Source organism: Heterodontus francisci, chromosome 18, assembly GCF_036365525.1.
Source record: "Heterodontus francisci isolate sHetFra1 chromosome 18, sHetFra1.hap1, whole genome shotgun sequence".
NCBI classification, from domain to species: domain Eukaryota; kingdom Metazoa; phylum Chordata; class Chondrichthyes; order Heterodontiformes; family Heterodontidae; genus Heterodontus; species Heterodontus francisci.
The window spans coordinates 7034767-7323124 of NC_090388.1; the positions used below are offsets into that span (position 1 = coordinate 7034767).

General features: G+C 44.5%; 3 protein-coding genes across 4 annotated transcripts; 1 reads left to right on the forward strand and 2 right to left on the reverse strand.

Moving 5' to 3' along the window:
• The first annotated feature begins 282 nt into the window (after nt 1-282).
• On the forward strand, nt 283-151582 carry utp20 (UTP20 small subunit processome component). 2 transcript variants are annotated; one of them, XM_068050196.1, is made up of 62 exons: nt 283-465; nt 2036-2116; nt 8581-8647; nt 10032-10164; nt 11419-11607; nt 13536-13617; nt 14143-14280; nt 15879-16034; nt 18849-18995; nt 19646-19780; nt 21094-21171; nt 22204-22379; nt 24980-25141; nt 26540-26631; nt 28811-28916; nt 29742-29892; nt 32821-32883; nt 36622-36780; nt 37367-37443; nt 38067-38146; nt 39222-39465; nt 40215-40400; nt 50784-50874; nt 50979-51064; nt 56375-56500; nt 59438-59604; nt 62532-62740; nt 66108-66251; nt 66913-66992; nt 71249-71475; nt 76776-76920; nt 78076-78163; nt 82259-82402; nt 91802-91855; nt 91969-92121; nt 93005-93160; nt 97935-98072; nt 98671-98808; nt 99647-99786; nt 100560-100648; nt 106089-106357; nt 107064-107203; nt 109145-109301; nt 110498-110596; nt 111400-111567; nt 116161-116327; nt 117188-117335; nt 118604-118720; nt 121375-121545; nt 124203-124334; nt 126357-126467; nt 127258-127337; nt 128130-128199; nt 131102-131284; nt 132262-132393; nt 135466-135598; nt 136516-136712; nt 139891-139962; nt 140747-141001; nt 143035-143161; nt 144573-144718; nt 151196-151582. In XM_068050196.1, the coding sequence occupies exons 1-62, from the start codon at nt 421-423 to the stop codon at nt 151349-151351; spliced, it is 8352 nt and encodes a 2783-aa protein (XP_067906297.1). In that variant the 5' UTR covers nt 283-420; the 3' UTR covers nt 151352-151582. The 2 variants fall into 2 exon arrangements, with proteins under 2 accessions (XP_067906297.1, XP_067906298.1); XM_068050197.1 differs by lacking the exons at nt 283-465; nt 2036-2116; nt 8581-8647 and having other exon boundaries at nt 10084-10164; nt 11513-11607.
• A 4778-nt stretch (nt 151583-156360) lies between these two features.
• On the reverse strand, nt 156361-184985 carry LOC137379333 (thyrotropin subunit beta-like). The gene is made up of 5 exons (XM_068050043.1): nt 184861-184985; nt 164697-164889; nt 159166-159328; nt 157881-158143; nt 156361-156598 (listed from the first exon to the last, which is right to left on the reverse strand). The coding sequence occupies exons 3-5, from the start codon at nt 159325-159327 to the stop codon at nt 156361-156363; spliced, it is 663 nt and encodes a 220-aa protein (XP_067906144.1). The 5' UTR covers nt 159328; nt 164697-164889; nt 184861-184985.
• Nucleotides 184986-196438: 11453 nt separating this feature from the next.
• Nucleotides 196439-259375, reverse strand: LOC137379416 (plakophilin-2-like). Its single transcript, XM_068050198.1, has 13 exons — nt 258996-259375; nt 254322-254431; nt 249350-250200; nt 241787-241925; nt 240095-240302; nt 237496-237667; nt 215905-216022; nt 214678-214836; nt 211476-211652; nt 209960-210113; nt 209195-209384; nt 200260-200347; nt 196439-198311 (listed from the first exon to the last, which is right to left on the reverse strand). Exons 1-13 carry the CDS (start codon nt 259186-259188, stop codon nt 198228-198230), a joined length of 2643 nt encoding a protein of 880 aa, XP_067906299.1. The 5' UTR covers nt 259189-259375; the 3' UTR covers nt 196439-198227.
• Nucleotides 259376-288358: the final 28983 nt, after the last annotated feature.

Genomic DNA, 288358 nt, shown 5'->3' on the forward strand with positions numbered 1-288358 from the left:
TATGATTCAGGAGCTGAGGGGCCCCGGCGCAATGAGTGAGCTGGTTTTTGCTGAGCAAGTGCCCTTGATAACACTGTCAACAACACCTTCCATTCCCATGGGTAGACTGATAGGGCAGTAGTGGGCCGGCTTGCATTTGTGCAGCTTTCTGGGCACAGGACATACCTGTCCGGCCCTGGATGGTTGCGAGGGAAAAAGTGCACGTGGGACATCTGATACGCATGCGTAGAAAGGGCGGAGCGGCGCGAGTGGTTCGCCCTGTGACGTCATCCGCCCCACGTGGTTCCCTTTCCCACAATGCCGCAGTGATGATGGCGGCGCCCAGCGGGTAGCTGCGTGCGGCCGAGTGAGGTCCTTCCACCGACACCACCCCACCCCTCACCCCGCCGGGAGGAATTGCTTTCCGCTCCCCGGATCGACATGAAGAACAAGCCGGCCCGGCACCGGACCGACAACACATTCCGGGTGAGCGGCGGGAGGGTAGGCCTGGGGCCTGTGAGCAGATCCTGGCGCGGAGGAGCGAGAGAGATCCGGCACCCCTGGGGGTAGGGGAGGCGGCTTCGGGGGTCCCCCGGGCAGAGTGTCACCGCTTCTTGGGGGGGGGGGGTCCAGGCTGTGGGGCCGGAGCCGCTGATCCAGGAACGGATTCCCCCCTACCCCCAGAGTTCGAGATCAGCCACAGAAAAGGCGGATAGAAGTTGTGTTCATCCTGGGCAGAGAGGAACTGAGTTTATCCAGTGTCTGTCCCCAGTATACAGAAAGCCAGGAGGATGGGAGCCTGTGGTTAATGAGGAGAAACAGCAGACATTGGGACTGGTTCCCCCTGCAACAGAAACACTCAGGAGATTTAGTAATTCGTTTAAAAAAAGGGTTTGCTTGGGTGAAGAGGGTTGATAAGTTGCCTCTAATCCTGGAGTCAGTGATGAGAAATCATCAACTTAAAATTGTCAGAGTGGGAAGAGAGGCAATGAGAGATTCCGGGACACCAAGGGTTGATGCCACAGGGAGCATTTGAAGCAGAGCCTGTTGCCTCTTTAAGAGTAATTTGGGTAAATGTTTGTTATGGAGGAAGATACGGGGCTACGGGGAGAGCTTGGGACAGCAGGGATCGTTTTGGATTGCTCCAGTAACGAATTGGCACAGACATGATCTGAATGTGCTATTAACTTCTGTGGCTTTATGTACAAAATTGTTGCTAATGATATGCCAACCTTTTCCAGCTAAACGCTGCGTGTGGTAATCTGTCCAGTTACTGTGCAGTTCCTTGTCTGGCAACATGTTTATGAATGGGACCAACATTGGCTCCTTATTAGGTCTGTGTTTTGGGCAGGACTTTTTGGTAGCAACAACTGATTATCTGGCTCGTCAAATTAAGCCAAAATCTATTAACATCGTTGACGATGCATTTATGCTGTAAATGTGGAGGGGGTTGGTGTAAATCAGTTTTATTTCACACCAGTTCTACAATTATAGTGTAAATACAGTCTGAATCTGGAGTCAGGAGTCTGAACTGACAGAGTAAAGTCATGCTGTGTTAAGCTTTGGCGTTTGTTTAGGTGATTTACTCAAGTTTAGTTTGAAGTCAAAACACTTTATACCAATTTTATATTTGTACGTAAACCAATCCTATGTGTCTCCAAGCCTAAGTGTCGAGCAATTTTCAAGTATGTACCCCATGAACGACACTGAATGTCTACAAATGGTAACACTCTGCAGTCAAGGGAGCTTCACTGCTGGTTGGTGAGCTGCTCAATTTAATCCACGTGGATCTGCGCGGTGACCTAAAAATGAACCAAAGCTTATTTAGGGAGCTTCCTTTCCTGCATATGTTGAGTTTGAAATAAATTTGAATGTTGCTTGAAGGTACAACCAGAGATGTTGCTGACTGAGCTAAAGGAAAATGTAAAGTTGTTTTTATCTCTTTATGACCTGATTGAGTCACAAAAGTGTCTGATTTTGGATCATTCTATGTGCAGTGATTCTGGATGATGTGCTGTGTTTGGCATTAATTAGAGAAAACTTTCTCTGTTTACAGTTTCTCACCTTTTCGGAACGATTGGCGAATGTGAATATCGATATAATCCACCGGATTGATAGAACTGGGAGCTATGCTGAGGTAAAGAGGAGTTTGATAATTAAGGCCTTTGATAATTAATACATTTGAAACATTGTTTTCCTCAAGTGCTGTAGTAACTGGAATATCATTAGACGAATGAAGAGGGCTTTAAAACTGTTTCACCCCAAGGATTATTGGGGAATGTTTTAACTGCAAAGGGTTATAGAGCTAGCCTGAAACATTGGATAAGGGTTTGAAAAAGGAGATGTAAAGAGTAATGGGATATGAGATGTGAGTGTCACTGGCTAGGCCAGCATTTGTTGCCATCCCTACTTGCCCTTGAGAAAGTGATGGTGAGCCACCTTCTTGAACTGCTGCAGTCCTTGGGGTGTAGGTACACCCACAGTGCTGTAGGAAGGGAGTTCCAGGATTTTGACCCAGTGCCAGTGAAGGAACGGCGATATAGTTCCATATCAGGATGGTTTGTGGCTTGGAGGGGACCTTGCAGGTGATGGTGTTCCTATGCATCTGTTGCCCTTGTCCCTCTAGGTGGTAGAGGTTGTGGGTTTGGAAATTGCTGTTGAAGAAGTCTTGGTGAGTTGTTGCAGTTCATCTTGTAGATGGTACATACTGCTGCCACTGTGCACCGGTGGTGAAGGGAGGAATGTTGAAGTTGTTGGATGAGGTGTCGATCAAGCGGGCTGCTTTGTCCTGGATGGTGTCGAGCTTCTTGAGTGTTGTTGGAGTTACGCTCGTCCAGGCAAGTGGAGAGTATTCCATCACACTCCTGATTTGTGCCTTGTAGATGGTGGACAGACTTTGAGAAGTCAGGAGGTGAGTTACTTGCCTCAGAATTCCCAGTCTCTGACCTGCTCTTGTAGCCACGGTATTTATTTGGCTGTTCCTGTTCAGTTTCTGGTCAATGGTTACCCCCCAGGATGTTGATTCGTGGGAGATTCCGTGATGGCAATGCCATTGAATGTCAAGGGGAGATGGATAGATTCTCTTGTTGGAGATGGTCATTGCCTGGCACTTGTGTGGTGCAAATGTTACTTGAAAGTGGAGCAGATTGTTCTTACTGAAACGTTACCACTGGTATGAGCTGAATGGCTGTCTTTTGTGCATAATTGCTATGATCTGAGCAGTTTTTTCTTGCTCTTGAGATGCCATGTTTTAGTTCACTACATTCATAAATTTAAAGAAACTAATGCTGCATTGTAAAAATAGAGTATTCTTAAAGTCCTCTAAATAAACTCTCAAGTATTTAGTGACTTTCAGCTGTATTACCTTGGTGCACAATGAAGGGGACAATGAACAAACTGTAATAAGATAGAGCATTCTGGAGGGTGAGGGTGCACAGCTGGAGGTCGTGGTCCACATTGGTACCAATGATCTAGCAAGAAAGAGGGATAGGGTCCTGCAGGCTGAGTTTAGGGAGTTGGGAAAGAGATTAGCAAGCAGGACAACAAGGGTAATAATCTCCAGATTACTCCCAAGACCACATGCTAGTGAGTTTAGTAATAGGAAAATACATCAGATTAATGCGTAGCTGGAGAGATGGTGCAGGAGGGAGGGCTTTAGATTTCTGGAGCATTGGGACCAATTCTGGGGTAGGTGGGACTTGTATAAGCTGGATGGTCTGCACTTGAATAGGACTGGGACAAATATCCTTGCAGGAAGGTTTGCTAGTGCTGTTGGGGAAGGTTTAAACTAGGACGCAGAAAATTGCCAAGTGACTCCGGAAGATGGAAGAAGCAAAGGTTAAAAAGTGTGCAACATGGGAATTTGGCACTGTTAAAGGGTATTTATTTAAATGCAAGGGGTAGAGTAAATAAAGCAGATGAGTTGAGATCACAGATACATGGCAACACAATATTGTTTCTATAACGGAAACTTGGCTTAAAGAGGGGCAAGAATGGCAGCTCAACATCCCTGGATTTAGAGTATTCAGGTGTGATAGGGAGATAAAAAAGGGGGGGGGGGTGTAGCATTATTAGTCAAGGAATCATTAACAGCTTTGAGGAGGGATGATTTGCTAAATGAATCATCAAACGAGGCCATATGGATGGAGCTCAGAAATTAAAAAGGGGGCAGCCGCATTACTGGGAGTGTACTATGGACCCCCAAATAGTGAGAGGAACAAATATGTCGACAAACTTCTGAGTGCAATAACTTTAGGGCGGTGATGGTTGGGGATTTCAACTACCCCAATATCGACTGGGATACAAACAGTGTGAAGGGCACAGAGGGGGCAAAATTCTTGAACTACATTCAAGAGAACTTTTTTAGCCAGTACGTAACAAGCCCAACGAGAGGAGGCGCAATTCAGGATTTAATTTTCGGTAATGAAGCTGGGTAAGTGAATGAAGTAACAGTGACCATAGTACAGTTAGTTTTAGCATAATCATGGAAAAGTACAAAGATAAGACAGGAGCAAAGGTTCTAAATTGGGGGATGGCAAATTTTAAAAAACTGAGAGGAGACCTGGCGAAGGTGGACTGGAGACAGCTACTTGAAGGAAAAACAGTGGCAAACTGGTGGGAGGCATTCAAGAGCGAGATACTACAGGCACGGTGTAGGCATGTTCCCATAAAGATAAAGGGTGGTACTGCCAAATCTAGAGCCTCCGGTTATCTAGAATCCATACAGGGTAAGTTAATGCTAAAAAAGGAAGCTTATGATGATCACAAATATCTTAATATTTAGAAAGCCTAGAGGAGTATAGAAAGTGCAGGGGTGAAGTAAAAAAGGAAATTGGAAAAGCAAAGAGAGGACATGAAAAATTATTGGCAGGTAAAAGCAAGGAAAGCTGAAGATATTTATCAGTACATTAAGAGGATAACTAAGGAAAGGGTAGGGCCTATCAGAGATGTACAGGGGAACCTGTGCGTGGATGCAGAAGATGTGGGCAGGGTTCTTAATGAGTTTTTTGTCTCTGTCTTCACAAAGGAGAGGGTTGATGCAGATGTAGTAGTTAAAGCGGAGGAGTGTGAAGTATTAGATAAGATGAGCATAACGAAAGAGGAAGTACTTGAGGGTCTAACATCCCTGAAAGCGGATAAATTCCCAGGACCAGATCGTTTTGCATCCCAGGCTATTAAAGGAAGCCAGGGAGGAAATAGCAGATGCGCTGAGGATCATCATCAAATCCTCACTGGATACAGGCAAGGTTGATTGGAGGTATGCGAATGTTGTACCATTGTTTAAAAAGGGTGTGAGGGAGTAGCCAGGTAATTATAGGCCAGTGCTCTTGTACTCTTCCATCTTCTTCTTTGGCCTCCTTGTCTCCAGAGACAATGGATACGCGCCTGGAGGTGGTCAGTGGTTTGTGAAGCAGCGCCTGGAGTGTCTATAAAGGCCAATTCTAGAGTGACAGACTCTTCCACAGGTGCTGCAGAGAAATTTGTTTGTCGGGGCTGTTACACAGTTGGCTCTCCCCTTGCGTCTCTGTCTTTTTTCCTGCCAACTACTAAGTCTCTTCGACTCGCCACACTTCAGCCCCGTCTTTATGGCTGCCCGCCAGCTCTAGCGATCGCTGGCAACTGACTCCCACGACTTGTGATCAATGTCACAGGATTTCATGTCGCGTTTGCAGACGTCTTTAAAGCGGAGACATGGACGGCCGGTGGGTCTGATACCAGTGGCGAGCTCGCTGGACAGTGTGTCCTTGGGGATCCTGCCATCTTCCATGCGGCTCACATGGCCAAGCCATCTCAAGCGCCGCTGACTCAGTAGTGTGTATAAGCTGGGGATGTTGGCCGCCTCGAGGACTTCTGTGTTGGAGATACAGTCCTGCCACCTGATGCCAAGTATTCTCCAGAGGCAGCGAAGATGGAATGAATTGAGACGTCGCTCTTGGCTGACATACATTGTCCAGGCCTCGCTGCCATAGAGCAAGGTACTGAGGACACAGGCCTGATACACTCGGACTTTTGTGTTCCGTGTCAGTGCGCCATTTTCCCACACTCTCTTGGCCAGTCTGGACGTAGCAGTGGAAGCCTTTCCCATGCGCTTGTTGATTTCTGCATCTAGAGACAGGTTACTGGTGATAGTTGAGCCTAGGTAGGTGAACTCTTAAACCACTTCCAGAGCGTGGTCGCCAATATTGATGGATGGAGCATTTCTGACGTCCTGCCCCATGATGTTCGTTTTCTTGAGGCTGATGGTTAGGCCAAATTCATTGCAGGCAGCCGCAAACCTGTCGATGAGACTCTACAGGCACTCTTCAGTGTGAGATGTTAAAGCAGCATCGTCAGCAAAGAGGAGTTCCCTGATGAGGACTTTCCATACTTTGGACTTCGCTCTTAGACGGGCAAGGTTGAACAACCTGCCCCCTGATCTTGTGTGGAGGAAAATTCCTTCTTCAGAGGACTTGAACGCATGTGAAAGCAGCAGGGAGAAGAAAATCCCAAAAAGTGTGGGTGCGAGAACACAGCCCTGTTTCACGCCACTCAGGATAGCAAAGGGCTCTGATGAGGAGCCATCATGTTGAATTGTGCCTTTCATATTGTCATGGAATGAGGTGATGATACTTAGTAGCTTTGGTGGGCATCCAATCTTTTCCAGTAGTCTGAAGAGACCACGTCTGCTGACGAGGTCAAAGGCTTTGGTGAGATCAATGAAAGCAATGTAGAGGGGCATCTGTTGTTCACGGCATTTCTCCTGTATCTGACGAAGGGAGAACAGCATGTCAACGGTCGATCTCTCTGCACGAAAGCCACACTGTGCCTCAGGGTAGACGTGCTCGGCCAGCTTCTGGAGCCTGTTGAGAGCGACTCGAGCAAAGACTTTCCCCACTATGCTGAGCAGGGAGATTCCACGGTAGTTGTTGCAGTCACCGCGGTCACCTTTGTTTTTATAGAGGGTGATGATATTGGCATCGCGCATGTCCTGGGGTACTGCTCCCTCGTCCCAGCACAGGCATAGCAGTTCATGTAGTGCTGAGAGTATAGCAGGCTTGGCACTCTTGATTATTTCAGGGGTAATGCTGTCCTTCCCAGGGGCTTTTCCGCTGGCTAGAGAATCAATGGCATCACTGAGTTCCGATTTGTTTGGCTGTATGTCCAGCTCATCCATGACTGGTAGAGGCTGGGCTGCATTGAGGGCAGTCTCAGTGACAACATTCTCCCTGGAGTACAGTTCTAGGTAGTGCTCAACCCAGCGGTCCATTTGTTTGCGTTGGTCAGTGATTATGTCCCCTGATTTAGATTTCAGGGGGGCAATCTTCTTGATGGTTGGCCCAAGAGCTCTCTTAATGCCATCATACATTCCTCTGATGTTTCCGGTGTCTGAGGCCAGCTGAATATGACTGCATAGGTGTTGCCAGTAGTCGTTTGCGCAACGCCTAGCTGTTCTTTGTGCAGTACTTCTGGCTGCTTTAAGTGCTGCGGATGTTAAATCGCTGGGGGCTTTCTTGTAGTTCAACAGTGCAATGAGCTTAGCGGCTATGACAGGTTCAGCTCTTCATTATGAGATTGAAACCAGTCTGCATTTCTCTTCGCACTTTTGCCGTAGGTGGTCATAGATGGCGTCTCTGATGTGGGCCCACTTCCTGTCACTCAGCCAATTTTGTATCCATGTTGCTTCTGTCCCTTTTATTCCATGAACTATAATTTTGCTCACAGGTCTGTTGTGCGGCACTGTATCAAAAGATTTAACTAAGACGGAAGGAACTTGCATTTATATAGCACCTTTCATGTCCTTAGAATTTCCTAAAGCAGTTGACTGCCACTTAATTATTTTTTTATGCACAGCTGCTGTTGTAATGTAGGAAATGTGGCAGCTAATTTGCACACAGCAAGTTCCCACTAATAGTAATGTGGTAATGACTGGGTGATTTGTTTTCATGATATTTGTTTGAGAGATAAATATTGATCAGCACACTGGGGAGAGCTCTCCTGCCCTTCTTTGAAATAGTCCCATGGGATCTTTGATGTCCACCTGCGAGGTGGAATGGTGTCTTGGCTCAACATTGTAACTGAAAGACAGCACCTTTGATAATATCTTGAAGTAGCCACCAGTGACAGCCTCGTTTGTTAATCCAATGGCTGTGCATTTAAACAAAGAGACAGTTTAATTTGCAACTTGCCAGAAAGTAACAAACCTCATTGGTCTAGAACAGGGCTGTTGAAGCATTTTGTGGTTTGTACTTGAGAGCCATGCAGCAAGCTGCAATCCCTGTTCTGTTAAATCCTGAAAGTCTGGCGATGCTGACACTCTTGCGGTTCTGAGTTGAGATTTTTCCACTATTAAGACAATAACGCTATGAAGAACCCTTTCCAAAACATCAGGCCCATCAGATTCAGACAGAACAAGCCAGTGAGTGAGATATGAGCACAGAGTGCAGAGTTGCCTGGACCTCGGGGACAGATCTCCACGGCTGGGTGGGTCTGCAGTTTGTTTGCTCCTGCTCTAAAGTATGCTGACGATCGTTGGGATTGCAACTCCAGTCTGTTCTTTGTGCTTGTGTTTACAAACGTCACTCCACTGTATGTGAAAGTAAAAGTCTGCACTTCTTTTTCCAGGAGGTTGAAACCTATTTTTATGAAGGACTGGTGAAATGGAGAGATCTGAATTGCACAGAACACTTTGGTATGGCTCACTTGAATCACACATTTACACTACTAACATTCTGTACATCTTCACATTACTAATTTTACTCACACCTTTACACTACTAGCTCAGCACTATTACATTAGTAGCTTTATACTGCTCGCATTACATGTGTTTTTATACTGCTGCGACACCAGCCTGTCAATAGAACGATAAATTTATCTTGTCCCTTAGCCAACATCTTAAAGTGCTCCACAATTGGTAATTTCTTTTGATCCGTAATTATGTAGCAGTAAGGTGGGCACAAACAGCACAAGGTGAATGAGTGTTGATGCTGTTGTCTAAGGAAGGAATGGTTGGGCAGGTTTAATGTCTGATGCAAAAGGTAGGACCTCCACTACTGCACCGCTCCCTCAGGGCTGCCCCTCCGGTGATCCCTCAGGACTGTGCTGGGATGTCAACCTGGATTTTGTGCTTGGGAATGAAGAGCCTATGGCTTCTAATTTGAAACACACTGAAGTATCCGCACAATTGTCATTGTTTCCTTTGCTGTATATTGAGGAACAAAGCAGTAAATAAATCAGCTTTTCAATCTCTTGTTTCCTTAAGATTTGTCTGAACTTTATTGCACTTTTCAGTGAAGAATGGAGGCCCAATATCTCCAGTTTTGACTTTAATTGTTCAAGATAATCTTGTAAGTCAATCTAATGGACTGTACTATCTACTCAAGTCGATAAATGCTTGAAAAGGTCAAATCTGCAGAGCAGTGGGACTAACTTAAGAAATAGGAGCAGGAGTATACCATACGGCCCTTTGAGCCAACTCTGACTAATTGACCAGCTCTTTCAAAGAGGCATGATGGACTGAATGGCCTTCTATAAGGTTCTATGATTAGACTAATATTAAGGCCCAACATCATTACTGCAGAAAAAAATAAATTCTTGCCTGTGGCTACGTTAACTTGGGTATTTAGGAACGGGCTGGGGGTAAATGAAACTTTTGTGAAAAGAAAGGAAGTCTCTTCATTTATATAGTGCCTTATTACATCTATCATTAATGTCCCAAAGTGCTTTACAGTTGCTTTGAAGGGTGAACAGGCAGCTGTTTTGCACACAGTACTATTTAATCTTGAGGTAAGAATGTTGTCTCAGAGGGTGGGCGGACTCCTCTTCGAATACGGCAATGGGGCCTCTTAACGCCCATCTGAAGAGGCAGTTGGGATTGATGGCTCCTCTGACAGTGCAGCGCTTGACTCGGTGGCTGCCGTGTGTCTCAACTGTGGAGTGGGGTTTGAGCCCATGACCTTGTGAGGTAGAAGCGTGAGTGCGATCGACTGAACCAAACTGATGAAAGGCTACGATAATCATAAACTGCGCAGTTGTAACTTGAATGACTGAATTCTAATCTGTGTTTTTCTTTATAGTCAAATTTCACAAAGAGGTGTCTGGAAGAACCCAGTCTTTTAATCAGCTGGTATACCATCAGAATGCAGTGGTGGAAAGCTTGAAAAATCATCTTCAAATCAAGAACAGCTTGGCCTATCAGCCTTTGCTTGAGTAAGGATCTGAACGGATTAACTCTGCTTAGTGCAATCAATCTATTCACCCACAGAAACTGTACATAGACTCTAGCCTTTTGTACATCGTCCTGGTATTGTATCTGTTATATAATACTGTGAAAGGATAAGCAAGTGTCAAAGGATCAATTAAAACTGTCATCAACCCCATTGCTTAAGTTTATTACCTTAACAGCCAGTTATGCATAACAAACTCCCACAAACAGTCCAAGGTAATGGCCAGATCATCTGTTTTAGTGATGTTGGTTGAGGGCTAACTATTGGCCAGGACATGAGGGTGAACTCCCCTGTTCCTATTTTGAATGGTGCTATCGGGTCTTTTACATCCACCTGAACGGGCAAACGGGGCCTCGGTTTAATATCTTGTCCAAAAGATAGCACCTCTCAGTGTGACACTGCCTCACTGCTGCACTAGAAACTCAAGTCTAGATTAATATGCTCAAACCCTGGTCTGCAGCTTTGGTATATAATCTGGCTGGGCCAAGCAGACGCATGTAATTTTGCCTCCTGTATGTCGGTACAATTCAGTCCACAATGTAGAAGAGCTTTGGCCAGTTCAGATGAAGAAATCCCAATATGTAGAGGAGACCTATACAGCTTGAACCCTTGTAAAAGTGTGAAGGGGATTTGCAGTGCATTTTTGGGCATAGAATTGTTTCCAAGCTTGTACATTCCATAAATAAACATGTATGTACTGGTACCAAGTCCCCTTAACCCATTACCTCGTGTGCTCATTGGCCGACATTGGCTGCCGGTCTGGTAACACTTCCATTTTAAAATCTTTGTGTTCAATTTCCGCCATGACCTCGCCCCTTCTTATTGCCCTCCAATTCTGCCCACTTGTGCATCCTCCATTTCCATTGCTCCACCATTGGCAGCTGTGCCTGAATCTATTCAAGACAGGGATCGATAGATTTTTGGGCATTAAGGGATATGGGGATAGTGCTGGAAGGTGTAGTTGAGGTAGAAGATCAGCAGTGATCTTGTTGAATGGTGGAGCAGGCTCGAAGGGCCGAGTGGCCTACTCCTGCTCCTATTTCTTATGTTCTTGAAAGCTACCTCTTTGACAAAACTTTTGATCACCTGTCCTAATATCTCCTTATATGGCTCGGTGTCAAATTTTGTTTGACAATGCTCCTCCGAAGCACCTTGGGCCATTTTTATTACATTAGTGGTGCTATATAAATGGAAGAAGGTATTGCGATGTTTAGTATTCGTTGTTTCTATATTGCAGCCTGGTGGTACAGCTAGCCAGAGATCTGCAAAAGGATTTCTATCCTCACTTCAGAGACTTCTTTGTAATTATAACCTCCCTGCTGAACACACAGGACACAGAGCTGTTGGAGTGGGCCTTCACCTGCCTCTCCTACCTGTACAAGTACCTCTGGAGACTTATGGTGAAGGACATAACGGACATTTACAGGTGTGTACTTGCTTTTTTGAAAATACTTTTCCTCCTCAGGTTATTTAAAAGCGCACTGTTTAACCTCACCTGGGGTAGTTTTCTCCATTTTTATGCAGAACCTGTTATGTTTTACTTGAGAGATTGAAAGCACAGTGAAGTCTTCTCTGACGTATATTCAATATGTGCTTTATGCTAACGTGTTTTGCGATTGCATATTCTGTTTTAATATTGGATGAAAATAGTTGCCTTTTTTTTGCACCAAGAGTCTGCTGATTCTTTAAGCAGTGCAGTGACAATCTCTTCCTCTGTCACAGGTAATATATTGCTTTTGAGCTGGTGGAATATATATTTAAAATGCATCTGTAAATCATAGATAAATGATATCCAATCATAGAATTTTACAGGGCCGAAGGAGGCCATTTGGCCTAACTTGGCTATACTGGCTCTTGGCAAGAGCTATCCAGTTAGTCCACCACCTTGCTTTAGCATAATGTCTTTGCTTTTTATAGAAATAAATGCCTCTATTTATTAAACCAAGAGTTCCATATTCATTTTATACAACAGCATTATCAACTTGGCCTGCCACCTTCCAAGATTTGTGTACACAAACCCCCAGATCTTTGTTCCGGTGTCCCTTTTAAAATGTACCATTTCATTTATATTGCCTATCCTCATATTTCCTCCAAAAATGCATCACTGTTTACATCTTTCTGCATTGTTATTTTGGCCATGTGTCTGCCCATTGCACTTTTAACTTTTTTTTCCTTTTAACATATTTAATAAACTGATTTAAGTTCCATAAAGGTGAGCGCAGTAGGTTTTTTTTAGAGGCCATCAACCTTAATGGAAGAACAAACTTGAGAAATTGTCTTGCCCCATTTGGATGTCACAAGGCTCTTTACAGCCATTGAAGTACTTTGTGAAGCGGAGACTCGGTTGTGATAGAGGGAAACACGGCAGGCAATTTGTGTACAGTGAGGTCCCACAAACAGCAATGAAATAAATACCAGATCATCACCTGTTTTTGGGACATTGGTTGAGGGAAAAATATTTTGTGACAATTCTTAGGGTGGTGTTTATTGTGAAACATGGGCTGAGCGGGGGGCCGTGGTGAGGGGGCCTGGAAAATACCTCCGGGAGAGGCCCGCCACAGGCCTCACTGCTGGGAAAGCCCTGCCCCGTGTTACTGCCGGCAGCGAGGTCTTGTGACGTTTCTCTCTCTCCCCCACCCCCACCCCCAAATCCAGCTGCTTGGCGTGGCAACGTCATTTAAATATGTAAAGTTATTTAAATTAATGAATAAATATTTACCTCATCACGTCGGTTGTCCTGCTGTGATATTCCGGCCGGTTGCCAGAGCTCCCGCGCCTTTGGATCTCCGACCGGAAATCCAAGGCAGAGCACTGGTCCAGAGGGGGTGGAGTTAAGTTTTCAGGGCGGGAGGGGTGGAGCGGGTTATGACCTTCCCAATCGGTCTAGGGGGTGGTGGGAAGGGGTAAAGGTCAGAGTTAATAAACTTTGTGTGGGGTTGCGGGAGGCCGGGATCATCACGTCAGTTTTTTTGGGGAGATGAGAGGGCAACTAATAAACTGCTGATTCGTTGAGGTGGCTGTAGGAGAGGGGATTGAAACTTTTTAATACATTTTTCGTTTTAATCTTTCAGGTCCTTTTACTTTAAAAATTTAAATTGAACTGTACGGCTGGAAGCCCTTTAAAAATGGCGGCGGTGCCTGCGCGGTGGCGCCGGATGCCGATGCTGGGGACGGAGCACCCGCCACCTCCACGTTATCGGGGGCGAGTCGACTGCCCTGACCGTATCCATGAGCCTGCCGTGCTAAATGTTGCGGCGGCTCCATGGAGCACTTCTTACGTGTGCACTGCACCACTTTGGTACAATTGCTTTCAGTCTACCAAGTTTGTTAGTATAATGTTGCTTTTTATTTTAGCTTGTACAGTTCACTTTTGGGCCACAGTAAGGAACACATCAGATGTTTTGCAGCGGAAAGTTTTGCTTTCTTGATGAGAAAGGTGAGTTTATTTTCTGTTCATTCTTGGGATTGGTGGCCAATGACCCAAGTGTTAATTGTGTATCATTTGGGTGTTAATTATATTCAGGTGGTGGATGTTAACTGGGGATTCACCTGTGCTTTTGTATATACATATATGAATAAATGAACAAGCTGAACGAGCGGCTTGCATTGAGGAGCACCGTATGCAATGTGTGTCTCTTGTAAATAAAGCTTGTTAAGTGAACAAAGAATAGGTTCCAATATCCTATCCTCAACCACCTGGCTGACCGAGTTTTGAGCTGCCTAAACTGTGGTCACCGGTTTCTGTGGCTTGATGTCCGTGTTTGTTTGATAACGTTCCTGTGAAGCACCTTGGGATGTTTTGCCATGTTAAAAATGCTATATCAATGCAAGTTGTTGTAAAGAATTGTTCGGAAGAGAGAAAGTGCAGCCAGATTTTTTCTGTTGTTCAGTTGAACTGTATTGACGTGGGGTTTTTTCCCCTTTGACTAACAGTTGACGATTCCTTTTTGTGTATATGCAGGCTCCTGATCACAATGCCCTTTTCAACTTCATGTTTGCTGACCTGGAGAAGCACTCTGAGAAGGCTGAGGGAGTGGGACAGCTGCTTTTCGATGTGTGCAAAGGAGTCCAACATACATTCCACTCGTGTGCAGCCAAGGTAATGTTTTAATTATTCGAGGGTGACATTGGCAGGGCTCTTCCTTTGTGTTTCCTTAAACGCATTCAGAATCAACCACTGAGGGCTTAGCTGGGCCCTTTCAGAGGGTATCGTTGGCAAGGCTGGCATTTATGGCCCATTCCTAGTTAGCTTGCTGGACCACTTCAGGGGTAGTTAAGAGTTAACCATGTTGGTGTGGGACAGGACCAGGCTCAGTAAGGATGCCAGGTTTCCTTCTGTGAAAGGCCATGAGGGGACTAGTTGGACTTTTAAAATGGGAAGTGAAAGCTGTTTACATTGTTACGACCAGGTGAGGCAGGAGTCTAGGGCTCCCCTCTCAGCCTTTGCCTGATTTGGCCGTAACAGGGTTTAATTTTTAAAACACCGTGTTTTTAGCTTCCCCTTAGTGAATCGTTGCTCACTGCCTTCTAATTGTGATGGCAAAGAAATCAACCAGACAGGTTTTCTTAAACTTACACCTTTCTTGTTTAAATCTATTAACTTTGAAACTCTAATTCGGTTAAAACTACTAGAAATACGTGACGCAACTATGCTAGCATGCATTCGCGATAAATGCAGACACAAATAGAGACAGAGGAGGAGAAAGAGGGGGAAAGGTTTAAAGTAATAACTGAAGTTCAGTTACTGGCTTTTGGGTTTGATGTAAAGTCTTTTGATGGCAGTTGTCTTGCAGTTCTCATTGGGGCACAGTGCACACTTTCAAACTTGGTTAACTGCAGGAGTCTTCTCTCTTGGGGTTTGAGTTACTTCTGTGGATCCCTGGAATTCCGTGAGAGAGGGAGACAGGGAGAGATCTTCCTTCTCCGTTATCTTCAAATTGCAGTCTCTTCTCCAACTGTTCTGTGAGCCCAATTCAAACAATTCCAAGTTGGTCAGCAGGTTAGTCATGTGACTAACCCCTTATTTGGAACAGCCTCTCCTGTGGTTCGTGGATTTCAAAGCTCTCGGGGTGTGTGTAGTGCTGTCTCTTGTGCAGACAAGATGTGGATCATCACTGCTGCCCAGACCAGTCTTTGTTAATTGAATCAGTGGGCAATTCCATTGTCTTTCTCTTTCAACTGTCTTGTAGAATGCAAATGAGCAGTCATGTTTCCAGCCACTGCCCTTTCAGAATGCAAATATGTGCAGCCATGTTTCAGTGGTCTTTTAAACCAAGTTATTTTTTCAGTCCAGTAACAGTTTAAAATTAGTATTCCATATGACAAAATTAATGTCTCATTTTGGCAGGTGTGATTTTCATGACAACATGGAGAATTTGGATGTAGACAAGGGTATCTAAATCAATATATACATGTCTAAATTATTAAACTGTATTGCAATTTGTGATTTAGAAATTGCAAATTCAGCAGGTGAGTTGGTGTACTGTGTGCTTTCTGTGTCAATATATTAGAAAAATGAATTCAGTGCTGAAATTGAAAGGTCTGTACAGTGAAGATTCTTATCAGATGATTGTGCAGGGCTACTTCATAAGGAAGATTGATGAGTATTAACTTGCAGGTTTTTTGTTTATAAAAGAGAAAATGATGATTTGTCGTTGAGATTTGTAAAGTTTTTTTTTTTAATTTCCTGTTTTGCAGGTTTTCCCTGTTGTCTTACAAAAGCTGGGGCCTGTCACAGAGATGGACATTGTGTTACCGTGGGATATAGTTGGGGAAGCAGTTGGTCACATGGCCAAGTCTTGTGCAGCTTACGTCTACACGGAACACTTCGATGTAATATGGAGCTGTTTACAAGTATGTTCATCAGTATTGAAAGGTCTTAGTGGATTCCCCCATGGCATTGCTCATGGCAGCTCATAGATGTGCTGTTTAATGAGGACTACAAAGCCAGTGGATTTTAATTAAATTAGGTTAAATTACGAGGACAGGTTGCAAAGACAAGGCTTGTATTCCCTTGAGCATAGAAGATTAAGGGTGATCTAATTGAGATTTGTAAGGTGATTGATGAAGTAGTTGATCTACCCTGTTTCTTCTGATGGAGACTCTAGAACAAGGGGGCATAAACTTAAAATTAGAGGTAGGCTGGTTAGTGATGTTAGGAAGCACTTCTTCACACAAAGGGTAGTGGAAATCTGGAACTCTGTTCTCTTAAAAAGCTGTTGAGGCTGAGGGTCAATTGAAAACTTTAAAACTGAGTTGATAGACTTTTGTTGGGCAAGGGTGTTAAAGGTTATGGAACCAAGGAGGATAGATGGAGTTAAGGTACAGATCATCCATGATCTAATTGAATGGTGGAACAGGCTCAAGGGGCTGAAAGGCCTCCTCCTGACGCTATGTTCTGATGCAATATAATTTGTTGCTACGTTCCTTTTTAGAATGTCAGGTCGTATTGCTTCTAGGTAGAAACTGGGTGAGGTCACTCAGAGTTTAATTGCAGTAGTAGACTCGCCAACTTTAAGGGCATTTAAGTGGTCATTGGATAGACATATGGATGAAAATGGAATAGTGTAGGTCAGATGGTTTCACAGGTCGGCGCAACATTGAGGGCCGAAGGGCCTGTACTGCGCTGTAATGTTCTAAATTCTAAATACTACTCTTCAGACTGAATCAGAACAATGTCTAGCTTCATTTGTTTCCTTTTCTAAGTGTGATTACTAAGGTTAGTCAGGGAGTACAGTTACTCTGACTGCTGTGTCAGGGAGATATTTTTATTGCTGGTGTTAGTATCTCTGCATTACAAATTTACAAATGTGGGTTCAAGACCCACTCCGGAGACTTAGGCTCATAATCCAGGCTGACACTCCCAGTGTAGTACCGAGGGAGTGCTGCACTGTCAGAGATGCCGACTTTCAGGTGAGACATTAAATTGATGCCCGTATACTCTCTCAGGTGGACGTAAAATATCCCACGGCACTATTTTGAAGAAAAACAGGGGAGTTCTCCCCAGTGTGCTGGACCAATATTTATCCCTCAATTAACATCGTTGCAACAGATTATCTAGTCATTATCACATTGCTGTTTGTGGGATGTAGTTACCATGTTTCCTACATTTTTACAGTGACTACATTTAAAAAAAGTACTTCATTGGCTGTAAAGCACTTTGGAACATCCTGAAATTGTGCAAGGCAGTATATAAATGCATTTCTTTACCGGCTTTCTCTTGTATTTAAAAAATAATATAACAAAAATTTGCCCTGTAGCACTTCAGTGTGAACAAAGAACAAAGAAAATTACAGCACAGGAACAGGCCCTTCGGCCCTCCAAGCCTGTGCCGATCCAGATCCTCTATCTAAACATGTCGCCTATTTTCTACGGGTCTGAATCTCTTTGCTTCCTGCCCATTCATGTATCTGTCTAGATACATCTTAAAAGATGCTATCGTGCCCGCGTCTACCACCTCCGCTGGCAACGCGTTCCAGGCACACACCACCCTCTGCGTAAAGAACTTTCCACGCATATCCCCCCTAAACTTTTCCCCTCTCACTTTGAACTCGTGACCCCTAGTAATTGAATCCCCCACTCTGGGGAAAAAGCTTCTTGCTATCCACCCTGTCTATACCTCTCATGATTTTGTACACCTCAATCAGGTCCCCCCTCAACCTCCGTCTTTCTAATGAAAATAATCCTAATCTACTCAACCTCTCTTCATAGCTAGCGCCCTCCATACCAGGCAACATTCTTGTGAACCTCCTCTGCACCCTCTCCAAAGCATCTACATCCTTTTGGTAATGTGGCGACCAGAACTGCACGCAGTATTCCAAATGTGGCCGAACCAAAGTCTTATACAACTGTAACATGACCTGCCAACTCTTGTACTCAGTACCCCGTCCGATGAAGGAAAGCATGCCGTATGCCTTCTTGACCACTCTATTGACCTGCGTTGCCACCTTCAGGGAACAATGGACCTGAACACCCAAATTTCTCTGTACATCAATTTTCCCCAGGACTTTTCCATTTACTGTATAATTCACTCTTGCATTGGATCTTCCAAAATGCATCACCTCGCATTTGCCTTGATTGAACTCCATCTGCCATTTCTCTGCCCAACTCTCCAATCTATCTATATTCTGCTGTATTCTCTGACAGTCCCCTTCACTATCTGCTACTCCACCAATCTTAGTGTCGTCTGCAAACTTGCTAATCAGACCACCTATACTTTCCTCCAAATCATTTATGTATATCACAAACAACAGTGGTCCCAGCACGGATCCCTGTGGAACACCACTGGTCACACGTCTCCATTTTGCGAAACTCCCTTCCACTACTACTCTCTGTCTCCAGTTGCCCAGCCAGTGACTCACTACAGAGGCAGACTAGACCCCCCCCCAATTGTGTTATGTTAAAGTTAATAGATTATGAGAAAATGATGCTGTCATGCAGACCACTGGCTGACCCTGTATTTAAAATAACCGTTGATGTCTGTGTAACATTAAAAAAAGTATCATGATGTAGAATAAGTTTCCATTTCACAAGTGACAGATGAGAGCAGCAGCGGAAGGCAGGGTAATTGGGAGGATATGTTTTGTTGGGTGTGTGAGAGATTGGCCCATTATAAGAACATTTTCTGGAATTAAAACGTGACTAACAAACATTTTGTTTCACTGACAGAGATGTATCCTGGGCCTGCACAACAAATTAAACCGTGACGATAGACAGCAGGTCTGTGAGCAAATCCAGCGGTTACTGCAGATATACCTTGTGTTGCTGGAAAGCAGACAGGGGTCAAAGGTTACCCATCCTGAGGAAGTCTGTGAGGTGAGTCCTCTGATCATAGAATTTCACAGCACAGGAGGTGACCATTCAGCCTGTCGTGCCTGTGTTTGCTCTTTGAAAGAGCTGTCCAGTTTAGTCCCACATTCCAGTGCTTTTCCCACAACTCCACAGTTTAATCCTCTTCAGTTTCACGTGCAATTGTCATTTGGAAATTACTGTGGAATCTGTTTCCATCACCTTTTTCAGACAGTGTGTTCCAGATCACATCAACTTTCCTGTGTGAAAAAAAAATAGTCCTCCTTATTTCCCTCTAGTTCTTCTGCCAGTTATTTTAAATCTGACTTCTGGTTACTGACCCATTTGCCAGAGGGGTCAGTTTCTTCCTACTTGTTCTATCGCAACTCCTTATAATTTTGAATATCTCTATTGAATCTATCAAATGCACCTCCTAACCCGAAAAAAATCACAGATTCAGTCTGCTCCTATATCTCGGAGAACAAGTGAATCCCCAGTTAATGCCCACCACCTGATGACAAATAAATGCTCAATTACTATACAGTTAATACCAGCGTCTCCATGTAACTGAAGTCCCTTGCATGATGGTGGGACTTGAAGGCGATTCCACTCCACGCACAGTAAAACCAGATCTGCTTTTTGGTTACCCTCTCGACCCAACGTGTTTCTTTCTTTAGACCCTGATCCAGATGCTGCAGGATTCGCAGATGGCTGCATCGTGCTGTAAGACTCTGCTTGAGGTGCTGTCTGCCCTGCTCAAGGCTGAGCATGTTACTCTGCCGGAAGCACTGATCCAAGAAGCTTCTAGAAAGGTATGTGATGGCTGTTTCTCATTGACTGTACAAAATACCAACGGCATGCTATAGTTGCGATGCTCTCTGTCAATGGGGTCATTTGTAGGTTTGGAGGCCCTTGTATGTTTTTCATCTATTTAGCCAGATCTCCAATACCTATTGTTATATTAGAATCCCGCAGTGATTGGGCTGCTTTGCATTGACTCTATTTGTGACACAATAAAACAATGCCAGATTGTTTCAATCAGATGTGCATCTCTACAACTGTTCATTAAAAAAAATTCTCAGGATGCTGTACCCATTATTTTATATTGTCTCTCCATGTTCTTCCTACCAAAATAAATCACTTCACACTTCTCCACATTGAGCTTCATCTGCCACCTACCCGCCCATTCCATTAACCTGTCTATGTCCTTTTGAAGTTCTGCACTATCCTTCTCACAGTTCACAATGTTTCTAAGTTTAGAATCATCTGCAAATTTTGAAATTGTGCCCTGCACACCAAGGTCTAGGTAATTAATATATATCAAGAGCAAGGGTCCCAACACTGACCCCTGGGGAACTCAGAATCATAGAATGGTAGAGTGCAGAAGGAGGCCATCGTTCCTGTGCCGGTTCTTTGAAAGAGCTATCCTATTAGTCCACAATTTCCTTTTTGAAGATGACTGTTGAATCTGCTTCCACCGCCCTTTCAGGCAGCGCATTCCAGATCACGGCAACTCTGTAGTTTTTTTAAAAAAGAGTCCTCCTGTCTCCTGTGGTTCTTTTGCCAATTACCTTAAGACTGTTCTCTTGGTTACTGACCGTCCTGCCACTGGAAACATTTATTCTTATTTACAAAACCCATCATAATTTTGAACATTTCTAGCAACCTTCTCTGCTCAAAGGAGAATAATCTCAGCTTCTCCAGTCTCTCCACAGACGTGATGTCGTTCATCCTTGGTACTATTCTTGTAAATCTCCTCTGCACCCTCTCCAAGTCCTTCATATCCTTCCTAACATGTCGTGCTCAAAATTGGATGCTACTCCATCTGAGGCCTAACCAGTGTTGCACAACATCCTAAACCATTCTGCCAAACCACATCTTGCCCCCTTGAACAGCTTCCAAAACATGTCTCTTGATTTTTCCTTCAGTTCCCTCCCGTAACTACTTTACACTTCCCTTACCCCTGCCTCCGCCTTTCCTTGGGTTTTGAATACTAAAAATGTACAAATTGCTGCTTTTATTAAATATTGACGGTGAAAGCCTGTAACTGAAGATGGTGATTTCTGCTCAGCTTTTTGACTTTTAGTTTAAAGTAAAGAGATTGTAAGTTAATTTTCTTTTGCAGGTTTTCAGCAGTGGGTTTGATAGAGCATTGATTCTGGAGTTCTCTGAGGAGATGTTTCACATGCACCAGTTTGAACAGGTAAATTTGAAACACATTTTCAAATAATTTGTGCAATGGAGAGTTTTTACATTTTGCTCCAAGGAAGTACATTACTGATCCCCAATTCAAGGTCAGGAATCAGTCCCATTCATTTGCACTAAACAGGGTTACCGATTCGAATATCTAACACCACGAAGTCTCTATCAGCGGACTCTCCCAAAAAAACAGACACCTGCAAACATTGGACACTTATTGAGAGGTGCAAATATTTTGTGTGGTAAAATAAACAAGAGGCATTCTGAAAATGCTGGCACTTGCAAAGTATGAGTTATGGACACCATTCGATGCACCAAGCTCTTTTACAACTTGAAACTCTGGACCAATTCTGCCAACATTATTTCACTGGAGGGTGCTGTAAGCACTGATCACACCATATGTCTGCTAAAGTAACTGCTGCGGAGCAGGAACAGCCCTCGAGAATTTCCAGGCATAGCTGCCCAACACGACAGAAAGCAGCAATGCTCGTCATTGATTTTTGTGCACAGTGGCGCAGTGGTTAGCACCGCAGCCTCACAGCTCCAGGGACCCGGGTTCGATTCCGGGTACTGCCTGTGTGGAGTTTGCAAGTTCTCCCTGTGTCTGCGTGGGTTTTCTCCGGGTGCTCCGGTTTCCTCCCACAAGCCAAAAGACTTGCAGGTTGATAGGTAAATTGGCCATTATAAATTGTCACTAGTATAGGTAGGTGGTAGGGAAATATAGGGACAGGTGGGGATGTTTGGTAGGAATATGGGATTAATGTAGGATTAGTATAAATGGGTGGTTGATGTTCGGCACAGACTCGGTGGGCCGAAGGGCCTGTTTCAGTGCTGTATCTCTAATCTAAAAAAAAAATCTTAGTGTCTTTTTATTCTTTTTTAAAACTTTATTCTTTTTAAACAAAAGGAAAGCGGAAAGCAATAAAGTTTCAAAGTTTTTTTTAAAATGAAAAATACTCTAATGCATTTGGAAAATAGTAGACCCAAACCCCATCGATAAATTTGTTGATCGGTTGTTTGCTTATTGTTTTTATAGCTGCTTCTGCCAAGTTTGCTGCAGTATGTGGAAGAATGTTTTGCGAATGATCTATCCGCCAGGGAAGAAACTCTGGGACTTTTGGTAAAACTGATTCTGGCCAAAGCTGAGCCTCCGACTATTGGATCCATGGCATTTGAGAAATATCCTCTCCACTTCACAGGACCGGTGCAAGTGTGAGTACAGTGACAGCATGGTTCGTGGTGATGTGCATCCTGAACAGGGCGAGACAGGCATTTTGCTACAACTTAAAGAATCATAGATGGAGGCCTGGAATAAAATTGAAAATGCTGAAGTTATAGAAACAGTTAACATTTCAGGTCAATGCTCTTTGACAGCATCTCCATAGATGCTGCCAGACCTGCTGAACATTTTCTGTTTTTATTTCTGATATCACCTTATGTGGCTCATGTTAATTTTAGTCTGATTATGCTTCTGTGAGGTACCATGGGATGTTTCATAACATTCGTGTTACGACCGAGGCAGGAGGAGTGCACTGTTTGTTCTAGTTCCACTTCTCCATGGGTCACAACATATATTTAAATTTTTTTTCCACTTACCAATACGGTCAATCGTAGACTATTTTAGCCCAGAATAAAACACACCAGCCAGGTTTCTGTAATAAACAACAAAATTATCAGTTTATTATAAAGCAACTCTTAACCAGTAATGAAGCAAACCATAAACACACTGATTTGAAATATAAAAGTTCCCTTTTTACCTTAGCCCCTTACACACACATGCACCGGTTAACTGGAAAAATAGAGATTTACGCTTTTGAGCTCTAGTACAAAAAAAGCACCAAAAAAAGTTGGCCAAAATACTTGCTAATTCTTGAAGAAAAAAAGAGATGATATAAAAAGATGTCAGAAGTCCTTTTTTGCTTTGGCATCCCAAATACGTAAAGACGGCTGTCACTGGGATCTTCCTAGAACAGTTCTTGTCAGACGATGTTGAAGATCAGTTTGGGCAGGCTTTCCAGGAAAAAATGCAGTAACGGGTTTCAGGCAGTTTCTTACATTTGCTTCTCAAGAAATGGAAAACTGGCAGGTGTTTTCGAAGAGCTGGAACAGACTGAGCTGGCTCTCCTCAAAGGTTTTCTCCAACCGTCTTTTCAAACTATTGTCCATATCCCGACTCACTGTCCAAAGTGAAACCATAAACAATGTCATGAGAGACAAGCCTCCTGACCCCTATAAATCTTGACCTGTCACTTCTCTGCAAACCTCTTTCCCCAATTCAAAACAACCCCTGCTGGATAATTATTTGAAAATCGATGCCTTCCAGTAACTGTTTACAGTCCAGACCTCTCAGTCAGCCTTGTTTTAAAAAAAAAAATTATCCATGGACTCCTTTTCAGTTTTAAACCACTAATCTTCAAAATTTACCAAAAAAAGGAAGCACTTGTAACATTAGCACAGTGATGTTGTTAGAATGGATATTGAGTGAATGGGAAACGCAGGTCAGCTGGCAGCCAGCTGGAATCCACAATAGTCGCATTTGAAATTGTGGGGTTAATGTTCTACTGCTATTACCTGCGTGTTCCTGGGAGCTGCAGCCTGGGATACCCATTGATCTTAAAGGTAACGAACAGAAACTCTCAGCAGGAGTGTGTAATTCTGTGATACCATCCTGGCATTTTCTGAGGTGTGACTCAGAGCTTGTACTCCTAAATTGTCATTTTGTTGATAATATTTCCGTCCCTTTTAGTGCAGTCATGTGCATGTGATGCCATGCTTGCTTCACGAACTGGATATTCATCGGGACTTGACACTAGTTTTGAACTGTTAATTAAGAAACTAAATTGGCTCTTTAGAAAACTATGTGCTCTCTGCTCACCGATGATGTTGCAGTTGGGCAGTTAAGTGGCAAGTCAACTTTTAACAGATAAATGTGAGGTGATGCACTTTGGTAGGAAAAACACAAACGTCACCTACACCTTAGAAAATAAAACTGAATGGGATAGAAGAGCAAGGGGATACAGCTAAACAAATCACTAAAAGCAGCTTCACTGGTCAGCAAACTTAAAAATGTTAAAGTACTGGGATTTATTTCTAGGGGTATAGAATTGGGAACTAGTAAAGTTATATTTAACTTCTATCAGACCCTGGTCAAGCTGCACTTACTGTGCACAGTTCTGCTCTCCGAAAATGGTCATCAAAGCACAGGAGAAAGTGCAGAAAAAGTTTTACAAGGATGTTGGCAGAACTGAGAGATTACAGCTTTGGGAAAGATTGAGCAGGTTGGAGCTTTTTTCTTTAGAAAAGAGAAGACTTGGAGGTGACGACTGAAGCCTTTAAAAATTATGAATAGGTTGGAGAGGGTAGGTGTAGAAAGAATGGTTCCACTTATGGGAGAATTTAAAACCTGAGGCCATAAATAAAACGTAGTTATTGTTCAGTTCAGTAGGAAAAAAAGGAGAAATTTCTTTACTCAGAGTGGTTAGAATGTAGAACTTGCTGCACAGTAAGGGGTTGAGGCAAATAGCTTGGATGTTTTCAAAAGGAAACTAGCCGAGTATGTGAGAGAAAAGGGAATAGAAAGATATGCTGAAAGGCTGAGATGAGGCAGATGGAATGGGAGGAGACTTGTGTAGCCAGCACAGACTATTAGGGCTGAATGGCCTGTTTCTGTGCTATGTACTCTATGTAATAAAAATCTATTGACCTAAAAGTGTAATTTTGAAATATATATAGCATCAGGAAGCTGGGCATTGGTGTAGTTTCACTCCAGTCCTGTGTGCTAATTGAATAAATCCTTTTTAAACATCTTTCAGTTCTGCTTTGAGTGATGAAAAGGATTCCAATGGAGTGGAGAATGGAGGCTCAGTTACTTTGATTTTAGATTTCATACTGTCTTTGCTGCACCTGCCCGAAGATGGAAGGTTATTTGATCTTGCTTACAGCTGGGCTGCTCTCGTCATTCTTCCTCATGTCAGGTGAGAAGGAAGTTTTGGGCTGTCTTAGTTTTACAACCAAAGGATGGACTTCAATGAATTGGGTCTTCGCTCAACTTATAATTGGGACAACCCAGTTACTGCCTATCCCAGGTTCCCAATCTGTGTTTAGTTAGATTGTGCCAAGTGGGACGTGGGGCAACGTATCTCTACCACTGCTATCTGTCCAGAGCAAGATATTTGACTCTGATCAGAGTCCCATCTTGACTTGCATCCAACAGATTGTAGTTAGTCACACATTATACTCTTAAATGGTACTGTTTTAAAGGTAAGGGGTTAAGAGCAGGTTGACCCAGGGGTGGGGGGGTGGGGTGCACATTCTCAAATCCTTGAAGGTGGCAGGGTACGTTGAGAAGGCAATTGAGAAAGCATTTAGGATACTTGGCTTTGTAAATAGGAACACTCAGTATAAAAACAAGAAAGTCATGCTGAACCTTTGCAAATCGCTGATTTGGCCTCTGTTGGAGTATTGCGCCCAACTGTGGGCACCGCACCCTAGGAAGGATGTGAAGGACTTGGAGAGGCTACGGAGGCGGTTTACCAGGATGATACCAGGGATGAGAGATTTCAGTTATGTGGAGAGATTGTAGAAGCTGGGATTGTTCTCCGAGCAGAGCGGGTTTGGGGAAAACATAATAGAGGTATTCAAAATGATGAGGCGTTTTGATAGAGCACATAGAGGGAAATTGTTTCCTTTGGCAAGTGGGTCGATAACCAGCGATGGTAGATTTAAAATAGTTAGCAAAAGAGCTAGGGGGGGAAACCGGAATTTCTTTCACACAAAGGGTTGTTACGATCTGGAATGCACTGCCTGAAAGAGTGGTGGAATCAGATTCCATAGAATCTTTCAAAGGACAGTTGGATATGTACTTGAGGACTAATTTGCAGGGTTATGGGGAGAAAACTGGGATGTGGGACTAAATTGGACAGTTCATTGAAAGAGCTGGCAGAGGTATGATGGGCCAAATGGCCCATTATGTGCTGTTAGATCCTATGAGGCCCATCTTCTCTCTAGTTGTTTGCGTAACACAAGGCATTTTTATGTGGGCAGGTCATCAGCCTGACTCTCAGCTCCTGTTGCTCTACCTCTGACCTTTTGATGTATCTGCCAATCAAGAGCTATGCTTCCAGCAGCGTAGCTATCGTGGTCATAGGAGCATGCAGACTCTCCCACCAGTTCATAATGCAGTCCCCAGGAAGGTCATCTGTGCTCTCCGAAACTGAATGACAGGTTAACTAACTAGTCCAGTTGAGCTGTGTGGTATGCAACTTGCACCCTTCTGTTCCAGCATCTGCTGTGCGTTTCCCCAATTTTGCTGTTTTGCTTCATATCTCCAGTCCTCTATTTAACAACGTGTATCATTCCAATTTTTCATGCAGGCCAATAAAAACCGAAAAAGTGTTGGCACCAGTTCAGTCATTTCTTAATTGGCTACTGACTGCTCTTGAAGGAAGTGATGCCATCAACGAAGGTCAGTTTGCTCGACAGGGAAAGGCAAATCTAGAGGGTTTATTTTGCACACATATGCAGAACCATTTCCTTTCCAAAGCACATCATTGGCTTTAAGGCTCTTTGCAAAGTCCTGAGATTGTGAAAGGTGCTGTTTAAATGCCTTTTTCGCCCTCCCTCTCTTCTTTCACCCCCCCCCCCCCCCCCAAACCTTCACTCTCTGGCTTACATTAGAGCTTGAGGTTTAAGTGTTAATTCATCCCCAGAATGGTCAGCACATATTTGAGGCAAAAACTGCAGTCATATAGAATCATAGAAAGTTTAAGGAACAGAAAGAGGCCACTTGGCCCATCGTGTCTGCCGGCTGAAAAGTGATCCACCTATTCTAATCCCACCTTCCAGCATTTGGTCCATAGTCCTGCAGATTACAGCACTTGAGGTGCTTATCCAGACTCCTTTTGAATGAGTTGATGGCTTCTGCCTCAACTGCCCTTTCAGGCAGTGAGCTCCAGACCCCCATCACCCTCATCTCCCCTCTAATTTTTCTACGAATCACTTTAAATCTGTGCCCCCTCGTCGCTGACCTCTCTGTTAAGGTAAATAGGCCCTTCACCTCCTCTCTATCCAGGCCCCTCAAAATTTTGTACATTTCAATCAGATCTCCCCTCAGCCTTCTCTGTTCCAAGGAGAACAACCCCAGCCTATCCAATCTTTCCTCATAGCTGCATTTTTCCAGTCCTGGCAACATCCTCGTAAATCTCCTCTGTACCCTCTCTAGTGCAATTACATCCTTTCTGTAATGAGATGCCCAGAACTGTACATGGTACTCAAGTTGTGGCCTAACCAATGAGTTGTACAGTTCCAGCATAACCTCCCTGCTCTATATTCTATACCTCGGCTAATAAAGGAAAGGATTCCATCTGCCTTCTTAACCACCTTATTGACCTGTCCTGCTACCTTCAGGGATCTGTGGACATTCACTCCAAGGTCCCTCACTTCCTCTACATTTCTCAGTATTTTCCCATTAATCGTGTATTCTTTGCCTTGTTTTACCTCCCCAAATGCATCACCTCACACTTCTCCAAGTTGAATTCCATTTGCCACTTTTCTGCCCATCTGACCAGACCATCAATATCTTCCTGCAGCCTACAGCTATCCTCCTCACTTTGCACTTTTTCGATCTTTGTGTCGTCCGCAAACTTCTTGATCATGCCCCCTACGTTTACATCCAAATCGTTAATATATACCACAAAAAGCAGGGGACCCAGTACTGAGCCCAGTGGAACGCCACTGGAAACAGCCATCCAGTCGCTAAAACAGCCGTTAGCAATTACCCTTTGTTTCCTGCCATTGAGCCAATTTTGTATCCACCTTGCTGCATTTCCTTGGATCCCATGGGATTTTTTTTTAACCAGTCTGCCATGTAGGACCTTGTCAAAAGCCTTGCTAAAATCCATGTAGACCACACCAACTGCACTATCCTCATCTATCTTCCTTGTTACTTCTTCAAAAACTTCTATCAAGTTGGTCAGACAAAATCTTCCCTTAACAAATCCATGCTGACTATCTTTGATTAACCTGTGCCTTTCTAAGTGACAATTTATCCCGTCTCTCAGAATAGATTCCAATAAATTGCCCACTACTGAGGTTAGACTGACTGGCCTGTAATTATTCGGTCTATCCTTCGCTCCTCTTTTAAACAAAGTTATGACGTTAGTTCTCCAATCCTGCGGCACCACACCTGTCTCCAGTGAGGACTGGAAAATGATGGTCAGACCTGCCGTTATGTCCTCCCTTGCTTCTTTTAACAGCTTGGGTTACATTTCTTCCAGCCCTGGTGATTTCTCAACTTTCCAGGATGCTAATCCCATTAATACTTCCTCTCTCCCTATGTTTATCACATCCAATACTTCACACCCCTCTTCCTTAACTACAATATCTGCATCGTCCCCCTCTTTTGTGAAGACAGATGCAGAGTATTCATTAGGAACCATACCAACATCTTCTGCCCCTACACATAGGTTATCTTTATCAGAAACAATTGGATGCTGTGATGGGAAACTTGCAGTGTCTCTCTGGATGGATATGCGAAGATGGGCCCAATGGCTTTCCTTTGTGATTTGGGCAAACCTGACTCTTTTGGTAAGGGTGTCATTTCTGGATTGTGTTGTCCGTGACTGGAGCTTTGCTTATTTTGATAGGATGGATGTATGTTGCCCGTCAAGCAGTCAGCACCCTTCTGAGTCTAACAGAGTCTTCAGAAATTCTCAACTTTCTGCCTGTGGAACGTGTAAGGAATTTGATGAAGTAAGTATTTTTGTAGCTACTGTGACATGGCTAGGAACCCTTACAGCACCATGATTTTTTTTGCGTTTGAGAATTTACAAAGCGCATCAAAATGATGTGAGAACGTGTCGTAAATGGTGTTGCCATACCCAGCCTCTGGTGATGGGAGGTGAATGGAGTATTTGTACAACTTGATTCTTGCCATTACAAGCAAACAAAATACTTGAGCTGTGCATTGCAGGGCATTAATAAAGTGCTGGTACTGCATATTTTTTTTCATTTATTCATTTCTGGGACATGTGCATCGCTGGCAAGGCCAGCATTTACTGTCCATCCCTGATTGCCCTCGAGAAGGTGGTGGTGAGCAGCCTTCTTGAATACCAATGAGTGTCTTGCTGGGCCATTTCAGAGGGCAGTTAAGAGTCAACCACATTGCTGTGGATCTGGAGTCACATACAGGCCAGACAAGGTAAGGACAGCAGATTTCCTTCCCTAAATGGCATGAGTGAGTGAGACGGATTTTGTGACAATCCGGTAGTTACACGGTCACCATTGCTGATAATAGCTTTTTATTCCAGATATATTTATTAACTGAATTTAAAATTCCCCAGCTGCTGTAGCGGGATTTGAACTCATGAACTCGTGTCTCTGGATTATTTGTTCAGACCTCTGGATTACTAGTCCAGTAACACAACACGCTTTGCCACTATACCCACATTGTGGCAGGGCGTCATTTAGATTTTCTTCGGAGTAAAAATGTGATGCCTTTAATGTGATCTCTTCTGTTATCTAATGAATTTGACAAATCTGGGGCTCACAGTTTTAAAATTGATTTTATTTTCGCAGAAACTCACCGTCTAACCCCTCTGCTCTATTGCTGGGTGACCTGTACTACACTCGGTTAACTTTGTGTGGCTGTAAAGACCTACTTTCACAAGACAACCTGCTTGACCTGTTCAAAGAACTTCGGCCAAATCTTTCAACAGCCATTTCAAAGGTATTTTAAAGTTTCGATATTCTAGTATGACTGTCCATGAAATATTAATGCTAGAATCTCTGACTTTGACATTTTGTTTTTGCATTAATATGTTTAACGTAACAGCCACTTTCACATCTTCAGGGCATCCCAAAGTGCTTCATAGCGATTGGATTGTTTTGAAGTGTAATCACTGTTATATGGGAAGTCGTGGCAGGCAATTTTCACACAGCAGTGTCCCACAAGTAGTAATGTGATGAATAGCCAGTTTAATCTCTGAGTGTTGTTGGTTCAGAGATAAATATGGGCTTGGACACCGGGCAGAAATCTGCTGCTGTTTGAATATTACGCCCACCTGACTACAGTGCAGCGCTCCCTCAGTGCTGCCCCTCCGATAGTGCAGCTCTCCCTCAGTGCTGCCCCTCCGACAGTGCAGCGCTCCCTCAGTACTGCAATGGAATATTAGCTTAGATTAATACTGAAGTTTACCTGATTACACCCATATTTCTGTAGTGTTGAAATAGTGTGTTGGCACACATCTTAAACATTGACTCCCTCCATCACTGGTGCACAGTGGCAGCAGTGTGTACCATCTACAAGGTTCACTGCAGCAACTCATTGATGCTTCTTCAACAACCCCTTCCAAACCTGTGACCTCGGCCACCTAGAAGAACAAAGGCAGCAGACGCATGGGAACATCACCACCTTCCAAGTTCCTCTCCAAGTCACACACTATTGTGACCTGAAAATAGATCATCGTACCTTCACTGTCGCTGGGTTAAAATCCAGGAACACTCTCCTTAACAGCACTGTGGGTGTACCTACACCATACGGACTGCAGTGGTTCACTACCTTCTCAAGGGTAATTGGGGATGGACAATAAATGCTGGCCTAGCCAGGTTAACACAGATCCCATGAAAAAATTTAATAACCTTGATTTTGGGGGTGGGAGAGAGACGTGACAAGTTAATTAAATTTTATAGCTTTTATCAATCACCAAGGTTGCCATCTGTTTGTCATTTAGTTTTTTTTTCTGAAAAATGTGCAATTTAAATACGGCTGCATTTTGTCAAACATGTTCCTCCAATTTGATCACAATCTAAATTGGTTTTTTTAAAATTTAATCTGTGATCCCAGTGGCACTGACGAGGCCTCAATTAATGTTCAACATTAGCGGCTCTGGGGATGTGGTGGTTGCTTTCATGAGCTTCTGCAGTCATTGTGTCGGTGTTAGGTAGGGAGTTCCAAGATATTGACCCAATTATGTTGAAGAAACGAATGATTATATGTCTGAAACAAAAACAAAAAGTGCTGGAAATACTCAGCAGGTCTGGCAGCATCTGTGGAGAGAGAACTGTTACGACCAGGTGAGCACTGTGTCTAGGGGTCTCTTGCTGACTTCACCTGGTCTTATTGTAGCAGGATTTAATTTTAAACACACTGTATTTTGAGCTCCCCCTTTGTGAATCCTTGTTCACAACTTTCCAATAATAAGGCAAATAAATGAGCACAAACAGGCATTCTTTGGTTTAAAGCAGAAAGAGGAAATTTATTAAACTTTAAGCTATAAAATGGTTCACGGCTACGGATATATGACGCGCTCACGGTAGCATGCACACGCGATATAAACATGCAGATAGGAATAGAAAAGAGCAGAAGAAAAGACAAGTAGAACACTTTGAGGCAATCTCTTGTTACGGTTTCTTGAGCTTGCTGTAGTCCTTGATTGAAGTTATATTCTTGCATTTCGTTGGGGCCCAGTAATCATCTTAAAACTTTGTTCAAGTGGCAAACCTTTCTCTCTTAGAGTTTCACGTGTCTTCAATGGTTTCAGTTCCCTGAGAGATGAGCAGGCAGACAGACAAATGTTCTTGCTTCAGTTCCAGGAGCACACGGCATTCTCTTTGTTCAAATCCTTTTGTTTGGGAGTTCAAATTCAAGAAGGCTCCCAGGGTGCTCAGCAGGTTAGTCACGTGACTAGCTCTTTATTAGGAACAGTCTCTTCAACATCCTTGGTTGGAGGTTCAAATTCCTCTGTCACAGCCAGTCAGCCATGTGACCAAAACAGGTCTGACCACTTCTGTGTATTTGAGGAACAGGGACTGGCTCCCTTTGTTTCCACATTGTCTGGTACTATGCAAGTGTTCTTCCAGTCAGAGATTGCAATTTTTAAAGTTCATGTGGCGAAATAATGTGTGCCTCAATCTTGGCAGGTGGGGTTTGCATGACAGAAGCAAAGTTAAGTCAAAACTGATGAAAGGTCATAGACCTGAAACGTTAACTTTGCTTCTCTCTCCACAAATGCTGTCACACATGCTGAGTATTTCCAGCACTTTTTGTTTTTGTTTCAGATTTCCAGCATCTGCAGTATTTTGCTTTTTTTTTTATTGATTATATGTCTGAGTCAGGATTGTGTGTAACTTGGAGGTGATCTTCGTATTGGTGTTCCCATGACATTGTTCCTCTTGACCTTTGCAGTGGTGGAGCAGTGGAGAGGGGAGGTACTGTTGAAATAAACATTAATGAGTTGCTTGTATAACAATTTGGGAGGTGATGGTCTTGTGCAGAATGCATTCTCAAGTTGCACCTGTCATTAAAATTGCATATAGAATTCTACTGACATTGTGCAGCAGGAGCCAAGAACACTCTTAATGTAATTAGTGGTGAATATCATGTTTTAAACATTTGTAGTTATTTTATGATTGACTACCCTATTGACTTTGTATCAGTGCAATAAGATTTAAGTGGTTCAGTGTTAATGTATATCACTGTATAAACATGAGCTTGTCATCAAATCAGCAAATTTGGAATAATTTGTTCTTAATCAATAATTCTTGTTCCTCATATAAGAATTTTGGTTTGTGTATGAACAGATTCAATGACATCTGCTCTCTGCTTCAGTTATTGCACAATACCTTTCTATAAACTTTGCCTCTGTCTGTGTATTAGGTGCGGATACTTACACTGAGGATCATGAATCACTTTGAAGTACAGCTACAAAAAGGAGTAGAGGTATGAAATTTCCTGTGCTTACCCGATGTAAAAGAAAATGGACATAACTGCATATAAATAGAATTGCATAAAAAGTTCAGCACAGAAAGAGGTCATTTGGACCAACTGGTGTTTATGCTCCAGACAAGCTGCCTCCTACCCCTTTTTATCTTGCCCTATCACCATGCCCTTCCATTCTCTTATCCCTCAAGTGTTAGTCTAGCTTCCCCTTAAATGCATCGGTTCTATTCAGCTGAACTAGCCCATGCGGTGGCGGGTTCCACGATCTCTCAGCTCTCTAGGTAAAGTAGTTTCTCCTAAAATTCCTTATCGGATTTATTAGTGACTATCTTCAAAGTATATCCAGTTGTCGTACACCAGTACTCTGGAAAACTATTGCATGTCAAATATCTGTTTTAGCATTCATACAGTGACTTTGGCCTGTACAAATGCGCCCATATACTTCACTTGAATAGAGGCTGAACTTTTGTAAGGGAATTACGAACATATGAATTAGGAGCAGGAGTAGGCCACTTGACCCTCGAGCCTGCTCTGCCACTCAATAAGTTCATGGCTGAACTGATTACTCCACATTACCATCTACCCCTGATAGCTTTTCACCCCCTTGCTTATCAAGAATCTACCTACCTCTGCCTTAAGCATACTCAAAGACTCTGCTTCCACTGCATTTTGAGGAAGAGTGTTCCAACGACTCATGACCCTCAGAGAAAAAATTTCTCCTCATCTCTGTCTTAAATGGGCGACCCCTTATTTTTAAACAGTGATCCCTAGTTCTAGGTTCTTACACAAGCAGAAACATCCTTTCTCCATCCAGCCTCTCAAGACCCCCAGGATCTTGTATGTTTCAATCAAGTCGCCCCTTACTCTTCTAAATTCCAGCGGATACAAGCCTAGCCTGTCCAATCTTTCCTCATAAGATAGCCCGCCCATTCCAGGTATCAGTCTAGTAAACCTTCTCTGCACTGCTTCCCGTGCATTTACATTCCTCCTTAAATAAGGAGACCAATACTGTACACTACTCCAGATGTTGTCTCACCTATGCCCTGTTTAGCTGAAGCATATCCTCCCTACTTTTGAATTCAATTCCTCTTGCAATAAACGATAACATTCTATTATAATAAAAACAAGAAATGCTGGAACCACTCAGCAGGTCTGGCAGCATCTGTGAAAAGAGAAGCAGAGTTAATGTTTCGGGTCAGTGACCCTTCTTCGGAACTGACAAATACATTCTATTAGCTTTCCTAGTTATGTGCTGTCCCTGCATACTAACCTTTTGTGATTCATGCACTAGGACACCCAGATCCCTCTGCGTCTCCGAGCTCTGCAATCTCTCACTGTTTTGATAATATGCTTCTTTGTTATTCTTCCTGGCAAAGTGGACAATTTCACATTTTCCCACATTATACTCCATCTGCCAGATTTTTGTCCACTCACTTCTCCTATCTATATCCCTTTGTAGCCTTTGTGTCATCAGCAAATTTAGCAACCATACCTTCGGTCCCTTCATCTAAGTCATTTATATAAATTGTAAAAAGTTGAGGCCCCAGCACTGATCCCTGTGGAACACCGGTTGTTACATCTTGCCAACAGAAAATGACCCATTTATGCCCACTCTCTCTTTCCTGTTAGCTAGCCAATCCTCTATCCATGCCAATATGTTATCCCCTACACCACGAGCTTTTATTTTTTACAATAACCTTTGATGTGGCACCTTATCAAATGCTTTCTGGAAATCTAAGTGCAGTACATCCACTGGTTCCCCTTCATCCACAGCACATGTAACTCCCTGAAAAGAACTCCAATAAATTGGTTAAACATGATTTCCCTTTCACAAAACCATGTTGACTCTGCCTGATTACCTTGAATTTTTCTAAGTGCCCTGCTATAACATCTTTCATAATAGCTTCTAACATTTTCCATAAGACAGGTGTTAAGCTAACTGCCTGTAGTTTCCTGCTCTCTGTCTCCCTTTTTGAATAAAGGAGTTACATTTGCTATTTTCCAGTCTAGCAGAACCTTCCCCGAATCTAAGGAATTTTGGAAAATTAAAACTAACGCATCAACCATCTCACTAGCAGCTACTTTTAACAGCCTAGGATGAAGTCCATCAGGATCCGGGTCTTGTCAGCCCGCAGCTCCAACAATTTGATCAGTATCACTTCCCTGGTGATTGTAATTTTCTTCAGTTCCTCCCTCCCTTCCATTTCCTGACACAGCTAATTCTGGGATGTTACTTGTATCCTCTACAGTGAAGACCGGTGCAAAATATCAGTTCAATTCATCTGCCATCTCCTTATTATCCATTATTAATTCCCCAGCATCACTTTTATAGGACCAAATTCACTTTGCTAACTCTTTTTTAAAATATCTATAGAAACTCTTTCTATTTGTGTTTATATTTCTAGCTAGCTTTCTCTCATACTCTAATTTTACATTCCTTAATCAATCTTTTAGTCGATCTTTGTTGTGTTTTATATTCTGTTCAATCTTCTGACCTGCCTCCCATCTTTGCACATTTATGCGCTTTTTCTTTCAGTTTGATGCTGCCTTTAACTGTTTAACAACGGATGGCGGGACCCTCCCCTCCGCCCCCACCTTGGAATTTTTCTTTCTCGTTGAAATATATCTATTCTATGTATTCTGAAATATCCCCTTAAATGTCTGCCACTGTATCTCTATTAACCTATCCTTTAAGCTAATTTGCCAGTTTACTTTAGCTAGCTCTGCTTTCATAATTGCCCTTATTTCAGTTTAAAATACTGGTCTTGGACCCACTCTTCTCTCCCTCAAACTGAATGTAAAATTGAATCATATTATGATCGCTGCTACCTAGGGTCCCTTAACTATGAGGTAATTAATTAATCCTATCTCGTTGCACAATACCAGGTCTAGTATAGCCTGCTCTCTGGCTGGCTGCAGAACGTATTGTTCCAAGAGATTATCCCAAGAACATTCTATGTACTCCTCATCTAGGCTACCTCTGCCCATCTGATTTTTCCAGTCTATATGTAGGTTAAAATCCCCCATGATTATCGCCGTACCTTTCTGACAAGCTGCCATTATTTCTTCCTTTTATACCCCATCCTACAGTGTGGTTAACATTAAGTGGCCTGTACACCACTCCCACAAGTGACTTCTTGCCTTTATGATTTCTCATCTCTCCCCAAACTGCTTCTACATCCTGGTTTCCTGAACTTGGATCATCCCTCTCTATTGTGCTAATCATTAATTAACAGAGCCACCCCTCCATCATTTCCTAGCTTCCTGTCCTTCCTAAATGCCATTTAATATTTTAATATTCAGATCCCAATCCATGTCATCCTGCAGCCATGTCTCTAATGGCTATCAGATCGTACTTATTTCTGTTTGAGCTCTCAGTTCATCTGTATTCATCTGAACTGAAGGCGGTAATTCTGAGCAGGGGTGAAGAGGTTGCCTTTGAAGGTGGGGAGATTGAGGTGAAGTACAGACTTAATTCAGTCCCCATTTTAAAGTCATAAATTCTGTCCTTATTCTTGTGACTACATTTATAATGTAAACTGCCAATGTAAACAAGTCACACTGCAATTACATCTTTACACCAGAGGCGGCACTGTGAATCATTTACCTACGCAGCTTCTATTATAATTGTGGTCATCGGAATTTATGATGGAAAAAGATTGACAGGAATTGTTTAGACTTTGGAGCAGCTTAATCACGATTGCCATCAAGGTACAAACTTTTTTGTGTTTTTAATAGGATGAGAGTGATGGAGATCTTCAATCTGTGTTTGCCATCTTACTCCAAGCTGAACTCGTCCCTGCAACTGTTCATGACTACAGAGAGAAATTATTACACTTGAGGAAACTGAGACATGATCTGGTGCAGCCATGTGTCCCTGATGGGCCGTGTTATGAGGTAGGCAGTGGGTTAATTCTTCTGTAGTTCGGTGTTCAAGTGTCAGCAAGGGATGAAAACTAGTGGACTAAGACCAGCAATGTACAAAGCATGACATGCTTGTATTGCCTAAAGTAATATTGGTATCTGCTTTAGTTAATGTATGAGGCTCGTTGTGTGATGATCTTTGAACATTTCTGATTGGAAACCGTGGCAGCGCTGCCAACACCTGGAGCAGGAAAAGACAGGCTAAAGTTTTAAAGTCTGGGCTCTTAATCTGAATTGATGAAGGGTTATTCCTGACACATTTACAGACGTTGGCTTGACCTCGTGTACATAACTAGCATTTTCTTCTTTTTGTTTCAGATTTCCAGCATATGTTACTTTCTCTTTTCAGCTTTGGGCAGTTGTACAAGATTTCTATCTTAACGTGTTAACTTTAGTTCTGTGATGTCAGAGATCATAAATCAACTTGAAGTTAAAGCAATTTACTCCTTTAGTGAAATGCCAAGCTGATTGATGCTTACCCCAAGTTTGTACTTAATGAATATTTTTGAGTTGCTTATGACTGTGCTGATTGTTTACAGTATTGTACTACATTTTCCAGGTTCCTCTTCAGTATTTGATAGGAATGCTTTATATAAACTTCAGCACGCTGTGGGACCCAGTGGTAGAGCTTATTGTGTAAGTATGTTGTAAGTTACGATGCACGTGATTAAATATCTTTGAAGTTTAAACCCCCTAATAAATAGAAATAAAACTGAAAAATAATTAATCTCAAAGGCTTTATTTATGTAAAAAAAAAATTCAGAACTCATCTTCAATGCTGATAATTAATAGGCGCTAAGAAATAGGGATTTTAAAATAAACACTTATTTTTGCAGATAACAGATATGGGAGGATAACGAGATGTAATTTGAAAGTTACCACGTTTAGTTCAGTTTCTGTTTGACCCAGATCAATGCTGTGTTCGTTTATAATAAAATCAGAAAATGCTGGAAATATTCAGCAGATCAGATTGCATCCTGCTGATCCCAGACCTGGTGAATATTTCTAGCCTTTTCCGTTTTTGGTTCAGATTTCCAGCATTCACAGTATTTTGCTTTCGTATTTGTATTTGTGTATGTTTTAAAAAATATATTGTATTTGATATGGGTTATTAAGTTTTACGAACTAAATTTGAACCCCTTAATGATTTAAACAGTATCTTGGTATAACTTACTGTGTTATATTTGAACTTTAGACAATACCAAAATAAATTAATTGTAAATTTTTAATATTTTGTACTATTTTCTTTCCTCTTCCAGTTCCCATGCGCATGGAATGGAAAATAAAGCATTCTGGCATGTTTATTATGAGCATTTGGACCAGGCAGCGCACTTTACAGGTAATCAAATCGAGTAGATTTTTTATTTATTGTTTCTAATATGTAAATTGATCTCCTGCCACACTGCTCAGAAGTGGAATGATGGTGTTTTGTAAGGAGAACATCACACTGTAGACTTGCATTTATATAGCGCCTTTCACCTCCTAAAGGACATCCCAAAGTGCAATGCAGCCAATGAAATAGTTTTGAATTGAAGACATTGTTCTGATGTAGGCAACGCGGCAGCCAATTTGCGAACAGAAAGCTCCCACAAACAGCCCTGTGATACTGGCCAGATAATCTGGAAATTATGTCTGTTGAGGATTAAATATTGGTCAGGACACTGGTGAGAACTCCCTTGCTTTCTTCGAAATAATGTCGTGGGATCTTTTGTGCCACCCGAGAGGGTAGATGGAGCCTTTGGTTTAATGTCTCTTCTGAAAGACCATTATCCTGTATGAACATCAGTATTATTTTACTGTTAACGTGAAACTGTCCATTTAAGGCTAACAGTCTAATTGAGAAGACAGTGCTGGGCAGGTTCATTCAGAAGTCAGAGAGCAGAATTTTGGTGGGAAAGAAAGATTCCATATTTATCTAACGGCTTCAGATCCTTGGGACATCCCGAAGTGCTTCACAGCTACTGGTTTATTTTGTTTTGACCACTCTCAATCCGTAAATCTGGGTATTTAATGTTGGTCTAAACTGCCAAGGTCACTCAGAGGGTAGTTGTAGCTACATGTAAATTTTAGGCTCTAAGTCAATGCGTGGCTCTCATTTTCAAAACAAATAGTGGCAACTCTTGCAAAGTGCATTACTTTGAAGTGTGATAGATGGAGTAGAATGGGTGTACTCTGGGTGCAAGCCCACATCTAAGGGCCTATCTATGTAATTATCTGGTTACTTAGCTATTGATAAAGTGAAGTAACTGTAGTAGAACATCTATCCAGTTGAGCTATCTATAAACATTCATAACTTTTGAATCCATAACTTTCCTTAAGTTCTTATGAGTATTAATGATTCAGTATTGGATATCCAACATTTAAATATAAATGCTTTATATTTGTATTTCATATGAACTACTTTTTTTAAACAGAGAAAGAATTAAAATATGAATTGGGAGAGGAACTAAAGGAAAAGGTCACATCGAGTACTGAGAGTTTTCCGACGGGTATTGTCAGAGAATTGTACCAAGATCAACTTCACTTGGCAACTAAATCCAGTGAGAGAACAGATCACACCAACTTCCGTTTCCTGCTTTGGAAAGCAATGGCTGATTTTCCTGAGAGAGTAGAACCTCGGTCAAGGGAGCTCTCTCCTTTGCTTCTAAGGTTTATTAAGTAAGTCAAGATAAAGCTTTACACATCTTGATGCAATTGACATAGTCCCAGTATAATTATCCTTTCAAAGACATTGAGAGTTATGAGTAGCTCAGTCCATTTGTGGGTGTGGAGAATGCGAGCACAGTATGTTAGACTAATGTCCATTACTGAACCAATTACGAAGAGAATGAAAGGTCAAATCCCACCATGACATCATGGTGAAATTTAATTCAATAAATCTAGGAATTTGTAGGCCATTAAAGATGACAGATTGTTTGGAAAATCCCAGCTGGTTCACTAATATCTTGCATGGAAGGGCATATGCCATCCTCCATTCAGTAACCAAGGAAATAAAACACTCAATCAAAAAACACCTACACGTGCACTGCTTTCCATCTCTCCTTTTAACTGACAAGCAACAGAAAGGTTAAAGTTCACATATGTGCCATGTGATTAAGCATTGATCACATGATCAACAATGGGGTCTATTCACTTATTTATTAATCAGAAAAGCAGTTAGTCAGCTCTGGATTCCCAATTAGCCACATTTATGGGACAACATTGATTTAGAAGGAAGACATAATTGGCCTTCTGGCCAATTTTGTTTTGAGTGCACGGGCAATTTCTTTAAGTGCGAGGCTCCTTTATTGTTGCACGGCTGGGCACACGTAATTTTAAAGGGGCTGACTTGTGTGCTGCCTGCACAGGGACTTTTGGCAGCCAAGAGGGAACATTGCCAGCAAGTGACCTGTCTCTGCTTCATTTAGCAATGAGTATTACCCAGCAGATTTGCTGGTAGCCCCTGCTGAGGACATCAGGAAGAAGCAGCGTCCTGACGAGAAGGCGACAGCCACAGAACTGGAGGATGTGTGCGTTACCGCTGACGATGAGGTTGCTGCTTCTGAAGAACCCAAGTTTGCTGTGGCGAAAAAACCCAGGAGGGCAGCTGTAAAGTAAGTACAATGAGGCAGATTTGCACCCTCTCTAAATTTGAACTCATTAAAATCTCTGCCGGCCTTCGTTAGTTATAAATTAATTGGATATTTAATTGTATTCAGGTGGTGGGCAATAAGTGGGACTCACTTGTGCTCTTCGGGAGGGTTTAAACTAGTTTGGCAGGGGGATGGGAACCGGAGCCACGGATCAGTGGATGGGGTAGCTGTTGAACAGGCAGATACCGAGTGCAGAGAGTCTGTGAGGAAGGTTAGACAGTTGACAGGGCAAAGTTGCAGCCAGTATGATGGGTTGAAGTGTGTCTATTTTAATGCAAGAAGTGTCAGGAATAAGGGTGATGAACTTAGATCATGGATCAGTACTTGGAGCTATGATGTTGTGGCCATTACGGAGACGTGGATATCACAGGGGCAGGAATGGATGTTGGACGTTCCGGGGTTTAGATGTTTCAAAAGGAATAGGGAGGGAGGTAAGAGAGGTGGGGGAGTGGCATTGTTAATCAGGGATAGTATCACAGCTGCAGAAAGGGAGGTCGTCGAGGTGGGTTTGTCCACTGAGTCATTATGGGCGGAAGTCAGAAACAGGAAAGGAGCAGTCACTTTGTTGGGAGTTTTCTATAGACCCCCCAATAGCAACAGAGACACGGAGGAACAGATGGGGAGGCAGATTTTGGAAAGGTGCAGAAGTAACAGGGTTGTTGTCATGGGTGACTTCAACTTCCCTAATATTGATTGGAACCTCCTTAGTGCAAATAGTTTGGATGGAGCAGTTTTTGTCAGGTATGTCCAGGAAGGTTTCCTGACTCAATATGTAGATAGGCCGACTAGAGGGGAGACTATGTTGGACTTGGTGCTTGGCAACGAACCAGGCCAGGTGGCAGATCTCTCGGTGGGAGAGCATTTCAGTGATAGTGATCACAACTTCCTGACCTTTACTATAGTCATGGAGAGGGACAGGAGCAGACGGGATAGGAAAATATTTAATTGGGGGAGGGGGAATTACAATGCTATTAGGCAGGAACTGGGGAGCATAATTTGGGAACAGATGTTCTCAGGGAAATGCACGACAGAAATGTGGAGGTTGTTTAGGGAGCACTTGCTGCGACTGCTGGATACGTTTGTCCCGATGAGGCAGGGAAGGGATGGTAGGGTGAAGGAACCTTGGATGACAAGAGATCTGGAACAGCTAGTCAAGAGGAAGAAGGAAGCTTACTTAAGGTTGAGGAAGCAAGGATCAGACAGGGCTCTAGAGGGTTACAAGGTAGCCAAAAAGGAACTGAAGAATGGACTTCGGAGAGCTAGAAGGGGACATGAAAAAGTCTTGGCAGGTAGGATTAAGGAAAATCCCAAGGCGTTCTGCACTTATGTGAGGAACAAGAGGATGGCCAGAGTGAGGGTAGGGCCGATCAGGGATAGTGGAGGGAACTTGTGCCTGGAGTCGGAGGAGGTAGGGGAGGTCCTAAATGAATACTTTGCTTCAATATTCACTAGTGAGAGGGTCCTGGTTGTCTTTGAGGACAGCGTGGAACAGGCTGATATGCTCGAACAGGTTGAGGTTAAGAGGGAGGATGTGCTGGAAATTTTGAATGATATGAGGACAGATAAGTCCCTGGGGCCAGACGGGATATACCCAAGGATATTACGGGAAGCGAGGGAAGAGATTGCTGCGCCTTTGGCGATGATCTTTGCGTCTTCACTGTCCACTGGAGTAGTACCGGGAGGGTGGCAAATGTTGTTCCCTTGTTCAAGAAAGGTAATAGGGATAACCCTGGGAATTATAGACCAGTCAGTCTTACGTCGGTAGTGGGCAAATTATTGGAGAGGATTCTGAGAGACAGGATTTGATTATTTGGAAAAGCATGGTTTGATTAGAGACAGTCAGCATGGCTTTGTGAGGGGCAGGTCATGCCTCACAAGCCTTATTGAATTCTTTGAAGATGTGACAAAACACATTGATGAAGGAAGAGCAGTGGATGTGGTGTATATGGATTTTAGCAAGGCGTTTGATAAGATTCCCCATGGTATGCTCATTCAGAAAGTAAGGAGGCATGGGAGTCAGGGAAAGTTGGCTGTCTGGATACAAAATTGGCTAGCCCATAGAAGTCAGAGGGTGGTAGTAGATGGAAAGTATTCAGCATGGAGCTCGGTGACCAGTGGTGTTCCACAAGGATCTGTTCTGGGACCTCTGCTCTTTGTGATTTTTATAAAGGACTTGGATGAGGAAGTGGAAGGCTGGGTTAGCAAGTTTGCCGATGACACGAAGGTTGCTGGAGTTGTGGATAGTGTGGAAGGCTGTTGTAGGTTGCAACGGGACATTGACAGGATGCAGAGCTGGGCTGAGAAGTGGCAGATGGAGTTCAACCTGGAAAAGTGTGAAGTGATTAATTTTGGAAGTTCAAATTTGAATGCAGAATACAGGCTTAAAGACAGGATTCTTGGTAGTGTGGAGGAACAGAGGAATCTTGGGGTCCACGTTCATAGATCGCTCAAAGTTGCCACCCAAGTTGATAGGGTTGTTAAGAAGGCGTATGGTGTGTTGGCTTTCATTAACAGGGGGATTGAGTTTAAGAGCCGCGAGGTTATGCTGCAGCTCTATAAGGCCCTGGTTCGACCACACTTGAAATATTGTGTTCAGTTCTGGTCGCCTCATTATAGGAAGGATGTGGAAGCTTTAGAGTGGGTGCAGAGGAGATTTACCAGGATGCTGCCTGGACTGGAGGGCATGTCCTACGAAGAAAGATTGAGGGAGCTAGGGCTTTTCGCATTGGAGCGAAGAAGGATGAGAGGTGACTTGATAGAGAGGTACAAGATGATGAGAGGCATAGATAGAGTGGATAGTCAGAGACTTTTTCCCAGGGTGGAAAGGGCTATCACCAGGGGGCATAATTTTAAGGTGATTGGAGGAAAGTTTCGGGGAGATGTCAGAGGTAGGTTCTTTACACAGAGAGTGGTGGGTGCGTGGAATGCACTGCCAGCGGTGGTGGTAGAAGCAGATACATTAGGGGCATTTAAGCGACTCTTGGATAGGTACATGGATGATAGTAGAATGAAGGGTAGGTAGTTAGTTTGATCTTAGAGTAGGTTAAAGGTTCGGCACAACATCGTGGGCCAAAGGGCCTGTACTGTGCTGTACTGTTCTATGTTCTATATATATATGGGCAGACTGAAACTCTGGTTGTCTGGTTTGGAGGTGCATGTTTGTAATGTGTGTCTCTGTAAATAAAAGATTATAAATGTGTAAAGATTAGGCTCCAGTTCTATTCTCTCTGCCTGATTATCTGAAATGTGACACCCCTATCCTAACTCACACCAAGTCCCATTCACTTATCACCCCATGCTGCTCACTGAGCTGCATCAGCTCCTGATCTGGCAATGTCTCTTAAAATTTTTGTCCATGCCTGCCATGGCCTCGCACCTCTTCATCTGTTCACCTGCTCCTTCCCTGTAGCCCTTCGAGATATCTGTGCTCCTCCAATTCTACCCCCTTTTTGCATCCCCGATTTTAATCATCCACCATTGGCAGCCTTGCCTTCAGCTGCCTGGGCCCCAAGTTCTGGAATTCCCTCCCTATACCTCGCCTCCTTTGAGACACTCTTTAAAACCTACCCGTTTGATCATGATGCTATCCTGATATCTCTACATGGCTCAGCGTTGCATTTTTTTTGGTAACGCTGCTGTTTTACTGCATTAAAGGCATCATGTAAATACAAGTTGTGGTTCACTTCTGTAAACCAGTCTTCATACTTAAGAAAGAACCTACATTGTGTAGCACCTTTTCAGGTCCTCAGGACATCCCAAAGTGATTCACAGCAAATGAAGTATTTTTGAAGTGCAGTTAGTGCTGCACAGGAATAGAACAGCCAGTCTCTGTGCAACAAGCTCCCAATAAGATGGTTAATCAAGTAATCTAATTTGTGAGTATATGGATGGTGCCCAACCAGTAGCATGAATGAACAGTTAAGATACTAGACCCAAATAAACATACAGAAATACTGTATCTAATACAGTACTTAATGGTAATATTAAATAGTGAGGCAGATAGGAACAGACTTCAGGAGCGCATAGGCAGACTGGTGAAATGGGCAGACACATGGCAGATGAAATTTAATGCAGAGAGGTGTGAAGTGATGCATTTTGATTGGAAGAATGAAGAGAGGAAATAAAAACTAAATGTTCCCACACCTGCTTTAAAATTGTACCCCAGAGACACCTGCGGGGCGGGTGGGCAGTGGGGTGTGTGTGTACACAAGTCGTTGAAAGTGGCAGGACAAGTCGACATCTCTGTTTAAAAAAGGTCCTTTGCTCTGTAAATTGCGACATACAGCACAGAAGCAAGGAACTTCTGTTAAACCTTTATAAAACACTGGTTCAGCCTCAATTGGAGTAATATATTTAATTTTGAGCACCACGCTTTAGGACGGATGCAGAAGTGATTTACTAGAATGAAGCCAGGGATGAGGGATGCCAGTTTTGTAGAGAGAACAGAGAAGTTAGGGTTGTTCTTGCAGCAGAGAAGATTAAGAGGAGATTGAATAGAGGTGTTTAAAATCATGAATGCTTTTGTGAGAGTAAATAAAGTTATACTGTTTGAAGTGCCAAAATGGTTGGTAACCAGAGGACACAGAGTTAAAGTAATTGGTAAAAGAGAAAACATTTTTTCACAGAGTTGTTGTGATCTGGAATGCCCTGCCTGGAAGAGTGTTGGAAGCCGATTCAATAGTAACATTCAAAAGTGAATTGGATAAAAACCTTAAAGGGTGAAAACTAACAGGGCCATGGCAAAAGAGCAGGGGAGTAGGATTAATTGAATTGCTCTACCAAAGAGCTAGTACAGGCACAATGGACCAAATTGTCTCCTGTCTGTATCACTATAAATATAACTTAGTGTTGGACAAGGAAGTCTGGCTGGGAACTTAGCTGAAAGGCAAAATGGAGGCTGTCAGTGTTTCACTGGAATACTTCCTGGCTTGTCATTTGCACGAATATTCAGTTTTGGCACTTGTTCTAATTTCACTCTTCGCAGTCCTGCCAAATAGCCGTTCCATTCGAGGCACACATCTCCTCGCAAACATCTCTCAGAAATTACGTTGATAAGTACCACTCGATTGCGTCACTGCTTGTAGTGCGGGAGTTTAAAAAGAAACTTGTCTGCTTGTTTTTGTTGGATCATGACGTTTGATCCAAGTCATTGAGGTAGTTAGCATTGAGGTTTCAGTAGTCTGAGTATCACAGTTAAATTATAATTAAACATTAAAATATCATGTTAATAAGCCATAGTACCTAGTCACGGATGATGCCTTCACCACACAGAACCAGTTATGGTCCTGGATGAATTGTTATTCATCCCAGGCTATTCCTTGCAGTCAGGTTGACACAGGAACATTTCAATTGCACTTGTAATTCCAAAGTTGCCAAGTACTTTTGTAAATGTGGGTAAATTCCATATCCCTGCAGTTAGGAACATTGGAATTGCCTGACGAGAAAAGCCCACAGTTCATCTAATTTACCTTTTACCGTCCTCTTGGTCACATGATACAACGATAATGGAGTTATTGACCAATCACAACAATCAATCTCTATCAATCAGTCTACCAAATAGCCCGACATGAGGTGAGGAAAACCCCCAGTGGTGGAGAGCTTTGGGAACCATAGTCACCAGACCTTCCCGAGCATGCTACACTCACCACATGTCATGACCAAAGTACTCATGTATTGGATCACAAAATAGTATTACCTGAAGGAATTCTATCTAATTTGTATTTGAATAAACCAACACTCTGCTTCCACTGTCTGCTTAGGGAGTCTGTTCCACAAAATAACCACTCGCTCACTGAAATGTTGTTTCCACAGATCAGCTTTTAATTTATTCCCTTCAAGCTTTTCCCAGGACCCGGGGACGGTCATCTCCCAGGGCTTAGCATAGTTATTTGTTATAATTTAATCATTTTTCAGGTATGGATCTATTTTTCTACCAGATCAATGCTGGACAAGGAAACGAGATGCACTTATTGGCTAGAGAAATGAGCCAGACACCCACCCAATGTAGGGAATTCTCTCAGGATTGATGGGAATCTTAATGTTATAAAATAGGTTCAATTCTGTGATCATCACGGTGGTGGTGGTGGTGGTGGGGGGGGGGGGGGGGGGTGGGATTGCTTAACAGCAGCACAGAATCTGAGGGCTAAAAACCCAAGCAGAGATGCTAATCACTGTCTGTGTTGAATCTTTGACCTGTCTGAGTTTCTTTCTTTCTCTCTGAAAACAGACACCGACCACTTTTTTTTAGCATGTCTGCCTGGCTGATGGAGATTTTCAAAATTATGAAAGGGTTAAATAAGGCACACATAAAGTAGATGTTTTTACTTGTGAAGGAGACCCATAGACAGAGCTAAGTGATCCCACAACCAATGAATCAGATTTAAGCTCTGCAGTCCTGCCACATCCAGTCATGGATGGTGGTGGACAATTAAACAGCTAACAGGAGGAGGTGGGTCCACAAATATCCCCATCCTTAATGATGGGGGAGCCCAGCAAATCAGTGCAAAAGACAAGGCTGAAGCATTTGCAGCCATCTTCAGCCAGAAGTGCCAAATGGATGATCCATCTCTGCCTCCTCCTGAGGTCCTCAGCATCACAGATGCCAGTCTTCAGCCAACTCAATTCACTCCACATGATATCAATAAATGGCTAAAGGCACCGGATACTGCAAAGGCTATGGGCCCTGTGTTCCAGTACAACTACAACACTGGCATCTACCTGGCAATGGAAAATTGTCCAGTTGTGTCCTATCTACAAAAGGCAGGACAAATGCAAGCTGGCCAATTACCACCCTATCAAACTATCATCAACAAAGTGATGGAAGGTGTCATGGAGACTGCTATCAAGCAGCACTTGCTCAGTAACAACCTGCTCACTGATGCTCAATTTGGGTTCTGCCAGGGCCACTCGGCTCCATACCTCATTACAGCCTTGGACAAAAGAGCTGAATTCCAGTGGTGAGGTTGTTAATTGTATATAAGTGGTTTAATTATATGCAGACGGAGGGTGTTAATTGGGGTCTTACTTGAGCACTTTTTAAGAGACACTGAGACCGGTGGAGGGTTTTGAGTGAGGAGCTACATGTTTATAATCCTTTTACTCTGTACAATAAATGTGAAACTGAGTAAAGATAGGCTCCAGCATCATCCTTCCATAACAAGCTTTTTGGAATTTAACAAGGTGAGCGTGACTGTCCTTGACATCAAGGTATGATTTGCCCAAGTGTGGCGTCAAGGAGCCCTAGCAAAGTTAGTCAATGGGAGTTGGGCAAAACTCGCCATTGGTTGGAGTTACACCTAGCACAAAGGAAAATGATTGTTGGAGACCAACTATCTCAGCCCCAGGACATCACTGAAGGAGTTCCTCAGGGTCCAATACTAGGTCCAATCATCTTCAGCTGCTTCATCAATGACCTTCTCTCTATCATAAGGTCAGAGGAGGGGGTGTTCGCTGATGATTGAACAGCGTTTAGTACCATTCGCAACTCATCAGTTAATGAAACAGTCCGTGTCCACATGCAGCAAGACCTGGACAACATTCAGGCTTGGGCTGATTAGTGGCAATAAAATTTGTGCCACACAAGCGCCAGATGATGAGCATCTCCCCATGACATTCAATGGCATTATGATCGCTGAATCCCCCACTGTCAACATCCTGGGGGTTACCAATGACCAGAAACTGAACTGGAGCAGCCATTTAAGTACTGTGGCTACAAGAGCGGGTCAGAGGCTGGGAATTCTGCAGTGAGCAACTCATCTCCTGACTCCCTAAAGCCTGTCCAGGGATAAGGCACAAGTCAGCAGTCTGATGGAATAATCTCTACTTGCTTGGATGAGTGTGGTTCCAACAACACTCGAAGCTTGATGCTATCCAGGACAAAGCTGCCCACTTGATCGACACCCCATCCACCACCTTAAACGTTGAATCCCTCCACTACTGGCGCGCAGTGTTTACCATCTGCAAGTTGCACTGCAGCAACTAACCAAGGTTCCTTCAACAGCATCTTCCAAACTCACGATCTCTACCACCTAGAAGAGCAAAGGACATCAGACGCATGGGAACACCACCACCTGCAAGTTCCCCTCTAAGCCACACACCATCCTGACTTGGAACTATAATCGCCGTGCCTTTACTGTCGCTGGGTCAAAATCCTGGACCTCGCTTCCTAACAGCACTGTGGGTGTACCTACACCACATGGACTGCAGCAGTTCAAAGAGGCAGCTTACCACCACCACCTCAAGGGCAATTCGGGGTGGGCAATAAATGCTGGCCCAGTCAGCGACACCACATCCCATGAACGAATGGGGCAAAAAACTTGGGGCCATAAATATAAGATAGTCACTAATAAATCCAAACAGGAATTCAGAAGAAACATCCTTACCCAGAGAGTGGTGGGAATGTGGAAGTGTATATGACAACGGGTAGTTGAGGTGAACAGAGCAGATGTATTTAAGGGGAAGCTAGAGAAGCACATGAAGCAGAAAGGATTAGAATGATATGCTAATAGAGTGGAGGAGGCTTGTGTGGGGCATAAACACTGAAATAGGCCAGTTAGACCGAATGGTCTGTTTTTGTGCTTTAACTGTTGTAATTCTATGGGTATAATTTCTTTTTGCAAAAAAGGAATGTAATGCTTTATTACATTCAGCCTTCACGAAAAATATACAGGCTGGCAGCTATGTTAGTTGTCACAAGTTGGATCCCCTCTTAAGTGCATGTACACTGCATGTCTCGCTGGTACTTATTTGGGTTTCGGCAAGGCAGTGTTCTGTGTGAACCTCAAATTCCACTGCTGGGGAAAGAGCTGCTGGCCGTTTGCACACACAACACACAATGTCTGTCCCACAAGCTGAATGTTAAACCTTTAGATGGTGTATTGGCTGCAATGTCTCCACACTGTCAACATTATAGTCAGGTTTAGATATGTGTGAAAAGTGTGCAGGAGTTCCAAGGAACTCGCTTGGAACTTTGTTTTGTCAAACTGAGTGTGCAGTGTCCAACAGAGATTCCTGTGAATTTAACTCTAGAGTCAGGTTGGGCACTGACTAAGGACTTGGGTAACATTTTGATATTGGTGTGAATTAGAAGCTAATTTGCGCCAATGTTAAAACGAAGAAGAGCAGAGGAGTTCCCCAGTGTCTTGAACCAATACATATCCATAAACTTGCAGCTAAGAAAAAACGATCTTATGGTCCTTTTATCTTATTGTTGTGTGTGGGATCGTGCTGTGCGCAAATTGACTGGTGCCTTTCCTACATTAGAGCAACGATTACACTTCAAAAAGTACCTCTTGGTTTTGGGATGTCCTGAGGATGTGATAGTTGTTATATAAATGCAGATTCTTCTCTTGATATAAAGGCAGATTTTATGATGCCCCATTGGCAGTAGATGCTGTATTTAAAATTGGGCTCATTTTCTGATGAAGCTTTTTGGGGAGAGGGCAGATTGAGGCCATGCTATAGCCACAGATGAATCATCTTTAACTGCAGTTTTTATCCAAATTGATATAATTCCAAAACTTCCACTGCTCAAAAGTAGTGCTTGACAATCTTTACTCTCTCTAATCTCCTCCAGCCCCACAACCCTCCAGGATCTCTGTGTTCCTCCAGTCTGGCCTCTTGAGCATCCCCAATTTTAGTTGCCACACCATTGATGGCTTGTGCCATCTGCTAACTCAGCACTAAGCTCTGGAATTCCCTCCATAAACCTCACCGCCTCTGTACATCTCTTTTCCTTGAAGACACTTTTTAAACCTACTTTTTGACTTAAATTTTTGGTCACCTGCCCCAATTTTTCCTCATGTGGCTCGATGTCTAATCTTGTATTATAACATTTCTATGAAGTGCTTTGGATTGTTTTATTCCATTAAGGGCATTCTGTAAATACAAGTTGCACTGAACCTCTTGACTAGGTGACTGGGGGACCTCCGTTTAACATATCATCCAAAGAATGTGTCTCTGGCAATGCAGCACTCCCTCCGTGTTAAACTGGAGTGTCGGCCTAGATTATGCGCTCACCTCTTGGAGTGGGGCTTGACCTGCAACTTAGTGACTGAGGCGAGAGTGTTGCTAACTGAGCGAAGCTGCTCTGTACAAGCGCATTTTGATGTGTGACAGGGTTGGTCTGTGAAGCAAAAGGTGACCCACTGAAACATTTGGATCCTTCACAAGATGCATTCATGGTATCACTCCAGAGACCCAGCACCCGTGCTATTTTGGCAGTGAAATGCAGGTTATACTTTGAGATGATCCAGCCCTCCACTCATTTGCATAGAGTTTTAATACAAATTATCCTGGGCATGTTTCCGGTTCTGCAAATTTTAACAACAATTTATGTTGTTACAGGCAATTGATTGCTCACCTGAAAGTTTTCTCTAAGTTTACCAACCCAAGGTCGCTTTACCTGGAACCCAAGCTGAAAGAATTATACACACAGGTAATCAATCCAGTACATGGCTCTGAGCACCTGTGATACATATATATCTCGCTTTTCCTGTGGTTAAGCGTCTCTTTTAAACTGTTCTTTACCTCCTGTTCTAGCTGTTGTGTCATCATTACCAGGATGTGCAGAAGATGGCTTTGGAATGTCTGCTCACCTACAAACACCCACACCTGCTGCCGTACAGGTAATGTTAACCTGTCCCGTGCCTTTGTAATAAGCCTTTATTAAATGGTTGGATTATTTATTTAACACTGGTGAATTCCCAAAACATTGCTTACTGGCAGGAATTAACAAAACGTTGTCTCTGCAATTGTGTTTTTGCTTGTGTTGTAGTTTCCAGTTCATCTGTTTGTCTGTGTTTTGTGTCTATCTCTTGTTTCTCTTTTTCCCTCTATCTTAAGTATGCCCCCCCACCCCTCCAATCTCTTGTTCATGCTGTGGTCTCTTGCTCTCTCATTGTCTGTGTCTTTCTCCGTCTCTGCAAATCTCTTACAGTGTGTGTTTACACATTTGTGTTAGCCTTCAGGCTTCAAGTTTGTGACTTTGGGAGGGAGCGAGCAGAATACTGGGAGGCAGAAAAGGTAGTCCCTAATCACAAAATTTAGAAAAACATATCAGTGGAGATTGTCCATTGTCCACTGGATGCGCTAAAATTGATGAAGAGCAAGTATTAGATAGGACCGGATCAGAAGCATCCGAGGATACTTGGGGCATAAGGGTGAAAATTGCGGAGGCATTGGTTATAATCTTCCAGTCCTCCTTAGATGCAGGTGTGGTAGCAGAGGGTTGGAGAATTGCAAATGTTCAAAAAAAGGGTGTAAAGATAAACCCAGCAACTGCAGGCCAGTCGGCTTAACCTCGGTAAAGCTTTTAGAAATGATAATCAGGGATAAAATTAACAGTCACTTGGACAAATGTGGATTAATTAGGGAAAGCCAGCATGAATTTAAGGGCAAATTGTGTTTGACTCGTTTGATTGAGAACTTTGAAGAAGTAACATGGAGGGTTAATGAGGGTAATGCATTTCATGTGGTGTACATGGACTTCCAAAAGGCATTTGGTAAACTGCCACATAATAGGCTTGTCATCAAAGTTGAAACCCATGGCATAAAAGGGACAGTGGCAGCATGGATATGAAGGTAGCTGAGGGACAGGAGACAGAGAGTAGTGGTGAGTGGTTGTTTTTTGGACTGGAGGAGGGTATATAGTGGGATTTCCCAAGGATTGGTATTAGGACCACTGCTTTTCTTTTTCTGTATTAAAGACCTAGACTGGAGTGTGCAGGGCACAGTTTCAAAATTTGCAGATGACACAAAACTTGGAAGTATTGTGAGCTGTGAGGAGGACAGCAATAGACTTCGAGTACGTGGACAGGCTGGTGAAATGGGCGGACGCATGGCAGATGAAGTTTAATGCAGGGAAATGTGAAGTGATTCATTTTGGTAGGAAGAACAAGGAGAGGCAATGTAAAATAAAGGATACAATTCTAAAGGGAGTGCTGAAGCAGATGAACCTGGGAGTATATGTGCACAAATTATCGAAGGTGGCAGGGCAGGTTGTGAAACTGGTTAAGGCATATGGCACCCTGGGCTTTATAAATAGAGGCATAGAATACAAAACCAAGTAAGTTTATGGTGGACCTTTCATGAAACACTGGTTCAGTCTTACCTGGAGTATTGTATCCAATTCTGGGTACCACACTTTAGGAAGGATGTGAAGGCACTGGAGAGGGTGCAGAAAAGATTCATGAGAATGGTTCTGGGGATGAGGAACTTCAGTTATGTGGATAAGTTGAAGAAGCTGGGGCTGTTCTGTTTTGAGAGGAGATTTGATAATAGGTGTTCAGAATCATGAGGGGTCTGGACAGAATAGATAGGCAGAAACTGTTCCCATTGTCGGAAGGGTTGAGAACCACAGGGCATGGATTTAAGGTGGTTGACAAAAGAAACAAAGGTGACATGAGGAAAATGCAGTGAGTGGTTAGGATCTGGAATGCGCTGCCTGCAAGTGTGGTGGAGGCAGATTCAGTTGTGGCTTCCAAAAGGGAATTAGATAAGCACCTGAAGGGGAAACATTTGCAGGGCTATGGTGAAAAAGCAGAGACTATCTGAGTAGCTCTGAGAGCCGACATGGACACAATGGGCCGAATGGCCGCCTTCTGAGCTGTAACCATTTTGTGATTCTATGATTATAGCTACAGTTACTTCTCCATATATTATAAGCAGATAAGGAATAGGGGGTGAAGCAGGCCATATGGCCCCTCAAACCTGTTCCACCATTCAGTCTCAACTCCACTTTCCGCGCGGTCTCTATATTCCTCGATTCCCTTACTGCCCAAGAATCTATTGATCTCAGTCTTGAATACACTGAATGATTGAGCATCCTTAGCTCTCAGGAGTGGAGAATCCCAAATATTCACTATCCTCTGAGTGAAGAAATTTCTCCTTACCTCACTTCTAAATGGCCAACCCCTTATCCTGAGACTACTACCCCTAGTTCTAGACTTTCCTGCTAGGGGGGAGAACCTCTGGTACACTGCAATGTAAATACTCAACTAAAAGCATTTTAAATAGAATGTGGAACTCGCTACACAGGAAGTCGTTGAGATGAGTAGTATAGTTGCATTTAAGAGGAAGCTGGATAAACACCTGAGGGAGAAAGGAATAGAAGAATATGTTACAAGGATATGTTGGGAAGAGATGAAGAGGGGTTGGAGGAGGCTCGTGTGCAGCACAGACACTAGCATGGACCTGTTGGGCTGAATGGTCTTTTTCTCTGCTGTAAAGAGAGTATAAAGGAGTCTATAGTCACGTCCGGTATGCCCCACCTGTACTTGTTTGTGTATGAACAGAACATACTGGACTAGGAAATCCGGTGGAAAGGGGTCTCGCCAAACTCGCCACCTAACCTCGGCCATGCGTCATGCTCCGTTTGGGTCTGGAGAGGCCGTTGGAAGCTCCTGGCCACAGTGGGTGGGAGCGTGGGTATTATGATCGAGAACCCTGCAGCACAGCATGTCTGAAACACCAAGTCCCTAGCGAAGCCAAGAAACCTGTCAGGAAGGTGGTTGGGTTCTTGGGAGGTACATTAAAAGACCCAAAAATGTTAACAATATTTTAAGCCTTCTCTGGATCCTTTCAGCTCTTCCTGCCACACCTCGCCCACCCATTGCATTTCTGATTTGTAAATGAGCAATAGACACCGTCGTAGACTATGTAGTATCGATACCTATTTCATGTGAACGTTGACCTGTTGTGCAGTGATAAAATGTAAGACGACAGAACTGTGTCTTGAGTTTTTTATTGCTGTGAGTACTTTACTTGGTTACTGCATAGTGGGAGATGTTTGTTTAGTAAATATACATGAGTGAGGAACATTTCCCTGGATCGTGTGTGAGGCGCTTTCCACTAAAACTAGTGCAAGTGGATAAAACAGTGCCACTATAACCAGATTAAGCAAGAATAGAAACAAAAACTGCTGGAAACTTTCAGGTCAGGTACCTCCTGATTCCCCAAAGCCTGTCCACCATCTACAAGGCACAAGTCAGGAGTGTGATGGAATACTCTCCACTTTCTTGGATGGGTGCAGCTCCAACAACACTCAAGAAGCTCAACACCATCCAGGACAAAGTAGCCACTTGATTTGACACCCCATCCACTACCTTCAACATTCACTCCCTCCACCACTGGCACACTGTAGCTGCAGTGTGTACGATCGATGAGATACACTGCAGCAACTCACCAAGGCTCCTTTGACAGCAGCTTCCAAACCCATGACTCTACCAACTAGAGGGATAAGGGCAGCAGGTACATGGGAACACCACCACCTGCACATTGCCCTCCAAGTCTCACACCGTGTTGACTTGGAACTATATTGGCCATTCCTTCACTGCCACTGGGTCAAAAGCCTGGAACTCCCTCCCTAACAGCACTGTGGGTGTACCTACCCCACACGGACTGCAGCAGTTCAAGAAGGCAGCTCACCACCACCTTCTCAAAGGCAATTAGGGATGGGTAATAAATGCTGGCCTAGCCAGCGACACCCACATCTCATGAATGAATGGGGAAAGAAGTATCTCTGGAGAGAGAAAACTATGCTTAGTAAAGGTGTAAAAACCTTACAAATGGTACAGAGGAGGTTTGCCAGGATGTTACCAGGGTTGAAGGGACATGGTTATGAGGAGACTGTTCTCCTTGGAACAGGGAAGCTAAAGAAGTGACCTGCTAGAGATTTTCAAGATCATGAGAGGTTTTGTTAGGGTAGGTAGAGAAAAAAAAATCCCTCAAGTAATTGGGTGAATAACTAGAGGCCATAGATTCAAAATCACTAGTAAAAGAGCTAGAGGGGAGATGCACATGTTTTCCACTTGGAGTTGTTGATCTGGAATGCTGCAACTGAAGAGGTGGCAGAAGCTGATTCCATAAATAATTTAAAAGGGAATTGGACACATACTTGAGGATAAGGAGCTTGCAGGGTAATGGGCAAAAAGCGGGATGTGCAAGTAAGCACAGCTGATCTTTCAAAGAGCCAGCACAGGCACGACTGGCCTCCTCTGTGCTGTCAGTTTCCATTAAACAGAGTTGATGTTTCAGCGTGGTGATTTTTCATCATAACCGATCTAGAGTATGATCTAGAGGCGGGAAAGCCTGCCACTTCTTGCTGGGGGTATAATACCATGGTGGTTATGTTATTGGACTAGTGCTCCGGAGCTCTGGACTAATGTTCCAGCGACACAAGTTCAAATCCCACCAGAGCAACTGAGAAATTTAAATTCAGTAAATGAAATAAGTCTGGAATAAACATCTAGTCTCAGTAATGGTGACCATGAAACTATTGTAAAAACCCATCTGCTTTGCTAACGTCCTTTTAGGGAAGGAAATCTGCCATCCTTATCCAGTCTGGCCTATGTGTGACTCCAGACCCACAGCAATGTGGTTGACTTTTAACTGCCCTCTGAACTGGCCTAGCGAGTAACTCAGTTGTATTCATGCAGGCGGTTCACCACCACAACCTTGAGGGTAAATAGGGATGGGCAGTAAATGCTGGTCTTGGCAGCGATGTCCATATCTTGTTAAAATTAAAAACAAATTTCCGAGTTCCAGCTCCTTTGGCCTTTAGTGGGTTGAGGTGTCAGTTGAGACTCTCTCAACACTTTTCAATTTTCTTATTGGAACAGACTCTGTATAATCCATTTAAGCATTATTGTTTTCTCTCATCTCTCCTGTTTGCAGCTGGATAATTATTCAAATGAGCTTAGCACTTTGTATTTCAGGCAGAATTAGCACCTGATCTAAACCAGGTCTTCTAGACCTGAAGACAAAACCAACTCTTAAATATCTAATCCGCTGAAGAAAATGTGAATGATTTAGACTGCGTTTTATGGAAAGTTTATAATCCAATTTCTGAAATCAGTGAAGAAAAATCTGTGTTTCCATTGACATTTCACATGTCTGGGATAATAATCTTAAAACCAGCTCTTGGTTTCTTGGTGCAGGGAAAATCTCCAGCGACTGCTGGAGGACAAGAACTTCAAAGAAGAAATAATTCACTTCAGCATCGCAGAGGAGATGACCATCGTGTCAGCCCCACACAGGAGTGAGCTCATCCCAATTATAATGAGGTAGGCAAAGCGGCTTGTAAATGTTTTTTTTTAAATATACACAAACCATACAGCATAGAATTCTATCCTTTTACAAATAAGGTGGCCAAAACTGTACACGGTACTTCAGATGTAGTTTCACCAAGGTCCTGTATAGCTGCAGTAAAACTTCCCTACTTTTACACTGTGTTCCCCTTGCAATGAATGCCAACATTTCATTTGCCTTCCTAATCACTTGCTGTATCTGCATGCTAACCTTTTGTGATTCATGTACCAGGACACCCGGATCTCTCTATCACTGAGTTCTGCAATCACTCTCCATTTAAATAATATACTGCTTTTCTATTCTTCCTGCCAAAGTGGAAAAGTTCACATTTTCCCATATTATACTCCATTTGCCAAATTTTTGCCCACTCACTTAACCTACCTATCTCCTTGTGTAGACGTTTTACCTCCTCTTAACAACTGACTTTCCTTCCTATCTTGTTGTCATTGGCAAATTTAGCTACTGTCCTTTTGGTCTGTTCATCCAAGTCATTGATCTAGATTGTAAATAGTTGAGACCCCAGCACTGATCCCTGTGGCACTCCACTAGCTACAGCTTGCCAATCTGAAAAAGATCCATTTATCCCTACTCTCTGCTTCCTGTTAGCTAACCAGTCCTTTATCCATACTAATATGTTACCCCTACACCACATACTCTTATCTTGTACAGTAACCTTATCAAATGCCTTTTGAAAATCTAAGTGCACCACATCTGCAGGTTCCCCTTTATCCACCTTGCTTGTTAGTTCCTAGAAGAACTCTAATAAATTAGTTAAACATACTTTCCCTTTCACAAAACCATGTTGACTCTTGAGTCTACATTGCGTCTACAGCACAGGAACAGGCCATTTGGCCTAACTGGTACATGCCAGTGTTCATGTTCCGCCTGATCCTTCTCCCATCCCTCTTCATCTCACCCTACCAGCGTATCCTTCTATTCCTTTCTCCCTCCTGTGTTTATGCAGCTTCCCCATAAATGCATCTACACTGTTCACCTCAGCTACTCCCATGGAAGTGAGCTCCACATTCTTACCGCTCTCTGGGTAAAGACATCTCTCCTGAATTACCTTTTGGATTTATTAGTGACTATCTTATATTTATGACAAGTGGAAACATCTCTACCCTATTTGAACCCATTCATAATTTTAAAGACCTCTATTAGGTCACCTCTCAGCCATGTCTGATTTTACAAAAATGTGTTATTCATTGAACTCTTGCACAAGGGGAAGTTTTTCACCAGTTCAGTACTTCACTGGAGCGTGTAACTCCGTCCTGACCTTCCTTCCTTCTACAGTGCAGTTAACATTTAGTTTTATATACAGCGACAGTTAGTTTTAAGCACTGCAGCCAAGAGGTTTGCAGGGTTATGGGGAAAGAGCAAGGGATTGGGTTTAATTGGATAACTCTACCAAAGAGCTGACATCGGCTCAATGGGCCGAATGGCCACCTCCTGTGCTGTATCATTTTATGATTCTAAGTTAAGATGTGAGACGTTGGTAAACAAATGCTGCATGTCTTTGTATTTGCTTTGTCTATTTTTGGTCATTTCTATCCGTCTCTCTATTTTTCTAATTCGGAGGTCTGAAGTGTGTATTCTTGACACATTAAATATTCTTGCGTTTCGTGCTTTCTACTCACTGCTTTCAGTGGTCACTGTTATCAACCCAGCATTTAATCAACAGTGACCACAAATTTAGTACCATGTTCAGTTCTGGCTGCCAAGACTCAAGGGACCACTCTACTGCCAGAGACAGAACAGGGAAGAGTCTCGAGGCTGGTCCTGAATGTCAGAGGGTCTGGGGGGCAGGGTTAGATGTCAGGATAAAAACAAAAAGGGCTGGAAATACTCAGCAGGTCTGGCAGCATCTGTGGCGAGAGAAGCAGAGTTAATATTTCAGGTCAGTGACCTTTCATTATTGGTCCATTCTGATGAAAGGTCACTGACCTGAAACGTTAACTCTGCACAGATGCTGCCAGACCTGCTGAGTAATTACAGCACTTTTTGTTTTTATTTCAGATTTCCAGCATCCGCAGTATTTTGCTTTTATTATAGATATCAAGCTGTTGTTCACATCCACAGCAATCAGTATGTGGAATACTAACAGCAGCGTTCACTTGGAACATTTTGCCATTTTAAAAGGAACTCTAAGATGCTTCACAAGAACTTAATAGTCAAACTTTGACGCTAAGCCAGAGGAGTGAATGTTCAGACAGGTGACGAAAAGCTTGATCAAATAATTTGCTTTATCAAGTGTCTTAAAAGAGGTGGACAGGTTTAGGGAGGGAATTCCAGAGCTTGGGGCAGGGTCAGCTGAAAGCACGGCCACCAGTGGTGGAACGATGAAAATTGGGAATGCTCAAGAGGTCCGAATTGGGACAACAGAGATCTTGGAGGGTTGTAGGACTGGAGGAGATTACAGAGGTAGGGAGGAGGGTGTGAGGCCACGGAAGGATTTTAAAATTGAGGTGTTGATAGACTGGGAGCCAGTGTAAATCTGTGAGCGCAGTGGGGGTGATGGGTGAACGGGACTTGGTGCAAGTTAGGATGCGGGGCAGCAGAGTTTTAGATGCGCTTAAGCTAACAGAGAGTAGAGCGTGGGAAGTTAGTCAGGAGAGCTTTGGAATAGTCGAGTTTGGAAGGTTTCCTTCCGCAGATGAACTGAGGCAGGGACAGAGATGGATGATATTGAGCTGAAAGTTGGCAGTTTCGATCGAGCAGCAGAGGCAAAAATCTTGATAGCATTTTGAAGAAAATGTGGTTGTTGCCTTGTGGGGTCTGTATGTATTCCTGGGTGGCTGTACTAAAGTGTTAGACTTACACATCTCATTATTTTCTGACGAAAAGCTATTGCTGTCTTCAAAAGTAAATTACAATTCTTCCTTGTTAAAAAAATTCCTCCTCTTTATTTAAAGGATCCTTTACGGACGCATGAGGAGCAAAACTGGGAGCAAAACACAAGGCCGAGCTGCAGCACGGACCCGCATGACCATCGTGCTAAACTTCCTGGCTGGCTCGTTGCCTGAGGAGATACAAGTTTTTCTGGACCTTCTGCTTGAGCCAGCAAAGCATTTGATGCAGGGTATGCGCTAGTGGGACTCTGCAGATTCTATTATTTATACTTTAAACTGCTGTTTCCTTTCCCTGCCTCTATACTTAAAAACTGCTGCCTTGATTAACTTTTTCCACTTCTCAAGGGTCATCGGCCTGAAAGGTTACCTCTATCCCTCTCGCCACAGATGCTGCATGACCTCTGAATGTTTCCACTATTTTCTGTTATCTATTTCCAGCATCTGCAATGTTTTGCTTTGGTACTGCTGTTCCTTCTGTGATGCGTGCAGAGAAGTCATCTGTCTTCATACCTATTGTAAAAAGAGAATGTAGTATGTGTACATTTTAAGTTCATGATTTTTAATGCAGACTTTGCAAACTAGATTTAGGATCCCCAATTTAAAGCCATCGAGGCTGATGTTTGCTGTCTACTTTGTCTCCAATTTGTTCTTTCCCACACATTGAAATCATGTTAACCTTCAGATAATCCCATTGATCGCTATCCAGTTAACCGCTGTGAGGTTTATGATGTGTTAGACATGGACAGTTTAAGCCCCTCACTGTCACATAACCTCCGGTATAAAAACAGAAAGCGCTGGAAATACACAACAGGTCTGGCAGCATCTGTGGAGAGAGAAGCAAAGTTAACGTTTCAGGTCAGTGACCTTTCATCAGAACTGGCAGAGTTTAGAAATCTAATAGGTTTTGAGCAAGTGAAAGGGGGGGGGGGATGTGGGGAAGAAGAATAAAAGGAAAGGTCTGTGATAGGGCAGAGGGCAGGAGAAACTAAATGACAAAGAGGTCATGGAACAGAAGGCATTTGTCTTGAGAGTGTGTTAATGGCAGAATAATGAACAGCTCTGTCCAAAAACAAAAACATGAAAAACAAGTTTAAGACTGGCACATGGTTAAAAAAACAATCAAAATGCAAGTCATGGTCTGAAGTTGTTGAACTCAATGTTGAGTGCAGAGGGCTGTAAAGTGCCTAATCGGGAGATGAGGTACTGTTCCCTGAACTTGTGTTGAGCTTCACTGGAGCCCTGCACTGTTTTGAAAGCCTCTAGTACCTGCTCTCTAGGATCAGGCGCGAATACTGGTCATAGTCACACTGCCCTGCACTTTCCCCATAGCCCATATCAATCCCAAACTAATCCCACTGCCCCACTCACTCCCCATAGCCCTGCATCGATCCCAAACTAATCCCACTGCTCTGCTTTCTCCCCATAGCCCATATCAATCCCAAACTAATCCCACTGCCCCACTCTCTCCCCATAGCCCTGCATCAATCCCAAGCTAATCCCATTGCCCCACTCTCTCCCCATAGCCCTGTATCAAGCCCAAACTAATTCCACTGCCCCGCTTTCTCCCCTTAACCCTGTATCAATCCCAAACTAATCCCACTGCCCCGCTTTCTCCCCTTAGGCCTGTATTAATCCCAAACTAATCCCACTGCCCCGCTTTCTCCCCTTAGCCCTGTATCAATCCCAAACTAATGCTACTGCTCTGCTTTCTCCCCATAGCCCATATCAATGCCAAACTAATCCCACTGCCCCGCACTTTCCCCATAGCCCATATCGATTCCAAACTAATCCCACCGTCCCACTCTCTCCCCATAGTCCTGTATCAATCCCAAACTAATCCCACTGCCCCGCACTTTCCCCATAGCCCTGTATCAATCCCAAACTAATCCCACCGTCCCACTCTCTCCCCATAGCCCTGCATCGATCCCAAACTAATCCCACCGTCCCACTCTCCCCATAGTCCATATCGATCCCAAACTAATCCCACCGTCCCACTCTCTCCCCTTAGGCCTGTATTAATCCCAAACTAATCCCACTGCTCCGCTTTCTCCCCTTAGCCCTGTATCAATCCCAAACTAATCCTACTGCTCTGCTTTCTCCCCATAGCCCATATCAATCCCAAACTAATCCCACTGCCCTGCTCTTTCCCCTTAGCCCTGTATCAATCCCAAACTAATCCCACTGCCCCGCACTTTCCCCATAGCCCATATCGATTCCAAACTAATCCCACCGTCCCACTCTCTCCCCATAGTCCTGTATCAATCCCAAACTAATCCCACTGCCCCGCACTTTCCCCATAGCCCTGTATCAATCCCAAACTAATCCCGCCGTCCCACTCTCTCCCCATAGCCCTGCATCGATCCCAAACTAATCCCACCGTCCCACTCTCCCCATAGTCCATATCGATCCCAAACTAATCCCACCGTCCCACTCTCTCCCCATAGTCCTGCATCAATCCCAAACTAATCCCACTGGCCCGCACTTTCCCCATAGCCCTGTATCAATCCCAAACTAATCCCACTGCCCTGCTGTCCCTCCACTATTTGTTTTACATTTGATCTTGGGATTGGGCACCACAGACACGGCAGTATTTCTTGACCATCCCTGGTTGCCCTGTGAATATTAAGTCAACTTCCCAGTATCGAACTGGAGCCAAGTAGGCCAGACTGGGCAAAGATGGCAGGCTCCCTTCCCTGAGGGACATTAGTGAGCCAGGAAGGTTTTGCAGAGAACCCAGAAGCTTTTGTCATTATTTCTGATTCCAGCCACAAATCACCAGGTTGATTGAATTTAGTTAAACAATTTGCCCTGGTGGGATTTGAACACATGACCTTTGGATTGCAAGTTGATTTTTTTTTTTACATTGACTTCAAGTAAATGAAAGCACTGCAGCAGCATTAACGCTGTAACTCACCTCAGGGTTCAATTGTGGTGTTTAGTGTGATATAATTCAACAGCTTGCTTTGAAAAGTCCAAGTCTGGGGTCAAACAGCTTTGTGCTTGTCAAAGTCCTTATGTGTTACAAAAAAGGCTACTTAAAAACTCTGTTGTGCGACGGCAGGAGAACATGTAATGTTTATAGTAACAAAAACAGAAATATTGAGTTTGGGGTTTGTGTTGCATGTTTCAGACAACCTTTTAATCTTACTTGCTTCAGAATCCTGTCTGTGTGCAGTGTTACAGTCAGTAAAAGCCCTGGATATGTCAAAGGTTTTACCCCTGGGACGTCAGCACAGCCTGCTAAACGGCATTGAAGTGGTGATGAAAAAGCTGGGCCATCTAATCAAAGACTATCTGCCTAAACTGCTCCAGATCGTCCTGTGCATGACTGTATCAGTATCTCAAATTCTTCAGCTAAGAGACCAGGTGAGCACAGTACATACAGTATTTGGCACATACTCAGGTGTCAGCTGTAGCTTAGTGGGTAACGCTGTCGTCTGAGTCAGAAAGTTCTGGGTTTAAGTCCCATTCCACAGACGTGAGCATGTAATCCAGGCCAATGCTCCCAGAGCAGTATAGCAGGAGTGCTGCACTGCCAAAGGTGCTGTCTTTCAGATGAGGCATCAGACCGAGGCCCCATTTTCCCTCCTGGGTAGATGTTACAGATCCCGTGGCACTATCCAAAGAGGAGCAGGGGAGGTTTTTGTGGTGCCCTGGCCAATATTTATCCCTCAATCAAGATCTGTAAACCAGCTATCCTGATCATCGCATTGCCGTTTGTGGGAGTTTGCTGTGCGCAATTTGGCTGCTGTGTTTCTCCCATATTACGGCAGTGACCACACTTCATTTCATTGGCTGTTAAGTGCTTTGGGATGTCCTGAGGCTGTGAAAGGTGGAATTATAAATGCAAGTCCTTTGCAGTATTACTAAACCATGGTGAGAAAACTAATTTCTCAAAGGGGTTCATTTCCCTTTGAGTTACCCCCTTCCTGCTAAATCTTGCACTGGTGTGTTTTACCAACAACATAATGGATTGGTAGCTTAAAAGTTCTTGCACCATGTTTTGTAGTTCTAGATTCACCATAGCGATGTTCCTGCCTGCTGTAAATCAGGCATTGGACCCTCTTGGTGCTTGGCACTAGGCTATAGCTCGGGATTAGCATTGTGATTGCATGGATGAGCCAGCTGACAGGCAAATGCTGAGGACGACTTGGTGCAATGCAGCACTGACAATCTGTGAGGATTATCGAGAAAAGTGAAAGAGGGGGATGAATTGAGCCTCAAAAAATGATTCCTTTCTCTCACTTCTAAAGTTTAAAAGTACAGGATAGCCACCTATAATTAATTAACAGATCAAAATGGGTAAATAACATGAGTATGCAAGAAAGGTGCTGGATTTGATGAATCTATCCCCATAGCTTGTGAGCATATGTATATATGATGGGGTGAATTTCTCGTTCACTCAGAAGCAGTTAGTTAATTTAAATTCATACTTTACTAGCATAGTTACAAGTGCGAACTTACAAAATTTTATGTGTTTTGGATTCCAAGCTTTGCTGAATCTCAGACAATAGGGCTCAATGTGTATTCCTTCTAGCTGAATGTTGTGTTGAAAATTGATCCAGTAAAATTAGATTTTCAATACAAAGCAGAAATTCCATGCAAAAGTGTTTCAACACATAATACTGTGCCAAATTAGCGGCTGCATAACCTCTGGTTGAGTGTTACTGACAGTTACTTTATGCTTAAATGTTTTAACTGTTCTGCAAAGTTCCAAATATCAGCCGATTTCAGGATGAATGATTAGAAATCAATTTGTATAATGTGTTGAATTTCTTCTCTTCCCCCTCCCTGCCCTCCTATTTTGAGTCAAACATCCTTATTCAAGGTGATGAGGACTTTGGCATCCAAAGTCTGTAATAGCCAACTCGCAGCTCCGGCACAGTGTGGGTTTAATGTTTAGTTTAGATTAGTTTAGAGATACAGCACTGAAACAGGCCCTTCGGCCCACCGAGTCTGTGCCGACCATCAACCACCCATTTATACTAATCCTACACTAATCCCATATTCCTACCACATCCCCACCTGTCCCTATATTTCCCTACCACCTACCTATACTAGGGGCAATTTATAATGGCCAATTTACCTACCAACCTGCAAGTCTTTTGGCTTGTGGGAGGAAACCGGAGCACCCGGAGAAAACCCACGCAGACACGGGGAGAACTTGCAAACTCCACGCAGGCAGTACCCAGAATTGAACCCGGGTCGCTGGAGCTGTGATGCTGTGGTGCTAACCACTGCGCCACTGTGCCACCCATATGGAATATGTGGAATGTGGAATAAAAGCCTCTTGGGCAGCCTCTCTTGCACTAGTATGACATTCCAATTCTTCACTGATTTAAGCTCATGTTTTCCTCCTGTTGACTAAGGACAGAGAACATAGAGTAAACATTGGTGTATTGGTAGAAAGCACTGATCTCCACTGTGGCTCAGTAGCAATCTCGCCTCTGAGTCAGAAGGTCGTGGGTTAACACCCCACTTCAGCGACATAAGCACAGAATCCCAGTGCAATACTGAGCGAGTGCTGCACTGGCAGAGACGTTGTAAGGATAGGAACAAGGCCCAGTCTGGATATAAAAGATCCCACTGCTATTTTGAAGACGAGCAAAGGTGTGCTCCCCTGTGTTCTGGGCAAATATTTAACCCTCAACCAACATCACTAAAACAGATTATTTAGTCATTGCTGTTTGTGGAAGCTTGCACAAATTGGTTGCCACATTTCCCTACATTTAATCGTGACTACACTTCAAAAGTACTTCATTAGCTATAAAGCACTTTGGGATATCCAGGGATGTGCAAGGTGCTATTTAAATGCAACTTTTTCCCCCAGAAATTCAGTGTTTTGTGTTGCATTTGCAACATAGTATTCATTTCTTAAAAATTATCATTGGTTTAGATTACGCAATGTCGAGTCATGCAAAACTTTAATACAGTTAGTAGCCCCATCCACTTTAAAATGATCAGGACTTTTGCCCTTGTTTGTATTTCTGCTTTCCAGCATGTTGGGGCTGCATGTTTCCATTCTTCGTTCACCCTCCAGGGATCTGTCTGCTGCTCCTCCTGATCAGATGACCCCTCTTAGTCCTTGTCCCTTTCATAAAGAAACCAGATTTGATTGAGTTCATAAGTTACCATAGTGTGATTTGGACTCGTGTCAGCCATGGCTCAGTTGGTAACACTCTCACTTCTGAGTCAGATGGTTGCGAGTTCAAGTCCCGCTCCAGGACTTGAGCGCAACAATTTAGACTGACGCTCCATTGCAGTACTGAGGGAGTGCTGCACCGTCAGAAGTGTCATCTTTCGGATGAGACATTAACATGACCCCAGGACGTAAAAGATCGCATGGCACTATTTCGAAGAAGAGCAGGAGAGTTTCCCTCTGGTGTCCTGGGCCAATATTTATCCCTTAATCAACATCACAAAAAAACAGATTATCTGGTCATTATCACATTGCTATTTGTGGGATCTTGCTGTGTGAAAACTGCTACCGTGTTTCCTACATTACAACCGTGACTACACTCCCAAGTAATTCATTGGTTGTAAAGCTCTTTGAAACATCTGGTGGCTGCATAAATGCAATTTATTTTTATTTTTCTCATGATTTCTCTACCTTCAGGAGCAGAAGCAGGACACGACTGAACCCTTTAAGTTTGTGATGCAATATGTTGTATAGGACTGCAATTTTTATAATTACGGATCTGCTATGTTTTCATTTTCCTTGTCTTACCTACAGATCCAGCCAAGGTGCATAAACCAGCTGAAATATTTGAGGCGTCTGGGAATAAATCAGATTGCTGCTTTCTTTTCTGACTTTGAGTCCTATGCTTTCACGGTGGACGAGACAGACGCAGTGTTTCATGGCGTAGTGTGGCCACAGGTAACAGTCGCTCCATTGCGGTCAGCTGTCACTCTGCTCCTTCGTATCGATGATGCACCCGCATAACTCGACCGTGAAAGAACATTGGATTTTTGACGGAGGGCCTTTACAAAGGAACAGGAGGAGGCATTCAGCCCCTCAGTCCTGTTTGGTAATTCAGTGCGATTATGGCTGATCTGTATCTTAACGCCATTTACCGCCTTGGGTCTGTAAATCCTTAATCCCCTTTCTCATAAGAAATCTTAATCTCAGTTTTGAAATTTTCGGTTGACCCCCAGCATCCACAACCTATTGAGGGAAAGAGTTCCAGATTTCCACTACCCTTTATGTGAAGAAGTGCTTCCTGACATCATCCCTGAATGACCTGGCTCTAACTTTTAAGATATCCCCTTCCCAGAACACAGTTTCACTCCAAAATAAAAACAGAAAGTGCTGGAAATACTCAGCAGGTCAGGAAGCATCTGTGGAGAGAGAAGCAGAGTTAGTGTTTCGAGTCTGTGACCTTTCATCGGAACACAGAGCCCTGTTGATTTATTTTAGGGCGTGATTTGGGTGCATGTTTTCAAATAAAATGGATGCAGGCTGTCACAGGTAACTTCTAAACTGCCCAATTGTTACAATGGAGTGCTTTATTTATACATCTACCTTGTCCTATTTACAGATCAGCAGGCTTGCCTCGGAAGGACAGTATTCTCCAACTCCTCTCATGAAACTGGTTCATATCTGGAGTAAGAATTCTAGGTGAGAAAAACTTAAAAGTAAAACTTGAGCTCCTCTGCATCCATTTATTTAGTGGATTCAGCAAGTCTTGGAGCTCCAATATATTAAAATTCTTCCTGGCAAATTTTGTGAAAATGCAGCTGAAGCTACATAGAGCTTAATGGGTTATTTTATACTTATATTTATATCCATTATGGGCTATTCATGCTTTTTGCTAAAAGCACCTCCCTGACCTTATCAGAATTGCAGACTCTTGCTTAATATGTAATGGCCAATATAAATTCACCTTATCGGAAGGTTATCTCGAGGCATTAATTGTTGATTAGGACCAATGCCCCAGCTTCAAATGGGGCCTCTCTTAGTTAGTAACTAACCGAAGACTGGAATCATTAGTAATTATCTGCCACTGCAAAGCCTGTGCTGATAACTAACGAACTAACTAGCTCAAGGCTCTATTGATCAGTAACTAATGGAAACCTCTGTTGATTAGTAACTATTTAGGTAGGTGGTGGCATAGTGGTATTATCAGTGGACTAATACCCAGAGACCCAGGGTATTCCTCTGGGGACATGGGTTCGAATCCCACCACAGCAGAAGGTGGAATTTGAACTTAATAAAATCTGGAATTAAAAGCTAGTCTAATGATGGCCATCAAACCATTGTCAATTGTTGTAAAAACCCATCTGGTTCACTAATGTCCTTTAGGGAAGAAAATCTGCTGTCCTTACCTGGTCTGGCCTACATGTGACTCCAGACCCACAGCAATGTGGTTAATTCTTACATGCCCTCTGAAATGGCCTAGCAAGCCACTCAGTTGTACCTAACCGCTACAAAGTCTATAAAAAGGAATGAGACCGGACGGACCACCCGGTATCGACCTTGGCACCGGAAACGACAACGGCAAACCCAGCCCTGTCGACACTGCAAAGTCCTCCTTACTAACATCTGGGAGCTTGTGCCAAAGTTGGGAGAGCTGTCCCACAGACTAGTCAAGCAACAGCCTGACATAGTCATACTCACGGAATCATACCTAACAGACAATGTCCCAGACACTGCCATCACCATCCCCGGGTATGTCCTGTCCACCGGCAGGACAGACCCAGCAGAGGTGGTGGCACAGTGGTGTACAGTAGGGAGGGAGTTGCCCTGGGAATCCTCAACATCGCCTCCGGACCTCATGAAGTCTCATGGCATCAGGTCAAATATGGGCAAGGTAACCTCCTACTGATTACCACCTACCGCCCTCCCTCAGCTGATGACTCAGTACTCCTCCATGTTGAGCACCACTTGGAGGAAGCACTGAAGGTGGCAAGGGCACAAAATGTACTCTGGGTGGGGGACTTCAATGTCCATCACCATGCGTGGCTCGGTAGCACCACTACTGACCGAGCTGGCCGAGTCCTAAAGGACATAGCTGCTAGACTGGGTCTGCGGCAGGTGGTGGGGGAACCAACACGAGGGAAGAACATACTCGACCTCGTCCTCACCAATCTGCCTGCCGCAGATGCATCTGTCCATGACCGTATTGGTAGGAGTGACCACCGCACAGTCATTGTGGAGACGAAGTCCCGCCTTCACATTGAGGATACCGTCCATCGTGTTGTGTGGCACTATCACGGTGCTAAATGGGATAGATTTCGAACGGATCTAGCAATGCAAAACTGGGCATCCATGAGGTGCTGTGGGCCATCAGCAGCAGCAGAATTGTACTCAACCACAATCTGTAACCTCATGGCCCGGCATATCCCCCACTCTACCATTACCATCAAGCCAGGAGACCAACCCTGGTTCAATGAAGACTGCAGAAGGGCATGCCAGGAGCAGCACCAGGCATACCTAAAAATGAGGTGTCAACATGGTGAAGCTACAACCCAGGACGACTTGCATGCCAAACTACGTAAGCAACATGCGATAGACAGAGCTAAGCGATCCCATAATCAACGGATCAGATTTAAGCTCTGCAGTCCTGCCACATCCAGCCGTGAATGGTGGTGGACAATTAAACAACTAACAGGAGGAGGTGGCTCCACAAATATTCCCATCCTCAATGATGGGGGAGCCCAGCACATCAGTGCGAAAGATAAGGCTGAAGCATTTGCAACAATCTTCAGCCAGAAGTGCCGAGTTGATGATCCATCTCGGCCTCCTCCTGAAGTCTCCAGCATCACAGATGCCAATCTTCAGCCAATTCGATTCACTCCACATGATATCAAGAAACGACTGAAGGCACTGGATACTGAAAAAGCTATGGGCCCTGACAATATTCCGGCAATAGTACTGAAGACCTGTACTCCAGAACTTGCCGCACCCCTAGCCAGGCTGTTCCAGTACAGCTACAACACTGGCATCTACCCTGCAATGTGGAAAATTGCCCAGGTATGTCCTGTACACACAAAGCAGGACAAATCCAACCCGGCCAACTACCGCCCCATTAGCCTACTCTCAATCATCAGTAAAGTGATGGAAGGTGTCATCAACAGTGCCATCAAGCTGCACTTGCTTAGCAACAACCTGCTCAGTGATGCTCAGTTTGGGTTCCGCCAGGGCCACTCAGCTCCTGACCTCATTACAGCCTTGGTTCAAACATGGACAAAAGAGCTGAACTCAAGAGGTGAGGTGAGAGTGACTGCCCTTGACATCAAGGCAGCATTTGACCCGAGTATGGCATCAAGGAGCCCTAGCAAAACTGAGGTCAATGGAAATCAGGGGGAAAACCCCCCGCTGGCTGGAGTCACACCTAGCGCAAAGGAAGATGGTTGTGGTTGTTGGAGGTCAATCATCTGAGCTTCAGGACATCACTGCAGGAGTACCTTAGGGTAGTGTCCTAGGCCCAACCATCTTCAGCTGCTTCATCAATGACCTTCCTTCAATCATAAGGTCAGAAGTGGGGATGTTCGCTGATGATTGCACAATGTTCAGCATCATTCGCAACTCCTCATACTGAAGCAGTCCATGTAGAAATGCAGCAAGACCTGGACAATATCCAGGCTTGGGCTGATAAGTGGCAAGTAACATTTGCGCCACACAAGTGCCATGCAATGACCATCTCCAACAAAAGAGAATCTAACCATCTCCCCTTGACATTCAACGGCATTACCATTGCTGAATCCCCCACTATCAACATCATAGGGGCTACCATTGACCGAAAACTGAACTGGAGTAGCCATATAAATACCGTGGCTACAAGAGCAGGTCAGAGGCTAGGAATCCTGTGGTGAGTAACTCACCTCCTGACTCCCCAAAGCCTGTCCACAATCTACAAGGCACAAGTCAGGAGTGTAATGGAATACTCTCCACTTGCCTGGATGGGTGCAGCTCCAACAACACTCAAGAAGCTCGACACCATCCAGGGCAAAGCAGCCCGCTTGATTGGCACCCAATCTACAAATATTCACTCCCTCCACCACCGACGCACAGTGGCAGCAGTGTGTACCATCTACAAAATGCACTGCAGCAATGCACCAAGGCTCCTTCGACAGCACCTTCCAAACCCGCGACCTCTACCAACTAGAAGGACAAGGGCAGCAAATACATGGGAACACCACCACCTGCAAGTTCCCCTCCAAGTCACACACCATCCTGACTTGGAACTATATCGCCGTTCCTTCACTGTCACTGGGTCAAAATCCTGGAACTCCCTTCCTAACAGCACTGTGGGTGTACCTACCCCACATGGACTGCAGCGGTTCAAGAAGGCAGCTCACCACCATCTTCTCAAGGGTAATTAGGGATAGGCAAATGCTGGCCTGGCCAGTGACGCCCACATCCCGTGAATGAATTAAAAAAAACTATCTGAAGCCTGTGTTTGTTTGGAATGGACTGTAAACTGTACTAGTTAGTAACTAACTGAAGGTTCCACTGGTCAGTAACTAATGGAACCCTCTATTGATTAGTAACTGGCTGAAACTACTGGTCAACAATGCCCTGTGTTAAAACATTCCCTATTCTAATAACCTCAGTGTGAAACATTTCTCTGAAGTTGCTGCTTTTCTAGTGAGAATCCTGAGTCTATGCCCACTTGTTACCAATTCACCAGTCAATGGGATAATATGTCATTAGGTAGAGTCTCAAAACCTTTTGTGAATTTAATGTTCTCTATTCTGGTGGAAAAAGCGCCATTCTTTTTGAAGCTTTGTATCTAACCTCTGATTCTGAGTAACTTTCAACATTGTATTAAACTCTTGTGAAGTGTAAAGTTAGGTAGCAGCTCCTCCTGTTGGTGTGCTGACTGCACTGTATTGTGATGATTTATTGAGCTTGCTGTGCATATTTTCCAGGTACTTCCCCCTCCTTGCGAAGCAGCTGCCCGATCACCCAGAGTTTGACGTTCTGACCAATGTCTTTGCCTTGTTGTCGTCCAAGAGTGTCGCAGAACCCACGGCGATGGTTGTCATGGATATTGTCGACAATCTGCTGAGCACACCTGACTTCACGCCAACAGCTCATGTAAATGGCCTGACCGTGAACGATGCAGCCTTTCCCGAACCTTCTGCCATTGCAGAAGGTACTGCAGCTCCCAATGTTGTGCCGCCATGTTTCGGGGTAGTGGTTCATCTTACTGGACTAATCAGAGAAATTGAGTTTTGGATCGCACCAGGGCAGTTTGATAATTTATTCAATTTAAAAAATAAAAAAAATCTGGAAATAAAAGGCTGGTCTCAATAAAGGTGACCATGAAGCTGTCGGATTGTTGTCAAAAACCCAGCTGGTTCACTAAAGGCCTTTAGGGAAGGAAATTTGTGTCCAGTTTCACAACAATGTAGTTGATGGTTAACAGCCATTGGACCACTTGGTTATATCAAACCCACGACTGGTGGTTCAAGAAGGCGGCCCACTGTCACTTTCTCAGGGTATCCAGAGATGGCAATAAATGCCAGTCATGCCAGCGATACCCACATCCTGATAATGAATTAAATTAATTTGCAAACTCTTATGCTCCAAATCTTTGATCACCTTTGAACTGTTTGTAACCATTAAGTTATGCAAAGGTAAATTTATAATCTCGTGGCTTGGATGCACAATGTCCAGCACCTGAGAGCGGGTGCAAACTTCCCACAAACACAAGTGAAAGATTTTGATTTGCTTATCAGACTCTAGGACTCTGAGTTGCAGTCAGGTGTCTGAAAATCGGATGTTCATTCAGTTAAAGGTAATTGGCGAAAGGACCAGAGGGGGACGTGAACAGAATTTCTTTTCATCTAGTGAGTTGTTGTGATCTGGAACGAACTGCCTGAAAGGGCGGTGGAAGCAGTTTCAATGATAACTTTCAAAAGGGAATTGGATAAATACTTGAAGGGGAAAAATTTGCAGGGCTATGGGGAAAGAGTTGGGGAGTGGGACTAATTAGACAGCTCTTTCAAAGAGCTAGCACAGGCACGATGCTTAAGTTTATTTAGAGATACAGCACTGAAATAGGTCCTTCGGCCCACCGAGTCTGTGCCAACCATCAACCACCCATTTATACTAATCCTACACTAATCCCATATTCCTACCACATCCCCACCTTCCCTATATCCCCCTACCACCTACCTATACTAGGGGCAATTTATAATGGTCAATTTACCTATCAACCTGCAAGTCTTTGGCTGTGGGAGGAAACTGGAGCACCCGGCGAAAACCCACGCGGTTCACAGGGAGAACTTGCAAACTCCACACAGGCAGTACCCAGAATTGAACCCGGGTCGCTGGAGCTGTGAGGCTGAGGTGCTAACCACTGCGCCACTGTGCTTTGTGCACTGTGTTTATTCACCAAGTTATTTTATAGTCTATATATTGAAACCATTCATATTGAAACCAGTAACCTGTCTCTAGATGCAGAAATCAACAAGCGCATGGGAAAGGCTTCCACTGCTATGTCCAGACTGGCCAAGAGAGTGTGGGAAAATGGCGCACTGACACGGAACACAAAAGTCCGAGTGTATCAGGCCTGTGTCCTCAGTACCTTGCTCTATGGCAGCGAGGCCTGGACAACGTATGTCAGCCAAGAGCGACGTCTCAATTCATTCCATCTTGGCTGCCTCCGGAGAATACTTGGCATCAGGTGGCAGGACCGTATCTCCAACACAGAAGTCCTCGAGGCGGCCAACATCCCCAGCTTGTACACACTACTGAGTCAGCGGCGCTTGAGATGGCTTGGCCATGTGAGCCGCATGGAAGATGGCAGGATCCCCAAAGACACATTGTACAGCGAGCTCGCCACTGGTATCAGACCCACCGGCCGTCCATGTCTCTGCTTTAAAGACGTCTGCAAACGCGACGTGAAATCCTGTGACATTGATCACAAGTCGTGGGAGTCAGTTGCCAGCGTTCGCCAGAGCTGGCGGGCAGCCATAAAGACGGGGCTAAAATGTGGCGAGTCGAAGAGACTTAGTAGTTGGCAGGAAAAAAGACAGAGACGCAAGGGGAGAGCCAACTGTGTAACAGCCCCGACAAACAAATTTCTCTGCAGCACCTGTGGAAGAGTCTGTCACTCTAGAATTGGCCTTTATAGACACTCCAGGCGCTGCTTCACAAACCACTGACCACCTCCAGGAGCGTATCCATTGTCTCTCGAGATAAGGAGGCCAAAGAAGATTCATAGGAACAGGAGGAGTCCATTCAGCCCCTCGAGCCTGTTCTGCCATTCAATGAGATCATGGCTGATCTGGAATCCAACGCCATATCCAACTCGCCTTTGCCCTGTATCCCTTAATACCTTTGGTTAACAGAATCTGGCAATCTCAGGTTTAAAATTAACAATTGATCTAGCATCAATTATCATTTGTGGAAGAGAGTTCCAAACTTCTCCCACCCTTTGTGTGTAGAAGCTTTCCTAATTTAACTCCTGACAGGTCTGTCTCTAGTTTTTAGACTGTGCCTCCTAGTCCTGGACTCCCCAACTGGTGGAAATAGGGTAGATAGAGAGAAGCTATTAAGTTTTCCATAGCATCTTGAAGACTTTGATCAAATGGCCCCTTAACTTTCTAAATTCCAGGGAATAAAACCCTAGTCTGTATAATCTCTCCTCGTAACTTAACCAGGTGTCATTCTCGTAAATCTACAATACACTGTCTCCAAGGCCTGTATATCCTTTCTAAAGTGTGGTGCCCAGAGCTGCTCACAGTAACTCCAGGTGTGGTCCAACCAGGGCTTTGTATAGCTCAAGATGGCTTCTACCCTCTTGTATTCTAGTCCTCTAGATATAAACACCAGCATTCCATTAGCCTTTTTGATTGTTTTCTGTACCTGTTCATGACATTTTCATGACCGGTGAGCCTGACGTCAGTGGTAGGGAAGCTGCTGGAGAAGATACTGAGGGATAGGATCTATTCCCATTTGGAAGAAAATGGGCTCATCAGTGATAGGCAACATGGTTTTGTGCAGGGAAGGTCATGTCTAACCAACTTAATAGAATTCTTTGAGGAAGTGACAAAGTTGATTGATGACGGAAGGGCTGTCGATGTCATATACATGGACTTCAGTAAGGCGTTTGATAAGGTTCCCCATGGCAGGCTGATGGAGAAAGTGAAGGCGCTTGGGGTCCAAGGTGTACTAGCTAGATGGATAAAGAACTGGCTGGGCAACAGGAGACAGAGAGTAGCAGTAGAAGGGAGTTTCTCAAAATGGAGACGTGTGACCAGTGGTGTTCCACAGGGATCCGTGCTGGGACCACTGTTGTTTGTGATATACATTAATGATTTGGAGGGAAGTATAGGTGGACTGATTAGCAAATTTGCAGACGACACTAAGATTGGTGGAGTAGCAGATAGTGAAGGGGACTGTCAGAGAATACAGCAGAATATAGATAGATTGGAGAGTTGGGCAGAGAAATGGCAGATGGAGTTCAATCAGGGCAAATGCGAGGTGATGCATTTTGGAAGATCCAATTCAAGAGTGAACTATACAGTAAATGGAAAAGTCCTGGGGAAAATTGATGTCCAGAGAGATTTGGGTGTTCAGGTCCACTGTTCCCTGAAGGTGGCAACGCAGGTAAATAGAGTGGTCAAGAAGGCATACGGCATGCTTTCCTTCATCGGACGGGGCATTGAGTGCAAGAGTTGGCAGGTCATGTTACAGTTGTATAGGACTTTGGTTCGGCCACATTTGGAATACTGCGTACAGTTCTGGTCGCCACATTATCAAAAGGATGTGGATGCTTTGGAAAGGGTGCAGAGGAGGTTCACCAGGATGTTGCCTGGTATGGAGGGCGCTAGCTATGAAGAGAGGTTGAGTAGATTAGGATTATTTTCATTAGAAAGACGGAGGTTGAGGGGGGACCTGATTGAGGTGTACAAAATCATGAGAGGTATAGACAGGGTGGATAGCAAGAAGCTTTTTCCCAGAGTGGGGGTTTCAATTACTAGAGGACACGAGTTCAAAGTGAAAGGGGAAAAGTTTAGGGGGGATATGCGTGGAAAGTTCTTTACGCAGAGGGTGGTGGGCACCTGGAACGCATTGCCAGCGGAGGTGGTAGATGCGGGCACGATGGAGTCTTTTAAGATGTATCTAGACAGATACATGAATGGGCAGGAAGAAAAGAGATACAGAAGCTTAGAAAATAGGCGACATGTTTAGAGAGAGGATCTGGATCGGCGCAGGCTTGGAGGGCCGAAGGGCCTGTTCCTGTGCTGTAATTATCTTTGTTCTTTGTTCTTTTGTTCTATCTATGTATCTGGACCTCGGGTCTCTTTGGACCTCTACTGTTTCTAGCTTTTCACCATTTAGAAAGTGTCCTGTTCTTTCCTTTTAGGTCCGAAGTGGATGACCTCGCACTTACCCACATTGAAATCCATTTGCCACAATTTTGTCCATTCACTTAATCTATTCAGGTTTGATCAAAATCAAAAAACAAACTCTGAAATGAAACCAGAAAAGGCTGGAAACACCCAGCAGCTCAGTCAGCATCTGAGGAGAGAAATGGTCAGGTTAACATTCTGATAAAGTGTCACATATAACCGAAACGTTAACTCAACCTCCCTCGCTCCACAGATGCTGAGTGTCTCCTGCATTTTCTGTGTGATTTCCAAACAGTTAAATTCAGGCTTCATGCAATAATTATTGATCTTCCCCCTCCTCATTTTGTAATTTAAGTCTCCTTCAACCGCATCACGCTGGCGCAGGGTATAGAGGGCAAGCAGATAGCCTGTTTACAGGCTTTTGCCCGTGTGTTTACTTGACTCACTGAGTCCCACTCTTCTGCTGTGTTACCATAATCGGAGCAGGAATAGGCCATACGACCCTGCAAGCCTGCTCTGCCATTCAATCAGATCACAGCTGATCTACCTCAAGGCCACTTTAGCACCCAATCTCTGTTCAGGGCAGGGAGGAATCTGCCTCCAGTTTCCTGGCACTGCAGGACTGAGACTGGGACCCAGGGTGCAGGCTCTCCAAAGGCTTATCTCCATTCTAATAGATCCAACTTTACTGTACTGTGTGTCTAATAACGGGAATCTGGGCCTTGACGGGTAAGAGTTCTAACTGTTTGTCCAAAGACCATCGAGGGTCAGGGGAGCTTCAGAGAAAGAATGTGGCACATGAATGAACGAACTTGCATTCCTATAGCATCTTACACAACCTGAGGACATCCCAAAACACAGGAAGCTAATGAAATATTTTTGAAGCATAATCACTGATGTAATGTGGGAAAACATAGCAAAGCAAGATCCCACAAGAGCAATGACTCCTTTCCCCCGCCCCCTCCACTCCGTCTCCCCCTTTCTCTTTGATACTTTGTTCAGATGAAGAGTGCTTTATAATTGAGGATTTCTGTTGTCTGCATTTGTTTTAAGCTCTGTTGCTAAAGTGTTCTCATGTTTACTTGTCTAGATTCTCCCAGCATGGGGATACGCCTTATTCTGCCTCATATTTCCGCTATTCTCCAACACCTCAACAAGGCTGTTGGAAATACGGAACGGATGAAGAAGAAAAAGTTCCGAACACAAGTTAGCAAAGACCTGAGTATCCTTTCAAGGTAGGGTTTCCTAACAGCTTTACTCTTTCTACGTTGCAAATAATTCTATTTCCGTTTTCAGGATGTGAGTGTTGCTGGCTATGCCAACATTTATTGCCCATCCCAGTTGACCCTTGAGAAGGTGATAGTAAATTCTTCTTGAACTGCTGTTGGTACACTCACAGTGCTGTTAGGAAAGGAGTTCCATGTTTGAACCAAGGCATCTTGTAGATGGTACACGCTGCTGCCACTGCGTGCCGGTGGTGGAGGGAGTGAATGTTTAAGGTTGTGGATGGACTGTTCATTGAAGGAGCTGCTGCTGTTCTGTGTTGAGTTTATTTAAAAATAAATGCTCTTATTCCCGTCAATTTTTCTTTTCTCTCCTCCTTCCCTGAGGACAATTGCTTTGATTGTTTAGTTTCACAAGAGCCTTCTGACCTCTTCCCCAAATGCTAATTATTGAAAGGAGTGTTGGATTCGTTCACTATGTGAGGGACACTGGGTCACCGCAGCTGGGCGCCCTGCAATGCCACACACTGAACTCCCAGTGGGTTCCTGCTGGAGAACAGTGAGGGACCAGGGAAGTGGCTGGTTTCCCCTCCCCAAACCCAGGGCACAGGGTGAGTTGTCCTTTTCCTGCTGCTCTGACAGTCTTTAGCTAACTCTGCACAGACCTGGGATCAAATTAAGAACCTCCCTCATTTGCCTGATTCTGACTCTCAAGGTCAACTGACTGACCCAGGGGTGGAGTGTATCTCTGCAGTTCCGGTCTAGGTCCACACTGCTGTTTTTGACCATTGTTGATGTTATTTAGTTGCCTTTCAGGTACTCTGGAGGAGTGCAAGGACAGATTTTGCTAATTAGATCTGCCCTCCCCGACACAGCTCCACACACCATCAGAACTAATCAGAATATCGGGCAAACGCTGCCCTGAAGCAATTCCTGTGTTTTTTTTTAAACGTTCCTAAATTATTTTAGTAAAGAGCACGTCTGGTACATTTTATGGAATTGTATTAAGAATGTTGTGTTGAATTCAGAAGCTTTTGGACATCTTTTTATATATGTAGACAATGAACTTGTATTCAACCTGATTTATTCTATCATATTGTAGATGCAGATTCAACATCTTGATTGATTTTTTTTCTGCATAATCTCTATCTGTTAATTTCTTTCCAGAATAAGTCGGTTTGTACAGGACAAGGAGCAAAGCTCTATTCTGATTAATCTCTTGATGCCCTATCTCTTCAAGCCAAACACATCACAGGTAAAGGACTTTTTTTACAAGGCATTTCTTATCAGCATGCATACGTGTGACATATTGAAACATTTAATGTGGAAGATGAATGGGGAGTAGGGGCACAGCATTGGTGCTGTGGGAGCTATCAAAACCCAGCCCAGCTGCCTTCTCCAGGAAGGGAGGTAAAGGCAGTAAAAGAGTGAGTTGCCTTTCTGTTTGCGATCTTTAATGGATGTGTAAGAACAGCATCGAGGGCTAGGAGGAGGCCGGGGGTCTCGAGATGCTCTGGACAAGCCACTCATCCTTTTAATGCTGTGGTTTGGTAATGCGAGGACCGGTTTAAGTTAATTGGCAAATGAACCAGAGGGGAGATATTTTTATTTCAAATTTTGCCGCAAGTTGTGATTGGGAATGTGCTGCCTGAAAGAGTGATAGAAGCAGATTCAGTAGTAACTTTCAAAAGGGAATTGCTTGAAAGAGGAAAAATTTGCAGCCTATTGGGAAAGAGTAAAATTTGCTGATGACACAAAGATAGGTAAGAAAGTAAGTTGTGAAGAGGACATAAGGAGGTGACAGCACAGCACATAATTAGGAAAGCTAATGGAATGTTATTGTTTATCGCGAGGGGAATTGAATACAAAAGTAGGGAGGTTATGCTTCAGCTATACAGGACATTGGTGAGACCACATCTGGAGTACTGTGTACAGTGCTGGTCTCCTCATTTAAGGAAGGATGTAAATGCATTGGAGGCAGTACAGAGAAGCTTTACTGGACTAATACCTGGAATGGGTGGGTTGTCTTACGAGGAAAGATTAGACAGGCTAGGCTTGTATCTGCTGGTATTTAGAAGAGTAAGAGGCGACTTGATTGAAACATATAAGATCCTGAGGGGTCTTCTCAGGGTGGATGTGGAAAGGATGTTTCCCCTTGTGGGAGAATCTAGAACTAGGGGTCACTATTTAAAAATACGGGGTCGCCCATTTAAGACAGATGAGGGGAAATTTTTTCTCTGACGGTTGTGAGTCTTTGGAGTTCTCTTCCTCAAAAGGTGGTGGAAGCAGAGTCTTTGAATATTTTTAAGGCAGAGGTAGATAGAATCTTGATAAGGGGGTGAAAGGTTATTGGGGGTAGGTGGAAATGTGGAGTAATCAGTTCAGCCATGAACTTATTGAATGGCGGAGCAGGCTCGAGGGGCCTACTCCTGCTCCTAATTCATATGTAGTAGGGGAGTGGGACTAATTAAATAGCTGTTTCAAAGAGCTGGCTTAGGTGTAATGGGCTGAAGGACCACCTCCTGTGGTGTATGATTTTGAGGGGAGATAGTGGCGTAGTGGTACTGTCTCTGGACTAGTACTCCGGAGACCTGGGCTAAGGCCCTGGGGACATATGTTCAAATCCCACCACGGCAGCTGGTGGAATTTTAAATTCAATTAATTAATCTGGAATTGAAAGCTAGTCTCAGTAATGGTGCCATGAAACTATCATCGATTGTCGTAAAAACCCATCTGATTCACTAATATCCTTTAGAGAATGAAATCTGCTGTCCGTATCTGGTCTGGCCTAAATGTGACTCCAGACCCACAACAATGTGGTTGACTCTTAACTGCCCTCTGAAATGGCCTAGCAAGACACTCAGTTATCAAGGGCAGTTCAGGATGGGCAACAAATGCTGGCCTTGCCAATGACGCTCACATCCCATGAAAGAATTTAAAAAAAAATGAATTTATGTTGAGCTTTGTAAGTGATTTGCAATCGATGGGACTTCTGTAACTAACTGATAAGTTACTAAAACATGGGTTTGTTTCCCAGAGGACTGAATAATTTGAGCCATTAATCTTCTGTACTGCTACACTCGCAAATCATTGGGGACTCCTTACTCTAGACCACTTACTGATGGTGAATATTTTAATGAGTGGGTGATGCAATCAAATCTTGACTGATAGTCGCTTCTGTGAAGTGCTTGCGATGATCCGCCAGGGTGACGGCATTTGACAAGGTCCCACATGATAGACTGATCAGAAAAATGAAAGTCCATGGGATACAGGGATATGTGGCAGGTTGGATTCAAAATTGGCTCAGGGCCAGGAAACAAAGGGTGGTAGTCGATGGATGTTTATGTGAATGGGAAGCGGTTTCCAGTTGCGTTCCACAGGGCCCTGCTGATTGTGGTATATATTAATGATTTGGACTTAAATGTGGGAGGCATGATTGGGAAATTTTCTGATCACACAAAAATTGGGCGTGTAGTTGATAGTGAAGAGGATAGCTGTACACTCCAGAATGATATCAATGGTTTGACTGAGTGGGTGGAAAAGTGGCAAATGGAATTCAATCCAGAGAGTGTACTTGGTTAGGACAAGCAAATCAAGGGAATACACAATAAACGGGAGGATATTGAGAGGGGTAGAAGAAGTGAGAGACCTTGGAGTGCATGTCCACAGGTCCCTGAAGGTGGCAGGACAGGTAGATAGAGTGGTGAAGAAAGCATATGGAATGCTTTCCTTTATTGGTCGAGGTATAGAATACAAAAGCGGGGATGTAATGCTGGAACTGTATAAAATGCTGGTTAGGCCACAGCTGGAGTATTGCGTACAATTCTGGTCACCACATTACAGAAAGGACATAATTGCTCTGGAGAGAGTACAGAGGAGGTTTACAAGAATGTTACCAGGGCTTGAAAGTAGCAGCTATGGGGAAAGATTGGATCGGCTAGGGTTGTTTTCCTTAGAACAGAGGAGGCTGAGGGGTGACTGAATTGAGGTGTACAAAATTATGCGGGGCCTAGATAGAGTAGACAGGAAGGACCTGTTTTCCCTAGCGGAAAGGTCAATTACCAGGAGGCACAGATTTAAGGTGTTTGGTAGAAGAATTAGAGGGGAAATGAGGAAAAACTTTTTCACCCAGAGGATGGTGGGTCTCTGGAATTCACTGCCAGGAATGGTGGTGGAGGCTGAAACCCTCAACTCATTTAAAAGGTACCTGGACATGCACCTGAAGTGCTGTAACCTGCAAGGCTATGGACCAGGTGCTGGAAGGTGGGATTAGATTGAGCGGCTAGTTTTTTCGGCTGGCGCAGACACGATGGGCTGAATGGCCGCCTTCTGTGCCGTCATTTTTCTATGGTCCTTGTTACTACCGAGGCAGCAGCAATGCAACGTCAATTCAGTCCCATTGCTCCACAGAGCACAGCATATTATTAAAGTTTTCCCACCCAACTGGAAAACAACCAAATTAAACACTTTAGTAACCCCCAGAATAAAACAGACCAAACCAGATATCTTTAGACAACAACAAATTGACTATTCATTAAAAAACTAAATCTTAAACACTATTAAGTAAACCTATGTTTAAAGACCTTATAACTTATTTTAACCTAACTCCCCCATTCACACACATACTCTCAAAACTAACAGTTAACCGGTTTTAAAAGTGTTTTAAAAAAATTAGCTGTTTCTTAATAAATAAGTAAGTCTTTGTGAGTTACGTTCCTGATGGGTGAGGTATCCTAGTGTGAAAATAATCAAATGCCTCTCGAATTTTTCACCAGGATTTGATGAAACGGTTCTTCAGTATATAGGCATTCAAAACACTTAGGCTGCAGCAGGCCACCGGCGAATTCCAGAAAATACAATCGGTCAAGGAAGATTCGATCTCAAAGCAAATACTTCCTGGCTTGGAAGTAAAGGAAGGGAGTTTGTTACCTTCAGCAATACAAATGGTCTCTTCAAAAAAAACAAGGCTTTTTTTCTCCTTAGGCAATTGACTTGGCCTGCAGGTCCTTGTAGAATTTCTGCTGAGAGAGAATAGACAGCTCTTTTCTTCAGTAGCACGCCTCGCTGGAGTCTGGTTCAGACTGGTTTTTGCCAGTTTTACACACCGTCAAATCGAAACATTATACCATGTAACTTCTCCTGTTGTTGTCCAGGTAACAAGTGCAGCTGGTACACTATGCCTCAGAAATCCAAAAGTTTCTCTCTGTCTTAAAGGCACACTGTTTTAATCTGAGGAGAAAATAAATACGGTTCCGTGACATTCTATATAAGTGCAAGTTTTTGTATTGTTGAAAACCATTTTTAAAATAATATGTATATTGAGTCTCATCATTGTCTGTATTTCCCAAAGGACACTGAGATTGACATCCTGCAAACCATCCAGAACCTCCTGCAGCACTGCTCAAACCCTTCTACCTTCATTAAGCCTTTGGCCACCCTTTTCTCTGTGGTCCAGAACAAGCTCTCCCGTCAGACTCTGTGTTCAGTCTTTAAGGTACAGTATCCCAGCAACTAATTAACAACGTATTTGGATGTTTCTGTTACTTTTTCTAAGCTTTTCCAATTTTTTTAAAGGTCTCTGTATTGTATTTCTTATCTAATTTGCCTATATTTTTAACCATTTATGCATCAGCTGTGGCTTATTGGGTAACACTCTCGCCTCTGAAGGTCATGGCTTCAAGTCCCACTTCAGAGATTTGAGCACAATGTCTGAGTTAGTACTCACAGTGCAATACAGAAGGAGTGCTGCACTATCCGAGGTGCTTTCTTTTTCAGATGAGATATCAAATGGAGGCCCTGTCAGTCCCCTCTGGTGCATGTAAAAGATCCCATGGTTACTATTCAAAGAACAACAGGGGAGTTCTCCCTGGTCTCCTGGCCAATATTAATCTCTCAAACAGCATCATGAATGAGAGTGGTCTCTGGTGTTGTGAGACTGACTACCCTTGATCTCAGGGCAGCATTTGATGTGGCATCAAGGAGCCTTAGCCAAATTGAAGTCAGTAGGACTGGGGGTGGGGGAGAGCTTTCCGTTGGTTGGAGTCATACTTAGCACAAGGAAGATGGTTATGAATGTTGGAGGTCAATCATCTCAGCCCCAGGACATTGCTGCGGGAGTGCCTCAGGCTTGTGTCCTAGCCCCAAACATCTTCAGCTGCTTCATCAATGATCTTCCCTCCGTTATAAGGTGAGAAGTGGGATGTTCGCTGATTGCACAATGTTCAGCAGCATTCGTGACTCCTCAGATACTGAAGCAGCCCATATCCATATGCAGCAAGACCTGGACAAGATCCAGGTTTGGGCTGGTGGCAAGTAACATTTGTGCCTGGCAATGATGATCTCCAACAAGAGAATCTAACCATTTGCCCATGACATTGAATGGCATTACCATCGTTGAATCCCCCACTATTCACCTCATGGGAGTTACCATTGCCCAGAAACTGAACTGAATCCTCCATATAAATACCATGGCTACAAGAGCAGGTCAGAGGCTGGGAATTCTGTGGCGAGTAACTCACTACCTGACTCCCCAAAGCCTGTCCACCATCTACAAGGCACAAATCAGGAGTGTGATGGAATACTCTCCACTTGCCTGGATGAGTGTGGCTTCATCAACACTCAAGAAGCTTGACACCATCCAGGACAAAGCGGTCCATTTGCTTGGCACCCCATCCACCACCTTCAACATTCACTGCCTTCGCCACCAATGCACAGTGAAAGCAGTGTGGAAAGATAGTTAGGAAAGATATTAGCTCTGACGATGTTGAATCTGTATGGGTAGAGCTGAGAAACACTAAGGGGCAAAAAACGTTAGTGGGGGTTGTATATCGACCCCCCAAACTGTAGTGGTGATGGGAATAGCATTAAACAGGAAATTAGACGCATGCGATAAAGGAACATCAGTAATTATGGGTGACTTTAATCTGCATATAGATTGGGCAAATCAAATTAGTCACAATACCGTAGAGGAGGAATTCTTGAGGTGCATACAGGATGGTTTTCTGGACCAATACGTTGAGGAACCAACTAGAGAACAGGCTGTTCTAGACTGGGTACTGTGTAATGAGAGAGGAATAATTGACAATCTAGTGGTGCGAGACCCTTTGGGGAATGAGTGACCATAATATGATAGAATTCTTCATCAAGATGGTGAGTGACATTGTTGATTCTGAGACTAGGGTCCTGAATCTTAGTAAAGGAAACTACGAAGGTATGAGGCACGAATTGGTCATGATGGATTGGGAAACGTTACTTAAAGGGATGACGGTGGATAGGCAATAGCAAACATTTAAAGAGCGCATGGATGAAATGCAACAATTGTTTATCCCTGTCTGGCACAAAAGTAGAACGGGAAAAGTAACCAAACCGTGGCTTACAATGGAAATTAGAGGTAGCATTAGATCTAAGGAAGAGGCATATAAATTTGCCAGAAAAAACAGACCTGAGGATTGGGAGCAGTTTAGAATTCAGCAAAGGAGGACCAAGGGGTTGATTAAGAAGGGGAAAATAGAGTACGAGAGCAAGCTTGTTCTTCTTTTTCTTTTGGGCCTCCTTATCTCGAGAGACAATGGATACGCGCCTGGAGGTGGTCAGTGGTTTGTGAAGCAGCGCCTGGAGTGGCTATAAAGGCCAATTCTGGAGTGACAGGCTCTTCCACAGGTGCTGCAGAGAAATTTGTTTGTTGGGGCTGTTGCACAGTTGGCTCTCCCCTTGCGCCTCTGTCTTTTTTCCTGCCAACTACTAAGTCTCTTCGACTCGCCACAATTTAGCCCTGTCTTTATGGCTGCCCGCCAGCTCTGGCGAATGCTGGCAACTGACTCCCACGACTTGTGATCAATGTCACACGATTTCATGTCGCGTTTGCAGACGTCTTTATAACGGAGACATGGACGGCCGGTGGGTCTGATACCAGTGGCGAGCTCGCTGTACAATGTGTCTTTGGGGATCCTGCCATCTTCCATGCGGCTCACATGGCCAAGCCATCTCAAGCGCCGCTGACTCAGTAGTGTGTATAAGCTGGGGGTGTTGGCCGCTTCAAGGACTTCTGTGTTGGAGATATAGTCCTGCCACCTGATGCCAAGTATTCTCCGAAGGCAGCGAAGATGGAATGAATTGAGACGTCGCTCTTGGCTGGCATACGTTGTCCAGGCCTCGCTGCCGTAGAGCAAGGTACTGAGGACACAGGCCTGATACACTCGGACTTTTGTGTTCCGTGTCAGTGCGCCATTTTCCCACACTCTCTTGGCCAGTCTGGACATAGCAGTGGAAGCCTTACCCATGCGCTTGTTGATTTCTGCATCTAGAGACAGGTTACTGGTGATAGTTGAGCCTAGGTAGGTGAACTCTTGAACCACTTCCAGAGCGTGGTCGCCAATATTGATGGATGGAGCATTTCTGACATCCTGCCCCATGATGTTCGTTTTCTTGAGGCTGATGGTTAGGCCAAATTCATTGCAGGCAGACGCAAACCTGTCGATGAGACTCTGCAGGCATTCTTCAGTGTGAGATGTTAAAGCAGCATCGTCAGCAAAGAGGAGTTCTCTGATGAGGACTTTCCGTACTTTGGACTTCGCTCTTAGACGGGCAAGGTTGAACAACCTGCCCTCTGATCTTGTGTGGAGGAAAATTCCTTCTTCAGAGGATTTGAACGCATGTGAAAGCAGCAGGGAGAAGAAAATCCCAAAAAGTGTGGGTGCGAGAACACAGCCCTGTTTCACACCACTCAGGATAGGAAAGGGCTCTGATGAGGAGCCACCATGTTGAATTGTGCCTTTCATATTGTCATGGAATGAGGTGATGATACTTAGTAGCTTTGGTGGACATCCGATCTTTTCTAGTAGTCTGAAGAGACCACGTCTGCTGACGAGGTCAAAGGCTTTGGTGAGATCAATGAAAGCAATGTAGAGGGGCATCTGTTGTTCACGGCATTTCTCCTGTATCTGACGAAGGGAGAACAGCATGTCAATAGTCGATCTCTCTGCACGAAAGCCACACTGTGCCTCAGGGTAGACGCGCTCGGCCAGCTTCTGGAGCTTGTTCAGAGCGACTCGAGCAAAGACTTTCCCCACTATGCAAGCTTGTAGGGAACATAAAAACTGACTGTAAAAATTTCTATAGGTATGTGAAGAGTAAAAGATTGGTGAAGACAATTGTAGGTCCCCTACCAGTCAGAAACAGGGGAATTTATTATGGGGAACAAAGAAATGGCTGAACAACTAAATGCATACTTTAGTTCTGTCTTCACAAAGGAGGACACAAATATCAGACCAGAAATGTTGGGGAACACAGGGCTTAGTGAGAGAGGAACTGAAGAAAATCAGTATTAGTAGAGAAATGGTGTTGGGGAAATTGATGGGATTGAAGGCCGATAAATCCCCAGGGCCTGATGGTCTGCATCCCAGAGTACTTAAGGAAGTGGCTCTAGAAATAGAGGATGCATTGGTGGTCATGTTCCAAGATTCTATAGACTCTGGAACAGTTCCTACAGATTGGAGGATAGCTAATGTAACCCCACTATTTAAAAAGGTAGGTAGAGAGAAAGCAGGGAAAGCAGGCTGACCAGTCAGCCTGATGTTGGTAGTGGGGAAAATTCTAGAGTCCATTATCAAAGATTTTATAGCAGAGCACTTAGAGAACAGTGGTAGAATTGGGCAGAGTCAGCATGGATTTACGAAAGGGAAATCATGCTTGACAAATCTACTAGAATTCTTCGAGGATGTATGCATGGGCGGCGCAGTGGTTAGCCTCACAGCTCCAGCGACCCGGGTTCAATTCTGGGTACTGCCTGTGTGGAGTTTGCAAGTTCTCCCTGTGTCTGCGTGGGTTTGCTCCGGTTTCCTCCCACATGCTAAAGACTTGCAGGTTGATAGGTAAATTGGCCATTATAAATTGCCCCTAGTATAGGTAGGTGGTAGGGAAATATAGGGACAGATGGGGATGTGGTAGGAATATGGAATTAGTATAGGATTAGTATAAATGGGTGGTTGATGGTCAGTACAGGCTCGGTGGGCCGAAGGGCCTGTTTCAGTGCTGTATCAATAAATAAATAAATAAATAAATAAATGTAACTAGTAGAGTTGATGAGAGGAAGCCAGTGGATTTGGTTTATTTCGACTTTCAGAAGGCTTTTGACAAAGTCCCACATAAGAGATTAGCATGTAAAATTAAAGTGAATGGGATTGGGGGTAGTGTATTACGATGGATAGAAAATTGGTTGGTGGATAGGAAACAAAGAGTAGGGATAAATGGATCTTTTTCCGAATGGCAGGCAGTGACTAGTGGGGTACCGCAGGGATCGTTGCTAGGACCCCAGCTATTCACAATATATATTAATGATTTAGATGAGGGAACTAAATGTAATATCGCCAAATTTGCAGATGACACAAAACTGGGTGGGAGAGTGAGTTGTGAGGAGAATGCAGAGAGGCTTCAGGGTGATTTGGACAAGTTGAGTGAATGGGCTAATGCATGGCAGATGCAGTATAATGTGGATAAATGTGAGGTTATCCACTTTGGTAGCAAAAACATGAAGGCAGATTATTATCTGAGCGGCTATAAACTGAGAGAGGGGAATATGCAGCGAGACCTGGGTGTTCTGGTACACCAGTCACTGAAGGTAAGCATGCAGGTGCAACAGGCAGTAAAGGCAAATGGTATGTTGGCCTTCATAGCGAGAGGATTTGAGTACAGGAGCAGGGATGTCTTGCTGCAATTATACAGGGCCTTGGTGAGGCCACACCTGGAATATTGTGTGCAGTTTTGATCTCCTTATCTGAGGAAGGATGTTCTTGCTATAGAGGGAGTGCAGCGGAGGTTTACCAGACTGATTCCTGGGATGGCAGGACTGACGTATGAGGAGAGACTGAGTCGTTGGGATTATATTCGCTGGAGTTCAGAAGAGTGAGGGGGGATCTCATAGAAACCTATAAAATTCTAACAGGACTTGACAGGGTAGATGCAGGAAGGATGTTCCCGATGGTGGGGGAGTCCAGAACCAGGGGTCATAGTCCAAGGATATGGGGTAAACCTTTCAGGACTGAGATGAGGAGAAATTTCTTCACCCAGAGAGTGGTGAGCCTGTGGAATTCGCTACCACAGAAAGCAGTTGATGCCAAAACATTGTATGTTTTCAAGAAGGAGTTAGATATAGATCCTGGGGCGAAAGGGATCATAGGGTATGGGGAGAAAGCGGGAACGGGCTACTAAGTTGGTCATGATCATAATGAATGGTGGAGCAGGCTCGAAGGGCCGAATGGCCTACTCCTGCTCCTATTTTCTATGTTTCTATGTGTATCATCTACAAGATGCACTACAGCAACTCACCACGCCTCTTTCGACAGCACCTTCCAAACCTGTGTCCTCTTGCACCGAAAGGACAAGCGCAGCAGATGCATAGGAACACCACCATCTGTAAATTCCCCTCCAAGCTGCACACCATCCTGACTTGGAACTATGTCACTGTTCCTTCACTGTCACTGGGCCAAAAGCCTGGAACTCCCTTCCTAACAGCACTGTGCTAGTTCCCGCACCAGCTGGAGTGCAGTGGTTCAAGAAGGCAGTTCACCACCATCTTCTCCAGGGAAATTTGGGATGGACAATAAATGATGGCCTAGCCAGCGACGCCCACATCTCATGAAACGAAGAACAAAAAATCACATTGCAGTTTTTGAGAGCTAGCTGTGTGAAAATTGGGTGCGGTGTTTCCTACGTTACAATCGTACATCAATGGCTGTGAAGCCCTTTGGGATGTCCTGAGGTCATGAAAAGTACTGTAGAAATGCAAATCTTTATTTTTTGTCTCTCAGCCTCTCTGTCTCTGTGCCTTCTCTCTCCCTCTTTGCCTCTCTCCCTCTCTCTCTCTCTGTTTGTCTCTCTCCCTCTGTGTCTCTGTCTGTGTGTGTGTCTCTCTCTGCACCTCCCCCTCTGTGTGTGTGTTTGCATGTGTGTGTGTGTGTGTGTGTGTGTGTGTGTGTGTGTGTGTGTGTGTGTGTCTCGCTCTCTCTGTGTCTTTCTCTGTCCCTGTGTGTCACCCGCTCACTCTTATAATTGCTTGGCTGCTGTGTCAGACTGCACTGTGCTCTCCCCCTCCCCAGTCCAGTTGCAGTAAATACTGCTGATTCCACTTAGTGTAATAGCGTTAACATTAGACGAAAATCCATGGTCAGAGTTTTAAGCTTGTGTTGCGTCTGATTGCACAGGTGCTTTCACATCAGTGGCATTGTTTTATCATGTGATAAAGGTCAGCCTGCTTGTGAAACTGTTGTTATGTCATTCAAATTCATGTGGAAATTGAAATGGATTATCATTGATACTGTTTTGTCTAGTAATAATGATGTGAATAGATTAAACACAACTGAAGGGTCACAGATCATATTTCACTTGGAACAGGAAAATAACGTTTGAAGCAGAAACTGTGATATTAGTGAGTTCCTGCGAGTGTTTTTGCAAGCTTGGACAAGCTTTCCTTTGCAGTAGAATTACATTGCAGCTGTTATTCTCATCTTCCCATTGAGGCTCAGGAGCTATGGTAGTAATCTGCAGTCTGTTCTCTTGATCTGACTCGGGAGTGTGATTCATGAGTCCCGGAATCTGGTCATGCCCCAACTCAGCATCCGTGTGAAGCAAAACTACTTACTTCATGTGAGTTTTGATGCTTGTTGCAAAAAATACAGCCTAAAATGAACAGTTCACTGACGTGCATGGGAAATGGACAGCTGTGAACATGCAAAGTATGTATTCAGGTGTACTGGGTTAGCATTTATTCCAAATGATGCACTTGTGGGGAAGAGGCTGAAAAGTCATGAGTTAGTCTGAAAGCAAATTGGGGAAACTTGCTCATTTGTATTTTCTTAAAATACCTTACACTTGAACTGCTTTGCCTCCGGTGGGTGAGCTCCCTTCTGTTAGGATCCTTATCTTTTCAACAACAGATTTGTGAAAGTTAGACAGTAATATGTCTGACAATTTATTATTGTTCCAAAACATTCATTTTGAGACTGCATACAGAGCAGTACACACAGTCCCACGTCTAGAAACGTGTAAATAGCTCCCTGTGAATTGTAAGTGATTGCCTATCTAGACTTCACATGTTGTCTTACTTTGAAGGGAACTATAATTCTTTCTTCTGTTTTTGCTTTTGTATCGCTCGTTTATACTATTTTAAAACAAACACACATTGTCTAATTCTTACTCAGTTTATGACCCTTGGTTTATCAAAGAGAGTGCTGAAGAGACACTCCCCTAGGGTTGTATCCTGGCCAGTATCCCATTCCATTGTCTAAAGTTTCATCCTTCTTCAATGTTATTTCCTTTACTTCCTTTCTTTGATCTTCTTGAACTATGGCTTTGTCCTGCCTAGAGTGATCAGAAGATCAGATCTGCTAGCACAGTTTCAACCAATTTAGATCCACTTGTATGGTTTAACCAGCTGTTCTGTCTTCATTCCATCTATTTTTTAAAAATGCAACAAACTCAATGTTCTTAGACCTTCATTATCTGTGCTTCTGACAAGTTTATCACTAGAGTAATGTTGGCCTTTGAACCAAAGATAAAACTAGCTGAATCTGTCCATTTCCTGCATTGAGATTCTGAAGTACTCGCCCTGTACTGGCAGTGTTGGGGAAGTCCTCCCCTCGCACCTTTTTTTTTTATTCGTTCATGGGATATTGGCGTCACTGGCAAGGCCAGCATTTATTGCCCATCCCGAATTGCCCTCAAGAAGGAGGTGGTGAGCTGCCTTCTCGAACTGCTGCAGTCCATCTGGTCCAGGTGCACCCACAGTGCTGTTATGGAGGGAATTCCAGGATTTTGACCCAGCGACAGTGAAGGAACAGCGATATAATTCCAAGTCAGGATGTTGTGTGGCTTGGGGAACTTGCAGGTGGTATTCCCATGCATCTGCTGCCCTTGTTCTTTTAGGTGGTAGAAGTCATGGGTTTGGAAGGTGCTATTGATGGAACCTTGGTGAGTTGCTGTAGTGCATCTTGTAGATTGTACACATTGCTGCCACTGTGTGCCGGTGATAGAGGGAGTGAATGTTTAAGGTGGTGGATGGGGTGCCAATCAAGCAGGCCGCTTTGTCCTGGATGGAGTCAAGCTTGTTGGAGTGTTGTTGGAGCTGCACTCATCCAGGCAAATGGAGAGTATTCCATCACATTCCTGACTTGTGCCATGTCGATGGTGGACAGGCATTGGGAAGTCAGGAGGTGAGTTACCACAGAATTCCCATCCTCTGACCTGGTTTTGTAGCCACAGTATTTTTGTGATTGGTCTTGATGGATGTTAATCTATCAAGCTCCTTGCAAGATGCAAGAAAAGTAATTATGGTTTACATAGATTTGACACATTTGTTCATTGAAGACATTGAGGAGTTGTTTGTTTTGTTCCTACAGTTTTTGATAATGACGTTTCTGACCTATCTTGTTTTCAGTGAGTGCTGTATTTAGAGGTAGTGTACTGCAGTACCAGTTTCAGGCAGGAGGATCTTCGTTCAATCTAGCTTGTTTATCCACTGTATTACCATGGTGAATTAGAGCCCAACTGTATAGGGGTGGTATTGGGAAGCACTTCTTCACACAAATGATAGTGGAAATCTGGAACTCCCTTCCCCAAAAAGCTGTTGAGGCTGGGGGCAAAATAGGAAATTTCTAAACTTAGATGGATATATTTTTGTTGGACAAGTGTTACTGAACCAAGGTGTAAGTTGAGATACAGATCAGCGATGATGTCGTTAAATGGTGGAACAGACTTGAAGGCCAAATTGCCTACTCCTGTTCCTGTGCATTTTGAATAGCACTGAATCACATTCATCAGCAAGAATCTGCCTAACTAAATTTAAAATTGTTAAATCTTGCATATTTTGTTGTAATTGTTTGCCTTTCTTTTTTAAACAAAGACCTTGGCGGATCTGGATTGCAGTCTAGCTTACATTACGGAAATCGTCACTAAGGTAAGGTGAAGTTTTCCTCAAACTTTGTCCGCTAGTTTGCTTAGTTAGCACAAAGCTTACATTTATTTAATGACAATCCTCAGTTCTGACTTGATCATTTTTTCTTGTATTAGTTAAATGCCTTTGATCGACAACACCTTGATGATATTGATTTTGATGCGCGCCTGTCTGCGTTCCAACTTGTGACCAGCTCTATCAGAGAGATGAGAAAGTTGGATCTGGTGTATCTGATTCCAATCATGCACAACTGCTTCCATTCCATACAGGTTAGTATGGAACCTCCCAATGCACAATTACACACAGGCTTAATTTCATAAAACTAGAAGGTGGAAATTCATCAACTTGCTGGACGGATTTAGGCAGATCAATGTTTCTATAATCTGGAAAATCCAAGTGCCTTTTAGGTTCTCATTTGTACACGGTAGAGTTACAATCAGATTAGATTAGATTAGAGATACAGCACTGAAACAGGCCCTTCGGCCCACCGAGTCTGTGCTGACCATCAACCACCCATTTATACTAATCCTACACTAATCCCATATTCCTACCAAACATCCCCACCTATCCCTATATTTCCCTACCACCTACCTATACTAGTGACAATTTATAATGGCCAATTTACCTACCAACCTGCAAGTCTTTTTGGCTTGTGGGAGGAAACTGGAGCACCCAGAGGAAACCCACGCAGACACAGGGAGAACTTGCAAACTCCACACAGGCAGTACCCAGAATCGAACCCGGGTCCCTGGAGCTGTGAGGCTGCAGTGCTAGCCACTGTGCCACCTGATAGATCAGGTACAATTTAAAATCCATATGACATTCACAAAAGCACCACATGCTTGATTTTAAATTTTGGAAATGGTATTGATCATAGTTTTAATGTAATGGGATAAACAGATGGGTAGGGAAATCAGAGTGACCCAATGAGCAGGAGGCGGGAAGTGGGGGGAGGGTGAGTATTAGAATGAGAAAAGCTCGTAATGGATATTGAGCTGGTTCCCTTGCGGCCAGTCTCTCCATGTAGACCATCAAATACGCCCAGGCACGAAACCACAAACATCGCTCCTGTTTACCGCCGTCTTTTGTTTCTGGGATTAGTGCCTTCACAACAAGGTGAATGACACTTTTGCACTGTAACTTTTCTTTCAGTTGGGTGAAATGACTCTAAATGACAGTTCGACGCTTTGCTTGACTGCAATTGTCCAACAAGTGGCTTCCATTGACTGCTCGGAGGAGGAATACAAGGAGCTGATCACCCGCACCCTGCTGGAACCCTTAAGGAATTGTCTAAAATCAAAAATCGAGGTAAAATAACGTGAAGGGATAAACCCAGTGGGAAACGTATGACCACAGCTGCTGACGTACTCCATCAGTACACCGGTGATGCCTGACTGAAGTTCCAGTACGTCAGCAGAAACTGCATCTGAAAAGATTGAAATAGAAATAGAAAATGCTGGAAATACTTAGCAGGTCAGGCAGCATCTGTGAAGGGAGAAGCAGAGTTAACATTTCAGCTCTGACCTTTTTCATCAGGACTCTCTAGTTCTGATGAAAGTTCATCAACCTGAAACGTTAACTGGGTTTTTCTCCCGACAGATGCTGCCTGACCTGCTGAATATCTCCGGCATTTTCTATTTCAGATTTCCAGCATCTGTAGTATCTTATTTTTGTACTACTGAATAACTTGATGTGGTTTTCAGTATTTTGCCAGGCAACAAGATATTGTCTCAATGTAATTGTCTCGGGCCGTGTTTTTACAGAGTTGCATAAATAATGTGTTAGCCATCTGCAGGTTAACTTCAACTCTTAAACTTTTGGCAAGTGCAGTTTAATTCCTGTCTCTGGGCTCACCAGGTTTGTTAGTTTTATCTCATGTGTTGTGACCCTAACATCATGGCAACAAATGATGAATGTTTAAATGTCAGGAGTAGCTTTATTACTGTAAATATTGACACCTAATTTTAAAAATGCAACTTATTTTTAATTACAGTTTGAAGTTGGGAGTGACTTTCAGAATACTGAGTTAGCTGAGAAACACATTTTTAAATGGTTCCGAAGAAGGGTCACTGACCCGAAACGTTAACTCTGCTTCTCTTTCCACAGATGCTGCCAGACCTGCTGAGTGATTCCAGCATTTCTTGTTTTTACTTTACATTTTTATATGACTTGTTTCTAGGCAGTTGAAAACCCAGACATAGAAAATTGAATTGGGCTGCCTCAGAGATGGGTCCAGGTCAATTGTTGGCACATTTTTACATGTCAAACACAGGCTTGGCATTGCTCACTGCAGTGCTGCAAGGGTTAAACATAGAGCTGTCAAAATTTGCCTCAGCATTCTAATTGATTAAATAGTTTACAAGTGGAAACTTTGTTGTTGGTGTTCTTCCCAGGCATTCATATTGAGCCTTTTGTACGTGGCTTACTGCATCAAAGCCATATGTCTTGTTTTGAGGTATCGTGCCCAGATTGAAGAACCTGGCACTTGCACTCACACACCTCACAGCGTGGGTGCTGAGTGTTTTATTGCACAGTTTGTAAACTGTGAAGACTCTGTTTGGCCAGGCATGCGACTTAATTGGATTTGTGAACCGTTATTGAGATGAAGTTCCTGCAGGTCCTCTTTTTTTAAAATAATTTGTTCTCAGGATGTGGGTGTTGCTGGAGAAAACAACATTTATTGCCCTTCCCAGTTGCCACTTGTGTAGGTGGTGGTGAACCTGCTTCTGGAACCACTGCAGTCCGTGTGATGAAGGTCCCATGGTGCTGTTAGGGTGGAAGTGCCAGGATTTTGGCAAAGTGATGATAAATGAAAGGCTGATATATTTCCTAGTCGGGATAGTGTGTGACTTGAGGTGGTGGTGTTCCTGCTGCCCTTGACCTTCTAGGTGGTAGAGGTCGCTGGTCTGGGACGTGCTGTTGAAGTGAGTTGCTGCAGTCCATCTTGTATATGGTACACACTGCTGCCACTGTGCGCTGGTGGTGTAGGGAGTGAATGTTTGTTTAAGATGGGGTGCCAATCAATCAGGCTGCTTTGTCCTGGATGATGTCAAGCTTCTTGAATCTTGCAGTGGCACCCATTAGAAAATTCCTGATGTTGGTTAACCATACCTTGCTGTCTGCTTCACCCCAATGGTGGGTGCAATAAATAGTTTAATATGCTTCAAAATTGTGCTGTGATGACTGTTGAATCATCTTTCCTACATAGTGTCACGCTCATGTGAAGTACAGCAATGAAAGTACAGAACCCAAGCTTAAGAGTTTAAAAATTGAATTTTTCCTGCACAAAAGTGGACAGTGTGCTCAAAATGGCCGCTGAAGGTCAAACGACTTGGCCCGGTATATTCAATCTGTCTTGCTGTCTGTAAAGGACAAAAGGATAAATCCCAAGCTAAGAGGTGTCAATTACACCCATTCTGGGCCCATCAAGAGACATTCCTGAATTGAATAGGTTCTTCTGAAACAAAGAAGGTGTGAAGTAGCCACATCCTGGTCCATTGGTCCCCACAGGGAGGGTGCTTTGTGTTTCCTAACAGAGACAACATGTGAGAAATTTTTACCTTAAAAAGTAACTCTGAAGAGAGGGGGAGAGATCACAACAATATCACAAAAGCCTGTGCAGCCAAGAGCTGAGGGATCCAGCAAAACCAAAGAAGGAGCTCTGCTGCGAATTCTACCCTTCAACTCAGTGCAGCAGAGGACTGAAAGTGACCACTGCCTCCAGACTGAAGTCTCAACCACCAGAAAAATCTACAAACACCCAGGCCTGCAACTTTAAGAGAAACTGTAGAACCATAGAAAAATTATGGCACAGAAGGAGGCCATTCCGCCTGTTGTGTCCGTGCTGGCCGAACAAACTGGCCGCACAATCTAATACCTTCCAGCACCTGGTCCGTAGTTTTGCAACTTGCAGCACTTCAGGTGCATGCCCAGGTACCTTTATATAAAAAAAAAAATGAGGGTTTCTGCCTCCACCACCATTCCTGGCAGTGAATTCCAGACACCCACCTCCCTCTGGGTGAAAGGTTTTTCCTCATGTCCCCTCTAATCCTTCTACCAATCACCTTAAATCTGTGCCTCCTGGTAATTGACCTCTCCACTAGGGAAAACAGGTCCTTCCTGTCTATCTAGGTCCATCAATTTTGTACACCTCAATTTTGTCACCTCTCAGCCTCCTCTGTTCAAGGGAAAACAACCCCAGCCTATCCAATCTTTCCTCATAGCTACAACTTTCAAGCCCTGATAACATTCTTGTAACTCTCCTCTGTACTCTCTCCAGAGCAATTATGTCATTTCTGTAATGTGGTGACCAGAACTGTACACAATACTCCACCTGTAGCCTAACTAGCATTTTATGCGGTTCCAGCATTACATCCCTGCTTTTGTATTCTATACCGTGGCCAATAAAGTAAAGCCTTCCATATGCCTCCTTCACCACTCTATCTACCTGTCCTGTCACCTTCAGGAACCTGTGGACATGCACTCCAAGGTCCTTCACTTTTTCCACCCCTCTCAATATTCTCCCATTTATAGTGTATTCCCTCGCTTTATTTGCCCTCCCCAAATGTATTACCTCACACTTCTCTGGATTGAATTCCATTTGCCACTTTTCCACCCACTCATTGATATCTTTCTGGAGTCTGCAGTTATTCTTTTCATTATCAACTACATGGCCAATTTTTGTGTCATCAGCAAATTTCCCAATCATGCCTCCCACATTTAAGTCCAAATCATCAATATATACCACAAACAGCAAGGGACCCAACACTGAGCCCTGTGGAACACCACTGGAAACGACTTTCCATTCACAAAAACATCCGTCAACTACTACCCATTGTTTCCTGTCCCTGAGCCAATTTTGGATTCCAACTTCCACAGATCCCTATATCCCACGGGATTTCATTTTTCTGATCAGTCTGCCATGTGGGACCTTGTCAAATGCCTTACTAAAATCCATGTAGACCACATGCACTGCATTACCCTCATCAATCGTCCTTGTTACTTCCTCATAAAGCTCAATTAAGTTAGTAAGACATGACCTTCCCCTAACATATCCATGCTGACTATCCCTGATTAATCTGTGCCTTTCGAAATGGCAGTTTATCCTCTCCCTCAGAATTAATTACAGTGGCGCAGTGGTTAGCACCGCAGCCTCACAGCTCCAGGGACCCGGGTTCGATTCTGGGTACTGCCTGTGCGGAGTTTGCAAGTTCTCCCTGTGACCGCGTTGGTTTTCGCCGGGTGCTCCGGTTTCCTCCCACAGCCAAAAGACTTGCAGGTGATGGGTAAATTGGCCGTTGTAAATTGCCCCTAGTATAGGTAGGTGGTAGGGGATATGGGATTACTGTAAGGTTAGTATAAATGGGTGGTAGTTGGTCGGCACAGACTCGGTGGGCCGAAGGGCCTGTTTCAGTGCTGTATCTCTAAATAAATAAAAAATAAATAAATAATGATCTGGAGATATGAGCTGAAATCCCGCCACGGCAGCTGTGGAATTTAAATTCAGTTAATTAAATAAATCTGGAATAAAAAGTTAGTATCAGTAATGGTGACCACTGCAACTACAGGATTGTCAGAAAATCCACCTGGTTCACAGATGTCCTTCAGGGAAGGAAATCTGCCATCCTTACCCGGTCTGGCGCCTCCTGACTCCAGATCTGCAGCAATGGGGTTGACCCTTAACTGCCCTCCTGAAATGGCTGAGCAAGCTAGTTGTACTCACAAGCACCACCACCTTCTCGAGGGCAATTGGGGATGGACAGTAAATGCCGGCCTTGCCAGTGATAGCACATCCTGTGAATGAGTTAAGGTGAGCAGTACCCTAATCAGATTGATTGGTTGATCTGAGATTTATAGTAAAGGGTATTCAGATTTCTGGAGCCAAGGTGAATAGATGAAGTTGGATACAAATCAGTTAATGATCTAATTGAATGGTGGAGCAGGTTCGAGGGGCTGAATGGCCTCCCCGTTCCTATGTTCCCATGCGTGGGCCATGACAAAATTACACCACAGGGATGCTGAATTCACTTTGTTTCGTTATCTTGATACTTCACTGTCTCCATTTTTGTTTGATTTATTGCAGAGTGTTCAACAAGAATACACAACTCTACTTTGCTGCTTAATCCGTGCATTCCCCCAAAGGTTGGAGTTCCAGGACCTGGTACAGCTAACAAACCACGATCCAGAGATGGATTTCTTTGAGAATATGAAACACATACAGGTGGGTGATATAAGGCATTCCTTTAAAATGTTTAGAAATTGGTAATAACATCGACCCAAGAGTAGGATCTAATTAAGGCTGAGACTCCGATCAAATAACTTTAAAATTGGCAGTGTTTGCATATTATCTTTGCATCGAGAATCAGTCATTGGAATGAGGCAAATAAAGTATGTGGTGTGTCTGTGCAACAAAATATCAGTTTAAACTTGCTTTTCAGCAGTTGAACTTTGCATTAGCTTGAATATTGTGACTTTTGAAAGTCTATAAGTGACTAGGTGGTATTAGTTGGTGAATGCTTAACATGTCTGTATAATACTCATCTGTCTGCACTTTGGATGAGATGTTAAATTGAGGCACCGTCTGCCCACTCAGGTGGATGTTAAAGATCTCATGGCACTATTTCAAAGAAGAACAGGGGATTTATCACTGGTGTCTTGGCCAATATTTATCCCTCCATCGACATCACTGGAACAGATTGTCTGTTCATTATCATGTTGCTGTTTGTGGGAGCTTGCTGTGCGCAAATTGGCTGGGCTGTATAGCACATTGGTTGTGAACGGAGCTATATAAAAGCAAGTCTTTTTTCTTGGATGTTTAGATTCATAGACGAGCTCGTGCCCTGAAAAAATTAGCAAAGCAGCTTGATGAGGAGAAAATTACTCTGTCGTCTAAATCTTTGGTGAACTACATCCTGCCATATGCCAGTTCAACACTGTTCAATGAAAACATGCTGAAGGTAAGAATTGCATTCCTGTAACGTAGAAACAGGAGGAGGCCATTCAACCCTTCCCTCCTGTTCCGTCATTGTGTTAGAATCTTAACTAATTTACCTGCATTGGTCCCATAGCCTTTAATACCCTTACCTATCTATCAGTCTCAGTTTTGGAATTTTCAGTTGCCCCCCCCCCCCCCCTCCCCCCAGCCTCGACAGCTTTTTACAGGGAGGAAGTTCCAGATTTCCACTTCCCTTTGTGTGAAGAAGTGCTTCCTGATATCACCCCTGAACGGCCTAGCTCTAATTTTAAGGTTATGCCTTCTTGTTCTGAACTCTCCATCAAAAGAAATAGTTTCTCTCTATCCTATCAGATCCTTTAACCATTTTAAACACCTCAGTTAGAACACCCCTTAATCTTCTATACTCGAAGGAATACAAGCCCATTCTATGCAACCGGTCTTTATAATTTAACTCATTCAGCCCCAGTACCATTCTAGTGAAACTGCTCTACACTCCTTTTCAAGGCTAATATGAGGTGCACCAGACAAACACAGTTACTTCAGAAATAAAAACAGAAAATGCTGGAAACGCAGCAGGTCAGGCAGCATTATGTGGGGGAGAAAAACAGTTAACATTTCGATCCAAAGACCTTGCATCAGATTTGGAAAACGTTGGAGATGAACAGCTTTTAAGCATTAGCAAAGCCAAAGGAAAGGGGGCAGTTACTCCAGATGTGATCTGACCAGAGCTTTATATGACTCTAGCATAGCTTCCAACCAAACATAAGGTGGTTAAAATGGGCGTGTTTCCATTGTGTTTCACTCTCTTTTGCTTATCTTTTCATTACAAAATTCTCCAGTATGAGAACATGACCTCGGCTTCTGTGGAACTTGTTGGAGCTGCCTGCAAGCATCTCTCGTGGTCACATTATATTTATTACCTCAAACGCTACATTCATGTTCTGCAGACCGGACAAATCAATCAGAAACTGGCAGTCAGGTGTGTATGTGGAGAAGGGTCAGTGATGAACCATGTGAGCAAACTAATGAATGGTTCTTCAATGTTTTATTTTTACAAACAAGGCAGCTTAACACTCACTCCTAGGCTCATTCTTTTTAACTGCTATACTTGTACATGAACAATGAGGAACAGGAAAAAAACCACCTAGCCTGTCCCACACAACTGCAATAACTATATATGCACTCTCCTCCCCAGTCTAAAACCAGGTGATAATCTAGGAGAAGCAAAAAAAAGATAAAAATCAAGGCCAGTTTGGAGGAAGGGGGAAATTTGGGAAATTCCTTCCGCCCCTACCAAGGGGATCGAAACTAGCCCTGGAGATCACAGTGGCCCTGAGTAACGTTAGTGTGTTACACTCCATTCGCAAAATAGTGGAACACCCTAAACTATTGTTTGGCAGAAGCTCTGCACAATATCTAGTACAAATCAGAAATTAAAACAAGAAAATGCTTGAAACATTCAGCAGGTCCGACAACATCTGTGGGGAAAGAAACAGAGTTACTGTTCTGATGAAAGGTTGCAGACCTGAAATGTTAACTGTTTGCCGACCCACAGATGCTGCCAGAGCGGCTGAGTAATTCCAACATTTTCTGTCTTTATTCCACAATATCTAGTGTTGCCTATAAACTAAGGATGTGAAAACCAGTTAACTTTTATGTATCCTTCTGTTAAAATAGACCCTGTAACTTGTGAATTTTTCCAATACCATTTCTGTGTTCTTTACTTAATGTAGGTTATTTTGTCTCATACAGTTTGTTACTCTCCGTGTTGCAAGCCTTTCACTTTGACCCAGAGAGCCTGAGGAAGGAGTTTGACAAGATTCAGACAACTGAAGATGAAAGTATGTGTCTAAAACTCTGCCTTTAAGAGTACGTAGGCCTGGAGTTTCCACTAAGGGCACAATCGGTGGAATGCGCCGGACACTGTACTGTTTTAATAAGAACAGCCTTTTTCTGTGCTGTAATGTCTGTGTAATTCTATGTGAAGTAACACCCCAGTTTCCACGCTGAGATATTTGCATATGCCTGAAGGTAAAATCTCCCCTGAATGGGCGCGATCATTCAGCATAATCGATTGCAGTTGATTTGTGACTGGAACAGGGCATCCACCAGATTTACACCGAGGGGTGGGATTGTGAAGAAATAAGTCATTCCTCAGCTTCTTAAGCTGATTGGTCTATAGCAGAGTAGGGCAGATCAATTGACTGAATATAAACTAATTTAAAGTACTTGTAGCATTAGCGGGGAAACAGACCCAGGTCAGACTTCAATTGGCTGCCCGGTCAGTGCAGGTCAGGTCATTAATACTGGACTCATGTGATCTTAGGGTCTGTGGTTCTGCGTGCTGTGTGATAAACTCCTCTGAACCAGTGCAACCGGCAGAAACTCAACATTCCCCAACCTGAGTATTTGACCATTTTTGTGGTTGAGGACTGCTTTGGGCTAACTGACTTTGACCGTGTCAAAAAAAATTTGTGGAAACTCCAGTGTTAAATGGTTTTAACTGTAATTGAGCTTAGAATACCATGATTTTTAAGTGTTATTTTAGTTGATTCTGCCCGGATTATGCTAATATTTTAGTGGAAATCAGTCAGAAACTCCAAGCTATGGTGTCTATTGTCATCTGTTGTTGGTTGGAGTTGGAGATACTGCTGTTAACTGCACTATCAGATGTCTGTGATGAAATATCAAACCAATAATTTGCAAAAATATAGTGATACAGTAGCATATTGGCTATTTTATTGGACTAGTAATCCAGGGAACTGGACGAACGATCCACAGACATGAGTTCAAATCCCACCAAAGCAGCTGAGAGTTTTAAATTTAGTTAATTAAATAAGCTAGTATCAATAATGGTGACCATGAAACTACTGGATTGTTGTAAAAACCCACTAATGTCCTTTAGGGAAAGATACCTGCTGGCCTTACTGGTCTGACCTATAATGTGACTGTTAACTGCCCTTTGAAATGGCCATTCAAGAAAGTGGCTCATGGGCAACTATGTAAGGGCAATAAATGCTGATCTTCCCAGCAACACTCACATTCTGTGAATGAATAAAAAAGAATGAGGAGTACAACATGCATAATGTTTAAACTAAATTGGCAGGGGGATACGCACCAGCATATAGAAGTAGCAAAGAGGAATAAGGTACATAATCTGAGAGTGTTGGTACATGAGAAGGGAGTAATTCCATATTAGATAGGAGCAGACTCAGAATGACAGAATTGTTACATTGCAGAAGGGCTATGAAGAATGCAAAGACAGAATTACAATGCATGTATGTAAATGCAAAAAGTGTAGTGAATAATGTTTGTGAGCTACAAGCACAAATAGCAGTATGGGAACATGATATAGTGACAATAACGGAAATGTGGCTTAAAAATGGTGAGGATTGGGTGCTTAATATATAAGGCTACAAAGTGTTCAGAAACGATAGAGAAGGAACAAAGGGAGGTGGGGTGGCAGTACTGATTAGGGAAGACATTGTAATATTGGAAAGAGGAGGATGCAAGGACAGAATCCTTGGTTAGAGTTGAGAAGCAAAACGGTTTTGATCACACTACAACGGGTATTCTGTAGGCCTTTAAATAGTGAGAGAGAGGAGCAAATTTGCAGGGAAATCACAGATGTGTACGAAATATAGAGTGGTGATATTGGGAGACTTTAATTACCCAAATATCGATTGGGATAATATTAGAGTAAAGGGAAAGGAGGGGGAGGAGTTTCTGGATTGTGTTCAGGAGAACTGCCTTGATCAGTATGTTGTCGGCCTAACTAGAAAGGAGGCATTGCTGGATCTGGTACTGGGAAATGAGGTGGACCAAGTGTCTGTGGGAGCTGCTTTGGTAAGAGTGATCATTGTATCATAAGTTTAGACTCATTGCAGGAAAACAAGGAACGATACAAGGCAGAATGTCTAGATTGGAAGAGGGCTAATTTCAATGTGATGATAAGGGATCTAGCCAGGATAAAATGGAACCAAAGACTGACAGGAGAAACTATAATGGAACAATGGGTTATCTTTAAGGAAAGGATGCTTCAGGCACAGTACAGGCAAGGTACATTCCAACAAGGGCTAAACGTAGGGGAACATAAAACAGGGCTCCTTGGAATTTTTTTTATTCGTTCACGGAATGTGGGCATCATTGGCTATACCAGCATTTATTGCCTATCCCTAATTGCCTTGAGAAGGTGGTGATGAGCTGACTTCTTGAACTGCTGCAGTCCATGTGCGGTAGGTACACCCACAGTGCCGTTAGGAACGGAATTCCAGGATTTTGATCCAGTAACAGTGAAGGAACGGTGATATAGTTCCAAGTCAGGATGGTGTGTGACTTGGAGAGGAGCTTGCAGATGGTGGTGGTCCCATGCATCTGCTGCTCTTGTCCTTCTAGGTGGTAGAGGTCGCGGGTTTGGAAGGTGCTGTCTAAGGAGCCTTGGTGTGTTGCTGCAGTGCATCTTATAGATGGTACATACTGCTGCCACTGTGTGTTGGTGGTGAAGGGAGTGAATGTTTGTAGATGGGGTGCCAATCAAGCAGGCTGCTTTGTCCTGGATGGTGTCGAGCTTCTTGAGTGTTGTTGGAGCTGTACCCGTCCAGGCAAGTGGAGAGTATTCCATCACACTCCTGACTTGTGCCTTGTAGATGGTGGACAGGCTTTGGGGAGTCAGGAGGTGAGTTACTCGCCGCAGGATTCCTAGCCTCTGACCTGCTCTTGTAGCCATGGTATTTATATGGCTACTCCAGTTCAGTTTCTGGCCATTGGTAACCTCCAGGATGTTGATAGAGGGGGATTCAGTGATGGTAATGTCATTGACTGTCAAGGGGCAATGGTTAGATTCTGTCTTGTTTGAGATGGTCATTGCTTGGCACTTGTGTGGCACAAATGTTACTTGCCACTTATCAGCCCAAGCCTGGATATTGTCCAGGTCTTGCTGAATTTCTATGCAGACTGCTTCAGTATCTGAGGAGTCGCGAATGGTGCTGAACATTGTGCAATCATCAGCGAACATCCCCACTTTTGACCTCTGAGGGAGATAGATATTATGATGAAACAAAGAAAAAGAGGGTGTATGATGCATGCCAGGTGAACTCTTCAAGTGAGAACCAGGCCATATACAATAAGTTGAGAGGGGCGGTGAAGAGGAAAATGAGACTGGCAAAGAAAGAGTATGAGAATAGAATGACAATCAGCATAAAAGGGGACCCAAAAATTATCATCTGCCATGTAAATAGTAAGCGGGCAGTAAGAGGTGGAGTGGGGCATATTCGGGACAAAGACAATATATGCTTAGAGGCACAGGGCAAGGCCAGAATACCTAATGAGTGCTTGGTAGTCGTGTTTACTAGGGAAGAGGAATCTGACAAACGCTGGTAGAAGCAGAGAGACTAAAGACAATGGATAGGGTAAAAACTGAGAGGGAGGAGGTACTAAAAAGTCTGGTTATGCTTAGAGTTGATAAGTCACCTGATCCAGATGACTTGCATCCCAGGTTACTAAAGGAAGTAGGGGTGGAGATAGCACAAGGGTTTGCCATAATCTTCCAATCTTCCCTAGATAAGGGGGAGGTGCCAAATGATTGGAGAGTGGCAAATGTGACACCCTTATTCAAGAAAAAGTGTAAAGACAGTCCTAGCAACTATAGGCCAGTTAGTTTAACATCAATGGGGGGCAAGGTTTTAGAAACAATCAGGGAAAAAATCAACCGGCACTTGAAGAGGTTTGAGTAAATTAAGGAGAGCAAGCACGGATTTGCTAAATGTGGATCATGCTTGACTAATTGAGTTTTTTGATGAAGTAACAGACCAGGGTGATGAAGGGAATGCAGTGTGATACGACCAGGTGAGGAAGGTGTCTCGGGATCCCTCTCAGCCTTCACCTGGTCTTACTGTAACAGGGTTTAATTTTAAACACAGTTTTTTAGCTCCCCTTGGTGAATCCTTGTTCACCGCTTTCCATTTATAAGGCAAAGAAACCAGCACAAACAGGCTTTTTTAGGTTTAAAGAAGAAAAGTTGAAATTTATTAAACTTAAACTCTAATTCGGCTGATGCCTGTGGATACACGTATGCAAATAGAGACAGAAAAGAGCAGAAGAAAAATAAAGTGGAAAAATTTGAGTCAATGTCTGAAGAGTTTTTGTTACGGTTCTTCGAGCTCACTGTAGGTGATTGTAGGTAGATCTTGCTTTTCGTTGGGGCCCAGTATTCTTCTTGAACCTTGTTCGTTGTAGGACACTTTTCTTTCTTGGGTTGCATGTGTCTTCAGTGGATTCAGAGGCTTGTGAGAAAGAGATGGGAGTAGGTAGACAGGAGAGGCTGTGGCGAGCCAGCCAGGAGAGATCTTCTCAGTCCAGGAGCAAACAGCTTTTTGCCCAAACTGTTTGTACAAATTCAAAAAACTCAGTTTATACAGCGGTTTAGTCATGTGACTAGCTGGTTTGACCATGTCCGTTTGTGTATTCAGCCATTTTAGCATTCAACCTGGAATGCGAGCTCCCCCACCTTCAATATCTGGTGATCAAAAGTCCATTGTGGGTTGAATGTGTCAGGGAATGGCTGCTTTTTCCTTCCAATCATTGTTAATATGCAAATTCCTTTTCCAGCCACGGCTGATCTGTTTAACAAGTCCTTTCTTCACTCCAGTAACAGTTTAAAATCAGTGTTCATGACAAAATTAATGTGCCTCATTCTTGGCAGGTCCTAGCATGACAAGTGGATGCTGTCTATATGGATTTTAAGAAAGCATTTGATAAAGTACTACATAAAAGGCTGGTTAACAGAATTGCAGCACATGGAATAGGAGGCTCTGTCCAATTGGATAAAAAATTAGCTTCAGGACAGAAAACAGCGCGTTGTGGTAAATGGTTGTTTTTCAGACTGGAGGATGGTAGACAGTGGTGTTCTCCAAGGATCAGTGCTGGGACCACTGCTTCTTTTGAGATATAAAAATGACTCGAGTTTTGGAATACAGAGTAAAATTTCAAAATTTGCCAATGATACCAAACTTGGAGGTGCGGCAAACAGTGAGGATGATACAAACCACCTGCAACAGGACATAGATAGGCTAGCAGATGGAATTTAATACAGTCGGCCGAATGATCTGTCTCTCTGATCTGGATTTTATGTTGGTCCTGGTTCTGTTTATCCCCGCAGTCTGGGATGCGGTAGTAGTTTTGTAGCCTGAGAGTTAAGTTGACCTTATAACCAGCATTGGTTGCTTTTCATTGACTGCACCATTTGCCTTGTGTTGTTCCTGACATTCTCCTTCTGTCCTGTAGATGTTGTGAAAGGAGATGAGGAAGATGTGGCTGAAGCCATGGAATTGGAAGATGATATTGAAGAGGAAGTATCTGCAGAGACATTAGATGTAGATAGAGCAGTGCGTGATGCTGGGGCAGCAGAAGAAGGTGTCCCAATGAAGGAGGTGAAGAAACCCTTGGCCTCTCAGCCCAGGAATAAGCAGGACCTGGAAAGTCTGATTCAGCACATCCAAGGGACCGTCACCAACAGCATCCTGCCAAAGCTGCAGAAATGCTTAATTGCAAAGGTCTGTGAGCAAAACTCATTTTCTCTCCCTCTTTACCCATTTATATTTTTCGCTGTCCTAGTTCTCTTTATCAGTTGTATCTCCCCTCTCTCTTTCTCTTCTCTCTTTGTCTCTTCTCTCTCCTCTCTCTCTCCCCACCGTGTATCTCTCTCTCCCCCATCCCGTATATCTCTCTGCTCTCTGTTTCATCTCTCTCTCCGCTCTCTCTCTTCCCCATCCCTTTCTTTTGCTCTCTCCTTTTCTCTCGTTCTCCTCTCCATCTCTTTCTCTCTTTCTCTTCTCTCTGCTTCTCTTTGTCTCTTCTGTCTCTCTCCTCTACCTCTCCCACCGTGTATCTCTCTCTCTCTCCTCTCCATATCTATATATATCTCTCTCTCTCTCTTCCTTCCCCACCCCGTATATATCTCTGCTCTGTGTTTCATCTCTCTCTTTTCTCCATCCCTTTTTCTCACCTTTCTCTCTTTCTCCCCTCCTCTCTCTCTCCTCTCTTTCTCTCTTCTCCCTCTCTCCTCTCTCTCCTCTCTTTCTCTCTTCTCCGTCTCTTTTCCTAACCCACATGCCTCCATCTCCCTCACTTCCACCCCCACCCCCCCTCCCCCTCCTTCCGTCTTGCTCCTCTTTTGACACCTCCCATCACATCTCCTGTTCCTTCTCTCCCTCCTCTGGATGTCTCTGTTACTCGGATTTATTTGTTAATTGTTAACAGGTGAAAAGAGATGAGCAGCACAAGTTGGTGAAATCAAAGATAGTGAATGATGAGGAGTTGGTGCGTATTCCTATTGCGTTCACGATGGTTAAACTGATGCAGACTCTTCCCAAAGAAATCATGGATTCTAATTTACCCAGGTATTGCAGCAGAGCCATATTAAACACCCAATGCTGTAGTGACTGAGAGTGATTGTATTCACTGTGGGGGAGGGGGGATGATTTTTTCAAGTCAGTTCCGGGGTTTGGGAAAGAAGATATTAAATTTAACAGAGACGTAGAACTATTCCTTTCTCCCTCATGTGTTTATCTAGCTTCCTCTTAAATGCATCTGTACTAATCACCTCAACCACTCATTGTGATAGCGAGTTCCAAATTCTAACGATTCCATAATTTTAAAGACCTCTATCAATCTTCTCTTTTCTAGAGAAAAGATCCCTACCCTGTCCAATCTTTCCTGATGGGTATAACATCTCAGTATAACATCTGGCATCATCTTTGTAAATATTTTTTTGCACCTTCCCCAGGGTCTCTATATCCTTTTTATAATTTGGAGGCCAGAACTGTGCATAATGCTCCAATTGTGGTTCAAACAAGAAGAAATAATTTTGCAAAATCAAAACACTGCGGATGCTGGAAATCTGAAATAAAAACAGAAAATGCTGGAAATACTCAGCAAGTCAGGCAGCATCTGTGGAAAGAGAAACCGAGTTAATGTTTCAGGTCTGTGACCTTTCATCAGAACTGGCAACAGTTAGAGGTGCAACAGGTTTTAAGCAAGCACAGAGGCAGGGAAATGGGCAAGGGAGAGGAGAACAAAAGGGAAGATCTGTGATGGGGTGGAACATAGGAGAGGTTAAATGACAAAAGGGATGATGGTGCAAGGCAAAAGGGGATGGTAATGGGACAAGTAAAGATATAAAAGATGGTCTGGAGGAGGTGTAAGTGGGGGAAATGCAGAATCATCACCAATATCTGCCGTCTGGGAAAAACATACGATAAACAAAACCAAGACAGAAGTTTTTAAAAATGAAATCAGAGCTTACAGTCTGAAATTGTTGAATTCAGTGTTGAGTCTGGAAGGCTGTAGTGTTGAGTCAAAAGATGAGTTGCTGTTCCTCGACCTTGCATTCAACTTCATTGGAACACTGCAGGAGGCCGAGGACAGGGAGATCAGGGAATTAAAGTTGACAGGCACCTGGAAGATCGGAGTCCTGCTTGCAGGCTGAATGGAGGTGTTCTGTAAAGCGGTCACCCAGTCTGCGTTTGGGCTCTCCAATGTAGAGGAGACCGCATCATGAGCAGTGAACACACTATACTAAATTGAAAGTACAAGTCAATCACTGTTTCACCTGGAAGGAGTGTTGAGGGCCTTGGATGGTGAGGAGGTAAAAGGGCAGGTGTTGCAACTACTGCGCTTGCATGGGAAGGGGAGGGAGTGTTAGGAGTGACTGAGGAGTGGCCCAGGGTGTCGCAGAGGGGACAGTCCCTTTGGAATGTTTAAAGAGGAGGGGAGAGGAAAATATGTTTGGTGGCATCATGCTGGAAGTGATGGAGGATGATCTGTTGAATACAAAGGCTGGTGGAGTGGAAGGGGAAGACAAGGGGAACCCGATCATGGTTCTAGGAGGGAGGGGAAGAGGCGAGAGCAGACGTGTGTGAAATGGAATAAACACAGTCAAGGCCCCTGTCAACCATAATAGAGAAAAATCCTCATTTGGCATCATCAGGATAGATGTGACGGAAATGGAGAAACTGCGAGAATGGAATAGTGTCCTTACAGGAAGCAGGGTGGAAGGAAATGTAGTCAGGAAACAATTTTATGTTCCGGTGTGCCTACATTTACTCTGGTCGGTCCTAGAATATAAATATTCTGGTCAATATTTATCCCTCAATCAACATCCCAAAAAAACAGATTGACTGGTCGTTATCACATTACTGCTTGTGGGATTTTGCTGTGTGCATTTGGCTGCTGTGTTTCCTACAACAGTGGCTGCACTTCTAAAGTACTTCATTGGCTGTAAAGTGTCTTGAGACATCCAAAAGGCCTATATAAATGCAAGTCTTGCTTTCTTTCCCCAGCATCCTAATTAAAGTCTGTATGCTGTTGAGAAACCGAGCCCAGGAGATCCGAGATGTCGCTCGCAGTACTCTGACCAAAATAATCGAGACTTTGGGCCCAGGATACCTTCTGTATCTTCTGAAAGAGATGCAGTCGGCTTTAACTAAGGGCTATCAGGTAATGTGCTTCAAGTTACTGAAGTATTGCATTAGTGTTAGGCCTGCAGTTATAGAGAATGTACAGCACAGAAACAAGCCATTCAACCCAACTGGTCTGTGCTCCACACGAGCCTCCTCCCACCCCTCTTCATCTCACCCTATCTCTATATCCTTCAGTTCCTTTCTCCCTCATGTGTTTCTCTAGCCTCTCAATATATATGTTATTTGCCTCAGACACTCCTTGTGGCAGGTCTACATGTAAGAAACTATGCAAATAATATTGGAAACTTTTTTTTGGTGGTTTTATAAATATTGGCAACCAAGTTTTAATTCATCCTCTGGATGTGAGCATTGCTGGCAAAGCTAACATTTATTGCCCATCCCTAATTGCCCTTGAGAAGGTGGTGGTGAGCTGCCTTCTTGAACCACTGCAGTCCATGTAGTGTAGGTACACACAGTGCTGTTAGGGAGGGAGTTCCAGGATTTTGACCAGCGACTATGAAGGAATGGTGATATAGTTCCAAGTCAGGATGGTGTATGACTTGTTGAGTTGATGTTCCCATACTACCTGTGTCCTTCTAGGTGGCAGAGCTGTTGATTTGCAAGGTGCTGTTGAAGTTGGATGCGCTTTGCTCACTGGTGGTGCTCTCTGTTTTGTATTCCCATCCCAGTGATTCGCAGTGAGGATATTTTATATTTGAAGAGTAATATTATCGATCGGTTTTACTGGAACAGCATTAGGAGCTGATATCACTCGCCCTCTGTCGCTCACAGGCTGATCTGTGATGCAGAAAGTCGGGGCTGCTTTGCAAAACTCCGCTCCTCGCTGGAGGTGATTATGGGCAAGAGGATCATGGCTGCAGTGCTCTGGTCTTGTGTCCGCTGGTTTGCTTTCTGCTAGGGAGGGCTACAGGAACGATGCATGGTACAATTATGCCAATATTTGAAGAGCAAAATAGAGATAAAATTAAGGGTGTTTTTAATCTTTGGTTACCCTTTTTAGCAGATTTCTCATAGTGTAGGGATGGCATTTCTGTGCTCCATCATAGCTTAAAAGAATTGGAATGAAAACAAAGTAGCTTTTGCTTAATATTATTGAGGATCTCGCATTGAAACTCTTGATGCAACTTTGTTATCTCAACTATAGAGATATAAAACACTTAGTTCCCAGACCACTTGTGGTAATTTCTGTTCACTTGTTTTCCATCTTGCTAGGTTCATGTTTTGACCTACACAGTCTATATGCTGTTAAAGAGTCTCGTACCTAAACTTAACTGCGGAGATTTGGACCCCTGTATGGACGTTCTCATTGCGGTAAGAGTTATTTACTGAAGTTATTAATGCATTCACAGACCAGTGCATACCAAGGAGAGAAAGAACTTGTATTTATATAGCATCTTTCACAACCTCAGGATGTCAGAAAGTGCCTTACAGCCAATGAAGTACATTTTGAAGTGTAGTCACAGTTGTAGTGTAGGAAAGATGGCGGCCAATTTGCACACAGCAAGCTCCCATAAACAGCAATGTGATAAATGATCAGATAATCCGTTCTGGGTGTTGGTTGAGGGATAGGCATTGGCCCAGGATACTGGGGTAAATTCCCCTGCTCCTCTTTGAAGTAGAGCCATGGAACCTATTTACGCCTACTTGAGACAGCAGATGGAGCCTTGGTTTAGTACCTCACCTGAAAGATGACACCTCCGGCAGTGCAGGACTCGCTCAGTAAGGCACTGAAGTGTCAGCCTGGATTACGGGCTCAAGCATCTGGAGTGGGGCTTGAACTCAACGTACCGAGGTGAGAGTGCTACCAACTGAGTCATGGCTGTCACCTTGTCAAAGATCGCTCTTAAATTTAACAGTTTTGTTCTTAAAAGATGACAGCATTCAGTTTATCATGCCTGTCCTATCCCCTTAGCTGCATTACCCGTCCTTACTCTGTGTCCTTTTAATCTCTCTCTTCAGATATTTATCCACTTCTATTTTAAAAGCTCTAATCAATTCTGCATCCAGTACTATTTCTGGTAGCATTAGTGCTGTTTTTAATTTTAAAAAAACCCCCTATTGTGCAGAACTCCAGCGATGTTATCAACGTAAAATAATATATTCTCTCTCTCTAGATTTTTAACCATGAGCTGTTTGGTGAAATTGCTGAAGAGAAAGAGGTGAAGGGAATCATAAGCAAAGTGATGGAAGCGAGGAGAAGCAAAAGCTATGATTCCTATGAGATTCTGGCTCGGTTTGTGGGAAAGGCTCAAGTTACTAAGCTGATCCTTCCACTAAAAGAGGTAATGTCAATGCAGCGGTTAGCAATGCTCGCCAGCGACCTCAGAGAAAGCTGCCCACAAAGTTCTAGCGATCTCTGTGGCGTGGATTTCCCCTTTCCTGACAGTTTGAATCGGCTGCCAAATCAAGGGAATCTCCAGGCATCCAGCTACAATGATGTCATCAAACAGGCTAAGCAGCCAATCTTACTGAAGTATTCTCACAGACAGCAAAACAGGAAGTTAAAACCACCGAATCCCTCTGCTTCTATTTTTAATTTTGCAGATAGCGCAACAAGTGGGGGACACACACAGGGTTAAGTTAGAAGCTAAAATATTGTAAACAAACTTTTAAAAGCAAAACAATTTTAATATAAATATGTGGAACTTTGTTCTATCATCATGGAGGAACTTGACATTCAACAAATAAAAAAATGACATTTTCAGGGCCAGTGAGGCTGTTCGGCAATAATTATGAACTTAGTACACTGTTTTAAAAACCCAGCTACACCTCATTCAACAAGATGTAACTTTTTCAAGGCTTTTATGGCAAGGCTAATAGCTTAACCATGGAACTTCTTGTCAGTTTGATGATTTTTAATTGATTGCAGGCTGGGGGGCTTCAATAGCACACCCTCTGGTGAAGCATAGAATCAGTGACAGCCACTTCTGGATTTCCGCATTGAAAGATGCATGTGTGGACTCTGGAAATTGCTGTCCATTTCAGAAGGGTAATGGCGGATGCTGAAAGCTTTGCTTTTATTAGTACTGCAAAATCTGAGCCAATCTCTCTGCTGGGACAGCTGTGTCTTTCACTGGCTCATTTCCATTGGTTAATCAACATCATTTGTGGATTCTTAATCGCCCCATTTGTACAGATTGACCTTGTGTTGGATACTGCAATGCGACATTGCTACTTTTGACTGAGCGCCAGTCAGTTTTCTGTGGCAATGCTTGTGTGCAGTGGTTAACTACAAGTTATTTTAATATTTGAGATAGCAATGGCGTTCGGGAAAGAAACTTCAGCAACTGACTGCACTATTTGCTGGAGCCAGCAATGACACTGTTTCAGTTGACATAGCAAATTTGAATGGGGGAAATATTGGTGCAGTAATTAACAGTGAAAAATGTTAATGGAAAAGGATTAGATAATTCAAATATTTTCGTGAGGAACGATTCAGTTATAAGGAACAGATTGTATTGTACATTCTTCCCTCTTAGGTGTAGTGTTTCACTTTAATGATGCATTCTTTGTTTCCCTAAGTAAGAGCAGTGGGGGAGGCTGTGGCTTAGTGGTATTGTCACTGGACTAATAACCCAGAGACCCAGGGTATTTCTCTGGGGACATGGGTTCGAATCCCACCACAGCAGAAGGTGGCGTTTGAATTCAATTAATAAAAAATCTGGAATTAAAAGCTAGTCTAATGATGGCCATGAAACCATTGTTGATTGTTGTAAAAACCCATCTGGTTCACTAATGTCTTTTAGGGAAGGAAATCTGTTGTCCTTACCTGGTCTGGCCTACATGTGACTCCAGACCCACAGCAATGTGGTTGACTCTTAAATGCTCTCTGAAATGGCCTAGCAAGTTATTCAGTTGTATCAAACCGCTATGAAGTCAATAAAACAGAATGAAATTGGACGGCATTGACCTAGGCACCGGAAATAACATCGACAAACCCAGCCCTGTCGACCCTGCAAAGTCCTCTTTACCAACATCTGGGGGCTTGTGCCAAAGTTGGGAGAGCTGTCCTACGGACCAGTCAAGCAGCAGCCTGACATAGTCATACTCACGGAATCATACCTTACAGACAATGTCCCAGACACTGCCATCACCATCCCCGAGTATGTCCTGTCCCATTGTCAGGACGTACCCAGCAGAGGTGGTGGCACAGTGGTATACTGTCAGGAGGGAGATGCACTGGGAGTCCTCAACTTCGACTCAGGACCCATGAAGTCTCATGGCATCAGGTCAGACATGGGCAAGGTAACCTCCTGTTGATTACCACCTATTGCCCTCCCTCAGCTGATGAATCAGCACTCCTCCATTTTGATCACCAGTTGGAGGAAGCACTGTGGGTGGCAAGGACGCAGAATGTACACTGGGGTGGAGGACTTCAATGTCCATCACCAAGAGTGACTCGGTAACACCAATACTGACCAAGCTGGCCGAGTTCTAAAGGATATAGCTGCTAGACTGGGTATGAGGTAGGTGGTGAGGGAAAAACATACTTGATTACGTCCTCACCAATCTGCCTGTTGCAGATGCACCTGTCCATGACAGTATTGGTAGGAGTGACCACCGCACAGTCCTTGTGGAGATGATGTCCCGCCTTCACATTGAGGATACCCTCCATCGTTTTGTGTGGTACTACCACCGTGCTAAATGGGAAAGATTTCAAACAGATCTAGCAATGCAAAACTGGGCATCCATGAGGTGCTGTGGGCCATCAGCAGCAGTAGAATTGTACTCAACCACAATCTGTAACCTCATGTCCCAGCATATCCCCCAGTCTACTATTACCATCAAGCCAGGAGACCGACCCTGGTTCAATGAAGAGTGCAGGAGGGTACGCCAGGCGCAGCACCTCAAAATGAGGTGTCAACCTGATGAAGCTACACCACAGGACTACTTGCGAGCCAAACTATGTAAGCAGCATGCGATAGACCTCCAACAACCACAACCGTCTTCCTTTGCGCTAGGTATGACTCCAACCAGCGAAGAGTTTTCCCCCCGATTCTCATTGACTCCAGTTTTGCTAGGGCACCTTGATGCCGTACCCGGTCAAAAGCTGCCTTGATGTCAAGGGCAGTCACTCTCACCTCACCACTTGAGTTCAGCTCTTTTGTCCATGTTTGAACCAGGGCTGTGATGAGGTCAGGAGCTGAGTGGCCCTAGCGGAACCCAAACTGAGCATCCCCGAGCAGGCTAATGCTAAGCAAATGCTGCATGATGGCACTGTTGATGACACCTTTCATCACTTTACTGATGATTGAGAGTAGACTGATGGGGCGGTATTGGCTGGGTTGGACTTGTCCTGCTTTTTGTGTACAGGACATACTTGGGCAATTTTCCTCATTGTCGGGTAGATGCCAGTGTTGTAGCTGTACTGGAACAGTTTGGCTAGGGGCGCGGCAAGTTCTAGAGCACAGGTCTTCAGTACTGTTGCCAGAATATTGTCAGGGCCCATAGCCTTTGCAGTATCCAGTGCCTTCAGTCATTTCTTGATATCACGCGGAGTGAATTTGATTGACTGACGTCTGGCATCTGTGATGCTGGGGACTTCAGGAGGAGGCCGAGATGGATCATCAACTCGGCACTTCTGGCTGAAGATTGTTGCAAATGCTTCAACCTTATCTTTCGCACTGATGTGCTGAGCTCCCCCATCATTGAGGATGGGGATATTTGTGGAGCCACCTCCTCCAGTTAGTTGTTTAATTGTCCACCACCATTCACGGCTGGATGTAGCAGGACTGCAGAGCTTAGATCTGATCTGTTGGTTATGGGATCATTTAGCTCTGTCTATTGCATGCTGCTTACACAGTTTGGCATGTAAGTAGTTCTGTGTTGTAGCTTCACCAGGTTGACACCTCATTTTTAGGTATGCCTGGTGCTGCTCCTGGCATGCCCTCCTGCACTCTTCATTGAACCAGGGTTGGTTTCCTGGCTTGATGGTAATGGTAGAGTGGGGGATATGCCAGGCCATGAGGTTACAGATTGTTGTTGAGTACAATTCTGCTGCCGCTGAGGCCCACAGCACCTCATGGATGCCCAGTTTTGCATTGCTAGATCTGTTCGAAATCTATCCCATTTAGTGCCACACAAAACAATGGAGGGTATTCTCAATCTGTAGGCATTAACCGAATTAGAGTTTAAGTTTAATAAATTTCAACCTTTCTTTAAACCTAAGAAAGCATTTTTGTGCTGGTTTCTTTGCCTTATAATTGGTTAGCAGTGAACAAGGATTCACCAAGGTTATCGGGGATAGGTGGAAATGTGGAGTAATCAGTTCAGACATGAACTTATGGCGGAGCAGGCCAAGTGGCCTATTCCTGCTCCTAATTTGTATGTTCGTAGGGGAGAGCTAAAAACATGATGTGTTTAAAAAAAAAACTCTGTTACGGTAAGACCAGGTGAAAGCTTAGATGGAACCCTAGATTCCTTTCTCACTTGGTCGTAACACTTAGGGACATGAAAAGCATTATATAGATGCAAGTTCGGTCTTCCTGTTCAAATCCCTCCATGGCCTTGACCCTCCTTATCTTTGTAACTGCCTACAACCCTCCAAGGTATCTGCCTTCCTCCAGTTCTGGCATCTGGTTCAACCCCACTTCCTTCACCCCATTGGTGGCCGAGCCTTCAGCTGCTTGGCCCCTAAGCTCTGTAATTCCAGCCTCCCTATCCCTCTTTCCTCTGTCAAGGCTCTGCTTAAAACCTATCTCTTTGACCAAGCTGTAAGCCACCTGCCCTAATATCCCCTATTTTGGCTTGGTGTCAATTTCTTTTCTGATTATAATCCTATGAAGTGTCTTAGAACATTTTACTAGGTTAAAGGCACTGTATAAATTCAATTTGTTGTTGATACAGTGTGTTTGTGTGATATTTTATATTTTCAGATATTGGAGAACACAACCATCCTTAAGCAAGCTCGCAAGGTTCAGGAAACATTTCGACGCATTGTGTCTGGTCTGTTGCTGAATAAGGAAATGACGGCTGACTCCATCCTTTTACTGAGCCATGGTCTGGTGACGGAGAGCCTGCCATTAATGGCACAGAGGGCCAAGTGAGCAACCATTCAGTTAGATGACTATTTTAGAGAGGGGGGGAAACTTAAAATATATATCGGGACTGTACATATTGCTGAGCAGAATCACTGGGTTGCAAACAATCCAAAGCTAATCACATTGCTTCTGTATCTTCCTCTGCTTCGTCTATTAATCCAGTCCACTTTTAAAAGATGTGATGGTCTCTGCCTCAACCACTCCATGCAACAAAGTGCTCCGTGGTCAAACAATCCAAACTATTTCTCTTAAACACTGTCCCTGCAGCTCTGTACCTTTGAAGAAACATTTGCCAAATTCTTTGCAATTGATATTCTAAAATAAGTGAACATTTTGCTCCCGAGCATTTTGTTACCAAATCAATATCACCCCACGTAAAATTTCCTGTCTTGAGGTTGAAGCAGTCTAGGACTTCACATTCTGGAAGCACACAGCTGGGTCTCAAGGCAATGAGGAGTTGTCTGTTTAATAGCTTACAACCTGCACCAATGAGACACCTAGAGTTCTTAACTTGTGATGGCTCGCAAGAGGTAACACAGATGTGATTGGTCAGTCCATGACTCGCTTGTTAAACCGCACTTGCATTTCTGTGTTGTCTAGATTGTTTTGGTTGATGTTGGTTAATGATGTTAGTGGTGAGAATGTAGAACTCACTTCCCCATTTGGGTGGTTGAGGCAAATAGCACAGATGTGTTTAAGGGAAAGTTAGTTAAGTACACAGGGGAGCAAGAAATGTGCTTGATAAGGTTTGATGAAGTAGAGTGGGAGCATAAACACTGGCATAGACCAAATGGCCTGTTTCTGCACAGTTTTCAGTGTTTTTCTGTGTTTCTTTACAACACTGCTAAATGTCACTTTAAAGGGGTAAAAGGAAAAAGTCCGACCAATCACGCGTCGGTCTGAAGCCGCAGAGCTGCCTCTTACTGCCCCCTGAACCGAGCCGACAGGGAGAGAAAGCTGCCACCAGCACAAAGACCAACCTGTACATCCTGGTCGATACTGGGTTGAGGGTAAGTGATCAGTCATTTCAGAAATTTGTTTCAGTTCATTTAATGACATGGTCATTCAGAATGACCATTGGAGAACCTAAAATCCTTTTTTCATCTTTAATTTGCTCTTTCAATGTGGGTGGCAAGGCCACACTTACTGCCCATCCCAGCCTTTTCTGGGAAGGTGGCAGTGGACTTTCTCGAGCTATTGCAGTCTTTGTAACGCTGTTCGCATAGTGGTGTTAGACAGGAAATTCCTAAATATTGACTCAACAACGGCCAAGGAACGAGAACGTATGTTCAAGTCAGACTTGTAGGTGACGATGCTTCCGAAACCTTACTGCTCATGTCCTTCATGAAAGGTTAAGAGCTGGAGGTCTGGAGGGGCAGGGGTGGGGTTTGGAATGATTCCTGGGCCATATGGGTTAAATTGAGGACAGGTTGCGTAGACTGCTTGTATTCTCTTGACTCTAGAAGATTAAGTGGTGATCTAATTGAGATGTTTATGATAATTGCAGATTTGATGGGGCACATTGACAGAAACTATTGCCTCTGGTCAGCGGGAGTCTAGAACAAGGGCACATAACCTTAACATTAGAGCTAGGCTATTCAGGACTGATGTCAGGAAATACTTCTTCACACAACGCGTAGTGAAAATCTGGAACACTCTTCCCCCAAAAAGCTGTTGAGGCTGGATGTACAATTACAAATTGATAGAGTTTTGTAAACAAGGGTATTAAGGGTTATGGAACCAGGGTGGGTAATTGGAGTAAAGATAAAGGTTAGCCATGATCTAATTGATTGGAACAGACTTGAGGGGCTGAATGACTTCCTGTTCCATGTTCTGAAGAGGCTGTTGAATTAATCATGGAGAATTGCTGCAGTACTTACTGTAGATAATACACTCTGTAGCATCAGTGCACTGGGTTACCTATCGAGTGGACAACTCTCTGCTGCTTGGTGTTGAGTTTCTTTGGTTGTTTAGTGGCAAGTTGTAAAATCAATAAATCTGATAGTTTGTGGTCTGGCAGCAGAAAAATTGATTGTTGGGGAAGTAAAAAAATGACTGCTCTAGTGACGTCCTTCAGAGAAACTTGCTGACTTTATCGGCTCTGGACCTACACCTGACTCCAGTCCCACACCCTCCATGATTGTTGACAGACACTCTGCATTCTAAAGCCATCGTGTTGCTTGGAGGGTTTCATGCCATGTTTGTGGACAGGAGGATAGATTTACTATTTTGTTCATGTGAAGCAGCTGCACACAATTGTTGTTTTGTCTTGTTCCAGTTGCTGCATATGAGCTTGAAGAGATCGAAGGTGAATTCTTCAGAGGAGCACATTTTGGAAATGATTGACCCATTTGTGCAGGTGCTGATCGACTGCCTTCAGTCCATGCATGTGAAGGTGAGCAGTGTTCACAATTGTACACTTAATACTTCATCTTGCATTGTATAGCTCAAAATCCAAAATATTAAATGGAATATTAAACATGATCAGCTATATCCTAATTATTTGAATTATCTTTGTTTTGTTTTTAATACTTAGGTTGCAGTACTGAAAATCTAATTCTTTCGGTTTAAAATAAGATCCTGTGTAAAATTACACGGCGCAGTGGTTAGCACCGCAGCCTCACAGCTCCAGCGACCCGGGTTCAATTCTGGGTACTGCCTGTGTGGAGTTTGCAAGTTCTCCCTGTGTCTGCGTGGGTTTTCGCCGGGTGCTCCGGTTTCCTCCCACCACCAAAGACTTGCAGGTTGATAGGTAAATTGGCCATTACAAATTGCCCCTAGTATGGGTAGGTGGTAGAGGAATATAGGGACAGGTGGGGATGTGGTAGGAATATGGGATTAGTGTAGGATTAGTATAAATGGGTGGTTGATGGTCGGCACAGACTCGGTGGGCCGAAGGGCCTGTTTCAGTGCTGTATCTCTAAATAAAAAAAAAAATATTATGTAAAGATGATGTTTCCACTTGTGGGGGAAACCAGAACTACGGGTCATAAATATAAGATGGTGACTAGTAAATCCAATGGGGAATTCAGGAGAAACTACTTTATCCAGAAAGTGGTTAGAATGTGGAACTCACTATCGCAAGGAGTGGTTGAGGCAAATAGCTTTGTTGCATTTAAGGGGAAGCTAGATAAACACATGAGAGAGAAAGGTATAGAAAGATATGTTGATGGGGTTATAAGAAGGGGAATGAGAGGAGGCCCATGTGGAACATAAACACTGGCATGGATAAGTTGGGCTGAAGGGCCTGTTTCTGTGCTGTAAACACTCAGTAATTCTAGCAACCCTTCTGTGTTTTCACTTTTTTTTTTAATGAATTGTCAAGAATGTACATTTGGCAAGTATTGTACATTCAGGTGAGTATTTGTATATAGATTTTATGAAAGTGCATCCTTGAGTAAGTCACTGCATCCAGTGTAATCAGAAGATCCAGTGCAGGTTGTGGGATTGATTAGTTTTAATTTATGGGTTTAGTTAAGCATCAGGCCTTAGAGTGGCTGTTCAGACCCTTCTGAGTTGTGGTCCAGTGTCATGTTTGGGGTGAATTTTACAGACTGCCCCTCCCGACATTGGGGGTCGTGCTGGGGGGGAGGGGGGTGTCTGAAAATGCCTCCGGGAGAGGCCTGGATGCAGGGCAGGCCCAGCCCCATATTGCTGGCGGTAACGAGGCCTCGTGGCGGTTCCCCCTTCCCCCTCCGCCGCCCGGCAACAGGACCAAAATTTAAATATGTAAATTTATTAAAGGTAATGAATTAAATACTTACCCACTCCGGCCGCAGTCCCGGTGCAATGTCCGTGCCGGTGGTGGCACTCTAGTGCCTTCAGATCTCCATATAGTGATCTGAGGCATAACACTGGTGGGGAGGGGGAAGCAGGGTAAGTATTTCAGTGCGGTTGGGGGGGGGGGGCGGAGAGCGGGGTCAAACTAATATGATTGGCATAGGGGATGGTGGGAAGGGTTAAAGGTAAAAGTTTGTGAACTTTGAGAGGGGAGGAAGGTCTGGTGCACAAGCTAAGTATTTTGTGGGGGGGAGAGGGCAAGGAATGAAATGTTTGGCTATTGGGGGGCTGGGAGAGGAGCTAAGCAAATGTATTAAATTTTTTTGAATAAATTCTAACTTGCATAAAAGCTCGAATGCGAAGTAAGGGCTTGAAGCCCTTTAAAAATGGCATCGGCGCCTGCACAATGGTGCCTGACGCTGTTGCCGGGGACGCACCCTCCACCCCCTCCACATCATTGGCTGGGGTGGGGGGGGGGAGCGGTCTCCCCATCTGTTTAAATAAGCCGCCGCGTTTAATATTGCGGCTCCGCGATAAGCAGCCCTTTGTGTCAGCTGTGACTCAGTTGGTAGCGTTCTCACCTCTGGGTTCAAGACCCGCTCCCGGACTTGAGCACAAACCTAGGCTGACACTCCCAGTGCAATACTGAGGGAGGGCTGCACTATCAGAGGTGCTGACTTTCAAATGCAACGTTAAGCAAGAAATTCCATCTGCCTTCTCAGGTGGATGTAAGCGCTATTTCGAAGAAGAGCAGGGAAGTTCTTCGTGGTATCCTGGCCAATATTTATCCCTCAAGCAACATCACTAAAAAAAAAAAGCAGATTATCTGGTCACTTATCACATTGCTGTTTATGGGATCTTGCTGTGTGTATACTGGCTGCCGTGTTTCCTACATCGCAACAGTGGCGACACTTCAAAAGCACTTCATTGGCAGTAAAGTGCTTTACTGAAAGACGTTATATCAGTGCAAGGCTTTGTGTTTAGGCAGCAGAGACACCACCTTATTTGAAAGAAAGAAACCTGCATTCAGATTCTCAAAAGTTTATCTCAGCCAAAAAATTGCTTTTAAAGAAATAGTTTGATATCCTCTCAACTTCAGGCATTGTAACATTGTGGGCAGGATGGTTCAATGAGTAAGATTGCATCAGTGAAATTGACATTTTTGCTGATAGGTCCAATGCGCTGGCTGTGGTGTTGTACAAACTTGGATCTTTTGAGTGTTTCTGCATGAATATTAATTGCTGAGGTGTCATTGCTTTGCATCTGCAGGTGATCACAACTGCCTTGCAGTGCCTCACCTGGGTGTTGAAATTCCCACTGAAGGCCACGGAAACTCTGGCTGATCAGCTGACCCAGCAGCTTTTTGTGTTACTAAAGGATTACGCCAAGGCTGGAGCAGGGAGGGGAGAGAACTTTCACCTGGTTGTTAACTGTTTCAAGGTATGTTTTAAATCATCAATATCCCCCTCTTTTTTTTGCCAATGATTTTAAATTCCTATCCTCCTGCCACTGGAAACACTTCCTTCCAAACTACTCTTATCAAAACTTCTCATCATTCTAAACACTTGTATCAAATCTCCCTTTAATCTTCTCTAAGGGGAACAATCCTGGCTTCTCCAGTCTCTGCATGTCACTGAAGTTCCACCGATATCATTCTAGTAAATCCCTTCTGCACCCCACCAAGGTTTTGATATCCTTCCTAAAGTCATTCGCCCAGATTGGATACAATGCTCTAGCTGACGCCTAAGCGGTTTTTTTTTTTGTAAAGGTTTAGCATATCTTCCTTGCTTGCTTCCATTTATAAAGCCAAAGATCCCATAGGCTTTTTTTAACAGCCATCTCAACTTGTCCTGTCACTTTCAAAAATTTGTGTACGTACACCTCCAGGTCTCTGTGTTCCTGTACCTTTTTTTAAATTTGTTTGTGGGATGTGAGCATCGCTGGCTAGGCCAGCATTTATTGCCCATCCTTAATTGCCCTTGAACTGAATGGCTTGCTGGGCCATTTCAGAGGGCGTTGCTGTGGGGCTGGAGTCACATGTGGGCCAGACCAGGTAAGGATGGCAGATTTCCTTCCCTAAAGGACATTGGGGAACCAGATGGATTTTTACAACAATTGACAATGGTTTCATTAGATTAGACTAAATTTTCCAGATTTTATTAATTGAATTCAACTTTCACCATCTGCCATGGTGGGATTCGAACCCATGTCCCCAGAGCATTAGCCTGGGCTCTGGATTACTAGTCTAGTGATTTTACCACTATGCCACTGCCTCCCCCTGTACCCCTTTAAAATTATACCATTTAGTTTACATTGCCTGTCCTCATTCTTCCTACCAAAATGCATCACTTTGCACTTCTCTGCATTAAATTTCATCTACCATGTGTCTGCCCATTTCACCAGCCTGTGTCTCATGCTGAAGTCAGTGACACCTCATCAAAAAATGCTTTGCTTTCTGAAATGACCTATTACTGCTCCTACTAAATTCCTGTCAGTCAGCTCAGCAGCAATGATGGGCGATGTACAGGCAGCACCTCTGCATGGCAAACTCAGCAGGGTGGTTTGAATGGCCACTGGTTGTGGTGATTTGCCCAGCTCCAGGTACCACACCCTATGGGGGAACCTCACCTCAGTTAACCTGCTTAGCCAAGTGAGAGTCACCAAGGATTGATGGGTGAACACTTGGCCAATTCCACACCTCTGAAACCCAACCTAGTGACTCACCTGACTCCCCGAAGTGTGGCCATCATTTACAAGGCACAGATCAGGAGCATGATGGAAAACTCCCCACTGCCTGGATAAGTGCAGCTCCAACAACACTCCAGAAACTCAACACCAACTAAGACAAAGCAGCCTGCTTGTTTGGCACTCCCTCCACCACTAGCACATGGTGCCTACAGTATGTACCATCTACAAGATGCACTGCAGCAGCTTAATAAGACTCCTTCAACAGCACCTCCCAAACCTGCGACTTCTATCTAGAAGGACAAGGGCAGCAGAAATGTGGGAACACCACCACCTGCAAGCTCCCCTCCAAGTCACACATCATCCTGATTTATAAATATATCACCGTTCACTAGTCAGGAAGTTGGTAACAAGGGCCACAGACTGAGGGTTCAGAGAGAGGAGGAGGAAGTTAGAGGAGATGTTTTCACACACAGGTTATTAGAACGGGGAATGTTTTACCACAAAGGGCTATTGAAGCATAGACTGGAATGCCACTTAAAAGGCATTAGTTAAATATTTTAAAAGGATATGGGAAAAGGCAGGGAAATAGGGTTAAAGTCCACAGTTCCAGTTGAGCTAGCATTGAGATGGACAGAGTGGCTGAATGGCCTCCTTCAGTGCTAATTTCTCTATGGTCCCCACCACATGTAGTGGGCATGTTGGTGTTATCACAGAGGTTGATTGAAGCTGCCCAAGGTTTCCTATCAGTGGTCACAGCTTCAGTCAGCTGATACATTTAATGTGAGCTCAGGTCAACCTTTGCTACAGTGACCTGGTTCTGTTGGTTTCGGTGTGGTCCTGTTTCTGGTTCTATTGCTGTTGCAAAATGGGTTGTTAATAGTTTTAACACTCTCTTTGCCTTTGTCTCAGGACAGCTTTGTTATTTAATCTCTCCTGCCCTCTGCCCTATCACAAGCCTTCCCTTTGTTCTCTTTTCTCTCTTCCCCCCCCCACACCCTCTTCACTTGCTTAAAACCTATTACATTTCTAACCTTTGCCAGTTCTGATGAAAGGTCACTGACCTGAAGCATTAACTCTGCTTCTCTCTCCACAGATGCTGCCAGACCTGCTGAGTATTTCCAGCACTTTCTGTTTTTATTTCAGATTTCCAGCATCTGCAGTAGTTTGCTTTTGTTATATCGTTGATAGTTTTAATGGCTGCATCCAGTCGTTCTGTTAAAAAGTTGCTAAGTACTGAATTGCACGAAATAGGCAGCGCAATTAATAAGTTATAAAGTAGCACCTTTGTAATCGATGCTAGTGGTGATTTTATACATTTAGCTCCCTTTGCCTAATTTCGATGCCTATGATGAGGGAGTATGGTGTAAGCGATGGGGGACTGCATTAATATATTTTTAATCATTCCACAGTCGATAACCATACTAGTGAGGATCATGACAGGACACACAATAACTGATAAACAGTTGCAGGTCCTGTTGGGATATGCTGAGGAAGATATTTATGACTCATCGCGTCAGGCAACAGCATTTGGACTTTTGAAGGTGAGTGAAGGTTGCAACAAAAACTTGCATTTTAATAGCACCTTTAATGTAGTTTATCATCACGAGGTTATTCACAGGAGCATTAGCAAACAAAATATGACACCGAGCCACATAAGGAGATATTAGGACAGGTGACCAATAGCTTGGTCAAAGAGGTAGGTCTTAAGGAACATCTGAAAGGAGGATAGAGAGGCGGAGAGGTTTAGGGATAGAATTCCAGAGACTAGGGCCCAGGCAACTGAAGGTATGGCTGCCAGTGGTGGAGCTATTAAAATCAGGGATGCTCGAGGCCAGAGTTAGAGAAGTGCAGATATCTCAGAGGGTTGTGGGGCTGGAGCAGATTACAGAGATAGGGAGGGTCGAGGCCATGGAGGGATTTGAAAACCGGGTGAGAATTTTAAAGTCAAGGCATTGCTTAACCAGGTGCCAATGTAGATCAGTGAGCACAGGGGGTTGTGGATGAACGGGACTTGGCGTGAGTTAGGATAGCCCTCATAATCAGCCATTTAAAAGCTACTGTGTTAGGGTATCAATTTGAAAATGACATTTAAAAAACATTATATAACTGAAAGGATACAAGATAGAACACCCATATTCACCCCTTGATAGGAAATAAATTTTGATAGTCCAGATTCATTTGGGACAAGGATTATTGTGTAAGTTTTGGGTGCAAAACTGCAGTAAAGATATAGAATGCAATGGGAATAGGTGCAGCGTGAATTCACTCAGCTATACTAGGAAGGAAGGGTTACAGGTGGGATGAGAGGCTTCAGCTGTTGGGGCTTTTCCCCCAATGATAGGGGTTTAAGCCTTCAGGATTGGGAAGGGTTATGGAAGGTGTGTATTGACCAGCTGATCACTATAGCACAAGACAGTAAAAGTGAAAAATAAAAACAATTCACACAGAGGATGGATAGAATGTGGAATCCACGCCCACTAACTGTTAATGAAGCAAAGCAAGAAATTTTCTTAAATTTGATTGTTGCTTGAAAAGGGAATGTTAAAGAGACAGAATTTGAATTATATAGCACCTTTAATGACCTATGGATAGCCCATGGAGCCTCATAAATAATGCAGCAAAGAAGTAGGCCATTCGATCCATTGTGCCTATACCAGCTCTTCGAAAGAGCTGTTCAATTAGTTCCACTCTCTTGCACTTTCCCCTGTAATTTAACCCTATAGTGTATACATCCAATTGACCTTTGACTGTTACTATTGAATCAGCTTCCACTGCCCTTTCCCTTTAACAGTGGAGGGAAGTTGGGAGGGAGACCTCACCACTCAAAAGGTGAGTTGGCATTTTAAATATAATAAGGTTGCATGCCTCACTGCTATTCAATTTTTCAGTGGCGCAGGGGTTAGCACCGCAGCCTCACAGCTCCAGGCACCCTGGTTCAATTCTGGGTACTGCCTGTGTGGAGTTTGCAAGTTCTCCCTGTGACCGCGTGGGTTTCCGCTGGGTGCTCCGGTTTCCTCCCACAGCCAAAGACTTGCAGGTGATCGGTAAATTGGCCATTGTAAATTGCCCCTAGTGTAGGGAGGTGATAGGGAATATGGGATTACTGTCAGGTTAGTATAAATGGGTGGTTTGTCAGCACAGACTCGGTGGGCCGAAGGGCCTGTTTCAGTGCTGTATCTCTAAATAAATAAATAAACTATAGACGGTTGGGTTTTCCAAACCTTTGGAAAAGCGGCAGCTACAACCATAAAGGACTGCCGGATTTGGGAGTTAATTGCGTTTTACCTGCTGGATTCAGGGTGCCTGCTTGGGCAATCCTCCCACCAGTCCAGCCCTCCCACTTCCTCCCTCCGGGATCAGCAGACTCCTGGGATTCACCCCCGCCCCAGATCCAGCAGCCCTAGCCTGGGTGCAGCTGCTGGTTGCCCTGAAACTCAGGGAAACCCTGCCTGCCCCTACCAAAGCCAGAAATGTGTCGCTTAGTGTTGGGGTTTCTGTTTCCCCTTACCCGCCCCAAAGCCATCCATTTTTTGTGATTAAAACTCCCCATTTTATCTTCACAGGCAATTCTGTCGAGAAAGCTGCTTGTTCCAGAGATGGATGATGTGATGCAGAAAGTGGCCAAGCTTGCTGTTACTGGACAGAGTGAGCCAGTTCGAGTTCAGTGTCGTCAGGTCAGTGTCAAACCTAACCTCACAAGGTTCAAAGTTCCCTGTCGTATAGTTAAAACGCACAGCATGTGTTCTAGATCCCAATTAATATTTTAGGCACTTAAGGGACAGACATGTTGTGCTTATAATTTCGAAGATACCAGTTACTTCTGTAATATGTTGGGATTCAGTATCCATGCACTCGGGAATTCCTAGATGGAAAAAGACCAAGGTCCATCTACTTTGCCTTCTACCATCTTGGTAGTCACATGATGCAACGATAATGGAGTTGTTGACTAATCACAGCGATCAATCTCTATCAATGAGTCTATAACAGACTCAGACATGAGGTGAGGAAAACCCCCAGGGGTGGAGAGCTTTGGGAACCAGAGGTCCAAAGTCATCTGATCCGCGCAAGCACATTACACTTGCCAAACATCATATCTCAAGTTATTCGTATACTGTGTTCCAAAATGTTACTTTCTGGCAGGAATCTATCTCAATTTTTCACTTGAATGTATCAATACCAACTCCTTCCACAGTCTCCCAGAGATCGGTAACTAATTATTAGGAAATTCTTTCACGGGAATGGGTTGAACTTCCATTTACACCTCGACCTTGTGTATTGGGAATCTGGAGCAGGTGTCCGGATTCTCCGTATACCCTTGAGTGAACAGAGTTCTGAGGGCAATAGCTTGTCACCACAGTCTCGAAGTTGTAATGAAAAAAATGTGTTTTATGCGGCTGTGTGGGCGTACACTCAACAACTAACCTCTTGTTGTGACTATTTCATCTGTTTCCTTCCTTGTGCTAGGTTTATCTGAAATTCATTCTGGATTATCCCCTGGGGAGTAAGTTGAAGGCTCACCTTGAGTTCATTGTGGCACAGCTTTCGTAAGTTTTGGATCAATCTGTGACTGTTCTTTGCTGATAAATTTTGTTTTTTAAAATAATGGAGTCCGTTGGAGATGTGCAGTGAGTGTGAAATCCTAGTCCTGGCAGCATCAGAGCTGTCAGCAGTGGCTCAATGGCTGGCAGTCTTGCCTCTGAGTGAAGAGGTTGTGGATTCAAGTCCCACTCCAGAGACATGAGCAAAAAATCCAATGCCGCGCCGAGGCAGCGCTGCGGGGCCGGAGGGACCATCTTTTGGTTGAGATGCTCAAATGAGGCCCCGTTTGCACCTGAGGTGGATGGAAAAGATCCCATTGCACTATTTCAAAAAATAGCAGCGAGTTTGCTTGCATAATATTTAACCTTCAACAACATCAAAACAAATTAATGTTTTAATCTTGGTGCTGTTTGTGGGATCCTGCTGTACGTGAATAGGCTGCCTCATTTCCCTACATTACAATAGTGACTCTACTTGGGAAATACATCATTGGCTGTGAAGTGCTTTGGGGCAGCTTGAGTTGTGAAACGTGCTATAGAAATGTAAGTTTCCATTGTGAAGAGGCATCAGTCAGCGATTACACACCTCACGCGGAGCAATGCTGCTGTGCGTTTCCTGGTGACTGAGAGCTGCAAAGTCTGTCTGGGCTAAGAGCAGGATGTGTGGCCACTCATGGTGAATGGCTCAGAGAAATTGAGAATAAAAATTTAAGAGAAAACACTTTGGGGGTAAAAAAAAATTAGCAAATAAAAACTGTATTAACTTCAAAACAAAACTTGATTTTCTCCTGTGTTTAGCTATGAACATGAAATAGGAAGAGCATCTGCATTGGAAATGCTGGCTTATATCTTCCAGTCCTTTCCTCAGGTATGTTCAAGAGACATTAAACAAATGCTTTGTATCTGTCTTGATGGTAGCGGACACAAAAAACATTCGGAAATAATGGGAAAGCAAGGGTCGAGTAAGAATGACCAGCTTGCAAAAATCAGTGTTAAGTAAAGAAATGGTACTGGAGAAATTAATGGCAGTAAGTGGTGATAAATCCCCTGGACCTGATGAACTGCATCGTAGGGCTTTAAAAGTGGTAGTTGCAGAGATAGTAGACACGTTGGTTTTGATCTTCCAGAATTCCTTAGATTCTAGAACAGTTCCCAAGGTTTGGAAGATAGAAAACATCACCGCACTATTCAAGAAAAGAGGAGGAGCAAAATGGGACGTTTTTGAGTTGGCGGGCTGTAATTAGGTGGGGTGACGGGGGTACCGCAAGGATCAGTACTTGCGCCTCAGCTATTTACAATCTATATTAACGACTTAGGTGAAGGGACCGAGTATAATGTATTCAAGTTTGCTGATGATGCAAAGTTAGGGAGGAAAGTAAGCGGTGAGGAGGATGCAAAGAGGTTGCAGAGGGGTGTAGACAGCTTGGGCGAGTGGGCAAGAACACGGTAGATGGAATACAATGTGGCGAATTGTGAAGTTTTTGAATGGTGAGAGATTGGAAAATGTGTGCATTCAGAGGGACCTTGAGTGTCCTTGTACATGAATCACAGAAAGTTAATATGCAGGTACAGCAAGCATGTTAGCTTTTAGTTAGAAAGGGATTGGAGTATAAGAGTAAAAAAGGCTTACTCAATTATACAGACATTGTTGAGGGCACACCTGGAGCACTGTGTGCAGTGTTGGTCTCCTTACCTAGGGAAGGACATATTTTCCCTCGAGGGAGTGCAATGAAGGTTTGTTTGACTGGTTCCTGGGGTGAGGGAATTTGCTTATGAGGAGACTAGGCCAATATTCCCTGGAGTTTAGAGGAATGAGAGATGATTTAATTGAAATATATAAAATTCTTGAGCTTGACAGGGTAGATGCTGAGAAAATGTTCCCCTGGCTGAGGACTCTAGGATCACAGTCTCAGTAAGAAAACAGCAAGATGGCTCCTGGACAGGCAAGGGAGCTCCTTGCTGTATAACTCTGTCCTTGGTCATCCGTTCCCATCCATTGCCCTTTCCTTCCCAATCTCCTCTCTTCCACTGTTTAAGTTCCCCTGCCTCTAATAGTGGGTACATTTCAACCCGAAGTATTAATTAATTGCTAGTTTATAGTGCTGTAGACCCAAAGTAACTCAATGTGACCTGATCACCTACTCTCCAAAGGACTAGGGTAATGTTCATCCTTTGCGCTTACCGCCTTATCACTGCTTGCAAGTTACTGCTTGGATATCATCTGTTGAGGAATGCGCTGTCTGCCTGGGTTGTGGAGATCTACTCGTCCTGGTGCGGCCACTATGTGAACGACACGCCCACCTGGAAGGCGCTGGCTAGGGACATGAAAGGCGGCCCGAGTGCCCATGAGGAGGTCGTCGAGGCTCAGGGCCTCAATCCAGTCTCGGTCGTCCTTCCGCCGTCACTGCCGGGAGCTGGTAAAGAAGCTCCACCATCAGCTGGATGGCGACCACGAGCACAGCGTCAGCCTGGAGGACGCTGATATTGAGGCTGTGCAGGCTGTGGGCTGGCCCGCTTGCCAGGGTCGTGACCCTGCTGGACTCCTCCCCCCCCCCCCCCGCTCCTCCACACAGCACCATCCCCTCCCCAGCTCACCCCCTCGCACCCCTGCATCCTCTCACCCACTTCCCAGCTCCCCCCTTGCACTCCCTTCCCCTGCACCCCCTCCCCCTCCATGAAATCGCGCAGCTTACTTGTTAGGGGCCCTGCTCAGGGATAGGAGCTAACAACTCCACTGCCTTGTGGGCGTCTTGGGAGAGACCAAGGCTAAGGGAGTAAACCCTAACAGAAAATCTGGAGTGGAACCCTGAAGGCAGTCCAGTGTCACCTTTGGCATGTTTCCGGCCGTTCCTGCAGCCATACTGGTGCCAAACGACATGCTCTGCACTCCTTTGGACCCCACGAGGAAGGCTGCAACAGGGGTTTTGACACTTGGGCAACTCACAACCTCCATACATCCGCCCAGGCATGCGTCATGGAGCCTGAAATTTACATGTGATTGTATTGAATTCTAGTTGTACCCGGGGTCAGCTGGATCCCACAGGGAGTAAGTACATGCCAAGTGTGCTTAAACAGACATGCCTCTATTCAATCTCCACTCCACTGGATCTGCTCTAATGTGAACACCCCCAGCTTCTCTAGTCAAAACCAAAACTATTACTGAGTTTATTGTGGAGAAATCGCTGTCACGCACCGTGTTAATGAGATACCGCCTCTGTGTCTTTACCTCCCAGCCTGTCTCTGCTGCAGCTGCTGACTGGCATTGGTGGCTTTCTCTGAACAAAAGGAGGAGGTCTGTAATAGGGAGGAGGGCAGGAGTAGGCAGAGGAAAACTTGAGGTCATAAATATGAGATAGTCACATATAAATCCAATAAAGAATTAAGCAGAAACTTCTTTACCCAGAGAGTGGTGAGAATGTGGAACTCACTACCACAGGGAGTAGTTGAGGCGAATAGCATAGATGTATTTCAGGGAAAGCTGGAGAAACATGCAGGAGAAAGGAATAGAAGGATCTACTAATAGGATGAGATGAAGAGGGATGGGAGGAGGCTCATGTGGAGCATAAACACCAGCATGGAGCAGTTGGGCCGAATGGCCTGTTTCTGTGTTATTCATACTCTGTAAGCCTCTTAAATCTCCCCTTGACGTTCTCTGCTCTGGGGGGAACGATCACAGCTTCTCCATTCAAAACTGAAATTGTTGCTGTCTCAGCCTAACACTGCAGTTATTAAGTGTGTAACATATTTCTGAATTTCTTTGACATTGGCAGGATCTGCTTCACCAGTACTGTGCTCTTTTCTTTGTTCCTGTGGCTCTGATGATTGTGAATGATGATTCTCCAACGTGTAAGAAGATGGCAGCTCTCACAGCCCGGTCGCTGTTGAGCAAAGTTGATGAGAGCCACAAGGATTTGATGTTTTCATTGGTCTTGACGTGGTTTGAAAGTGAAAAGGTGAGACCCTGCACCTGAACCTGTTTGAAAAGCTTTAGTTATGTTTTGAGCATGCCTCTCCAGACGGGCATTGACATTTTAATGGGGGACCAGAAAGAACAAACCTGCATTTCTGTGGCTACTGTCACAGCATCAGGATATCACAAAGCACATTACAGCCAATGATATACTTCTTGAAGTGTCGGCTCTGTTATGTAAAAAATGTGGCAGCCAATTTACACACAGCAAGATCCCACAAACAGTAATATAATAATGACCAGATAAGGATTTGAAAAGGAAGGAAATTGAATTAAACGCCTCAAATTGGGAAGAGAGCTTTTCTCCTGCAATTTCTATAGTTCTGTGTACTTGATAAAATAACTAGCATTTATATCACTCCTTTAATGTCGAAAGACATCCCAAAGTTGCTTCACAGAAACTTGATCAGACAAAAATGGATGCCGAGCCAAAGGTGATGATATTAGGACAGGTGACCAAAAGCTTGATCAAAGAGGGAGGTTTTAATGACTGTCTTAAAGGAGGAGACAAAGACGGAGAGGTTTAAGGAGGGAATTCCAGAGCTCAGGCAGCTGAAGGCACAGCCACCAGTGTAGGGACCGAAAGGAATGAGAGATGCGCATGGGGCTAGAATTGGAGGTTCTCAGGGATCTGAGGGTTGTAGGGCTGGAGGAGGTTACAGAGAGGGGCAGGGGTGAGGCCATAGAGGGATTTGAACATGAAGAGAATTTAAAGCAACAATGTTTAATCTTGGAACCACTCAGCAGGTCTGACAGCATCTGTGAAAAGAGAAGCAGAGTTAACGTTTCGGGTCACTGACCCGAAACGTTAACTCTGCTTCTCTTTTCACAGATGCTGCCAGACCTGCTGAGTGGTTCCAGCATTTCTTGTTTTTATTTCAGATTTCCAGCATCCGCAGTATTTTGCTTTTATTTTAATGTTTAATCTTAAATGCATTCACAATTGCGCACCTGTTGCAGATCTCTCACCGTCGATTGGCTGCCCACGCTTGTGGCCTTTTTGTTGAAACTGAAGGAATCGCCTTTGAGAAACGTTTTGCGACTGTTCTTCCAATCCTTGAAGCAGAAATTAATCCCGAAAGATTCCAACATGTGAGTCCTACACGTGCACTTTTTGACTCATTGTTGCACCTTGGGATTTCTTTAGGGTTATGTTTCACGAATTAGTGCTGCTGGTACTGAGCAATAGGAGGCCACATTCGTAATTTGGTTATAAAGGCCAGTGTGTGCATCTATTAAAAGTAATAGATGTTAACGTGGTATCCACATTGCCCTTATGCCCTTTTATCACTCACAGCTCTGTGGTGGGGATGCTTAGCTGCCCCTCTCATGTCTTTCTCTTTGCCTGACCTGACTACATCTTAACCATTGTTAAGACCAAGGCGGAAGTAATGCACTGTTAATTCAGTCCCACTACTCCACAGGTCATAGCACATTAGTAAAGTTTCCCACCTACTGGAAAAATAGCCAAATTAAACACTTTATTTGTCCCCAGAATAAAACACGCCAAACCAGGTTTAATTAAACAACAAAATTGCTATTTATTAATAAACCAAGTTTTAAACAATAATGAGGTGAATCTATATGCATGAAAAGATTTCATAATTCCCTGATCTTCCTAACCCTTATCACACACATACATTCAGTTAACAAGAGTTAACCAGGGAAAATGGTTATTGATTTTATGACAGTTTCTGAGGGTTCATAAAATAACTGGGTTGTAACTTCTGATAGTATTTTCCTGGCTCAGTGAGGTGTCCCAGAGTCAAATAGTCAGATGCCATTCGATGTCTCTCCAGGTGAAATTAATGAACAGTCTCTGATGGTTAGGTGTTCAAGGTAGTTCATCTGCAGCAGACGTCACATAGATCTTTCAGCAATAGGTTGTAACAACAGGTCTATTTAAATTTTAAAATAGCAGTCTAACAGTAGAAACTTTCTTGAGAGTTCAGGAACTTCCAAAAACACAGAAGTCAACAGGACTTACTCTTAGCAAAGGAGCCTTCTCCACAGAGCACGGCAATTATAGCACTCACTCTTTAGACACTAAATTCTTGAAATGGCGGCAACGGCAACTTGCCACACCTGAAACATAGGCTTACTTTCTCCAAAGCAGCATTTCTCCACAGAGTGTAGCAATTCTTCTTTTCTGTGGGTCTCCTCCTCTTTGGTGCAGGAATTATTTTTCAAGAGAGTGAGTTTTCTGGGCTGGATTCCTAGCCAGTTTCCAGCAGTAACTCTTCCAGCTGCTCACAGCCCCCTGGTTTCTTCTTTCACTGTATGTTTCACTGCAGAACTGAAAGCTTCCAGCAGTCCAAATCACAAGACTGCCATAAATCTTTTTGTTGCTTGGATACTAGTTTACAGCCTGCACTCTTCAAGCACTAAATATCAACACCAAAGGCTCACCGAAAACACCCTTCTCCCAGTTTTTAAAGGCACACAGACCTCATAGTTTTTAAAAAAACAAAACTCTTATGACACCATGAAGCAGGAAAGTTATGCTAAACCTTTATAAAATACTGGTTAGGCCTCAGCTGGAGTATTGTGTCCAATTCTGGGCACCATGCTTTGGGAAGGATGTCCCAGGCTTGGAGACGGTGCAGAGGAGATTTACTGGAATGGTATCAGGGATTTCAGTTAGGTGGAGAGACTGGAGAAACTGGAGTTGTTCTCCTTAGAGCAGAGAAGGTTAAGATGAGATTTGGTAAAAACGTTTGATATTTTGCGGTGTTTTGCTTGAGGAAATGGGGTGAAACTCTTTCTACTGATAGGAGGGTGGGTAAGCAGAGGACGCCGATTTAAGATAATTGGCAAAAGAACTGCAGGGGGGGAGGTGGGGGTGAGGAGGGGGCCGGAAGAGAATTTTTTAAATAGTGCTTTGTGATCTGGAATGCACTACCTGAAAGGGTGGTGGAAACAGATTCAGCAGTAACTTTCAAAGGGAAGTGGATTAAAAACTTGAAGGGGAAAAGTTCGCAAGCCTTTGCGGAAAGAGGAGGTGAATGGGACTAATTGGATAGCTCTTTCGAAGAGCCGGCACAGGCACGATGGGCTGAATAACCGCCTCATGTGCTATACGATTCTACAATTAGAAAGTTTGCATCTCTCACCTTGGTCACACAAAAGGCAACAGTGTTCTGAATCCATTATTGATGTAAGGTAGCGTGTTCTATTCCAGAAAGCGAGTTGGTGAAAGATGATATTGGAACCAATCTTTACCGAGTCTTGTAAGATTTAGAACCTTACTTATAATTTGTTCTTGAACCAGTCAAGAATTCGGACAAGGAGACACCTGATGTTGTGATATCAGGATGATTTAGTAAGGCTGAAAGCAATACTTAACAAATCCAAGGCAGTCGATATCCTAGTCCAGATGGCCTTTACTCTCCACTGGCTTTAGTGGCACAGATGGCTCATGACTCCTCTTCTCTTGACTGCTCCTTTGTCGTCTTCAGATCTGTGCACTGAACCTCTCCAGGTCTGTCCTTTTATTCTTTGCAGCTGGTGGCTCCTCCTGTGCACTGATTGGTTGGTTCATACTCATTGCTGTTTTTGTAATTGCTCTTTCCGTTTCGTTTGTCAGTACTTCCGTTTGTACATTGATCATGATCACGTGTAAAACAATGTGTACGAACAGTCCATTATAACCTTGAGGTCCATTATGTCATATGTTTCCGGTGAGACTCCTTTTGCATTTCTGTTACATTTTGCTGATAACTTGTTACATTTTTCTGTTCTTTTCTTTCCCTTTATTTGTTCGTTATTAGTTCACATCACAAAGTAATTCCAATTGACTGCAACTGTACAGGCAGCATTTTTCCAGTAAGATACACAGCTACAATTAACTCTTCATTTACCAAATATTATACAAAACGTACATATATACTATATATATAGAGATATAAAGTACATAAAATTCATAACACAAAAAAGCCAGTAAAAATGACAGAATTTCTTACAATCTTGCATTTATTAACAAAGTGAAACATTACAAGCATACACCTCCGAGCTCAGCCACAGCACAGTTTGAATACGTGTCTCTTTATTATGTGCTCAAGTGAAACTCCAGTTAATGTCCTCCACCTGCATATGATTAAACACAATTGATATACAATTAACAGAATACCAAGACCACCTTGTCTGTTTCTACTCATTGTTCAGATTCATGAGGAAATGGAAGAGAAGGCCACGGACCGTTTGCTGTTCAGCCTCTTGACTCTGACTGTGAAGCTGGGAAAGGATTGCACCTTCATCCAGCTGCTCAAACCAGACACCGTTCTCACTGCCATCTGGGGTAGGTTCAGTTGTGCATTGGACATCGGTCACAGGCAGACACAGGGAGGGGGTGTGAAGCTTGGCACAGGACAGCGATGTTTAGCTGCTCAGAGGTGAATTGTGTCTCACTGGCTCTGTCCCTTTAGGACCACGGCTGGGATGCAATGCAGAACCATGTTTGACAGAGTCTGTGTGTTTGTTTTAATAAATTAATTATTTATAATGTCTGGAGGTGATCGTTTGTTTCTTATACTTTCGAAAGTACATAAGATATAGTAGCAGGCTAAATGGCCTCTCAACCATTCAGTATAGTGCTGATCCTCCACTTCACTTTCTTGCCCTAACCCCATATCCTTTGATTCCCTTTAGTGCCTGAGAGTCTTACCTGTTTTGATCTTGAATATACTCAACGAGTGAGCATCTACAGCTCTCCCGAGTAGAGAGTTTCAAAAATTCACAGCCTTCTGAGTGAAGAAATTTCTCCTCATCTCGACCCTAAATGGCCGGCCTTTGTCCTGAGACTGATGACCCCCTAGTCCTAGACACTCCAGCCGGGAAAACAGCCTCTCAGTATCTACCCTGTCGAGCCCTCTAAGAATTTCATATGTTTCAGTGAGATCAGCTATCATTCATCGAACTCCAGAGTAGAGGCCCATTCTACTCAAGCTCCCCTCATAGGACAGCCCTCTCGTTGCAGACGGGCACAGTCCAGCTTCTGCTCTCAGCAGGAATGCTCACTCACCCTGCATATTAGAAATTGGACCAGGTCTTCCAGGAGTTGTTCACTCGCTCAAACTTCAGTTTGTGCGTATAAAATTTCCTTTGGCCGCAGAGAAAATGTGCTCCTTGGGGAAAGTGTCTGAAGGGTCGTACATTGGAATGGTAAAGCTGTTTTACTGGGCCCTGCTGAAACCGAATCTGTTAATTCGTCCACAGGTCACATCCAGGCTCACCTGTGGCACCCTCACTCTTGGGTTTGGCTCACCTCAGCCCAGCTCTTCGGGATGCTGTTCGCCTCTCACAACCCCGAACAACTGGTGGCCAAGTGGAACACCGGCAAGTTGCCGATCGCGGCAAAGAGCTCACCGGAGACGCCAGCGACGCGGTTTATGTTGGAAGAGCTAGACGTAAAGGTAGCCTCCTCTCTGAAGGAGATCTCTTGATTCGTGACAGCTCGACTGCTCTTCAGAAATGGAGGGCAGTGCAGTCGGACGCTATCCTCTCGTCGCTTGTTATCTGTAAAGCTGTCTGGAAAGACTGAACAGGCTGGGGTTCTGCTCCAGAAAAGAGAAGGCTGAGATGTTTTGAAAAAGATGCAAGGGCTTGCTAGGATAGGCAAGGAGAATTTGTTTCCAATTGTGGGAGGGGTCAGAACTAGGAACCATAAATATTAAGATAAATCCAATAGGGAATTCAGAAGAAACTTCTTTACCCAGAGAGTGGTGAGAATGTGGAAGTCACTACCACAGGGAGTGATTGTGGTGAATGGTATAGATGCATTTGAGAGGAAGTTGGATAAACACATGAGGGAGAAAGGAATAGAAGGATATGTTGATGGGCTTAGACAAAGTAGGATGGGAGGAGGTTCGTGTGGAGCATTATCGGGCCGAGTGGCCTGTATTGGTGCTGTAGAGTCGCTGTGAAGCCACACTTTCTAGCAGTGGTTCAAAGACCCGCAATTAGGAGCAGGAAAGCTGGCTAATGTTACCCTCACCTATAGCTCAGGAACCTGAACACCCAGCCCAGATAACTCTATACAAAAGCAGGGTTGACTGGGCACCTTCTGTCCTTATAGTTTCAATACCACACCAGTCAGTGTGTTAAGTTGCTAAACTGTTTAGGGATCCACAGGTCAAAGATTCAGAGCTTCGCAGACATTTATAAAAGCATCTTATCGTATCCTCAATGAGTTAAGCACTTTACAGCCAAAAAAAGTACTTTCTGAAGGGTAGTTACTGTTGTCGTGTAGGAAATGCAGGAACCAAATTGTGCACAGCAAGCTCCCACAAGCAGCAATGAGATAAATGACCAGATCATCTGTATTTGGTGCTGTTGATTGAGGGAGGAATGTTAGCCAGGACGTTAGGAGAACACTCTGTGCTTCAGGTAATGGGATCATTTACATCTGTCTGAAGTAGGCATACAAATCTTTTTTAAAAAACACATTCTCAAGAAGTGGGCATCACTGGTTCGGGCAACAGTTACCACCCATCTCTGACAACTGAGTGGCTTGCTTGGCCAGTTAAGGATCAACCGTATTTTAAAACCTCAACCTACAGACTGCCGCTCCCCCGGTCCCGCCGGTGCGCTGCTCCCCCGGTCCCGCCCCTCCGCCGGTGCGCCGCTCCCTCCGTCCTGCACTGGGAGCATCTGCCTGTTTATGGACTCAGGTCTCTGGAGTGAACGTACAATCTTCTGACTGGGGCGCGTGTGCTACCCACTAAACCAATACTTGAAATACACAGCTACAACTATTACTGTTTGAGTGAAATTAAGTTTAGTTGATGCGCTGTTCTGATTATGATGTATGCGAGAGTGGCATCGTGGGTGGTTACTGTGTTTACTGGATCTCCCTTTTGCTGCTGTTGCTAAGTAACTTGCTTAACAACGGGTTGCATTGCCAAGGGAGCAACCAGCCATCACCGAGGCTGGAAGTGGTTGTGATTGTTTGTCAAGGAAGGTTGTCCTTGGTAACGGCTGCAGTTTCTATAACTGGGCTTTTAAGGTTCCGTTAACCCATGACCAGTGTGTCTCTGCCCGATGGAGGTGAATGTTAGCGAGGCTTGAGTCTTGGAGTCGGACAGCATAGAAACAGGCCCTTCGGTCCACCGCGTCCCTGCTGACCATAATGCCTATCTATACTAATCCCACCTGCCTGCATTAATTCCATATCCCTCTATGCCTTGCTCATTCAAGTACCTGTCCAGATGCCTCTTAAATGTCGCTACTGTTCCTGCCTCCACCACCACCTCGGGCAGCTCATTCCGGATACCCACTATTCTTTGTGTGAAAAATTTACCCCTTTGATCCCTATTAAACCTCCTCCCTCTCACCTTAAATCCATGCCCTCTAGTTTTAGTCATCCCTACCATGGGAAACAGACTCTGGCTATCTACCCTATCAATGCCTCTCATAATTTTATATACCTCTATCATGTCCCCTCTCAGCCTCCATCGTTCCGGGGAAAACAGACCCAGCCTATCCAATCTCTCTTGATAACTCAAGCCCTCCAAACCAGGCAACATCCTTGTGAATCTTTTCTGCACCCTCTCTAGCTTAATCACATCTTTCCTGTAGTGCGGCGACCAGAACTGCACACAGTACTCCAAATGCAGCCTAACCAGCGTTATGTACAACTGTAACATGACGCCCCAACTCTTGTACTCAATGCCTCGGCCGATGAAGACAAGCATGCCATATGCCGCCTTCACCACCCTGTCTACCTGTGTTGCCACTTTCAGGGAACTATGTACTTGCACCCCAAGGTGTCTCTGCTCAACAACACTCCCCAGGGCCCTGCCATTCACTGTATATGTCCTGCCCAGGTTTAACTTCCCAAAATGCATCACTTCACACTTGTCTACATTAAATTCCATTTGCCAATCCCTTGCCCACTTTTCCAGTTTATCTATATCCTGTTGTAACCTTAGACAACCTTCTTCACTGTCCACTATACCACCAATTTTGGTGTCATCTGCAAACTTACTAATCATGCCCCTTACATTCACATCCAAGTCATTAATATATATGACAAACAACGGCCCAGCACCGATCCCTGCAGCACACCACCGATCACCGGCCTCCAATCTGAAAAACAACCCTCCATTACCACCCTCTGCCTCCTATCAGCAAGCCAATTTTGTATCCAACTTTCAGACTGGTGCAGGAATACTCTGAACGAGTGCTGACAGGCAGTGGAGTCACTGATAATTGCCCATTCAGCAACACATTAAAGGAAACTTTCTTCAGATCTAGGCCAGTTGCAATCTAACAGATTGCATTTATATAAAGCATATATTGCTTCCTCAAGATGTTTTACAGCCAATGAAGTACTTTCTGAAGTGTAGTCACTGTTGTAATGCAGGCAATTTGTGCACAGCAAGCTCCCACAAACAGCAATGACCAGATAGCTGTAGCAAAGAACCGGTGCAGGTGCGATGAGCTGAATAGCCTTGTTCTTTGCTATATCATTCTATGATTGTAGACTGACTGGATTACTCTTGTGCATTTTGATTTCTGTGAGGCTCAGACTTGAGCTTAAATTCTAAATTTCTCATGTGCTGTTAAAAATGTTAATGATTTGTGTTTCAGATGAAAGACTTGGCTTTGGCCTTTTGTCATCAGCTGCAGTCTAAGTTCCTGGATCAGGCGTTGGGTGAACAGGTATGAAGAGGCACACCATTACTTTTCTATCACCAGGGATTGGAAGGGCAGGGACTGGGTGTGATTACAATTAAAATCAGTCATTGTGGTAAGAGTCGCCAAAGGAGAGCGACAGATTGCTCTGTTTATTTTTTTCTCAAAATCATCTTTAAATATTTAATCCTCTAGCACCAAATTTCCTTTTGCTTTGTTGCTCACCTTTTAACATTTCCCGTTATTCAGAAATATTCTTCATCAGTTTGAGAACTCAATGAGGACGTAGTATTTAAGTAAGGAAAAAAACCTGCATTTAGCTAGTATGTTATCCTCAGAACATCCTAAAGCACTTTACAGCCAATTAAGTACTTTATTGAAGTGTAATCGCTGTTGTAATATAGGAAAGGCAGCAACTCATTTGTGCACAGCAAGCTCCCACAAACAGCAATATGGTAATGACCAAATAATCTGGTTTAATGGTGTTGGTTGAGGGACAAATGTTGACCAGGGCACTGGGGAGAACCGGAGAACTCTTCAGCTCTTCGAATAGCAACAGGGGATCTTTTATGCTCACCCAGCAGGGGAGACGAGGCCTTGGTTAACTTCCTATTTGAAAGATGACCGTTCCAGCATTGCAACGTACGCTCAGTACAAAGTGTTCCAATTGCATAACATCTAGAAACTCTAAGTAGGTTAAAATGTTGTCGATGTGTGCAGTGGTTTAGTCTAGCATGATTATCTAGCTCACAAATCATGTTAAAGATTCCAACACAATCTTGTGAAATTCAATGTTCTCTTTGGCAAACAGGTGGTAAAGAATTTGCTGTTCGTGGCCAAAGTCATCCACCTCTTGGAGCCTGTTGACCATGGAGATGTAAACAAGGAAGAGGAGACGGTGGAAAGTGATGAAGAAATTGGAGCCGAGGAGACTGGGGAAGAGATGCCCAGAAAAGGAGCTTCCGATTGCACCAAAGAGAAGAAAGCAACTCTGATGTGGTTGATCAGTAAACTCTGCACACTTGCCAAGAGAGAAGCGGCCTACACCCCAAAAATTCCTTTGAAGGTTGTGTTTGTTTCATGAACTCCAACTTGCATTTCTGTAGCACCCCAAGTAATAGAATGTCTCATGGACTGAACGGTGGAAGAAGAACTGGGAGAGTTGACTGAAAACGGTCAAAAATTTAAAATGATGAGACTTAAGAACTCGGAGGGAAAATGGGATTAGAATAGATAGGTGCTTGATGGCCGGCACAGACACGATGGGCTGAAGGGCCTGTTTCTGTGCTGTATAACTCTATGACTCTGTAATGGGGTGTGGGGGAGAAGAGAGATAGGTACATAGGAACAGGAGGAGACCATTCAAATCCTCGAGCCTGTTCCGTCATTCAACAAGATCATGGCTGACCTTGTATCCCATTTACTCACCTTGGTTCCATATCCCTTAATACCCTCAAATAAAAGCAAAATACTGCGGATGCTGGAAATCTGGAATAAAGACAAGAAATGCTGGAACCACTCAGCAGGTCTGGCGGCATCTGTGGAGAGAGAAGCAGAGTTAACGTTTCGGGTCAGTGACCCTTCTTCGGAACTGACAAATATTAGAAATGTCACAGGTTATAAGCAAGTGAGCCGGGGGTGGGGCAAGAGATAACAAAGGAGAAGGTATGGAGCAAAGGCAAACAGTATGTTAATGGTGTGTTGAAAGACAAAGCATTAGTGCAGATAAGGTGTTAACGGACTGAATATTGAACAGCAGCAAGTGCAAATGAAAGAGCATGACAGCCCCCCATTTTACTTTCATTTTCAGTTATTTTTTCTTTTTTACATTTTTTGCAATCTTTTTTTTTTTGCATTTATTTCATTTCGTCTGAGTTTGTTCAGTTTGCTTACCCACTGTTTTTTTTTCATGTTTGCACTTGCTGCTGTTCAATCTACAGTCTGTTAACACCTTATCTGTATGAATGCTTTGTCTTTCAACACACCATTAACATATTGTTTGCCTTTGCTCCATGACCTTTTGGTCAGCTATGTGGCCTTGTCCAATCTACACCTTCTCCTTTGTTATCTCTTGCCCCACCCCCACCTCACTTGCTTATAACCTGTGACATTTCTAATATTTGTCAGTTCCGAAGAAGGGTCACTGACCCGAAACGTTAACTCTGCTTCTCTTTCCACAGATGCTGCCAGACCTGCTGAGTGGTTCCGGCATTTCTTGTTTTTATCCCTTTATACCCTCGTCTAGCAAAAAATCTGTCAATCTCAGATTTAAAATTATTGATTGAGCCCCAGTATCTACTGCTTTTTGCAGGAGAGAGTTCCACATTTCCATTGCCCTTCGCATGAAGAAGTGTTTCCTAACTTCTCTTCTGAATAGCCTAGACTCCCTTACCAACGGAAAAAGTTTCTATCTACCCTATCAATTCCTTTCAAAATCTGAAAAGAATCTCAATCTTAGGGCGGCACAATGGCGCAGTAGTTAGCACCGCAGTCTCACAGCTCCAGCGACCCTAGTTCGGTTCTGGGTATTGGCTGTGAGGAGTTTGCAAGTTCTCCCTGTGACCGCGTGGGTTTCCGCCAGGTGCTCCGGTTTCCTCCCACAGCCAAAGACTTACAGGTTGATAGGTAAATTGGCCATTGTAAATTGCCCCCAGTGTTCGTAGGTGGTAGGAGAAGGTGGGGATGTGGTAGAGAATATGGGATTAATGTAGGATTAGTATAAATGGGTGGTTGTTGGTCGGCACAGACTCGGTGGGCCGAAGGGCCTGTTTCAGTGCTGTATCTCTCTATGACGTTAATCAAGTCACCCCTTATCCCTCAGAGGCTGAATCGCCTTGCCTTCCTCCTGTTTTGTACCTGAGCAAAGTCAAACTCGGACCAGTCGGATTGACATATTCCCAAAGAAGTTCGCACAATCTGTTGATACGAGGGGTGAATCTGCGATTCCCAAAGGGAATGCCACTTGCAAGGACCCTGGACTCTCAGGCACGCGGTCCTTGAACTTCCAAGATGGATTCCTTTTTAAACTCAATTCCCCGTAGGGAGCCTGGGTATTTTAAAGAGATTAATTATGTTTCTTTTCATTGTTTTTCTCTCCAGAGGACCTGTGTCTTTAAGTTTCTTGGAGCGATTGCAGTAAACCTTGGAACAGAAGGAGTGAAATCTTATCTCCCAACAGTTATTGCACCTCTTTACAGAGAATTAAACAGTACTTATGCAGAACAAGGTAACTTAGCTGCTCCCTGGTTTTTGTTTATCAAGACATTGAATCTGACAATTGTTTCAGTAAAGGCTCCTCAACTGGCTCTGTTGGTAAAGAGAGTATGTAACTGTGCCTCATTGAATCATACAGCACAAGAGGAGGCCATTCAGCCCATCGTGCCTGTGCCAACTCTCTGAAAGAGCTATCAATTTAGTCCCACTCCCCCTGCTCTTTACTCAAAGCCCTGAAAATGTTTTCCTTTTCAAGTACTTAAACAGCTAAACATCCTGGATTTCTGCTGGGTTAAATGTTCACGCTTGGGATGTTCATGTTCTTCCAAGTGCCTTGGGCAAGTAGAGAAAACGTTGATTAAATTTCCTGCTTTTCCCAAGCTTAATGAAGAACTCAAAACATCTAATGACTTTTGAAGGGGTGCATAGGGAATGATCTGGAAGTATCTTTACCAGACAGACAGCAGCAGTTCAACAAGAAGGCTCACCGCCAACTCTTCAAGGCAGCTAGAGATGTGCAATAAATGCTGGCCTTACCAGCAACACCCACATCCTGTAAATGAATAAAAATAAATAAATCTCCGTATCTCTGGGGGAAAAAAAAAATAGGGTGAACTGGTGACAGACTGTGTATTAATGTTACTGTGTGAGCTTGCTGCATGTCTCTATATTTTATAGACTTGGCATTAGAGGCAAAGTCTGCAGTTCTAAATCACAAGTCAGGATGAGGGTGAACATTCAACACCAAAACAGAAAATTACCAGCATCAGTACAAGGAGAGTTTTCCTCTTTTTTGTAACTTTTTCTGTGCTTATCAAGCTGAAGACATTTTACTGAAACTTTAAGAAACTGAAAAAGAAGCCTGCAACATATCAGATCCACGTGGCCAGTGCACATCAGGGAATACAGGAAACACGAATTTCAATTAGTTTATAGAATTTAGAGCACAGAAACAGGCCATTCAGCCCAGAAGGTCCACGCCAGTGTTTATAATGCACACTAACCTGCTCCCACCCCTCTTCCTCTCCGAGCAACATATCCTTCTATTTCTTTCTTCCTCATGTGCTTAACTAGCTGCCCCTTAAATGCATCTGCTGTTCGCCTCAACCACACTCTGTGGTAACGAGTTCCACATTCTGATTTCTAAATATTAAAGAATTTCTGTCATTGATTGTCTGATTCTCTGAGCCAACCCAAAGCTAAGCAATGACTTCTGGAGGCTATTTGCTTCGTAAAGGTGGGGATAACCTGCGTTGTTTTTGTTGACATTCTTCTGCACTGGTAGGTTTCGAATACAATGCCTTTTACGTGACTCAGTCTTAATATTTGTTGAGGTTCGTCACTGCTTCATGCAACATCCAGTGTTTACAGTTTGGTCTTTGAAACAGCCTAGTCTGACCGTGGGTTATACTTTTCCTTTTCAGACCCGACACTGAGGAATCTATCCCAGGAGATCATTGAGTTGCTGAAGAAACTGGTCGGGCTGGAAATGTTCTCCATGGGTTTTGCAGCTGTGCAAAAGGAGGCCAGCCAGAAAAGAGCTTCAAGGAAAAGACAAAAAGCCTTGCAGGTGGGGACTTGTTTGGGGCGGTGGGGGAGGGAGTGAAATGGCTGCTTCAGCAGGGGTAACACTTCTTCACTTCTCTCCTTTCAGTCACTCCTTAAAACCTACCGAGCTATTGGTTAAAGCTTCCTGTCAAATCCCTCCCTATCTTGGGAACTTCCTCCAGCCTCAGAGCTCTTGAAGGTCTCTGTGTTCCTTCAATTCTGGTCACTTACATGGTAATTACAGCATAGAAACAGCCATTCAGCCCAATTAGTCTGTGCCAGTGTTTATGCTCCACACGTGTCTCCTTCTATCCTTCATCTCACCGCATCAACATAATCTTTTATTCCTTTCTCCCTCTTGCGTTTCATAGAATGGTTACAGCACAGAAGGAGGCCATTCAGCCCATCGTGTCCGTACCATTTCTCTACGAAAACAATTCACCTAGTCCCACTCCTCTGCCTTTTCCCCGTAGCCCTGCAATTTTTTTCTATTCAGATAATTATCCAAATCTCTTTTGAAAGCCACAATTGAACCTGCCTCCACCACACTCTCAGGCAGCGCATTCCAGATCTTAACCACTCGCTGCATAAAAAAGGTTTTCCTCATGTCGCTGTTACTTTTTTTGCCAATCACAAATCAGTGTCCTCTGGTTCTATATCTTTTGATCAATGGGAACAGTTTGTTCCCAGATACACTGTCCAGACCCCTCATAATTTTGAACACTTCTATCAAAACTACTTTTAATCTTCTCTTCTCCAGGCAGAACAGCCCCAGCTTCTCTAACCTATCCATGTAACTCAAGTTCCTCATCCCTGGAACCATTCTCATGAATCTTTCCCTCTCTAATGCCTTCACATCCTTCCTGGAGTGCGGTGCCCAGAATTGGACACACTGCTCCAGCTGAGGAGTTTTATACAGGTTTATCATAACTCCCTTGTTTTTGTATTCTATGCCTCTATTTAAACACGATGAGGTCCTGCTCTCATCTGCTAATGCTACTGACTATCCTAGGATCATTCTGGAACACAACAATAACCCCTGGCTTCTTTTCTCTACTACAAGCCATCTTCCTAAACCCCTCTCCCCTGTCCCTTTCACCCTCACCTCCAACAATAAGTGTGAGGAGCTCCTGGACTTCTTTGTCACCAAGATCAAGACTATTTGATCAGCTGACTCTGCCATGTTCTCACCCCACTTCCACTAGCCCACTGGGCCAAACCTCCTCTAATTCTCTCCCTGCCCTAGCCCTGAACTCGCATCTTTCTCTAGTTTCTCTCCTATCTCACCTTGTGCCCTCTCTGAGCTCATCATGTCTATGAGACCCACCTCCTGTTCCCTCGATCCTTTTCCCACTAAACTGTTGATCACCCAGTTTCCTGCCAATGTTGTTAACAATTCTCTCTTTTCAGTTGTTGTCCCTCTGTCGTCACCCCACTCCTCAAAAAAACAATACTTGACCCCACCGACCCTTGCAAACTAACGTCCCATCTCCAACTTCCCTTTCCTTTCCAAAGTCCTTGAACATGTTGTCTTCCAAATCTGTTCCCACCTTTCCCAGAACTCCATGTTTGAATTCCCCTAATCAGGTTTCTGCCCCTGCACAGGGTGTTATCAAAGTGACCAATGACATCCTATGTGTCTGTGACAAAGGTAAACTTTCCCTCCTCGTTCTTCTTGCCTAGTCTGCAGTTTTTGACACCATTGACCACATCATCCTCCTCCAACACCTCTCCACTGTTGTTCAGCTGGTGGGACTGCTCTCACCTGGTTTCATTCTTATCAATCTAATCGCAGACAGAGAATCACCTGCAATGGCTTCTCTTCCTGCTCCTGCACCGTTACCTCTGGTGCCCGAGGATCTATCTTTGGCCCCCTCCTTTTTCTCATCTACATGCTGCCCCTTGGCAACATCATTCAAAAGCACAGTGTTAGTTTTCCAGTATATGCTGACGCACTTCAGTTCTAACTCACCGCCACCTCTCTCAACTCCTCCACTGTTGCTAAATTATCAGACTGCTTATGCGACATCCAGTACTGGATGAACAGAAATTTCCTCCAATTAAATATTGGGAAGACTGAAGACATTGTTTTCGGTGCCCGGTCCAAACTCCGTTCTCTAGCTACCAACTCCATCCCTCCCCCTGGCAACAGTCTGCGATTAAGCCAGTCTGTCTTTGATGTCACATTTGACCCCGAGATGAGCTTCTGATCTCATTTGTGTCATCACTAAGACTGCCTATTTCCACCCTGTAACATTGCCCGACTTCACCCCTGCCTCAGCACATCTGCTGCTGAAACCCTCATTCGTGTCTCGTTAAAACTCTAGACTATTACAACTCATACCTGGCTGGTTTCCCACTTTCTACTGTTCGTAAACTTGAGGTCATCCAAAACTTTTGCCTGTGTCTTAACTCTCAACAAATTCTGTTCCCCGATTACCCCTGTGCTCACTGACCTACATTGCCTTCCCTGTCTGGCAACATCATGATTTTAAAATTCTCATTCTTGTTTTCAAATCCCTCCATGGCCTCGCCCCTTCCAGCCCCAAAACCTTGCACGATATCTGCACTCCTTTAATTCTGGCCTCTTGTGTATCTCTGTTTTTAATCGCTCCACCATTGGTGGTCGTGTCTTCAGTTGCCTAGGCCGCGAGCTCTGGAATTCCCTCCCTGAACCTCTCCACCGCTGTACCTCACTCTCCTCCTTTAAGACGCTCCTTAAAACCTACCTCTTTGACGAAGCTTTTTTATCATCTGACCTAATATCTCCTTTTGTGGCTCAGTGTCATACTTTATTTTAAAGCTCCTGTGAAGCGCCTTGGGATGTTTTATTACATTAAAGGCGCTATGTAAATATAAGTTGTTTATAAAACCCAGGATCCCGTGTGCCTTATTGACCACTTTCTCAGCTTGCCCTGCAAACTTCAATGATTTGTGCATGTATACCCCCCAGGTCCCTCTGCTCCTGCACCCCCTTTTCGAATTGTACCCTTTAATTTATATTGCCTCCCCTCATTCTTCCTACCAAAATAAATCACTTCACACTTCTCTGCATTAAATTTGATCTGCCACTTGTCTGACGATTCCACCAGCCTGTATACATCCTCTTGAAGTCTATCACTATCCTCCTTACAGTTCACAACACTTCCAAGTTTTGTACCATCTGCAAATTTTGAAATTGTGCCCTGCACACCCAAGTCTAGGTCATTAATATATATCAAGTAAAGCAGGGTTCCCAACACCGACCCTTGGGGAACTCCATTATATACCTTCCTCCAGTCCAAAAAAACAATCAATCACAACTACTCTGTTTCCTGTCACTCACCAATTTCATATCCGTACTGCTAATGTCCTATTTATTCCACGCGCTCTAACTTTACTGACAAGCTTATTATGTGGCACTTTATCAAATGTCTTTTGTAAGTCCATGTACACCACATCAACCGCATTATCTTCATCAAACCTCTTTGTTAAGTCATCAAAAAATTCAAGCAAGTTAATTAAAACGTGATTTGCCCTTAACAAATCCATGCTGGCTTACCTCAATCATTCCATATTTATCCAAGCGGCTGTTAATTTAGTCACTAATTATTGTTTCCATACCTTTTCCCTACCAAGGTTTAACTGACTGGCTTGTAGTTACTGGGCCTGTCCTTGCACCCTTTTTTGAACAAGGGTGTAACATTTGCAATTCTCCAGTCATGAGGAGGATTGAAAGATTATGGCCAGTGTTTATCAAGCTTCCCCTTAAATGGATCTATGCTATTCACCTCAACTACTCCATCTGGTAGTAAGTTCCACATGCTAACCATTTTAATGAATTCCCTTTGGATTTATTGGTAACTATCTTTTATTTATGATCCCTAGTTGCGGTTTTCCCTACTCTACCCTTTCATAGTCTTAAAGACCTCTATCAGCCCTCAGTCCTATACAAGTTTTAACATAACTTCTGTACTTGTCAATTCTGTTCCTCTGGAAGTGAACCCCAGTACCTTGTTTGCTCTTTTTCTGAATTTATTAACTTGTGTTGCTATTTTTAGTTGTCTGTCCGTACCTCCAGATCCTTGCTCCTCTACCCCATTTACCTTATTTTCTAAGGAATATGTGGCCTCCTTATCCTTCCCAGCAAAATGCACCACTTCACACTTAACTATATTGTGCGTCCCCTGTTTCCTCCTTCCCACCATTGGCGGTCATGCCTTCAGCTGCCCGTGCCCTGAGCTCTGGAATTCCCTCCCTAAACCTCTCTACATCTCTTTCCTCCTTTTAAGATGCTCCTTAAAAACCTACCTCTTTCCCAAGCTTTTGGCCACGCCCTAATATCTCCTTACGTGGCTCAATGTCAAATTTTATTTGATAATGCTCCTGTGAAGCACCGCGCGACGTTTTACTTTGTTAAAGATGTGTTACGACCGAGGCGGGAGGAGTGCACTGTTAATTCAGTCCCACTTCTGCACGGGTCATTGCATATCAATAAATTTTCCCACCGACCAAAAAACAGCCAATTATTCTATTTGTCCCCCGGAATAAAGTACATCAGCCAGGTTTCTTTAATCAACAACAAATTAAGTATTTATGAATAAACTAAGTCTTAAACAATAAATGAGATAAATCTATATAAACTCCTTATTCTTCCTAACCCTCATGCACACACACACACATTCAAAAACCGGTTAACTGGGGAAAAAGGATTTTTTGTTTTTGGTTTACAGCTGTTCCTTAGGAATAAAAAGGAAAAAAAAATAATTAAGTTTGTCAAGTTCTGGTAGGATATTTTGAGGTATCCCAGAGTTGAATAGTCAGATGCCACTCAAAGTCTTTCCAGACGTGTTTGATGCACAGTCTCTGATGGGTAGGCATTCAAGGCAATTTGTCTGTAGCAGGCTTCACGTAGGTCTTTTAGCAGGGGTGTAGCAACAGGTCTGCTTGGGTTTCACAACAGCAGTATAGCAGTAGAAGTTTTTTTTATATTTCAGGATTTCCCAAAACACAGGAGGCAACAGGAACAACTCTTAATGCAGGGATTCTTCAGAGACAGGAAGCAATAGGAATCTACTACCTCTGGCATACAGGGGTTTCTTCTCTAGAGATACAGTCTTCCTCTACAGAGAGGGTCTTTCTCTCTCTCCAGGCAGGTCAATGGTCACTGAGCAAAATCTGTTTTTTAAAACACACAGAATTCTAAGTTCTTAGTACAAAAAAAACTCTTGTAACAGACGCCATGTAAATACAAGTCGTTTGCTAGGTGGAAGCTGGTTCTTTGTAAATGGGTTTACCTTTTCCTACATTTAATGCGTAGTATCTCAAATGTAAGGTTAGAGACTGCTGTCAGTGATGATGGAGCATCAATCCTTGGAGGAATTGTAGAGCATTCCTCTGTCTGCAATTATAATGCAGGTATTAGCCTGTTTATTGGGAATGGATAACCATCTCTTACAATAAAAGGCAGAGAAATACATTAAGGTGGGGATAGTAGTGTCATGGGTGCGTTACTGGGTTAAAAATCTAGGGGACATGAGTTCAAATCCCACCATGGCTGTTTGAGAATTTGAATTAAGTTTACAAAGAAAAATTTATAAATAAAATGCTGGTGAGCATGAAGCTGTTGCATTGTCATAAAAATCCAATTGGTTTCTTAGTATCCTTCAGCAAGGGAAATCGGTCATCCTTACCTAGTCTGGATCTGTATGTGACTCCAGCCCCACAGCAACTGGGTTGACTCTTAATTGCCCTCTGCAGTGGCCCAGCAAGCCACTCAGTTGTGCAAGGGATGATGATAACTGCTGACCTTGCCAGTGACACCCATCCGCACCCCCCCCCCCCCACCCCCCCGAATACTGTGTGCAGTTTTAGTCTTACTTAATAATGTGAATGCATTGGAGGCGGTTCAGAGGAGGTTTACTAGATTGATACCTGAAATGAACGGGTTGCTTAACAAGGAAAGGTTGGACGGACTGGTCTTGTTTTCACTGGAGTTTAGAAGAGTGAGGGGAGACTTGATTGAAGTATAAAAGATCCTGAACAGTCTTGACAAGGTGCATGTGGAAAAGATGTTTCCTCTTGTGGGTGAGTCCAGAACTAGGGGGCACTGTTTTAAAATTAGGGGTCGCCCTTTTAGGACAAAGATGAGGAGAAATTCTTTCTCTGAGGGTTGTGCAACTTTGAAACTCTCTGCTCAGAAGGTGGTGGAGGCGGGGTCATTGAATATTTTTAAGGCAGAGGTAGATAGATTCTTGTTTGGCAAGGGAATCAAAGGTTATCGGGGGTAGATGGGAGTGTGGAATTCGAGACAGAAACAGATCAGCCATGATTTTATTGAATGGTGGAGCAGGTTAGAGGGGCTGAATGGCCTACTTCTGCTCCTAATTTGCATGTTCGTATGAACTTGTGATCGGTAGATGAGTTTGTTGACATTTTACCGTACTGTAGGGGGCCTGTGTTGCGTCGATGTGTTCGACACTGCCCCATGTTGATGCTTTTCCCGTTTTCATTCAAACAGACGGTTGCAAACCCAGACATTGCTGCAAGGAAGAAAATAAAAAAGCACAAAAATAAAGCTGAAGCCAAGAAAAGAAAAACTGAAGTCCTTCTCCCAGGCTGCAAGGCAAAAAAGGCTCGAAGCAACACACTGAAGGATTTGGCCATGGTGGAGTGAAATGGAAAAATAAACCGTCTGTTTTAATTAAATCATTTGTTTGTGAGGATTTTATAATAGAAGCTGAAATAACACTTCTGATGCCGACATTTGTTGTTTCCCTTTTCCAACATGGTATTTGTAATGTGGTGCAGGAGTATTTGATATGAGGTGCAGTTTAATGTACTGTTTATCCAGAAAAGATTGCCAATAAAAGGTGCTTTGTGGATAGCATCTATTTATATACAACAAGCGGCTGTTACTTATTCTTAACCTTTTTGTGAGAGAAGATATAGACTTAAAGCTTTAGTAACATTAATGATCTGTGGGTACCTTTCAGAATAATCGTGACTCCAATAAAAAGCAAAATACTGGACGCTGGTCCGTGGAGAGACCAGTCAATTTTTCAGACTCCGACCATTCTGCAACACGCTGTCTTTTGCCAGCATTTTCCATCCTACTTTTAAACCCCATCCCAGACTTTTCTGTTGCTCCCATTTTCCTGACACCCCTCACTACCTCAGCTTGCTCGCATGTCCGCTGTTTAATGCCCTTTATTATTTTTAGTTTCTTTCTATGACTTCACTAAGACAGTCTGTTACTTCATCCAGTAATCACTTCATGTCCATTCCTTTGTTCCTTCCCTTTCCTTTTTCTGTTCTGTTAACATTCCTGTCATGCTGCATTTGTAGGAAGATAGGGGCAAGAGGAGGCCATTCAGCCCCTCAAGCCTGTGCACCATTCAGTTGCTTTTGTTCATGGGATGAGAGTGTCGCTGGCTCGGCCAACATTTATTGGCCATCCCTAATTGCCCTTGAGAAGGTGGTGGTGAGCTGGCTAGATCCTTGCTGATCTGTACCTCAAACTCCATTTACCCTGTCTTCGCCCCTCGATATCCTTGCCTAATGAAAATCTACTGAATTCAAATCTGAAAAGTTCAGTTGACCCACAGCCATCTGGAGGAGAGATTTCCACTACCCTTTGTGTGAAAAAGTGCTTCCTGATTTCAGTCCAATTGACATGCCTCTAAAAATGGAATTCCTTTGTTCTGGACTCCTCCACCGGAGGAAAGAGTTTCTCTCTCTCAACCCAATCGAATCACTTCAATTAGATCAACCCTCAACCTGCTATATTTGAGGGAACACCAGCCTACTTTATACAACCTGCCCTCTTAATTTAACCCGTTTAGCCCCGGTATCGTTCAGTGAGTCTGCATTGCACCGCGTCCAAGGCTAGTATATCCTTCCTGAGATGCGGTGCCCAGAACTGAACACAGTTACTCCAGATGGGGTCTGACCAAGGCTGTGTACAAGTGAAGCATCATTTCCTCCTCTTTGTATTCCAGCCCTCTTGTGAAGAACTCAACTCATTATGGATGGCTTAATATTGCTTGGAAAATGTCACTGATGATCACATTGAAAACTTTCTGCTGTCCCATCTTTTGTCCAATGGCCGTAAGATATCTTTCACATAACTTCTAATTTTAACCCCCTCATTTCATTACTGCCCCCCTCCAACTAAAGGCCTGCTCGGGTCTGCAAGTGCAACCCGACCCGAGCCTGACAGAACCACATCTGACCCAGCCCGAGTCCTTTGATTTTTTTTATTCCTGCGCCCGGTCCTGACCCGACCACCAGAATAACGTTGATTACATTAGAGTTTGTGCTGTACCATAGATGGAATCGCTCACTGCAGCCTAGGGCGGAGTCCAAATGCAAGTTTCCTGCCTTGTTGTCCTGGCTGTCACTGTGTCCGCCCTGACCCAACCCCAAATGCCGGACCCGGAAGAGCAACCCAACCCGACTGTCGGAGGGGCAGTACTGAGGGAGTGCTGCAGTGTCAGAGGATCAGTACTGAGGGAACTCTGCCCTGTCAGAGGATCAGTACTGAGGGAACTCTGCCCTGTCGGAGGGGCAGTACTGAGGGAGCGCTGCCCTGTCGGAGGGGCAGTACTGAGGGAGCTCTGCCCTGTCGGAGGGGCAGTACTGAGGGAGCGCTGCCCTGTTGGAGGGTCACTACTGAGGGAGCTCTGCCCTGTCGGAGGGTCAGTACTGAGGGAGCGCTGCACTCTCAGAGGGTCTGTTTTGCGGATGTGGTATTAAACTGAGGGTCACCCTGCTGTCTCAGGTGGATGTTGTAAAAGATTCAAAGAAGAGTAGAGGAATTCTCCCCAGTATCCTGAACAATATTTATTCTTCAAACAACAACACCCAAAAATGTCATTATCTCATTGCTATTTATGGGAGCTTGCTGTGCACAAATTTGACGTCGTGTTTCCTACATTACAACAGTGACTACTCAAAAGTACTTGAATAGCTGTAAAGCACTTTGGGATGTTGTGGAAGGCATTATAGAAATTTGCACTCAATTTACTCCAGCTGTGTGATGTCAGCATATATCACATATGGACCCAGTGTACAGTGCAGATACATGTTACCCCCCCCCCCCCCCCCCCACCGACCTCATTTTTCGCTTGGTAAAGTTTTGGGGGTTCACAAGTTCCGAATAAATATTTAACTGCACTGGAGCAAAAATCTATAGACGTACTTCCAGGGGATTGTTTAAAATTTGATTTGAGGGAGCTTGTGCATATCATTAAATGTTCCAGCAATCTGTAGCCAATAGGAGTGAAATGCACTTTCTGATCCTTCTGTTTTGTGTAACTGAAACATTGAGTTCCAGTTTTTATATTGTTTTTAACGTGGTATTGTGAGTGAAATGTTGGTGCATTTTCAAGTGGGACTGTAGTTCAGTACTCAGTGGAATAAATTATATCCCGATCAGTGATGTGCTTATACAGCCACACAGATTAAATATTAATCTGTCCCATTTAGTAATTAGTCTGTGGATTAAAGTGAGCCATTTTGCTACAGTCATGCAAATATCTCCAGTTTGAGACTGAAAGCTCTCAGCTGGCATGAAACGGCTGTAATTTTTGTGCTTTTAGAGGGTTATTTTTCATTCAAGTAATGGTTTTTAGGTGTGGTGAATGCAGATGCATCAATTAGACTTAAGCACCTGCAGTGAGCAATTAACTGATTTCCTGAGCAGAGGAGAACTGTGAGAAAATTGGGCAGAGAATTGAGTGGAACAGTGGGTTAGACACTGAACTTCCACCTCGAGCTTTTTTTTATTCGTTCATGGGATGTGAGCTTCGCGAGCAAGGCCAGCAATTGTTGGCCATCGCTAATTGCCCTTGAGAAGGTGGTGGTGAGCTGCCTTCTTGAACCGCTGCAGTACACGTGGTGTAGGTGCACCCACAGTGCTGTTAGGGAGGGAGTTCCAGGATCTTGACCCAGTGACAGTGAAGGAAAGGTGATATATTTCCAAGTCAGGATGATGTGGGTTTGGAGAGGGACTTGCAGATGGTGGTCCCATGTGTCTTCTGCCCTTGTCGATCGAGATGGAGATTGTAGGTTTAGAAGGTGCTGTTGAAGGACCCTTGGTGAGTTGCTGCAGTGCATCTTGTAGATGGTACACACTGCTACCACTGTGTGTCAGTGGTGAAGGGATTGAATATTTAAGATTGCAGATGGGGTGCTGATTAAGCGGGCTACTTTGTCCTGGATGGTGTCTTCTATCACACTCCTGACTTGTGCCTTGTAGATGATGGACAGGCACTGGGGAATCAGGAGGTGAGTTACTCGCCACAGAATTCCCAGCCTCTGACCTGCTCTTGTAGCCACAGTATTTATATGGCTGGTCCAGTTAAGTTTCTGGTCAATGGTAATCCCCGCAGGATGTTGATGGTTGGGGGTTTTCAGTGATGGTAATGCCATTGGACATCAAGGGGAAATGGTTAGATTCTCTCTTGTTGGAGCTGTTCATTTTGTGCCACACTGGTGCGAGGCATGTTACTTGCCACTTATCAGCCCAAACCTGAATGTTGCCCAGATTTTGTTGTGTGTGGACATGGTCTTTTTGATGAGATGGGAATATCCTCTAAAAGGGTCTTGTGTAGAAGCAGTTTGTGCAGTCACAAAGCTGTTCTTTATTACCAGTCAGCATGAGACATGACATGTAGTGAATGTAGCATGTTTGGGAGGAACAGGTGACTTTGGATCATGGTTCTCAAAGCTCACCAACACTGGGGTTCTCCTCGGCTCGTGTCTGGGTCTATTGTAGACTCATTGATCGAAAGTGATTGCTCTGATTAGTCAACAACTCTATTTTCATCAGTGACTACCAGGGTACACTGACAGAGCTGCTGTTAAGCTTTAAAGCACAGGCTTGTTCAGGAATATAGAGCTATTTGGCAAAGTGTAGGGAACTGTCCCAGGCAACATTCCTGTCGCTGCAGGACAGTAAATTAGCTGCTCATTCATTCATTTGCTGTATGTTAGTGAGCTGCAGCTCCCGACCACATTGCTGGCTGGCAGATAGAACAACCTCCAGATATGGAGGATAGCTGTGAAATAAGTAGGACTTCTAATGAATAAGCAGTAACGGACCGCAGGGTGGTGCCTCTACATCACTCAAAAACCCCATAAACCTACTTTACAGCACCTTGTGACATGGCCAGCAAAGAACACCATTCAATTAGCCCTACCACAACGAAATCCTTCAACAATGGATCAGCTGATGGCTGTGAAGGCAGATGAAATGTTGTAGCAGGGCCTTGTCCTCAATTGTCCAGATTCACCTGATCAATGAAACCAGGCAGTGTCCCGCCAAGATAGTGAGATCTGCTGTGCAACAGGCCTCCCACTCTAAATAACATCATGCACAGGCCCTTCTACTTGTCTCCTCAAACTGTTTGACAATTAGCTAGTGCTGAGAGGGGCAGGATCGTGGTATCTCGGACACAAGTCACAACCTGACACAAAGGCAGCGGTTACTAATTAACCTCTCCACTCTTAATTGAGGCAGAAGGGTGGTTTGGTGTTAGTAGCTGTGTCTGAGCAGCCCTCTTCAGTATTAGCTCTGCTCACTCCACTAGAGGAAGGAGCTTGAAAAGATGCCCTAAAACTCACCTGCCTCAATCCAAACCCAACCGGAAAACTGCATCCAGTGGGATCACCCATCAGCGGTCACAGCTCATAGAAACAATCAAGATAGGATCCTGGAATATCAGGTCTTGGATTATTCAGAACAATCTGAGACAAACCATGATAGTAGCCTGCGAGCTCCAATGCTAAGATATTGACATCGTAGCCCTTAGCGAGACCCGTAGAATCGTCCTCAGCATGAGGGATTGCCAATGATGATGATGTTTGTGGGATCTTTCTGGGTACAAATTGACTGTATTTTCCTCTATAACAGTAGTACCTGCACTTCAGAAATCATTCCTTTGTTGTGAAGCAGCCTGAGTCATCCTGCATAGAGGGAACCCTCATTTTTAACCTGTATTTAAAATGTGTAACCAGACTCAAAAGTCACAGATGACAGGGAACTGAATTTCTCTCATAATGAGGGAATTACTCAGCAGAATATGATTGTGTGACTGTCTTGTTAGGACATTCAGAAATGACAGTAGATCATACTTTGTTTTTGAATTCAGTTTATTGGGGGCAGTCAGAAAACTTTGCACAAACAATAACAAAAGATCTCATGAATTTTGAAGCATGTCAGATATAACTTCAGATCAGAAACAAATTTAAGAAACAAAGATTGCAACAAAAGATTACTTGAAGAAGTAAGTATAATAGCTGCACAAGCACAGACAACAATTCAATGCAAAGTTATCTCTGTATCCCTCAGACAATCTCCCAGAGTCAACATTTTTCTTTAAAAGTAACTGTAATCTATGAACTAAATTCTATTACCAGATATTAATCACACTTGGCTAAAGTGTTTCCAAAACTCTCTAGACTGGCTTTAAATAATTTTTGCATTTCTTCATAAAGTACAAGTATTGTTCATCTTGAATTTTACAAATTGTTAGTTTATATTTTATTATATACTAGTAAATCTCTCATTGCTGAAGAGGCTGTCAAAGGATATAGTGGTGCAGGGAGAAATGGAACTATACTGTCACCTAGTGGCCACAGCCACATCTATAGTGTCACAGGGCCCTGTTTACATAAGGAATTCCCATTATAACCAATGACATAGACCTTTTCAATGTTAAATGTTGCCATGATTTTTGGTCATTTTTTTATGTCAACGGGAAGCAAAGTTTGTGGCTGGGAACTGTGAATATACAAGATATGTAAATATACAAGATTTTTAAATATAATATGGATTTGAAACAGCATGGAAATGATTTTCAGCAGCTGACTGGAAATCACGATTTGGGTTTTATTTGGCTTAAGGGGAATTCCAGAACAAGAGGCTATAATCTTAAAATTAGAGCTGGGTCATTCAGGGTGATGTCAGGAAGCACTTCTTTGCACAAAGGGTAGTGGAAATCTGGAACGCTCTCGCTGTAGGGTAGCTGTTGGGGGTGGAGTGAGAGGTCAATTGAAAATTCTACAACTGAGGTTGATAGATTTTTGTTAAGCAAGGTTCTTAAGGGCTATGGAAACAAGAAGATACAGATTGGCCATGAGCTAATGAAATGGAGGAACAGGATGGAATGGTCTCCTCCTGTTCCTATGCGTTGCCTGACAGTAAAAGGATGCGGGAGCGGGATGCAGGGATGCTCCATTGTGGTTTAGTGCAGTAGAAAGGAGGGTCAATTCCATTGACGCAGTCCGTGGTATCAGTTGCACACTGGCTGCACACACAGCTTAAGATCACTGGGAACCTGTAAAAAGGATCAACGTCTGCGGGACATCCAGGGAGCTTGATGGAAATGTACTTGACATCTTGGTAGGTGCAGACCCTCTGGATTAGAGCAATCTTTGGTAGCAGCGATTTTGTGTTGACATCCTATAATAATACAACATAATTCATCATCTACGGCAATGCTTTGCACCCCAAATACATTCTCACTTTCTGGAAAATGATTTGAAATTAGTGGCTGCTATCACCTTCCCCATACTCCCAATTGTCAACACCATTATCCTGTGTGGGGGGGTCAACCATGGCTCAGTGAGTAGCATACTCGCCTCGGAGTCAGAGGGCGAAGGTATTCGCGTCCCACTCCGCAACAGTCCCAGCAAGTGAAGACTAGAATCTGGTCTCTTAAGTACTGGATTAACCTCCATGAGTCTGGACGGAATGACCACTAGCTCAGGTTTGCATTCCGTGAGTCAGGGGAATAATAGGAGCCCCAGTCCAGGCAAACCCAGTGAGTGGAGACCAGAGTTCCGCTGTGAATACAGGGTTCTCCTCCATTCGGGCTTTTATGTTGGGTGGGAGCAAGTTCAACATTATGCGTTTAACTCTTAATGCCCCTTGGCTAACTACTTCCTTATATCCATAATATTATTGTATTATAGTCTAGGTTACATTTATTACATAGGACTTACAAAACAGCCATCACCCGTCTTATTGTCATAGAATGATACAGCACAGAAGGAGGCCATTCAGCCATTTGAAAGAGCTATCCAATTAGTACCACTACCCTGCTCTTTCCCTATAGCCCTGCAAATTTTTCCTTTTCAAGTATTTATCCAAATCTCTTTTGAAAGTTAACATTGAATCTGCTTCCACCACCCTTTCAGGCAGCGTGTTCCAGATCATCATAACTCACTTTAAAGAAAATGATTCCTCATCTCCCTTTCTGATTTTTTTGCCTTCGTATGTTTCCTAATTCTTTGACTGGTGTAAATTTTTGTGAAGCATCGGGGATGGTAAAGATGTTATATAAATGCAAGTAGTTGTTGCAGTGACCATGGACAGGCAACAGATGAAGCATTGCCTATATTTAAAGGGTAGGTATCTATAAAAAGCCATATTAACATTAGATGTTGAATTGTATAAACTATGCCCTTATTTCTGTAGCTTACCCGCGACATGCAGAAGCCAGCACAGATGGTGGTGTTGATGGCCATACAGTAGCTGCATTCTTCCTTCTCCACATATGACACATATCTTGTCACCGAGCACTGAGAACCAACCTGACGGCAACTCAAAAACAGGACAAGAGGCAACAGGCACAGAGCGTTCATGCTGGAACACAGAGAAATCAGCACACCCCAAGCTTTTATTGTGACAAATACTGTCAGTTCATTAGGCTTTTATTGTGCTGCATGTATATTAAGTTTGGTATCATCACATGCCGCATTCATAATTTGCAAGTCAAACAGCGCAGAACTGTAAAGTTATTGCCATAGTGCTGGGGATCTTACCCAGCGATTCTGTTGTTCCAGGAGCTACAGTTGCAGACACCACTGTACTGGAAGTGGCATCTTCAGACACCACTGTATCGGGATTAACATCTGCAGAAACCACTGTATCGGGATTAACATCTGCAGACACCACTGTACTGAGAGTGACATCTTCAGACAACACTGTACTGAGAGTGACATCTGCAGACACCACTGTATCGGGATTAACATCTGCAGACAACACTGTACTGGGATTAACATCTGCAGACACCACTGTATCGGGATTAACATCTGCAGACAACACTGTACTGAGAGTGACATCTGCAGACAACACTGTACTGGGATTAACATCTGCAGACACCACTGTACTGGGATTAACATCTGCAGACAACACTGTACTGGGATTAACATCTGCAGACAACACTGTATCGGGTTTAACATCTGCAGACACCACTGTATCGGGATTAACATCTGCAGACACCACTGTATTGGGATTAACATCTGCAGACACCACTGTACTGGCAGTGACATCTTCAGACACCACTGTATCGGGATGAACATCTGCAGACACCACTGTACTGGGAGTGACATCTTCAGATACCATTGTATCGGGATTAACATCTGCAGACACCACTGTACTGGGATTAACATCTGCAGACAACACTGTACGAGGAGTAACATCTGCAGACATCACTGTATTGGGATTAACATCTGCAGACACCACTGTACTGGCAGTGACATCTTCAGACACCACTGTATCGGGATGAACATCTGCAGACACCACTGTACTGGGATTAACATCTGCAGACAACACTGTACGAGGAGTAACATCTGCAGACATCACTGTATTGGGATTAACATCTGCAGACACCACTGTACTGGCAGTGACATCTTCAGACACCACTGTATCGGGATGAACATCTGCAGACACCACTGTACTGGGATTAACATCTGCAGACAACACTGTACGAGGAGTAACATCTGCAGACACCACTGTATTGGGATTAACATCTGCAGACACCACTGTACTGGCAGTGACATCTTCAGACACCACTGTATCGGGATGAACATCTGCAGACACCACTGTACTGGGAGTGACATCTTCAGATACCATTGTATCGGGATTAACATCTGCAGACACCACTGTACTGGGATTAACATCTGCAGACAACACTGTACGAGGAGTAACATCTGCAGACATCACTGTATTGGGATTAACATCTGCAGATATCCCTGTACTGGGACTGACATCTGCAGACAACACTGTACGGGGAGTAACATCTGCAGACATCACTGTATTGGGATTAACATCTGCAGATATCCCTGTACTGGGAGTGACATCTGCAGACACCACTGTGCTGGGAGTTGACATCTGCAGACAACACTGGACGAGGAGTAACATCTGCAGACATCACTGTATTGGGATTAACATCTGCAGATATCCCTGTACTGGGAGTGACATCTGCAGACACCACTGTGCTGGGAGTGACATCTGCAGACAACACTGTACGGGGAGTAACATCTGCAGACATCACTGTATTGAGATTAACATCTGCAGATATCCCTGTACTGGGAGTGACATCTGCAGACACCACTGTGCTGGGAGTGACATCTGCAGACAACACTGTACGAGGAGTAACATCTGCAGACATCACTGTATTGGGATTAACATCTGCAGACATTTCTGGACTGGGAGTGACATCTGCAGACAACACTGGACCTGGGGAGCATCTAAAGATACCACTGTACCAAGAGTAACATTTGTAGACACTACTGCACTGAAATGCCATTTCGCGATGTTTGCTACTTTGACAAACACTCACTATCTTTAGAAAAACAGAAATTAAATTTGAAAATGAGCAATTGGCCATTAACATCACACAATATCATTTCAAGGCACTGGGGATGTTTAACTCAGTAATAATTTCAGCCCTAGCATTGACAAAGAACAAAGAACAGTACAGCACAGGAACAGGCCATTCGGCCCTCCAAGCCTGCACCGATCTTGATGCCTGCCTAAACTAACACCTTCTACACTTCCGGGGACCGTATCCCTCTATTCCCATCCTATTCATGTATTTGTCAAGATGCCTCTTAAACGTCGCTATCGTACCTGCTTCCATCACCTCCCCCAGTAGCAAGTTCCAGGCACTCACCACCCTCTGTGTAAAGAACCTGCCTCGCACATCCCCTCTAAACTTTGCCCCTCTCACCTTAAACCTATGTCCCCTAGTAACTGACTCTTCCACCCTGGGAAAAAAGCTTCTGACTATCCACTCTGTCCATGCCACTCATAACTTTGTAAACCTCTATCATGTTGCCCCTCCACCTCCGTCGTTCCAGTGAAAACAATCCGAGTTTATCCAACCTCTCCTCATAGCTAATGCCCTCCAAACCAGGCAACATCCTGGTAAACCTCCTCTGTACCCTCTCCAAAGCCTCCACGTCCTTCTGGTAGTGTGGCGACCAGAATTGCACGCAATATTCTAAATGTGGCCTAAGTGTGGTTCTGTACAGCTGCAGCATGACTTGCCAATTTCTATACTCTATGCCCCGACCGATGAAGGCAAGCATGCCGTATGCCTTCTTGACTACCTTATCCACCTGCGTTGCCACTTTCAGTGACCTGTGGACCTGGACGCCCAGATCTCTCTGCCTGTCAATACTCCTAAGGGTTCTGCCAATTACTGTATACTTCCCACCTGTATTAGACCTTCCAAAATGCATTACCTCACATTTGTCCGGATTAAACTCCATTTGCCATTTCTCCGCTCAAGTTTCCAACCGATCTATATCCTGCTGTATCCTGTGACAATCCTCATCACTATCCACAACTCCACCAACCTTTGTGTCGTCTGCAAACTTACTAATCAGACCAGCTACATTTCCCTCCAAATCATTTATATACACGACAAACAGCAAAGGTCCCAGCACTGATCCCTGCGGAACACCACTAGTCACATCCCTCCATTCAGAAAAGCACCCTTCCACTGCTACCCTCTGTCTTCTATGACAGAGCCAGTTCTGTATCCATCTTGCCAGCTCACCTCTGATCCCGTGTGACTTCACCTTTTGCACCAGTCTGCCATGAGGGACTTTGTCAAAGGCTTTACTGAAGTCCATATAGACAACATCCACTGCCCTTCCTTCATCAATCATCTTTGTCAGTTCCTCAAAAAACTCAATCAAATTAGTGAGACACGACCTCCCCTTCACAAAACCATGCTGCCTCTCGCTAATAAGTTTGTTTGTTTCCAAATGGGAGTAAATCCTGTCCCGAAGAATCCTCTCTAATAATTTCCCTACCACTGACATAAGGCTCACCGGCCTATAATTTCCTGGATTATCCTTGCTACCCTTTTTAAACAAAGGAACAACATTGGCTATTCTCCAGTCCTCTGGGACCTCACCTGTAGCCAATGAGGATGCAAAGATTTCTGTCAAGGCCCCAGCAATTTCTTCCCTTGCCTCCCTTAGTATTCTGGGGTAGATCCCATCAGGCCCTGGGGACTTATCTACCTTAATGCTTTGCAAGAAACCCAACACTTCCTCCTTTTTGATAATGAGATGACTGAGACTATCTACACTCCCTTCCCTAGGCTGATCATCCACCAAGTCCTTCTCTTTGGTGAATACTGATGCAAAGTACTCATTTAGTACCTCGTCCATTTCCTCTGGCTCCACACATCGATTCCCTTCTCTGTCCTTGAGCGGGCCAATCCTTTCCCTAGTTACCCTCTTGCTCCTTATATATGTATAAAAAGCCTTGGGATTCTCCTTAATCCTGTTTGCCAATGACTTTTCATAACCTCTTTTAGCCCTCCTGACTCCTTACTTAAGTTCCTTTCTACTGTCTTTATATTCCTCAAGGGATTCGTCTGTTCCCAGCCTTCCAGCCCTTACGAATGTTTCCTTTTTGTTTTTGACTAGGCTCACAATTTCCCGCATTATCCAAGGTTCCCGAAACTTGCCAAACTTATCCTTCTTCCTCACAGGAACATGCTGGTCCTGGATTCTAATCAACTGACATTTGAAAGACTCCCACATGTCAGATGTTGATTTACCCTCAAACAGCCGCCCCCAATCTAAATTCTTCAGTTCCTGCCTAATATTGTTATAATTAGCCTTCCCCCAATTTAGCACCTTCACCCGAGGACTACTCTTATCCTTATCCATAAGTACCTTAAAATTTATGGAATTATGGTCACTGTTCCCGAAATGCTCCCCTACTGAAACTTCGACCACCTGGCCGGGCTCATTCCCCAATACCAGGTCCAGGATGGCCCCATCCCTAGTTGGACGATCTACATGTTGTTTCAAGAAGCCCTCCTGGATGCTCCTCACAAATTCTGCCCCATCTATGCCCCTAGCACTAAGTGAGTCCCAGTCAATATAGGGGAAGTTAAAATCACCCACCACTACAATCCTGTTACCTTTACATCTTTCCAAAATCTGTCTACATATCTGCTCCTCTACCTCCCGCTGGCTGTTGGGAGGCCTGTAGAAAACCCCCAACATCGTGACTGCACCCTTCCTATTCCTGAGCACCACCCATATTGCCTCGCTGCACGATCCCTCCGAGGTATCCTCCCGCAGTACAGCTGTGATAATCTCCTTAACCAGTAATGCAACTCCCCCACCCCTTTTACATCCCCCTCTATCCCGCCTGAAGCTTCTAAATCCTGGAACATTTAGCTGCCAATCCTGTCCTTCCCTCAACCAAGTCTCTGTAATAGTAACAACATCATAGTTCCAAGTACTAATCCAAGCTCTAAGTTCATCTGCCTTACCTGTTATACTTCTCGCATTGAAACAAATGCACTTCAGACCACCAGTCCTGCTGTGCTCAGCAACATCTCCCTCACTGCTCTTCCTCTTAGTCTTACTGGCCTTATTTACTAGTTCCCCCTCATTTATTTCACTAGCTGTCCTACTGCTCTTGTTCCCACCCCCCCGCCACACTAATTTAAACCCTCCCGAGTGACGCTAGCAAACCTCGCAGCCAGGATATTTGTGCCCCTCCGGTTTAGATGGAACCCGTCAAGACTCCAAATTCATTGACTTAAAGCAGTTGCATCTTGAGCCCAAACTTTCACCAAACTTATGGTGGTAAACGAGAATTATACATTCAGAGAATTCGATTAACACTCAAGAAGAATCTAGAAGGATTATTTAAAGATTGCTGAGCAGTTGTAGAGATGTGTCATTACCTTGCAATCAAGCGTTGTAAATGTAGGCAGCAGTCTGGTGTCTGATTCACGGAATGTCCAAGTGTTTTTATACTGGGTTAGGGTCTAATCTCCATGTGTACACTCAGAAATAACGTGACCTGCTCCCCATCTGCAAAGCCAATCTATGGCTTTAAGCTAATTGTATTTAGCTCGAAGTACATAATTAATATCCCTATAAACAAGAATCTGTGTGTCATTAAAAAGGAAATTAGTTGCATGTATCCCAACCTAATCATTTAATAAATAAAAACAAACTAACCTAATTGGCTGTAATGTGATTGCTGCCTTTAGCTTCATGTTTACACATGGGCCGATAGAACTGATCCCTGTTCATCAGCTGGACAGTAATCAGGTAATAGAGATGCAAATTTTGATGTCATTGTCCATGAATCACAGAAAGTTAACATGCAGGTACAGCACACAATTAGGGAAGTAAATAGTATGTTAGCCTTTATTGCAAAGGGATTGGAGTATAAGACTAAGGAAGTGTTTAATTTTAATTGTTCCACCATTGGTAGCCATGCCTTCAGCTGCCGAGACCCTAAACTTTGGAATTCCCATGTTAAACCTCTCCGTCTCTCTACCTTGCTTTCCTCCTTTAAGACACTCCTTAAAACCTACCTTTTTGACCAACTGTGGCTCAGTGTCATCTTTTGCTTTACAACGCTCCTGTGAAGCACCTTGGGATGTTTTATTATGTTAAAGGTGCTATATAAATGCAAGTTGTAGTGCTTATTGTTGTCTTTCTGCAATTATATAGGGCATTGGTGAGACCACACCTGGAGTACTGTGTACAGTTTTGGTCTCTGTACAGAAGGAAGGAATGGCATAAGTCGAGGAGGGATGACGTCCTGCAGGCAGATTTCAGGGAGCTAGGAAAGAAATTAAAACTGTGCATCTACCCTGTCAAGTTCCTTCAGAATCTTAAATGTTTCAATAAGGTCACCTCTCGTTCTTCTAAACTCCAATGAGTAAAAGCCCAACCTGCTCAGAAGGCAATCTCTTCATCCCAGGAAACAATCTAGTGAATCTTCTCTGAACTGCCTCCAAAGCATGTATGTCCCTCCTTAAATAAAGGGACCAAAAAACTGTATACAGTACTCTAGGTGTGGTCTCACCAATACCCTGTACAGTTGTAACAAGACTTCCCTAATTTTATACTCCATCCCCTTTGCAATAAAGGCTAACATTCCATTTGCCTTCCTAATTGTGTGCTGTAGCTGCATGCTAACCTTTTGTGTTTCGTGTATGAGGACACCCAGATCCCTCCAGCATTCTATAGTCTCCCTCCATTTAAATGATATATATCTGGGGATGTGGGACTTGTACAAGTCAAACAGGTTGCACCTCAACAGAACTGGGACCAAAATCTTGGCAGGGAGTTTTTGCTGGCGCGGTTGGGAAGAGTTTAAACGAGCTTGGCAGGGGAATGGGAACCTGAGCGTAGATTCAAAAGGAAAAGAAGGAAAGCTGGAAATAAAAGGCCGGAAATCGGTAAGTGAGTTTGGAACATCTAGGAAACAAAGACTAGAAAATAGACAACAAAGGAATTATTAGTGATAAATGGCATACACTTCAATGCAAGGAGTCTAGTGAATAAGACAGATGAGCTCAGGGAACAGATAGACACATTAGATGTATGATATCACAGCCATTACTAAGACATGGCTTAAAGAAGGGCAGGAATGGCAGCTCAACATTCCTGGTTACAGGGTTTTCAGACAAGATAGGGAATAAAAAAGGAGGGGGTGCTGGGTGGGGGTTTGTAATATAGGTTAAAGAAGCAATTATAGCTGTAAGCAGGGATATATGTTAGAAGGATCATCAAATTAGTCCATATGGATTGAGCTAAGGAACTAAAAAGGGGCACACACTGCTGGAAGTGTACTATAGACCTCGAAACAGAGGGAGATAGAAGAGAAAATATGCAGGAAAATCTCTGAGAACTGCAGAAACAGATAGGTGGTAATAGTGGGGGATTTCAACTACCTGAATATTAATTGTGATAAATTCAGTGTAAAAGGTATAGAGGACACAGAATTCTTTAAATGCATTCAGGAGACCTTTTTTTAGCCAGTACGTAACAAACCCAACAAGAGAAGAGGCAAAAACAGAAATGCTGGAAATACTCAGCAGGTCAGGCAGCATCTGTGAAGACAAACAGAGTTAACATTTCCGTCTGAGTGACCTGTGTGAAGGTGCAGGCCTGGACTTAGTTTTAGAGAATGAAGCTGGGCAGGTGGAAGGGGTTTCAGTTGGGGAGCACTTTGGTGCTAGTGATCATAATTTAGTTAGATTTAAAGTACTTATGGAAAAGGACAAAGATAAACCAAGAGTAAATGTTTTAAATTGGGGAAAGGCCAATTTTACTAAGCTGAGATGTGATTTGGCAAAAGTGGACTGGAATCAGTGTCAGAGCGGTGGGAGGTATTCAAGGAGGAGATAGAAAGGGTTCAGAACAAATATGTTCCCACAAAGAAAGGGTGGGAGTCCCAAATCTAGACCCTCCTTTATGTCAAACTACATACAGAGTAGGATAGGCAAAACAAAAGAAAACATAGATAATAAAAAACAAGAAATGCTGGAACCACTCAGCAGGTCTGGCAGCATCTGTGGAAAGAGAAGCAGAGTTAACGTTTTGGGTCAGTGACCCTTCATCGGAACCAAGAAGGATTCCGAAGAAGGGTCACTGACCCGAACCATTAACTCTGCTTCTCTTTCCACAGATGCTGCCAGACCTGCCGAGTGGTTCCAGCATTTCTTGCCTTTATTTCAGATTTCCAGCATCCGCAGTATTTTGCTTTTATAAAAGAAAACATAGGCTAGATATCAAGAGTTCAATACTGCAGGAAGCCGGGAGGAGTATTGACAATGCAAGGTGAAATTAAACTGGGAATTAGGAAAACAAAGAGAGGGCACAAAAAAATATTGGCAAGTAAAATCAAGGAAAACACAAAGATGTTTTATAAATACACTGGGCAGAATCCTTTGCCTTTAGGGCTATGAGCGTGTTTTGGGACCGTTTCTGCATCCCGCCCCTGCTCTGTCAGGGTGCCCACCTGCGAGATCTTCCCCAGAGGTGACCAATAGAGAGGCTGCCTCTAGGCCCACCATCAAATTAAGGATGGCGGGTGGATCGCTAAGGCCACAGCCAATCAGAGGGCTTGCAGCCTTGGAAGGATGGCAGTCACATTGCCAGAGGTGGGCACTGCCACTGTCGGAGGGGGAATGCGAGCGCGTCTCTATCTTGAAGCACATGTTGAAGAGGTAAAGCTTCAATAAAAAAATGCTCTGGCCACAGCTGTGAGACGACCCCTGTGGTGGGGAAACCCCTTTACAGGGTGGCCCACTCAAGGCTGTGGCTCTGGTTGGAGGGGTGGGTGTTAGTGTTGGAGGCCTCGCTTGGCAGAGCTTGGCCCTCAGTGGTGGGGCCTGTCTGCCATTGGGAAGATCCTGATGGTGTCTCCAATCAGCCCACAAATGAGCACTTAATGATGCAGACTGGCTACCCGCTGTTGCCAGGCAGGTGGCCTCCGCAGATGATAACCCGCCTCCAGGAAGAATGCCCCGAGGTGGGAACACGTTGGCCCACTGGCCCAACACCAACTTCTGTGAAATTCCTCCCGGTCCCGCCTTCTAGCCCGTCCTGTGGGACTGGGAAGATTCCCCCATAAAGAGCTAAAGAAAACGTAGGGTCAAGTAAAGACGTAAAAGGGAACTTGTGTGTGGAGGCAGAAGACATGGGCCTGGTTCTTAATTTTTTAAATATATTCGTTCATGGGATGTGAGCATCGCTGGCTAGGCCAGCATTTATTGCCCATCCCTAATTGCCGTTGAGAAGGTGGTGTTGAGCTGCCTTTTTGAACCGCTGCAGTCCATGTGGGGTAGGTACAGCCACAGTGCTGTTAGGAAGGGAGTTCCAGGATTTTGACCCAGCGACAGTGAAGGAACGGCGATATAGTTCCAAGTCAGGATGGTGTGTGACCTGGAGGGGAGCTTGCAGCTGGTGGTGTTCCCATGTATTTGCTGCCCTTGTCCTTCTAGTTGGTCGAGGTGGTGGGTTTGGAAGGTGCTGTCTCCACAAGGATTGTGGGATGGTCACTCCTACCAATACTGTCATAAATACCTTGGGTCTGTTTTCTCAAAAGAGTGGGGCATTGCAAACATTGTAGTTAAGGATGGAAGTGTGAAATATTGCATTGGATTAATCATAGTGAGGGAGGAAATATAAAGCTGTTCAGCATCCTTGAAAGTGACTAAGTCACCAGGCCTGGATGAAATGTATCCCAGGCTGCTAAGAGAAACAAGGGAAGAAATAGTCACAGTGACTAATTCACTGACTGTGAAACGCTTTGGGATGTCCTTGGTTTGTGACAGGTGCTATATAAATGCATGTTATTGTTTACACCGTTCAGAAATATAAGCATAGTAGAGTAGTTCATATATCTCATTGGTGTTTGTGGGACTTTGCTGAACACAAATTGCTGATGCAATTTTCTACAAAGCAAAGGGTAACTTTCTGTTTATGAAGCACTTTGTGAGATGGGCTGAATGGCCTCCTGTGCTGTACATTTCTGTGGCTCTAAAGGTATCGACTGGATGGAGAGTTGAGGCAGGTTGTGGAGCTGCAAACATGCATGGATTTGTAAACGCAGATGAGGATTTTGTATTCAATGCATTGGGGATTAGGGATCCATTATCCACGAGGGGATTTAATGCTTTACTGAACAAATAACCTTAATCATGGATCAGAAGCAGAGATCCTTGCACAAAGCAGCTTGGCAATCATTGCCCCCTAGTGTCCTTTACCCGTCTCTCTGGATCCTGGGATTATTTCTATACATTTTATGCATCACTCACAAGATCACAAGATAGTTAAGTGTGAGGAAGGCCACTCAGCCCATCTTAATAGATCTAACCAGAGAGTCCCTACACTCACCCACAAGTGCGTCGAATTATTTCTTAAGAATTGCTTCTTAAAGAGGTTTTGCCTCTTGTGCTCACTCTGTCAGTAAGTTTCACGTGTCGATCATTCTTTTTGTGAAATTTCCCAGAGCAGAATTTTTAGGTCTTGAAAGGTCGGGCACGGTGCCAGATGGGTGCAAAATAGCGCCACGGGCCGATGTGCCAGTTTCACATCCCCATTCCTGCCCCTGGTGATTTTTCTCAGGACTGGGGAAGGGGGACTAGAAACCCATCCAATTTGGGAATGAAGCCAATAAATCCAGATAAGGAACTCAGTGTCAGCTCATTAAGGGCCTGTTTGGAGTTTTGGTGACGGCACATGGGTTGCACGCTGGATCAGGGACAGTCTGGGTGCATGGAGGCGGCAACACAGTGGGGAGCCAGTCATGGGCGCACCAGGATATAAGGACGGCCCTTAAAAGGGAGCATGGCTGAGAGGGGCACAGCCACTGGCACACCAGGTGCCATCAGGTGTGTAGAGGTTGCAGGGGGCATGGGCTGTACACACTCGGGCAGTGCAGACGAGTGTCACCCACCTGGCATCATGGGGATATAAGGGGAGATTAGGGTTACAGACATTATTCTGAGATGGCAGAAGGGGCGTAGATTTAATGTCTCATCTGAAAGATGGCACCACCGACAGTGCAGCATTCTCTCAGTGCTGCCCCTCCAACAGTGCATTGCTCCCTCAGTACTGCCCCTCCGACAATGCAGTGCTCATCAGTACTGACCCTCTGACAGTGCAGCACTCCCTCAGTATTGTTTTTCCAACAGTGCAGCACTCCCTCAGTACTGACCCTCTGACAGTGCAGCGCTCCCTCAGTACTGTCTCTTCAACAGTGCAGCACTCCCTCAATACTGCCCCTCCGACAGTGCAGCACTCCCTCAGTATTGACCCTCTGACAGTGCAGCACTCCCTCAGTACTGACCCTCTGACAGTGCAGCGCTTCCTCAGTATTGACCCTCTGACAGTGCAGCACTCCCTCAGTACTGACCCTCCGACAGTGCAGCACTCCCTCAGTATTGACCCTCTGACAGTGCAGCACTCCCTCAGTACTGCACTTGGGATGTCAGCCTAGATTTAATGCTGAATTTTTTGGAATAGGACATAAACCCACAATTTCCTGACCCAGAGGTGAGAGAGACAACCACCAAGTTAGGGTTTCTACTAGGCTAAACAGTCCAACTCTCTCTAGTCTTTCCTTATAAGTCAAACCCCTAGACAATGGAGATCATTCGCGTGGCTCCTCTCTGCACTGCTTCCAGTAGTTGAATATCTCCCACGTCTCTTGGTGACCAGAACTAGTGTGAAAATGTGTACAGAATGTCAGTTACATCATTAATCCACAAGATGGAGGTGTCCCACCTCTTTGACAGGTTTGTGAAGTAACTGCAAGTAATGAGTCCGATTATTCTGACAAGGGCAAGATGTTTGGGTGGGGGGGATATAATGAATTTCTGTTCTTATTGAGATGAGGAATATTCCCCCTGGGATGTAGAACACACTCCCATATTACACCCCCATATAGGGGTACAGTAGCTTAGTGATTATATTATTGGACTAGTAAATCCACAGCAATGTGGCTAACTCTTAATTGCCCTCTGAAACGGCCCAGCAAGCCATGACCACCACCACCTTTACAAGGGCAATTAGAGATGGGCAATAAATGCTGCACTTGCCAGCGATGCCCACAATCCCATAAACAAATAAAAAAAGGACACCAAGGCCCATGGAATTTCAGCGTTCCAGTGTTAGTTGCAGGGCAAAGTGCCACCCTAGTGGCAGTGGATTTGGAGAGCCCTGGTAGAAATTAACCCTCCTGTGCCTGCACCCCAACTTCAGAACAGCTCCTTATGTTGCACCTGTGCATCGATTTTCCATTGCCACATCAGTGATCCCAGTGAATGGAACAGCGAATCAGCGCCAGACTAGGGTCCCAGGGGTTAACTCTTATCATATTGAATCCTTAAAACCAACAGATAGAAGAGATTTTATTAATATAAAAGCAAAATACTGCGGATGCTGGAAATCTGAAATAAAAACAAGAAATGCTGGAACCACTCAGCAGGTCTGGCAGCATCTGTGAAAAGAGAAGCAGAGTTAACGTTTCGGGTCAGTGACCCTTCTTCGGAACAGACTTTATTCCCCATTGATCTTGGTTAAAATTGAACTCAAATGCAAGGGCTAAAAAAGCAGAGTGTCCCCCAAACTCCCAACTGCTGCTGCTCCAATTTAAAATGCCAACCCTCTCTCCCCACTCCTCCTGGAAGGTGGTGGATCACAGTTAACCCCTTGGTACCAGGTATCAAACGAGAGGAGAAAGCCGAGGGGGATTTTTGCGCAGGAAAGTTTGGAGGCTGGAGGTGAGAAAGGCCATTGAGATGCAAGAGATGGTTAAGGTTGGCCAATGAAGCTCAAACACAGATAAATGTGAGGGATTTCATTTTGTTAAGAAAAATAAAGAGGTCACATGTTACTTGGAAAATGAAAATCTAAATGGGGAAGGGGAGTAAAGGGTAGATAGACAAATCACTAAAAGTAGTGAAACAGGACGTTAAAAAAAAGTAAACCAAGCAGTAGAATTTATTTCTAGAGGGATAGAGTTGAAAAGTAGGGAAGTTATGAAAAGTAGGGAAGTTATGCTAATTTTATATTGAACCTTTGATAGACCATATGGAGAGTACTGGGTACAACCCTGGTTGCCATATTAAAAAAAGATATTGAGGCCCTGGAGAAGGCACAAAAAATGATTTACAAGGACAATAAGAGAACTGCAAGGTTAAACCAATCAGGAAAAAATGAACAGACTGGGACCCTCTTCTCTTGAAAACAGAAGGCTGACGGGTGACTTTATAGAAGTCTTTAATGTTGTGATGCTTTCCTGCCAGGATATACCCATAATGCGCAGCAGACAGTGAAGAGGGAAATTATTGAGCTTCTTTTCCTGGTAGCTGTAAGTTCTTGGTACGCTGTATTTTTCACAGGATAGAGCTCCCAAGTGTGTTGGCACTAATCAAACAGAGGTGGCTTTGGTGGACGGACACGTCCACAGGATGGAAGACGGTTGCATACCCAAGGGCTTTCTCTATGGTGAGGTAGCTGGGGCCAGGCGATCAGTGGGGCCCCCAAAGTTCCGCTTCAAGGATGCTTGCAAACGTGACATGAAGGCCCTAAATGTCAACTATCGCGCCTGGGAGTCACTAGCTGGCGAAAGAGGGAAATGGCGACACATCCTGTGGACTGGTGTGCACTACCATGATGACCAGATGCTACAGCAGCTTGGCAACAGGCTCCAACATCAAAAACAACAACTCACAGCATCACTTGGCAGCTTCACGTGAGGCACTTGTGGCAGAACCTGTCTCTCAAGGATTGGCCTCACAGCCATCAACAAAGGTGCAGCAAGAGAAGACACCCCACCTACATGGATTGTTTGCTGCGTGTCCATCATCTTTCATAGATGGAAGGATGTCAACACATCATTATGAAAGGTGTTGATAGAATAGGCACGCAGAGAAATGTTTCCAATTTTGGGAAAGAGCAAAGCTAAAGGCATCAATATAAGATAGTCACCGAGAGATCAAAGAGGGAATTCAGAAGAAACTTAAAAGGATGTGTTGCAGGACTGGGAGCCGTTGTATGTCAGTGAGTAGAGGGTTGATGTGTGAGTGGGTCAATTCAGGATGCGGGGCAGAAGAGTTTTGGATGGCTTCAAATTTACGGAGGGTAAAAGATGGGAGACCAGCCTGGAGTGCATTGGAATAGTCGAGTCTTGAGATAACGAAAGCAGGAGTGAGGGTGCAGGCTAAGTATTTGAAACAGAATGATATAAAAGGATACAGAAAAAAAGCAGAGAAATGGGATTAGAATAGACAGCTCCAGCAGAAGATTTAGCACCAGCACTGGCACGATGAGCAGAATGGCCTCATTCTGTGCTGTAATTTCTATTACTTTGCACTTAGAAAGAATGATACTGGAATACAGAGGGGTGGAAGTTATGTTACAATTGTTCAGAGTTCAGGAGCACGGGGTTCAGGTCTGGGCACTGCACCTTAGGAAGAACCAATTGGCCTAGGATGAAATAGTGGGAGTACAGTAGCATAATGGTTATATTACTAGACTAGCAATCCAGAGGCCTGGCTCTGGAGACATGTGTACAAATTCTACCATGGTACCTGGGGAACTTAAAAATTCAGTTCATTCGATAAACCTGGATTAAGAAAGCTAGCGTTGGTAACAATGACCATGAAACTACCCACAAACCCAACGGGTTCATTAATGCCCTTGTGGGAACGAAATCTGCCGTTCTTACCCAGTCTGGCCTATACGTGACTCCAGACCCACACCAATGTGGTTGACTCTTAACTGCCCTCTGAAGTTGCCTAGTTATGCTCAAGAAAGCAGCTCAACGCCAGCTTCTCATGGGCAATAAATGCTGGCCTTGCCAGCGACACCCACATCCAATGAGTTTTAAAAAAGGCTATTTCAGGCCCTTTGTTGAGTTTACAATAGCCTTGGTGTACATATCAGCAGTGCAATCCTGACAGCTGGTGCCAATTGAGACAAAACACAGACATTGTTAACTCTCTGCAATCACTTCGGGTTTGCCTTGTTGTACCCAGACGGGAAAGGGAGTTTACAAATTCTGGACTCTGCCCCTCAGGAAGGAAAGATTGGCCTTGGACAGGGTGCAGCACAGATTCACCAGAAGGCTTAAAGGGTTAAGTAATCAGGATAGGGGGCTCGGACTAGGCTTGTACTCCCTTGAATATAGAAGATTGATGGATGATCTAATTGAGGTATTTAAAATGATGAAGGGATCTGATAGAGTAGATAGAGAGAAACAATTTCCTCTGGTTGCGGGGAGTCCAGAACAAGGGGACGCAATTTTAAAATTAGAGCCAGGCCGTTTCAGAGTGAAATCAGGAAGCATATTTTCACACAAAGGATAGTGAAAGTCTGGAACTCTCCCCCAAAAGGCTGTGGATTCAGGGGGCCAATTGAAAACTTCAAGACTGAGATGGATAGACTTTTGTTGGGTAAGGAGTATCAAGGAATGTGGAGCAAAGACTGGTAAATGGAGCTGAGGTACAGATCAGCTAAGATCTGACTGAATGGGGCAACAGGTTGGAATGCTGAATGACCTCCTCCTGGGCGTATTTAATATACTCCCAAAATAGAGAGGTTTGACAAAAAAAATCTTTACGCAGAAGAATCTGTGGAGAGAGGATTGTCGGGTTAAAATTTCAGGTCATGATATTTGCCATATTTCACGTTCTTAGGTTTTAAAAAAAAGGACAATTAATTGAATTAAAACACTCATGGAAGGTCAACAATTCTTTAAAAAGGATGTCAAGGTCTTGGAGAGACTGGGGAGGCTGGAGTTGTTCTCCATAGAGAAGAGAAGATTAAGAGGAGATTTGATGGAGGTGTTTCAAATTATAATGGGTTTTGATAGAGTAAATAAGAACATTAGAACATAAGCAATAGGAGCAGGAGTAGGCCATACTGTCCCTGAGCCTGCTCCACCATCCAATAAGATCATTGCTGATCTGATCTTGGATTCAACTCCACTTTCCTGCCTGAACAGTTGTAGCAAGACTTCCCTACCTTTAGTGGTCTCCTCTACATTGGGGAGACCAAACGCAGACTGGGTGACCACTTTGCGGTTCACCTCCGCTCAGTCCGCAAGCAGGACCCTGAGCTTCCGGTTGCTTGCCATTTCAACACTCCCCCCTGCTCTCATGCTCACATCTCTGTCCTGGGATTGCTGCAGTGTTCCAGTGAACATCAACGCAAGCTCAAGGAACAGCATCTCATTTACCGATTAGCCACGCTACAGCCTGCCGGACTGAACATTGAGTTCAATAATTTCAGAGCATGACGGGCCCCCCATTTGACTTTTATCTTTAGTTCTTTTTTCTTTTTGTTTTGTCTTTATTTTATTTTAGTTTGTTCAGTTTGTTTCTACTGTACCCATCCACTTTCTTTTATGTTTGTGCTTGTGGCTGTTCAGTTGTCAGTCCATTAACATCCTATCTGTACTAATGCTTTGTCTTTCAGCATACAATTAACATATTGTTTGCCTTTGCTCCTTAACCTTCTGGTCAGTTATTCTCTGTGACCTTGTCCTATCAACACCTTCTCTTTTGTTATCTCTTGCCCCACCCCCGCTTTACTTGCTTCAAATCTTTTACATTTCTTATATCTGCCAGTTCTGAAGAAGGGTCACTGACCTAAAACGTTAACTCTGTTTTTCTCTCCACAGATGCTGCCAGACCTACTTAGTTTTTCCAGCAATTTCTGTTTTTATTTCAGATTTCCAGCATCCGCAGTATTTTGCTTTTATCCCCTACCTTTATACCCCATCCCCCTTGCAATAAAAGCCAACATTCCATTTGCCTTCCTAATTACTTGCTGTCCTTACCTGCTAACGGTTTGTGATTCATGTACAAGGACACCCAGATCCCTCTGTACTGCAGCATTCTGCAGTCTCTCTCCATTTAAATAATATTTTGATTTTCTATTCTTCCTATTAAAGTGGACAACCTCACATTTTCCCACATTATACTCCATCTGCCAATTTTTTCCCACTCACTTAACCTATTTATATCCCTTTGCAGACATGCTCTGAGTTTATCTGCCTTACCTGTAAGTCTTCTTGCATTAAAGTAAATGCAGTTTAACCTACCAGACCTTCCACGCTCCCTGTCCTGCCCCTGCCTGGCCTGCCTACTGGACTTGCTTGCTTTAACCTCTACATTTGCCTCAACTATCTCATCGGAGAGACTACTACTTTGGGTCCCACCCCCCTGCAAGACTAGTTTAAACCCCCACAAGTAGTACTAGCAAACCTCCCCGCAAGGATATTGGTCCCCTTCCAGTTCAGATGCAACCCATCCCTCTTGTACAGGTCCCCACTGCACCAGAAGAGATCCCAATGATCCAAGTAGCTGAAGCCCTTCCGCCTACACCAGCTCTTCAGCCACGCATTCATTTGCCTGATCCTCCTATTCCTACCCTCACTAGCACGTGGCACAGGGAGTAATCCTGAGATTACAACCCTAGAGGTCCTGCTTTTTAACCTTCTGCCTAACTCCCTATATTCACTTTGCAGGACCTCATCTCTCTTCCTGCCTATGTGGTTAGTATCAATTTGGACTACGACCTCTGGCTGCTCACCCTCCGCTTTCAGAATGTCCTGCAGCTGCTCCGAGACATCCTTGACCCTAGCACCAGGGAGGCAACATACCATCCTGGAGTCTTGTTTGTGGCCACAGAAACGCCTATCTGCACCCCTTACGATAGAATCCTCTATCACTATAGCTCTTCCACCCCTTTTCCTCCCCTGCTGTGCAGCAGAGCCCTCCGTGGTGCCACGGACTTGGCTGTTGCTGCTTTCCCCTGGGAGGTCACCCCCCCAACAGTATCCAAAGCAGTATATCTGTTTGAGAGGGGGATGGTCACACTACCTGAACTACCTGCCGGCGCCTACTACTCCGTCTGGTGGTCACCCATCCCTTTTCTGCCTGTGCAGCCATTATCTGCGGTGTGACCATCTCACTAAACGTGCCATCCACGACATCCTCAGCATCGCGGATGCTCCACAGTGAATCCACCCACAGCTCCAGCTCCGTAATGCGGGTAGCCAGTAGCTGCAGATGGATACACTTCCTGCACACATGGTGGTCAGGGACACTGGAAGCGTCCCTGATTTCCCACATAGTGCAGGAGGAGCAGATCACGGGGCTGAGCTTCCCTGTCATGACTTACCCTTAGATTAATTAGGTACTCCCTTAATTAAAAAATACTAATTACATTAGGGGCCTTGTTCTACCCACTCCAATCTAAAGTCCTTAAAAAAAAACACTTTAGTAGTACTCAGCTTATCATCAGAGGTTTTTTTTCCAACAAAAAAAAGTTCCCCTTTTTTAAAGATATTTAAATACACTAACAGCTGCTGCTCACCCAACCAATCACCTTGCAGCTCTCCTCTGACATCACTGTTGCTTTTTTTTCAAAACTCCGGCGCGCTGGAAGAGCTCCTCTCCCCTCCACTCCCGGAAGGTAAGAGACTGGGCCTCGATCCTTGGGGTCGATTTATAGGCTCCACTCTTGGCGTTCTCCCCACAGGTACGCTCCTCTCCTCTCCGCGCCGCTCTGCTCCCGGAAGGTAGGAGACTGGGCCTCGATCCTTGGGGTCGATTTATAGGCTCCACTCTCGGCGTTCTCCCCACAGTTCCACTCCGTTAATCTCTGCTCCGCCCCCAGAGTAGCACTTTGTTCAATGCTTTTTGGAAAATCCAAATATACTACATCTACTGGTTCCCCTTTATCTATCCTGTTAGTTACAACCTCAAAAATTTCTAATAAATTTGTCAGACATGATTTCGCTTTCATAAAATCCTATTGATTCTGTCTAATCATACTATGATTTTCTAAGTGCATTGTTAACAGTTCCTTTATAAGGGGAAACTGTTTCCAGTGGCAGGAGGGTCAGTAATGAGAGGACACAGATTTAAAGTGATTGACAAAAGAACCAGAAGCAACATTTTTTTACGCAGCGAGTTGTTGTGATCTGGAACGCGCTGCCTGAAAGGGCGGTGGAAGCAGATTCAATAGTAACTTTCAAAAGGGAATTGGATAAACACTGGAAGGTGGAAAAATGTGCAGGACTCTGGGGAAGATCAGGGAAGAGGGATTTATTGGATAGCCTACCAAAGAGCTGGCACAAGCACGATGGGTCCTTCTGTGCTGTGTAATTCTATGATTCTATGACCTAAAACGTTAACTCTGTATCTCTCTCCACAGATGCTGCCAGACCTGCTGAGTATTTCCAGCATTTACTGTTTTTAGTCCTCAGGATTTTCCTGATCCTGCACATTGCCTGACATTTATACACATTGAGAGTTATCGCTTAGGGTCATTTGTAAATGGAGCAAATGCATTCACTGCTCCCAGGGTTTAAAATGGATAATCGAGGAGCAGTTCGTGACTGAATTAGAAGCTCCAAACAAGTTCAAAGGAGAAGCACTTTGGTTGGTCGGACTCAGCTAAGATTTATGCTTCGTTTCAACCGTGTTTACTATTCCGTCATTACACATAACTTTCTTGAGGCAAGAACTGTGCAGAACTGAGAAGCAGCAAAGTAAGAGTTTCTGACAAGAGAATGACATGATTAATACACATTGACACCAAGATATGCATCCAGGTGCTAAATGTAAGTGAGTGTGACAGCGGTAAAGATTTACAGGTGAGGTTCACTGTGGATAATTGAACTATTTTGCTTATTTGAATGGGCTGTTGCCAAAAGGAGTGTACATGATAAAAGAGTGTACAATAGTGGAGGCAAGTAGAATGGTGAAATTGTTAATTATTCACAGAGAGTTTCCAGTCAATGTGAAACTGTGGTCGACAGAACTGACCCAGCATTGGAAAATCCACCTCGAGGACATTTAATTACAAGTTGGAATAAGTTATTCCAGCTCTGTATAATTCATTTGGATTACAGGTTATAGCTTTTTTGCATTGTAACTTCAAAAGGGTATTCTCGCATGACAATGAAGTGGAGTAGCGATAATTCACGATCATGGACTGATTTTATATGTTGGGGAAAGCTAAGTTGCCACATGCAAAGGGGTAGAAACCAATCACATTGATGAAGGATAAAGTACAAGAGGAGTCAGGTGTGCTTTGGAACATAAGAACAGGAGGAGGCCATTCAGCCCCTCGAGCCTGTTCCGCCATTCAGTGAGATCATGGTTGATCTGCGACCTAACTCCATATACCCACCTTTGTCCCATATCCCTTAATAGCTTTTGGTTAACAAAAATGTATTAATCTCAGTTTTAAAATTAACAATTGATCTAGCATCAATTTCCATTTGCAGAAGAGAGTTCCAAACCTTTACCACCCTTTACGTGAAGAAGTGTTTCCTGATTTCACTCCTGAAAGGTCTGGCTCCAATTTTGTCCCCCAGTCTTAGATCCCCAAATCGTGAAAATGGTTTCTCCCAGTCTACCCCATCTGTTCCCCTTAATATCTTGAAAACTTTGATCAAATCACCCTTAACCTTCTAAATTCTAGGGAATACAACTGTGGTTTGTATAATGTCTCCTTGTAATTTAACCTTTAAAGTCCAGGTATCATTCTGGTAACCCTACACTGCTCTCCCTCCAAGGCCAGTATATCCTTTGTAAGGGGTGGTGCCCAGAACTGCTCACAGTAACTCCTGGTGTGGTCTAATCAGAGCTTTGTATTGCTGAAGCATGACTTCTGCCCTCCTGCATTCTAGAGATCGGGATATAAAGGCCAGCATTCCATTAACCTTTTTGATTATTTTCTGCACCTGTCCAAGACATTTTAATAAACTATGTACCTGGAACCCTAAGTCTTTGGACGTCGACTGTTTCTAGATTTTCATCATTTAGAAAGTACCCTGTCCTATCCTTTTGAGGTCTGAAATAGATGACCTCGCACTTACCTACATTGAAATCCATTTGACCATTTACTTAATCTATCAATATCGGTTTGTAATTATATGCTTCCATCTTCACTGCTTACAATGCTGTCTTTCTTTGTGCCATCTGCAAACTTGGATATGTGACTTTCTACTCCAATATCTAGTTGTTAATAACAGCAGTCCCTGTGGACATCACTAGTCACATTCTGCCAATTAGCTACCTCCCCATTATCCCTAATCTCTGTCTCCTGCCACTCACAGCCAAGTCCCTGACCAGGTCAATAATTTGCCTTCAATTCCATGAGCTTCAGTTTTAGCTAACAGTCTCTTGACTTTATCAAATGCACCCTGGAAGTCCATATAAATAGCATCCATGGACATTCCTCTGTCTCCTAGTTTAGTCACCTCTTCAAACAATTCAGTCAGGTGTGTCAGGCATGACCTACCCTTTACAAAGACTTGTGGGTAGAGCTGGTACAGTTTTCATAAACTAATGCAAATGAAGAGGAGGCACCTACTGGATACCTCACTCCACATCCGCCCCAGGTCAGGTTGGTGCCCAAAAGGCAGATCCCATTTAGATTACAAGATGCAGATCAAAACGTAAGTGGTACCTTTTTTCATAGAATCATACAGCACAGAAGGAGGCCATTTGACCCATTGTGTCTGTGCTGGCTGTTTGAAAGAGCTGTCCAATTAGCTCTGCATCCCCGCTCTTTCCCCATAGCCCTACAAATTTTTCCCTTTAAGTATTTATTAAAGTATTTATCCAAATCTCTTTTGAAAGTTACTATTGAATCTGCTTCCACCGCCCTTTCAGGCAGCACATTCCAGATCACAACAACTCGCTGCGTAAAAAAAAATTCTCCTCCTTTCCCCTCCAATTCTTTTGCCAATGATCTTAAATCTGTGTCTTCAGGCTAATGACTCTTCTGCCAGTGGAAACAGTTTCTCTCTTCCTATTCTATTAAAACCCCTCAAAATTTTGAACACCTTTATAAAATCTCTCCTTAATTTTCTCTGTTCTAAGGAGAAAAATGTTAGCTTCCCAATCTACAGTCTCTCCACATAACTGACATCCCTCAACGCTGATGTGTATGAATGATTATCCAGCTCTGAAACCCTCATTCATGCCATTGTTACCTCTAGACTTGACTATTCCAACACACACCTAATCGGCCCCCCTACATTCTACACTCCACAAACTTGAGGTCATGCAAATCTCTGCTGCTGTGCCCTTACTTGCACCAAGTCCCGTTCACCCCATCACTCCTGTTCTTGCTGACTTACATTGGCTCCTGGTTAAGCAACACCTCAATTTTAAAATTCTCATCCTTGTTTTCATATCCCACCCTGGCCTCACCCCTCCCTATCCCTGTAATCTCCTCCAGACCTACAACCCTCTGAGATGTTTTTTAGTTTTAGTTTTAGAGATACAGCACTGAAACAGGCCCTTCGGCCCACCGGGTCTGTGCCGACCATCAACCACCCATTTATACTAATCCTACACTAATCTCATATTCCTACCACATCCCCACCTGTCCCTATATTTCCCTACCACCTACCTATTCTAGGGGCAATTTATAATGGCCAATTTACCTATCAACCTGCAAGTCTTTGGCATGTGGGAGGAAACCGGAGCACCCGGAGGAAACCCACGCAGACACAGGGAGAACTTGCAAACTCCACACAGGCAGTACCCAGTATTGAACCCGGGTCACTGGAGCTGTGAGGCTGCCTTGCTAACCACTGCGCCACTGTGCCGCCCCTGATATCTGTGCTCTTCTAATTCTGGCCTCTTGAACATCCCTGATTTTTATTGCACCACCATTGGTGGCCATGCCTTCAGCTGCCTGGGACTAAGCTGTGAAATTTCCTCCCTAACCCTCTCCACCTCTCAGGTCAACTCTCCTCCTTTAAGACGCTGCTTAAAACCTACCTCTTTGGCCAAGCTTTAAGTCACCTGTCATAATATCTCCTTATATGGCGTGGTGTCATATTTTGCTTTTTAACACTTCTATGAAGCACCTTGGGATGTTCAATTACATTAAATGTGCTATATAAATACAAGTTGTTTTTTCTTATTTTTCATGGGATGTGGACATCACTGGCCAGGCCAGCATTTGTTGCCCATCCCTAATTGTCCTTGAGAAGGTGGTGGTGAGCTGCTTTCTTGAACCGCAGCAGTCCATGTGGGGTAGGTACACCCATAGTGCTGTTAGGGATGACATTCCAGGTTTTTGACCCAGTGACAGTGAAGGTACGGCGATTTTACTCCAAATCAGGATGGTGTGTGGCTTAAGAACATAAGAACATAAGAAATAGGAGCAGGAGTAGGCCATTCAGCCCCTTGAGCCTGCTCCGCCATTCAATAAGACCATGGTGATCTGATCGTGGCTTCAACTCCACTTTCCTGCCTCCCCCCTGCACCCCCCCAATAATGCTTGACTGCCTAGTATATCAAAAATCTGTCTAACTCAGCCTTGAATATATTCAATGACCCAGTCTCCACTGCTCTCTGCTCTCCGAAGATTAACAACCCTCTGAGAGAAGAGGTTCCTCCTCATCTTAAATGGGAGACCCCTTATTCTGAAGCTGTGCTCCCTAGTATTAGACACCCCCCACGAGGGGAAACATCCTCTTAGCATCCACCCTGTCAAGCCCCCTCAGAATCTTATATGTTTCAATAAGATCAGCTTGGAGGGGAACTTGCAGGTGGTGGTGTTCCCATGCATCTGCTGCCCTTGTCCTTCTAGGTGATAGTGTGCAGGTTTGGAAGGTGCTGTCGAAGAAGTCTTGGTGACTTGCTGCAGGGCATCTTGTGTTGGGTGTTGTTCTGGGTGGGGTGATCTTCAGGAAAGCACGGGGGAGGAGGCTTGTTTTTAAGCAGGAGAATCAAGGCCTCGCAGCCAACTACCAATACCAATGTCTTGGGCCTCTCACCCCCCCCTCGCCCCACCCCCACACCCCCTCCTCACCTCCAGTTTACCCCCCCCCACCTCACCTTAACCTGCCCCACCTGCCACCCCCCAAATCCAGGATCAATCAACAGATGCAGACACCTCAGGCTGACAAAAGGCAGAGAACCCTGTAACATGAATCAGAGCCAATGTGGTCTCCTGGACTAATCTCAATCGACAAAGGAACGGGAGAGGAACATTCCACATCTTTTTCCCCTAATTGACCTGGGTCTTTCTCCTTCCCCCAGGAGATTCCATGGGCTTCGGGTGTGGTATGAACAGTACGTGTAAGGTGTATGTATATATGAAGCGGATGTATAGGATGTAGGTGTCACTATGGTGCAGTGAGTCAGACGGTTGTGGGCCCAAGCCCCACTCCAGAGGCTTGAGCACAAAAATCAAAGCGATACTCCAGTACAGTACTGAGGGAGTGCTGCACTGCAGGAGGTGCCAACTTTTGGACGAGACATTAAACTGATACCCTATCTGCCCCCTCAGGTGGATGTAAAAGATCCCATAGCACAATTTGAACAGGAGCCGATGAGTTCTCCCCATCATCCCTCATGAACATCACTTTAAAAAAAAATCTACTCATTGCTGATTGTGGGAGCTTGCTGTGCGCAAATTAGCTGTTTTGTTTCCTGCATTCCGACAGTGACTACAATTAAGTATTTCATGGGCTGTAAAGTGCTTTGGGACATCCTGAGGTTCTGAAAGGCGCTATAGAAATGCAGGTTCCAACTTGCTTCTGAACTTGTTTCAATCACCTGATTAAATCAGAGAGGAATTCTCCGGATTTTCCCCCTAATTGGCTTTGGTTTTTAATCCGGTTTTCTTGCTTCTCCCAAGAGATCACATGGTGGTAAGGGGAGTGTCGTTATTGTGGGGCACAAGACATAACAACATTGACCTCTTCCTGTCCAACCTTCTAGCATGTTCATGTGGGTATGAGAGACACCAGTCGGAGATAGGGAGAAACATTCTGAATTATGAAGCAAGTCGCAGAGAACTGAGCTTATTTTCATTGAAGAAAATAAAACTGAGCTAAAACACAATCTAGTTTCCAAAACAGCAGAAGATGAGGTAGGTGGAGCCATGCATGTACATGTCAATGAGACGTGCGGCTAATTGGATTTAAATTTTGGCTCAAAGCGTCTCTGGCAGATGCACCTCAGGTAGGTCCTGGCAGGGGTGTGGGAGGAAGATGATCAGGAGCGGGTGGAGTGGGGGTCGCATTGGGGAGTCAACCGGAATCGAGCAGGGTTCAAACAGAGGTCAGTAACTGTCTTCAACATTGCAATGAAGTTGAGAGGACAAATTCAGCTCCCCCTACCTTCACATTCAGGTTAGTATTTTAGTGGAGGTGGTGGTGTACTGGTATTGTCACTGGACTAGTAACCTAGCGACCCAGGTATTGCTCTGGGGACATGGGTTCAAAGTCCACCACAGCAGAAGGTGGAATTTGAATTCAATTAATAATAAAAAAATCTGGAATTTAAAGCTAGTCTAATGATGGCCATGAAACCGTTGTTGTAAAAACCCATCTGGTTCACTAATGTCCTTTTAGGGAAGGAAATCTGCCGTCCTTATCTGGTCTGGCCTACATGTGACTCCAGATCCACAGCAATGTGGTTGACTCTTACATGCCTTTGAAATGGTCTAGCAAGCCACTCAGTTCAAGGGCAATTAGGGATGGGCAATAAATGCTGACCTGGCCTGCAACGCCTACATCCCATGAAAGAAAAAAAACCCTACCTTTCTGGTAGACTGTTGTGGGGACAGATCAAAAGTAAGCTAATCAGCTAACAAACTAACTGTGTAGTTGTGGAGCCAATTTATAAAAAATAACAAGCAGAAGCTAACAGGACAGCTGCAGATAGCTTAATAGTAGCCTATTGTTTAATAATCAGCCTAACAGTTCAAGGAGGGGGGATGTGAAACTACTAAAATAAAATGCAAATATAAAATACTGGGACGAATGAACCAATCATGCACTGATAACGGAAGTCTGCAAACCACTCAGAAACAAGGGGGGGGGGGGGGGGGGCGGGGGGTTACTTGTTTTGTTTGAATAACTATAAGAAAGGCTTGCTGTAGTGAGCACATGTTCTTTTGTTTTGTTCTTTTGCAAGTTCTTTTATTTTGTTCTTTTGTTTTGCTTTTTGTTCTTTTTGTATCCTTGCAATGTAACTACCATATACTGCAATAACGTTTCTAAAAGTCACGGTCGGACGTTGTCTCTCTTTGTAACTGATGGGATCCAACAACTTGGCATAGTCAGCAGGATCGCTGGAGGATAAAGACCGAAGCCCTAGACATCGGACCTATATCGGCCCCCGGAGGTAAGGACTCCTCTTTACTTTAAAAAGTCCTTGGCCGTTGTCTAGTTTCTGTACTCCACCACACGATCCCGAGCTCTTCCGAGGCTCGAGACCCCCTTTATAGACGTCTAAATCGGCGGTGTTCGATGGCAATACACTAGCCCAGCTGAATAGCTCCACAGTATCTGTATAAGAAGCCCCACGGCTCGAGACCCCCTCCCCCACACAAAATTGGTACAATGACTGACGAAGGAAACCGACAGTTGCCAACCACCGTAAAAGGCAGTCGGGTCACGCCAGACGTTTCCGAAGATGAAATTCTTCGGCAGTTAAAAGGATATATAGAGCAACAGTTTAATTTGGCTAAAACCTGTACTGAAATTGAACAGAAATACGGTGCCTCCAAGGGACAGTGGTCCCTGCAAGATATAAAGAGAGCTTGGGGAAAAACAACCTATTTAAAGGATAAATGGTCCTTAGTCGTAATGGGCCAGATCCGACAGCGTAATGAAATTATCCAACAAGCTCAACTGTCTCAAAGTGACCGCGACCCGACTAATGCGAAGGACCAACTGAAGGTGGTCTGCGAACAACTGAGAAAGGAAAAGCTTAAATTAGAAAAACTAGAAACTGAAAAAGCAAGGTTGGAAACCGAAAATAAAGAACTTAAAAAACAATTACAAGACGGACAGGTGACCCAACCGAAGGGACCGGGACCGCCCTACAGACCCCGTCGACCACAACTGTCCCGCCTGGACCCGAATCTGGAGTCGTTACTAAAAGAACTACGAAAAACGCATCGGCGTGAAGCCGGTATAGAGGAAGCTGAGTCCTCCAGTGAAGAAAGTGATACTGATGATGAGGTTCCTTTTGCGCGGCTCGCCCCCCCTTAAACAGAAACGTGTTAAGGTCAAGCAGGAAAAGAAGACGACAGACGGTAACGAGGTGATCACGTCTGAGCACAACACTTATTGGATGCATGTCCTGGCGGACCCTGAGAAAATTGATAAATGGTCCAAAGAATTGCCTGACCCGAAAAAGGGGGGGGGGTCAGAAGATGTGGGAACAGTTGGAACGTCTGAAGGGAATTTACCACCTCCACCCATGGGACGGGGTACAGATTTTGACTGTGATGGTGCCCGGGCGAGCGGGGTGAAGACTGAACAGAGAGGTTCAAGCTGCTTTGGGCGATGATGAGCAACAACTAGATGCCGGATGGGCTGTGATTAGTCAGTGACTGCGAGCGTTCTGTCCCGCAAAGACAGATTGGAATAAAATTACAGCCTGTCAGCAAAAAGGTACCGAAGAGGTGCGGGAGTATGTAGAGAGGTTTAGATCTGCTTGGCTGGAACACTCGGGGATAACGGACATTGCTCCAGAGGATCTGGACGATACCCGTTTTGTGCCTTTGAAGTCTGCCTTTATTTATTGCGGGGCTAAAACCAGAATTATCCAAGATGCTGAAGGTAACTTTACCAGAGTGGGAAGGCACAGGAGTAACCTACGCGCAGTTGATTGATCGATGCAGTCAGCTGGACAGGGACATGGGAGCAAAGCTCCGAGCTCTGCAGGCGGGTTGGACGCCCAAAGGCCCTGATAGGGCACATGATAGGCGACCCGGGGCATGCCACTACTGCAGGAAGGAAGGCCATTGGGCTAAGATGTGTAGAACGAGGGAACGGGGAAGAGGACGGCAAGGATACAATCCGGCACCAAGACCAGGTCCCTCCCCTGAGGACAATGACCTAGAAAAATTCAAACAGTCGTCACCCCAGTAACGGAAGGAGTTACTGGCATTACTTGGTGTGGCAAAAAACTAGCAGAGCCCTCCCTCGCCCTTTCGGTGCCCCTCCTGGCAAAGAGATGGATTGTATATAACCGCGAGGGTGGGCGATCAAGATATAAACTGCCTGCTGGATACTGGGGCCGAATTAACGTGTCTACCTCAACGATACAGGAACTCTATACCGATGGACGGTAAAGTTAAGACTGCCCACGTGGCTGGTGGCCATGGGGTGGTGATCAGGAAAACTCAGCCCATACGCATTGGTCTTGGTCCACATGAATTGATAACACCAGTCTGGATAGGTCCGGTGGACCAGGCCCGTCTGGGTATGGACGTTCTTACCCAGTTGAACTCCTCGTTGCAGTTTGAAGGCGGCCAGGTAACATGGTCTATCAGAAGTCTGAAGAAGGAGGAGCTGAGGGAGCACCCAATATGGGCTCGGGATAAGAACGATTGTGGGCCACTTCAAATGGAATCAGCAACGTTTACGGGATCCGCTCCTCCCTGTACTAAACAATACCCCATTAGTCCAACATCTATTGCAGGAATCTTACCCGTAATTAGAAAATTAGAGGAGTGAGGCATGCTGGTTAAAACACACAGTACCTCAAACAGCCCTGTGTGGCCAGTACGGAAACCAAATGGGACCTGGCGGCTTACTGTTCACTATAGAAAGGCTAACCAGTGTATTGATCAAAAGGCTCCTCTGGTAGCTGACCCCTCCACGATATTCAATGCCCTGAGGCCAGAACATGAATTGTTCTCTGTTATCGACATGGCCAATGGATTTTGGTCGGTGCCACTGGCACCCGAGGTCCAACCATGGTTCGCCTTTACCGTTCAACAACAACAGTACACCTGGACACGGCTGCCGCAGGGTTTCCACAACAGCCCTACGGTATTTCATATGGCCCTACAAAACCATTTGAGGGAGTTACCTTCCATGCACTCCACGGTCATCCGGTACGTGGACGACATCCTGTTAGCCTCTGAGACAGAAGAACAGCACGAACAAGATCTGCGTACTATACTGGACCACCTTCATCGGAGAGGACACAAGGCCAGTATCGACAAAGCCCAAATAGCCCAAGAAGAGGTCATGTACCTGGGACAAAAGATTTCGAAAGGAAAGAGGGAACTTACCCAGGACAGGACCACAGCCATCCAGGCTGCCAAACAACCCACCACTATCCAGGAGATTAGATCCTTTTTGGGTTTGTGTAACTTCAACAGAAATTGGATCGACTCCTACACACAACTGGCTCAACCGTTAAATGATCTCCTGAAAGGGAAGCGAGCCTCGAAGGAAGCGGTCACCCTTACGAGAGACCAACAAGAGGCCTTCGGGAATTTAAACAGGGCCTTGTGTTCGGCGCTGGCCCTGGGAATCCCCGACAACAGGAAACCGTTTACCCTGTTTGTACATGAAAAAGAGGGATACATGACCGCCATATTGACACAGGAGCATGGGGACCAACAGAGACCTATTGGATACTATTCAAGAAAACTGGACACCATGGCCCAAGGATGGGGCAGTTGCCTAAGGGCCATGGAAGCCACATGCCAAGCTGTGATGGCTACTGCGGGTCTGGTATTGGATCAAAAGCTAACAGTCAAGTGTCCGCACACTGTTCACACATTGCTGTCCATGAATAGAGTATCCCAAGTGACAGCAGCCAGATGGACCCGATGGACAATGGTCCTAGAGGCTCCCAACCTCCATATAGTCCGAGCCAGCCCGGTAAACAGTGGCGCAGTGGGTAGCACCGCAGCCTCACAGCTCCAGCGACCCGGGTTCAATTCTGGGTACTGCCTGCGTGGAGTTTGCAAGTTCTCCCTGTGTCTGCGTGGGTTTCCTCCAGGTGCTCCGGTTTCCTCCCACATGCCAAAGACTTGCAGGTTGATAGGTTAATTGGCCATTATAAATTGCCCCTAATATAGGTAGGTGGTAGGGAAATATAGGGACAGGTGGGGATGTGGTGGGAATATGGAATTAGTATAAATGGGAGATTGATGGTCGGCAGAGAATCGGTGGGCCGAGGGGCCTGTTTCAGTGCTGTCTCTCTAAATAAAAAAATAAATAAAAATATGCTCCCGTTGCCTGGAGAACAACAGGGGGAAGAGCATGATTGCATGGAGGCTATGAGAGAGACTGAGGAAGTAAACTTAGCGGCGGAGGAGGCATTGCACAATCCGGATTTAATCCTTTTTACAGATGGCTCCTCCTTTGTTGACAACGGTACCCGGAAAGCAGGATGGGCGGTGACAACCCTACACAAAATTAGGGTGACTCCGAACAGAACTACAGGCCTGAGTCCATTTGAAATAATAACAGGGAGACCCATGTCTCTGCCAGGAACGATTGATTTGCGAAAAGCTGATTGTCATCTGATGAGTGACGCTCTACTAGAATATTGTCAGAACCTAACGAATGCTATCAGTTCTGCTTCCTCGCAGGTATCGGCAGCTTGCGGTGACCCACCAGAAGGAGGGCACGACATCATCCCAGGAGTCTGGGTCTACGTGAAGAAAATACATAAAGAACCATTGGGTGCCAAGTGGGAGGGACCTTTCCAGGTGCTACTGACCACCCAGGCAGCAGTTAAGGTGGAAGGGAAGAAAGCCTGGATACACGCCTCTCACATCAAGTGAGCGATCCGTGACTAAACACTGACCTGCTATCAGGACAATTACCATTTGCCAATATGTTCAGAATTTTTATTATCCTCTTTACATGCATTTTAAGTATCTGCTTACTTTTGGCTAACCAAACCTTTCCACTTTGGGGAACTAATCGAGTGTCCAGGGAAATGCCCGTTGATAGAGAAACGCAAACAACCCCCAACTCCCACCTTATGGAGTTGGGTGACCAGGTGGTTGGGCTCAATAGGGATCTCAATGGTACAGGGTTTGATCTTTTTTGTGATAATCATAATTTTGTATTTTATGTTTTTGCTTATTAAGTGCTGTTGTAAACAAGTAACTGAAGCCCCTGCCAAGCTTATGCCCTCACAGAGCTCCCACCGTCCCCTCTTGTGGCACAAGTGGGCAACGTATTAAGCGCAACCCCTCCGGGTGTTGAAGGCTCTTTCTGGACGAGTAGAGACCATTAGAGGCACCTAGATGGGATTGATGGAATGATTCTTAAAGAAGTTTGAAGAATCAAAAGGGGGACTGTTGTGGGGACAGATCAAAAGTAAGCTAATCAACTAACAAACTAACTGTGGAGCTGTGGAGCCAATTTATAAAAAATAACAAGCAGAAGCTAACAGGACAGCTGCAGATAGCTTAATAGTAGCCTATTGTTTAATAATCAGCCTAACAGTTCAAGGAGGGGGGATGTGAAACTACTGAAATAAAATGCAAAAACAAAATGCTGGGACGAATGAACCAATCATGCACTGATAACAGAAGTCTGCAAACCACTCAGAAACAAGGGGGTGGTGGTGGCGTTACTAGTTTTGTTTGAATAACTATAAGAAAGGCGTGCTGTAGTGAGCACATGTTCTTTTGCTTTGTTCTTTTGCATGTTCTTTTGTTTTGCTTTTTGTTCTTTTTGTATCCTTGCAATGTAACAACCATATACCGCAATAATGTTTCTAAAAGTTACAGTCGGATTTCCTCCCTCTTTGTAACTGATGGGATCCAACAACTGCGATGGTCCCATTCAGGAGCCTTGGCTAGGCTGTATAGACCTAATTTTCCAGAATGCAAGTAGCCTGCTGCCAGCAATGTTCAGGGCAGACCGATTTCGGGAAGAGCACCTAACATAGACTTTAGGCCTCTTTAGTCACTCATGCAAAGGGCGCAAGGTCTGTTCCAAGCATGGTGCCCAGAAGCTTCCTTTTCTACCAAATGGCAACAGGAATAGTGTGGGCACATGCGAACCACTGTATTAGATGCTTAGGCACCCACTCGGCACCTGTAAAATCAAGTGTGCTGTAACCAGATTCTAGGCCATCAAACCCTGTGTACAGCCTGGAATTTGCAAGCATTGGTTTGAAACCTGACGCTATGAGCGTGGGCCCACGTCACAAGACCTTTAAAGCTGACTCAACAGAACAAAGTTTGTGACATGACGGAGCTCACCAAACAGGCTCGCCTTCGCTCTGCTGCGATAAAACTCACATCAGTTGGTGTACAAAAGGATTAAGAAGATTTATCTGGTTTCAATTTGTTTGCTTAAAGATTACACCCCAACTTGTGGGTAGGGGTTTGGTTACCTTCCTATTTGCTGGTTGGTTGCACCATTTTCATAAAATCAGAGAATCTTACAGCACCTTAGGCTGTGGTGGAGATCCTCTCTGACAAGAGGCAGAGAACCCTGCAACATTAATCAGTGTCCATCAGACCTGTGCTAGCTCTTTGAAAACGCTGTCCAATTTGTCCCAAGCCCTGACTCTTTCCCTATAGCCCTGTAAATGTCGCCCCTTCCAGTATTTATCCAATTTCCTTTTGAAAGTTACAATTGAATCTGCTTCCACCGCCCTTTCAGGCAGTGCATTCCAGATCACAACTCTGTGTAAAAAACTGTTTCCACGTGTGTCGTCTAGTTCCTGACCCTTCTGGCACTGCAGTTTCTCCTTACTCTGTCAAAGTCTTTCATCATTTTGAATATCTCTATCAAATGTCCCCTTAACCTTCTCTGCTCTAAGGAGAATAATCCCAGTTTCTCCAGTCACTCCAGATCATTGATATAAAGGGTGAGCAGGAGTAAGGGATTTCAATTGGTGTAATTGCTTCATGAAACGGTTTCTGGGTGTTTGGTCCAAGAAATGTACAACCTGTGTTCAAATAATTCCCTCTCTCATCCCTGATATTCCTGCCGTTTTCAGCAATAAATATCATTTCCTCATGTCTCGGCTAGGCTTGGCTTTCCCGCGATCGTGGCTAGCTAATATTCTGGGCGGAATTTTATCAGCCCCGCAGAGGCAGCTTTGGAGGCGGGGGGTGGGAGGAGCAGTCAGGCCTGAGATTGAGTGAGAGCCATGTCAGTCACCCGCCTGGCAGCAGCAGGTAGCTAATCAGCAGCAATTAAGTGCTCACTTGGGGGAAAACTGGTGCCCGACAGCCACAGCAGCTACACAGGCCTTCCTGTGGTGGGGTTTCCCTGTGACACTGATGGTCTGGCAGCTGTGGCCACAGTTCATTTTTAAGCTTTTTTTATGTCTTCAGCTTGAGGTTCCATCATGCTCCCCCACCTACAGGGACAGTGCCCATCTCTCCCAGTGGGCTGCCAGCCGCCCAGAGTCTCAGGCACTCCCACTGACCCACTCGCATGCACAGCCCACCCACCATCCTTAACTGGACAGGACTGTCATAGGCGGTCTTTAATTGACCATCCTCGGGGAGAATGCACAGGCGGGTGGACCTTATAAACCATCAGGCTCGGGAGCCAGAAATAGTTCTATCCCTCAAAAAAATATTGGAGAAACCTAAGGGACTAAAAGCCGACAAATACCCTGGACCAGATGGCCTACATCCTCGGGTTCTAAAAGAGGTAGCTGCAGAGATGGTGGTTATGATTTTCCAAATTTGCTAGATTCTGGAATGTCCCAGTAGATTGGAAGTTAGCAAATGTAACACCGCTATTCAAGAAAGGAGTGAGAGAGAACACAGAGAACTACAGACCAGTTAACCTGACATCAGTCATCGGAACATGCTGGAACTATTATTAAGGAGGTCTTAACAATGCACTTAGAAAATCATAGTATGATCAAACAAAGGCAACATGGTTTTATGAAAGGGAAATTTTGCATGACAAATTTATTAGAGTTTTTTGAGGATGTAACTAGTAGTGTAGATAAAGGGGAACCAGTAGATGTAGTATATTTAGACTTCCAAAAGGCATTTGATAAAGTGCCACACAAAAGGGTAATAGGCAAGATAAGGGCTCATGGAGTTGGGGGCAATATATTAGCTTGGATAAAGGATTGGTTAACAGACGGGAAGCAAAGAGTTGGGAGAAACAGGGCATTTTCATGTTGGCAGGCTATAACTAGTGGAGTTCCACAAGGATCAGTGCTGGGGCCTCAGCTATTTACAATCTATATTAATGACTTAGACGAAGAGACAGTGAGTAATGTATTGAAGTTTTCTGACAATACAAAGCTAGGTGGGAATGTAAGCTGTGAGGAGGACACAGAGAGGCTACAAAGGGATATAGACAGGTTAATTGAGTGGGCAACAAGATGGAGTATAACGTGGGGATGTGTGAGGTTACTCACTATGGTAGTAAGAATAGAAATGCAGAATATTTTTTAGAAGGTGTGAAACTTGTAAATGTTGATGTTCAGAGGGACTTGGGTGTACTTGTACAAGGAATACAGAAAATTAGCATGCAAGTACAGCAAGCAATTAGGAAGATAAATGGCATGTTGGACTTTATTGCAAGTGGATTGGAGTACAGGACTAAGGAAGTCTTGCTACATTTGTTTTGGGCTTTGGTGAGATCACACCTGGAGGACTGTGTGCAGCTTTGGTCTCCATAACTGAGGAACTCATAACTTGCATTGGGGGTGGTACATTGAAGTTCACTAGATTGGTTCCTGGGATGAGAGGGTTGTCCTATGATGAGAGGCTGAGTAAATTGAGCCTATATTCTCTGGAATTTAGAAGAATGAGAGGTGCGCAGTGGTTAAAACAGCAACCTCACAGCTCCAGTGACCCGGGTTCAGTTCTGGGTACTGCCTGTGTGGAGTTTGCAAGTTCTCCCTGTGTCTGCGTGGGTTTCTGCCGGGTGCTCCGGTTTCCTCCCACAGCCAAAGACTTGCAGGTTGATAGGTAAATTGGCCATTGTAAATTGCCCCTAGTATAGGTAGGTGGTAGGGGAATTGAGGGAAGGTGGGGATGTGGTCGGAATATGGGATTAATGTAGGATTAGTGTAAATGGGTGGTTGATGGTCGGCACAGGCCAAAGGGCCTGTTTCAGTGCTGCATCTCTAAATAAATAAATAAAATCTCATTGAAAAATCCAAGATTCTGAAGGGGCTTGATAGACACTGGCAGATTGTCTCCCCTGGCTGGGGAACCGAGAACACAGGGGCACAGTCTCAGGATAAGGGGCCCATCATTTCGAACGGAGACGAGGAGAAATTTCTTCATTCAATGAGTTGTGAATCTTTGGAATTCTCTACCCTAGGGGGTTATGGATGCTCCATTGCTGAATATATTTAAGGCTGAGAGGGACAGAATTTTGGCCTCAGGGAATTGAGGGATATGCAGAGCAGGCAGGAAGGTGGAGTTTGAGGTAGAAGATCAGCCATGATCATATTGAATGGTGGAGCAGGCTCAAGGGGCCTTATGATCTACTCCTGCTATTTCTTAAGTCCTAAGGCTGTAAAATTCCATCCTCTGTTTTTGCTGAAAGATCCCACTGTGCCTCCCATGGACCCATCCTGCAATTCCTCCCACCTGGTGGATCCTAGTTATACTGCACTGGGTGAGTTACCCTCTAACTTCCCGCACGGGTCCTTCTTTTTTCCGATTTTTGTTGCCACATACAGAGTACTACGTATTGCAGAGCATTTACAGCACAGAAACTGGCCATTCGGCCCAACTGGTCCATGCTGGTGTTTATGCTCCCCATGAGCCTCCTTCCATTCCTTCTCATCTCACCCTATTAGCATATCCTTCTGTTTCTTTCTCCCTCAAGTGTTCATCAAGATTCTCCTTAAAAACAAGTCTGCTATTCGCCTCAACTACTCCCTGTGGTAGCAACTTCCATATTCTCACCAGTAAAGCAGTTTCTCTTGAATTCCCTATTGGATTTATTAGTGACGTTCTTCTATTTATGGTCTGTAGCTCCGGTGAGTCTGTGCTGCACCCCCTCCAATACCAATATATCTTCCTGAGGTGTGGTGCCCAGACCTGAACGCAATACTTCAGAGGGGGTCTAACCAGAGCTCTGAACAGCTGTAACATAACTTCCCTCCTCCTTTCTTCCCCAGTATAGTTCCCTCTATGTGTGATGTCTTGCCATAGAAATTACACCATAGGCCTTTCAGGAGTGAAGTTAGGAAACACTTCTGCAGGCAAAGTGTAATTTAGAACTCTTTTCTGCAAATGGCAATTGATGCTAGATCAATTGTTAACTTTAAATCTAAGATAGATAGATTTTTGTTAACCAGAGGTATTAAGGGATATATAGAATATGGAATATGGAGTTAGGTCACGGATCAGCCATGATCTCGTTGAATGGCAGAAAGGGTTGAAGGAGCGGATTGGCCTATTTCTATTCTTATGTCAAATTTTGTTCGATAATCACTCTTGTGAAGTGTTGCGGGACGTTTTACTATGTTACAGGTGCTATATAAATACAAGTTGTTGTTGGCAAGGGAAAGTTATGGAGGTGGGTTGGGGAGCTGGTTGTGAGAAATTAACTGGCCAGCATAACCCACTGAGGTTTCAGATCTACCCCGAAGTGTTCAGGTATCGAACCAAACACATTGACCCAGAATTTGCTGGGAAATCAAGGTGAGTTTAATGGCATTTGCTGTTATTAATGTGTAACTCGCCCAGTGGTGAGGGAGAAATACCCACGTTCTGTTGTAAGCCTGGCAATAACGGCAGCTCACCTTCAACCTCCCTTTCAGTTTCACGAAAAGTAAATTATGAATTAATAAAACAAACAAAACTATGAGGGTTAAATGTGTGACCACCAACTGATAGGCTCCGAGAGAATCTTTCCTCTGGTTATTTTAACATTGCCAATTGGGTCGCACTCTTTGCAATGGATTGAGAAATCACAAATAAAGATTTAGCATTTTACATTTGTCCAGTGGGAATGTTTATGTCAATCTGCTGATACTCAACTTTTGAAACATGTTTTACAAGTTTTGGGAGGTTTATAAAAACATGTCAATCTTAATCCAATCATACAGAGAGCTGAGATTGTAGATTGCTCACATCTGGAAATTCTCTATGTACTCTATCAAAACCCTTCACACTTTTGAACATCTCTATTAAATTGCCCTTATTGAACCCCTTCATAATTTTAAAGGCCTCAATTGGGTCTTCTCTCAACTGTTTTGATAGAGCACAGAGCCCCAGATTGTTCCTCTCATCTATAAAAGACGTACAAATGACATCAATACAACCATGAGTCAAATCACTGACAGCCAGAACGTGTCACAACACGCAGTATTCTCGGCTGAGGAAGTTGCAGGGGATGCCTAGTGTGCACATTTACAAATCGAGACACCTGCAGCATTGCGAAACAGTGAAGGAGGCAAGTTTTATTCAGCTAAAGAATGCAGCCCGTGTAAATCTGGCAGACGGATTTTACAGGATATAACTTCAAATAACTCTTAATGCTTTCACACAAAACAAACAAAAGTTAAATACACCCAACTCCAGCTTTGGAGGCTCTGAAAATACAACGACTCAAATATTATTCCCTCCCACTCCAAACTCTCCCACCTCCAACCCCCCAAAAAAACCCCATTGGAAAAAAAACTGAATGCAAACTAAAAAAACTAGAAAATATGACTATTGCAAGTGAGTGGAGATGTTGGTGGTCTTTACATAACATAATCAGAGGAAAGGGGTTTCAGCAAACTGCTTCTTCCGATTGGAAATGCTGCCATCACCCATGTGCCCAATACCAGACCTAGAAACGGGATCATGCCGTGCAGCAATTGGCCTATTCGGTGCATAGATATTGGGGGCCTGATGCCTGCTTGGGGCCTCCTTTGCAAAATTCATTAGAGACTGACCTCAGGGACAGAATGGATGCCAGAGTAGGCTTCTTCCGCCACTCAGCAACTGGTCCAGCCATCAGTCCTGAACGGGACAAGAGGAGACTGTCACCGGAAAGGGAAGTGCAAACTTTTTTTTTGAAAGAACTTACCTTGTTGTGATTAAATTAAATTTATTAATTACGTTAAATCTGCCAGCAACTGCTCGCCCCTCCCCCACCTGCCTGTAACGGGCATGATCCAATATCTAGGCCATAGAATCTTACAGTACAGGAGGTCATTCGGCCCATCGTGCTTGAACCGTCTCTCTGAAAGAACTAACCAATTAGTCCCACTCTCCCTCACCTTTCCTCACATCTTATACTTTTCTATTTCAGCTCTTTATCCCAAAACCGCCAGCTCTACCAACTAGAAGGACAAGGGCAGCAAATACATGGGAACACCACCACCTGCAAGTTCCCCTCCAAGTCACACACCATCCTGACTTGGAATTATATCGCTGTTCCTTCACTGTCACTGGGTCAAAATCCTGGAACTCCCTTCCTAACAGCACTGTGGGTGTACCTACCCCACATGGACTGCAGCGGTTCAAGAAGGCAGCTCACCACCACCTTCTCAAGGGGTAATTAGGGATGGGCAATAAATGCTGGCCTGGCCAGCGACGCCCACATCCTGAGAGCGAATTATAAAAAGCAACTTCCTCTTTAAAGACTAATCACTGATAAATGTAAAGGATGTACATTTGCCTATTCTAAAAGGCACAGTCATTTATGGAAATTCTAACTCGGTTGATGTATTTGCATACTTAAAACTGTCTGACTGAGAAGGTACATTCCAATTAAGCAGCTGCATTATTCCTCCTTCAAAACATTGTGAAGACAGATAATGATGGTTCCATGATTACTCTAGTATGCAATGCCCTGCACAATAATTACCCTTATTGTCCTCTTTTCCTGAAATTGCTGACTGGTGGCTGGAGTGCCGATCCATTGTTACTGGCTGCCCAGATGACGAGTGTCAGCATTCTATTTGAGGTTTGGGCCATCCATGCACAGCAGCAGCAGTTGGGGCAGCAGTCCGGAATCTGGAGCTATGGCTGATGTTTTAGTCCAAAGTCTTTGAAGTCAGTTGCAGACAGAGATCGGCTCACTCAATGCTAACAAGAACCCAGGACGGAATCGTCCTGGTCTGTGACTCAGCCACTGCCCAGATTAACCTGCCCATCCACTGGGGGAATTCCACACAATGTAGCTTTATACACCGAACACCTATCCCACCTCCTCATTCAAGAATTTGGCTTGCTTGTATGGCACAATCTCAGTAAAGCGACTTCCGTTCGCGAGCTGCATGGTATGCCTTTGTTGTCCGGCTATTGATGAAATCTAATTTTGTGAATCCAGCCTTCAAATAAAACAAAACAAATTCTCAATAACTAACAGAGTGAATAAGAAAGAACTTGCATTTATATAGCATCTTTTTCAACCTCACGATGTCCCAAAGTGCTTTACAGCCAATTAAGTACTTTTTTCTGAAGTGTAGTCACTGTTGTAATGTAGGAAACATGGCAGCCAATTTGCACACAGCAAGTTCCCACAAACAGCAATGTGATGATGACCAGATAATCTGTTTTTAATTATGTTGATTGAGGGATAAATTTTGGTCAGGACAGTGGGGAGAACTCCCCTGCTCTTCTTCAAAATAGTGGGATCTTTTATGTTTACCTGAGAAGGCAAATGGGGCCTCAGTTTAACATGTCACCTTAAAGATGGCACCTCCGGCAGTGCAGCACTCCCTCAGTACTGATATTAATTTTCAACTCTGATGCAGAGAGGAATGTGGAAGGGGGAATTTTACTGGGGATGGGGTTTTGGGGATGCTCCTTGACTGTCTTAATAAAAAAGTTTTTGGAAGGTCAGGAACTGAGTGGTGATGTGACGGTAAGACTTTGTGCAGCTATTTTAATGCGTGGGCTCAAAACAGAGCAGGAAGGAGTTAATACTTAAAACCATTAACTTAAATGGCAGGAAACTGGGTCGAGTTTTACTGCGTGGAGAAGGTTGGCTTTCTTTGCCGGACTGAATGGCTTGCGAGGCAGTGTCAGAGGGCATCAAGGGTCAACCATACAGGGTGGGATTGGAGTCATGTGTAGGCCCAGAGCAAGTGAGGACGGCAAGTTCTCATTCCTGAAGGACATTCGTGAACCCAGTTTGGTGTTTACTCCAATCAAGTAGATTTCATGGTCATTCCTCCTGGTGCCAGTCCACAAATTTACCACATTTATTGAATTCAATTTCAAAGTCATTTTAACCACTGGCACTGACATTCCTCGAGAAGTGGGGGTGCTTTCGCTGATCTCCTGCTGTAATTCCAAGGATGCCCCCCCCACCCCACCTCCCCAACCAGGCAAACACAGGAGACCTGGTTCTGCTGGACTTACTTGGTTCTCTCATAAAGGTCAGAATGTCTGTCCACCCCTCAGAAGGCTAAGGATTGCCAGGAACATAAGAAAGAAAGTAAGAAATAGGAGCAGGAATAGGCCATTCAGCCCCTTAAGCCTGCTTCGCCATTCAATAAGTTCATGGCTGATCTGATTGTGGCCTCAACTCCACTTTCCTGCCTGCCCTCCAATAACCCTGGACTCCCTGGTAGATCAAAAATCTGTCTAACTCGGCCTTGAATATATTCAACGACCCAGCCTCCACTGCTCTCTGGGAAGAGCATTCCAAAGATTAATGATCCTCTGAGAGAAGAAATTCCTCCTCATCTCCATCTTAAAAGGGAGACCCCTTATTTTGAAACTGTGCCCCCTAGTTCTAGACTGCCCCGGGATGGTTAAGGATTGCCAAGAGCCGGGATGGAGAGGTGGAGAGGTGTAGGGAGGGAATTTCAGAGATCAGAGTCTAGGAATCTGAAGCACGGCCACCAATGACAGAGTGATGAAAATCAGGGACACGCAAGAGGCCAGAGTTGGAGGAGCACAGAGATCTCAGAGTGTTGTAGGGCTGATGAGTTGACAGAAATAGGGAGAGATGAGGCCATGGAGGGATTTGAACATAAGGATGAGGGTTTTTTAAATTTACAGCACAACCGCGCCAATGCAAAGAGCTGCTGTGTAAGTTCGGGCTTGGGGGCGGGGTGTGGGTGGGGGGTGGGGGGGGGGGGGTGTGGGGGGAGGCAGATGTTGATTTGACCTGAAACGGTGTGACGCGACCTCAGGAGGCTTGCTTTGCAGTTAGCTCAGCTGTGGCAGCTGGATTGAGGCAATGCAACATTAGCACTGGTGCAGAGGGAAACTGCTTCATCGCAACACAGCTAAAATAACCCATGGGAAAACAGTTCAATATCCTACCTTTTTATAGACAGCATGAAGGTCCCGATGCAACCACAAGCTGTACAGCAGATTGGAGGCAGCCTTTCCAGCCGTGGTGGGATCATTTCTGGAAAACAGGAGCACAGACATTATAATTTTTCGGACTGGAAGGCAGTTTACAGTCGTGTTTCCTAAGGGTCGGTTTAAGGACCACTGCTCTTTTTGATATATATTAATGACCTCTACTAGGGTATACAAGGCATATTTTCAAAGCTTGCAGATGACACAAAACTTGGATTGGTCAAAGTCATGAAAGGTTTTGATAGAATGAATAAAGAGAAACTGTTTCCAGCGGCAGGAGGGTTGGTAACCAGAGGATACAGAGTAGAGATAATTGGCAAAAGAACCAAAAGGGAGAATTTTTTTCTTACGCTCTGACTTGTGATCTGGAACGCGCTGCCTGAAAGGGCAGTGGAAGCAGATTCAATAGTAACTTTCAAAAGGGAATTGGATAAATACTTGGAGAAAAGAAAATTTCGGGTTACTGGGAAAGAGCAGGGAAGGGGCCATCAACAGCAGTATTATATTCAACCACAATCTGTAACCTAATGGCCCGACATATCCTCCACTCTACAATTATCATCAAGCCGAGGGACTAACCCTGGTTCAATGATAAGTGTAGGCGAGCATGCCAGGAGCAGCACCAGGCAAACCTAAAAATTAGGGACCAACCTGGTGAACCTATAACATAGGGTACTTGCATGCTAAACAGCATGCTATAGACAGAGCTAAGCAACGGATCAGATCAAAGCTCTGTAGTCTTGCGACATCCAATCATGAATGGTGGTGGATAATTAAAGAACTAACCAGAGGAGGAGGCTCCACAAACATCCCCATCCTCGATGATGGTGAGGACCAACATGTGCAAAAGACAAGGCTGAAGCATTTGCAACCATCTTCAGCCAGAAGTGCCGAATGGATGATCCATCCTGGCCTTCTCCTGAGGTCCCCGCTATCATAGATGCCAGTCTTCAGACAATCTGATTCACTTCACGTGTTATCAAAAGAAACGGCTGAAGGCGCTGAATACTGCAAAGCTATGGGCCCTGACAACATCCTGGCTTCAGTACTGAAGAACTAGCTGTGTCCCGAGCCAAGCTGTTCCAGTACAGTTACAACACTGGCATTTACCCGGCAATGTGGAAAACTGCACACTAACGGTCCTGTCCACAAAAAGCAGGACAAATCCAACCCGGCCAATCCTTTATTATGGGAAGAATTGAAAATAAAAGTAAGGATGAGATGCTTCAGTTATACAGGGCATTGGTGAGACCACATCTCGAATACTGTGTGCAGTTTTGGTCTCCTTACTTAAGGAAGGATGTGACTACGTTGGAGGCAGTTCAGAGGAGGTTTAGTAGATTGATACCTGGAATGAGCGGGTTGTCTTATGAGGAAAGGTTGGACAGACTGGGCTTATTTTCACTGGAGTTTAGAAGAGTGAGGGGAGACTTGATAGAAGTTTATAAGATCCTGAACAGTCTTGACAAGGTGCATGTGGAAAGGATGTTTCCTCTTATGGGTGAGTCCAGAACCAGGGGGCACTGTTTTAAAATTAGGGGTCGCCCTTTTAGGACAAAGATGAGGAGAACTTTTTTCTCAGAGGGTTGTGCGACTTTGGAACTCTCTGCCTGAGAAGGTGGTGGAGGTAGGTCATTGGATATTTTTAAGGTGGAGGTGGATAGATTCTTGTTAAACGAGGGAATCAAAGATTATCGCAGGTAGACGGGAGTGTGGAATTTGAGACGCAAACAGAGCAGCCATGATCTTATTGAATGGCGGAGCAGGCTCAAGTGGCTGAATGGGCTACTTCTGCTCCTAATTTGTATGTATGTAATTACCGCCCTATCAGTCTACTCTCGATCATCAGTAAAGTGATGGAAGGGGGCGTCGACAGTGCTATCAAGTAGCACTTGCTCAGCAATAACCGGTTCACCGATACTCAGTTTGGGTTCCGCCAGAGCCACTTGGCTCCTGACCTCATTAGACCCTAGGTCCAATCATGGACAAAAGAGCTGAATTCAAGAGGTGAGGTGAGAGTGACTGCTCTTGACATAAAGGCAGCATTTGATTGAGTATGGCATCAAGGAGCTTTAGCAAAACTGGAGTCAATGGGAATCAGGGGGAAAACTCTCCGCTGGTTGGAGTCCTAGGCCCAACCATCTTCAACTGCTTCATCAATGACCTTCCCTCCATCATAAGATCAAAAGTGGGATGTTCGCTGATTATTGCACAATGTTCAGCACCATTCACAACTCCTCAGATACTGAAGCAGTCTGTGTCCATATGCAGCAAGACCTGGACAATATCCAGGCTTGGGCTGATAAGTGGCAAGTAACATTCGTGTAACACAAGCATCAGCATCAAGCACAACCATCTCAAACAAGACAGAATCTAACCATCTCCCCTTGACATTCAATGACATTACCATTGCTTATGGGGAAAGGCTGGATAGATCCTGGGAGTTACCATTGAAAAGAAAACTTAACTCAACCAACTATATAAATACCGTGGTTGCAAGAGCAGGTCACTGGCTAGGAATTCTGCCCCAAAGCCTGTCCACCATCTACAAGGCACAAGTCAGGAGTGTGATGGAATACTCTCCACTTGCCTGGATGAGTGCAGCTCCTACAACACTTAAGAAGCTCAGCACCATCCAGGACAAAGCTGCCCAATTGATTGGCACCCCAGCTACCATTTTAAACATTCACTTCCTCCACCACCGATGCACAATGGCAGCAGTGTGTAGCATCTACAAGATGCACTGCAGCAACGCACCAAAGCTGCTTCGACAGCACCTTCCAAACCCATGACTTCTACCAACTAGAAGGACAAGGGCAGCAGACACATGGGAACACCACCACCTACAGAAAAGGAAAGCTTATGTCCGACACAGAGAACTCAATACTACAGAAAACCAAGAGGGGTATAGAAAGTGGAGGGATGAAATCAAAAAGGAGACTAGGAAAGCAAAGAGAGGGCATAATATTGGCAAAATCAAGGTGAACCCAAAGATGTTTTATCAATACATTAAGAGTAAGAGGATAACTAAGGAGAGAGTAGGGCCCATAAAAGACCAAAAAGGTAACCTATGTGTAGGGGCGGAAAATGTTGGTATGGTTCTTAATGAATACTTTGCATCTGTCTTCACAAAAGAGGGGGACGATTGCAGATATTGTCGTTAAGGAAGAGGGATGTGGTGTATTGGATGTGATAAACATAGGGAGAGAGGATGTATTAATGGGATTAGCATCCTTGAAAGTTGATAAATTACCAGGGTCAGATGAAATGTAATCCAGGCTGTTAAAAGAAGCCACGGAGGAAGTAGCAGAGGGTCTGTCCATTATTTTCCAGTCCTCACTGGATACAGGTGTGGTGACAGAGGATTGGAGGATGGCTAACGTTGTGTTTAAAAAGCGAGGGATAGACTAAATAATTACAGACTAAAATAAAAGCAAAATACTGTGGATGCTGGAAATCTGAAATAAAAACAGAATGTGCTGGAAAAACTCAGCAGGTCTGGCAGCATCTGTGGAGAGAGAAGCAGAGTTAACATTTCAGATCGGTGATGTCCGTTCTGAAGATGGGTCACTGACCTGAAAAGTTAACTCTGCTTCTCTCTCCACAGATGCTGCCAGACCTGCTGAGTTTTTCCAGCACTTTCTGTTTTTATTCCAAATAATTGCAGGCCTGTTAGTGTAACTTCAGTAGTGGGCAAATTATTGGAATCAATTCCGAGAGACAAGATAAACTGTCACTTAGAAGGGTATGGATTAATCAAGGAGAGTCAGCATGGATTTGTTAAGGGAAGAACTTGTCTGACTAACTTGATCAAATTTTTTGAAGAAGTAACACGGAAGATTGATGAGGGTAGTGCAGTTGATGTGGTCGACATGGATTTTAGCAAGGCTTCTGACAAGGTCCCACATGGCAGACTGGTTAAAAAGAATAAAAACTCATGGGATTCAGGGAAATCTAGCAAGCTGGATATAAAGTTGGCTCAGTGGCAGGAAACAAAGGGTAATTGTTGACGGGTGTTTTTGCGACTGGAGGGCTGTTTCCAATGGTGTGCAGGGATCAGTACTGGGTCCCCTGCTTTTTGTGGTATATATTAATGATTTGGACTTAAATGCAGGGGGTAGGGTGGTGATCAAGAAGTTTGAAGATGACACAAAGACTGGCCGTGTGGTAGATAGCGAGGAGGATAGCTGTAGGCTGCAGGAAGATATTGATGGTCAGGTCAGATGGGCAGAAAAGTGGCAAATGGAATTCAACTTGGAGAAGTGTGAGGCGATGCATTTAGAACATAGAACATAGAACATAGAACAGTACAGCACAGTACAGGCCCTTCGGCCCACGATGTTGTGCCAAACCTTTAACCTACTCTAAGATCAAACTACCTACATACCCTTCATTCTACTATCATCCATGTACCTATCCAAGAGTTGCTTAAATGTCCCTAATGTATCTGCTTCTACTACCACCGCTGGCAACGCATTCCACGCACCCACCACTCTCTGTGTAAAGAACCTACCTCTGACATCTCCCCGAAACCTTCCTCCAATCACCTTAAAACTATGCTCCCTGGCGATAGCCCTTTCCGCCCTGGGAAAAAGTCTCTGACTATCCACTCTATGCCTCTCATCATCTTGTACCCCTCTATCAAGTCACCTCTCATCCTTCTTCGCTCCAATGAGAAAAGCCCTAGCTCCCTCAACCTTTCTTCGTAAGACATGCCCTCCAGTCCAGGCAGCATCCTGGTAAATCTCCTCTGCATCCTCTCTAAAGCTTCCACATCCTTCCTATAATGAGGAGACCAGAACTGAACACAATATTCCAAGTGTGGTCTAACCACACTTGGGGAGGTCAAACAAGGCAAAGGAATACATAATTAATGGGAAAATACTGAGAGGTGTAGAGGAAGTGAAGGACCTTGGAGTGAATGTCCACAGATCCCTGAAGGTAGCAGGACAGGTCGATAAGGTGGTTAAGAAGGCAGATGGAATCCTTTCTTTTATTAGCCAAGGTATAGAATATAGGAGCAGGGAGGTTATGCTCGATCTGTATAACTAATTGTTTACGCCACAACTTGAGTACTGTGTGCAGTTCTGGTCACCTTATTACAGAAAGGAAGAAATTGCACAGAGAGGGTACAGAGGAGATTAACGAGGATGTTGCCAGGACTGGAAAAATGCTGCAATGAGGAAAGATTGGATAGGCTGGAGTTGTTCTCCTTGGAACAGAGAAGGCTGAGGGGAGATCTGATTGAAATGTACAAAATTGTGAGGGTCTGGATAGAGCGGAGGTGAAGGGTCTATTCACTTTAGCAGAGAGATCTGTGACTAGGGTGCATAGATTTAAAGTGATTGGTAGAAAGATTAGAGGGGAGATGATGAAAACATTTTTCACCCAGAGGGTGATGAGGGCCTGTAACTCACTGCCTGAAAGGGTAGTTGAGGCACCTCAACTCATTTAAAAGGAGTCTGGATATGCACCTCAAGTGCCGTAAACTGCAGGGTTACGGACCAAAGGCTGGAAGGTGGGATTAGAATGGGTGGATCGTTTTTCGATCAGCACAGACACAGTGGGCCAAGTGGCCTCTTTCTGTGCCTTAAACTTTCTATGATTCTATGATTCTATTCTATGCAAGTTCCTCTCCAGGTCACACACCATCCTGACTTGGAACTATATCACCGTTCCTTCACTGTTGCTGGAACTCCTTCCCTAACAGCACTGTGGGTGTATCTGCACCACATGGACTGTAGCAGTTGATGAAGGCAGTTCACCACCACCTTCTCAAGGGCAACTAAGGATGGGCAATAAACACTGGCCTTGCCAGCGATGCCCACATCCCAAGAATGAATTTTTTTAAAACTGCCAGATAATAAAAGCACAAGGTCCATCTCGTTCACCTTCTCCCATCCTGGGAGTTACAGGATACAATGATAATGGAGTTGTTGACTAATCACAGCGATCAATCTCTGACAATGAGCCTACAACAAACCCAGACATGAGGTGGGGAAAACCCCCAGTAGGGGAGAGCTTTGGGAACCAGAGGTCCAAAGTCACCTGAACCCCCCCAAGCATGCATCACTCTCCACACATCATGTCTCAAATTATATATTTACTGTGCCCCAGAATGTTAAAAGCATGTTAAAAGGCAGCACAGTGGCGCAGTGGTTAGCACCGCAGCCTCACAGCTCCAGCGCCCCGAGTTCAATTCTGGGTACTGCCTGTGTGGAGTTTACAAGTTCTCCCTGTGACCGTGTGGGTTTCCTCCGGGTGCTCCGGTTTCCTCCCACATGCCAAAGACTTGCAGGTTGATAGCTAAATTGGCCATTAGCAATTGCCCCTAGTATAGGTAGGTGGTAGGGAAATATAGGGACAGGTGGGGATGTGGTAGGAATATGGAATTAGTGTAGGATTAGTATAAATGGTCGGCACAGACTCGGTGGGCCGAAGGGCCTGTTTCAGTGCTGTATCTCTAAACTAAACTAAAAAAACTAAACTAAAATCTGGAAGAAATCCAATTTGCATCTTAATGAATCAACAGTCTCTGTTCCCACCATCTCCTGAGGCAGTCTGTTCCATAGATTGACCACTCACCCACTGAAATATTGGGCTGGATTTTCAAAGGGCTGCAGGTTTGGGAACCGATGCAGACGCGATTTGAAAATTGTGGTCCCGGAGATCATCTCCAGAACCCGATGCCTCGAGTACAGTTTGTGATTTTTAATGTCAGGCCAGTGGGGTGGGGTGGGGGGGGGGGTTCGTTGGGGGGGGGCAGGAGTGGCAAACGGGGAAGGTAGGGCCCATTAAACCCCTTTAGGAACTTGGTAACAGGCTGGGGGGGTCGATACTGCAATTTTTAATGGTGATTTCAGCGAAGCCCAACAGTCAATGCAACAACTGTTGGGTTCACTGTGGGGCAAAGGGGGAGGGTTTTTTGATTGTTTAAAATTACTCTGCCTTTGGAATCCTGCACAGTACCTTTGCTTTGGGCCGTTTGCACTCCGTTTCATCCCTGTGTGCTGCTGGCATCTGAGGAGCTCCTGCCCTCCTCGGCAAGGCAGTGGAAGCCCCCATCATGCCATCCACGCCTTTGCAGCTGGCACCAGGCAGGCAGCTCCTGCCTCCTTGAGATACTCAGCAGCTCTAATTGGACACCGAGCTTGACTCCTGCCCAATTAGGGCATTTGTATTTAAACCATAGTGTCACACGAGTGACGCAGTGGAGATGGAGCCCGGAAATTATCCATCCCTGGATTGAAAATCCAGCCCACTGTTACCGCAGATTAGTTTTGAATTTTCCCTCTTCCAGCACAGGCCCTGTCCTCTGGTTCTACTGTCCTGCACAAGCTTGGCACGGTCGACATTATCCAATCACTTCCAAATCCTAAAAACAGCAATCCGATCACCTCTCAGCCAACTCTTTTTCCAGTGAGAACATGCTCAGTTTCCATAACCGTTCCTCCTAATCCCGCCTGTTTCCCTCCTGCCTGCTGCTGTTCCTTGAAGCTTGAGGAGGTTAAGGGGAGATTTGCTGGAAGTGATCAAAATCATGAATAGTTTTGATAGAGTAAATAAGGAGAAACTGTTTCCAGTGGCAGGAGGGTTGGTAACCAGAGGAAACAGATTTAAGGTAATTGTCAAAAGAACTAGAGGGGAGCTGAGGAAACATTTTATTTATTTGTTTTGTTTTGTTTTACACAGCAAGTTATGATCTGGAATGCACTGCCTGAAAAGGCGGTGGAAGCAGATTCAATAGTAACTTTCAAACAAGAATTGGATAAATACATGACGGGGAAAAAAGTTACAGGGCTCTGGGGAAAGAGCAGGAGAGTGAGACGAATTGGAAAGTTTCTTTCAAAGAGCTAGCACAGGCATGATGGGCTGAATAGCCTCCTTCTGTGCCATATCTCTCTAGAAGGCCGGGAGTTTCCAGCAGGAAGGACCCCATGTGGGCCATCAGGGGCTCATTAGAGGCTGCTGGTCCCATCAATTCAACACCAGCACCAACCTTGAAGGGAAACTGTCTTGGACAAGGCATTCAGTGAGATGCGCCATTCCAATCCCTAGATGGCCCTGTTAGTTGCGGGTGGGCTCCCATTTTCTGGTCGGAATCCTGCCGGGAGCCCATAGGAGCCAACGGGAATAAAAATTGGAAGAGATGTAAAAAATAAACGAGAATGCTGATTGGCTTATGCCCATTTTACACTGTCGCTCAAAATCAAAACGACCCCAATACACACATGGCCAGGATTTTGTCTTGGAGACAGGGGTCTCGACCCCCAGCAAAAGCACCAGCGAGAGCGCCGTGTCACCTCCTCTAGGGAAGGTCCGCCAAATCAAGTGCCAATTAGGCACTTAGGTGGACAGTGGCCAGGCCTTCCCTGGGATCAAGGACCCCGGTGGCGGAGGTCCCGCCTGCTGATAGCTGCCGGCCAATCAGAGGCTGACTTTAACAGAGCAGTGCTGCTGCGGAGCTGGTGGCTGCTGCCAGTACTGGAATCGCCAAAGGCCCTGGAACCAGGCCACAGGTAAGTTACAGTGGGAGTGGGGTGGGGGTGTGGGTAGCAAGGGCAACCTTCCTGACGCTGGGCCCCTCGTTCAGGCACTAAGTTTGCTTGATGTACTTCACATGAGGTGACAGGCCCGCCTGCCACTGGGCTGATTCTGGCAGCGGTGGAATGAGGCCCTTAATTGGGTATTAATTGGGCACTTAAGGGCATCAATTGGCGGAGGGGCAGGAAGGCGGTTCCACCCTGAACCACACCCACCACCATATAATCCCGTCCAATTATATGCACTTTCCGCCTCCAAATCCAACGTAGCGGAGAGCATAAAATTACCCCCATTACATACCAAGACCTGCGTACGTTCTTGTGTTGTCTCAGCAGTCAGTGCCACTCACCGGTCACTGTTGCTAATGCTTACGATTTTCGCCAAGCCTCCATTCTGCACAAAATTGCGAGTATTTTGTGGGTTATTCTGGATCAGGTTGTTTAGCATATGGCAGGTAAAAGACACAGTCTCCTTGGGAACCGAAGAGTCCTTGTCCGGTTCAGGGAGTATCGCTATCAGGTCGGGCATGATCAGATTGGCTGGAGAAAGAGGGGAAGAAAAGGATTAAATGCTAAAATTTCCAGGCAGCATTATAACTGCAACACAAGGCAATGGCTGCAAATTTCCTTGCTTCCTCTCCCATTGTCAGACAACTGCTGCCACATTGGCCTAGAAACTGGATCCCGTTTTGCGCCTCGGGGTGTGCACAGGTTCATTCCATGATGGAAGAATGGCACCCGCCATTTTGGTTAGGACTCCTCCGTAGGCGTCCAAAGCGTTTGCCTGAAAATGGCTCTTTGCACGTGGACCAATCGTGGAGACCCGACATTTGTTTCAGGCCCCCTCTGCAAGATTGGATTGTCACTTACGGAAGTTTTTAACACGACGCCAGTTTCCTCAATCATTCAACCACACTCTCTGTTGCTTATTATCATAGCTCCTCCATTTACACCAGTTCTGAATGGGCTGTAAATTTCTCCTCCAAACTTTAGGCGCAGCCCAAAGTCATATTTCTGATGATGTTTACAGCAATTTTCTTTTTTTAAATTTCCCGTACCGTGTTTTTTGTTGAGTAAGGTACACTTGGCGCTGGGAAAGGCAGTACTCTACTCACTCAGCTCCTCGTGGATCTTGGGGTTTCGTGACATGTTCCTCAATAGAGAGACTGCGGCTTTCTGCACAGTTGCCTCCTTCGAGTACAACATCCGTCTGATGTGCTGGAGACCGTTCTCTTTCGAGGTGATGGTCTCGGAAATGGTGAATCCCATCTATTAACGGCCAAACGCGCACAGTTAAACCATTGTATCTAATGACACATTGTTTAAAAAAATGTCTCCCCTGAGACAACTTCAAACAGCTTTCTGTGGCATGCAAGGATGGGTACAAAGCAGTAAGACTTCAGTGAATCATTAAAATAAAATAAAGCAAAATAAATAAATAGGGTTAAATTTCACTGGCCGACAACCTGGCCAATAGTGAATAGTTCATTTTAAAGGCCTAGCCTCTGTACCATGCCGCTAGCTGACCAGTATTAAGTATCAGTAATGCTATAGTATTTAATTTGTGTGTCAGGTAGAGGCCTGCTCAGATCGGGAAAAAAGAACCCAACCCGAACCCGGCCGAACCACAGCCGGAAGAAGCTGCAGTGCATGCGCGAGACGTCACAGTGACGTCACTCGCTCACTGCGCAGACTCAGTTTCGTCCCGGACTCCCAGCTCAGCTAAGTTTTTTTATTTTTAATACTTACCAGCAGAGCACTTACTGTGTGTGTCCGGCCCCACCTGGACCCGACTCGATCTGGACCCGGCGCAACATGACCCGAGACCAAAAGCCGGCCCCGGAAGATGGGCCTGCTACCCGACCTGAACGTGACACGTCATCGGGTCCCATCGGGTTCGGGTCGGGTAACAGGCTTCTAGAGTCAGGGGAGACAGTGCACAGTGGCAATATCAATAGATTAGTAAACCAGGGGCCCAGGCTAATGTGCTGGGAACATGGGTTTAAATGCCACCATGGCAGATGGTGGAATTTAAATTCAATTAATTAATATAAATCTGGAATCAAAAGTTAGTCTCAGTCATGAAACTATCATCAATTGCCATAAAAACCCATCTGGTTCACTAATGTCCTTTAGGGAAGGAAATCTGCTGTCCTTACCTGGTCTGGCCTACATGTGACTCCAGACCCACAGCAATGTGGTTAACTCTTAACTGCCCTCTGAAAAGGCCTAGCAAGCCACTCAGTTCAAGGGTAATTAGGGATGGGCAACAAATGCTGGGCTTGCCAGTGATGCCCACATCCCATGGAAGAATAATAAAAAAGGAGCAGATTCACACAGCAAATGTAATGTTGCTGTGAGACGGTTCTGCTTTGATGTTGTAAGCACAGATTCAGTTTTGCGATCTGACTCTGATTTGTGATTGGTCCCCTGCTCTCCGGCAGCTGGGGTGGGGGTGTGGAGGGGTTAGAATGCTGAGCTGCAGACCCTGCTTGTACACCCAGAGTACGATGGGGTACTGCTTGGCCTGCCAGCCGCAGTGTAAATGATCACATACATTGTACAATGTGTGAGGGATGGGCTGATGCCGACCCCTTTATTCCAGGCAATATTACTGGGGTTTGAGCTTACTGATCCACTATTGGCTGTGAGGTTTTGTAGCGCTCCGAGGGAAGCCTCCTGGGTGCAGTTCCTGGTGCTCCTCGCGACAAGGGAAAGGTACATCCTCACTACCAGGCTGTGCCAAAGCCACTCAACACCCTTGGGGTTCCTCTTCTCTTCAATCGTCGGGATGTTGACCATGCCTTCCTAAGGGGAGAGATTGAGAAACTGTCATGAAGATGAAAAGAATTCACCCTTGCCCCCAGCTGTAAACAACGGAATTCTCATTTACAAATTGAGCTTTTATATCGGGAATAAAAATGACTAAAATGGGCAATTTACCTCTCCTGATTGGTGGGTAAGCAGTAGGTAAAATGGAGCATCCCCATTTCCCGCTTCCATTCCCTATTTTAACCCTGCTGTGCACGAAGCCTCATTGCTAGATACTAATTGGTGGGGGCTACTGTGACATACTCGGGACACCCGCAGGCGCTTTAACCCGCTCCCACTCTGAGGAGCCCTCTTCGGTCAGCACCCCGGGTAGGTCAGTGAGACCCCAGTCTTCAGCACACGCCGCTGATCAGTCCGAGCAGCTGACATTGGGGGAGTTTCAGTCTGGACGACCCTGACGCTGATTCCCGCGCGCGATTGCTCTCCCCTCCCACCCACTTCCTGCTGGGAAGTCATATCAGCTCGAGTGTACCGCCTTCCTATACACAGGCTTCAGGCTGTTGAAGGTGCTGGTCCTATGAAAACAAGGCTAACCCATTGTGAAGCCGTGCTCAGACAGAGTAGGGACCAGAGAATCAAAGCTACAGTCAACTAAGCCTATCTTTGAGCTGTGCTGCGACCTCTCACTTGACGTGCAGGTCTATTCACCCACATCATCATTCCACACATACCAGTGGCCCTCTGGTAACGCACTCAAATGATCCCGGATCCCAGATACTGTTTACACGTGCTATTTGGCCACAGGAGCCATCACACCTGAGCCTGGGACTGTCCTTGCCTTATTGTTTTCTTTCTCAGGATGCAGGTGTCTCTGGCAAGTTTGGCATTTAGTGCCCATCCCTAGTTGTCCTGAGAGGGTGGTGGTGAATTGCCTTCGTGAAACGCAGGCATTAGTGAAATAGTGGAGTTTTTAACTGCAATCTGCCTGCTTCGTGCTTAGGTTCACTGATGCCAGAATTTAATCAGTAATATTTTCCACTTCTGACAAAAGGTCACCGACCTGAAACATTAACTCTGTTTCTCTCTAAACAGATGCTGCCAGACCTGCTGAGTATTTCCAGCACTTTCTGTGTTCATTACAGATTTTTATAACTGAACGAAAAACCTCAAACTGTTGTGGCAGGATTTGAACTCGTATTCTCTGGCTGTCTAGTCCAGGAAGGGTGGTGAGGATCCTTGAGAGGGTGCAGAGGAGATTTACCACAATGGTTCCAGGGATGGGGGATTTTAGTTACAAGGTTAGGTTGGAGAAGCTGGGATTGGTCTCCTTGGAGCAAAGGAGATTGAGGGGAAATTTGATAGAGGTGTACAAGATTATGACAGGTTTAGATAAGGTAGCTGGCTGAATGTACAAGGACTAGGGGACACAGATTGAAGGTTTTGGGCAAGAGATGCAGGGGGGTGCAGGGTATGTGAGAAAGAATTTCTTTATGCAGCGAGTGGTAATGACCTGGAACTCGCTGCCTAGAGGGTGGTTTGGCACTTGAAGGAAACAAACTCACCGGGCTACAAGGAGACAGTGGCAGATGGAATTTAACGCTGAAAAGTGTGAGGTGATACACTTTGGAAGGAGTAATGTGACACGGAAGTATTCAATGAATGGCCTGACACTGGGAAGTTCCAAGGAACAAAGGGACCTTGGCGTGTTTGTCCATAGATCTCTGAAGGCAGAAGGGCAGGTTAATAGGGTGGTGAAAAAGGCATATGGGACACTTGCCTTTATCAATCGAGCCATAGATTACAAAAGCAGGGAGGTCATGTTGGAGTTGTACAGAACTTTGGTAAGGCCACAGCTGGAGTACTGTGTGCAATTCTGATCGCCACATTATAGGAAGGATGTGAATGCACTGGAGGGGGTGCAGAGGCGATTCACCAGGATGTTGCCTGGGATGGAACATTTAAGCTATGAAGAGAGGTTGGAAGGCTTGGGTTGTTTTGACTGGAGCCAAGAAGACTGAGGGGTGACCTGATCGAGGTGTACAAGATTATGAGGGGCATGGACATGGTGGATAGGGAGCAGCTGTTCCCCTTAGTTGAAGGGTCAGTTACGAAGGGTCACAAGTTTAAGGTGAGGGGCAGGAGTTTTAAGGGGGATTTGAGGGAGAACTTTTTTACCCAGAGGGTGGTGATGGTCTGCAATGCCCTGCCTGGGAGGGTGGTAGAGGCGGGTTGCCTCACATCCTTTAAAAAGTACCTGGATGAGCACTTGGCACATCATAACATTCAAGGCTATGGGCCAAGTGCTGGCAAATGGGATTAGGTAGACAGGTCAGGTGTTTTAATGCATCGGTGCAGACTCGATGGGCCGAAGGGCCTCTTCTGCACTGTATTATTCTGTGCCTGGGACTGACTGGATTGCTCGACAGAGAGCCGGCATAGACTCGATGGGCCGAATGGCCTCCTTCTGTGCTGTAGTGTCTCTATGACAGCAACACACGACCATACCCATACGTGATGACAAACTCCTTGGATCTTAAGTCAATTTTGCTATCGCATTCTGAGGCCGACCAACTCTCCCACAGACAAAATTCAGACACCTCATGGCCTGTTCAATGTTCCGAGGCACTGTGATAAACTTCAAGCTGAGAGTTTAGCAGGTTTCTTTAATTGCAGGTGAGTTATCCTTGGTGTCCTGGCCAATATCCTTCATCCACCATCACTAAAACAGATTATCTGGTTATCATCTATTTTCTGCCCCTGGGAGCTTGCTCTGCATAATTTGGCTGCCAAGTATCCTACATTACAACCGTGACTACACTTCAAAAATACTTCTTTGGCTGTAAATGCTTTGAGTTTGTACAAGGTGCTATATAAATGCAGTTCATATTTCACAATCAGGCTTAGCTGATTTAAACCAGTGCCACCCCCATCCTCACAAAAACATTTTCCCATAATTAAAAGTTAAAAGATTCTGTGCAAAGGCATCATATGTAGCCGCCTCACAAGACCTTTTCAAATTGAAATAAGAAGGTGGAGGGTGAGGTTGAGAATCAGCATTTACCTCTTTCAGCCTTGAACTACGAGCTCCAAAGCAGCCTGCCGATTTCTTGTGTGCCGAGGGGTCGTTTCTCCAGGCAAGGTTCTCGGAGTAGGTGCTTGACAGCTCATTCTCCAGTTGGAAGGACAGGTTGTGTAAGATGCACATGCAGTTCTCCGTGGACTGAGAAGAAAGCAGCAAAATTTATTCCAACCCGGTGCCATAAAAAAAGTCGATCGCAAGAGGGTTCAACCCCTAAAAGCCAGAGGAGCTCAAACTTTGTGTCTTTACACCACGGTGAGGAAGCTCATGGGGCAACTATAGGGGCAGATCTCCATGTCTGTTACTCTTCTAATCTGAGTACAGGTGCGGTATGACAGATTGGGGGGTCCAGCAGCAGGGTGTCTCATTGGCCCAGTGTCTAATATTGGCTCCAGTGAATTCAAGGCCCAAGTAGTTGTTTGCAGCTCTTCTCAAGGGCAGACTGAAGACTGTTTGCTTAAGGGTGCCATTTTGGACATGCTAGACACTTAATGAGGTAGAAACGGGTCTTGGGCGGTGGCAGAAAATACATGGTACCGTATTGGCAATTGGCATTTAGTGTTCATCACTAGTTGCCTTGAGAAGGTGGTTGCGAGCTGCCTTTTTGAACCAAGTGGTTTGATGCAACAGAGTGGCTTGTTAGACCCCTTCTGAGAGCAGTTAAGAGCCAACCACATTGTTGTGGGACTGGAGTCACATGTAGGTCCAGACCAGGCAGGTTTCCTTCCCTAAAAGTGAACCAGTTAGATTTTGATGACAATCTGACAGTGTCATGGTCACTTTTACTGCCATGGCTTTTAATTTCCAGATGGATTTAAACTGAATTCCAAATCTCAGACACCCCAGGTGGGGTTTGAACTCACGTTCTTTACATTATTGGTTCAGGAGCAAGGCCCTTTTGGTGGGACACTCTTTAGAAGTCCCACGGACATGGTGGGTAAGTGCTTTGAGGCCTGTTCTGGGCCCTCGTTGCAAATTTTGTGGGTTATTTACTGCTGATGCTTTAGTTTAAAGGAACCTTTGTGCCAGCTGTTTGCTGATTATTTATTTTCGGTCTCGACAGGTCATGACTGACACGTGTGGAATCACTGGGGTGAGGGTGTGGTCAGAGGAGCAGGGGGATTTACAGAGGGGAAGGGGCTCTGAGGAACCTCCATGCCCTGTGACTTCCTGCCCCGAACTACAGTTCCACCAAATTTGTTACTTTACCTTATCATCCTCTTGATTATTGGCAATAGTAAACTGAATGTAGTGGACAAGGGAGTCAATTAACCCATCACATTCTCTCATTTGCTTCCGACCCTCTGGACTAGCTGAACTTAGGTTTCTGTAAAGAGGGAGAGAGAGCAGGAGGAGGAGACTCAGTAAGGAACACCAGCTAAAATCTATTCAAGGCAGTTCCGAACAAACATTTACATCAAACTTTACATATTGTGCGTATGCTTGACTTGGTCATTCAGGGATTGTGATCTAAAGCTGGCAGGTGACTGGATGGCAGGAGTGGAATCTCCATTGGCAATGCAGGAACAGTCTCTGGCCAGGAGCTAAGTCGGGGGAGGTGGGGGAATATCAGAAGAGCTTTTTCAAAGGTTGTGTGTCAGGGAGTTGGGGGGATGCCAGGGGCAGAGGCAGCCTAATCACTCCTGCTCTGCTAGGAGCACAACAAAAGTAAAAGGACTCACCACCTGTTCCTGCCATCTTCAGTCACTCAACAACTGCTTGCATTTATATAGCACCTTTAATGTAGTAAAACATCCCAAGGTGCTTCACTGGTGTGTTAACAAACAAAATTTGACACCGATCCACATAAGGAGATATTTCCACTGAAAGTCATTAAAAAGCAGCCACACTAGGCTTGATGAGAATGTTACTTTGCCAGAACGCACAGCCTCGATTTTCCAACCAGGCAGGAGTTGGATGGATGGGCTTTGTGCTCACACCTTCCAATTCCCTCCCACCCACTCCCGCACTCCCAAAATCTATCTACATGTGTACTGCAGTACAGTATGTCTGGGGCCCCCAGGACTACAATCACATTGTCAGCTGTGGCTCAGTCGGTAGAATTCCCACCTCTGAGTCTGAAGTTGGTGGGTTCAGGCCACACTCCAGAGACCAGAGTACATAATCCCGGGCTGACACTTCTCATTATTGTGGCTGTGTTGTGGAGGATGAGATGAGACCCTGTCTGCCCTCCAGATGGAGGTAAAATATCCCAGGGCACTACTTGAAGAAGAGTTCTCCTTGGGGCCAATATTGATCCCTCCACCAACATCACAAAAAGCAGATTATCTGGTCATTATCACTTTGCTGTTTGTGGGATCTTGCTGTTCCCAAATTGGCTGCTCCATTTCTTACTTGACAACAATGCTTCAGAAATACTTCATTGGCTGTAAAATATTTTGAGATGTCCTGAGGCTTTGAAAGGCTCAATTGAAAAGCAAGTTTGGGTTCTTTTAAAATCACACCTTGACAACATATTCCAGAATTTCCTCTGCCTCTCCCTCCTCCTTTATTGAGATTCTAAAACTCACCCCTGTCTACTTTCCCACCATCTCCTCCTTTGGCTTGGTGTCAACTTTTGTCTCATTAGGCTTCTGTGTAACGCCTTGTCTTACAGGTGAGCGCATGTTACTGCGGCTCAGGGAAGGAAAGCCTTTCATTTTTCACCTCCTTTCACCATTCCTCAATTCTCACTTTCGGTCGACAACCCCAGAAACAGCAACAATGTTCGGAGAGCCAGAGGAACGACTCCCTGGCACGTCTCCTGCTCCGATCTGCCCCACTACCACCTAACTGCCTCTTAAAAAAGAGAAAGAAAGACTTGCATTGCCATGACTCGTTTCACAACTCCAAGATGCCCCAAAGGACTTTACAGCCAATGAATTACTTTTTGACGTGTAGTCACTGTTGCAATGTAGGAAACACGGCAGCTGATTTACGCACAGTAAGCTCCCGCAAAAATCAATGGGAAAATGACCAGATAACCTGTGATATTGATTGAGGGATAAGTATTGGGCAGGACACTGGGCAGAACTCCCTTGTTCTTCTTAGAAATAGCCCCATGGGTCCTTTTACATTATGGGAACCCAGTGTAAATCATCCAGCCAGAAAAAGCATCACTTGTATTTTCTGAAAGTCTAAAAGTCTTTATATTAGCAATTGGATGAACTGAGCTCTGGTGGTTTTCAATAAGTCAACCAAGAGCATTGGGTCAGGCGGTGACACACTGATGTATTAAGGTATTAAGTTCTCTTTAACTGTTGATATTTACCCTGACTCGGTAATTACACCTGATCTGAGATGAGCTAATCTGGTTGGGTGGGCGAGAGGACAGGGCCGTGCTTGGATAATCTGGTAGGTGATCAGGAAAGCTTAGGTCACCCTGACTCGTCTCTGCGGACGATTTAATTGCCATAGCTATCTCAGATCACCCATCTACTGTCACAGGGAGATAGCCTCTGCAGCCAGGCTAAATAAACAGTGAACAAACAGATAAAGTAGATGCTGAAAGACAGGAAGAGTGGAAGCACTCAGCAAGTCAGACAGCATCTATCGCCTTTAGTGTTGCCAACCCTCCAGGATTAGTCTGGAGCCTCCAGAAATTGAAGATTAATTTTCAGGATATTCAGGAGAAAAATCATAGGGGCAATAAGAAAATTGTATTTTTTAATACTTTTGTTAAGTTGTTATAAAAATATTGGAAATGGGGAAAAAGCTGTTTGACTGACAGTCAAGAGTCATTCAATCGGGTAACAAATAGTCTGTTCACTGTCCAACTGGATGTAGGAAGGCAGGGTGCCACAGGAATGAACAGGTCAGGTGGCCGATAGCTTGAGGAGGGCGGGACATTATGTGGATTGATGTGTCGGGTGCCCAATGGTGGCAGTGCAGGGGCGGGGCAGTTGGAAGAAGGTGGTCATGTGATGAAACCTCCCAGAATACATCCAGCCAGAGTTGGTAACCATTGACAAGAGTGTGTTAGGGGCTGAAACAAACAGTGGTTTTGTTTCTTGTTTCAGCACAGTGAATTCTGTTCAGAGTTTGCTGCTCCCTAATCTTAAATTTAGCCTCACAGTTTGAGAATGTTACAAAACAAGAGAGAAACAAGTCCTAAAAGGTGTTAGTGGCTGGAATCCAGCACTTAGCAAATAGGAAGGTTGAAATGAACCCATTTAAATTAATAATTAACAGAGAATCAGTTACAAAGATTACAATAGGGAGGCATGTGCCTGCTGGGTTCTATCCATTATGTTCTTGAAATATTTACAGTGATAATTCCACAGAGATGAATGGGAGGAGAGCTTTTAAACAGCTAAATAATTCAAAGGTGATTTCCCGGTTGTCTCCTCTCAGTATTTCAGCAGATGGGACTGTACAGTTCTTGTTAGAAAGAAAGTGCATTAACACAGGGCATTCACGACCCCACGTTGTCCCAAATCACTTCACGGACAATGAATTAGTTTCAAAGTGTAGTCACTGGGGAAGATCTTCACTTTGTGCAATAGGACAAAATGTATATAGCAAAGAAAATTAAAATTAAGATCAGGTGAGATGTAAACAGACTCTCTATTCACTATCGGTCACTTTACACTATTACAGAAAGTCAGACTCTACCCCAATGCTTTTTCATTTTTGGGAAACAGAGCAGCCAATGAAATAAACGACTAATTAAACTACTTTGGGGGGTATTAGTTGGTGGGTAAACAGTGGTTAACACACCAGAAAAACTCCCCATGTATTATGGGATCTCTTAAATCCACCTGAGGGGGCAGACGGGACATCTCATCCAAAGGACAGAAACTCAACAAAGCAGCACTCCCTCAGTACTGCATTGGGAGCATCGGCCTAGATTTTTCATGATCAACACTCTCTGGAGTGGGACTCGAACCCACAATTTTCTACCTCAGAAGTAAGAGCCCACTGAGCCAGCACTGACATCAGATAATAGCTACTAGGGGATTGCAACTGGACAACTGACCAGTTGTCCCCTTGTCTCAAGCAGCAGTTTGTCATGACGTTGATTTCATATCCTGGTGCACACATGACCATGGAGTTGTGCAAGAAAAGCACCAGGAAATCTCATGACCTTTGCAAATGATCAAATTCTATTTTAGACCATTACATAAAGATCGATACAAAAGCAAAGTATTGCAGATGCTGGAAATTTGAAATAAAAGCAGAAAATGCTGGAAATATTCAGCAGGTCTGGCAGTGCCTGTGGAGAAACAGAGTTAACGTTTCAGGTCTGGGACCTTTCATCAGAGAAATGTTAACTCTGTTTTCCTCTCCACAGATACTGCCTGACCTGCTGAGTATTTGCAGCACTTTCTGTTTTTGTTATAGATTTCCAGCATCTGTAGTAGATGGTTTTTATTTTAGAAATGCAACAGGTTTTAAACAAGTGAAAGTGGGGAGGGGGGAAGAACAAAAGGGACGGTCTCTGATAGGGTGGAGGACAGGAGAGATTAAATGACAAAAGGTTTCATGGTACAAAGCCAAGGGGAGTGGTAATGGGACAAGTAAAGAAACAAAAGATATGTCTGGGTGAGGTATGAATGGCAGATTAACAGCTGTCCAAACACAAAGTAAAAGGATTAAGAAATAAACAAGAGAAAAGAAAACAGTAAAAAAAATGGGGGCAGTGACTATGATCTAAAATTATTGAACTCAATGTTGAGTCCAGAAGTTTGTAAAATGCCCTGTTGAATGATGAGGTGCTGTTACTTGCGTTGAATTTCACTGCAATACTTTAGCAGGTCAAGAACAGAAAGGTCAGGGTGGGAGCAAGGTGGAGAGATAAAATGAAAAGCAAATTCTTTTACATTTCTAACTTTTGCCAGTTCTGATGAAAGGTCACAAACCTGAAACGTTAACTCTGTTTCTCTCTCCACAGATGCTGCCCGGGACCTGCTGAGTATTTGCAGCACTTTCTGCTTTTGTTACATAAAGATTGACATCGTGATTGGTCGTGTTATGTGTATGTCTAGTTCTGTGCAACATTTTGTCAACTGCTCCTTGTCCTAGACAATATTTATCCCCCATCCAACATCACCAAAACAGGTTAACTGGTCATTATCACATTGCTGTTTGTGGGATCTTGCTGTGCACAAATTGGCTGCCACATTTTCTGCATTATAATAGTGACTGCGCTTCAAACGTACTTCATTGACTGCAAGGTGCTTTCAAACATACTGAGGTTGTGAAAGGTGCTATAGAAATGCAAATTCTTTCTTTTTTGCCCCTCACTGCACAGCCCTGGACTTCTGGCGGATGGAGGGAGGGCTTAGTTGATCAGTGGCGAGGAGGCTGTAACCCAGCAGCAGGGAGTTCTGTCTGATCACTGTGTATACTGACCTCAACAGGCAGGAAACCACATACAACAGCCTATCTGGCAAAAGAACCTATTGCCCCCTGAAACAAAGCATCTCCACACTGGCCCTGCCAGCCTGGCCCAAATCCGCCGCCCCCCCCCACCCCCATCAGCCCAATCAGAGTCAGGGATGCCTTCTACTGGCAGAAGTGGGTTCAACATCACCGTGGTTACGGTTTACAATCCCAGAGGTGCTTTGCAGTCATCAGTAGTTTAAAAAAAGTAATTTGGGTGTTCATGTCTCTGGCAAGGCCAGCCCCTATTGCCCTTGAGAAGGTGGTGGTGAGCCACCTTCATGAACTGCAGCAGTCTATGTGGTGCAGGTACACCCACAGTGCTGTTAGAGAGGGAGTTCCAGGATTTTGACCAATAATGATGAAAGAAAGTCGGGATGGTGTGTGACTTGGAGGAGAACTTGCATGTGGTAGTGTTCCCATGCATCTGCTGCCCTTGTCCTTCTGGAAGGTGCTGTCTAAGGAGCCTTGGCAAATTGCTGCAGTGCATCTTGTAGATGGTACACACTGCTACCACGGTGCGTCGGTGGTAGAGGGAGTGAATGTTTAAGGTGGTGGATGGGGTGAAAATCAAGCAGGCTGCTTTGTCCTGGATGGTGTCGAGCTTCCTGAGTGTTGGAGCTGCACTTATCCAGGAAAGTGAGAAATATTTCATCGCAATGTCCTACAGCACTGGATCACAATGCAAATAACTAGTTATATAATACTACATTTAGAATGCCTTAAACCAGGAGTGATTGCAGGTTTTGGTGATGAGAATCAAAGGGTTTGCATGAAGAAGGTGCTAGATGGATTAAATGAGACCATGTAACTGTGCTTATCTTTATCATAATGGCAGACAGAATATAATCTAATGTTCACATCCTAATATCTTCTGGTGCAGGAACCTGGAATTGATTTCACTTTCCTATGATTAGATAATTGCTCAACCACAATACAAAGAGATTTCAATTTATGAAAACAAAGTGTTCTCACTCATCGCTCCAGTAACCTCCAGTTTACTTTGCAATTAATTTCATCTTCTCTTCACATAAATGTCATTCTCTTTTTCCCTGATGAATCTGAGTTGTTACGAGCCATCAAAGACATAATACCTAAGAGTCACGTTGTAGCAATCAACAGCGTGTGTACCATACAGGACAAACAGCTTTTGCAGTATCATCGAACCAATCAGCCCATCGTAGCTGTGCCGACTCTTTGAACAAGTTATCCGATTAGTCCCACACACCTGCTCTTTCCTCATAACCCTGTAAATTGTTCCTTTTCAAGTATTAATCCAATCTCCTTTTTAGAAAATTATTGAATCTGCTTCCACCGCTCTTTCAGGCAGCACATTTCAGATCACAACAACTCGCTGCGTTAAAAAATATATCATCCCTCCCTCTGGTTCTTTTGCCAATTATCTTAATTCTGTGCCCGTTGGTTACTGATGCTGCTGCCACTGGAAACAGCTTCTCCTTAATTAATCGATCAAAATAATTCATAATTTTGAACACCTCTATTGAAAGGTCACAGACCGGAAACGTTAACTCTGTTTCTCTCTCCACGGATGCTGCCAGACCTGCTGAGTATTTCCAGCACCTTTTGTTTTTATTTCAGATTTTCAGCATCTGCAGCATTTTGCTTTTCTTTTACTTCCTTTAACCTTCTCTGCTTTAAGGAGAAAAATCTCAGCTTCACCAGCCTCTCCACATAACCTGAATGTAATAAGAACTGTGCGTCCAAAGAAATGCTCTTCACTGAAGGTGCTGTGAAATAATCAGCCACTCATTCTGCTGAAATTACAAAGGACCTGGTAGATTAAACCCTTGCAACAGTGTGCTAATTTCCCGAAATATGCACTCAACCTACAGTCCTGTCTTCAGTGCTTAGTTCTGCATTTGAATTTTACTAGATAGGAACTGACTCTATTCTTGTAGGCAACTGGTTGATCGCTGAGTCACAAGCCATGTTGGAACATGCAGATTGTAAGGGTGAGTCACCAGTAAGTGGAACCAAGCATAAACTGGAGCTACCTGAAGCATGACGTTAGTTGGTGGCAACAGCTAAACAGAGCTGCAATATTTCAAGGCCTTTTGGGTTCATACTGCGCTGTGCATTTTTACCAAGGAATGTCATCTCAAGTTTGAATGGAATTCCTGTGCTTGGGATTTTAATTCCTTTAAAAGCCATAAGTTGGATGAGCAAAGGAGTTTTGAACAAACACATGGGCTAGAATTTGCTGGGAAAATGACAGTGAATTTAATGGTGTTTGCCATTATCAATGCGTAAAAAACTCAGCAACTTCTGGTGAGGGAGAGATTCCCTGTGAGTTGTAAATTACCACAAGTTGCTAAATGATTTGTGCTGCTCTGCCGTTAGCCTCATAAAAATGGCAGCTCGCCCTCAATCTCCCCATCAGTTTCATGAAATTGCTGCATTTGTGCATTAATTACCCATTAAACTCACGCAGAAGGTTCGGGCTGGAACTTAATGGCATAAGGACCCTTTTAATGTTAACATTTCTGTTCCTGCAATCTCTCTGGCCCAGAAAGGGAACAACTGAAACTGCGGAGTTTCATTCCTGCAGCTAGTAAATTGTTCTTAGAGATTTTTTAATTTATTAATTTTTTCTTATTTTTCCTTTCTCTTAATCCAGTCTCTCTTTCCCTCTCTGTTTTCTCTTTCTGCACCTGATTTGAGTCTAATTCACCTGATTTCCTTCTCTGTTGTTCCCTTGTTTCTTTCTCAATCCCTAAATCTTATTGGTTAAGGTGATAGACCTGTTATTCACGGAGGTCCCAGATGCCCCGTTACCCTCGCCGGGATGTTATCAGCTCACACTCCCAACAAGTTACAAGACAAAAGCTTACAAGCTGAAGTGTGAGGGAATCAATTTAATTAATGGGGCCAATCATGAGATGCCTCACTCCAGCAAATTCTGGGACACTAAAACAAAACACAATTCCAACTGATCCAACACATCATGGATGATGCTCAGGTCTGATTGGAATTGTTGCATAAAACATTAAAATAACAACTTGCATTTATGGAGCATCTATTACATAGCAAATACACCCGAAAGCACATCACAGGAGCACCTCAAACAAGATTTGACACCAGATCACATAAGGAAATATCAGGACAGATACCAAAAGCTGGTAAAAGAGGTGGGTTTTAAGGAGCATCTTAAAGAGGTAAAGAAAGGGGGGAGGCTTACGGAGGAAATTCCAGAGCTTAGGAAAACCACTCACCCACAAATATAAATGGTAGATGCAAACCATGGCTCAATGGAGTCAGAAGATTGTGGGTTCTAAGTCCCACTCGCGTTTTGAACACAAATTCCAGGCTAACACTTGCAGTGCAGCACTGAGGGGGTGCTACACTGTTGAAGGTATCATTTTTCTCAGCCAGTAGATGCTGCTAATGGTTTCACTATGACAATTTACTCCAGGTCCATCTGTTGTTTCTTTACTAGCTACATTATCACCACTTTTTTGCCTTTTGCCATTTCATCTCTCCTGTCTTCTATCCTATCACATTCCCTCCCTTGTGTTCTTCCTCCCTCCTCCACCCCCTTTCCCTGCCTCTGTACTTGCTTTAAACCTGTTACATCTTTAACTTTTTCCAATTCTGATGAAAGGTCATCGACTTGAAACGTTAACTGTTCCTCTCTCCACAGATGCTGCCAGACCTGCTGAATATTTCCAGCATTTTCTGTTTCTTTTTTATTTTGAAAGTATTTCCTAATTGGGTATTTCCCAACCAATTCAAATATCCAAACATATGCCTGGCACTTTCTGAAAATGACAGATGTAGGGTAATTAGCCAGTTCCTTTTCTTTGTATTCATGCACCAGCTGCTTTGTGTCAAGTTACACATTAAAAAATTTCCCTCTGGCTACACATTCATAGCCCTAACTCCCTGACAGATGAGGCTGGTCTGCCATACTGTTATGAAAGTGCTTCTGTTTTTGTTAAATATATTTTTTGAGGATTCATAGTCAAATTGAAGAAATGTTGGACCAGATTTTTCCAAAAGAGGCATCAAGAGGACACTGAAAGGACTTGTTTGACAACAACATTTACTGGTTGTCACATGACTCTAATTAAAAATAGAACAGAAACCCTGGTAACTGGAGAAGATGTGTGCAGAGATGTTACAGGTCAGAAAGTGGACTTTCTGTTTCCGGCTTCACTTTTGAATGGCTTTGACTTAGGGTTGAACTGTATAAAAAGGGAGAGAACTTCCAAGGAGAGAAGAGAGTTCCCAAGGAAGGAAAGAAGAGAACTTCCAAGATGAGAAGAGAATTCCCAAGGAAGGAGAGAAGACCACAACCCAGCTCAGCTTTCCAGCACCTCTCCAAAAGACCCTCAGAAGTCCACCATGTCAACTCATCTTGTCTCCTGTCTTTGAAGAAAAGCCTGCTAAATTAATTCTCAACACTGCCTGAAAAGAACTGTTTGAAAGATCCCAGTGACCCATCTATGTGTACATGGAGGCCAGTTTTGGAACACAACATATATCATGTGCTATTTCTCCAAGAATGAGCAAGTCTTTAGCCCAAGTGTTTTCATGTCTGTAACAGAGCTCTGAACAAAAATCCCTTTTATTTTTCTGGATAACCAGTCTATGTGTGTGTGAGTGTGAGGGGCTAAGGTAAAAAGGAAACTTTAATATTTCAATCTGTGTGTTTATGTTTTACTTCACTACTGGTTAAAACTTGTTTTATAATAAACTGATAATTTTAGTGTTTATTAAAGAAACCTGGTTGGTGTGTTTTATTATGGGATAAAAAGAGAGTCCTTGATTGACCGTATCGGTAAGTGGGAAAAAATTTAAATACATGTTGTGACCCGTGGAGAAGTGGAACTAGAATAAACAGTGAACTCTTCCTGCCTCGGTCGTAACGATATAGAAAACAAATTCCTGGTAAGAACTAAGAGGTTAAAACTATGAGGACAGAATTACAAGCTGGGTTCTTTCCTCGAGAAAAAAGATGGCTGAGGGGTGACTTGATAGAGGTTTTAAGATTACGAAGGACTTTGACAGGGTAGATGTAAAGACAATCACATGGAACAAGTGTTAGCTATAAAGACACTAACCTTCTAGATGATGAGTTTAGCCCATCAGTTAATTATTTAACTATTTAGAAAGGGGGGGGATCTCCACTCTACAAATATTTAAATTGAGGTTGGGTGGAGTTGGAGTCCTAGAATGCCAAAGCACAGGAGGAGGCCATTCAGCCCATCCTGCCCGCTCTGGCTCTTTGAAAGAGCTATCCAATTAGTCGCATTGCCCCTGCTCTTCCCCGTAGCCTGTAATTTTTTTTTCCTTTCAATTCCCTTTTGAAAGTTACTACTGAATCTGCTTCCGTTGCCCTTTCAGGCAGCGCATTCCAGATCACAACAACTTACTGCGTAAAAAAACATTTCCTCATTACATCAATGTCCTCTGGTTCCTGAACATCCTGCCAGAGGAAACAGTTTCTCCTTATTTACTCTATCAAAACTGTTCATGATTTTGAGCACCTCTATCAAATCTCCTCTTAATCTTCTCTGTTCTGATGAAAATAACCTCAGTTTCTCCAATATTTCCACACAACTATATCTTTCATCCCTGCTAACATTCCGGTAAATCTTCTCTGCACCCTCTCTGAGGCCTTAACATCCTTCCTTAGGTGCTGTCGCTAGAATGTGACATAATATGTCACCTGAGGCCTAAATCAATATTTTAGAAAGGTTTATCATAACTTCCTCGCTTTGGACTCGCTGGGCTGGATTTTACAGTAGACGGATGGGACTTTGCCACCGACGTAAAAGTCGGTGGCGAACCTGCTTCTGCCTAGCATGGGGATCCATCTCGCGTTTTATGGGCCCCCGGGCTTTAATTGTCCTGAGGCGGGACTTCCACCCGCCTGAGGGAGGAAGTCCCGCCTCAGTGAGTGGCAGGCCAATCAGTGGGCTGGCAGCTCTTAGTCCCAGCAGCGCCACTGGGAGCGGTGGCCACTGCTGGGACTGCAGCCCAGCCTATGACATGGAGCCAGGAGGGAAGGGAAGTTGGGCATGCCTCAGCAGTGAGATTAGTCGTACCTTGGTGAGGCTAGAGTGGTCATTTGGGGGGAGGAGGGGCATCTTAGGTCACGGGGGTGGGTTGGGAGGCGGGGGCAGCCCTCAATCGGGCACTCTGTACCCGACTGCCATAGCCCCCAACCGGCGCACGGAATGGCCAGCAGCTATCGCCAGGTAGCCTTTCACATCTCCAGCACGCCCGCTTGCCATGGGTAAAATACCCGTGGAGGCGGGCGAGGGCCCTTAAGTGGCCGTTAAGTGACCATTTAAGGGCCTTGATTGGCCTCGGGCAGGCGGGTTGTTTCCCCCCCCCCCCCCCGCCAGACTGCCTTAAAGTTGACCGGAGGCGGGAGCTGGGCAGGTTGGCCTCCCGGAGCCTCCCGCTCAATTTTACGCTGCCCCCATTCTCCCCCACGCCACCATCTGACCTGCTGCGTAAAATTCAGCCCTCTGCCTCTATTAATAAAGCCCTTGCTTAACAAAAATCTATCAATTTCAGTTTTGAAATTTTCAACTGAGCCCCAGCCTCAAAATCTGTTTGCAGAGGGAAGAGAGTTCTAGATTTCTACTCCCCTTTGTGTGAAGAATTGCTTCCTGGCATCACCCCTGAACAGCCTGGCTCTAATTTTAAGGTTATGTCCCCTTTGTAGACTCCCCCACCAGGGGAAATGGTTTCTCCCTCTCTACCTTATCAACACCTTTAATTATCTTAAACACCACAAAATGATCACTCTTAATCTTCAACACTGAAGAGAATACAAGGGAATGTGCTGAAATCGATATAGTTTCATAGACTTTAATGGCCAAAATGAAACCAAGTTATGCATTTCACATTCCAACAAAGATGCGGTTTGCAACTAACTAAAAATTGCATATGCTTAAAAATAGAACTGTGTTGCTGGGCAACCCACCCACACAAATCCAGATAAACCCTCTGCTCGATTGGCAGTGGGTCAATTATTCAAATTCAAAGCAAGAATGACACGCATGTTGCTTATGTCAAATAAATCCACTGGCCGGACACCTTCTAATCCTGTTATTTGTTAACCTCCAAGTTAAGTTATCCACTTGGAAAAATTTTAATTGGCAATGGTTGATTCTTCTTTGTTTCGTGCTTCAGGACTTTTTCTTCTTCTTTGGCCTCCTTGTCTCCAGAGACAATGGGTAAGCGCCTGGAGGCGGTCAGTGGTTTGTGGAGCAGCGCCTGGAGTGTCTATAAAGGCCAATTCTAGAGTGACAGACTCTTCCGTGGGCGCTGCAGATAAAATTGGTTGTTGGGGCTGTTACACAGTTGGCTCTCTCCTTGCACTTCTGTCTTTTTTTCTGCCAACTGCTAAGTCTCTTCGACTCACCACTCTTTAGCCCAGCCTTTATGGCTGCCCGCCAGCTCTGGCGATCACTGGCAACTGACTCCCACGACTTGTGGTCAATGTCACAGGACTTCATGTCGCATTTGCAGATGTCTTTAAAGTGGAGACATGGACGGCCGGTGGGTCTGATACCAGTGACGAGCTCGCTGTACAATGTGTCCTTGGGGATCCTGCCATCTTCCATGCAGCTCACATGGCCAAGCCATCTCAAGTGCCGTTGGCTCAGTAAGGTGTATATGCTGGGGATGTTGGCCGCCTCAAGGACTTCTGCATTGGAGATACGGTCCTGTCACCTAATGCCAAGGATTCTCCAGAGCCAACGAAGATGGAATGAATTGAGACGTCGCTCTTGGCTGACATACGTTGTCCAGGCCTCGCTGCCATCGAGCAAGGTATTGAGGACACAGGCTAAAGTTATAACAAATAGCAACAGAGAATAATAAAGCACAGAAGGAGGCTATTCAGCCCATTGTGCGTGTGCTGGCTCTTTGGAAGCTCTATTCGATTGATCCCACTCCCTTGCCCTTTTCTCATAGCCTTGAAAACTTTTTCCCCTTCAAGAATTGAGGCTAATAGAGTTATATTGTGAGCAGAGTTTGCATGTCCTCAGACCTGCAAGGAAACTGGGATATGTACCTGATGAGATGTCATTTTGACCTTAACAGTGATACTAATAACTTATTGAAAACAAAAACTTTTAAGTGTAACTTTGTTGTGGTTTTAACTGAAATACGAAGAAGTGGGAGTTATGCTACAGCTGCATTCATAAAAACTGGCTAAACTGCATCTGGAGTAACTGTGTAAGTTCTGGGCACTGCACCTCAGGAAGGGTATATTGGCCTTGGAGGGGGTGCAGTGCAGATTCACCAGAATGATACTGGGCCTCACAGGGTTAAATTATGAGGACAGATTGCATGGACCAAGCTTGTATTTCCTTGAGTATTGAAAATTAAGGGTGATCTAATTGAGGTATTTGAAATGATTAAGGGATTTGATAGGGTACATAGAGAGAAACCATTTCCTCTGATGGGGGGAATCCAGAGTAAAGAGGCAAAACCTTAAAATTAGCATTAGGCCATTCAAGGGTGATGGTGGGAAGCACGTCTTCACACAAAGAGTGTGCTCACACAGAATTCTGCTTGCTGTATATTACTGAGAGCTGTCCACTGAGAGAGTACCAAGCGTGGCAGTTGACAGCACTTCCATGATTCCTATAGTTTACCTTACTTCAGTAAGGCTTTTGATAAGGTCCCGCATGGGAGATTGGTTAAGAAGGTAAGAGCCATGGGCAATTTGGCAAATTGGATCCAAACTTGGCTTAGCGGCAGGAGGAAGCGGGTGATGGTCGAGGGTTGTTTTTGCGATTGGAAGCCTGTGACCAATGATGTACCACAGGGATCGGTGCTGGGACCCTTGCTGTTTGCAGCGTACATTAATGATTTAGATGTGAATATAGGAGGTATGATCAGTAAGTTTGCAGATGACACGAAAATTGGTGGTGTCGTAAATAGTGAGGAGGAAAGCCTTAGATTACAGGACGATATAGATGGGCTGGCAAGATGGGTGGAGTAGTGGCAAATGGAATTTAATCCTGAGAGGTGTGAGGTGATGCATATTGGGAGGACTAACAAGGCAAGGGAATATACAATGGATGGCAGGATCCTAGGAAGTACAGAGGGTCAGAGGGACCTTGGTGTATTTGTCCAAAGATCACTGAAGCATATGCGATACTTGCCTTTATTAGCCGAGGCACAGAATATAAGAGCAGGGAGGTTATGATGGAGCTGTATAAAACATTAGTTAGGCCACAGCTGGAGTACTGGGTCCAGTTCTGGGCACCACACCTTTGGGAAGGATGTGACTGCACTGGAGAGGGTGTAGAGGAGATTCACCAGGATGTTGCCTGGGCTGGAGCATTTCAGCTATGAAGAGAGACTGGATAGGCTATGGTTGTTTTTCTTAGAGCAGAGAAGGTTGAGGGGGGACCTGACTGAGGTATACAAAACTATGAGGGGCATTGATAGGATAGATAGGAAGAAACCTTTTCCCTTAGCGGAGGGATCAATAACCAGGGGGCATAGATTTAAGGTAAGGGGCAGAAGGTTTAGGGGGATTTGAGGAAAAATGTTTTCACCCAGAGGGTGGTTGGAATCTGGAACGCACTGCCTGAAGAGGCGGTAGAGGCAGGAACCCTCACAACATTTAAGAAGTAGTTAGATGAGCACTTGAAATGCCATAGCATACAAGGCTACGGGCCAAGTGCTGGAAAATGGGATTGGAATAGTTAGGTGCTTGATCGCCGGCACGGGCATGATGGGCCGAAGGGCCTGTTTCTGTGCAGTATGACTCTATGAGTATATGGGTCTGGAAGGGTTGATCTTGAGAGAGTGTAAAAAATACCTTCTACCATGATTCTGAAAGAGATCACGTGACAGACACTTGAGATGCAACGTGGCTGTTGGTAGAGTCACACATGCTAGTGTGGAGTCTAAATAGTTATTATGCACTAAAGATTAATGTTTAACTACTGCAAACTAAGAATCTCTCTGGCTAGATTAAATAAGGTGTCAGCGTACAGAACCAACATATAATATGGTAATCAGCAGCGGGATCGAAAACAACAGACATCTTACACCTAGAGGCAAAGTTTGAAGCAACTAGCTGAAAAGGCCTGACCTAGAAAAAAACTGCACATCTCAAGAAGAGTCTGAGAGAAGCTCCAAAGAATTGAGGCATGGTTGCCTGCAAATCAATTCACTCAATCGAGTGAGTTTCAGTGCTAATGGTTGAAGAATCACGTTAAACGCCTTTGAGGGGCTTAATGCAATTTTCTGAAGGCATCGTGCATGAGAAACAAAAAGGGGAAAACCCAATCCTTCACTTGAGCTGAACGCGAGGGCGAAGAGCAGGAAACGCCCGAAAAGCGCACGAACTGACGAAAAGCGCAGGAAACCCTTGACACTCCATTAAAGCAGCCAAGCCTTAAGGAAAATAAACTGCAGCTCTCAAAGAAAGGGGAAACCTTAGAAATGCCTGTTAAAACAGCAGGGAACTCTCAAACAGTTGTGTCAACTCCAATAAGGCAAGCTGAATAAACAAACAAAGTGAAGTTCTCAAGCAAAGGGGAAAACCCTAAAACAGACTATTAAAAACAGCAGGGAACGCGTAAGAGCACCTGCAATACTCCATTAAAGAAAGCTAACCTGAGAAAAGAGTTTCTTAAAGGGGAACACTCTTAAAAAGTCTATAAAATAAAGCAACATGGATCAAAAATTGGGAATGCCGGAGAGTTTCCAAAGTCAAGAGGGGCTCAATCAGATTCCAAACTGGTTATTATGGAGAAAAAGGTTTCTCAGATACAGAATTGCATCCGACTTAGACAGCCAGTCTGAAGCAAAGCCTATGAATGCACTGTTGTATTCTACTGGGGCTATAGTAGATGATGTGATTGCCAGGCAAGGTGTTAATGAGGCATTTGCCAAATTCAACTAAGTTTAAGTTTTAAAAGCTTTCGATTCTTATTTCAACTTCAGGAGTAATAAGATTTTAGAAAGAGTAAGATTCAACAAAAGGCTCCAGAAACCAGGCAAAACAGTTGATGTTTTTATCAATGACCATTACAGACTAGCTGAAGGATGTGAGTATGGAGAACTTAAAGCAGAATAGATAAAAGATATATTGTTGTGGGTGTTGCTGATGAATCCATACCAGATCTTTTTCAATCTCAAGAAGACCTCACCTCGGATAAAGCGATTCAGCTGGTGAGACAAACTGAGGTCTGTAAGAACAACAGAGTAATTTTGTGAGGTGAAGAAAGACCTTGGTTCAGGAAACCTTCTGCAACTGTTCAGTTCCTTCACCAGAGAGCTGAAAAGGAGGCACCAGGAAACAAGGTACACTGGGGGGGGGGGAATCAAAGGACACCATTAAACCTGCCAACAATGTGGCAACAAAAGTACCCACAGGCACAAATCATGTCCTGCCAATAGAACAGAATGCTTTTATTGCAGGAAAACAGGCCATTTCAGTAAAATGTGCCAAATCAAAATCTCAACGACCTCACATTCTAATGAAAAAGCATTTAAAAATAGAGAGGTTAAACAACCTCCTGCAACAGAGCAATCAAAACTTTTTCTTGGCGAGATCAATGGTCCACATCAGGCATTTTGGTCTGCAGATCTATATATCAATCGACATATCACTTATTTCAAACTCGACACCAGAGCAAGTGTAACAATCTTATCAGACAAAGAGCTGTGGTTATCACACATTTTCTGCAAACAACAGAAACTCTGTTACATTGGCTCAATAGGGCTTGAACTTGAAGTAAAGGGCAAGTTACAGGCAACAATTCAGTACAAGGGAAAGCAGATATTAGAAACACTGTATGTCCTAAGAAATCAGGAGTTCTCACTCTTAAGTAGAAGAGCTTGTATTGACCCTCGCTTTCTAAAGTAGAAGCAATTAATTAACAAGAATCCAGGAGTCACTTTCAAAAAGAATTCCCAAAATTGTTCACTGATCTAGGAAGACTGAGCCGGGACAGAGGGAGAACCACCCCACCCCGAGCTGAGCACTGCGCCGAGTCCAGACTCTGCCAGAGAGCCCGCCCAATGGAGAACCTGCACAACACAGCACAGCCCGCCATGCCGCTCAAAGGCTACCAGAGCAAGAAAGAGAAATGCAGCAAGTTTCTGCAGGAATTCTACACTGTCATGCTAGGCCCCCACCTGCCAAGAATGAGGCGCCTTAATTTTGTCAGGAACATTGATTTTAAAATGTTACTGGAGTGAAGAAAGGACTTGTTAAACAGATCAGCCATGGCTGGAAAAGACATTCGCATATTAACAGACAGTGTTTGGAAGGACAAAGCATCACCAGACATCATTGACAGTGGAGGAGCTCGCATTCCAGGTTGAAAGCTAAGGTGGCCGAATACACAAACGGACATGGTCAAACCAGCTAGTCACATGACTAACCTGCTGGGCAACTGGAGTTTTTTGAATTTGTACAAACAGTTTTGGACAGAAAGCAGAATGCTCCTGGACTGAGAAGATCTCTCCTGTCTGTCTGCTCCCATCTCTTTCTCACAAGCCTCTAAACCCACTGAAGACACATGAACCCCAAGAGAGAAAAGTCTCCTACAGGGTACAAGGTTTTAGAATACTACTGGGCCCCAACGAAAAAGCAAGATCTACCTACAATCAAGGACTCTACAGTCAGCTCGAAGAACCATAACAACAACTCTTCAGATATTGCCTCAAACTTTTCCAATTTATTTTTCTTTTATTTTTACGTTTAAGAGGCATCTTGACAAATACATGAATAGGATGGGAATAGAGGGATACGGTCCCCGGAAGTGCAGAAGGTTTTAGTTTAGGCAGGCATCAAGATCGGCGCAGGCTTGGAGAGCCGAATGGCCTGTTCCTGTGCTGTACTGTTCTTTGTTCTTCTGCTCTTTCCTGTCTCTATTTGCATGTGTGTATCGCATTTGCAGGCTAGCGTGGGCATATCGTGTATCCGTAGGCGTCAACCGAATTAGAATTTAAATTTAAGCTTAATAAATTTCAGCTTTTCTTCTTTAAACCTAAGAAAGCCTGTTTGTGCTGGTTTCTTTGCCTTATAATTGAAAGTGGTGATCAAGGATTCACCAAAGGGGAGTTAAAAACATGGTGTGTTTAAAATTAAATCCTGTTACAGTAAGACCAGGTGAAGGTTGAAAGGGAACCCTAGACCTCTTTCTCACCTGGTTGTAACAACACGGACAGTGAACTCCAGAAGAAGCAAGTCCAACAAATTTGTCAAGTGAAGAGGCAAGATGAAGAATGCATCTATGTCTGCCAATATTGCAAGCAAGGTTGGCCACTACAGAGTCCCAAGGGTAAGAGGATGAAAATCTTCTTCGAACACAGAAGACACTTTACCATTGTGGATGATTTGCTGGTATACGATGAGAGACTGGTGATTCCAGAGTCACTCACAGTAATACACCAAGGTCACATGGGCATAACTAAATGTAGAGCATGGGCTCAGGTATCCATGTGGTGGCCAAGAATCTCGAAGGATATCAAAGAACTGATTTTGAATTGCAATGTATGTGCAATTCACAGACAGGGTCAGAGAGAACCTCTAATTTCAACCCAATTTCCAACAAGACTGTGGTAACAGTTGGCGATGGATTTATTCTTCTTTGATTGGAGATCCTATCTAGTTAAAGTCGATTCCATTTCAAGGTGGATTGAGTTTAAACGGATATAGACAACAACAAGAACTAAAGGAGTCATCAGAGTTTTACAAGAAGTTTTCACAACACATGGTATACCTGATCAGATGGTATCCAATAATGGACCACAATCTGCAAATGATTACTTCATGCACTTTGTGGAAAAATGTGGATTTATTCATCTAACAAGTTCTATCCTAGGTATCCACAATCAAATTGAGAAGCTGCGAGAGCAGTCAGAACCATTAAAGCTATGTTGAAGAAAAATCAAGATTTCCAATTAGTATTACTGACCTACAGAACTACTCCATTATTGTGCGGATTAACACCATCTGAACTCTTAATGAGAAGAAAACTCCGAACGCAACTTCCAATCCTACCGAAGAAATTACTTCCAGGAAATACCTTACCAGAAACCTACTGAAATTTCAGAAGGGCAGATGCTATGGGTACAAAACCAAAACAGAGAAGGGTAATTCTCTAGGAAGAGGAGAATCAACAGTGATCCTATTTACTAAGAACTCCACAAAGTACTATACAAAGAAATAGAAGGAATCTTATTCCTTTACATCAAAGACATCAATCGGTCATATGTTTAGACGAATCAGATATTGAGTCGGAAATTCAGAAAGCACCGAATGCTACAAACCTCAATGAAGGCCATCCAAGTCAAGACGCAAGAGATCAGAGAAAGACTACCAATCTTCCACATCTGAAGACAACAAGATCAGGGAGAGTGGTGAAGCCTCGTGACAGATTGAATCTATGAGGTCAGACACTTGGGGGGAGATGGGATAGTATGTAAATAAAAAAGTGAATGTGTGTAAATACATGGGCAGTTGACAGCTCTTCCCTGATGCCTAAATACTTTAATAAACCGACCACTATGGGGAAGTAAAGATCACAACCGGAACCCTAAGATTTGCATATGAAAGAAACCTGCCTGCATGGTTAGACAGAAGCTTGTATTTACGTAGACAGCATCTCACCACCGGAGGGATTCTCAATGGACTGCTGTATGAATTCCATTGAAATGAAAGGATTAGACAGTTAATCTTCAGTGCTAGTTGCATCCCCAGGCAGCAATTTGAAAACCTACCTCCATACAGAAATACAACACAGGAGGCCATTCAGCCTATCGTACCTGTTCTGGCTCTTTGGTAGAGCTACCCAATTAGTCCCACTCCCCCTGGTCTTTCTCGATAGTCCTACAAGTCTTTGTCCTTCAAGTATTTATTCAACTCCCTTTTGAAAGTTATGATTGAATCTGCTTCCAACGCTCTTTCAGGCAGCACATTCCAACTCGCTGTAAAAAAAATTGTCCTCCTCTCCCCCTCTGGCTCTTTTGTCAAATACCTGAAATCTGTGTTCTCTAGTTACTGGGTTATTTATTTATTTATTCTGATGGCTGTGCTAAGACAGGCAGCTCAAATACTAAGACGTGTGGCTCAGTTGCTAAGATTCCTCCATCTAAGTTAGAAGGTTGTGGATTCAAGTCCCACTCCAAAGACTTGAGCACAAAAAGCTAGTCTGATATTCCCAGTGTAGGACTGAAGGAGTGCTACATTGTTGAAGGTGTTGTCCTTTGGATGAGACGCTAAACATGAGGCCCTGTTAAGTGGATGTAAGAGATTCCATTGCACTATTGCGAGGAAGAGCAGGGGAGTTCTCCCTGGTGTCCTGGCCAATATTTATCCCTCAATCAACATCACAAAAACAGATTGTCTGGTCATTATCACATTGCTGTTTGTGGGAGTTTGCTGCGTGCAAATTTGCTGCCACATTTCCTACATTACAGCAGTGATTACACTTGAAAAGTACTTCATTGACTTTGGGACATCTGATGACTGTGAAAGGCGCTATATAAAAAGATGAGTTGAATGGCCTCCCTCATCTGTATTAATCTTGTGATCGTTCAGCAAAGTGCCCACATATACCTTTCAGCATTAGACAACACAGAGACACAGTGTATTAGTGCTTGACTGGTCGAAAAGTCTTTTGGTTGGTTAGCTCACAGTCCGATATTTGGTGCCAAAAACTGTCTGGATGATGACTTTGAGACTAGTTGCTAACTGGCTTCTACAATCCACATTAAAGGCTGGGCTTTAATCACAACTTTACCTGTTTGTATCTCAAACCACTTTTTTTAAGCAGACTGAAGAGTGCAAAATGAAATCAGATGGTTTCTGGATGAAAACTATCATGGAAACAAGATGTTGAGGAAGTCACCTTTTTAAATTATTGACCAAGATTAGGAGAGTATTTTGCTTTCTCTGTTACAGTAATGGGAATAAATCACGCTATACTGATATAAAAGAAATTTTTAAAAATTATACAGTGCATTTCAAAAACGCAGGATGTCCCAAATCACTGTACAGACAAGGAAGTACATTTCTGAAGTGTAGGCACTTTTGTAGTGTAGGAAATGTGGCAATTTGTGCACAGCAAGATCTCACAAACAGCAATGTAATAATTACCAGATAATCTGAGGGTGGAGGGATAAACACTGCCCAGGACACCAGGGAGAAACACCTCCGACAGGGCAGTGCTCCCGCTGCGCTGCCCCTACGACAGGGTGGCACTCCCTCCACGACAAGGTTGCATTCCCTCCGCACTGGCCTGGGGGTGTCTCAAATCGCTGGAATGGGACTTGAACTCACCCCTCATGATTTTGAGTCGAGAGTGTTAACAACTGGGCCAAGGCGGACATGGTTATAACAACTGAGCCCGTCTTGCTTTCCGTAGTTTTGCAATCTCTGTCTCGGCAGCTCACCTCATGCAGCCAGTGGTGTTGTAGAAAATATCAGAGTCCACATCAAAGTTCTTGACGTCTCCGTCTGGCCAGCCTGAGAACGGAATGATTATTGATGTTGTCAAGGGATTCAGGGCACTTTGGAGAATGCTAGCCTTCAGGTGTTCATTCGAAGACAAGTTCCACAGTAAACCTGAAGTGTGGAGAAACAATGAGGGAAGCACTGGTCAGACAAAGACAGCCTTTCAATCTGATAAAGGGAACTGCATTTGCTACTCGCACTGAGACAAAATCCTCACCAGAATTGCCCGACTTCACAAAAAATGCTTAATGTCCCCTTTAAAGGAAAAGAAATTCTATTTTACCAGCAAGGCATGGTAGTGTCACAACTCCTGTAAGCACCAGATAATCGAATCTTCAACTGCAAAGAAGGATGTAGAGGCACTGGAGAAGGTGCAAAAGTGAGTTACAAGGATAATACCAGAACAGAGAAGTTATACCTATCAGAAATGATCAAACAGGCTAAAGTCCATTTCTCTAGAAAAGAGAAGACTGAAGGATGACCTGATAGAGGTCTTTAAAATTGTGAAGAGGTTCGATAGGGTAGATGTAGAGAAGTTGTTTACACTTGTGGGGAGTCCAAAACTAGAGGGTCATAAATATTAGATAGTCACTAATAAATCCAAAAGGGAATTCAGAAAAACTTCTTTACAGTGTGGTGACAATGTTGGAATTCGCTACGACATGGAGTGTTTGAAGTGAATAATACAGATGCATTTAATGGGTAGCTAGATGAGGGAGAACCCATGAGGGAGAAAGGAATAGAAGGATATTCTGATAGGGTGAGATGAAGTGGAGTGGGCGGAGGAGTTTATATGGAGCATAAACACCAGCATGGACCAATTGGGCCGAATGGCCTGTGCTATAAGATTCTATGTAATTGTTTACTTCCAGTCTAAACTCCAGATGATTATGTACATAGAACAGGATGAGGGGGATTTGGAGAAATTTCTTTCTGCTGAGGGCTATTGAAGTGTTGAACACTACGCAAAGCAACAGGCGAATCAGAAACCATTGTGTCTTCCAAGGGAAAAGTCGATTAATGCTTGAAGCACAGGGCTAAGGGGAGAGTACAGCAAAGAGGAACTGGTTTTGGCCTGTTTTAGCAAAGAGCTTGCATAGATAAAATGGGCCGTAAATTTCTATAGGCTGTTCTTAATGCCAGAACAGTAACAGTGATACAAGAGAACAATTCCAGTTAGAATTTCATTTCCCTCTCTCAGATGTCTCCACAGAACTTTTGAGTTTTTTCTTGCTCAGTAAACATCAGCTCATCCAAATCTCTTCTGCCCATCTCCTAACTCACACCAAGGTCAGTTCACTCACACGGCTCGCTGATCTACACCGGCTCCTGGTCTGGCAACACCTCGATTTTAAAATTATCATTTTGTGCTCAAATCTCTCCATGGCCTCACCCCTCCCTAACTCTGTCATCTCCTCCAGCCCTACAACCCTCCGAGATATCTGTGCTCCTCTAGTTTTGGCCTCGAGCATCCCCGATTTTAACCACTCCACCACTGGTGGCCACGCCTTCAGCTGCGTGGGTCCTAAGCTCTGGAATTCCCCTCTCAAAATCTCTCCACCCTCGACCCCTCCCTTCTCCTTCACAATGCTGCATAAAATCTAACTCTTTGACCAAACATTTGGTCCCCTGTCCAAGTTTCACTCCATGTGATTTGGTGTCAAATTTTGTCCGATAACGATCCCGTGAAGCACTTTGGGACATTTTACCGTGTTAAGGGTGCTATATAAATACAAGTTGTTGTTGTTCTGCACTCAGCTTCGCCACCCCCACACCCCCCCACCCCCTTCCCACAGATGGGAGAATCCACAAGAGCCACACTCAGCCCGGATACAATGGAAACTACTTTCTCACTGGCGCTGTTTATGTATAAAAGAATAACGCGGTCATCATAAATTATTCATGTGGTTATTTTAAAATGTTAATTGCTCCAGTAAAAATACAGAGAAGAATTTAGAACATGCGATTTGACAGTCAGAGAATATACTCCATGGAAATAAAATCAAGAATGGGCTAAATGTAACCTGATAGATGAGAAAGAGAAAAATTTACATTTCTGTAGCACCTTTCACTACCTCAGGATGTCCAAAACTGCTGGTACCGGCAATGAAGTACTTTTGAAGTGGAGTCATTGTTGTAATGTGGGAAATGGGGCAGTCAATTTGCACACAGCAAGATCCCACATTGCTGGGTCAAAATCCTGGAACTCCCTTCCTAACAGCACTGTGGGTGCACCTACCCCACATGGACTGCAGTGGTTCAAAAAGGCAGCTCACCACCACCTTCTCAAGGGCAATTAGGGATGGGCAATAAATGCTGGCCTGGCCAGTGACGCCCACATCCCATGAATGAATTCAAAGTAAAAAAACACTCCACATCAAGGAAAGGGAAGATTTGGGTGCTGTGCATATTGAGAGCTGATCGGCCACCACCTGTTCTACCCCCACTTCCCCCAGCACGGATGTTCGGGTTTAAACCCCATTAACGTTTAATGATGTTCAAAATTATGAAACAGAAAGTGTATGCCAATGAACTCACCAGTGACTTGCTTCTTTGTTTCAATGTCTTTGGTTTGTCCCAGTAGCTGCACTAGCTTCAGGAGTCCGTTATGTTCCTGTACTTCCAACTTGCTCTCGTTCTCTTCAAACACACCGTTCCTGATAGCCCCACAGGCTGCCCTCTGAACTTCTATATCCTCACTGTCCAGAAGTGTGATAAGTTTCCCAATTCCATCCAAAGTGTAAAGCTGCATAAAATTTGCATTTCTAAATATTTAGCAGCATGTCACATAACATCACAGACAACTCACAACAACAACCTGCATTGATATAGCATCTTTAAAGTAGAGAACCATTCCATGACGCTTCACAGGATGTAATCAGATAAATATAGACATTGAACAGTGTAAAGAGATATTAGAGCAGGTGACTAATAGATTGGTCAGAGAGATAGATTTTAAAGGAGCATCTAGAATGAGGATAGAGGTGGCGAGGCGGAGAGGTTTAGGGAAGGAATTCCACAGCCCAGGGCCTTGGTAGCTGAAAGCATGCGGTGGGATGTCTCGCTACCTCTCTCTCCTCCTTTAAAGCCCTCCTTAAAACCTTCCTCTTTGACCAAGCTTTCAGTTACTTGCCCCAGTATTTCTGCTTTGGCTCAGTGTTTTGGCTGATTGCACTCATGCAAAGCATCTTAGGACACTTTACTACGTTAAAGGCACTATGCAAATGCAAAACGTTGTTGGGGTTCAATCCCTATTTTTAAAAAAATCCCAGAAGCTATTTAAAAAAAAACTCATCATAACTGCAGTTAGAGTTTTCAATCTTCAGAAAAAGACAAGGCGAGATACCTGAATACCTCTCTAATTTCCCAGGAGAAAAGGTGAGATTTTGTATCTGAAGTGGCCTAAAATCAAGTTACATGTATAGAATTTCAATGGATAGAGGGGCATTTGCTGTGAGGTGGTTCTTCCAGGAGATTGAACGATAAAACATAACCCCCCTCTAGCAAGCCTTCCCAATCCCATTGTGGCCTTGTTAAATTTGCAGCTTTGCTTTCAGAGAGACCACCAGATATTAATTAATGTTTTAATTTGTTCTTGAGATATGGGCATCATTGGTGAAGCGTATGGGGAGTGGGCGGGAAAGTGGAGTTGAAGTCCAAGATCAGCCATGATCTAATTGAATGGCGGAGCAGGCTCGAAGGGCCGAACGGTCTACTCCTGCTCCTATTTCAGATGTTCTTATGTTTTAAGGCTGGCATTTATTGCCCAACCCTCGTCACCCATGAGGAGGTGATGGTGGGCATTCTCTTGCAGCAATTGTATTTACAACACTGTGACGTGCTAGGACACACATGAAGAGTCAATGGCACAGTGTGTGACTGGGGTCACCTGTAGGTCAGACCAGGTAAGAACATAAGAAATAAGAGCTGGAGTCGGCCATTCAGCCCTTCCAGCCTGCTGTCCCATTCAACAAGATCCCGGCTGATCAACTCCACCTTCCCTCACTATCACCATATCCCTCGATTCCCATAGTAACCAAAAATCTATCAATCTCTGTAAGGGTGAATATTAAAAATTATTCTGTGGGTAATCAAACATTTAAAAACAAACAAACAGACTAGACAGAGAATGTAAACTCTTTGTAAAAGCAAGACTACTTTTCATTAGTTCAGTCTTTTCGAATGCCATAAAACTCTCCCGTTTACATGAAAAGGTGAAATCCGAGTTACCTCCTGCTTTGCATCAGGTCTTTGGTAGCATTCGTGTTGGATGAAATTTGCCCCAAAGAGCACGTAATCAATGTTATCGTGTGTCAGAGCAGAGACTGCTGTTTCCATTGTCCACTCACTATCATCATCTCCACTCACACTGATAAAAAACAGAGTCATTTACATTGGATATTTACATTTACATCAATATTCAGTGCATTAACACCTAATCTGTACCAATGCTTTGTCTTTCAACACACCATTAACATATTGTTTGCCTTTGCTCCGTGACCTTTTGGTCAGCTATGTGGCCTGGTCCAATCTAGACCTCCTTTGTTATCTCTTGCCCCACCCCCACCTCACTTGTTTATAACCTGTGACTTTTCTAATATTTGTCAGTTCAGAAGAATGGTCACTGACCCGAAACGTTAACTCTGCTTCTCTTTCCACAGATGCTGCCAGACCTGCTGAGTGGTTCCAGCATTTATTGTTTTTATTTCTTTTAATATTAAGGCTGATTCTGTGATCAGACCCCGCCCCCCCTCCAACATGTGGAGGCCTACCAGAGAGAGGTCAGGACTTCATAGGATAACAATGTCCCAGACTGTACTCTTTGGGATCACCTCTCCACACAGGAATTACATTGAGATACCCAGAAGTTACAACACACTCACAACAGCAAAAATTTGCATTAAATAGCACCTTGAATGTCGTAAAATCATCCCAGGAACATTATTAGACAGAAACTGGCACCGAGCCAAAGAAGGTAACATTAGGACAGGCGACCAAAATGTTTTAAGGGATGTCTTATAGGAAGATGGGTGGAGAGGTTTAGGGAGCTAACTCCAGAGCTTCAGGCCTAGGCAGCTAAAGGCATGGCCAACAATGGTGGAGTGATGGAGATCAGGGATTCTCAAAAAAAACAGCATTGCAGGAGTGCTGAAAGGGCTGCGCAGTATTTAGGAACACAGGAATATAGGAGCAGGAGTAGGCCATTCAGCCCATCAAGCCAGCTCCGCCATTCAATTAGATCGTGGCTAATCATCTACCTTAATGCCACTTTTCCATGTTACAGCACTGAAACAGGCCATTAGGCCCAACTGGTTGGTGCTTGTGTTAATGTTCCACGTGAACTTCTTCCCACCCCTATTCATCTCATCCCATTAACCTATCCTTCTAAAAATCATCAACAGCGATGGTGTTCAAACATGTGCGTGCAACATGCTTAGGCAGTCTAGCACCATAATCACTCGGTCACCTTGTCCCGTGGGTCATAGGGCTGGAGGAGGATAGAGAGGTTGGGAGGAGTAAGGCCTCAAGGCTCAAATAATCACAAGGCTCAAACAGACTGTGCCAGTGTTTACTCTACAATTAGCAAATAGTTTTAATCAAACTTAACCACCCTGTTCTCATGTCCAGTAATCGTTTTTTCCTTTCACCCACCTGTCCAATCTAATCTCAAATGTTGACAGAGTTTCTGCGTCAAACAATGGCCCTGGCAGTGAATCCTACAGCCGCACAACTCTCTGTGCGAAGACATTTCTTCTGCCCTTTGTTCTAAATCTTTATCCTATGGTCCCTCGTTCCTGATCCCTCAACCACAGGAAACAGTGTTTCTATCTGTTTTTAAATCATTTTTGAGATGTGGGCGTCGCTGGCTAGGCCAACATTTATTGCCCATCCCTAATTGCCCTTGAGAAGGTGGTGGTGAGCTGCCTTCTTGAACCGCTGCAGTCCATGTGGTGTAGGTACTCCCACAGTGCTGTTAGGAACATTTCCAAGTCAGGATGGTGTGTGACTTGGAGCGGAACTTGTAGGTGGCGGCATTCTCATATGTTTGGTACCCTTGTCCTTCTAGGTAGCAGAGATCGTAGGTTTTGGTAGGTGCTGTCGAAGGAGCCTTGGTGGTTGCTACATTGCATCTTGTAGATGGTACACACTCCTGCCACTGTGCAGCAGTAGTGGAAGGAGTGAATGTTTAAGTTGGTGGATGGGGTGCCAATCAAGCGGGCTGCTTTGTCCTGGATTGTGTCGAGCTTCTTGAGTGTTGTTGCAGCTGCACCCATCCAGGCAAGTGGAGAGTATTCCATCACACTCCTGACTTGTGCCTTGCAGATGGTGGACAGACTTTGGGGAGTTAGGAGGTGAGTTACTCACTGCAGAATTCCCAGCCTCTGACTTGCTCTTGGAGCCACAGTATTTATATGGCTGGTCCCATTCAGTTTCTGGTCAATGATGACCCCCAGGATGTTTGATTATGGGGGATTCAGCAATGGTAATGTTATTGAACATCAAGGGCAAAGGGTCAGACCTGATAAAAGGTTTGATATAACTGAGGTGCTTGCTAGGCCCACTTCAAAGGCAGTTAAGAATCAACCATGTTGTTGGGGTCTGGAGTCACATGTAGTCCCAGACTAGGTAGGAATGGCAGGTTTCCTTTCCTCAAAAGGACACTGGTGAATGAGTTGGGTTTTTACAACAATCCAACAGCTTCACATGTACTTTTACTGATGAAAGCTTATTTCTAGATTTTTAAAACTGCCACGGAGATCTGAGCTCATGATCTAATTAGTCCATGCTTCTGGTTACAACTCCAGTAACATAAACGTGATGCCAGCATCCTCACCCTTAAATAAAGAGAGAAGTGGTTGGGTTTTGTTAAGGGTTCACAATCCTCACCCCGACTTGCTATCTTTGCTCCGCCAGGAGATGTTTTGCACCCAAGTGATTGACAGGAAAGTCAGCCCAAATGTAACTTCACTCTGACATCAACTGGGGTACAGTTCCTGACCGGCGCTGCTCCCATTTACCTCTTGCTCAATCTGTCGTTGTGCTGTTCCTTTACATGGACATTAACCCATTCTAAAATAGGGAATCGTCACCCAGTCCGCACATTGAGGGAAAGCGAGGGGGAGAAGAGATCCTGTTTAAAGAGCACCCCCAAATTGCCTTGTCATGCAGACCCCCACCTGCCAAGAATGAGGCATATTAATTTTGTTATATGAACATTGATTTTAAACTGTTGCTGGAGTGAAGGACTTGTTAAAAAAAATCACTTGGCTGGAAAAACATTTGAATACTAACAGCCAGTGCTTGGAGAGACAAAGGACTATTCCCTGGTCCACTTAACTCAAAATGGACTGTGATCACCAGACATTGAAGGTGAGGAAGCTCAAATTCCAGGATGACTGTTAAGATGGCAGAATCCTCAAACAGAAGTGGTCAAACCAGCTAGTCACATGACTAACCTGCTGGGCAACCCATGTTTTTTTTAAATTATGCCACAGAGAAAGGCAGAAGGCTGTCTGGAACTGGAACCTGGAACAAGGAAGCCTCTCTCTCTCTCTGGCTTTCTCCCCAAGCCACCAGATCCACAGAAGGCATGCGAACCTCAAGAGAGCAAAGACTTTAGGTGGCACAGTGGCTAGCACCGCAGCCTCACAGCTCTAGTGACCTGGGTACTGCCTGTGTGGAGTTTGCAAGTTCTCCCTGTGACCATGTGGGTTTCCGCCGGGTGCTCTGGTTTCCTCCTACAGCCAAAGACTTGCAGGTTGATAGGTAAATTGGCCATTGTAAATTGCCCCTAGTGTAGGTAGGTGGTAGGAGAATTGAGGGAAGGTGGGGATGTGGTAGGGAGTATGGGGTTAATGTAGGATTAGTATAAATGGGTGGTTGATGGTCAGCACAGACTCAATGGGCTGAAGGGCCTGTTTCAGTGCTGTATCTCTCTGTGACTCTGATACGGAAACAAATGAAGTGTGAACTGGGCCCCAACAAACAGTAGGACTGACTGGCAACTAAAGACTCCACATCGAATTTGAAGGTCTATAACTACCAGATATTGCCTCAAATGCTTCCTCTTTTATTCCTTCTACTTTTTCTATCTCTATCTGCAAGCGTTTTTATCGCGTATGCATGCTAGCGTGGTTGTGTTGCATATTCGTAGTCGGTAACCAGATTAGAGTTTAAGATTAATAAACTTCCACCTTTCTTGTTTAAAATCTAAGAAAACCTGTCTGAATTGATTTCTTTGCCTTACAATTGGAAAGTGGTGAACAAGGATTCACTAAAGGGGAGCTAAAACACGGTATTTAAAAAAATTAAATCCTGTTACAGTTAAACCAGGTAAAGGCTGAGAGGGAACCCTTAGACCCTTATCTCATCTGGTCGTAACAGGCTTCTTAAGATGAAATAAAATCAGTAATTGTGCTCCATACAAAGCCCTGGTTAGACCACATTGGAGGACTGAGTACAGTTCTGGGCACCGCATCTTAGAAAGGATATGTTGTCCTTGGAAGGAGTGCAGATCAGATTCGCTAGAATGTTAGCAGGGTTCCAAGGATTAGATTATGAGAAGAGATTACATAAACTAGGCTTGTATTCCCTGGAATATGGAACATTAAGGGGTGATTTGATTGAGATTTTTAGGATTTTGCAAGGCATGGATAGGGTAGATAGAAACTTTTTCTGCTGGTGGGGGGAGCCTAGGGCAAGGGGATATAACCTTAAAATCAGAGCCAGGTCATTCAGGAGAGAAGTTAAGAAACACTTCTTCACACAAAGGGTGGTGGATGTGTGGAACTCTCACAAAACGCAGTAAATTATAACTCAATTAATCATGTTAAATCCAAGATCAATAGATTTCTGTTAGATAAGAATATGGAGCCAAGGCAGGTGAATGGAGTTCGGTCACAGATCAGCCATGATTTCATTGAATGGTGGAACAGTCTGGAGGGGCTGAATGGCCTCCTCCTGTCCCAATGCGTGGGAAACAGCTGCAAATAAACCCATCAGGAACATAAAAGCTTCAAAACAGAAAAGGGAAAATTCCCCTCAGCACTTCAGTGCTTGATCCATGAACCTCCTTTTACATAGTTTTACCTTGAAAGTTGATGTAGTATTAAATTTATCTCTTGCTTTTCGCTGAGTGAGTTTTGCCCCACACCACATACGATCCCTATTGTGAAGTGCGGGATTTTAAGTGAGCCAATACTTCCATTAATAAATCTCATGGAGCACTTCAGTATGAGTGTGTTAAGTACTTGTGTAGAACTGGCACTGATCACACCTCCTTGTCACTCATGGCACAGTACAATCAAATTAACCAAATGCTCATCTTTGATCGAAGTCCTAATTCCCCGAAAAACTGTTTTACCCAGTCTGAACCATTTTGAATTCAGGTCCACCCGTATCATGCCCACAGGTACTAATGCTACAAATGTCTACTGTGGCTTGGTAGGGTAGTGCTCTTGAGTGAGTAGTACTCTTGCCTCTGAGGCAGAAGGCTGAGTTCAAGTCCCACTCCAAAGTGATACCCCCAGTGCATGTTTTTATTTTCTTGGGCTTAGATTTGACAATTATTTTAAAATAACACCGATTCAAGATCTGGGCTGGAGAAACTCCAGGAGCATTAAATTTGCTGGTACTGCTGCTAAAAAAAGATTTGAACTAAACTAGAGATTAGAATTCCCTCCCGCTGATTTGGTCTTCCAAAGAAAGTGGAGGCAAATTCAAGACTTGATCACTTGAGATCTGTCGCCCCTTCCACTTCACTGGGCAGAGAGGAAATACAACAGTCCTGATGTTTTCTGCAGTATTTGCAATCATATATAATGTATTAGGGTGCAGTTTTCCCTACATTTGCAAAACAACATTTCCAATGCAAAGTGCAAGCGTTTGCAAATCACTTTCCACAACTTCAGGATGTCCTAAAATGCTTGTTGTAATGCAGGAAATGGAGTAGCCCATATTTGTGCACAGCAAGCTCCCACAAACAGCAATGTGATAATGACCCAGTATTAATATCAGCCAGCACACTGAGGAGAACTCCCCTGTTCTTCTTCAAATAGTAGCTGTGGGATCTTTTAGCAGAGAGGGCAGGTAGAGCCTCAGTTTAGTGGCAGCACCTCTGACTGTGCAGCACTCCCAGGGTATTGACCCTCTTACTCTGCAGCGCTCCCTCAGCACTGCCCCTCTGACAGTGGAGCACTCCTTAAGTGGTCTCTGACATACAGCACTCACTCAGTACTGCACTGGGAGTGTCAGTCTGAATTACGTGCTCAAATCTCTAAAGTCAAACTTGAACCCACAATCTTCTAACTCAAAACAAGCACACTACTCACTGAGCCACAGTTGACACAACTAAACAGCAAAACCTAAAAGGGGATGAATATATGGAGGACCAATTTCTACCTTCACTACCTGTGCTGATAGGATTGCTAGCCTGTTGTGGAGATTTCAGCAGGGTCTGCAAACAGAGGCAATCCATTCCACTGGGTTACCACACAGGTGGTGAAGGCAAAAATTCCCCCTTGATTTAGTTCTCCCACAGAAGGACATCCTAGAGTGGAAGTGAGAATATTCAGTATATCTAAATGGAAAATGGGAGTGCATAAAATTTCCATTCCCAAACTCCTGATATTCATTCCCATTTTGACTCTGGCCTCTTGTGCAGCCCTTCGCTCCAACATTGGCGGCTGCGTTTTTGGCCTTCTTGGTCCTAAACTCTGGCATTCCTTCCTAACCCTTTCTGTCACTCTCACCCTTTAAGATGCTCCTTAAAACCTACCTCTTTGACCAAGCTTTTGGTCATCTGACCTAATATCTCCTTATGTGGCTCGGTGTCAAATTTTGTTTTACAATGCTCCTGTGAAGCACCTTGGGATGTTTTACGAAGTTAAAGGCGCTATGTAAATGCAAATTGTTGTTGATCCACCCTGATTTATCCATGCATTCAGGGTTCGACTCTGACTCCAGATTTGTACCTTTATTTGGTTTCATGAATAGCTGCACTTTTGATCACAGCCCATTGTGAGGTGTAGTTGGCAAACCCTGTATTTTGAGTGAAACAGGTGTTGAGAGCTTGCAAATCTCAAGTTCCCCATGTTATCACTTTACTCCTGTTACTGTGCCAGCCTGGCGTCCACACGCCATTCAGAAGTGCCTGTTTGCGACACGTGGCTTGCCAGCAGACATGTTAACCAGGCCCGACCCTCAAAGTGAAATGGTTCTCCCGCCAGAGAGATTTTGGCGGCTGCCACATGCTGACCACTGGTTGGCTGTCCGATGGTTCAAATCACCCCAATGGAGCCTTTCAAAAGGCACCTGGATGTTGTAATGGGGGATAGTATGTGGGAAAATGAGCTGAATGGCCTCCCTCATCTGTGCATATCTTTGTGTGGGAAAGTTCTGCATGAGGCCCGATACTAAACAAAGGAGTCTCCTCAGTGTCCTGGCTAATATTAAGTATCTTCTGCCAGTGGAAACAATTTCTCCTTATTTTATCAAAATCCCTCCTAATTTTGAATACATCTATTAAATTTCCCCTTAACCTGCTCTGCTCCGGGGAGAACAATCCCTGCTTCTCCAGTATCATATCTCTCACTTAGACTCAGGAATACTAGTTACAGCATTCAGAAACATGGGACAATTGAGTCAGAAGTCTTCCCTCGGAAATTGGTGCACCAAATAGCTGATGCTGCAGATTTAGCAGGGAGGATTACAGAGAGTCTTGTCAAGTGCTTAAACTGGCCTTACTTGTCAGTTTACTCCTTCACCGCTGATACCAATCAAGATACTAATTACCTTTCAGTGGGGTTTGAATGCGCTCCTTGCATTTCATAATTTTCTTGGAAGGCTGACGTCTGATAGCTGGTTTGGGCCTGGGCCTGGACCTGAGCCTGAGCCTGGACTTGGGCCTGGGCCTGGACCTGAGCCTCGGCCTGAACCTCCACTGTCGGACTTTCCACCGGCATTAACCCCTGAGTAACTGCTGCATTGTTGACAGTAGAATAATTAGTTTGGTAAGATGTTTGGTTCCAGTTGTATCTGTTCACTATTTGGGCCTGCCTCTTGTGAGAAACGCCATCGTAACTTGAAGCAAATCCCTCTGGCTGCTGATCCAGGGCCTCGGTTTGGTTCCTCTCATAAATCCTGGACATGCTTTGACTGAGGCCAGGACGAAGGTTTACGGCACGGTTGGTCGGAATACTCTCTGCAAGAATGCTGGTGGGGGATTGGGGCTCTCTGCTCACAGTAACTACGTGCTTCTGGGAAGTCTGAGAAGAAGCCCTATTGACAAGAGTTGGCCGGAGAGTAGCATCGAGTTCCGGTAGAGCGTATCTCACGTTACTGCGCAAAGCAGGCCTCGTGGTGGTCAACCGACTGCCCTGGTTCTTCTCAACGTAGGTGACACGTCGACCGTAGGACATTGCGGGGTCTCTTCCCACTGTTCCCCTTCTCAAAAATTTCAATTCCATCCGCGGCCGACTGCGGGACAAGACGGGGCTGTTATCCGGGGAAATCTCTATCCTGCGAGTTGGTTTAATTGTTTGGCTCTGCAAACCCTGGGATAAGAATCGACCAGTCCCTGATGAAAACCGTGCAACTCCATTTCTTAGTTCTTGATTAATTCTATAACTCACTGGTTTCATGTTCTGTCGAAAGAAAAAAAGAAACCCAATTTAGCAACATGCAAACCACAAATAACAAATGGGCTAAAAAAAAAACACAAAGGTCCGAGCAGGTAAGTGAGGACATCTGGAGATTCGTTCCACAGGAACTTATACCTTCCAGTTCCAGATGGCCTTTATTCCCCTCTCCACTGTCCATTCCAGGTACTGATCCTGTCAGGAAGAGCTTCATGCTGTCAGCTTTTAGCAATCTGGTATCTGCGTCACTTTGTCCTCCAGTCATGGCTTAACTTGCGATTCCACTTATTATGGGGAATTTTGACTCCCTGCCTCACTGGGGAAGGGGGCAGTTAAAATTCAGTGGGTTACTAATCCACTCCACTCTCACCCCAATTGAACTTGCTGCAATTTGAAGAGAGGGGCGTTCTCTCCGGTGCCCAGGGCCACTGTTAATCCCTCAATCAACACCACTCGAGGATCTGGCCATTTATCACATTCCTGTTTGTGGGATCTTGCTGTGTGAAAATTGACTGTGGTATCTCCTACATCACAACAGTAGCTACACTTCGAATGCACTTCACTGGCTAAAAAGCACTTTGGGGTGTCCTGAGGTTGTGAAAAGTGCTATAAAATGCAAGTTCTTGCTTTGATTGAGTGAAGGGACCAGGTTGGATGGTTCATTCAATTACCATCAAAGTGGTTTCTCTGGTCCTCTCTAAATGATTGGAGCCCGATTTATGGAGTGGCTGAATGTGTCAGACGAGCAGTTCAACAGCTCAGGAAAACACGGGCGTAATAAAGGATACACAGTACTAACAGGATAGCTTTCTTTTTAACTCCTCTTCCACCCAGTTTCAGCCAGGATAGAGGAGCTTACAACCCTTTCCATTGCTTCATAAGAAATAGGAGCTGGAGTTGGCCATTGACCCCTTGAGCCTGCACCGTCATTCAACAAGATCATGGCTGATCTTCTACCTCAACTCCAACTTCCAGCACTATCCCCATTTCCTCTCAGTCCCTTAGTGCTCAAAAATCTATGAATCTCAGTCTTGCATATACCCAACCATGGGGTAGAGAATTCCAAAGATTCACAACCCTTTGAGTGAAGAAATTTCTCCTCATCTCAGTCCTAAATGGCCGATTCCTTATTCTGAGACTATGACCATGTGTTCTAGACTCTCCAACCAGGGGAAACCTCCCAGCACCTACCCTGTCAAGCCCCTTAAGAATTTTAAATGTTTCAATGAGATCACCCCTCGTTCTTCTGAACTCTACGGAATATAAAACTTATGAAAAATAAAGTGAAAAAACTATAAACTCTCCTCTGTGCAGTTATTTCCTGTCCTTTCCAACCCGAAACTGAGCCTACACTGACATGGCGAAACATTTGATTCCAGCAGCTTCTCAAAGTCTAGGGCAGGAGCTCTAAGCAAGATTCGCACAGACTCTTCTGCCGAGCTCTCTGAGGAAAGATCAATGGAATAGACCATCAGCAGAAGCCAACTCACACAATTGACAGGCACAAACTGAAGGGGACTGACTGTCAGAAAACCAGGTAGCAGCCAAAGGCAAATTGTAGACATTTTTTTGATTGATATCTAATTAATATTGGCTCACCTGTAATTGCCCTCAGGGGTTGTGCAGTGTTAAGACAAGTTGAATCAGTATTCAGGTACACACAGAAAGGTCGCACAATGCTTAGATTTTGGTAATCCATTGTCAGTACATGAACCAGTCTGATATCAGATTACTCACAATCTCATGGAGAACTTACATTCAGTAAAGACCAGGACTCGGTAAAAGACACTAAACACTTTCTTAAAAGGCACAGTTCTGTGATTCAATGCTCCCTAGGGCAGATTAATTCAAGCAGTCAACAGGACCCATGCAAATATGGTGCAGCCAGTAAAACTCAGATATCACAGATAATCTGTGTACAACTAACTGCTGAATCAAAATATTGTAGCATTTCAAAATGCTTACAGAGAACTGCATACAACATACAGCACAGAACAAGACCATTTGGCCCATCTAGTCAATGCTGGCATTTATGCTCCACACAGACCTCCTCCGAACCCTCTTCATTGAACCCCATCAACATATCCTTCGATTCCTTTCTCCATCATGTGGTTATCTGGCTTCCCCTTAAATGTATCTACGCTATTCAACTCAACCACTCCCTGTCTCACCACTCTCTGGGTAAAGAAGTTTCTCCTGAATTCCCTGTTGGATTGATTAGTGACTATCTTATATTTATGACCCCTAGCTCTGGTCTTCCCCACAAGTGGAAACATCTTTTCCATGTTTACTTTATCAAACACTTTCATAATTTTGAAGACCTCTATCAGGTCACCCCTCAGCCATCTCCTTCCCAGAGAAAAGATCCCCAGCCTGCTCAACCTTTCCTGAGAGGTATAACTTCTCAGTTCTGGGATCATCCCTGCAAATCTTTTTTGCACCTTTACCAGTGCCGCTGTCTCCTTTTTATAATATGGAGGCCAGTTCACAGGATTACATTCAGACCAGCGGTCAGCAGCTTGCAACTCCGAGCCATATGTGGCTCTTTAACATCTCATTTGCAGTTCCCAACCTTTTCCAGTTGGATTGCATGAATCTGAAAAAAACCTTAAAAAAAGTCAAGAAAACTAAGAGCACTGTTTTATTGTAGAGATAAAAGGCTAATCATTATGCTAACAATTTACAGTTTCAAATGATTATTTTAACAAAAAACATTAGCTAACATCCTTCCAATAAGAAAGATGATGGACACACAGCAAACAATCCATGTAGGTGCGGTGTCTTCTCTTGGTGCACCTTTGTTGATGGCTGTGAAGGTGAATCCATGAGAGGCAGATTCTGCCACAAGTGCCGCGCGTGAAGCTGCCAAGTGATGCTGTGAGTTGTTGTTTTTGATGTTGGCGCCCGTTGCCAAGCTGCTGTAGCAACTGGTCATTGTGGTAGTGCACACCGAAGTCAATGGGAATCAGGGGGGAAACCCTCTGCTGATTGAAGTCATACCTAGCGCAAACGAAGATTGTTGTGGTTGTTGGAGGTCAATCATCTGAGCTCCAGGACTTCACTGCAGGAGTTCCTCCGGGTAGTGTCCTAGGTCCAACCATCTTCAGCTGCTTCATCAATGACCTTCCTTCAATCATAAGGTTAGAAGTGGGGATGTTCGCTGATGATTGCACAATGTTCAGCACCATTCGCAACTCGTCAGATACTGAAGCAGTCCGTGTAGAAATGCAGCAAGACCTGGACAATATCCAGGCTTGGGCTGATAAATGGCAAGTAACATTCACGCCACACAAGTGCCAAATAATGACCATCTCCAACAAGAGAGAATATAACCATCCCCCCTTGACATTCAATGGCATTACCATCGCTAAATCCCCCACTATCAACATCCTAGGGGCTACCATTGACCAGAAACTGAACTGGAGTAGCCATATAAATACTGTGGCTACAACAGCAGGTCAGAGGCTAGGAATCCTGTGGCGAGTAACTCACCTCCTGACTCCCCAAAGCCTGTCCACCATCTGCAAGGCACAAGTCAGGAGTGTGATGGAATACTCTCCACTTGCTGGATAGGTGCAGCTCCAAAAACACTCAAGAAGCTCAACATCCAGGACAAAGCAGCCCGCTTGATTGGCACCCCATCTACAAACATTCACTCCCTCCACCACCAACACACGGTGGCAGCAGTGTGTACCATCTACAAGATGCACTGCAGCAACGCACCAAGACTCCTTAGACAGCACCTTCCAAACCCACGGCTCTATCAACTAGAAGAACAAGGGTAGCAAATGCATGGGAACACTACCAACTGCAAGTTTCCCTCCAAGTCACACACTATCCTGACTTGGAACTGTATCGCCGTTCCTTCACTGTCGCTGGGTCAAAATCCTGGAACACTCTTCCTAACAGCACTGTAGGTGTACCTACCCCACATGGACTGCAGCGGTTCAAGAAGACAGCTCACCACCACGCATCCCGTGAATGAATTAAAAAAAAATCAGAAACTGCGCTCCATATCCCAGACTTACTGTGACCAATGCATAGTCCGGAGGAACCAGCTTTTAAGACTCCCCCACCAGTAGGATAGATTTCTCTCTAGCAATGGCTCTCATTGACCAATGACATACCTTGGTGTAACCATATCGAGGCCCTGGCAGTGGTAAGGTGGGATATTCAAACGGAGTCGTGGTCATGCAGCTAATGTAGTCAGGAGCACTGAGGGTCCGCTGCATCCGATCTAGGAAAGAAATGTTTACAGATAATAACAGAATTTGCTTGATTTTGTTCAGAGAAACTATGCAAAGAAACCCACATTCCACCATCGGATTCCAGCATGCAGAAGCTAGTCATTCCAAAATTCCTCTCTTTCGCCAGGATTTTGCTAATTCATATCAAAGTTCATATCTAACGTCTAAAATAACACGGGAACTGTTTAGGACAAATGGTCACAAGTTCAGACATAACTATTCCACCATGTTATTTCAGGGCCTCAGTATGGCATAAAGTTGAAATCAGCAAGAGGTTGAGGTAAGAGTGTATGATAGAATAACCCGACACGGATTTCACATGGAGCCGGACTGAGGAGGAGAGTCTACAATAGAATAATCCGACATGGATTATAGATGGAACAGGACTGATGAGGACAAATCTAGAGTGCAAGATTCAGACACGAACACATGCAATTAATATTCAGATCAGTTCAGCACAACAGTCCATGTTGTAGTGACTGCCATTGGCAACGGTTGTCGTGAATTTGCTTCTGCTGCAAATGATATGACTTGTATTTATATAGCGCCTTTCACAACCTTAGGACATCTCAAAGTGATTCACAGCTAATGAAGTTCTTGTGAAGTCACTGTTGTAATGTAGGAAACTCGGCAGGCAATTTTCACAAAGCAAGTTCCCTCAAGCAGTGATGTGAATGATCAGATTATCTGTTTTAGTGATGTTGGTTGAGGGATAAATATTGGCCAGGACACTGGAGAACTTTCCTGCTCTTTAAATTTTAAAAGGTGCAGAGGCAATGAGCAGCTGATAAAAGGGCAGGAACCCCTGGCACCAGGAGCTTAAAGAGGGTTATAACCAACAGGAGAGATTGAGCAGCCTGCAGCTCTTTTCTCTAGAAAAGGGAAGACTGAGAAGTGACCTAATAGAGGTCTTCAGGATTATGAAAGGGTCTTTTCTGAAAATAGGAGCAGGAGTAGGCCATTTGGCCCTTCGAGTCTGCTCTGCCATTCAATATGATCATGGCAGATCATCCAACTCAGTAACCTGTTCTGGCTTTCGCCCCATACCTTTTGATCTCTTTAGACCCAAGAGCTATATCTAACACCTTTTTGAAAACATACAATGTTTTTGCCTCAACTGCTTTCTGTGGTAGCAAATTCCACAGGCTCACCACTCTCTGGGTGAAGAAATTTCTCCTCATCTCAGTCCTGAAACGTTTACCCCGTATCCTTAGACTATGACCCCTGGTTCTGGACTCCCCCACCATCGGGAATATCCTTCCTGCATCTTCCTTGTCAAGTCCTGTTAGAATTTTATAGGTTTCTATGAGATCCCCCCTCACTCTTCTGAACTCCAGCGAATATAATCCTAACAGACTCAATCTCTCCTCATACGTCAGTCCTGCCATCCCAGGAATCAGTCTGGTAAACCTTTGCTGCACTCCCTCTACAGTAAGAACATCCTTCCTCAGATAAGGAGACCAAAACTGCACACAATATTCCAGGTGTGGCCTCACCAAGGCCCTGTATAATTGTAGCAAGACATCCCTGCTTCTGTACTCGAAACCTCTCGCTATGAAGGCAACATGCCATTTACCTTTTTTACCACCTGTTGCACCTGCATGCTTACTTTCAGCGACTGGTGTACGAGAACACCCAGGTGTTCTTGCTGCATATTCCCTCTCGCAGTTTATAGCCATTCAGATAATAATCTGCCTTCATGTTTTTGCTACCAAAGTGGATAACCACACATTTATCCACATTATACTGCATCTGCCATGCATTAGCCCACTCACTCAACTTGTCCAAATCATCCTGAAGCCTCTCTGCATCCTCCTCATAACTCATCCTCCCACCCAGTTTTGTGTCATCTGCAAATTTGGAGATATTACATTTAGTTCCTTCATCTAAATCATTAATGTATATTGTGAATAGCTGGGGTCCTAGCACCGATCCCTGCGGTACCCCACTAGTCACTGCCTGCCATTCAGAAAAAGAACCATTTATCCCTACTCTTTGTTTCCTGTCCGCCAACCAATTTTCTATCCATCGCAATACACTACCCCCAATCCCATGCGCTTTAATTTTACATGCTAATCTCTTATGTGGGACTTTGTCGAAAGCCTTCTGAAAGTCCAAATAAACCACATCCACTGGCTCCCCCTCATCAACTCTACTAGTTACACTCTCGAAGAATTCTAGTAGATTTGTCAAGCATGATTTCCCTTTCGTAAATCCTTGCTGACTCTGTCCAATTCTACCACTGTTCTCTAAGTGCTCTGCTATAAAATCTTTGATAGGGTTGACTTAGAGAAGATGCTTCCACTTGTGGGGGACACCAAAAACTAGAGGCCAGCAATATAAAATAGTCACCAATAAGTCCAATAGGAAATTCTTTACCTGATAGTGGTGAGCATGTGGAACTCGCTGCCACAGGTAATAACATAGATGCATTTAAGGGGAAGCTGGATAAACACACGAGGGAGAAAGGTATAGAGGGATATGTTGATCGGGTGAAATGGGGTGGGAGGAGGCTCGTGTGGAGCATAAACATCGATATGGAACATCTGCATTTAAAGGCCTGTTTCTGTGCTATAGACTCTATGTAACTAGATGAAATAGTGGCCGTGGGATCTTTAACGGCCAACTGAGAGGCCAGATGGGGACTCAGTTTAATGTCTCTGAAAGACAGGCAGCAAAGAGGGAGATTGTAATTGAGCAACTCAACACTGGCAACAAAAAATTGTCCTTAAAAAAATGAAGTAAATCAGCAAGAAATCCTCCCACTAGTCTTCTTGTGTCCTTTGACTGCAAACAAAACACTGCTGACACATTTTGACAGCCTCAATGTTGCCATCACACTCTCTGACAATATGCCTACAGCAATACAGCATTTGACCTTCAAGATGTTTTGACACCGTGAGGTAGATTCTCTTGTTCCTGCCCCAGAGTATGAAACCCTGCCCTATCCCGACAACCATCTGTCTATCCAAATTAAATCAAAGTATGCTTTCAACAACAACTTGCACTTATATAGCACCTTTAACATAGTGAAACATCCCAAGGCGCTGCACAGGTAAGTTATCAAATAAAACTATGATATCGGCAGGCTGACCAAAAGCTTGGTCAAAGAGGTCGGTTTTAAGGAGTGACTTAAATGAGGAAAGAGGGGTAATGAGGTGGAGGTGTTTAGGGAAGGTATTCCAGAACTTAGGGCCCAGGCAGCTGTAGCTACAGCCGCCAATGATGGAGTGATGAAAATCCCAGGCAAGCTAATGCACCCAGATGCTCATAAATCAACTCTGTGAGTGGGATCCTCTGAGAGATAGAAACCCTAGTCCGAAAGCATATGTGTTGGGGGCCATGGGTAGGTTGATCTAGCCCACCTATCCACAGTGTTCCCCTCAGCCCATCTAACCCTCCTATCCGCAGTATTTTATTCAGCCCATCTAGTCCTCCTGTCCACAGTGTTTACTTCAGCCCATCTAGTCCTCCTATCCAGTGTTCCCTTCAGCCATGTTACTAGTTTCTACCCTTTGTACTTCAATTCTGTAGACTGTAGAAAAGTTTAACTTGGATCCAATTTTTCTTGGAACTTTTTTAAACACTGTGAGGGTTGTAAGTAACCCCGCCTCTCACCCCATACTGCGACAGGTACCTGGCTCACCTGGACACTCCCTCCCAGGGGTACATGACTCACCTGGACACCCCATCCCACAGGTATATGGCTCACCTGGACATCCCCTCCCACAGGTATCTCAACACCCCCTCCCACACAAACCTGGCTCACCTGGACAGCTCCTCCCACAGGTATCTTAACTCTCTCTCCCACAGGTACCCTGGTTCACCTGGACAACCCCTCCTACAGGTACACGGCTCACCTGGACATCCCCTCCCACAGGTATCTCAACTCCCCCTCCCACACATACCTGGCTCACCTGGATACCCTCTCCCACAGGTATCTCAACTCCCCTCCCACATTTACCTGGTTCATCTGGACACCTTCTCCCACACATACCTGGTTCACCAGGACACCCTCTCCCACAGGTATCTCAACTCCCCCTCCCACACATACCTGGTTCACCAGGACACCCTCTCCCATAGGTATCTCAACTCCCCCTCCTACAGGTACCCTGGTTCATCAGGACACCCTCTCCCACACATACCTGGTTCACCAGTACACCCTCTCCCACAGGTATCTCAACTCCCCCTCCTACAGGTACCCTGGCTCACCTGGACACCCTTTCCCCTAGGTATCTCAACTCCCTGTCCCACACATACCTGGTTCACTTGGACACCCTCTCCCACAGGTATCTCAACTCCCCCTCCCACACATACCTGGTTCACCTGGACACCCTCTCCCACAGGTATCTCAACTCCCCCTCCCACACATACCTGGCTCACCTGGACACCCTTTCCCCTAGGTATCTCAACTCCCCCTCCCACACATACCTGGTTCACCAGGACACCCTCTCCCCTAGGTATCTCAACGCTCCCTCCCACAGGTACCTGGCTCACCTGGACACCCTTTCCCCGAGGTATCTCAACTCCCCCTCCTACAGGTACCTGGCTCACCTGTCGAGAGCTTCCTGCTCTTGCGGGACATGGTGAGCCTGACTTGCTGCCGAAGTCGGAAGTTTTTGTCATCCTGTTGGAGCCGGGACAGTTTGAGCCTCTCCTCGCTCGGAACAGCCAGGCTGGAGTCCAGACCGAGCAGCGGCTCCTGGCTCAGCACCGTACGGATAAAGCCGTCGGGACTCGTTGCCATTCTGCGTCTCTCCGGAGTGGTGAAGAGCTGGATTCGAGCCCTTCTTGTGCTGCCTCTGTCCCCGCACCCACAGGTGTCCTTCACTGGGAAGGTGTGTCTGTCTATTAGACAGAACCGCCCCCAGAAAATACAAACCAGACAGATTGCAACACTGTCATTCCAAACTTCCTCATTGCAATCCCAAGGTCTACCTACACACGCCAATCCTCGCTCTCATTTTAACTGCTCTTTGAGTTTCTCATCTTATTTCATCACTGTCTGAAAGTTAACTGGAAGCAGATTTGAGAGTAATTTTTCAGAAGAAAGTTGGTTAATAATTGAAGGGACTTTGGAGACAGAACATGGGGAGTTGGGACTGATTGGATAGCTCTGTCAGAGAGCTAGCACAGCCATAATGGACCGAATGGCCTCCCTGTGTGCAGTATGCATTGAGTGAGGTTTGACAGCCTAATATTTCTTGGTGTATTAAGTTTTACACTGCGACATGCTTTGCAAACACAGTCTCCATTTATCTGCACAGTAAATGTGAACTGGAGAGACTTCAGGACACAAAGGATTCAACGGAAACTCCCAGAGGCTGTTGAATGTGAAGAGAAAGGCTGTTTGATGTAGATATGGTGTGTATACAATTACAGTGTGGAAGTCAGGAATGTAAATATGCACGTAGGAAGGTATCAGATTTTTAAAAAAGCTTGTGTATTGCTGAAATAAAAACAAGAAATGCTGGAACCACTCAGCAGGTCTGGCAGCATCTGTGGAAAGAGAAGCAGAGTTAACGTTTCGAATCAGTGACCCTTCTTCGGAACTGGCAAATATTAGAAATGTCAAAGGTTATAAGCAAGTGAGGCGGGGGTGGGGCAAGAGATAACAAAGGAGAAGGTGTAGATTGGACAAGGCCACATAGCTGACTAGAAGGTCATGGAGCAAAGGCAAACAATATGTTAATGGTGTGTTGAAAGACAAAGCATTAGTACAGATTAGGTATTAATACACTGAATATTGAACAGCAGCAAGTGCAAACTGAAAAAAAAACAGTGGCTAAGCAAACTGAACAAACTAAGATGAAATGAAATAAATGCAAAAAAAAAGATGGTAAATAATGTAAAAAAAGAATGTTAAAAAAAAGGAAGAAAAAATAACTAAAAATGAAAGTAAAATGGGGGGCCCGTCATGCTCTGAAATTATTGAACTCAATGTTCAGTCCTGCAGGCTGTAGTGTGCCTAATCGGTAAATGAGATGCTGTTCCTCGAGCTTGCGTTGATGTTCACTGGAACACTGCAGCAATCCCAGGACAGAGATGTGAGCATGAGAGCAGGGGGGAGTGTTGAAATGGCAGGCAACCGGAAGCTCAGGGTCCTGCTTGCGGACTGAGCGGAGATGTTCCGCAAAGCGGTCACCCAGTCTGCGCTTGGTCTCCCCAATGTAGAGGAGACCACACTGTGAGCAGCGAATACAGTATACTACATTGAAAGAAGTACAAGTAAATCGCTGCTTCACCTGAAAGGAGTGTTTGGGGCCTGGGATAGTGAGGAGTGAGGAGGTAAATGGGCAGGTATTACACCTCTTGCGATTGCAGGGGAAGGTGCCATGGGACGGGGACGAGGTGATGGGGGTAATGGAGGAGTGGACCAGGGTGTCGCGGAGGGAACGATCCCTTCGGAATGCTGACAGGGGAAGGGAGGGGAAGATGCGACTGGTAGTGGCATCACGCTGGAGGTGGCGGAAATGGCGGAGGATGATCTTTTGGATATGGAGGCTGGTGGGGTGAAAAGTGAGGACAAGAGGAACCCTGTCACGGTTCTGGGAGGGAGGGGAAGGGGTGAGGGTAGAGGTGCGGGGAATGGGCCGGACACGGTTGAGGGCCCCGTCAACCACAGTGGGGGGAAATCCTAGGTTGAGGAAAAAGGAGGTCATATCAGAAGCACCATCATGGAAGGTAGCATCATCAGAGCAGATGCGTCGGAGACGGAGAAACTGGGAGAATAGAATGGAGTCCTTACAGGAGGTAGGGTGTGAAGAAGTGTAGTCGAGGTAGCTGTGGGAGTCGGTGGGCTTATACTGGATATTAGTAGACAACCTATCCCCAGAGATGGAGACAGAGAAGTCGAGGAAGGGAAGGGAAGTGTCAGAGATGGACCATGTAAAGGTGAGAGAAGGGTGGAAATTGGAAGCAAAGTTGATAAAGTTTTCCAGTTCGGGGCGGGAGCAGGAAACGGCACCGATACAGTCATCAATGTACCGGAAAAAGAGTTGGGGGAGGGGGCCTGAGTAGGACTGGAACAAAGAATGCTCGACATATCCCACAAAAAGACAGGCATAACTAGGACACATGCGGGTACCCATTGCGACAACTTTTACTTGAAGGAAGTGCGTGGAGTTGAAGGAGAATTTGTTCAATGTGAGAACAAGTTCAGCCAGGCGGAGGAGGGTGCTGGTGGATGGGGACTGGTTGGGCCTCTGTTCCAGAAAGAAGCGGAGAGCCCTCAAGCCATCCTGGTGGGGGATGGGGGTGTAGAGCGATTGGACTTCCATAGTGAAGAGGAGGCGGCTGGGACCAGGAAACTGGAAAATGTCAAAATGACGTAGGGCGTCAGAAGAGTCACGGATGTAGGTGGGAAGAGACTGGACCAGCGGAGAAAAGATAGAGTCAAGATAGGAAGAAATATGTTCAGTGGGGCAGGAGCAGGCTGACACAATGGGTCTGCCGGGACAGTCCCGTTTGTGGATTTTGGGAAGGAGGTAGAAGCGGGCTGTCCGGGGTTGTGGGACTATGAGGTTGGAAGCTGTAAAGGGAAGATCTCCACGTGGATTCCAACTGCAGTTTCACCCATCATGCTTTGAAACCACCCAGGATCATAGGTATCTCCGAGAAATACAACGTTCCTCGGACTGCTACTCTCGCCGCATCCTGAGATCCACACTCAGTGCTATGCGCCGCCACATGCACACACTGAACCTCTCTCTCGCCCCGAACTGGAAAACTTTATTAACTTTGCTTCCAATTTCCACCCTTCACTCACCTTTACATGGTCCATCTCTGACACTTCCCTTTCCTTCTTCGACTTCTCTGTCTCCATCTCTGGGGATAGGTTGTCTACTAATATCCATTATAAGCCCACCGACTCCCACAGCTACCTCGACTACACTTCTTCACACCCTACCTCCTGTAAGGACTCAATTCCATTCTCCCAGTTTCTCCGTCTCCGACGCATCTGCTCTGATGATGCTACCTTCCATGATGGTGCTTCTGATATGACCTCCTTTTTCCTCAACCTAGGATTTCCCCCCACTGTGGTTGACAGGGCCCTCAACCGTGTCCGGCCCATTCCCCGCACCTCTACCCTCACCCCTTCCCCTCCCTCCCAGAACCGTGACAGGGTTCCCCTTGTCCTCACTTTTCACCCCATCAGCCTCCATATCCAAAGGATCATCCTCCGCCATTTCCGCCACCTCCAGCGTGATGCCACTACCAGTCGCATCTTCCCCTCCCTTCCCCTGTCAGCATTCCGAAGGGATCGTTCCCTCCGCGACACCCTGGTCCACTCCTCCATTACCCCCATCACCTCGTCCCCGTCCCATGGCACCTTCCCCTGCAATCGCAGGAGGTGTAATACCTGCCCATTTACCTCCTCACTCCTCACTATCCCAGGCCCCAAACACTCCTTTCAGGTGAAGCAACGATTTACTTGTACTTCTTTCAATGTAGTATACTGTATTCGCTGCTCACAGTGTGGTCTCCTCTACATTGGGGAGACCAAGCGCGGACTGGGTGACCGCTTTGCAGAACATCTCCGCTCAGTCCGCAAGCAGGACTCTGAGCTTCCGGTTGCTTGCCATTTCAACACTCCCCCCTGCTCTCATGCTCACATCTCTGTCCTGGGATTGCTGCAGTGTTCCAGTGAACATCAAGGCAAGCTCGAGGAACAGCATCTCATTTACCGATTAGGCACACTACAGCCTGCCGGACTGAACATTGAGTTCAATAATTTCAGAGCATGACAGCCCCCCATTTTACTTTCATTTTTAGTTATTTTTTCTTCCTTTTTTTACATTCTTTTTTACATTTTTTACCATCTTTTTTTTTGCATTTATTTCATTTCCTCTTAGTTTGTTCAGTTTGCTTAGCCACTGTTTTTTTTCAGGTTTGCACTTGCTGCTGTTCAATATTCAGTGTATTAACACCTAATCTGTACTAATGCTTTGTCTTTCAACACACCATTAACATATTGTTTGCCTTTGCTCCGTGACCTTTTGGTCAGCTATGTGGCCTGGTCCAATCTAGACCTCCTTTGTTATCTCTTGCCCCACCCCCACCTCACTTGCTTATAACCTGTGATTTTTCTAATATTTGTCAGTTCCGAAGAAGGGTCACTGACCCGAAACGTTAACTCTGCTTCTCTTTCCACAGATGCTGCCAGACCTGCTGAGTGGTTCCAGCATTTCTTGTTTTTATTTCAGATTTCCAGCATCTGCAGTGTTTTGCTTTTATTTTAGTGTTTAATTCACTGCCACTTCTCTTCCAGGAATGCCGACCTTGAAGAAGTTCTGCTCTTCCCTCCGACGGGATTTTCGTTTGTCTCTTTTACCTTGTTCACCTTGTGTATTGCTGGCAAGGCTTACATTTATTGTCTAAAATAAAAGCAAAATACTACAGATGCTGGAAATCTGAAATACAAACAAAAAGTGCTGGAAAATACTCAGCAGGTCTGGCAGCATCTGTGGAGAGAGGAGCAGAGTTACCATAATGTAATAGGTTCTAACCTTTGCCAGTTCTGATGAAAGGTGACTGACCTGAAAGGTTAACTTTGCTTCTCTCTCCACAGATGCTGCCAGACCGGCTGAGCATTTGCCAGCACTTATTGTTTTTATTTAACATTTATTTTCAATCGGCTGTCTACTATTCATTATAAGCCCACTGACTTCCACAGCTACCTTGACTACGCTTCCTCACACCCTGGTTCCTGTAAGGACTCCATTCCATTCTCCCTGTTTCATTCATTTGTGGGATGTGAGCGTCGCTGGATAGGCTAACATTTGTTGCCCATCCCTAATTGCCCTTAAACTGAGTGGCTTGCTAGGCCATTTCAGAGGGCATTTTAAGAGTCAGCCACATTGCTGTGCGTCTGGAGTCACATGTCAGCTAGACCAGGTAAAGAGGGCAGATTTCCTTCCCTAAAGGACATTAATGAACCAGATGGGTTTTTACAACAATCGGCAATGGTTTCATGGTTATCATTTGAATAACATTTTTTAAATTCCAGATTTTTATTAATTGAATTCAAATTTCACTATCTGCTGTGGTGGAATTCGAACCCATGTCCCCAGAACATTAGCCTGGGCTCTAGATTACTAGTCCAGCGACGTTACCAATATGCCACCGCCTCCGGTGCATCTGCTCTGATGATGCAACCTTCCACATCAGTGCTTTTGACATGTCTTCCTTTTTCCTCAATTGAGGATTCCCCCCCACTGAGGTTGACAGGACCCTCAACCGTGTCCGGCCCATTTCCCGCACCTCTGCCCTCACCCCTTCCCCTCCCTCCCAGAACCGCGACAGGGTTCCCCCTGTCCTCACCTTCCACCCCACCAGCCTCCAGATCCAAAGGATCATCCTCCGCCATTTCCGCCACCTCCAGCGTGATGCCACCTTCAAACACATCTTTCCCTCCCCTCCCCTGTCAGCATTCCGAAGGGATCATATCCTCCATGACACCCTGGTCCACTCCTCCATCACCCCCGACACCTCATCCCAATCCCAGGGCACCTTCCCATGCAATTGCAAGAGATATAATACCTGCCCTTTTACCTCCTCTCTCTTCACCATCCAAGGCCCCAAACACTCCTTCCAGATGAAGCAGTGATTTACTTATTCTTTTTCTTTCTTTTCTTTCTTTTGGGCCTCCTTATCTCGAGAGACAATGGATACGCGCCTGGAGGTGGTCAGTGGTTTGTGAAGCAGCGCCTGGAGTGGCTATAAAGGCCAATTCTGGAGTGACAGGCTCTTCCACAGGTGCTGCAGAGAAATTTGTTTGTTGGGGCTGTTGCACAGTTGGCTCTCCCCTTGCGCCTCTGTCTTTTTTTCCCGCCAACTCCTAAGTCTCTTCGACTCGCCACAATTTAGCCCTGTCTTTATGGCTGCCCGCCAGCTCTGGCGAATGCTGGCAACTGACTCCCACGACTTGTGATCAATGTCACACGATTTCATGTCGCGTTTGCAGACGTCTTTATAACGGAGACATGGACGGCCGGTGGGTCTGATACCAGTGGCGAGCTCGCTGTACAATGTGTCTTTGGGGATCCTGCCATCTTCCATGCGGCTCACATGGCCAAGCCATCTCAAGCGCCGCTGACTCAGTAGTGTGTATAAGCTGGGGGTGTTGGCCGCTTCAAGGACTTCTGTGTTGGAGATATAGTTCTGCCACCTGATGCCAAGTATTCTCCGAAGGCAGCGAAGATGGAATGAATTGAGACGTCGCTCTTGGCTGGCATACGTTGTCCAGGCCTCGCTGCCGTAGAGCAAGGTACTGAGGACACAGGCCTGATACACTCGGACTTTTGTGTTCCGTGTCAGTGCGCCATTTTCCCACACTTTCTTGGCCAGTCTGGACATAGCAGTGGAAGCCTTACCCATGCGCTTGTTGATTTCTGCATCTAGAGACAGGTTACTGGTGATAGTTGAGCCTAGGTAGGTGAACTCTTGAACCACTTCCAGAGCGTGGTCGCCAATATTGATGGATGGAGCATTTCTGACATCCTGCCCCATGATGTTCGTTTTCTTGAGGCTGATGGTTAGGCCAAATTCATTGCAGGCAGACGCAAACCTGTCGATGAGACTCTGCAGGCATTCTTCAGTGTGAGATGTTAAAGCAGCATCGTCAGCAAAGAGGAGTTCTCTGATGAGGACTTTCCGTACTTTGGACTTCGCTCTTAGACGGGCAAGGTTGAACAACCTGCCCCCTGATCTTGTGTGGAGGAAAATTCCTTCTTCAGAGGATTTGAACGCATGTGAAAGCAATCTTTCAATTTAGTATCCTGTATTCACTGCTCACAGTACACTCTCCTCTATATTGATTTGATTTATTGATTTAGAGATACAGCACTGAAACAGGCCCTTCGGCCCACCGAGTCTGTGCTGACCATTAACCACCCATTTATACTAATCCTACACTAATCCCATATTCCTACCACATCCTCACCTGTCCCTATATTCCCCTACCACCTACCTATACTAGGGGCAATTTATAATGGCCAATTTATCTATCAACCTGCAAGTCTTTTGGCTGTGGGAGGAAACCGGAGCACCCAGAGGAAACCCACGCAGACACAGGGAGAACTTGCAAACTCCACACAGGCAGTACCCAGAATTGAACCCGGGTCGCTGGAGCTGTGAGGCTGCGGTGCTAACCACTGCGCCACTGTGCCGCTGGGGAGACCAAATACAGATTGGGTGACCACTTTGCAGAACACCTCCACTTGGTCCGCAAGCATGACCCCGAGCTTCTGGTTGCTTCCATTTGCATTCACCATCTTGCTCTCACAACCCCATTTCTGTCGTTGGCCTGCCGCAGTGTTCCAGTGAAGCTAAGTGCAAGCTCAAGGAACAGCACCTCATCTTCCGATTAGGCACTTTACAGCCCTCTGGACTCAACAGTGAGTTCAACAATTTCAGACCATGAACCGGTCGTAAACTTGTTTTTCATGCTTGTGCTTTTGGATAGAGCTGTTCATTATTCTTCCATTAACACTCCCTGGACATATACTTTTACTGCAACTATTACCACTCCCTTTGCCTTTTGTTCCATGACATCTCTGTCATTTAATCTCTCCTGCTCTCTGCCCTATCACACACCTCCCTTTTTGTTCTTCTTTCCCTCCTCCCCACCCCCCCCCCCTCACTTGCTCAAAGCCTACTACATTTCTCATCTTTGCCGGTTCTGGTGAAAGGTCATTGACTTGTAACATTAACTGTTCCTCTCTCCACAGACGCTGCCAGATCTGCTGAGTATTTCCAGCATTTTCTGTTTTTAGTTCCTCAATTAAATATTAGGAAGATTGAAGCCATTGTCTTCAGTCCTTGCTACAACTCCATTCCCTAACTACCAACTCCATCTCTCTCCTTGGAAACTGTCTGAGGCTGAACTAGATTGTTTGCAACCTTGCTGTCATATTTGGCCCTAAGATGAGCTTCCAACCACATATCCAAGGCCTGTCTAAGACGGCCTATTTCCATCTCAATAACACTGCCTGACTCCGCCCTGCTCATCTGCTGCTGAAACTCTCATGCAGCCTCTCGAACCGACGATTCCAACAGACTCCTTCTGGCCTCTCACCTTCTACTCTGTGTAAGCTTGACGGCATCCAAAACTTCACTGCCCGTGACCTTACCCTCATCAAGTCCCGTTCACCTAGGACCCCTTGCTCGCTGACTTACATTGGCTTCCGGTCAAGCAACGACTCGATTTTAAAATTTTTAACCTTGTTTTCAAGTCCCTCCATGGCCTCAGCCCTCCCTACGTCTGTAATCTCCTCCAGCCCCACAACCCTCCAAGATGTCTGCACTGACCTAATGCCGGCCTCTTGAGCATCCTCGATTTTAATCACTCCACGGTTGGCGGCCGTGCTTTCAGCTGTCAAGGCTCTAAGCTCTGAAATTCCCTCCCTACACCTCTCCGTCTCTCTCTCTCTACCTCTCTCTCCTCGTTTAAGAAGCTCTTTAAAACCTACCTCACTGACCAAGCTTTTGACCACCTGCCCTACTTCATCCTTATGTAGTTCGATGTCAAATTTTGTTTGAAAATTTGACCTTCAAAGCGCCTTGAGACATTATACTACATGAAAGGTGCTAGATAAATGCAAGTTGTTCTTGCTTTTTGTTCAGCGATCAGTTGGAGTGCTGGTAATGGCGTAGATTTAGTTAAGAGCATATTTGTTCCTGAAAAGGAAGATTTACTGAATTCCAATAGGTGCTGTGTGGCATGTAAGCAGCAGTGTAAAACAATCTTCATTTATATAACAACAACTTGTATTTATATTGTGTCTTTAACATAGTAAAATGCCCCAAGGCACTTCACAGGAACATTAATGAACAACGTTTGGCCCGAGCCACATAAGGAGATGATAGGACAGGTGACCAAAAGCCAGGCCAAAGAGGCATGTTTTAAGGAGCGATTTAAAGGCAGAGAGAGACAGACAGAGAGGCAAAGAGGTTGAGGGAGGGAATTCCACAGTTTAGGGCCTTGCCAGCTGAAGGCATGACCACCAATGGATGGGCGAAGGAAGTCAGGGATATTAAAGAGGCCAGAATTAGAGGACTGCAGATACGTTGAAGGGTTGTGGGGCTGGAGGAGGTTGCAGAGATAGGGAGGGGCGAGGCTATAGAGGGATTTGAAACCAAGGATGAGAATTTTAAGCTGGTGGTCTTGGGAGACCGGGAGCCAGTGTCGGTTAGGACAGGGGGTGATGGGGAAACAGGATGGTATGGGATAGGATATGAGCAGCAGGAATGGTCCACGAGTGCTTTGAGCATCTGTGTACGTATTTTGCCGATTGAAAGTTCTATTCCACAACGTGCCCGAGTCCAAAGATTGTGTAAGTACATGTTACACTAGAATGAGAATTTAAGGTGATGTTTTCCACTTTAGAAATAAGGGTTGACACGCTCTTATTTTTGCTCATTTTATGCTAATAGTTTCAGTTCTCCATTTGGCCCTTTTATTCCACAGAAGTTAATTAGAAACCTGCCCAATCAGGTTACGTCAACAGTGCTGCTTAACTTTTGCCTCTCAAGTGACTTCACATCCACTTAATTAGTCCATTAATACTAATCCAGCAGGAAAGTGTAGATAATTGAACAGAGCAATGAGTTTTCACATCTTGATTCAGTCACACTGTCATTTTCAGCTTTAGAGATTGATTTTCAGATCTGCAGCAGTGGAATCAAACTGTTTTCTTTTACCTCCATAACTACATGGAGTGGTTGAAGTGCATAGTATAGATGTTTTAAGGGGAAGCTGGATAAACACATGAGGGAGAAAGGAATAGAAGGATATGGTGATGGGGTGAGATGAAAAGAGATGGGAGGAGGCTCGTGTGGAGCATAAACACTGGCATAGACGACCGATCTGCTGTAATTCTATGTAATTAATCTCTGATCTTTGAAATCAGAACCAAAAATTTAACCACAATTTCATCAAGGATTTCCTCTGTGATTCTCCTGAAGGGCCAATGAAACTTCATCAAAGACACCAGATAGAGGCACAAATGGGATTTCTGCCAAACTGCTCACTAAGTTACAGTGGCTGATCGGGAGAGGAAATGCCTGGTGTATAAGTTCTAAATATTGACTAGATTGTCTGCTTGTTTAACTTATGTCTAAAATTATATTTCCATTTGAATTTGTTAGTTAGTTCTGACCAAAACTTGACACATCCTTCAGGGAACGAAGCACACTGTCCTTACCCAGTCTGAGTCCATATGTGACTCCAGTCTCTCAGCAACAAATTTGACTCTGAACTGTCCTCTGAAATGGCTCACTAAGCTACTCCATTGTATCATAGCTCAGAGCTGATTTGAACAAAGAACAAAGAACAAAGAACAGTACAGCACAGGAACAGGCCATTCAGCCCTCCAAGCCTGCGCCGATCTTGATGCCTGTCTAAACTAAAACCTTCTGCACTTCTGGGGGCCGTATCCCTCTATTCCCATCCTATTCATGTATTTGTCAAGATGCCTCTTAAACGTCATTCCTGCTTCCACCACCTCCCCCGGCAGCACGTTCCAGGCACTCACCACCCTCTGTGTAAAGAACTTGCCTCGCACATCCCCTCTAAACTTTGCCCCTCTCACCTTAAATCTATGTCCCCTAGTAACTGACTCTTCCACCCTGGGAAAAAGCTTCTGACTATCCACTCTGTCCATGCCGCTCATAACTTTGTAAACCTCTATCATGTTGCCCCTCCACCTCCGTCATTCCAGTGAAAACAATCCGAGTTTATCCAACCTCTCCTCATAGCTAATGCCCTCCAGACCAGGCAACATCCTGGTAAACCTCCTCTGTACCCTCTCCAAAGCCTCCACGTCCTTCTGGTAGTATGGCGACCAGAATTGCACGCAATATTCTAAGTGTGGCCTAACTAAGGTTCTGTACAGCTGCAGCATGACTTGCCAATTTTTATACTCTATGCCCCGACTGATGAAGGCAAGCATGCCGTATGCCTTCTTGACTACCTTATCCACCTGCGTTGCCACTTTCAGTGACCTGTGGACCTGTACGCCCAGATCTCTCTGCCTGTCAATACTCCTAAGGGTTCTGCCATTTACTGTATACTTCCCACCTGCATTAGACCTTCTAAAATGCATTACCTCACATTTGTCCGGATGAAACTCCATCTGCCATGTCTCCGCCCAAGTCTCCAACCGATCTATATCCTGCTGTATCCTCTGACAATCCTCATCACTATCCGCAACTCCACCAACCTTTGTGTCGTCCACAAACTTACTAATCAGACCAGCTACATTTTCCTCCAAATCATTTATATATACTACAAAGAGCAAAGGTCCCAGCACTGATCCCTGTGGAACACCACTCGTCACATCCCGCCATTCAGAAAAGCACCCTTCCACTGCTACCCTCTGTCTTCTATGACCGAGCCAGTTCTGTATCCATCTTGCCAGCTCACCTCTGATCCCGTGTGACTTCACCTTTTGTACCAGTCTGCCATGAGGGACCTTGTCAAAGGCTTTACTGAAGTCCATATAGATATCATCCATTGCCCTTCCTTCATCAATCATCTTTGTCACTTCCTCAAAAAACTCAATCAAATTAGTGAGACACGACCTCCCCTTCACAAAACCATGCTGCCTATTTGGGATGAACAATAAATGCCAACCTTGCCAACGACATCGACATTTCAAGAATTCATTTTACAATTTTTTTTGACTGCCTGGGAGAAGTTTCATGGGGATTTGAAACTGTTTACTGCTCAAGTAACCCTGAGTTGAGAATTGCTTTGCAGCCTGTATTCTAACTTGCATCAGGTTCTGTTCACCCATCACCCTTGTGCTCGTTGACCTACATTGACTCCAGGTCCATCAATGCCTCAACTTTAAAATTCCCGTCCACATGTTCAAATCCCTCCATGGTCTCTCCCCTTCCTATCTCTGTAACCTCCTCCAGTCCTACGAGATCTCTGCACTCCTCCCTTAACTCTGATCTCTGGAGCCTTTCCTCACGTCCTTCACCACGCCATCTAGTGGTCTAGTGGTTGAGCATCTAGGCCTTTAATTCTGGAATTTTCACCCTATTGTATGGTGTGGATTTATGGATTAGAAACTGGACTGAAATAGTGACATTCAAGCCGCTGTACATAGTTTTAAGATGTTCTTTGCACTTTTTAATTTGCACTATGCGCAGGTGGAGGTTTTTAATCACCATTCTCACTGATGATGTCTGAAAATTGTCAAAGACTGATATGGAGTGAGAGTCTTTGAGGCATCCATGGGGTGTCTTGTGAAATGGATCAATTTCCTGCATCACAACAGGGCCTACACTTCAAAATGCACTTCATTGGCCGGAAAGCGCTATGGGACGTCCAGTGGCCGTGAAAGGTGCGATATAAATGCAAGTCTTTTTTTCCCCTGTTCTCCATCTGGAAAATTGGCACGATGATGACCAATTTCTACCCCATTATGGATCTATCGTCAGACTGCCAGCACTGATGAAGCATCCACATCAGAAACATTTACTTGTTTGTCTCCTCCATAGACGCAGCCTGACCTACTAAACATCTTGAGCATTTTCTGTTCTGGTTGCAGGTTTCCAGCATCTGCGGTACTTCTGGTAAGTTTATATTACTGCTTTCCACTAGGCCCAAAGTGTTAAGAGGACTTTGGAATTATTCTGTTAGGTAAAAGAGGAGGCGCGCTCTGTAACTGCATTAATGTAATATACCATTGAAGTGATGTCCTTCAAACCTGGGCAACTGTTGCCAAGGAATGCACATCACACGTCTAGACAAGCTCAGCACAAGATGATGACGTGAGTAAACTGCAATATGCAGAGGGAAAAGTTGCAGAATGTTTCAGCTTGATCACTGGTAGAACAGGCAATGTGTTTACAAACTAAATTTCCTTGGTCACGCTGCTTCTGGGATTGCTTTGATAAAAGATGAGTGGGATTTTAATGAATTTATCCAGTAATTTGACACAATAGGTAACATGGCATTCTGCAACATAGGAAGAAACGTAGGAACAAAGGAATGGGAGGAGGCAATTCAGCCCCTCAAACTTGTTCCATCATTCAGTTAGATCATGATTGATTTGTTTCTTAACTCCATCTATCTGCCTTAGTACCCTTGCCCAACACAAATTGACCATTCTCAGTTTTGAGAGTTCAAATTGACACCACCAACCTCAAAACATTTGGGTGAGAGGGTTCCAAGAATTTCCCTAACCTTTGTGTGAAGAAGTGCTTCCTGATGTCATCCCTGAATGGCCTGGCTCTAATTTTAAGGTTATGACCCCTTGTTCCGGACTCCCCACCAGAGGAAATAGTTTCTCTCTATCTACCCTATCAACTCCTTTAATCATCTTAAACACCTTAATTAGACCACCTCTTAATCTTCTATACGCGAGGGAATGCAAGCCTAGTCTATCCAACCTGTCCTCATAATTTAAGTCTTTCAGCCCTGATATCATTCTGATCAATCTGCGCTGTATCCACTTCAAGGCCAATATATTCTTCCTGGGGTGTGGTGCCCAGAACTGAACATAGTTACTCTCAATGGGATCTGACCAGAGCTTTGTATAACTGTAAAATCATAATTTCCATCTCTTTGCATTCCAGCCCTCTTGACCACTGTTGTATGAATGTTACTGGCTTGACTTTGGCCTCCTTGTCTCGAGAGACAATGGGTAAGCACCTGGAGGTGGTCAGTGGTTTGTGAAGCAGCGCCTGGAGTGGCTATAAAGGCCAATTCTAGAGTGACAGACTCTTCCACAGGTGCTGCAGATAAAATTGGCTGTCGGGGCTGTTACACAGTTGGCTCTCTCCTTGCGCTTCTGTCTTTTTTCCTGCCAACTGCTAAGTCTCTTCGACTCGTCACGCTTTAGCCCCACCTTTATGGTTGCCCGCCAGCTCTGGCGATCACTGGCAACTGACTCCCACGACTTGTGATCAATGTCACAGGACTTCATGTCACGTTTGCAGACGTCTTTAAAGTGGAGACATGGGCGGCCGGTGGGTCTGGTACCAGTGACGAGCTTGCTGTACAATGTGTCTTTGGGGATCCTGCCATCTTCCATGCGGCTCACATGGCCAAGTCATCTCAGGCGCCGCTGGCTCAGTGGGGTGTATATGCTGGGGATGTTGGCCGCCTCGAGGACTTCTGTGTTGGAGATACAGTCCTGCCACCTGATGCCAAGGATTCTCCGGAGGCAGCGAAGATGGAATGAATTGAGACGTCGCTCTTGGCTGACGTACATTGTCCAGGCCTCGCTGCCGTAGAGCAAGGTACTGAGGACACAGGCTTGATACACTTGGACTTTTGTGTTCTGTGTCAGTGCGCCATTTTCCCACACTCTCTTGGCCAGTTTGGACATAGCAGAGGAAGCCTTTCCCATGCGCTTGTTTAATTCTGCATTGAGAGACAGGTTACTGGTGATAGTTGAGCCTAGGTAGGTGAACCCTTGAACCACTTTCAGAGTGTGGTCGCCAATATTGCTGGATGGGGCATTTCTGATGTCCTGTCCCATGATGTTCGTTTTCTTGAGGCTGATGGTTAGGGCAAATTCATTGCAAGCAGCCGCAAACCTGTCGATGAGTCTCTGCAGACACTCTTCAGTGTGAGATGTTAATGCAGCATCGTCAGCAAAGAGGAGTTCCCTGATGAGGACTTTCCGTACTTTGGTCTTCGCCTTTAGACGGGCAAGGCTGAACAACCTGCCATCTGATCTGTGTGGAGGAAAATTCCTTCTTCTGAAAACTTGAACGCATGTGAGAGCAGCAGGGAGAAGAAGATCCCAAACAGTGTAGGGACAAGAACACAGCCCTGTTTCACGCCACTCAGGATTGGAAAGGGGTCTGATGAGGTGCCGCTGTGCTGAATTGTGCCTTTCATATTGTCATGGAATGAGGTGATGATACTTAGTAGCTTTGGTGGGCATCCAATCTTTTCCAGTAGTCTGAAGAGACCACTTCTGCTGACGAGGTCAAAGGCTTTGGTGAGATCAATGAAAGAAATGTAGAGGGGCATCTGTTGTTCACGGCATTTCTCCTGTAGCTGACGAAGGGAGAACAGCATGTCAATGGTGGATCTCTCTGCTCGAAAGCCACACTGTGCCTCAGGATAGACACGCTCGGCCAGCTTCTGGAGCCTGTTTAAGGCGACATGAGCGAAGACTATGGGTTAGGTATGTGTTGTAGTGATTGTGATGCCAAACTAGAAACCTCAAATTCATTAGTTGAAATATCTTACCATGTGAAGTTGTGGAATTATAAAGGACAAAAGTGTGATTAGTAGAAGCATCATGAATGATAGATGCAATGGCATCCAGGTTACCATTCTGGCACTGGGCTAATCATTACAAAGTCTTTGCCCCAAGCAGTCTGATTGTGCATTGAGATCTGATGCATTACATTAGATGAAATACAGTATCAAGATCCTTATCCAAGAGGTACCATGCGTGTCGATGAGAGCTGAAGAATTTTGTGAATTTATGAAGTGAATGTGTAATTCAAGTCTGCAGGATATGGTTTCAGACACTGGTAAGCAAGAGGCTGGGCTGGAAAACTAGAGCCAAAGTCTAGTTTTGTAGTTTGAACTATAGAGAAGGTCTCAGGGACTGAGTGATGCACAAAGACTGCAATATTCACTCAGCAATGCTCGCTCAATGGATCCTGGAATGTGGGACACAGCTCCTTGTGCCTCAAAAGCTCTTGCCCCCTTACATCCGCTCTCAACTCTCACACCCCAAGGCACCCAGCCTCCCCACCTCACTTCAACCCACCATTGGTGTCAGAGCTTGTCTAAGTCCCACTTTCTCTCATTGAACCCCTCTGCCTCTCCTCTTTCTTCTCCAGCTTTAACGGGCCATTATTTTGACCCAGCTATTGGTCAGCTCTCCTGACTCTTGTGCTGGAGCTCTGCGGCTGCTCCTTCATTACTTTTTTTTAGTTTTTACTTCTCCCCTCCTGTGAAGTGCCTTGGGACATTTTCTGTGCTAAAGAATCACTTGCAATGATTTCTCTTCCTGCTCCCGCACCGTTACCTCTGGTGTCGCCCGAGGATCTATCCTTGACCCCCTCCTATTTCTCATCTACAAGCTGCCCCTTGGTGACATCATCCGAAAGCACAGCATTAGTTTTCACATGTACACTGATGACACCCAGCTCTACCTCACCACCACCTCTCTCGACTCCTCCACTGTTGCTAAATTATCAGACTGCTTACCCGACACTCAGTATTGGAAGAGCAGAAATTTCCTCTAATTAAATATTGGGAAGACTGAAGCCATTGTTTTCGGTCCCCGCTTCAAACTCCATTCCCTAGCTACCTCTCCCTGGCAACAGTCTGAGATTAAACCAGTCTGTTCGCAACTTTGGTGTCACATGTGACCCTGAGATGAGCTTCCGACCTCATACTTGTGCCATCACGAAGACCACCTATTTCCATCTCCATAACATCACCCTACTTTGCCCTTGCCTCAGCTGATCGGCTGCTGAAACCTTCATTCATGCCTTTGTTACCTCTAGACTTGACTATTCCAACACACTCCTGGCTGGTCTCCCATGTTCTACCTTCTGTAAATTTGAGGTCATCCAAAATTCTGTTGCCCGTGTCTTAACTCGCACCAAGTCCCATTCTCCTATCACCCCTGTGCTTGCTGATTTATACTGGTTCCCAGTCGAGCAAAGTCTTGGTTTTACAATTCTCATCCTTATTTCAAATCCCTCCACAACCTCTCCCCTCCCTATCTCTGTCATCTCCTCCAGCTCCACAACCCTCCGAGATATCTGCACTCCTATAATTCTGGCCTCTTGTGCATCCCCAATGTTTATTGCTCCACCATTGATGGCCATGCCTTCAGTTGCCTCGGCCCCAAACTCTGGAATTCCCTCCCTACACCTCTCTGCTTCTCCACCTCGCTTTCTTCCTTTCAGACTTTCCTTAAAAACTATCTCTTTGACCAAGCTTTTGGTCATCTGACCTAATATCTCCTTATGTGGCTCAGTGTCATATTTTGTTTTATAATGCTCCTGTGAAATGCTTTGGGACGTTTTATTACATTAAAGGCGCTATATAAATATAAGTTGCTTTCATCGTAAAGGGGCAATATAAAAGTTGTATCAAATGCATGGACAAGAAGTCATGGCCAGGATCGACAACAAAATCCATTTTGAAATAAACTAATTAAATCAAATCCCCAAATATCTTCAGATGTCTTAATGTGCAGCGGCAACTTTCCTCTTTCATTCAATCCTGGATTCAGGTGTGAGTAGTGCGGAATATTTGCCAGGAGACTGTCCTTGGATGGAACAGTGGGGATAAGGGGAAGAGACGAGAAAATTGACCACCTGCTGACAGCCTAATTAACGCGGTTCTTGACTTTCCCTGGTCTGTGCAAATGAGTTGCCCTCCTGTTAACCCTATTACTTGCATTGGTGATAATAGCATAGTGGTTCTGTTACTAGATTAGTAATCTCGAGGCTTGGGGCTAATGATCTAGAGATCTGAATTCAAATCTCATTAGGGCAACTGGTGAATTTCAATTCAATTAATCAAATAAAAGCGGGACTAAAAAGCTATTATTGGTACTTGTGACCATGGAAGTCACAAATGTCCTTTATGGAGGAAATCTGCCATCCTCATGTGACCTGGCCTGTATGTGACTCCAGATCCAGAGTAATGTGGTTGACTCTTAACTGCCCTCTGAAATGACCAAACAAGCTGCATTCAAGAAGGTGGCTCACTCTGTCACATTCCTAAGGGCAGTTAGGAATGGGTAATAAATGCTGGCCTTCCAGTGATAACGGAATGTTAAAAATCTGGACCGGAGTTGTCCAACCTTTTCACGTGGGGGGCCACATTGCACTTTTTGTCTTACATAGGGGGCCAGTGAGACAATTCCAGAAAGATAAAGGCATTAAAAATTGATCTGACTATTAATCAAAACAACAACAAATGTGCATTTTTGTGAAGAAGCTTTAAATGAGAAGATTAATTTATTGACTTACTTTCTCATCATTGTGTTGGACACTGATTGAGTGAGATACCTGGCATTTTTTTTGCTTGCACAAGTAGTCAATGTTTGCTTGCATACTTCTTGTAGCGATGCAGAGTATACCAGATAGATGTCCATCTGTCAGGTGTGATCTTGATCGGTCTCTCTCCCTCTCTCTGTCTCCCTGTGTCCCCCCTCTCTGTGTTGTACCCGCTCTCTGTATAACCCCCTCTCTCTGTCCCCCCCTTTCTCTCTCTTCCCCCCTTTCTCTCTCTGTTCCCCTCTGTCTCTGATCCCTCGCTCTCTCTCTGCTCCCCCCTCTCTCTGTCCTGTCTCTCTCTCTCTCTCTGACAGTTGCAGGGAGTGCTCAGTACAGTAGCTTTGTGGTTGGTCACTTCTTTAAAAAAAATCACGCTGTCAATTGCACAGCTGACAGGTGCTGGCATCGGGACTAGCGGTTTCCGAACTTTGGACAGATTCAGGTTTTTCTGGTGACTTTTTAAAAAAAAGTTGGAAGCTGCCAGAAAACCCTGAATCTGTCCGAAGCTGGGAAACCGCTGTTCCCAATTTTAGCACCTGTCAGCTTTGAAACTGACAGCGAGACTTTTTAAAAAGCCGGTCTGAAAGAAGAAGCCAATGGGAAATTTCTCATCTCTGAATTACATCTGCAGGCCGGATGGAAAGCTTCGGCGGGCCGAACCCTGGCTCGTGGGCAAGATGTTGGATAACCCTGATCTGGACCATGGGATATTTGCTCTTTACCTAAGGATCTCAGATTTTTAAAATAACATGTGTGTTTGCCGTCTGGAACTGCTGAAAGAAAAGAAAAGCTTACCTTTGTGTAGTATCTTTCATGACTTCAAGACGTCCCAAAGTGTTTCACAGTCAATTAAGTATTTTTGAAGTGTAGTCGTTGTTGTAACGTTGTGGGAATGTTTGGTCGGAGCTGTCTTTGAAAGCATCATAGTCCCCACCTCCTTCAATTTTTGCTCCCACCCTCTGCTGAACTATTTCTCCCTGCAGTTGCTCACCACATTCAGTAACTGGTTGGTAGAAGCCAGAGTTAATCTATTTCCTCATCCAACCCACATCACCAGAAATAAGGAGAGTTGAGAGGTTTGGCCTTAACTAGAGTATTGCATCCAGTTCTGATCACTACACATTAGGAAGGATGTGAGGGTCCTTGAAAGGGATGCATAAGAGAAAAACCAGAGTGGTTTCCAGGGATGGGGGATTTTAGTTACAAGGTCAGGTTGGAGAAGCTGGGGTTGTTCTCCCTAGAGCAAAGGAGATTGAGGGAAGATTTGATCGAGGTGTACAAGATTATGACAGGCTTAGATAAGGTAGACAAGGAAAAACTGTTCCCATTAATTGACGGTACAAGGACTAGGGGACACAGATTGAAGGTTTTGGGCAAGAGATGCAGAGGGACTGTGAGGACGAACGTTTTGACAGAGCGAATGGTAATGACCTGGAACTCGCTGCTTGCGAGGCTGGTGGAAGTGGAGACAATGATTTCAAGAGGAAGTGGGATGGCCATTTGTGGGAAATCGACTTGCAGGGCTATGAGGATCGAGCTGGGGAGTGGGACTGATTGCATAGCTGCATGGAAAGCTGGTATGGACGCAATGGGCTGAATGGCCTCCTTCTGTGCTGCAAATGACTCTATGATATAAATTTATCTCCTAATATTTCAACCCGATTGAATGATTCACAAAAATTGGTGGTGTCCCAAATAGTGAGGAGGAAAGCTTAGATAACAGGTTGATATAGATGGGCTGGTAAGATGGGTGGAGTAGTGGCAAATGGAATTTAATCCTGAGAAATGTCAGGTGATGCATTTTGGGAGGACTAACAAGGCAAGGGAATATACAATGGATGGTAGGATCCTAGGAAGTACAGAGGGTCAGAGGGGCCTTGGTGTACTTATCCATAGATCACTGAAGGCAGCAGCACAGGTAGATAAGGTGATTAGGAAGGCATATGGGATACTTGCCTTTATTAGCCGAGACATAGAATATAAGAGCAGGGAGGTTATGATGGAGCTGTATAAAATGCTAGTTAGGCCACAGCTGGAGTACTGTGCACAGTTCTGGTCACCACACTATAGGAAGGATGTGATTGCACTGGAGAGGATGCAGAGGAGATTCATCAGGATGTTGCCTGGGCTGGAACATTTCAACTATGAAGAGAGACTGAAAAGGCTAGGGTTGTTTTCCTTAGAGCAGAGAAGGCTGAGGGGGGACACGATTGAGGTATACAAAATTATGAGGGGCATTGATAGGTTAGATAGGAAGAAACTTTTTCCCTTAGCGGATGCGTCAATAACCAGGGGGCATAGATTTAAGGTAAAGGGCAGGAGGTTTGGGGGATTTGAGGAAAGTTTTTTCACCCAGAGGGTGGATGGAATCTTGAACACACTGCCTGAAGAGGTGGTAAAGGCAGGAACCCTCACAACATTTAAGAAGTATTTAGCTGAGCACTTGAAACGCCATAGCATACAAGGCTCCGGGCCACGTGCTGGAAAATGGGATTAGAATAGATAGGTGCTTGATGGCCAGTACAGTCACGATGGGCCGAAGGGCCTGTTTCTGTGCTGTATAACTCTATGACTCTATGATGTCTTACTGTCAAACCACATAACAGCAGCAGTTATGTAATATGATTGGTGGCATGTGAAGTATTTTTTGATGAGGTGATACGTTACTTTGGGCCGAAGGGTCTGTTTCTGTGCTGTATAACTCTATGACTCTAAATGTAAGTTGTTTTTATCCAGATTATGAATCCTTTACTAAACAGAGAATTCTTTACAAAAGAACCAGTTAATGATTTGCTTCGCCAAATTTTGCTACCCTTGCATTCACTCAGTGTCTAAGAGAATTGGCACCATATCGCAAACAAAGAATTTCACAATTCTTTGCCTCTGAGTCAGAGGTTGTGGGTTCAAGACCCACTCCAGGATTTGAGCACAAATGTCAATGGTGACTCTCTCATAGTGCAGTACGGAGGGAGTGCTGCACTGTCGGAGGTGGCAACTTTTGGAGACACATTATTCAAGGCTCCGTCTGCCCTCTCAGGTGGAGGTAAAAGATCCCAGGGCACTATTTTGAATAACAGCAGTGGAGTTATCCCCAGTGTCCTAGCCAATATTTATCTCTCAATCAACATCACAAGAAGTGGATTATCTGGTTATTATAACACTGCTGTTTGTGGGAGCTTACTGTGCACAAGATGGCTGCCGCATATTCTACAGTACAACAGTGACTACACTTCATTGGCTGTAAAGCGCTTTGGGATATCCTGTGGTTGTGAAAGGTGCTATATAAATGCAAGTTCTTTCTTTATAACTCGGAGGAATCAAAATCTCCTGGATTGGAGAGGGTGTGAGTTGTATTTGCAAGGGTGTACTTCCCAATGCTGAGGATCATCGTTACTCACTCGTCAAGCCATCAGAGCCCCATTGCCAGTACTAGTTCACCCAGGCCTTCTCTGCGATCTTTGAAACCTTTGGTACAGCTGCAATCTCCAGAAGAAGATTTTAAATTTGAAAATGGTATAATTGTTTCAAAGGTGGGTATTTCTGATATTATTTGATCTTATTTTGATAGTATTTTCAAAACTTTTAGTGTATGGTATGTTATCTGTGAGGGGTTCCATGGCTCTGGGCCTGGTGAACTCCTTTGCTGTGGATCTGAATCCATGTCCATCCATTGCTGTCTTTCACCTCAGCCCTCCTCGATCACCCCACCGCCATTGTCTAAGCTTCTCTGCCTCTAATAATGGGTATATTTTAGCCATGGTCAGCATTTTATGTTACCTTCACCAAACAGAAAAGGACCTTCACTGTGGAGGGAATCGCCTCTTTTCCAGAAGGCCTGCCAGATTTAGTGTGTTACGACCAGGTGAGAAAGGGGTCTAGGGTTCCCTCTCAGCCTTCACCTGGTCTTACCGTAATAAGGTTTAATTTTAAACACACCCTCTTTTTAGCTCCCCCTTAGTGAATCCTTGTTCACTAACTTCCAATTATAAGGCAAAGAAACTTAGCCAAACAGGTTTTCTTGGGTTTAAAGAGAAAAGGTTGAACTTTATTAAAATTAAACTCTAATTCTGTTAACGCCTACGAATACGCAACACACCCACGCTAGCATTCATACATGATACACATGTGCAGATAGAGACAGAAAAGAGCAGAAGAAATAAAGTGGAATAGTTTGAGGCAATATCTGAAGATGGTTTTGGTTACTGTTCTTTGAGCTCACTGTACAGTCCTTGATTGTAGGTAGGTCTTGCTTTTCATTGGGGCCTAGTATTCTTCTTAAACCTTGTTCAATGTGGGAGACTTTTCTCTCTTGAAGTTCTTGTGTCCTCAGTGGGTCCAGAGGCTTGTGAGAAAGAGATGGGAGCAGACAGGAGAGGTCTTCTCACTCCAGGAGCAAACAGTCTTTTTTCTTCAGTTCAAACTCTTTGTACAATTCAGAAAAACCCAGATTGCCCAGCACGTTAGTCATGTGACTAGCTGGTCTGACCACATCTGTTTGTGGATTCTCTTGTCTTAACCGACCCTGGAATGTCTCTTCTTACACATAATACCTGGTGCTCAAAGTCTATTGTGGGTTAAATTGAAGCAAGGAATAGCTCCTTTGTCCCTCCAAGCACTGTCTGTTAGTATGCAAATGTTTTTTCCAGCCACGGCTGATCTGTTTAACAAGTCATTTCCTTGCTCCAGCAACAGTTTAAAATCAATGTTCCTATGACAAAAATTAATATGCCTCATTCTTGGCAGGTGGGGAGTCTGCTTGACAAGTGCCAATCAGGCACTTAAGTGGACAGCGGTGGGCCTTCCATAGGATCAAGGACTCCGTCGCCAGAAGTCCCGCCCTTCGAGAGCTGCCAACCAATCAGAGGCAAGCAGCTGCAGCACCACCGCAGAGTTGGTGGCTACTGCTGGAGGTGACCATCGTAGAGGCTAAGGACCGTTGCTGGAGTCAGGCCACATGTAGGTCAGGGAGGGAGGGATCTCGCAGGGTCGGGGTCGCAGGGGGTGTGGGGTTGGCAGCAAGGGCAGGGGTGTGGTCCTCAGCGGGCCCCCACTTCCCGATGACGGGAAGGCCTTTGCATGATGCAAAGGTGCCTTTGAATGAGGGACCCACCCCCGGATCTGGGGAGCAGCATGCACGGGTAATTGTGGCTGCAGCAGGAAGAGACCCTTATTTGGGGGTTATTTACCCAGTTAAGAGCCTCAATTGGCGGCAGGGGCAGGAAGGCCTTTGCATGATTCCTCTGCCCATTCTACAACATCAAAGGGGTGTGTCAGTGTGTGTGGGCTGGGGGAAGAGTCCCCAGATACTGGGGAGATTCCTTACTCTTTACCTTTGAAAAGCCAAGGTGAAACTGATACCATGTATAAATCCCTTTGAGGCCTTCTTAACCCTGTTCTACGAGAAGGTAAGTGACCGTGGAGGGAGTTGGGGTTAATTATCTTTCGCAAATACTATCTCAAATCATTCTTAGTTTCTCAACATGTTCTGACATTTGCACGGCCTGTGGGGGAGCTCCCTCTGCTGTCGCTTCCAACACCTGCAGGTCCTTATATATACCAAAAGAACTTTTGTTTATATAACGCCTTTCACAAACCTCAGGGATGACCCAGAGCACTTTACAGCCAATGGAGCACTTTTGAAGTGCTGTCACTGTCGTAATGTAGGAAACACGGCAGCCAAATTGTGCACAGCAAGCTCCCACAAAAAGCGATGTGATAACTGACCAGACAATCTGTTTTAATGATGTTGGTTGAGGGATAAATATTGGTCCAGGACACTGGGAGAGGACTCCTCTATTCTTCTTTGAATAGTGGCCATGGGATCTTTTACTTGCACCTGAGAATGCAGATGGGGCCTCAGTTTAATGACTCATCCGACTCTGCACCTCTGACAATGCAGCACTCCCTCAGTACTGCACTGGGAGTGTCAGCCTGGATTTTGTGCTCAAGCTCCAATGTGGGACTTGAACCCATGCCCTTCTGGTGCCGGAATGTTGCACAGCTGACTTTTGGTAAAGTCTCTGGCGCAAGGTAATTGGAGCAAATCTCACCAATGTCCCCCTCTTCATTCCGCCATGGGCAGCCGAGTTCTTCAATTCTGATAGGGGTATTAAATCAAAGGAACTTTTCAGAAAATGAAGGTATCCCAAATGAGGGATAACTGTGGGAGACAAAGAGCTGGAATCACTGGCAAACCCATTCCATTCCAATCATGTCACAATGGTGCAGATCTATGAGCTATTTGGGAAAGATGTATCAAGGAACAGGGAAAGGAGTAGGAGTCCATTAAAAGTGAAAGTAATCCCACTCAGCTTTATAACAGATACAATCAGATAAAATTAAGGACAAAATTGCCTTGATGTTCAAAAATAATCACTTGTCCACGTTAAAAGTGGCAGCTCAGGTCTTCAAATAATTTTTTTTGCCTACAAAGGATGGAGAGGGTGCAGAGGAGATTTACCAGTACAGTACCGGGGTTGAGAGACTTCAGTTATGTGGAGAGACTGGAGAATCTGGGATTGTTCTCCTTAGAGCAGAAAAGGTTAAGGGGAAATTTAATAGAGGTGTTCAACATTATGTGGAGTTTTGATAGAGTAAATAAGGAGACAGCAGTCTCAGTAACCAGAGGACACTGACTTAAAGCAGTTGGCAAAGGTACCAAAGGGAAATGAGAAATTTTTAACACAGCGAGATGTTGTGATCTGGAATGCGCTGCTTGAAAGGGTGGTGGGACTAAATGGATAGCTTTTTCAAAGAGCTGGCACACTTGCCCAAATGATGGAAGGGGAATATTTACCCGAGACCATTGCACTAGTATAGGCTACATACTGGGGCTTTTTGATACAATACTTCCAACATTTTGGGTTATTGTGTTTCCCCATCAATGCTCGATTGTCTGTTCTGCCACTAGGAGTTGGCAACCCTCCAGCATTGTCATGGTGTCTCCAGGAATTAAAGATACATTTTCAGCAATCCATAAAAAGAAAGACATAGGAGCATTAAAGAATGTATTTTTTATTTTATTTTTTGAACACTTTTGTTATGAGTCAGAAAAATATCGGCAATGAGAAGAGTGACCGTTTGATTGACAATCAAGATTCATCCAATTGAGTAATGAAACATCTGTTCGCTGTCCTATTGGCTATTGGAAGGTTGGACATCACAATGATGGGCATGTCGGACGACTAATTACGAGAGTCTGAGGGCGGGGCAGTTGGAGATCATGTGATGAAACCTCCAGGAATACAACCAACAAAAGTTAGCAACCTCCCTGTCACCCACATGATTTGTTGTTCTCATAATTTACTCCACTCTGTATCAAATTTTTGCCTTGTCAATGGTTTGTGTTTCTTACACTCTTCAATCAAAGCTTTCTGAATTGTGAAATTTACTCCATCTTTTGTTGTTTTGTAAGCATATAAAACAGTAACTGATTCTTCCACTCACAGTATACAGCTGCCATTACTCATAACTGGACACTGGTCAGTGCCATAAAATAAAAGTAAAATACTGCAGATGCTGGAGCTCTGGAACAAAAACAGAAAGTGCTGGAAATACTCAGCAGGTCTGGCAGCATCTGTGGAAAGAGAAGCAAAGTTAATGTTTCAGGTCGGTGACCTTTCATCAGAATTGGCAAACGTTAGAAATGTAATAGGGTTTAAGCAAGTGAAGCAGGGGTGGGGGGTAGAGAACAAGAGGGAAAGTGTGTGATAGGACAGAGGGCAGGAGAGATTAACCGACAAGGCCATGGGGCAAAGGCAAATGGAGTGTGCTAATGGTGTGATGGAAGACAAAGCATTAGTGCAGAGGGAATGTTTATGACAGAATAATTTATTTATTATTCTTTCGTGGGATGTGGGCATCGCTGGCCAGGCCAGCATTTATTGCCCATCTCTAATTGCCCTTGAGAATGTGGTGGTGAGCTGTTTTCTTGAACCGCTGCAGTCCATGTGGGGTAGGTGCACCCACAGTGCTAGCGGTTAGATACAACTGAGTGACTTGCTAGGCCATTTCAGAGGGCATGTAAGAGTTAACCACATTGCTGTGGGTCTGGAGTCACATGTAGGCCAGACCAGGTAAGGACAGCAGATTTCCTTCCCTAAAGGACATTAGTGAACCAGATGGGTTTTTACAACAATCGACAATGGTTTCATGGCCATCATTAGACTAGCTTTTAATTCCAGATTTATTAATTGAATTCAAATTCCACCTTCTGCTGTGGTGGGATTTGAACCCATGTCCCCAGAGCAATACATTGGGTCTCTGGGTTACTAGTCCAGTGACAATACCACTACGCCACCGCCTCCCCACATCTGTCCAAAAGCACAAACATGAAAAACCAAGTTTAAGGCAGGCATATGGTAAAAAAAAGAGATAAAACAAAATAAAATAAAATTATAATAAAAAGGGTCAATCATGCTCTGAAATTGTTGAATTCAATATTGAGTCCAGAAGGCTGTAGAGTGCCCAATCGGTAAATGAGGTGCTGTTCCTCGAGCTTGCATTGATGTTCACTGGAAAACTGCAGCTGGCCCAGGACAGAGATGTGAGCATGAGAGCAGGGGGGGTGAGTTGAAATGGCAGGCAACCGGAAGCTCAGGGGTCATGCTTGCGGACTGAGCGGAGATGTTCCACAAAGCGATAACCCAATCTGCGTTTGGTCTCCCGGTGCAGAGGCGAGCGCATTGTGAGCAGCGAATACAGTATACTAAATTGAAGGAGGTACAAGTAGATCGCTGATTCACCTGAAAGGAGTGTTTGAGGCCTTGGATGGTGAGGAAAGAGGAGGTAAAAGGGCAGGTATTACACCTCTTGTGATTGCACGGGAAGGTGCTATGGGAAGGGGACGAGGTGTTGGGGATAATCGAGGAGTAGACCAGGGTGTTGCAGAGGGAACGATCCCTTCGGAATGCTGACAGGGGAGGGGAGGCGAAGATGTGTCCGCAAGCATGACCCCGTGCGTCCAGTCACATGCCATTTCAACACATCATCCTGCTCCCATGCCCACATTTCTGTCCTTTGCCTGCTGCAGTGTTCCAGTGAACATCAACACTCTGTCTGCACTAATGTTTTGTCTTTCTCCACACCATTAGCACACTCCCTTTGCCTTTGCCCCATGACCTCTTTGTCAATTAATCTCTCCTGCCCTCTGCCCTATCATACACCTTCCCTTTTGTTCTCTTCCCCCCACCCCCGCTTCACTTGCTTTAAACCTATTACATTTCTAACCTTTGCCAGTTCTGGTGAAAGGTCACTGACCTGAAACATTAACTCTGCTTCACTCTTCACAGATGCTGCCAGACCTGCTGAGTATTTCAAGCACATTCTGTTTTTATTACTGGTCAGTGACAGTTGCTTTTCCTTGCTCTGTGCAAACCTTTTCTTGGAAACACATCTCTATGTAATGGTCAAACAGGCCAATGGAACTGTTCCCACAAATTGTGACATTTGAAATAAACAGGACATAACTACTATGAAATCAGATTTTCAAAGATTGCTGTTGAGTGTTTTTACTGAATGCTTTACGCCCAAGCCCTTTAAAATGCTTGCCTTTGTCTCCAAGGACTTATCAAATACTTACCCATTGTTTTGAAAACTAGCAGGAATGTTGAACTGCCTGATCACAGCTGTGACCTGCCAGCTGACAGCATGCAAGGCAGTCACGAGAAAGAGCTAGTGTCTGCAATTGTAAACTGGTTGAACACTTAGGGAATGTCTGCTGAAGAAACAATGGCGACTGTCAGTTGGGGAGCGTAATGAGTCACAAGGAGGCAGTCAATAGTGGCGTGAACTCTGGGAAATCTAACCACATTGTAAAAACTGACGAGCACGCTTGTTCATTGGCCCCTATCCTTTATCAAACTTTAACAAGTTGTCAGTCCTTGCATTCCCACCAGTGACTAATGCTCCAAAGAACTGCAAGCAGACTAATGTGGAAGAGGTCACCAGTCACATCTTGGAAGGAGCCAATGGCATAAAACCTTCAAACTTTGGTCATATCCTCTACATTGGCAAACATGGCCCCAGCTCTCAGACTGGGGCATTGGTTTCCAGCATTAACAGGTAGCAGAGCTCTGATAGTGCTTGAGAACTGAACTGAAGGCTCCTGCAGGATAACTCGTGAGACTGATTCCATCTGTACGCCCTGTCAGCGGGTTATCTTCAAGAGGGTCTAAAACATTTGCCTACCAAACAATTTCTGACATTTGCCCTTTAAGGTTCGACCTGCACCTTGAAAATTCTTATCCTTGTTTTCAAATTCCTCCATGGCCTCGCCCCTCCCTCTTCCAGTCCAACAAACTTCTGAGATACTCACGTTCCTCCAACTCTGACCTCTTGAACATCCCCAATTTTAATCGCTTCATCATTGGTTGCCGTGCCTTCAGCTGCCAGGGCCCTAAGCTCTGGAATTCCCTCCCTAAACCACTCTGCCTCTCTACATCTCTCTCTCCTCCTTTAAATCATTCGTTAAAATTTACCTCTTTGACCAAGCTGTTGGTCACTTGCCCATATATCTCCCGTTCGTAGCTCGGTGTCAAATTTTGTTGCTAACACTGCAGTGAAGCATCTGAGGATAGTTCACGATCATAAAGATGCTACATAAATGCAAGTTGTTGTTGCTTTTCAAAAATGTCAGAGTAGAAGCACATTGGATATTGGGTGGGTCTTCTTTTCGCAGCGTGTAGTGAGCTTCTGGAAAGTGTTGCTCGCTGGTACGGTGGGAGCTAAATCTCTTTATCCCTTCAAGAGGGAGCTGACCCACTTCCTGACTGAAGCAGAGATCACTTCTGGAGGAGGTAAGTATCCTGATCTCCTCCACTGGTGTCCATCTCCTGAGGGAGTCTGAGAGGAATTATCCAGAGACTTTCCTCCATTATTGGCCCTGGATTTTCCACTTTTTTTGCCACTCC

Coding starts and splice junctions, on each gene's coding strand:
- LOC137379416 (XM_068050198.1), bottom strand. CDS start 259,188: ATGGCAACGAGTCCCGACGGCTTTATCCGTACGGTGCTGAGCCAGGAG. Junction 241,926..249,349: donor CATTCAAACCCCACTGAAAG/GTAATTAGTATC, acceptor GTTTTTTATCAG/TGTGAGTGGAGATGATGATA. Junction 210,114..211,475: donor TCACAGCCAATAGTGGATCA/GTAAGCTCAAAC, acceptor GGCCGTTAATAG/ATGGGATTCACCATTTCCGA.
- LOC137379333 (XM_068050043.1), bottom strand. CDS start 159,327: ATGAACGCTCTGTGCCTGTTGCCTCTTGTCCTGTTTTTGAGTTGCCGT. Junction 158,144..159,165: donor CTGGCTTCTGCATGTCGCGG/GTAAGCTACAGA, acceptor GTATTATTATAG/GATGTCAACACAAAATCGCT. Junction 156,599..157,880: donor CGCTCCCGCATCCTTTTACT/GTCAGGCAACGC, acceptor TCTGAAGTGCAG/GTACTACTGTTATAGAGGAA.
- utp20 (XM_068050196.1), top strand. CDS start 421: ATGAAGAACAAGCCGGCCCGGCACCGGACCGACAACACATTCCGG. Junction 139,963..140,746: donor ATCAGGCGTTGGGTGAACAG/GTATGAAGAGGC, acceptor TTTGGCAAACAG/GTGGTAAAGAATTTGCTGTT. Junction 141,002..143,034: donor CCCCAAAAATTCCTTTGAAG/GTTGTGTTTGTT, acceptor TTTTCTCTCCAG/AGGACCTGTGTCTTTAAGTT.